Source organism: Caloenas nicobarica, chromosome 1 (genome assembly GCF_036013445.1).
Source record: "Caloenas nicobarica isolate bCalNic1 chromosome 1, bCalNic1.hap1, whole genome shotgun sequence".
Lineage (NCBI taxonomy): Eukaryota > Metazoa > Chordata > Aves > Columbiformes > Columbidae > Caloenas > Caloenas nicobarica.
Window position 1 is genome coordinate 147,848,909 of NC_088245.1, and position 288,358 is coordinate 148,137,266.

Consider the following 288,358-nt stretch of genomic DNA (forward strand, 5'->3'; position numbering starts at 1 on the left):
GTTGGAGCATCTAAAAGCTTCCTAGTGGGTAGCATTGGTTTACACCAGCACTCGGCTTCTTAGAAACTGCCATGGCTTCCTCACGTTAATTAGCTGCTGAAAGCCCATGTGTTACACAGACAGGCTTGCTTACTATGTTATGGCAAGACGACCAAAGCCATCATGTCGGTAGACGGAAATATTAAAGGCAAGTGGGACAAGGGACCAGGAGAGGGGAATTTATGGTGGAACGTTGCTGTTTTTCTAACCCCTTGATGTTGCTTGCTTTTGAGGAGCAGTGCACGCAGATGTCATGTATAATACATGTTGCTTTTAATCTGTAAAGCCTCATGCTGTGTAGAGAACCCCATGGGAGGATGCTACTTGCTTACAGGGCCCCGAACCAAAGCCTTGAAAATTATGTTTGCCCCAAACACAGGTTACTATATACATTGTAACCGGTACAATCTGTCATCAATTAATGTACTTAATAACCTATTGTGGAAGCTTTCCTTAGTTACAGTTCTTGGTTGTTGACTGATGTGTCTCTATACTTTACTGACCTTCTTTGTGGGACATCCAGCTTACACAGCAAATACTCCTGCAAATACTGCACAGCGAACTCTTACTCAAGCTATTGGCAGTCATATTGCAGCAGTCATAAGACCTATGTGGCTTTGCCATGTAAGCACTTACAGATCTTCTGAGCTGGGTTTTCCAGGGAGGCAGTCATGGCTCCAAGCCTGACAGTGTTCAAGAAGAGACTGGACAACACTCTCAGACACATGGTGTGAACTGTGGGGTTGTCATATGCAGGGACAGGAGTTGGACTCGATGATCCTTGTGAGCCCTTTCCAACTTGGGACATTCTATGATTCCAGAAGATGCTGAAGAATGGGCTGTCCCTAGGAGTCTGCAGCTGTGCCCACACCTGGCATGCTCCCTGCTGACTCAGGTGTGCCTGTTCACTCCACAGTCACAGCAGTGCCTTCCACTTTGTGTTCCTGGGGAAGAGGAAACCTTATTTCCAGTTTCCAACAACTGGCTCGCTTACATGTTTGCATGTGCCTCTCAGTCTTGGTCATAGTTCTCAAGGTTTGTGGCCAACAACTGGCTTTCTGGGCCTATCTGCAACTTCACAAAGTTTGTGAAGCTCCCTAGGCCCAAAGACGCCTTAGCAGGAAAAACAAACAAACAAACAAAACCAACTAACAAAACCACAAAACCAAACAAAAACCCAAAACCAACAAACAACAATAACAAAACCACACACATACATGCACAAACCAAACCAAACAAAAAAAAACCACACAAAAAACTTGTACAACTTATCTAAAACTGAAAAATTATAAATGGACTATTTCTGTGGTGACAGACTGAAAGCAAGGGGAGTCACACAGATCAGAAAGTCCCTGGATGACACCTTCTACTCAGAAAAGTTTTAATGAGAAGACGCAAATGCTGCACAAAGTAACAGTCCAGTTAGTGTCCATGGCTTGAGAACTATAAAGTAGGTCACAGAATGCCTCTTGCCCAGTTTCCAGATCACAATAAGAAGCTAGATAGATCTGTGTGCTGTTCAGGTCTTGATACTGTTATTTGATTAGGGTTTTTCCAGTTTTTCAGAAAATGTCTCCTTAAGCTTTCAAATTAATATAAAACTTTTGGGGGCAGGGAGAGGAGGGGGATTCTGATTTTAAATACCAAGCTGCTGGCAGAATTTGACTGAAAACCTGAAATTTGCTTCTTCAGTTTAATCCTGTGGGATAGGACTTGGTGGATGTACGCTAGGTCAAACTGTAGTAAGTTTTTATTCTTGCATAAGCTGAAAGTTGCAAAGCTGTTTGTTACAGTCATGGACATCCTCCTTCCGTAAAATGAAAGACTATTTGATGAACATGCATGTTGACTGAATAAAATTTTGACCTAAAATTAGGAGTATGGTCATACTGATTAAGATATGTGCTAAAGAAGTGTCTTTCCTGTGTCTTTCACCCATAACTAGGACAAATTTAAATCAAACTTCGAGGTAACAGACATCTCCAAATTGTTGTAATAAGTGTCTTTAGCAGGGAATTGCCTCTTCAGATTATACTCTCCCCTCACAGCCCCTCCTCCCCATATTCAAGAAGAGATTTGGATACCTTGTGAGATTTGGTATCTTGTGAGGTAAACAGACCATGTAAGAGCTCTTGCTGGAGACATCTGTATTGTAAAGGAACAGTAAAGTGCTAACATCTCTCACATACTTAAAATATTTAAAATAAGTGCTTTATATGATTTTTAAACACTTATGCTCAAGTATGTATAAAACAGTCATGAAAGCAAGTGAATCCACTAGCGCTTCCACCACTACCAGCAGCAACGGAAATATGTGACTGTAATAAATTGTATGTTCCTCTGGAGTTGAAAAGGCCTCTGTGGTATTTATTTCATTCATTCTCCTGTAGAAAGAAATGGGTAAAAGAGATTGAAAAGCAAAAACAAAAGCCCAAATCCCTCCTCACCACCCACAAACTAAGCCCTGGAGCAATGTACTATTAAATTTTCAATATAAAAGTTAAAAGAATTTGGTGAGTGTTCGAGTAAGGGTCCTAGTGGACAAAGGTAAATATCCTGTCTTGAGAAATCAATCAGTACATTTTGTTGATTTTTTTTTAATCTCTACTAGTTATCTACCAGGGACATTGGTGCAAAGATTTACTGATATTTTCCTTCCTTTTGAGATCTGAATAATGCCAATGATCAGGCATTAATCTGATGATTTTACTGTGAAGAGAGATCTTTAGAGTCATAGCTACCTTTCAAACTTCAGTTTAAAATAAAACAACTTGACAGAATTCAGAAAATACAAAGGATTATATCTGGTTGTGTCACGGCATTTGGAGCAACCACCAAACCAAAACAGGATTGCAGCCACCTTCTCCTTGAATATAATGCTTTGATGTTACAGAAAGCTCTGTGTCCTTCACGAGCCACACACTTCAACATGAATGACCAATAAGAAGAGGAGACTCCTCTCCTGAGTGCCTACGGCAAATGAACTCCTCTGTGCATGAGAACCCGGTTTGGCAAAGCATGTCAGCATGCATGCAAGACCATTTCAGCAAAGCATTTAGGAATGTGCTTAACTTTAAATATGTACTTAGCTGAATCGTTTTGCTGAGTAGGGATTGATGGCTGAATTAAGGCATTAAACATTAATGACAGAGCTGGGAACACAAAACAGTATGTAAATCAGAATGTGTCAAGACTAGAGAGAACTAAAGCGATCATTGCATGGTTAAGATCTCTTGAAATATGTGAAGCCATCAGAAAGGCTTAGGGTCTGCTGACTTGAGATGGGGGACAATCACTGACAATCACTCTGGTCCTTACACCATCTCAAATCACACAGTTTTGGAGTGTCTGGTGAGGAGACTGGGTGGAAGTCCCTTCCACACAGTAACTGAAACACTTAAGTTTCTCTTGGTACAACATTAATTCCAGATGTTGCCCAGGGCAGTGTCGGCTACTAATCTCCTTTTGACTAAGGTGAAGACTGAGAGTATCATGACAGCATTTCCAGGCGTCTCCGTGTTCTTTGACTGCTTTTGTTCCTGCCATGAGTGGAAGCAGGGTCTATCTGAGTAGCTCTGTCCCTCTCGTCCTGAGGGAGTCTGGTGTGAACGCTTCCCACAAGGCTCTCCAGTTTCCCTGTGTGCTCCCTGTACACCCAATGCCTCCACGAGGGTGACTATGGAGCCGAGGACTGTGGTTTCCACCATGTGCTGATGACACCTGCTCTTTATATTTTGCTCTCTCTGGACCCACTCAGGGCAGCCAAACAATTTATGCAGTGACTCATGAAGATGGAGATATGGATAAAAGCCTATCTGTCTAGAAGTGGCTGAGGTAATGCTTGCAGGAGAAAGCAACTGCTTCATTTCTGCTTGGCAGAAGATGCTGTGTTTGTTCCTCCAAGTCTAAGTGGCATTTTATTGTCCTTCTCCCGTTCATTCTTTTTGTATTTTTTGTTTTGTTTTCTACATCCTGGATGTATAACTGGAGTTAACTTTCTGTTTAATAGGACAATCTGTTATTGACGACTGTGCTATAAACTCTGAAACAGTGATACTAGTTTTGCATGTTACAGTTATTTGAACAGAAACAAAATATTTTTTTCATTACAATAAAAGCAGTGGGGAGTCACACAGAAAAGATTAATCTTTCTCAGAGGCTGGTGGATCAAACAGCAGCTCTGACATTAGCTCCTGTGCCTGATTTGCAGACCACGTGCAAATGACCCTTGACTGTGTTTGTGCATCAGAACTGTTTACAGAGTCAATCAATTGGTTTTGAAGGAAGCATAACATTAAGGACAGCTTTGAAATATGCTTAAGGTAAAAAACAGCTACAAAAGTTTTGAAAAGAGAGAAAACATCTCCATCCTCCACCATAAAAAAATACAGATTTTACTGCGAAAAGAGATAACTCTTTTTCTCCTTTATTTTTTTTAAATTAAAAATGACAGGTAAAAATGTTTCACTTAAATAGTTAGATCAAGCAATAATTTTCTTGAAAATGTTTATTGAAAGCTTCAGCATAATATGTTTGTCATAATTAAATGATGGTGCATTTAACAGTCAATCTTCTCTGAGAATTACTTTCATTATAACAAATAAAAATCCTGCCTCAATAGTTCTTTGAAGGTAAAGCACAAGTTACATGAGTGAAGTAGTTTTATCTTCCCACCTTTTGAATGTCTTAGACCAAAGTGGCACATCGAAGAAATATTGTGTGCAGGTAGTGTCAGAGGTGATACGATTAAAACTGTATATAGTTGTATAACTGTATATAGTTGTATAACTGTTATTCAAGTTTCATATTTGCAAGTCCTATATTCCTATCATTATTTTACAAATCTTGTTTTATCCTTCAGACTAGAAAACATAGCAAGAGATAGCATGACTTATGCATTGCTTACAGTTACCTAAATGATATTTTCATTTAATACTTGTATCTGAGACTACCAACAAATTAAAGAGAGAAAACACTCTAACAGACTTAATAAGCATTACCACATAATCACTGTAGGAATAATGAAATCTGAAAGTCTCAGGATCCACCTGAGTTGTTCAGATCCACCAGGACCCCTCTTTGAGCAGGGAGATGGACTAGACAACCTCCAGACATCCTTGGCAACCTAATTTATTCCATGATTGTTGCATGGTCTCTTTCTTAGTTGCATCTGAAGCATTTGTGACTTGCCTATGTTTGGCTTTTGTTCAAATAAGTAGAGCATTGATTTACGCTGCTAGCAGTAGCATTGCTGTAGCTGCAGCAGAGTAAAGATATAGCCAAGACAAACTTTATAAAGAGAAATAGTATATTTTTCTTAGGCCTGTTGATGCAGCTAGGATAGATATAGATGTTGTGGGCCCACACAGATTGGTTTGGATCTGAAGCAAGCAGCAAACACAAAGCTAAATAAAGGCTGGGAACAATTGTTTCGGTAGAATGAGAGTTTGCTTCTTTTTCCCAGTTTAGCAAATTAGATTAGACTTATATGGTTTAGGATGAGAAGATGTCTTCTATATTAATTTATACTCTCTGTTTCCATTTGAATAAATTGCAAAATCAGACTTTGTGAAACATTTGATATGAAACCTCCCTTTAAGGAGCTTGCATGGTTATGCATGTGTATGGTGTGAACTGTGGGGCTGTCATACGTGGGGACAGGAGATGGATTCGATGATCCTTGTGGGTCCCTTCCAACACAGGACATTCAGTTATGACATATTCACAGAATCACAGAATCACAGAGTGTTAGGTATTGGAAGGGACCTCAAAGGATCATCTAGTCCAATCCCCCTGCCGGAGCAAGAACACCTAGATGAGGTTGCACAGGAATGTGTCTAGGCAAGTTTTGAATGTCTCCAGAGAAGGAGACTCCACAACCTCCCTGGGCAGCCTGTTCCAGTGTTCTGTCACCCTCATTGTGAAGAAGTTTCTTCTCAAGTTTAAGTGGAACCTCTTGTGTTGCAGTTTGAACCCACTACCCCTTACCTCTTACTGTTGGTTGTCACTGAGAAGAGCCTAGCTCCACCTTCGTGACACTCATCCTTTATATATTTATAAACATCAATGAGGTCACCCCTCAGTCTCCTCTTCTCCAAGCTAAAGAGACCCAGCTCCCTCAGCCTTTCCTCATAAGGGAGATGCTCCACTCCCTTCATCATCTTTGTTGCCCTACGCTGGACTCTCTCCAGGAGTTCCCTGTCCTTCTTGAACTGAGGGGCCCAGAACTGGACACAATATTCCAGGTGAGGTCTCACCAGGGCAGAGTAGAGGGGAAGGAGAACCTCTCTCGACCTGCTAACCACCCCCCTTCTAATACACCCCAGGATGCCATTGGCCTTCTTGGCCACAAGGGCACAGTGCTGGCTCATGGTCATCCTGCTGTCCACCAGGACCCCCAGGTCCCTTTCCCCTACACCTATACTGGAACCTGGGATTGTTCCTGCCCAGATGCAAGACTCTGCACTTTCTCTTGTTATATTTCATTAAATTTTTCCCTGCCTAACTCTCCAGCCTGTCCAGGTCTCACTGGATGGCAGCACAGCCTTCTGGCGTGTCAGTCACTCCTCCCAGCTTGGTGTCATCATCAAACTTGCTGATAGTACACTCAATTCCCTCATCCAAGTCATTGATGAATGATGAATGATGAACAATACTGGCCCCAGTACTGACCCTTGAGGCACTCCACTACATACAGGCCTCCAACCAGACTCCGCCCCATTGACCACAACTCTCTGGCTTCTTTCCTTCAGTCAGTTCCCAGACCACCTCACTACCTGATGGTCCAGACCACACTTCCTCAGTTTAGCTGTGAGGATGCTGTGGGAGATGGTGTCAAATGCTTTGCTGAAGTCAAGGTAGACCACATCCACCACTCTGACATCATCTATCCACCTCGTTATATCCTCATAAAAGGCTATGGGGTTGGTCAAGTATGACTTCCCCTTGGTCAAGCCATGCTGACTGCCCCTGATGACCCTCTTATCCTTGATATGCCTTGAGATGGCACCAAGGATAAGTTGTTCCATCACTTTCCCAGGGATGGAGGTGAGGCTGACCGGTCTATAGTTGCCCGGGTCCTCCTTCTTGCCCTTTTTGAAGACTGGAGTGACATCTGCTTTCCTCCAGTCCTCAGGCACCTCTCCCGTTTCCCAAGACTTGGCAAAGATGATGGAGAGTGGTCCAGCAATGACTTCAGCCAGCTCCCTCAGCACCTGCGGGTGCATCCCACCTGGACCCATGGATTTATGGATGTCCAGATTGCTTAATTGCTCACTAACCCAGTCCTCATCAACCAAGGCAAACTCCTCCATTGCCCTGCCTTCCTCTGGGGCCTCAGGGGTACGGGGCTCCTCAGGACAGCCTCTGGCAGAGTAGACAGAGACAAAGAAGGCATTCAGTAACTCTGCCTTCTCTGTATCTTCTGTCACCACGGCGTCCCCCCCATTCATCAGCGGGCCTACATTGCCTCTGGTGTTAGCTTTATCTGCCATTTATTCTTTCAGTTACTCTGACCCCATAGCTTCTTGCTGACGTGAAGGACCTCTGTGGGGGTTGGAGCATGAGCAGCCATGATGGGTCTCTGGTCTGGTCAACATCCTTGATTTATGGTCCTGATTCGCGATCCCCATCTTGAACTACACTCCATTACTTACAAATGCATTCCCTACTGCTAAGCGTTCCTCAGACAGCTTACATAAAATGTTTCCACTAGTGCAAACTTCTTGTTTCGACTGTGTGCTGTTTGTAACATGGTACTGGCCCTCTGGTTGGTGCTGTTGGAGTTTTACATGCGCAAGGACTAGAGCTGAGTGAATACGTACCCTAATATTAATTTGTATTCAAAAAGGAGCTTATTTTAACAGTAGTTGCAATCCTTTCATATTTATTTTCTATTAATATGTGATCATGCAAGCTTTACTAGCATAATACTTGTCTGTGAAAATTCCCATGTGACATACTCATAGGAAGAAAACATTTAATTCAAATGTTGGGTCACCAAAAGGCAGTTCAGGATTTTCAATTGACTTTGTTTTGATTACTTATTCAAATTAAATGTTACAATCCTTGTGGATAAAGCAAAGCAAAACTTGGCAATATTAGAGTCAGTGGGCTGATTAACATTCACACTTGTTAATTTAAAAAACTATCAATATAGATCAAAAGATGTATTGGGCATAAATTAACATTACTTGATTTACTGCAGAAGATACATTCCCAGTTGAAAATTTCAATGCGGGTTATAGAATTAATAAATGAGATTATCTGCAGACCTACAGTTGTTCACTGAAGTAATTAATTCATAATTTTACAACAAGCACAATGCGGACATGAGCTGCAGATGCACAAGTGATTCAAGGTAAAATTTGCCAAAGAAAATCCTCTGGAAGGACCAGCACATGTGAGTCAGAGATGCAGGATGGGGTTGCTTAGTTACTAAGCTGGAGTCCACCTGGAGAGCACAGCGTCTCTGCGAGTCAGAACCTGGAGATGGGTTTTGCCCTTTACTTTTGAATTACGTTACTGCTGAATGTTAAAATCCAAAATGTGGAACCAGGCAACTTTAACAAACAGCCACTCTGCTCTGGCAGCCTCATCGCGACTGCAGCCAGGGGTAGTGTGACCTTTCATCACAGAAAATAGAACCATGGGAAAAATAATAGACAAAGCTTCATTTTAAGAGGTACCTTAGAGAATGTACCTCATATTTTTCTCTCGAATGCACTCCTACTGCCCTTAGATAGATAATTCACAGTGCTTTGTTATCTGTTTTAATATTTTCGGTATATCCAAGGAGATTATTTTTAACAAAGATTTTACAACTTTTTAAACTAAAAAAAAAAATTAACCTGTAGTAGTTGAAATTCATTTTCCTTTGAAGATCAGTCTTGACAGAAACAATATTCAACAAGTTTCTGCAATTTGCCAAAATTTGTTTATAAAAGAAAATATACTTTCTGCTGCTGTTTCTGAGTTTGGACCAGACATAGTAACTTCCAGAATATGTGAAAATGGGAAAAAGCTAGGATGTGAGGATGGGACATCAGACTAATCTTAATAAAATCTTTCTGAGAATGTGAGATGGCTCTCCAGAATTTCTCAGTCTACAATATTCCTCATGAAAGTGACAGAGGTTTAGCCTTGCAGCGTGTTTCTAACCTGCAGTGATGCTTACTGTTTCCCCAAAAGGTGGCCTTTTTCTTTTGAGAAAATAAACGAATCATGTTTGCTGAGATAAAAATGTGGAGATAAATATTTAAGAGCAAACACATACCACTGATTAATTTTTTTTCTGTTTTACTGAAATGAGTTTTTTACAGAACTACATTTGTGACCTAATAATTTCTCTTGTTACTTGTAATAATTTACCTTTTTGTAAATAAATAAATGTTGTAAACTTCAGTCTATGCAAAATAATTTGGGTTTGAATTTAAAATTTTTAAGTTTGAAACTTTTAGAACTTGTTATAACAAACTTTTAGGATACAGTGGAAGACAAGTCATGCCTCTTCATCATCCTCATATTTGTCAGCTTTAACAACTTTAAAATTGCAAATGGGGAATCATAACCTGCCATGCAAAAGAAATGTATTTTTCCAAACATGCTTTATAAAAAAGAAAACCTAGACAACCTTTAATGATTTTTTTTCACTTTTAAGATACAGAGCCCAGTATCTTGTGAATACATGCCTCACAATTTCAGTGCATTCAAATCTGATAAAATAAAATCTCTCTTGTAATTCTGAAATGTTTTTGACACATAAGGAAAATCAGTTTGAAAAACCTCAGCTATAAAACTTTCAAGATGAAATGATAACTTATCCATGAAGTTATTTTCTGTGTTATGCAGCAAGTTCAGTAATTAGTCATCCATTAGAGTTTCCTGTTATTAGATAGTATAGCCTCTGAATTAAAATTCATAAACTATGTTATATATTAAAAATGCAAATATTCAATTTTAGTATATATATTAAATTTTCAAATATTTATAATGTATTTTCACTGTTATCTTGAAAATAATCAAGTAGACAATTATTCCCCTTTCAACTGTGCAGCAACATTAGAATCATAAATCTTTTCTATCATTTGAAGCCTTAGGGGCCACAGAGAAAAATATTTTTAAATCAAATCTTTAACTGTTTTCTTAATTGGAAGAAATGCTAACATATTATTGGGAATGAACAAAGATTTTGTTTTGGAAGTGATACAATTTTAACTATGATTGACTCTTGGAAAACAGCATGATTTAATTTGATATCATGGTCAAGTTATCTATATGAATGATTTCACATAATCATATGGGATAATTTTTTATGCTTCAGCAGCTCTCATCTTGTCGTTTTATATTTTTCATATTTCTTAACTACAAAACAAATTTCAAACATTTTCTTTACAGAAGTTACCCTGGAACTATTTTATCACTCACACTATTTATATGCATTAGTGTATTTAAGCATTCAAATAGTTAAGAAACTTCTGCATAAACTGCAGTAGGCATGGCATTGATCTATGCACAGTCATCTCTTCACAAATTCCAGAAAGTACAGAACATCTTTTTTTTAGATGTTGCATCTTAATGGCAGGTTACCATCACAGTTATGGCCACAGTCTATGTAGAAATGTAGCTTAACCAGTAAAAATACATAACTAAGAAGTAGGGCCAACCTTACTGTGATAGTACTTGCCTACGCAACACTCGTTTCATACCTAAAACTCAGATGCTGTTTTCCACACAGCTAATATTATATTTACCCATGTGAAATGCATGGGAAGGACCTCTACCCGTAACCTGACTCCCTACTGGGATGAGACCTGGAAGGATGCACCAGGCATCAGCATCCTCTTGTTTTCTTCCCCACTGTGTGGAGAGGAAGAGGAGACACTGGCCACGAGTGGTGGACTCCAGCAGCTGAACCATTAAGGGACCATGAAGTCCATAGCAGCTGAGCTTCAGCTGCTCCAGAGAGGGGAATATCCACAAGTTTTTATTCTCTGACCTTTGGCTGACTCTCATGGGTTCTTTTAATTTTAATTGGAAGTCACAGTGAAGGGAAATATCCACCCAATTTTTCTGAAGGAACCTCCCATCTCTGAAACCGTCAACCACACCTTGCCATTCAAACGATTTTTTCCCCCCTCTTTCCCATTCCATCTTGGGGCTGTCCTCCTTCATTTACAGTTCCTAGCACACAAGCAGTATAATACAACAAAACCAAATCAAGATGAAACCTCGTTTCCCGCAGGTTGCTGAAGCCTGGCTGGGAACATGATTAGGGGTCTGGAGCATCTTTCGTATGAAGAGAGACGGAGAGAGCTGGGTCTGTTCAGCCTGGAGAAGAGAAGGCTGGAAGGGGATCTCATCAATATTTATAAATATCTCAAGGGTGGGTGTCAAGAGGATGGGACCAGACTCCTTTCAGTGATGCCCAACAGTAGGATGAGGGGCAACAGGCACAGACTGATGCACAGGAGGTTCCATCTGACTATGAGGAGAAACTTCTTTACTTTGAGGGTGCCAGAGCACTGGAACAGGCTGCCCAGAGAGGTTGTGGAGTCTCCTTCTCTGGAGACATTCAAAACCCACCTGGACACAGTCCTGTGTGATCTGCTCTGGGTGAACCTGCTTTAGCAGGTGAGTTGAACTGGATGATCTCCACAGGTCCCTTCCGACCACAACCATTCTGTGATTTTGTGAATTACCAAGAACCTCCAGTAAGCGTTCTCCTGAGCAACTCCTATAAACGGTGAGCTACTCTGCTCAGTCAAGACACTGAAACATCACAATAAAACACACCAGAAGCCATTGGCAAAGTTTTGTAGTGTTATTCGTTATACATCATCTCCTTACCTGGGTTAAAATTGTAGAAGCAATGGCTGGAGTAATGTCATATTTCAACAGGAAAAAAAAAAAAAGCCACAACTACAGCTCTTATTTCTGGTGAGCAATGTAGCGCAGTCTTAGAACTGCATAAAAAGACTTTTTAAAAAATGTTGTGATTAATTATTATTGAAACACTAAGTTTCTTTGGGACTAATTCTACTCTGAAAATGTGATTTAATCTGGAGTTACTGTGCTTAGTGTTGCTCTGCATAGGTTTGATTGATTGATTCAGTTCTCTTGTTGCTCATGCAAAAATCAATGCAGTAAGGCATGACTCCAAATTAAAGAGTGGATTATCACCTTCAGGGAGAAATCAAAGGAATTAGGAAGAACCTCAAATAAAGGATCCGTGAACACATTAATGACAGAGGGGTTAGTATTCACTGTCCGCTAGTTTGAAAGAAAGGAAGATCATTTGAGCATGTGTATGACAAAGCTCTTTCAGTCTCCTGAAGCCAAATTTGTTAACTATTAGTGCATGCTAAAAACCCTTAGCCCTTTGATAAAAGGTTGGGAAATGAGATGTGCATGGTTAAATCTAAGATAATTTTTCATTAGTAGCAATATTATTAAATGTGGTATTTTGCCCTGTCTGCTTTTGTTGAGTAGGTACCCGCTCATGTTCTGCCAGTTAATCCTGTTCTTTAATGTATTTTAATTATAAAACACCTAATAATGTGGATGGCTGCTTCTAATAAATCAAAAATATCTGGATAAATAGAGACGTGGTGTTGTCTATTAGACGCAATATCCAGGTTTGTTTAAAAACAGGAAAGTCTGCTTGAGGTCTTAAAATAGAAAGACCTTTCTGCAGCTTAACACAGATATAAAAGACTTGCTCTCAACTCTAACAGAGATGCTTGAAGCATAACGACCTGGGAAGTTTTGTTAAAGGGCAGAAATAATCAGCGCACACAACTTCCAATTTTGTCTGAGCCCTCCTTATAAATGCGGTTGCTAATTCTACATGTGACAGTGAAGAGCATTTTGCGGGCTTGTGAGATTTTTACATTTCTGTCTCGGTGTGGTTTAACCACAAGCTTTGGAGCTCAGAGAAAAACAACCTATTTGTACATTTTCCCAAAAGCAATGGTTCATGTGCCTCTGAAGCAGAGAGGATAAAAAGCCTGTGCTGTGGCCATTTTCAATGCTTGCCCCATCAGGGGTGCTGCTGGTCATCCTGCAAAGCCAACATAGCTTTTAATCACAGCCCCTTACACTAACTTCTGATCAGCTGAAACAACTGGGACCTGCCCTGTTTGGGTTTTTTTTTAATCGTCCTTTTGTTAGTACACAGAACTCAGCAACTCTTAGAGACTGGGTTTAGCCACTATTTTATGAGTGAGGTCACAGCAAAATTTGGATTGTTTCATGTATGAGCCATATGGAAAGTGAACTCTTTGGAAAGCCTCATCATCTTTATTTAAGTGCGATTTTATTGTTTGATATCAGCATAATGTTTCTGGGCACTTCACCATGGGTGAAAGTACTGAGCTGAGGATCAAAAAAGGATCAGGAAAAAATGTACTACAGTAACCCCTTATTAATGAACAAATGTATACTCATGCATACTCCAGCTATCTGCTTTGATATCCAAATACAATAGAGCTATAGACTAAGCTCAGAATTTGACCTTCAGCATCTCACTGCCAGAGCATTTATTCTTCAACTGGTTTCTTTAATCTTAAATAGTTTTCCTAATCTGTTCTAAGTAGTGAAGAAGCCTGGTAACCCCCGCTGTGCCGGAGGAGATCGTCTGCATCCAATGATGATGGTAGAAGACTGGCAAACTTGATCCCAACACCTAATGAATTCTCCTGCCAATCCTTCTTCATCAGCATAATCCAAGCTTTACTAAACAGCTTTAGTGACAGGATAATGTTTAGTTCTGTCTGTCAAGGCCTTCTTTTTGATGGAGGTACAGGAGGGATCTGAATAAAATCTAGCCCCTGTTGGCCACGAAATATTATGTTATGAAGCACAGATTGCACAGCTGAGAGTATAAAAATTTGTGGACAGAACTACCCCTGGAAAAGCCATTTCTGGGATCTTCTGCATGTCCCTATCTGCCATTTATATCACTGTTTGTATTTTATATTATGAAATATATCTTTCTGCATGGTGGTTATAGTTCAAAGATTATTTGAAGGCAATGACACTTGACTGCCATTTTGCTTGTTCAAGCCTTTGGAGTTCTTGAAAAGTTTTATGTTTTTTGTCTTTGTTTGTTTGTCCCTCACATTTATATGCATCAAATTGGCTGATTAAAGTAACTAGTATGGAGGAATCACCATCCTAAAACCAGTATCTTTGGCTACACTTGTGGCTTCAGTCAACATTTGTCTTTTGAGACCATGGAGGAAAAATACACAAAACAAACTAAAAAATCAAGGAGCAGGAAGTACTTTTTTCTTTGATCAAAAATTATGCTGGCCTTTATTCCTTTGCTACATATTGAAAGCCCATCCACCTACAGAACAGGATACTACAGCTTTCAGTAAGTGAAATCAATTCAGCAAACATGACACCCTGATGACTTCATGATCAGTTCTCAGAACTGCCCCTTCTCCTTTAATAGTAGGGATGAGGATGTATTTTGGGAGTCTCCATAGGACTGGGCCAGATATGCAGGGCTTTAGAAAGAGAAAAGAGCACTTTCCTTTTAGGTAAAAATCTAAAACTGTTTTCACATCTCTGAATGGGTTCTTCTTCCTGCAGCAAACAATTTTCAGATTTTAAGTGGTTAAATTTGCTTGTGACTTTTGGTTACGGCTGCATGGATGCATGCAGGAGCACATGTGAAAAAAGCTTTGTCACCACACTTTAGCACTACAAGTATTTGAATACAGATCAGAATATCCAGGGTCTAAATCAGAAAGGTTGCTACCGCTTGTGAAGAAAGGCAGTTAACATCACTTTCTTACCTGCTTTTAATCTGCAGAGAGGCTGCTGGATACTGGAGGTCTGTTGACTTCTGTCTGCCCGAGCCCCACTTGGAACAACACTGACCGCTGCTAAGGTCAGCTCTCCACCTGGGTAGGGCTGCTGTGCAGTTACCTTCAGCAGATGAGGGATGAGAGGACTGACTCGGCTTACCAAAATCACTCTTTGACCTTTGAGCATTCTCATGTCAAGCTCACAAGAGCCAAAGTGATAACCGTGAATGTTTCTAAGATCTAGGCTCTCATAAACACCAAAGCACAGGCTGCAAGGGCAACCACTGTGCTCTTTAGCGTGTTTTATTGAAAGAGCCGTTTGGTAGTCATGGGCTTTCCAGCCACCCACCAAACATCATGACAACTGTAGCATGAGTGACATGCTTTCTGTCCTGTCCCTTCCCCAAGGTGAAAGTTACACCTGCAGTGCACTACTTTGTTTTGGCAGAAGTTCTGTTTTAAATCCATGTGCCACTATTTGTGTACAGTAGACAAAGTGAGGCTTAAAGCAGAGGTCTTGCACTTGGCGCCAAAGATCCAGGCTTGTACTGGTCGTAGTTTCCAGGGGAGTTCATTCCCCGTAGGGTGAGGTTTGTCATTATGGGAAGTTCTCTTTCAAGCGAGGAGCAAAGCTGATTGTCACGGTCTTCACACAGGAACTTTAGGTGAATTTGGGACTCAGGCCACTGAGTGCTTTGGCAACAAGACACTTGGGCTGGACTCAGCATCGCATGAAAACGCTAAAATAGGGTACTTTGTCCTAGTCTGTGCTGGTGAGAAGGAATATTGCATCCTTCTGTACTTGCTGGAATTTCATAAGGGCTCATGACTTCTTGCTCATATACATGGCATTGCTCTAGTCTAGACGAGTTGACAAAAACTTGTATAATGGGGAACAAGTCATCATCTGTCAGAACAGGGAGGAAGTGTCCTGGAACTGGGGTGTGGTAGGAAGCAAGAGCTTGGCATCTCTCACGAGCCCCTGGAGCTCTTGCAAGCGGCTGACCCAGTGTGCCAGTTGTAGTTTGGTAACTTCAACCAAAGACTAGAAAGTGCCTAGAGTTCTTGCATTCACACAATAGTGTAACATCTTTCTGTTGTAGGACTCACTTGTAACTATCTCCATCTGTGTGCTGGTTTGGACTGGTATAGATTTATTTTCGTTATAGAAGCTGTTAATAGTATGGGGCTATGTTTTGGGTTTGTGCTGAAAACAGTGTTGATAACACACGGATGCTTTAACTACTGCTGAGCAGGGCTTGCACAGCATCAAGACCTTTTCTGCTTCTCACATCATCCCACCAGCAAGGACACTGGGGGTGAACAAAGAACTGAGAGGAGACACAGCTGGGACAGCTGACCCCAACTGACCAAAGGGATACTCCATACCATGTAATGTCATGCTCAGTATGTAAATCTGGGGGAAGAAGAAGGAAAAGGGGGGAGATTTGAGATGATGGCATTTGTCTTCCCAAGTAACCATTATACACAGTGGAGCCCAGATTTCCTGGAGATGGCTGAACACCTGCCTACCCATGGCCCGTAGTGAATTAATCCCTTGGTTTGCTTTGCTTTTGCTTTACCTATTAAACTGTTTTTATCTGAACCCATGAGTTTTCTCACTTTTATCCTTCCAGTTCTCTCCCACCCCACTGGGGGATAGTGGACGAGCGGCTGCGTGGAGCTTAGTGGCTGGCTGGGGTTAAATCACAACAACCTGCTCTTCCCAAGACTCAGGAATTAGCTGATGGCAACGATACTGTTGTAGAGAGTTAGAATTATTTTATGTAAATGGGTTGTTGACATACAAGTCCAATATGGTGGTATCCATACATGGAGCTGGATAAAGGTATGAAGGGCACTGTTTTTTAGGGGAACACAAAAAATGGAGGGTTGAATGACAGAAGTGTGTTTCACACCAATAGGTAGTTGATGCACTTTGCAGGGAACAGCTGACACTATTTTGGTGCAACCAGGACTCTTGCTACTTCCCTAAGTTAGAGTAATAGCATCTCATTGCTGACAGTATCAGTACAGACTCCTGGAGGAGGGGGCTGGATGTCTGCGCAAAAGCCACTGATGGAAACAGATCTGTATAAGCTGGTGCGGCCAGCCTGTGACTCTTGTGAACAGCCTGACACTGTTCCCATGCAGGGCTATATCATGACAGACTTCAAGACTGTGTCAATGTAAGGTTGCTGAGTAATTGATTCCTCAGCTGCAGGAGAAATGCTGCTAATTGGGGCTTCTTAGGTTAGACTGACTTAAAATCTTAACTGTTTCTATCTTATGTCTTGCCCTGAATCCAGATTGGGACACAGTTAGGATCCACCTTCTATTAGATGAGCCTGTAGATGGTTTCTGACTAACTTCTTTAATTCATTCAGGTGTTAAAATCTTGGTGCTCAGCATTAGCTGGATAGAAATCATGTTCTCAGAGCTGACAATGCTACTATGTGCTTGAAGGGCAATGGCAAGATTTCTTCTCCAATATTGCATTGCCAGATCTGGTCAATACTGCCAGTTCTCCTTCACTCATGGGAAGAAGAGGCAGGGAGAAGGACCAAAGCTACCAGGTTTCATGGCTGCTTCCAGTGGGGCTGGTGGTGTGCAAGGCTGGCCAGAATCAGTTCCATAGTACTTCAGTACCCCAACGAGCAGGGAAAGGGAAAAGCTGGCCCTAAAAAGCAGTCACACAAAGAGAGCAAATCAGTAGGAGCCACACAGTGCCTGCTACTATGGAGTGAAAGCAAACTTCAGCAGGCTTCTTATGCCTGGGAGCCATCCTTGAGAAAAAAAAAAAAAAAAGCATTCATACATCATATTGGAGGTTTTCAAGCTGGATTTGTCACTGCACCTATGAAGTGGCATGGTGCTGCCTGTCAAACATGTCCCTCCCCTTCCCCACACATAAGAAATATAATGGATAAGCAATCAAAACTCAAGTGGCATACAGAAAAATGGATTTGTTAAGCTGTGCTTTCTGACGGAATCAAATGATTGTGTGGTTACAATACAAGGGTGTAACGAAAAGGGTAGAATGGTGGTACCGCTACACAGCCATCTTCAAAGAGAGCTTTTTTAGCTGGGATTTCGACTTCAGTCTCAACTTGTTGCTTCTTCCCGCAAGGGATGACAACTAATAGCAGCACTGCAGGATGCTGAATGATCTTCTCCTGTGACCATTAGATGACCTTATTTTTCCTGATAGTTGTCATAAATAGCATTTACTATTGAAACATATGATAAAAACTCTTAGATCTTTTGTTCTGTTTTGAAAGAAATGCATGATCAAATCATGATCAAATCTAGCTAAAAGATTCTGGAATGGAGTTTTTTGTGATCAGACTGTTTTGCTGCAAATTGGAAAACCATAAAAAAAGAAGTATCTTCTTTGTCAACGGGATTTAAAGTTACCACAATCAAAGTCAAAAAAGTGAAAACTTCCACATAATCTGAAATGACCAATAATATTTTTACAATGTAATGTCTGGTGACAAAAGCACTTCAGAAAAGTCACGTCATCAGGCAAAATTAATTCGAAAGTGATTGCTTCATAATTTTTCTCTTATTCTAGATGTCAGCATCTCTCATAAATAAACAAATATGTAATTTCCTGGATGGATAGACCAAGTCCTGCAAGTTCTACAAATAGGCAGTAATTCAATAAAGTAAGGATCTTTTTAAAAGAAATACAATATTTGGATGACACTGTGAAATTTGCTCCTCTGCTTCAGCCCTCACCTACACCACCACATTTCAGCTCACCTCTTGGGTGTGCCATCACATGTGCTTATTTAGATCAGTGCTGCTCACTGAAATGATCCAACTCAGCCCCCAAATCACGTAAGCAATTGCACTTGTGCAGAAGAGAGGGCACTAACCTGCAAGGAAGGGATAAGGACGAGCCCTGTGCATGTATATAATGTTGTATAACATCCCAGCCCAGTGCACAGATGAGGCTGGTGTTTTGTGGAATTACCCCCTCCTCCTGTACAAATTAATTAGACATTGACAAGGACACTCACAGCCGCTGGCTCCTGGTTATCAGCACTTCTCTTTTGTTAGACAGTGCCTGGCCCAGGGGATTGGCCTGGGGTGACTAATGCTATTCCAGTGGATTTGGGAGCTAGCACAGTTGAAATCTGCTATCCAGTAGATACTTTGCTTTAGAAGTAAAGAGAGTTGAATATAATGGGTGTGGGTTGCTCCATCCCAGCTGGTCTTGTCGACAGAGAATGGTCCTGGGTGGTGCTCATTTGCAAGGATGTCTGCCTACATACTTGTTCATCCTAGCCCTGCTAGGCTTAAGCTTGGTCACTCTTCAGCATCATGCTGAATTTGACCCTCAGTTATTGAATGCAATTGAAATGGAAGCTGCAAAATAAACAGTTCTGGGGCTGAAGAAAGATTTTCTGGGCAATGTTTCTGAATTGTTTGGAAGTAGCACTGCCATCTTAGTTAATACTGCTTTTTGTAACTAAACTGCTTTGCTTTGGGTAGAACTCAGAAATTGGCTGCTTGCTTAGAAAAACAAAATTGTGCTGATTTGTGATTTTTTTCCTTATGCAGGCTGCATTTGTTTGCACACAAGATGTGAGTAATGAAGGAGTCTACAAAATTCAGTTGGTGAAACTTGCAAGAAACAAAACAAACACAAAAACAGCCCATCAAGTAAAAATGGCTGATTGATGAAAAAAGGCAACACAGATGGAGGTAATGGGGTTTCAAAATAGGAATTAGAGAAGATCTGAATGGAGCCTCATAAATCTGGAGCAATTCAGCTTTGCCAAGAACTGCAGTGGGAAATCCTCATTACAGGAGATATTTCTGCGCTGTAGTCACCCGCGAGAGCTTTGCTAGGGCAGCCACGGGGAAAGCATGATGCGGTGGTGACGGCAAGACCCGGCGATCAGCATTCCTCAGCCCGGCCAGGCTGCGCTGCTGACTCACACGGCGGCCTTGAGTTAGTCATTTATTGCCAGATGCTTCGACCTGACCTTGTCGAGGTGCTGCAAACAAGGAAGCAAAACAGACTTACCTTTGGCAACTCTGGCAAACAAGTTTTATCATGTACTTCAGCTTCCCCTGTGCCACCAGACGAGCAGCATGGCCAGGGAAGAAGGTTTGGGCCACGCCAGGACTTTTTTTAGGGATGGGGGCCGTTGTCTTAGCGTGGCAGAGCCACTAAGAGGACAAGGGGGGCTCGACTGTCACAGAGGAAACATGAGGACTGATGGAAAGCTCTTTGTACACAAGAAGTGAAGAACCTGGTTGGTGGAAAGCTCTCTGTACGTAGGCAGCAGAGAAGCTGGTGGCTCAGCAGATCCCATGGGAAAGACTGGTGAGAGAGGAGGATGCAGAGCCCCAGGGAGGGAGCGATAGGAATGTATGAAATAGCCTCATGCTACGCCAGCTCAGCCAAAGGACTTGTCTCCCTCTGGCTAGAGGCTCTCTGGCCTTAACTCTTCCACCAAATGGGAAAAAAGATCACGAGTCCTAACAGTGAGCGGATAAATCTGGGAGGGCTGCAAAATTTGGGGATTTTTCTGGTTTATTCCACTGGTTTCTCACCAGAGGGCATGTTGCATTGCTGGTCTGGGAAGGGCAGTCCTTGGTGTGACAGTCTGTCTTGAGGCAATTGCTGTGACATCCTCCTTTCTCTGCCACGGGATCACAGATGTGGGGAGCCAACTCTGTATTAGAAAAAGATGGTCAGGAGTTTCAGAAACACTTCACTCGGGGCTGGGGTTTTTCCCAAACCTGGTGCCTCTCTGTAGCATCTCTTATACCCCCACCTCTGGCCGGTAGCGTGGGGCTGGACTAACAGAGATTTGATTCAAAGGTGACTGGCAAAGCCTAAAAGAAGAGCTGAGAACTGAGTGGTGCTTGGTCAGGCCTGCAGTCCCAGGGGACAAGGAGCTGCAATCGCCCTTCTCCCTGCCCGAGCTTCGGCTCCTCTTACCTCCCAGCATGGGCTCTGGACCAAACCTTCCTGTTTCACCACAGGAGATAACTTTGTCATCAATCACAGTGCTGCATCTAGCATTTATACAGAGGAAATTCAGCCTGTATTCCAGATTATTGAGAATCTCTCCTAAGTGCCAGCAGAGCGTTAATCTTTGGCTGTAGCTGCCCACATCCCATCACCGGGAATGATCCTTACCTATAAACTGTGGGGGAAGATTTTCAAGGAGGGGCAAATGAAAGGCTACACTGCAGAGTTGTAATCTGGAGTTTGGGGTCAGCCCACATCTCATACAGAGCCATATATAAGTACCATTAAAGTCAGTCTAAGAGTTCCTGCTGCAGAAGGGAGCTTAGACACAAGCATGGATGACAAGCTGTGTCCTGAATCGCACCCCCTCCAGCTCTCCAGGGGCTCTGTGAGGGCTGTGGAAAGCTGGAGGGGTTGGCGCTGGTCTCAGCTCTGCTCTTCTGGGCTGAGGAGGGTAAGCCATTGTGAGTTAGCAATATGGTCCCTATTTTCTGTTTCAGTGACCCGTCGGTGACATCGCAAAGTTTTCAGGGAGTGATTCATAAAACTGCGTTTACAACACATTTGCTGCACTAATGGGGATGTAGGAAGAAATGGCTGGAAATCTTCGTAGGTGAGGGCTAAGCCTGGCTGCGTACCCCAGGCAACACAAAAAGCTGTCCTTGTACTAATGCACAAGTCAGGCTTTATTTTACGACATAGGTCTCTACCAGACTGTAGAGCCTCCTTGGCACTCCGGCACTCACCCAGGGAGGTGATGGACATCCCACTATGTGAGGTCTCGCCCTGACACCATGAAGCGCTCTGTAATGAGCAAGCCTTCATTCGAAGCGGGAGACACCTTGGTGCAGTAAGTGCCTCCCTTATTTCTGCTCTGTGACTCTGCTGGAAAACCAAGCGAGTGAAACACGTTTGCCAATTTTAATCCCCGGATAGCACAGAGAAGCCTTATGTCCTTTGTGCTGCTTCCAGCTACAGCGTTGCTTTGCTAAACATATTAAGCGCTAGAATGTTTGTACTCTCTTGGTAGAAACAGATAAAAATAACACTTACGTTGGAGCTGGCCCATTGGAGTTAGTGAAATGTTGAAAACTCCCAGTTGTCTTTGAATAGATACATTTCAAAGTATTGCCCAAATACTTTGGAACAATATTCAAACCATGGTTTGTTTGTGAAGCATTTTATTTGATGTTTGCAAAATATTTGATATCTGCAAGCTATTGGATTTGACTCTCAGCTCATGTTGAGTGCTAAGCAACATGTTTCATGACTGCAGGACTAAAGCTTCCCTGCCAACAAAATGTGACTTGTGCACCACTGTGCTTCTCTTTTAACTTTTCTGCAGGTGATTCATGCTAAATTCAGGAAGCATTTGCAGAATTGTTTCTAATCACCAACAGATAAACCATTATGTTATCCTAGAGACCGCAGTAAATTAAATTATATGGGTTTATTTGCTGTGCACCTAGATGTTTAATTTGCTCTTTGAAAAGACCTATAAGCTAAATTCCTTTTTCTGAAACTATTAATGGGCATACTTTCTGTCACAGCAAGAGTTGCACATGTATTACATGACAAGCTGTCTTGTTAAATTCCTTGGCGCAAATCTTCCTTTAGTACAGCACGTGCTAATTCTTCTAGAGCCAGTGGGAGCAGCGAGTGCATAGCGGAGCATTGCACTTCATCTGTTGAATCAAATTGCCCAGACCCTCAGATGACCAAAGGGGATGAGGGGAAAGATGCGAGTGATAAATTGGCATACCATTAATGCGCTGGTATGCTGGAAAGACACAGAGGGATACGCCTTTCTGGATAGGTAACCACTTCCCAGTGATGGGGAAAATGGGAAAGTGAGGAGTTTGAGAGGCTGGGAAAGAGATGTAGCAACTGAAGCTGGTGGGAGAGCATGACTGTACCCACTGTCAGAGTTTCAGTGCACCAAAGCCAGGGTGCCTCACCCCGTAATGACACAGCTAAATGGAAAGATTTTGTTTCTTTTGTGTCTCCACCCAGTTAGATAAAGGTACAGCTAACGAAAGGCAGGTCACACCTGTCTACTGGCACCTTTTCCTCTCTCATTACGTGCGTTGCCTTTGCAGATAGATTTATCTCAGCATAGAGATAAAGGGAGTTCTTTTTGTTTGTTTTCTGTTTTCTTTTTAATTTTAGAGGAAGTGTTTCTTACCTGAAAGGTACAGATTACAGTTGATTTTACTTTCTCTAAGCTTAACTCTGGTGGCAGGATGGGAACTGCTGAATCTGTTACGCTTGATCCACCAGAGAATAAATATGTAAATAAAAAGTTGGGACTGCAGAAATTATAGCCCTCTGACAATAGTCTATTAAAAGCCAGGAAGTAAAAGCAGGGATGTCTTAAGTAATTTCATAGAATGAAAAAAAAATTATGTTTTTGTTTTTAGTATTTTCACATATATTTTTATCTTTTTGCATATTATGATTTGAAGGAATTTTGATTCACCTCAAGATACTTGTTAATGCAGTGGAAACATTTCACAGCCTAGTGTAATTGGTTCTAGACCCGCATGTTTCATCAATACTTTCTCTGGGGAAATCCTCCTTATTTCTAACAGATAACAGGATGACAGAATTTGACCTACAACGAGTTAGGGATGCAGACATGGCTCAGCTGAGAAAACATGTGTTTCAGTTAATCCTGGAATTATCTGTCCTGAAGCAAAAGTCCTTCTTGAATGTACTGTGTGTTCAGATGACAGAATATTTTTTCCAACTTCAAGCCTCTAGCAGAATGATAAAAGTCCTCATGTTGAAACTTTTACAGGTGCTTCACGCAACATTGAATAAATTACTCTGGAGTGAGTTTAGCTGGAGAGAAGTGACAGTACTTTTATTCATTGCACAAGCACCTCAGCCAGTCTGTCTGCAGAGGTTTCTGGAAACCTCTGTGGTCTGATTCACTATTTCCTTACTGTTTGTTCTGGGACTGGGAGTAACTATGCAAACATGATGTTGATGCAATATTGTAGGGAGTATCTAGGCTAATCCCTGCACTCAACTTCTGAACATGTTTGTTGAGAGCAAGGGTTAGACTCCTTACTGTCTTCTATCCTGTGCTCTCTGTAAGCCTATGGAGCTATCGCCACACGCAAAGAGTTTTACACTTATTTTCTAACTGTAAATCACCATGTGCAAGCCAGTGGAAGAGGTAATTTCTAGTATACAGTGGGCATGTTCTGACAGTTGACATAAGGATATGGCTAGCACAAGAAATGTATTATCACACTCAAAATGTTTTCAAAAATTGTCAAAATCATCTAAGGTAGTCAAGCTAGTACTTTGGTTTTGGTATTGATGGCTAGGTGCTTTCAGGGAAGAATTAGAATTTACTTCCCTCTAGATTTGCTCTAATACGTCCAAAGTGTTAGTTATTCTACCAGAAGTCTTCTCGGAGTTTAGCTGGAGGGGCAAAATAGGAGCCAGGAACATGCTTTTAGAGAACTGTGTAACTTTTTAATACGCATTTCAGGCAGCATCCGTCCCAACTAACACTAAGCACCTTCGCTGTAGACATCTACATCTGAGCTGGTCCTGTATGTCCCATTCCAGTAACTATGAGAAACATCTGACCTGGTTTAGATATCTGCCTTATGAGGAAAGGCAGGAAAACCTGCTTCCCTCCATCAGCTGTGGAGGAATCTATGCAACGCATTCAGATGTGGAAGTCTGCAGCCAGTTTGGCCATGGGACATCCCACCCTTTGCAGCTGAGCAAGAAGCAGGATTTGATACAAGAATTAGCTTATTTACAGTAGCAGAATGTGTGAAGGAAGAAAAACCGGCAGACCTTCCAGACCTGCTTTCCAGTTCCTGATTCTCCAGGGAGTGTTGTGTTGTTTTTGGAGACCTTTAAGAGGGAGGAGGATTTAGCTTCTCTTTCAAGTATTGCAAAGTTTGTAAGAGCAGGGTGAGTGGTGGCTGCAAGCCTTTTTAGGAAAGAAAAGATCAGCTTCTGTCTCTCTGCAGACACTGCCCCTTTTAGCTGCAAAGCAGCAGTATGGAGATCAGAAAGGTTCTCTGTTTCATCTCCCAGGCAGAACTATAAAGATATGAACAGTTCTCTAGAAAAACACAACTAGAAGATTGCACTTCCTGGCACTGGCTGTCTAACATCAAATTGTAGGTGGATATGGTGTTTTGATATTCTAAAGTGTACATGGCCTGAAGACAGACAGAACAGAAGCTCCCGGGACATGTGGTACATCTGAGCATGCTGAGGGAGACAGCTATGGCTTTCTGCCACCTTTGAAAGGCCGTGGCCATCAGGCAAGATCTCCAATGACTGGAAAAAGCCATCTGAAAGGTTAGAAAGGATCCGAGGAACTACAGGCTGATTGGCCTAACCTGGAAAGATTGTGAGCATATCTTCTGGAGGCTGCAACTGAGCACATGAAGAACAGGCAGGTAGCTGGGAACAGCCAGCATGGGTTTAGCAAGGACAAATCATGCCTGACCACCCTGCCTGCCTTCTGCGCTGAGACAACTGGCTCTGTGAACAAGGGGAGAGCAATGCTCGTGGGCAAAAGTGTTACGTGGTCCTGGTCCCAGTCCTGACCCCTGAGGGAGGCCATTAGCAACCAGCTGCCAGTGGGACTTCGTACCTCTGACCACAAACCTTTCAGCCTGACAATCCAGTCAGCTTTCCACCCACCACACAGTTCACTCATCTGTTTCAGCAGTTTGGCTCTCAGGATGCTATCACGGCTACAGAGAAGGCCAAGCTCAAGTCAAGAGGCAACTGGCACAGGTTGCAACAAAGGCGATCCTGATCGGATAAAAGCAAAACCAAACCTGGCAGGGGGGTTGGTTGCTTGGTGAGACTGTGGAACCCCCATCCTTGGAGATGCTCACAACATAGCTACTCAAGGCTCTGGGCAACCTGATCTGAGAGAACCCTGTTCTAGTGAAAGGATGGACCAGATGGATGAGAGGGACCCAGACAGGCCCCTTCCAAACTGAATTATTCTATGGTATGTTCCGTGGTGTATGTCTTTATACGTAGGTGTGTGGGAGGCTTTCAGCACCATCTCTGGCCTTGTGTGGGAGGCTGTTTTGTACCTTAATTCAAAACAGTTTTGTCTAGCTTTCTCCAACAGAAGAGACAGCCTTCTGAGAGCTGATATTTTCGTTCCCACTTCTGTTACGGAGGTGTCAGGATCACCAAAGCTACCGCTGTGTGCAGAACTGATTACCACCTATTTGAGAAGAGGAATATGGGGCTGAATTGCCCTCTTGCAACGTGAGGTGTGGAAGCTGTTTAAGCAACGGGAGGGGGCCTGTGCTATCTAACAGAGGAAGGGCTCCAGGACAGAGCTGTCAGTCTACTGCTTCTCACCCCCAATACACATCTCTGTTTTGTATGTGAGTTTGTTGTTTGTGCCCCCCGCCCCTGTTCTAAAATTAAAGATATTAGAAATCTGTAACAATATTTCAACATGGCCTTGCTATGCAGAGGCAGCTAAAGAGGACTTACAGCAAGGATAGACCCAAGGAGAACAGCGGTGAGCGACAGTACCTATTTTCTCTGTCCTCCGGTTAGGAAATGGAATGATCTTTAAAGGCTCAGCCAACAGTAAACATTAGCATGACATCATCGGTGTTCAGTCTAAGAAATTTATGTTAATATTGTCTCCAATATCATGATAGAGATAATGCCTGTGAATGGATAGGAAGGCTCCACATTATGGGGCTACATCCGTCTATACTTATTGCCATCTCTGCTCATTCTGGATCTTCTTAAAGGTACATCAGGCAGGGCTTCTCTGACCCATTTTACAGCAAAACCACCTACACCGAGTTTCCCTTTGTGGTCATCACAGAGATATAGGTATTTCCAGAATGTAACTTCTCTCTTTCAATAGCATACCTTCAGAAGAGATGATAGAGCTTCCTGGCAGTGCCTGCTTCTTTCCAGCTATTGGAGAGGAAGTGTGGGTGATGGGCTCCAATGCAGATACCTGCACTGTAAACATCAAGAGTGAGGATTCAGCTCACCCTGATTTTTGGGTGTTAGGGTCCTGTGTGCACTATAGGAGGTGTTAATTGCCCTGACCAGCCTCCCACAGGACCCCCAGACAGGCACCCTGTCTCCCTTGTGCCAGGGGCTGCATTTGAGCTCAGACCCTGGTGCCCAGCCCTTGCCCCGGCTGTGTTGCAGGCGCCCTGGCTTGATTCAGCTACCTCAGCTCCAGCGCCATTTGATGTTGGATATCCTGCTCAGTCTTGAGCTGCTGCTCCAGAAGTCTCCTGTGGGTCCTCCACCAGCCCCATGGGGATGTCACAGCCATCCAAAGGTGTCTGAAACGGTGTCAAACACCAATGGGCAGACAGCTGGACCCTGCCTCAGCTGTCTAAAGCACAAATGTCTGCTTGGGAGCAAGATGTCTAAGCTGCTGGTACAGTCACGAAGGATCTAGACCATATAGTTAGTGAAGTCTGGAGAGCAATTTGGCTGACCAAGTGTTGGGGTCTACCTCAGAAGGGTAGCTTGCTAAGCTCCCCTGACTATATGGGCTCGGTCTTCCTTGGCTGCCATGAGAGTTTACGCTGTATCTCACATCCAGACACTACAATTTAGGCAAGCTAAATCCCACCCATGGTGGCTAAAAAGAGAATAAATAAACACATTTATGAGAAAAATATGAAAATGATCACTCTTTGAGTTAAACATTATGGTTTTCATCTAAGAAGTATAGAAAGGCACAATCTTGGTGGATATTAAAGGTTCAGTCTCTGCATCTATACATGCAATCACACTCCCAGTATATTATATTATATACACTGTCACAAAACATATCCTTTGTTTATAATCATATAGATTCATAAACACTTCCTGGAAGAACAAGAATACACTCATTGTATACAAGATATTTTTGCTTCTATAAACTATAAAAGTGAAAATATAAACAGTAATTCTGGATATTTTGCATATGGTTTTCTGTGGTTTGCGATTCTATCTCTACAAGGAGTAAATGAAAATATTAGTAGTGTATAATGATGATCCCTTCTTGCCCAGTCTCCTCTGCTCAGTTCTACAGTATTGTTATATCCTTGTCTGTTGCCATAGAAATGATTGATATGTCAAATCACAGCATTCTTGCCCTACCCTTGCCTCTACATATTATATATCTTGTTCTTTAAACCAGATTCTCACTTGGCTTTTTGATATTTTGGATTATGTTTGCAGATCAAAAAATGGGAAAGGAAATTTTGGCTTTCAGAAGGCTGAAACTAATCCAAAAGACAAAGTCACATATATTAATATTGTGAATCTCCATGATTTTACTATAAGTCTTATGACATTTGGTGCTTTTATTAGCCCCTGACTCTGGCAAGCAATGACTTTGGGATAATCTTAGCAGCATCTCATGCAAAACAAGTATCTGCATTGTTTAAAGCTTCCTAGCCATGGAATTTGAAAAGTCAAAAACAAACGTAAAGATCTGCTTTTTTTTGGTGCATGCCGATTTCAGAGGGAATGACTTGTGATTTTCGCAGATTTGGGTTTCCCTCTTGAGAAAGCAGGAGAGAAAAATAACTGCTCAAGCTATTCTTTGACATGATGCAATGAGTAGCGGTCAGATTAACCAATTTAATTTTGCTTCACGTTTCAAAACCTAGTAATGCAGGCTGGCTACTTCCAAAAGCAAATGTCCATTCCACAGCAGTTTATCACCCTAAGAAATACCCAGAGGCTGCCTGGGCTTCCTTTCCACCCAGCTTCCCCTTCCCCCCGCAGCAGTGCTGGAGGGACACGGCACCAGACAAACCTCCCCTTCCCCTGCCTCTGCACAATAAGCCTTTTTTTTTTCTTTTTTTTTTTCCCCATTCCTTTGCCTGGAGCCCCACGAAGGCCCTTATGGAATCCCCCATACGTTCTTTACACAGGAGAGAGGGCTTTCTGTTCAGCTAAGGCATTTGCAACATGCGGGTGCTTTCAGCTCACAGGAAAGGAAACCAGTGCAAAGGAAACCAAGACAAGCCGGGTTTTGGGAAAGGGGGCTGCATGCCTGTGCACTCCCCGCTACCTCCTGTAGAGATACTCAGCTTTTTGGTCCATGCCCCAAAGTATGCTCTAGAAAAAGGGCGGCCCAGCCAGCAACAAAAAGTCCTTTCAGTCCCCTTTGGCCAAAGAATGGATGGACCACAAAGCTGCCACTAAACCTTTTTCTCAGCCTCTTGGCTTTTTTGGGGGGCTTGTAGCCTGATGTTGCCTGTAATACCGATTTCTAGCAAATGCCACTAGGTGGCTCAAGATTGAATCCTCTCCAGGCAGCAGCTTTCAGTGGGATGTGCCTCTGTGGGGGGGAGGAATTTGGGAACTATCCTTGGGCGGTGCGCACCACCCTCATCGCTTCTGTAATTTTCTGATCTTGGTTGCAGATGCTGGAGGAGGGAGAGGAGCATCCCAGCAAACCCTCTGAAATGGGAACGAGCTCATTCTCATTTCTCACGTGAAATGAAACACCGGGAATTTTCTTTTGATTTATTCCTTGAGAATTGGGACAAGTGATAGCCTGAAGTCTAGTAGCCCTCCCTGGAATAACAGCCACGCTTTCCCCCCCCCCCCGCCTTCTAAAAGAAAAATGTGTATTATTCTTCTCTTTTAAGCTTTATCAAAGGCAATCGTTACCAACATTAAAGGCTTCTTTTGACCTGAGTTTGCCTTGAGAACACACCATGGATGAGAGGTCTGAGTCCAACGTTCTGGGGGGGAGAAGAGCTTTCACAGGCCCAGCACATGACAAGGGTGATCCCCAGCAGGACCACATTTGTGACCGCCACCCTTCTGACTTCTTTTCCAGGGGTACCCTGAAGGAATTGATTACTTCCCATTTCTTGCTTCCCTCCATACCAAACCTCTGTGTTTTCTGCCCATTCCCATTTGCCCTTATTCCAGGTTACTCTTTCAGCTGCCCCGTTTTCCCACAACAGGAGCTCTGCATGCACCTCTTTTCCTCCTCTCCCCAGACGGTGCAATTCCACATCGCAGGATGGCTTTGGTCCCTATTCCTTTTCTCTCACTGACATTTTTTCCTGCGGCTGGGTGCACACCCCTGTCGGGGGGGGTGGCAGCTCGGGCATCTCCAACCGCTCTGTCCCACCTGCCACCCTGAGCTGCCCCAGCTGCCTGGCGGGGGGATGTGAGAAGATGCTGTGGGCAAGAGCAGGGAGGAGCAGGGAAGCCGGGACTTACAGCTCAGCCCTCCCTGGAAAAAACTCACCCTGCTCCCTGGGGAGGCCAGGGATGAGCTTGTCAGGGTGTCAACACCTCAAAGGCAAGGAGGAGGAGGGGGAAAGAGGAGATAGAGGCATTGTTGAGCAAGAAGTGGGTGCCATCAGCCAGTTGTTTGAACTATAAACAATTGGAGAGATGCTTGAAGCTGTAGCTATGCTAAACAGTTGGCCCATCCCCCTCCTGTGGTGTTTCCATTCCCCTCTTCCCTCCCCCACAGTCAACAGGGGTTTGGCCAGCGATACCTTCCCTGACATTTTGAATTTGATTAGAAAGCAACATATATCCCATGACATGCGGGCAGGCAAGCACAGAAACGCTACCAAGTCAAGCGTGTGGGCTCACAAGCCCTGACAGCAAGTCGAGTATCCCCCTCCACGGGCCTTAAAAATTCCTCATTTAGGGCCCGAGACAGCAAAGGTGAATAACAGCAAAGGTGATTAACACCAAAGCGCTCGCCCAGCTTCGTTGTAGAGCGTGGGGAGATTTCATCCAGCTTCTGCATGGCAGCTACCGGAGCTCCCGCTAACCATTGACAAATTAGATGTTTGTTTTAAAGTGCAAAAATATACTTGTTCTGAACTTTGCTTTTATTGAGAGAAAAGGGCTGAAAAATGAGTTCAAAAGCCCCACCTAAAGCCTCTTCCCCAGAGTTGGCTCTGGCTCAGCTTCTCTCCCCACAAACGCTACCTGCCTCCCCCCCAGAGGGCTCCTCCTGTCTTCCTCATTTTTAGGGTGGAGGCTAATAAGCCTCCCCAGCCCTGGTAAGTCAGGATTAATTAACCTGCAGATCCCTGCAGGCTTCCAACACCTGCTAACTGAGAGAATCCAGCCAGTCTCTCACGGTCCTTTTGGGTTTTTTTGCACACAACAAGCTTTAGCACCTGGAATAAGGGAAACTTACAAGCTTTGGGTTTGCCTGGATGCTTTACAACGAAAGGAAAAAAAAAAGGCTAAATAAATAAATAATATTTTGTAGGGTCTTTTGTGGTTTTTTGGGTTTTTTTTTAAATTTAGACCAGCAACCTCTTTTGCATGGGAGGGGCATCTGCTAGCAAGCAGCTCTGTTTCATGCCACTACCTCCTTTCTGAGGCTGGGGGAGGCACTTTTAGCTGAGTTCTGCCTCCCTGCTAATGGGCACCCCTCTCTCCTGGCTGTTGGCTGCCATCTGTGGCAAATGTTGCAGAGCGCATAGTCAGGCACTGCGGGATGCAGTTATCTGATGCAACGGCTCTCTAGGGACTGATTTAGGACCACTATAGTAAAGACAGTTGGAGCTAATTGGATTTTTTTTTTCCCCCCAACCTGGGTTTCCAGATGTGACAGGGCAGCATTGCTTTATTGACCCAGCTGTGTCCATCCATACTCCCTGTTACAGAGGAACGGACTTCTTTTTTTTTTTTTTTTCTTTCTCTCGGTGTTGAATCACAGCTTGGTGGGGGTTGTTTCCTGCCAGTTCCTGAACAAGAGCCAAGTGGCCTTCCTTGCCTGCTGGAATTTTACAGCACACACTAAGCAGGGGTGCCACCCTGCTGAATGCTGGCACTTTTTTGTTTCAGTGAACACTTTTTGTTATCTCCACTAGTAACTGACTCATTTCAGTGGACTGGGCAAACCAGGAAAAAAAAAAATTCCCAGCAACAGTTTTCAGTGACTCATTCAGGTGGATAAAGCTTTTACAAATGTCCCCTCGTAGCTAACAGGACACTGGCAAATAGCTTGTTTGCAGAAGACTTAAAACGTGTTTTGCTGGCTCCCTTCCTGCACCAAGAGCCTTGGCCACTCTACCTGTGAGTTGCCACCACCCAGCCCTTCCTTGCCCAGGTGCTCAGCTCTGTCTTGGTGCCAGCTTTGGTGCTCTCTGGGTCCTCCCCGCAGCCATGTCATCACCCAAACTTGGTGAAAACACCGACCTGTTTTCTGCTGGTGCTTTGGTGTGACACCTGCCAGGCCATAGGAGAGGAGATGGGCCCACCTGGTTGGGAAGATGTTTGATCACTGTGGAGCAGCAGCCTCAGTTCTTCTGCCAACACTGCTCATCAGCCTTGTGTTCTTTTTCACAACGCCTTTCTGAGAGAGATGAGGAACAAAGGCCCAAGGGGAGATGAAATGACCTGCTGAAGGTCAAAATACAACAAACCTAGCTTCTCTCACAAGTTTTGCTAGAGCGTTATACCAAAACATGCAAAAAATGACTCGTATGCTGTATTTGTTTAGATAATCCTTTAGATAATGGACAGCCTGGCCCATATGTGCTGTGTTCCACACAGAGGGCAAAGGAGTGTGTTTCAGAGAGCAGAAATTATTTTCTGTCGTGGCCATTGATCCTTTGTATTCTGCAGTTTTCCCCTGAGGATCTCCACATGAATAAGAGCTCCATCTTTATCTGTCCTGAAAATCTTTAAGAGAGGCTGAAGGCTTTCTAGTACTGTGCACAATACCACTTCAAAGCCAGAATGGAGAACAACCTTCAGATCAGCATGGTAAATCTGTGTTCTTCACAGTCCAAGAAAGGGTGGTGGGGGTGCCTTTCAATCCAAATGGCTCTGGCAGAATCCAATGCTTAAAAGGGCACTCCATCCACGTGCAAACAACCGTGGCAATGGCCTTGAGAAATGTGGCTCTGGGGCAAGAAGGACCACACACGATGCCATCTGCATAAATGTCAGGGCCTTCATTCCCTTGGAGACCCTGTATCTGTGGACAAATCTGCTTCCGCCTGGCCACCGCTTTCTCCTCTCATCACACTTTACCGCTCTTCTTGGTTTTTTTACCCTGCCTGCCAGCAACAGGGCAAATCTCCTTTTGCATGGAGAGCAGCTGCCCCTTCCTTACCACCCACCCACCAAACACAAGATCTTTTCCAGCCTAAATGATTCTACGATCCTACATAGCTCTTTTTCCAGAAGCTACTGAAGACTTGTACAGGAGTAGTGGTTCTCCTTACGAACTCCCTGCCTGCCCTCCCACACATACAGTTTCCCCATGAAGGGTCCTCCCTAGCATGCCGTACTTGGCTTGCCTAAAGGCTGCAGCTCTTTAACTAGAAAACGTGCTTCTGGCATTCCTGGAAAGCAAATTACAGTCATGCTGGCAGCTGCCCTCTACCCCTGCCTATTGCAATAGCTCGAGATGATGCCAGCAGCCCCTGGGCTGCATTAGGAAGAGGGTCGCCAGCAGGTCCAGGGAGGTGATTATTCCCATCTGTTCAGCACTGGTAGACACATCAGGAATGCTGGGTCCAGTTCTGGGCTCCTCAGTGCAAAAGAGACAGGAACTTACTGCAGCAAGTCAGCAAAGGGCCATGAACATGATGAAGGGACTGGAGCATGACATATGAGGAGAGGCTGAGAGAGCTGGGATTGTTCAGCTTGGAGAAGAGAAGTCTCAGGGGGATCTGATCCATGTGTATGAATACCCAGCGGGGCGACTAAAGACAATGAAGTCAGACTCTAAGTGGTGCCCAGTAAAAGAACAAGAGGCACTTGGCATAAATGGAAATACAAGAAATACCATTTCAACATTACAAAACCCCATGTTTCTTTACTAAAAGGGTGACCACAAGTTGTGGAGTCTTCATCCTTGGAGATACTCAAAACCTGACTGTGTGCAGTCCTGAGCAACCTGCACTAGCTGACCCTGCTCTGAGCAGGGGTCAGACTAGACAATTCCCAGAGGTGCCTCCCATTCTGTGATCCTGATTGCTGATCCTCATGTCAAGCCCCACTACCCTTACTTGTATTTTCCCTCAACCATGTTGATGGAGTGGTGTTTGGCACTCCTGGGTGAAGGAACAAATTAGCTCTTTTGCAGCAGATACTCAGAGACACCTGTGAGGCTGACAAATGCACACCAGATATGGGAATAGATGAGGAAAAAAGGGTTTTTATAGGGTATAAGTTCAGACGAGGCATGTGGGATCCATCCCATCTAACTCTGGACATTTGCAGTGTAATCATTTGTGCCCAAGTTATGTATCTAGACTTCTTTTTAGTCAATACAAATAGGCAAGTGATTCATGTGACCTATTTCTCATGAGATATATCATACCCAAGAAGTTCTCGTCTTTCTCTACTGACTGTTATGAAGAGAGATGTGAAGAGGTCAAGTTTGGACTTCTACGCCGTAGACATCTTACAGCATTTAGGAAGATTCCCACCTCTGATACTTGTGCAGGTCTATCTGTTATTGCCTAGAGTAAATTTTTACACACCATAAAATGCAGTCAGATTTGATGAACATCTCTTTGCCTACAAATAGGACTAAACAAACAGACAACTGAAAAGGACAGGCAAACCACGAACACTGCAGATTAAACATTTACACCAGCAATTTAGGGGCATCTTGGAACCCTGCTTTATTATTCCAAATGTGAGTACTTTAGGGGTACAGCTCAAGGGCACTTTGAATAATGGGACCTCATCTACTACATTGGGTTAAAGTCAACGGCCCCAAACCCAGTCCTACAGATTCATTGTGTGGCTGGGCTCCTCAGCTCTGAGTCCAGGGGAGTATAGGGAACGGGTTACTTGTTCAGTCCATGCTACTGCCTTTGAGATGAACAGATTAGAGCTGTGGAAAACTGCAGCCAGGACAAGATGGTTCAGTAAGGAAATATCTTAGATTCTCCTTTGCAGTCGTTAGTCCAGATTCCTTTGCATACATCCATCAACAGGATCTTACTGGGGCAGAAGATCTTCACTTCATCACACTTTTGATTGAACTTTCCTACTCATAAACTGTCCTCAGCCTGCAATGACAAGCAGTAAGGAGGTAACGTACATCCTCGGCAGTGATACGCCCTGTGCTGGAGTGGCGAATGCTTGACGGGCACTGCAAGATGACACAACCTGTCTTGTTTTGCCTTTTGAAAAATGATGAGGCAACATAGCAGAAAACTCCTTTTTGCACTGGCTGGCACACATCTGGGCAGCATCTGGATAGAAGAGTCTGATCCAATTTTGCAGAGGTGGTTTTGCTCTGCAGCATGATGCCTGCACATGCTGTAGGAAGGCAGACTGCACAAACACACTGTGGTGGTCTGGGTGCTGCAGTACAGCGTGGTCCTGGGTGCCTTAGTCGGTCTAGGAGTCTGACCTTGATGTCGCTGCAAGGGTTCTGTGAAAAGTATAGCTGCAGAGCTCATCAGTCAAGTCATCTTTGGGCAAGAGACTTTGCCCCCAGGATTTTTCAAGGGAAGCCACAGCTTCTAGAGATCTGCAAGTATTTGGGGATGTTAGGAGTGTAGAAAAAGAAAGGATTGAGGAGGATTATATGAAGTCAACTACCAAGAAAACTGATATGCAAAGTGTGAATGAAAATAAAATAGTTTGTGTCAAGTTAGGTACCCCAAATTAGTTCCTGGTTTGAAAGAACTTGTGACCTCCAATTTCTCAGCATTTTGATAAAGACAATATTATTTTTCTCTAAAGTGCTCAGAGATTTCAGATAACATATATATGGGATTTAACATATATGTGGGATTTAAGTGATATTATGTGTAGATATTATCTGCTGTCCTGTAGGATGTAGTAAGTAAACATGTTGTAAACTGCTGTGTGAAGGTTGATATTTAAATATCATGGTGGTTACCTTGCCAGTGTAAAATTTCATCACCAAAAAATCATAAAGTGTTTCTGTCCTACGTTATTTTGATGGTGAGAGGAAAGTGGTTAACTGTCACAAAATGCTTGGAATGTCTGACCCTAAGGTGACTGGCTCTTTTCTTCTTCCTTATATTCCACGGAGGTCAAGAAGGTTCCAGCTGCAAAGGTTTTTACCCCCAACCTTGTCAAGATTCAAGTGCAAGGGAAAACTCACATTCATCCTTAATGAGCAGAATTTCAGATCCTGACACTAGTGTAAAGAGATCTTTTCTCTCCTGGAGAAAATCAAGGACTTGATCAGCAAGGGAACTGCAGGCGGGGTTTGAGTACATCTGGCAGTGTCCAGGAGAACTCTGCAAAGTGCTCTTGCCAAGTACTTAGGATCTGATCTGGGAGAACTCCCTTATTCAGAAGTGTGCATTTGCATGTCATTAACAACCCGCTGCCTTCAGTACTTAAGCTATCTTCTGAACTGGGACTTCATCCTGTGGTGTACGCCTTCGTCTCATCATTCGTCCGTACGTATTTACACCTAGCCCTAGTAACAGCTCCAGTCTGGGCTTGTGAGAGGAGGGAACAATAACGATCAAAGCAGCAGAAAAAGTTTTCAAGTGCTGCTAGGAAATCATGTGCTGTTTTTCTATTCTTTGTTTAAATTTCCTTGATTTTTCCATTTCAGAGCTAATTGAGCTAAGGGAAAATTGCCTATTCGCCATTGCCTAACAGTGTACTTGTACTCAACGATGATTGCTTGTAGTAAATACACCAGTCTTAAAGGGAAGAAGTGGATCAAGAGAGCTTCCATGCAGTTTCACAAGAAGAGCTACACTAATTCACAGCAGTTAAATGTCTGTTCCCTTGACTTCACTTTTCTAGTCAAGTGGGTAAATAGCTTCCCAAGCATGCAGGACCGCAGAGCTGAAAAATCTTAAAAACTGGCATGGCATGAAAGAGCATTAACCAGCTGCATGGGATTCATCACACCAGCCCCAGACGTCTTCAGTGCAGGCTTCAGCATCCACACTCACCATGCCTTCCTTGTCCTCAGCGACAAGATACCGTTCCCCTGATCCACTTTAGCTGTCTGTTTTGGGATGAAATGAGCTGTACCCTGGAGGTGCTTGCTTCTTTCAGTCAGCCCTGAAAGGAAGCTTAGATGATCAGCTTAGATATAGGCATGCAAAATGGACAGGCGAATCCCACATGTCATAGCTCTCTGTAGACCCTCCCTTATTGAGTGTTTCTCTTATGACCAGAAGACCCCTAAAAGCCTCCACATTTCAGAAGATAAAATAATTGTGTTGATGAGGAAGCTGTTCACTAACAGTTACACTGAGAATCTTAACCAAACTGCTGTGTTGCAGCATCCCCGATATTTGGCTTACTTAAAACCAGATCACAGAAGGTAAGTGTACCATACAGAAGAGCCACCTGGTAAATCCACAAGATCTAGAAAAGAAGAGAAAATGTTATTTCAGGCCAAACTGTGGCTAAAACACTTCAGCTGACATCAAAACCCAGCAATGCCCCATAACATTCAACCTTTTACTATATTTTGATGACAACATTTTGTTTAAAAAAACAATACCTGGAGGATTACATTGTGCCAATCATCGGCCCAAGGGTGACTAATATTTTCATTTCAACCATCCATTATGACCAGTGGGTGTCTTTTGTTAAATTATATGCTGCATGGTGACGCCTAAAGGCTTTGTCTCTTCCCACGGACCTTTCCCTGGCATTTCTACTGACATGTCAGCAGCAGCTCCATGAGATCTTGGCTTTGCTGTCGGAGCTGACTTAAGGAGTTGCCAACACCATTTCACCATTTCAGTCTCCCACGTGCTCCTCTTTGCTGTCACAGCCTCCTCGGTGATGCCACTGCAGTTGTCTGTGGGGTCATGCCAGAAATCAGAACTGGTTCACGCTCAAAATCTCTTCTTCTGGAGGAGTGTTATTTTAACCTGGTGTGTGGCTCAGCCCTGCAAACCCTTGTTCTGGAGCAGGAGCTGCCCATGGAGAGGGCAGCGCTCTGCGGTGTGAAACCAGGTACGAGGTGCCAGGAAGGCAGGAGAGGGAATATTTTAAGCTAGCTTCACTGACAAAGCCAGAGTTTCATGAAATTATGGGCTCTGTGGACCTCGCGCTGTATAAAATGAAAGGGAAATTTAAACCAATTAAGCCTGTGTATTAATTGTGGAAATCTTTACATGGTTCTATGTTTCCTTCAACAGCACTAGGTTTTTAATTTTTCATTTGAAAGGACAGCTAATTCTCACCTATGCCTTTTTTTTTTTTTCCATCTTCGTGAAAATTCACTCTTCAATTTTAGAGTTACTTTCAAAACATGACTCCCTACTCATTGTCAAATATAACACAAAATGAAAGTCACTTCAGCATTCAAATAGAAGTCATTTAGAAACTGAAGAAGAAAGCTTTCAAAGGGCAGACTTCAGTAGCCTTAATGTTTGTTTAAAATATATGCTTTACACTTTAATTTTCATTTCTGTAATTTACCACACTTAAGCCACAGTCCTCACAGATTTATGAATTTACAGGGAGTTTGCACAATGCATGAAGTTCAACAGAGAGATAAATTTGCAGGATGAAGGGCAGCTGTACTCAGATCAGGGGCACTGTGGGGATTTATGCGCTCACAGCTTTCTTGCAGAAGCCCACTCTTGGTAGAAGTGCATTGGCTTCATTCTGATAACAAGAATTCTGTACCAACTCGGGCCATGGTTACAGATTGGTTATTACCAGGTCTGTGGGCTTTTTGGGATCAGCTTGCTCTGGATCAGATGTAAGCACACAATCTTTCAATTCAGTTAGCCCAAGTATACAGAAATATTTCTGTGCTGGATTTATGCTTTTTTTAGCAGGTTTAAGCTGGCTACAGCACCTGCTCCATCAGAAGATGTTCTGGGACAAAATGACTCCTTCAGTATTTTCTTAACACACTTGAATTGACAGAGTAAGATCATACAGGTTCAGTGCTTTGCATCATATCATTGCGGCATTTCTGACTCATTACATGGCACATCAAGACTATGTTCAGGGCCATGTCAAAACAAGGTCTAAGTTCTTGAGAAGTAATCCCCACCTGTCTCCTCAAGAGCCTGGTAGGCTTGCAGACTCAACTTAAACTGCATTTATATAAGCGGGAAGCTTATGAAAGAGCAACCCAACCACCTCCATGCTCACCGCTTTCCTTGTTTCTGCTCTTTCACCTCACTGTGACCACAACTGAGCTGGATAAAACAACCCAAAATCTGAAAACAAGGATTATTTCCAATTCTGATCTGTTTGATCACACGGCTCTGTCAGTAAAGGCACCAACACAACCACACAGACAGCACAGTGACAGGAACCGAAGACGAGGAGCAAAAGCATAGGACGTGCACATGTGCTTGGTGGAGCAGGGCTGGAAGGTCCTTACACAAGCACTGCCTGCAGAGAAATGCCTGCAAGCCACAGCCACCATCATGTTGATAGAGCAGCTTTTCTTATTCCAGGGCACAAGTGCAGTGTGAGCGGGTTGTCTCTCTGCCTTGCTCATCAGCCCAAAGCCCAGATCTCAGAAACTCCAGGTGAGCATCCCCAGGTGCCTCTGGGTGACATAAGGCACATCAAACAAATGTGAGGAGGGATAGTACTCCCCAAGGAGTTCTGACTCAAATGGGGAGGAAAAAGTTTCGTCATAGCTGCTACAGATATGGCTGAGGGCCCTTTATAAGAGGTGAAATAAGTGTCACAGTTGGGTCATGGGAAGATAACTACCAGGCAGCTTAGCTGCAAGCAGAGATAGCCTGTGACAGCCAGCCACACTCGGTAATTGCGTGCTCAGTGTGATAGATAGCGGGACCCGAAACAGCTAGCTGGTTAAAACTTAGTGCATGGGCAGTGTCTGAAAAGATACCTGGGATCTTCTCAATTAGCCAAAGCACACAACAGGATTTTTATTCCAGGTTCCATTTTTTGCCAGCTTTAAGCCTGGCTGCAGGACTGTCAACTCCCGGTCTGCTGTGAAGTGTGAGATCCTGGGCCATGCTGCGAATTCAGTCTGGGAAGATTAATTAAGGATGTGGAGTCAGTGAAAGGCTGCAGCAGCATGAAATCACCCCTCCTTGTCCTGTTCTCTTCCAGGGACAGGAGCAGCCTCCTTGTGGACGTTGTGGCTCTACAGATGTAAATCCTGTGTGGACATGTTCAGAACCAGACTCAAAATGCTGCAGCTATGTGATGCAAGTCACTGAACTTTCCTCTGCTGGTTCAGGTTTGTTCCTGGATTTCTCTGGGAGCACACGGTCCTGGCAAACCTGGCAAAATTCATACCATACCTTCATCTATCAGCTTCTCATTTCTTACGGCTTTAGATGGACCAAGTAGCATCTTTCTCCACCACAGTCAGCATAAAAGCATGAAGATTGTATAAACGCCGTATTATTTTATTTTCATGAGAACATTGTCATATGTTCATTCATGATCTGGATCGAGTTAGAACTGCTGAGTGCTCCAGTGCTGCACAGGTATGATATTATTACAGGACTAAGGTTAATTTGTCTCTCTAGACAATACTGCAATGCCATTTGAGGTAACTCTCTCACCCCAAAATGACACTTAGGATATGGTTTCATGAAACCTAGATCTCTGTCCAATAACAACTTAAAGAATTCTTGTTCTCACATTATTGCCCACCACTCCTTCAAAGCAGGGTGCTAATAAGAAGTAAAGCAAAGCCTGCAAAAAAGAAAGAAAAAAGGTGCTTTCTTCTTTGCTGAGATCAGCCCAGCTACCTGACCACAACACAGGGGAGCTGTACTGGCACAGCTGAAAGAACAGCACAGATGTGGAGCCTGGCAGGGGATGGGGGAAGGTGGGCACCTCTAAAGTGCTGAGAGTGCTGACAGCACCGTGCCTTCCTGCCCGGTACCGAGCAGGTCTAGAAAATGCTCTGCCACTCTTTGCCCCTCTTCCCAGGCTAGTAGGATTGCTATTTTTAGGCAGCTCCTTGGTTTCATGAGTCCTTTCAATCCATTCCCTGATCTGCTAACAGAGGCAGCCAGTGGGTGGACAGTGATGGCCTCAAAGCCTACAGCTGCTGGAAAGCTGCTCCTTTTGGGCCCTGCGCAACTCGGTGTCACCTCCAGCAACATGTACGCTTGCTTCCCCGTGCTCAGGTCCAGCTCCATGCCTGAGCCTTGCCTGCATGTCAGGATGAGGGTAACCCATGGGTCCAGGAGGCAGTGCAGAATCCTGAGGAGGGGGGAAGCAGCGGCATGCCACCAGCAGCAGCGCATGCACAACTGGGTGCCCAGAGCTGCAGGAACGCGTCCACATATACGACATTCCGATGCAGCATCTAAGAGCCTGGATGTGCCGGCAGCGCTCGCATGGAGCAGCCCTCACGTGGTGGTGTGAGATAGCGGTGGTGGAGGCAGCTGAGGAGGAGTGTAAGCTGGAGGAAGGCTGATTGTGTGTCACCCTTCTGTATAAGATTGGCTCCCAACGTGTGTTGTAATCACCAGCACAGGGAGAATAAGCAGTCTTTAAAGCCTCCCCAGCCTCCCTCTGGTCTCGGGAGCCCATTCGCAACAGGACAGCTGGACTGTGCAAAACCTCACTCAGCCTCGTTTGCCAGTCTGTGCTCTGGTACTCCTCACCCCAGCTTGAACCTCCCTCATGGACTTTCCTGGCCAAGACGAGAACTGTTTCCCTAGACAGTACAACAGGGCACATGTCAAACACTTCACACTATCAAGTAGGCCAAAATCACTCCCATTTTCCACATAGGGACGCGGAGCAGAGGCAGGAAATGAGATGCCTCAAGGCTATGGGATGAATCAGTAGCAGAAACAGAATGAAAATTCAGAACTTCCTGTGTCTTTACTCATCCCCTTGAATACGGTTGATGATTAAGCTCTTTAAAAGTTAGTGTAGTCGATGACCTCTACATCTCTGGTCAGTGATTAGGGCCCCAGTGTAATAAATGCGTAAAAGAATAAAACAAAGACAATTTCAAAGAACTGGGGAAAAAAAAAAAATAGCGGGCAAGGAATTTCTTTCGTGGCCAGAACATAAATGTTGGGTTCCCACTACTTGCACAGTGCCTCTTTCAGTAAGGAAGGAAGTTTCTCTAGTTCTACCCCTACGGGTCCACCGAGAATGGAAATTGGCTGAAGCCACAGCTACCACCAAGAAGCAATACTATGGTTACATTTCCTCCCTTACATGCAGTTTCTGTCCCCACTCCCTCTTGTCAACACCACCGCTCAAGCAGGCATGTAGTGAAGCAGGCCAGGGAACTGATCAATAGCAACATTAACATTTTTTTTCCTTTCCTGGGCTAGCTTTGCTGAGTTCTGGCTCACTGCACAGCTGTACGAACGCTTATGCTGGGGATGAGTGGCCACAGAATAGGGGTAAATGGCCGGAGAAAAGGAGGCTCAGCCTCCTTCTGTCAGGGATGCTGAAACTGCTCAGGGAACTATAGCTCCTCTGTTCCTTCCGCTGCTGCAGACGCAGAGAGCAGGAACAGGTGGAACCGTGTCTGAGGGTGACAGAAAGCAGCACACTGGCCCCACAGCTTTCTCCTGCTTTGTTCCTGAACAGATGGAGCTGACTCAGATTTTTTGATGCTTCTACTTAGTTTGTCATTAGAAGACACAGTCATTTACTGCTCTGTGTGTGGGGTGACTATCCACGAGGCTGAAATTGCCTTTCCTTGCATTTCATCTGCATTATGATTTTCGATGGCCATCTCACTGTCTCCTTCAGGGGTGCTGGTTTCACTCCATGAGGAAGAGTTAAAATAGACTGCTCATCTTCTTTCCAGTGGTTTTAGGTTTGGTCTTTTAACCTTTAGACTTTCCAAACTGGGTAAGTATGCCATGCTGGTGAAGAGCATGATGAACATGTGAAAAGAGTGGTTTTGGCCACAGCCAGGGAGGTTTCTTCCTCAAGAAAGCAATCCTTTCATCCCTCAGCTTGTGTTGGAAGGAAAAGGAAGGTGACCTGGTGTGGTGCTTCCTTCCCAGCAGGGAGCTCTCCTGTGGCATTTACTTCATGAGGAGGGTGGTGAGGCACTGGGACAGGCTGCCCAGAGAAGCTGTGGATGCCCCATCCCTGGAAGTGTTCAAGGCCAGGCTGGATGGGGCTTTGAGCAACCTGCTCTAGCGGAAGGTGTCCCTGCCTACGGCAGCGGGGTGGAACTAGGCGATCTTTAAGGTCCCTTCCAACCCAAACCATTCTATGATTCTATGCTTCTATGATTTACTCTGTTGTGAAGACTATTTTTTCCTCTAAAGTTAGGGAATGCCACAATTTTCAAGGATTCACAATATTTTTGTCAGCACTTCTTTATCAGTCTTCTACTGCAATACTAAAACAAACAAATCTCACTATGGAAAGTATAAGCTCAAAGCAGAGAGAGGGCACTATGGTGGAGCCAGATCGGAGCTACAATGTTCAAAGTGAGCTCAGAGCCTCAGCTCTACAAAACTCCAACTGTATTTTTCAGGGGCATGAGAAAGGTGTCATATACTGGGTTTGGAAAAATTGCAGGTCGGAATTTGGGCTTCAAAGTCTTTGCAGCATCCAGAAGTACACAGCAATAGTCTGGAGTTATAAAAGACATGTTCTACAGCAATGTCATTTTCATACTAAAAAACAGTGAAAAAAGGGAGTAGCGGGAGAGGACTGGAAACCGGGACTTCACCATAACACTACATGGGGAACCCAACATCGTGAACGCAGCATGGAGATCAACTCCCCTATCTTAAAAAGATTTTAGAAGCAGAAACAGCTCAAAGAAGGGCAAGTATGGAGTGGCTCACATTTCTGGTATCACTAAAAAGACCAGAATTTGCTAGCTGGCAAAAACCGAGGTGGTACACAAAGGGCATGTATAAAAAGAACGAATCTAATGGAGAAAATTAATAGGAAATTATTGTTGTCTCTTCCAACACAAGAACAAGCAGATCTTGGTTCAAAGCCAATGAACAAAGGTGGTCTTCACATAACAAGCAGGTGGAACATCTGTGGAACCACCTGCCAGAGGACACTGTAAAAGCCAGAAGCACGTACAAATTCACAAACGGGCAATCTAATGGCAGGAAAAAATCATTAGAGGGTACGAAACGTGGTGACAGCAAACACTGCTGAAGAACTCCCTGAGCTCAGAGAGCTGGGAGGACGCCTCAGGGAAGTATCACTGGACGGTCGAAGTATCCTTGTGCTCTTCCCTCAGCATTCACCACTGGCTACATCTTGAGACAGGATGCTGGGCTAGACAGACAATGGGTCTGACCTACCAAGGCTGCTCTTATGCATAGAAAGGTGGTGTGAAATAAGCCACGTAACACAAACCAGGCCTTTGATAATACATCTTCGTGGCTCCTGTATAGAAAAAACCAGTTGCCCAGTGCAGGCCGGAGTGTCCTTTCTTTGTAACTATACTTTAAGTGAAAATGAAGTACGCCATTAAACTGTTATGGTAATTTATCCTTACACTTTCTGCTCAACAGGTTTGCTTTGTTTTAAAAGTATGTTTCTGTGATACTTATAGCTATGTATATGTAATTTTGTGGTTAAAGTAGAAGAGACAGGAAAACCTTGGTTCCCACAGGAAACATAACTCGACCTCTTGCAGGCAGGTAACATTTTTGCCATATCAGTGTGATAAAGAACTTCAATGAGAGACAAATCCTGCCAAGGTTTACACCTTCATGCAACTGCCTGATGTGACTAGCTTGAGAGAGGGTAATGAGATTTTTTCCACGATTCAGATTCTGCTGGAAGATCCTTCTGGGTGCGAATGGGGGCCTGACACAGTTCTGGCTGTCAGTAAATGATGTGTTAAAATGCCATCTCATAAGTTTGTTGAACCTGGTTCTAAAGGCCAGTTTTGTTTCCGCAGAGGTCTCCAATGGGGCAGGAATGTTTTGCCTGGGGGCGCTGGTGGCGGGGGGAAAGAGAAGATGACAGATTTTGCCAATCATCTCACTGGAGATGGGAAGGGAAAATACTCCCATGCCCCACCCCATCAGCAGTGGGGTCTCTCCAACCACTCTTGTGTACCTTTTTTGTTATTATTTCCAACGAGCGCCTAGCGATACCGGTGGCGATCGCCTAACACCGGCCGTGCCTTCGCCCCACAGGCGCGGCGGGGGCAGCGGGGGCGGCTGACATGCCCCTCCTTGCCCACGCCGCGGGGCAGAGGCAGGGCGGGCTACTCACAGCAGCCGTACAGGCGGCGCGGCACGATCAACCCCGTCCAGTCGCGTAACCCTACGGCCGTGCCGCGGACACGCGTGGGCCTCCCCGCCAGCCGGGCCCGGGCGTTGTTCGCGGCGGGGCCGGGGCCGTCCTCCCTCACCCCCGCCCCGTCGGGGCTATCGTAGGGCGGCGGGGCGGGCAGGGCCGGTCCCCTCCCCGTCCTCCCTCTCTCTTTCTCTCCCCGCGAATTTACCCAGCAGTGCTTTGGTGCGGGCGCGTTTCCGCCGGTTTTTCCTGTTGGAGAAGGGAAGGGGGAGCTGTTTTTTCTCTCGCTCTCCCCGCTCGCAGTATATTTTGTATCCCTTTTCTCCTCCTCCTTCTCTTCCTCCTCCTCCTCCTCCTCCTCCTCCTCCCCGGCTATCTTTGTCTGGCTCGCAGCACCCCGCTCCAGCCCCGCGCCCGTACCCCGCCGCCGCCGGGACGCGCAGCCCCTGCCCGCCGGTGCCCGGCGCCGTTTCATGCGAGGGCAGCACCGCGGGGAGGGCTCGGAGGCGGCGGGGGCTCCGCCGCGGCGGTGGGCGTGAGCGCCCCATGCCAGAGCGGGGCCGCGGCTGCCGGCTGCCGGCGTGAGCGCCTCCCCGCCGCCGGCCGGGCCGGGCCGAGCCGAGCCGTGCCATGCCCGGGTGCGGGGTGCACCGTGAGGCTGCCAGAGGCTGCCGGCCCCGGCGCCGCTCCTGCCGCCGCCGCCGCGACATGGTGTGACCCGCTGCCGCCGGCGACGTGCGGGCACCCACCGACCCACCCACCGACCCACCCACCGACCGGCCGGCCAGGGCACCGCCGCCCGCCTCGGGGGGGGATCCAGCCCCGCGCCGCGGGGAGACAGACGGACCGCAGCACCCCCTCTCCTCCCTCCTTCCCTTCCTTCACCTCCCTCTCCCCCCTCCTCCTCCTCCTCCCACCATCCATCTATCTATCCATCATCCCCCCCCCCCGCCAACCCCTCCCAATGCTGAAGAGTTTCAACCCGGCGGGGCTTGAGTGAAGAAGGGAAGGGCGGAAGAAAGGAGAGGAGCTCCGCGCAATTCACAGCTGCTCCGGGGAGGGGGGAGGCGGCCTCGCTATTATTTAACACAGAAGAAAAAAAGACAAAAAAAAAAAAAAAAAAAAAGGAAGCGACGGGAAAATGGCGAACGATTCTCCTGCAAAAAGTCTGGTGGATATCGACCTTTCCTCCCTGCGGGTGAGTGCCGGGGTGGGGGGCCGGGGCCGGCGGGGCGGGGGCCGGCGCGCCCTTACCGGGGCTGCCGGGCCGGCGGGGTGGGAGCGGCCGGGCCGGAGCGGGGGCCGGGGCCGGGGCGCGGGGGGCCGGCGGTGGCGTGGGGGGAGCCCCGTGGGGGGAGCCCCGCGGGGGCGGGCGGGGGGAGCGCGGCCCTGGGCTGCTTTTCCTTTGTTTGCATGTATTGGCATGTGCGTGGAAAAAACAGGGCGCAACAGCTGCACGCCGCCAGCAGCCGGGCTCGCTCGCTGGGCTCTGCCAGCAGCCATCGCCTCGCAAAAATGTAACCCCGCTTCTTTTCTCCCCCCCCCCCGCCCCGTTCTGCCCCTTCTCCTCCCTTCCCCCTCCCCAGGACCCCGCTGGGATTTTTGAGCTGGTGGAAGTGGTTGGCAATGGCACGTACGGGCAAGTCTACAAGGTTTGTGGCAGAATTTATTTGCCTTTTATTATTGTCATTTTTCTAGAGGATACCTGGCATCTCTGCCGGGCTGAGCACACGGCTGATGACGAGCCACCCGCTGTGGCAAGCAGCACAGTTAGGGATGATAAAAATGTTGTCCTTGTCATTGTTGCTGTCCGTGACAAGTTTGTCAGCCTCTTGGCTTCTGCTTTTCCAAAGGGGCACGAATTACTCTCCCAAGTACCCATCTTGAAATTATGAAATAGTCCTTTATTGTCCTTATTCCCCCCTGCCAAGAAATGACCAAACCGAGTGGACCCTGTCAGAGTGTGTCCGAACTATACAAATAGGTCCATGGGCTTATTCAAAATTGCTGCTGGCAGCCCTCATGGAAGTTACTGCTGCTGCTGCAGTGACTTCAGACAAAGGCATCGGCCTTCATTAAAATTGTCCCCTGGTTTCCTTGTTGGAAAACCTTCAAAGTGCTGAAGCTGTTGAGTTGGGGTGAACGGTGCTGCATCCGGTCCCACTGTGCCGTGCAGTGATGGGGGAGGTAGAGTGACAATAATAAGCAATCGAAGCGGTGAAGCTGATTTAGTGAAAATCAGAATTGCCAGAATAACCTGCTTGACAAGTGTATGACTTCAAAAAATAGAAATTGGAGAGTGCCCATGTGGGTGTGAAACTAGCCTTTTTTTTTTTTTTCCCCCCCCTCCAGTGTGCAGTTAGTGGAACAAACAAATCTCGAGATTGCATGACTTTGCAGCGAGTGCTAGCTACCAGGATGACTAATTATTCACACAGTCTTAATACTTGGCTGAAGACGGAAGGCTCTAGCCTTATATTGCACAGAAATGCAAGGCACATTTGCAGAGGGAAAGAGAGATAACTGAAACTAACTGACTATTCCTAGCTGCTTGGGTGGTTTTTTGTGTGTTTTTTTTTTTTTTTTTTGCTTGTAAACAAAGCAGTATAATTGGTGAGTTTCCCTGATGGCAAGATACTGCTGCTTGCAGCTCCAGTAACTAAATAAAGCGCTTTGGTGCCTCTTCTGCAAATGAAACACATGTCAGTTTGTTTTGAGGGCGTGAACCTCAGCCTTCATGATGAAGTAGTTTGTGCAGCGTGTGAGTTGCATTTTAAGACTAGAAGTGGGATAACCAGGCAGCTGCTGTTGTCAGAAAGCTGGAAAAAGGAATGTGGCTCAAAAGGCTAGAGGAGAGGGGCGAGATAGATGAGAAGCTGCATTTTGACACTACTGTGACCATTAATTTTTTTCTGACAAATGAAATGACACCATTTAAACTTTTTTTTTTTCTGTAATCCTTCTACTCCTAGATCTTGCATAGTCTGAACCCTTCTTATAAAAAAAAATTGCAGGGCGTGATAGTGTGACTTGAGACTCTCCTGTTAATTATTGCAATTTGGTGCATTGTTTCTTGGCTTACTTGTTAACGAGCTAAGTCCTAGGTTGTTTAACTGTCTTGACAATAGAGATATTTAATTTCATTTTCTTTCAGTATGCTAGAACGCTCCTGGCATAGTTAACACTAGCGATGAAACTCAGCCCATGCATTTATCGACTTGGAAGAGTGAATGAACACCTGAGGTCTAAGGGCATCCATGTCATTCTGATAACAGGGGGAACAGCAGGCGGGTTCGGTCGGGGTACTAGTTCTAGTGCATGTGTGAGATTTCCCTGCCCTTCCCCTCACTGGTTAGACAGTGGCAGAAATGTTTCGTCTTGCCTGGTAACTGAGGGCATGGTGGTTTGGGTGTCGGGAATAAAAAGAAATAAGTAAGTACTGCTTTGCTATGGAGCCTTTCAGACATTAGTGGATTGACAGGTGTATAAGTTTGAGTTTGCACTGCTACTTCATAGGCATTTCCCCACGGTTGTGGACACAATGTAGACATCCAGCAGAGTTGTATATAAACAAAATATACCAAACCAAAAAACTTCCTTGCTGTGATTAAACCTCTCCTTTCTTCTTGGAAGAACGCAGTTATGTAAAAAAAAAAAAAAAAAAATCAGTGCAATACCAGTGAAATAGTACTTAACTTTTCGCAGCCGCTGTTTTGTTAGGAAAAAAGGGACAGCTATAGATCAAACTGTGTGTGTATGTTTCCAGGGCTTTTGGAGAACTGCATAAGGGAGGGAAAAACGTGGTTACGCTGTGTTTGCTTGTTGCCTTCCGCTTTCCCTCCTACCCAGCAACCTCTCCTTGAAATCCCTCTTCCCAAATGGTTTTATTTCCCTTTTAACCGGCCTGTCATCGCGAGGGACTGGTGGGGGGCGGTGGGGTGCGTGGGGGGGGTAGGTTGTCTTTGAGGAGCCCATGCGGAGGGGGTCTGTGGGGCAGCGCTAGTTTGATGTGACTTCCACATTTCGGTGTCGGCATCAGCGATGATGTCACCGGGCGCGGGGAGCGGGATTGGCTGGCGACCTGCCACTGCGGGGGGGCCGGAGGGAGCGGGAGAGGGCATGACGTTATCTCTTTGTCTGGCTCGTGCGCCCCGGCGATGATGATACCGACCGAAGGTCGCTCTGCCTTGCTTGGGGAGTCTCCTCTCCAGCACTGGGAAGGAGACTGCGCCGACCTGTTGAAAAGCAGAATGTAGTCCTGGTTTTCTCTTCTTTGCCTTAGCTGAGCCTGCTGGAAATAGCTCAGATATATCTAGCTAGAGATATTTCTGTCTGGCTAGGGATGTGTTCAGCCTGGAGAAGAGAAGGCTCCAGGGAGACCTTATTGTGGCCTTTCAGTGCTTAAAACGGGCCTGTGAGAAAGATGGGGACAGACTTTTTAGCAAGGCCCCTTGTGATAGGACAAGGGGTGATGGTTTTAAACTAAAGGAGGGGAAATTCAGGCCAGACATGAGGAAGAAATGTTTTCACTGAGGGTGGTGAAACACTGGCCCCGGTTGCCCAGAGAGGTGGTCGATGCCCCATCCCTGGAGACATTCCAGGCCAGGCTGGACGGGGCTCTGAGCAACCTGATCTAGTTGCAGATGTCCCTGATCATTGCAGGGGAGTTGGACTAGATGACCTTTGAAGGTCCCTTCCAAGCCAAACCATTCTATGATTATAGATATTTCTACCCTGGCCATTCATTTAGCTATATATAGGTATATAGATGTATGTGGATATATATACACACATGAAATATGAGGACGTTCTTAAGTTATTCGGCACCTAAATGCAAGTAGAGTTTTTCCCTGTCATAGAGCGGTGTGGATCCTCCTGAGATTTTATGCTATTAAACTGGGTTGCCCTATGTGGAGTGGACCTGGGACCTCACTGACGAGGTATTAAAAAATACTAAGTTTTCAGCTGCTCCGCTTAAAGAATTTACATTATCTTCATCTTTGTAATCTTGCTTACACCTCTCCTGTGTGAAGGTTTCTTGCCTTTCAAGAGGAGCTTGTTACACGCTGGTGAATTGAGGGAAAAAATAAGTGAGCCTGAGGCACCCCAACCCAGGGCACTGCCAAGAAACGGGGTGTTTTTGGGAAGTCTTCGCCCGGTGCAGGGGAAGGGGCAGTGGCGGGGGTGGCTCATTCGTCCAGGGGCAACTCTGCTGATCACCTGAAACCCTGGCGAATGCAAGGCTGGCCTGAAGTTGTTTGCCCTGTTGTAGTTTAAAATCTAAGGATGGTAGCAGGGAAGAAAGGGAGACGTTTTTGCACATTGCGCCGCCCGTAAGTTAGAAAGCAAAGGGTTAAACGTTGCGAAGCAGCGCCTGGCCGCGGAACCCCCTTGAGCCTGTCGCGTAACGCTTTTAAGGAGCCCCCAACGCCTCTGCTGGAGTTCGGAGGGAGAAATTTCCCTTCGACAGGTTGGTATCAGCTGATGGGAGCCGAGGGGCATGCGCGGGCTTGTCCAGAGCCGGCAGAGGAGCATCCGGACCCGGGGCTGAGTCCCCCCGGCCCGGGGCTTAGCGCCCCTCACGCCGCGTTTAAGCAGCAGAGTAGCGATGTATCACCTTTAGGTAGTGAGGTGCAAGCAGGGGGTGATGTGAGTGGCACAGAATTCAGGAAAAAAAAAAAAAAGTTAACCTGCAGTTGTGCTTTTTGTGCGTGCTGGTGTCTTGCGGGATGGCTGTACCTCCCATCTCCTTCCCTCCTGAGCTCAGCCCTACTTTATCAGAGCACTTTGGTGTAGCTGGAACTTGTAGCCAGCTTACCAAGTGATTAGCTGCCTTAAGGACTTCTTTTGATCTTTTGCAAATAGCGGAGAAACATTTTTGACATTACTGCGGTTAGATTTTAGTTTTTCACATCCAGTAGTAAGCTTAATTTGAAGTTTGGCTCACACAAAATGAAAACACTCCTGAAATTTGCCTCAAGATAAGATTTGAGCTGGCTGTGTTTGCTGCTTTTTTTGTTTTCCCTTCCTTCTCTTTGCCTTTTTTTTTTTTAATGCAAAAATGACCTGTGAACTAAAGGCATTGGTTAATATTTTCCAAATCTAAAAATCTCTGCCATCTGGATCATTCATAGAGGCATAAAGCTTATGAACTTTGCTGTTGAGGCTGAACTATGTTAACTTGCTGAGTCACTTTCTCTTTTTATTTTTGGGGGGGTATGTGTATGTTCTTAAAGACAGCTTACAATTTAAAATAGCTGTCGTGAGTGCGCTGTTACGTCTCACAGATAGGCATCGTAATTCTCTTGTAGCAGTAATGACTGGGAGGAAGGATATTTTTGTGCACGTTCTGAAGCATAACAGGAGCGCACCAGAAGGATGAGAATTAGGGATGATACTCCTAATTGCCCTCAATGGAGGCTGGTGTGGCTTTCTAAGAGCCTTGTAATAGTTAATTCATAGTGAAGGCTTCTTTTGTTGATTTATGTTGCAGCCTTCCAAAAGTGCATGTAAATGATGTGCATTGTCTAACTGCTGGCTCATAAAAGGAAATGATGTAAGATGTAGTCGTTTAAATGCTGATTTGAAAATAAATTAAAACTTGGATAAATGTTTTCCCACGCTAAAGATACTCTATTTTGTCTTAATGGACTTTCTATCTGACAAGGTGACTGTGTTGGGTGGTAGGAAGAGGGGACAGTGCTTGGTATTCTCTACTAACTCAGTTGAAATTTTTTTTTTCCCCCTCTCTCCTCTTTCTTTCTCTTGCTGCTAAAGGGACGTCATTGTGGATTCAGATGATTTTGTTAAACATGAATACAATTCCAGTCTTATCACTATAAAGACAAACTGTACTGAGGATCAGTGAGGTCACTGGCTTTCAGGAACTGGTCCAGACCAGCTCTCTTAACTATGAACTGCTCTTCTTCCCTTCCTCCTCTGATTTTCCTTGGATGGTGTTGCAAAGGGAGGGTTTGTTGCTGGAGGAATCGGGAAGGACCAGGCAGTGGCTGGAACACTGGCATTTCTCAGGGTCCTGCAGCTAGATATAGCCCTTAGCATTGTTTGCCCCCATCATTCTCCCCCGAATTGGCTGAACTTTTGACCAATTGTCGATCACACAAATCCTTCTTAATTAAATATACAAAACCTAGGCAGGTGGCCAGTGGGGATTACTGATATTTATTTTTATTTAAAAAAAAAAAAAAAAGAGAAAAGAAAGCAACCTGACAATTGTGGGTAACCACATGTCGCTCTCGTTCTTCCTCCCCCAGTCCATCTGTCTGTTTGTCAAAACGTCTTTTTTCTGTATCTTGTCTTAAATCAAACTGCAGGCTCCCAGGGCAGGGACTTCTTATTCCTGGAGTAATTAGAAGAGGGCCCAGCACTCTGGGACATGGGTGTGTGCAGCTCTTTGGGGTGATGGATGTAACAATACAGCCCCGAGTCTTACGCTGACTCCTTGGAAATGTTTTCAGCTTTCTGTAGGAGGATTTTTCAACTGATGTGCCTAAAATTTCAGATGAAATAGTCTTGTACTCTCTCCTTGCTTTTTAAGTGTATGTACTCTCTCCCTATTGGCAGTGGTAAGGGGGCATTTCCCCAGGCTTGCAGAGGTAGATAGATGGTTTTCCCCATGAAGGTCTCAGCACCTTGCTCCAGGCATGGGAAAGGTGAACTCTATTCATAAGGCCCAGGATGGGATTTCTTGTTAATTTAGGGGTATTAAAGAAAGAAGGTGAGGCAAACAGGAATGTACATCTTCCATTTCCTTGCTTTATTTTTCATCTGCCCTGGTAATGGTGATTTTTGATGACATGTTATCAACTTCCAGGCACCAGAGCCTCGGTGGTAGTGTGCAGAAATGCTTTTTTTGGCCTGTGCGATAATGGCAGGTCCATGCTGATGTAGAGGAATGTCCCCAAAGGGAATCCAGCATTACAAGAGGTGTTCACCCTTTGCATTTCCCTGCCTTCAGCATATACATTTTTTAGTATAAATTTTTGGACTAGAATGCTAACTGACTTTTCTCATGTGGTCTAGCATGTGTTTGTGTATACGCCTTACGTTCTAGTTGTCTTCAGTTCAAGAGGTACTTTCTGTAGCAAGCGTGATTTCAGCTGGTTAGGTTGTGTACCTACCTTCTTGAGATCTGTTTTCCTTGGAGAAAAGTGGTATTTTTGTTTTTCCTGTTTTACATTTCTGACTGTACACTCTGGCTCTGCCAGAAATAATTCTCCCTGCCTTAGGATGACGTTGTTATTTAAGCTCAATAGCGTGGACTTGCACAATGTGAGGTTGACTGTAGTCAAAAGTTACAGTAAGATCCTTATCTGCGGCGTTATTTTAGGTCCCAGTCCAACTCCCGCTGGAGCCAGTGGAAAGAATTCAACTCTCTTGAACGAGAGGTGCATTTGGGAGGGGATCGCATAGCTTTGCACAAGAGTTCTTATCAAATGCCTTACATTTGTAGCATTATGGGTACTTGATTGTTTCTTGGGTCAGCACAGGCTCAAAAAAAGATACCGTTGGCTGTAAAAGGATGCAACTATGACAAGAGAGGGGGGGAAAAAACCCACAACTGTGCGTACTCTTTGGGAACCTTGAGGTAGCTTTGAACATAGGAGACTTGGAGATTTTGACATTGCATCTCAGTATTACTTCCAAAGTGTATTTTCTGCCTTCGATGCAAGTGTGAAACACTTGCACAAAGGCACAAAATACGACACTGGTTACAAACTGCAGAGCACTGCCAAATTGTCAAAATGCTGCTGTGAAGTTCATGATGCCTCTGCCTGACCTTTGTTCCTGGCCCCTGTCCTGTGCTGAGCAAGGCTTGACATATCTCCTTCTGGATGGCCATGGGCCTCAACAGTCCTAAGTTCTGTGGTATTTGTTTCAGTGTTACAAAGAAGGGCAGAGCAGCTTTTTGTAAGAGAAGTGAGTGCAGAGCGGAGACATGACAGTCCTGCAGGCAGAGAATCCCCTTGCTCTGCTGGGCTTTGCCATCCTGCAGCAGCGTGAAATCTGCTGTTCTGCGGGTAATTAATAACTATGACTTGACCTCAGTGACGTTGGTTTTGATTTGCTACTGATTGGGAAACCTGTAAAAGCACCACTGAAGAAGGCTGAAATCCCAGAGGCTGGGGAATGGAGATGCCCACCCTTACAGAGGACTGGCACTTCCACAGCACGTAGGGATGAGGTGGATGTGTGGATGGAGTGGGCTTCTCTCCGGTTTAGTTAGAAATTGGTGCAACTCCTGTCTCAAGTGCCCTGTGCAACTCACTGTAGCAGGCATGAAGGGTGTTGACATTTCCCTGGGGTTTTCCCATGCCCTCCGCCTGCTTGATCTTGCATCATACTGACAACTGAAGGACCCGATCTATGGGAAGATGTGGAGTTGGGAAGATAGTGGGACAGCTCAGGGAGAAGCAGCCTAGTGAAGGTGAATTTACAGAGGAAAACAGAGGGTGAAGAAGAAGCTGGCTTAAATGTCAAGAATGAATTAGTGCACAATTCGTAGTTGTGGGAAACAAAAAGTAGTGTGGAGTCACAAAAGTGTTTATTGTCAGAAAAAGTAAAGGGCAGCTATTGGTCAGTAGAAATACATTAGCATATGTAATTTATATTAAACCAATATATATTTATATATTATGAAAGAGATTAGCTTTTACCTATGGCAGTTCACTAGCTTTCTCTCCATAGCCAGCCAGGCTTTGGGCTTATGCACACGAGAGGAAGGTTTATTGATGAAGTTTATTGTGCTGATTTCAGTGCAGCCCGGGCTGATGAGACCTCCCTCAGCCCACCTAGCTGTGGTGTGACTGTGTGCCAGGATAACTGATGTCTTTTGGGGGCAGATTGTTGGCAAAGTGCTTCGTTCCCACTGAAGCTGTGCCTCCCTGGGTTGCTCTGCCGCTGGAGCTGTCATTAATCGCTATACAAACAGGACACTGCAAGTGCCAACAGGTCCTGATCAGCCTGTCTAGTAATAAAACAGCTAATGCAGTAGAACTCCTAACGTGGAGGCAGTTATACTGGTATTGTAGTGCTTATCTGGTGTGTCTCCGTCACCTCCCTCTGGAGCTGTCCCATGGCACGTTGATAAGAGCTGCTCTCTGTGCAAGGATCGCAGTGACTCATGGGTTTGTACCTGCGGCTGAAGAAGCCGCATGGGCTGTAGGCACATGGTTCCTGGAGCCAGGTAGCGCTGCCCCTGGAGAAGGTGTGCTGCGGGCTGGGGTCAGCAACGCGGCTGCTCGGGCTGTTGGTGGTGCACCATGGCTGCTCCTCTGCTTCCTTCCCTGTGTGCCCTTAGTGCCCCATTGATGCCCTGGGTCCTGATGCCCGAGGTCCACTTATTGCTCTTCCCACCACCCTGGCCAGAGAAGGCTGGAGAAGAGAAGGCTCCAGGGAGACCTTATTGTGGCCTTTCAGTACTTAAAAAGAGGCCTATAAAAAAAGATGGGGACAGACTTTTTAGCAGGGCCTGTTGTGATAGGACAAGTGGTAATGGTTGTAAACTAAAGGAGGGGAGATCCAGTTTAGACATGAAGAAGAAATTTTTTACAATGAGGGTGGTGAGACACTGGCCCAGGTTGCCCAGAGAGGTGGTCGATGCCCCATCCCTGGAGACATTCCAGGCCAGGCTGGACGGGGCTCTGAGCAACCTGATCTGGTTGAAGATGTCCCTGCTCATTGCAGGGGGTTGGACTAGATGACCTTTGAAGGTCCCTTCCAACCCAGACTATTCTGTGGTTCTATGAAGCCCTATAACAGGGGTGTCAAACACCCCTGCTCTGTAAGATCCCTTTGGGCCCCTTGCCTTTGCAGTTTCGGAGGCATGGGTGCTGCCCTGCTCCTTACCTGCCTCTGAAGGCTTTACTTCTAGTGCCACTCTCCACATGGAAATGCTGCTTCTCATGTCCATCTATAATGCCCTTCTGCCTGGTCTTTGGCTCCTCACTCTGTATTGTCTAATCCTCAAAAGTGGCTTTTCTTTTTGGGATGCCTATGGAGTTCCCCTTAGCTTCAGTGGACAATTTAGGGCTCTGAAAATCAGGCTGGTTTTAGGCTTGAATGTTTGGGTTACCATCATTTTATGTTGTACCAGTCCATGGTTTGGACTTCTTGGCTTTAGTTCCTGCACCTGGCAGCTTCACCGTAGGTCAGAGGTGAAATGGGAGTATGTTACTTAGGTAGGTAGAAGAATGGCAGCACCTTGAGATACTCGATTGCACTCAATCTGAGTTCTTTTAACTTCCTGAGGACTACCAAGGCAACAGTTTATTCCTGGTGGTTTACCTCAAGGCTGATGCACTTTGTTTTGGATTTTTGCATTTGGAACTGTTAAAAATTACTTGGAGTCTTAGAAACACAACAGTCAATTTCAGTTAAGCTCTGGTAGCTTCAGTTGCTTCTTCCCAGGATTTTGTGAGAGTAGCTGTAGGGGATGACAGTGGGCAAGAGTTCATGATTCTAATTTAAACAGTAAGCTCAAAACAAAATAAACTTGTCTCAAAACCTACCCCCTACGCTTCGAGCTATCTAATGGTATTGGGTGGTTTTGTTTTCAAACCCAGGAAGGCAAAGCTTAAAGTCCATGGGCCTTAATGTGTTATAGTAAAGTATACTATGCTGTACTTGGGTTTATGTGTCTTAAAGTCTGGGACCTCTCAACATTAATGCAATTCCTTGTTTTTCTTAATCTTTGTGCTTCACAAAGTGAATCCAATAGAATACCTAAAGGGAAGCACAACTGTATCCATCTTACAAGGCTGTTGTCAAGAGGGAGTATGTGTAGCTGAGTTATAAACCCCTGCAAGGGGGGGGTACACAAAGAAAATCTAAATGTGGAAGGAGCCTCAGCTGTAGTCCACTAGAATGTGCTACTGCAATAATCAAAATAATTCTTGGGGGAACTGGTGCAGCAGTGTTTGCATATAATGATGAGGTGTTTGCTGACTGGATGATCTGATTGAGTTTCTTTTGTGTTTCTCCAAAAAACTGATAGCACTGTCTATCTCCAGTTACATTATGGTGACCTGATAGGTGAAAAATGCATTTTGTAGTGAGAACTGCAGATATACATGTCTTGTCAGTAATTTACAACTTGTTTCTGTGCAGTGGGCTTTGATGAAAGGTGCTTAGGTAGTTGGGCTGCTTACTGTCCCTTCACTGTCTAAATCTGAGCTGTGTACTCTAGGACTCACAATGCAGAGAAATAGGACAGGTGAGTGGCTTCTGGAGATAACTAGGATAGATAAATTGCTCTTTACCTGGGTCTTTGTTAATTATAATAGGATGAATGTCTTAGTTGAATGTCTTCTAGATATCTGAGGTCAGACAGGTTGACCCCACCCTGCTATGCATGTAGTAGCTCCTATAGCCCATCTCTTTTGTGGGGTATACAGTAGGAGTGAAGATACTTTTGTAAGTGAAATGTGTGAAAGTGAATGACACGTAAAACCCCTCTTGGCCTTCACTGGAAGGGAAGCATCCCTTTCCCTGAAAGACTCCCCAAAAGGCTCATAAATAAGTGACCTGTTTTTGCATGTCTTTACCAGGAGGTGAATGTTCTTGCCTTCGGTTAGTATGTCTGCGCTCTTATATGAAGGCTGGGAACTTAAATATAGTCAAGTTTTTTGTGCCAAACTTCTGAGGGATCTGGTTGAGAAGAACTATCAGGGTGAAAAGCGGTCAGTGCCTTGTGTCTCCTCTCTGTGCCCTCAGCAGTAAGCACTGGGGTCTTTCCCATTCAGATAAATTGTACTTCTACAGAGAATGCATTCATTCCAGGTTACTGTTTTTCAGGACGGAATTACAGAAATACTTTAACTCTTTTGATGATGTTGATAAGGGTCATAATTAAGTGCCTGACATTCAAGCTGTTTTTTCAAAGGTGTGCTCTGCAAGGTATCTTTTCCCATCAAACCTATTTGTTTGTTTTTTTTTTTTTTTTTTTTTCCCCAGCCATGTCGTTGCATTACTTCTCCATGGCTGCAAACTCAGCTAATAGAACTCAATCTGTTTGTGAATCTTATTTTTAAATCTCAAGCTGTTGAAAATATGAATATCTTTTCTCTAATTAACACTTGGGTTTTTTTGAGGCAATATAGTGCATGCTCCTTCAGCAGCTACAGCCGACATTCCTGAAGTACGTGAAGTTTCATATTCCGTACCATTTGTTAAACAGAACAAGCAGTTGCACAGTGATCTCTCATATAAACACAGAAGGAAGCAGAGCTCTTGTGTGCTTCTCTGATACTCAAGTTATCCACTGTGCTTTACTTTGGAGTGAAGATGTGGGAGGGAAGTACAGCAGGGAACCGATGTAATTTATTCCCAGCCACCCAGGAAACATGTGAGAGAGGTACAATCCAAGTCTCTGGATGCAAAGTTCTGTGCTTTGATCAAAAGACATCCCTTTTTTCCCTTAGTGATAGCCAGGGTCATCTTTCACCCTTACCCAAGCCAAAGAAAGGGAAGACTTTCCATGTTGTCCCTCTGGTCTCTGAAGAGCCGCCCAGAGGAAAGGGCCAAATGTTCTTGGGTGACTGGGTAGGTGGATCTTGTAGGGCTAACCTTGTGGTATCCCTGTTTGTGTTACCTGTGTTTGCAGTGGGTTTATTGTCTGCTGTCTTGCAGTTGGTGGGGTTCCTATGTTTAAATGGGTTTTGCAGAAAGCCCTGTATTGAATAGCTCCTATTTGACCATATTGCTCTCTGTAACGGAGGTGGGGCAGGTATTAGGATATTTACCATGACTAAACAGCAGCGTTAATACCTTTAAAATTGATATATTCATGTCTGTGAGCAGATATCACATTACAGTGATAGCTTTAGGGGCCTTTTGCTTCGTGTGAGAGTTCTTGGTGAATTTAGAAAGCAAATAAATAACATTTCAAAGCCACTGTAACACGATCAAGCAGGTTCAACCGAAAATGCAAGGTGATGCTATATCCTTAGTTTATCCTTCAATCCTCTGTTATTTTGGCAGATTAAGTTAACGATGTGCTGTTGCAGGAGAAGGAACAAAAGACGTGGTGCTGAGAACTACGGGGAAGTCTTGGTTGGAAAGGACCTCCCCAATTTCATGGCCAGTGTTTTGTACACCAGTGCTGTACCAGGGGTGCTCTCAGAGGAGTCTCAGCACCCCAGGGCCTGGGGCTTCGGCAGGGCGGGCACACCTCCAGGCTCCCTTGAGTTGTCACCTTTGCCTGTGATTCTGCTGTGGTCTTGCGGGAGAAGAAAGAATGTCAGTCTATTAATAGTGACGGCGCAGGCTTTCTCTTCATCTGTTAAAAAATCGCGGGAATGCTTTGAATAACAAATTACCGAAAAATCTTTTTTTTTTTTTTTTTTTTTTTTTTTTTTCAATCGGAGTGTTGGGAAGGGTGCGCTTTGCTCCTTCTTCTCCTCGACGTGAAACACAATGAAGTACTCTGATCGGACTTGTCCTCGGGGGCTGTGGAGAATGCTTTATGCAGGTCCCCCTGTGCGTTCTAGGTGCTTGCCAGGAGTTAAATTGTGGAGCGATGACAACTGAATATGGAGAAAATGTTTCAAGTCATGTGAAAGAAATGTTACTTGCTAAATAACTTGAGTGTTAAAAGAAGGGATGGGAAAAGCTTTTCTTAGCCTTTGTGGAAGTCTTATATGGCAAGGAATGAAAATCTTTAATATTGACCTAATTTTATTTGTATTTAAGATCAAAGAGCTCTTGTGAATGAGCTGCTTGTCTTATATGTCACTGGCTTTATGGTTTTCTGAATGGCTTGAGGCAGTAAATCAGTTCTGAGTAATGCTACCTTTCCTTAGGTTTCCTCTGAGGTAATGGAAGAGTGCTCTGGTTTTCTCTTCAGGAATAAAAATATATTAGTTACTGAGCAGACTTCTTTTTGGTTAAGTTGCTGAGTTTGGAGGTGTCTCCTCGTGGGCCAAGTGTTGTGGCAGTGCTGGCATTGGGTTTTGGGAGAGAAAGAGAGAAACGGGCAGTGAAACTGCTGTCGTTGACACGGCCACTTCGGCTGAAGATCCCCTCCTCGCTGTGATCGGGGTTTGACTTTGGAGCATCCTCTTCTGCTGCTGCTCTGCACCTCTTGGTTTTTTGACAACAAAGTATGTAGTCAGCATGTGCTGTTGTGTCAGGAAATACGTTTTGTATACTTGTGGCGTGGATGCACTGGGCTATAGGGGAAAGGGGAAGGTTTTATTTCATGCTCCCCACTGGTAGGATTTCCTATAGCAAAAAGGAGAAGGGAAGGTGAAGCAGGCAGCTGAAATGCCCTGGGTGGTATCTGGTTACTTTATTCCAGGAAGGAGAGGAATCCCGTTTGCTTACACGGTACAGAGCTGTGCTGAAAGCACTGAGTTTTGGAGATACCTTGACTGGCTGGAGAATCTATTGACTTGGTAGCACCACAACGTAGGTTTTAGTCTTTCTCTGTAACTCAGATAGGAGGAGATGGGAAAAGAGAATGTGAGCAGCATTTCAGATCTGTAAAGATTGGCGTCAGCCTAGTTTGTAGATCCTTGAGAGTTTGGAAACAAAGCCAGTAGCCTTGGGTAGTAAAGTGTTGCGTTACTGTTAACACCCGCTCACCCTGCAGGATCAATATGCTTGGGAGAGGAGATGAAATTCTTTTTGAGGTTGCCATCATCTGAACTGTTGACTGACGTGAAATGGCACATGTACACAAAAACCTGCTGAAGAAGGTGTGGGTGGTACGGTACCTCTGGGGTGGTAGTTTGGTCTGCGGAGCTTTGGCTGCTCGTGGGTCGGTGGTGGTGGATGGTGCTGACTTGGCAGAGCCTCTTGTCAGCTCCTCTGCTCGCAGCTGGTGCTCGTTGTGAGGCCGAGAGGTGCCCAATAAACGCAGGATCCCATAAAGCCACTTGTGTTACTGAATTTTGCCAGACCCTGGCTTTTTGTCAAGGTTAGCTGAGAAGTTGGGAGTGTGTTTTTCCTTCCAAGAACTCTTGGTTTAAAGCTCCATTAATTGTATGTCAGTTACCATATGTGTTATGATAATAACCAAGGGTGGAAAGCACTAGATTTATTTCGGTAAACATTTTACCTAGTTAAAATTTAATAGCTTGTCCCCCTTCAAAGGCCATTCCTTGTTTTCCTGTGCAGACTGTGCACCCAGCAGCAGTGCAGAGTGTTTCCCTGAGTGCCGTGTTTATAACCTGACCTTGAGATGCTGCTTTTCCCAAGAGGCGGACGGGGCTGTTCCAAGGATGCTCAGTCCTGAGTTTCTTTATGAGGCGCAGATTGGGTTTGCCTCTGCTGCGCTGAATTCTGTGGGTTTCTTTTAATAGTGAAAGATGATAAAAACAACACGCTGAAATGACTAGGGACTTGCGTCTGAATCACAACCGTCAGCAAAACCACGTAGTTTCGGGAACCGTTCTGCGTGACGGCAGAAAAAGTCCTGTGAGTGCCCGAGCCAAACTTCTCTTCAACGAATATGTGACTTCATTATTTGCATGTTTCAAGGGAAATGTTTTGAATGTCTTTGCTGTCCTAGGTTGGCACAAATAATATCTTTAACAGATTATGCAGACGGCTTGTATATTTATAATTTAAGAGTCGTAAACGTCATTTGAGAGAAAAAGGAGTGCAGTGGCATAAGAACATCATAGAGGTAATCCTTCTTATTGCAGTGTTCAGGTGTATATTGGTTTAGTTGAGATTATTTTTCTAAAGCTAGAAGTGCTTTGCCTGTCCAGGATCAGGCCCCATCTGCTGAAGCCAGTGGAAGTGAACTGGATATCAGCCTGGCTCTGCAGCTTGGGGTTAGAGCTGTGGGCAAAGGCTTACACGTTTTCTTATTTGAGCCAGTGTTCTCTGGTTAGTCTTGAGGGGGAAAAAGTATTCTTTCTAGAAATATCACTTTTGGGAAGTGCCTCATGTTGTAAACTTATTTGATTTATTCTGTAATGTTTTCTTATAGAATGAATTTTCTGTTTTTGCCCTTCTTTTTAACAGTGGCAGATTTCTCTCCCTTCCTGTGGTTTGTTTTGCCATTCTTGCTCTTTTCCCTCACACTCATCTGATGTGGGTGAATGCCGCTCTCCCTTCCTCTAAACTCATAATCCTTTGCATTTCTTCCTCTAGGTTTTTCTGTGGCTTTATTTATTTTTTTGGTATAAAAGTAACTCACAAATAGAAGGGATATGGTTAAATCCACGTGACCTCTGGTATTGGCTGCAGTTCTGCCAACACAAGTGAGGTTTGTTTGTTTTTTCATTAGTGTGTTTCTCCACATGCATTCTGTACCTTCTTTAGATCTTTTTTTGTGGTCTCTTTTTACCCCAACTTTCCAAAGAGATGAGGCTCTGTCCATTTCAGCCTGTCCTCAACACTATCTCAACCTCAGGGCTGACTTCAGCTGTGTTTTGGTTTGGGATATGAGTCTGAAATCATTACAAGTTCTGTGAAAAATAGATGACAAGGGAGATGGGAGTGAGAGTGCCTCTTTGCTATTCTCCTACCTCCTGCTTGCCCCTGGAGAAAACCTATTAAAGTCCCTCTTCTCTTCATTGGGCGTGGAGAAGATCGATGCCCAAGATGAAGGCTCCAGGCCTACCTCTGCTTGCAGCGCTGTTTGTCTGCGAGGTGGAGGCAGAGGGGTCACGGTTGTTTGTCAATTGAGCAAAAATGAGAAGGAAAATAGTCTCTGGCCAGTTTTTTGCTTCACTCTGGTAATTCCCTCCCCCCGCCCCTTGTCTTTTGGACAAAACCATGGTGCCATCTCCCGAAGTCAGGGGGTTCCCTGCCAATGGAGGAGCTCCATGGGGTTGCTGTCTCCTAGGGCTCCCCTCTCTGCCAGGATTGAGGGTGTGAGGCTTGTATATGCAAACTAAAGCGCATCCAAAGTCTTTGTCTAGACAAGGCACGCTGCCCTTGACACATGCTAAGTCTGTATAGCTAAAGCCTTGGGTACTTAGCGTGCGCTAACCTCGGGCGGTAAATCCAGGGCTGGACAAGCCCCCTGAGGAGGTGGTGGACAAGGTGGGGGTTTCTTTGCGTTAGTCTTTGCTGCAACCTCAGCTGGTGCCTGAACGCAAAACTGCTAGTCATAAACCCTAGATGCTTATTCTCCTGTCAGCTCCTGTCCGAATAGGGGCTTTTTCATGACGCATGCTTGTTTGCTCATGTTTCTCTTTTAAGGAAAGCAGTTAAACGAGGCAATAACCACCAGTAATTCAGTGCTCCGTTAAGCATGTAATAAACCAAGCCCCAGATCCCTCCGTCTGGAGCCATGAGAGACTACTGCCCTTTGTTTCTCTCTTTGGGGGGAGAAGGGAAGGAATGGGGCAGGACAAAAGGGTGGCCGGACAGGGGAGAGGTGTGACAGTGCAGGGCTTTCAGGATGAGCATCACCATCCATCCCCGAAAGTGCAGGATCAAAACCCGGCCTTTGCTTTGTGCCCGTGATGGCAAAACATTGTGGAATCTGCTGCAGATTTGCTTAAAAAGGGGTTGCATCTCCTCATGGCTGGTGATGGACAAAGCACTGGGTCTCAGCTCATCCTCCTGAGCAAAGCAGGCACCTCGTTAGCTACAAGGCTTGCTATGGTTTTCTGACTTTTAATCCAGGTGCAGCCCAGCTGTGGGATAGGCAGTAGCTGATTCAATCCCACGCTGTTTGCATCCATTGCTGAAATACAGCCTTCTCCTGAGTTATCAAGTAGACTTTGTTGGGATTTTTTAAAAATTGTTTGGCACTGGATTTTCTTACAAAGCTACTTGCGGCAAGTGTTCGTGCGGAGTGGATGCAAAATGAAGTCTTTAACCAATTGGTGGATACATGTTTAGGACAGGTATCTTGCAGAGTCCTGGGAAACTCATCGTGTTAAAAAAAAAAAAAAAAAAAAAAAAGTGCCTTCTTATCTCTGAATTGCCTCTTTAAGCCTCAAACCCAGCCTCTGCAAATCAGTTTGCTCTTTTACAAAGAGAATGGCTTCCTGCTATTTCTCTGCATGATTTTGCAAAATGCATTTCCAGAGGGGAGCTTTCTTACACATAAGCAGAACAAATTTTAGCAAAACGTTTCACTTTCTTCTGTCTTCAGACTTAAGAAAATGAACTCAGTCATGACTTTTCAAAGTGTGGGTTTAAGCAAAAGCTCTCAAGGCATTTTAGTGCTGATTCTGATGCAGTTGTTAGTTTAAGGAATCTCTTTTTAAACTGGAGGTGGCTGTTTGTTATATTCAGGAGAGGAAAATGCAATACTGAGCTGGATAAACTGTAGTTTTAGCTGATACTTATTTTGAGGTTGGGCGTGGCAGGTAAAAAAGACATTCTGTGAGAAAGATAAAAGGAGAAGGACTGGTTTAAATTTTAATGCAACTAATTTTTATCAGCCTTTTCTAAAATTTTCTCCTTCTGCAATGTATTTTACCAGCACTGCCATCTGGGAGGGCACCATTGCTCCCCACCACCCTGCTCCGACTGCTCTGTTCTAAACTGTTGCAACGCTTCTGGCTTTCCAAAATTTCATGCACTTTTACAATTCTCAGTGCAGTTCACTGTAGGACATTTAGAATGTATGAATTTTGGGTTTTGCTCCTCTAGGTAGTGGCTCTGTAAATGCCAAACGGCAGTGTGTAAGATGATAAATGTTAGGCAACTGATAAGAGGGAATGGCGGAATCGAGGAAGGAGAGCAGGTTGTCCCCATGTCCCCAAGCTTGCTGGCTTGCAGCTTCCACGTGGACGGTCACTGCTTCCTGTCTCTGGTTCTGCGGGTTAGCCGGAGCGATCGTCCCCATGAGACTGTGCGGGCATCACAGCCTTAAGAAATGGTCCATTTAATTCATCGGGATGATAACAACATTTGGTGGGGGAGCTTTAAATGTGGAGTGGCTGACTGCCCTTTGAGCCTGGAGCTTAGTCAGTGTTTTCCTTGCCCGTTGTGCTTTCCCCCATCCTCCCAATGTGGCTGGGGCCATCCGCTCCCCACGCAGGAGCGATGCTCTCCCCTTGGGAGCCACCTGCCCCCTCTGCTTGGATTCCAACCGTGCTGCCCGGGAACAGCTTTTCCTGCCTTCCCTGGGCACAGAGTGGGTGGGAGAGCTGAGAGAAAAGCCAGGCTTATTATACTTGCAGTTTCCCAGCCTGCCGTGTTTAGCAGGTGAAGCAAAATTAGTTACTTATTCTGATTTTCCTCACCTTGTGGATGAATTGTGGTGTACGTAAGGGCGTCTGTGGCCTTGTGCCATGTTGTGAGCAGCAGGGGATGAAGAAGAAGCTGGTGTATATCTCCTCTCCAGCATTATGCGCTTTGGTTGCCGCTGTATCTTTATTCAGTCTTTCAGGTGCTGGATAATATTGCAGTGGTCTCTGTGGTAGCGGCAGGCAACAAATTATAAAGATCAAAACTCTCCCACTCAGATATCTGCAATTTTGAATGTACTCACACAGCTTTTTTCCCCAGGAAATCCATGATTGCATTTATCCTTCAAGCTGTGTTTTAAGACACTGTCCTCCTCGCCGTCCCCCTCCCCATGATCTGCAAGGAGGTGACAGTTGTGGGAGGATTGAGCCAAGTCTGTTTTTTAGGTATTAGGAGGTACTTAGAGGAGTTTCCGTTGAGACCACCATCTGCACAGAGATTAATTTGCTGAGGAGCTGTGCTGATTCCAGGGGAAAACTGCTCAGATGTGGTATGTGCGGTACCAGCAGGCTGAAAAGGCAGTAAGGGGTAAAGGAAGGTAGGGGCTGCTATATGGTTACTTTAGGACTGTGTGTTTCTTGAAGACTTAACTGGACAAAAACCATCAGGTAGTCTGGGCAAATGGCCAGATCTGTTTCTTAGAGGGATTGATGGTGACCCCTGTAATGCCCCGCGTAGGTAAAAGGCTCTAATCATTGTTAATTGCTCCTATATGGCAAATTCAGTAACAATATAGATACCTGAGTACTTGGGAGTCTCCCACTTCCCTCCATTGATCTGGACCTGTCCCATGCGGGAATTGGTGAAAGCGGGTTATGTTTTGGGAAGGGTTTAAATTACAGCAGATTTCCAACTTGACCCCTTGAAGTGTTTGGATCGCCAGGCCAAACTCAGGAGAGAGACCCTCTTGCCCTTGGACACGGATCCTGTTTGTCCTGCTCCGCTGAATTTAACCTGCGGTGTTTGATGCTCTCCGAGCTGGGACTGACCGAAGATTAAAGCTGGGGGGACTCGACACACACACACACACACACACACACACACACACGTCCCATTCTTGGGGGCATTGCACTGCTGGAGCTTCATGTTTAGGCACCAGAAGGATTAAAGGGCATGCTTTGAAAAGACAGGCCTTCATCTCGCTGATAAGCAGCGCTGAGCAGCCGGAGGGAGAGGAGGTTAGTGCCCCTTTTACCTGGGGTCTGTTTAAAGAAAGGCAGTTGTTTAGCTAAAATATACATCCACAGTTCATTTCTGTTTAAACCGAAATTACTTGAGTGAGGAAATACGTCCTGGGAACAGATTAAGCCACACGCTAGGAAAGGAGCACATTTCTCTCAAGCTCAGTTGACAGCAGCACGCTTAAGGGTTTTCTTTGTTAAATATTTGATAAATGTGTAGTAGACTTGAATTCTGTGTGGTTTTAATTGCTTTCGATTTTTTTAGTCCTGCAGGATTCTGACATTTTTCTTCACCTTCTCTTTTTTCTGCCCCCCATCCCCCTGCCCCCACGGTGATCCCGTTTCATCGTGGAATGAGCACGGGGGTATAATCGGCCGTGGCCACGTCCTGATGATGGGCAGACTGATCCCAGCAGAGCTGGCTGTAAGGCTATGCTTCCAGCTCTGGGAGGTCTAGAAATGGGAGGTCTAGAAAGCTCTGGTCCTGAAATTTGTTGCTTCAGAACTATTTGGTTAATTTTATTATATTTGCATGAGGTTGGTTTTATTGCTGCTTTTTATACTCTATTAAAAATCTATTATTGAAAGTGCAAGCAGGTGTATTTGCTTCCAATGACCAAGGCTCTTCTCTGCTTTTGGCAGCAATTTGCTATAGTGTTGTCAGCACCCAGTGCATCCAGGGATGGTAGGTTGGGGAGGGAGGAGTGGCAGGAGTGTATTCGCCCCTCCTGTTTTCTTTGAGATATTTCCTTTTATTTTAGTCAGAAAACATTTAGGTGGTGGGGTTTTTTTTGATGGGGGAAGACGGGTGCTGGAGAGGGGCTGATTCTCCCTGTGTATTCAAAGCAGTGTTCCTCTCCCGTTGAGTTCTATTTGGAGGATATTTGCCCGTCTGCAGGCCATGAGCATGTAGGTGCCACCGGCTGCTGTGCCTGTTTGCTTTCTCTCCCCCACCTCCTGGCTGAGCAAAGGTTGGACCTTTCACCTGCTTCCCGCTTTGCATTTCCAGCGTTTGGTTAAACTTGTCTTTCCAGCGAGCCTCTGACACAGGCGATTTCTGCTGAGCAGATGCACCCGCATTATCTGCCCGTGTGATTTATGCTGGGCTGTGTGGTGGTGCTCCCAAAACATCACACGGAGACTGAAGTCAAGGGGAAAAAAATCCCCAGCCATAAGCAGTTGCTTGTAGCTGTTTCAGACAGTCTATTCTTGCCGCGGCTTTATCGCTCACGTGCTTTGGGCTGGCAGACTCTGGGCTGCAGAGGGTAAAAGAAAAAAAAAAAAAAAAATTCCACCCCAGAGAGAACTTAGTTGGCTTATTCACACTTTGGTTTGCTTATTCTTTCCTAGCAAGAACACAATTTTTTAAGGGAAAAGCACTGATCCCTTGTGAGCAATTGTGATATTTTGTTGTGAGGAATCAACACATTGCTGTGCAAAGCAAGGCTGCTAAAAATACTTTCAGCCCTAGTGGGAGTGCAGGCTGGTGGTTAAGCCTGACAGTCTTTCCTCATTTCTCCTTATTTAGACCAGGTCTGCAGTCATTTGCTTCGAGAGAGACCCTTTTGGGAGATCTTTCCTGTGATCTTATTTTTTTTCTCCTCCCCAATGGTGTCTTCTTGGTCTCTTGAGTTTTGCATTCTCTGTCCTTCAGAATATTCAATGCTTGGGAAATTAATCTTTCTTCAGTCTGTTTTCCATAAGGTTGTAGGGGTTTAAGAAATGCTGGAGACAGCTAAAACCAAAGACCTTCCCAGACAAAAGTGTCACACAAGCCACCTGAGTAGCTTGGTCTTCACCAGCCTCCTTTTCCCTCAGCTTCAGGGTCTCTGTGAAGTCTCCCCTCTCCAGATTTGCCAAGTGCTCCGTTGCGTGTTCATCACCAGCAATACAAAGCATGCTGAAGATCAGACGAGTGTCCCACAATGCTTGTCAAGGCTAAATGTCTCCTCAGTCTCTGCAGCTCTTTCGGACAGTGAGTGGATGGAGTGATTCGTGCTCCCTCAGCTGCAGCGGAGCGGGCAGCTCACCTGTGGGCACTGGATTTCTGTCTTACCTGCTGCCTCGGGCAGAGAACGGGTATCAGGCAGAGCCTCAGATGTTTGGTTGTTTTATTATTGCCGTCAATGTGGATGTGTATGTAGTGGAAGAAGTTTTTTACAATGAGGGTGGTGAGACACTGGCCCAGGTTGTGCAGAGAGGTGGTCGATGCCCCATCCCTGGAGACATTCCAGGCCAGGCTGGACGGGGCTCTGAGCAACCTGATCTAGTTGCAGATGTCCCCGATCACTGCAGGGGGTTGGACTAGATGACCTTTGAAGGTCCCTTCCAACCCAAACTATTCTATGATTCTTTGATTTCTCGGGCAACATCAGGGAGGTTATGTATGATTGGGTAAAGGATGTGTTTGCTGTGTAAAAAACACTGGTGAAACTCCTACTGAAGGGCTCTGGCTCATACTCTGAGACGAAATGTATTTTAGGAGGACTCTGCTACTATGGATAACCATGGTAAAAGTTGCTCCCAGCATGGATACGGCTTGTAGGGGCACGGTCATGTAGCTGATAAGGCTATATCTGCATCAGGGCTTATGTTAGCTGGAGTTGGCCCTCTGGCTGACCGAAGGTTTGAAAGTTTAAGCTCGGGTGGGAGAGCCTGGTGGTGCCATCTTCCTCTGTCACCTGCCTCTGCTGATGCTCGTCAGCACCGTGGCATTGCCCACTGCCGGTTTAACTCCTTTTCAATTCATCTCTGTTGTACAAGTCATCTGCTGACAAAACAAAGATCTAGGTCACTGCTCTTAAAATAGATCCAGCATTAAGCAAACTGCTCAAGCAAGCTCTCCTTTCCTCTTAGAAGGCAATGTCAACCCAACCTCATAGGAATACCCCTAACAAGCACAGCATCCTCCCACAGAGGCCCTGTCATTTTTGGCGATACTTGCTTAATACGCTTTCAGAATGCAGTGTCCAGCTGTTTGCACAATGTTTGACTTGTGCCTGAGGGAGTAAGGTTTTTTTTCTTTATATTAATGCAGATATATGCATCAATATGAGCTGTTTTTTTGAGGTGATCTTTGCAAATCTTCTCTTTCTTTGTGCTTTGGTGCCTGGAAGTGTGGTTGGCACGTTTGACTTTGATCTGTAAGAGCCATGATAAATGATATCTGTACAAGCTGATTGTTGCCCTTGATTATAGGCAGAGTTTAGTGGTGCCAATTTCATCTTGATAATAGTCATCTGGTAACCGCTTTGAGCACACTATGCCAAGCCCACGTATGAGTGCGCAACCAGTCAAGGTTGAATTACTCATGAAATCCATTTTTAAGGTCACAGCTCTGCAGACTTTGATCCTGAGCTTTATAGGACTTCCTGTACCATGTGCCCTTCTGCTAAAGCCCTGCAGGTTTCATGGGCCTGAGCTGCAAAATGTGCTGCCTGGTGGTTTCTTCTGCTTGTCCAGGGGATTTCTTCTAGTCTGTCACTGGAAAACACATGGATTGAAAAAGGGGAACTGGACAGTAGGATGTTTGTTCTCCTTCCTCGTTGGAGTCTGCCTCTGTGTGTATTGACTTTAGTGTGGGCATGGAAGGCACAGCAGCCGTGGTTTGATAAAGTGAGTAGTCCGTGTGGAATTTCCAGTTGTGAGGCAAATGGAGTGAAAGATGGTTTTGTGTCCCGTGAATGGCTTCCCTGCTTGACCCCATGCCAACCTGGGTTGGCAGCAGCAGCAAAGTCCCTCTAATGATAGGGGAGGTGGCAGTTTTCTACTAATTATGCTGTAGAAAACATAGTATGTTTTTTGAGGAAGGGGTGGTTGGGCGGCATGAACCCTCATAATTCTTTCCCCACCCTTTTTCTAATGTTACGTTCACAATATCTGCTTCGTTTTTGGGTTGTACCCCAGGGAGACTCCAGGCAATCTTGTGGGCAGTGCCTTGCTATTGTGTGAAAATATCAGCACAAATTGTGCACCCCTGTAAGTCTCTGGGGGAGCAGATGCCTTAAAGATGGATCTAACACAACCAGCCTGCTGACTGGAGAGCCGTGTATGCAGGCGAGTAAAATGCTGGTGAGAATTGTGTGCAACAGGGTTGCAACTGGAGTTCAACACTTACCTTTGGGCTACAGAAGATCACTCTGCAGCCCTGAAAGCAGCAGCGTGAGCACTCACAAAACAAAGGGAATGCTGGTGGTGCTTCCTGGAGTGTGTTAGCAAGAGCACTTGACCACCTGAGAACTGGGATGCGAGCTCTTCCTCTGGGATGTGATCCTTTATGTCCTGCCCCACAAGGGCTACTCCCGCTGCCGTGCTATAGAAGACTCTTGGTAGAATTGATCTCACACTCTTATTGAAATTTTAGTACTTTGCATGAATAAATGTTTGATTGGTTTGGGAAGATGATATGATGCATATGGCTTTGTGTGGTATGTCATCGCATGAAGTGTTTTCTAAGAAGTCTCAAATCTTCACAATTAAGAATACCAAAATACTGTTCGGGACAAAGAGAGGGTGAAGGGTTGGCAGTTAATGGTAGTTCTTCCACCTGGAATTGGGGAGACAGGGATGCCAGTACTTACTTCAGCCTCTCCTAATGGTGTACTTTTCTGAAAGAAGAGTGCTGAGGGGTGAGACGGGAGGGCAGGCTGGACTGAGGAGCTGCTCTTGATAAGTACCAGTTTTATAATACCTCCAGCGAGGGACGGAGGAACAGAGGAGTCAGACACTTCTGTAGATACTGTGCTTGATGGAACAGAAAGGTCCCTCCTTTATCAGGCCTGTGTGTCCCTAGTGGTTTTTAAGTCCAAACCATTTCTTGCCTGTCAGCTAAGAATAAAGCATTTCCTTTCACAGGCTAGAGGGGAAAAAATCAAGGAACACTGTGGTAACTATCTGTAGTGTTTCTCTGCTTTCCCATGTTGAAGTGTTACTTTGCCTCTTTTTATCCTGATGATGAGAAAACAGAAGTGCCAGGCAGTGACTTTAAACCACCTGAGCCAAGGGAGATTGCTGCTTTGGAAATTAACTCCTTTACCTTGACATGCTGCCATTGGGGTTAATCCTGACCTGGAGCCTAGCGTTCGCCTTTGCTTCTCGGATTCTTCCCACTCCCAAATCACAAATCTAATCAACTTAAAACAGAAATTAAGAATGCTAAACTGGGAGAAGGCTTTGTAACTGTTTCTCTAAGGAGGCTAATGCTCACCCTGGCGTAGCCTTTGTCAGTGATGCATTGGGAGCAGAAAACTCTGTTAGTTGTTGTTTGCCTTAAATTATGAAGTCAGGAAGGTGGACTGAATGAGGACCAAAAACTCCTTCATGCTGTTGTCACTCTTTATTTCAGCTGATCTCAAGTTTTGCTGTACTGAGCCCAGCACTAAACCAGAGTGACCTTCAGCTGCTGCTGAACCTTGACTTCATGCTTGAACATTTGGTTCAGAAAGGTCGAGGGTTGGGACAGAGAAGGGTTTGTTGGCACACGGATGTACTTATAAGATCAGGCCTGAAGTCATTCACGTGACAACATCGAAGTACTGCAATGCACCAAGTAGGGTTTTTCATCAGGGGGATGCTTGGTTGCTGTACACTTCAGTTGCTTGCTGTATCTTTAGAAAACAGTTATTTCTATTCAGCATTCCTTTTGCAAAATTACAGTAAATTGGGCTTAAAGCTGTTTCTTTCTAAATCTGGGAACAAAATATTCACACAGGCTAGAAAGTAGCAAAAAGCAAACAAGTTTTCTGGAATGGTCTTGTTGCTTGTGCTGTGCTTTTAGCTGTTCTTCTCTGCTGGAAATGTTGAGCAAAATCTTCCTCAGAGTTTGAACGGCGAAATCACATGAAGTGCTAATTTTGACTCAGACTTTTTCTCTTCACAAAAGGTAAGACAACAAAAGGAAGACAAAAAGAATAGGAAGGTGGACATAGTGCAAAGAGGTTGAATTATCATGTTGAATTAAAGCCACGTGTGGAAGATCCTATTCAAGCATTTCATGCAGCTTCTGGCTAAGAGCTCTCACTGCCTTGTTGTTCCTTGGTCTCCTCTGTGTCGTTACCATAAATTTTTCAGTGTATGAGAGAACTATGTGTGTACTGCACATCAGAATAATATAAATCATGCATGTTAACATACTAAAGAGATAATGCTAACTGCTCTGGTAGGCTGCTAGCTTCTTTAAAATCAGGACTTCTAAATCGATGCCCTCCCCTCAATGTATGGAGTCGTGACAGCTGTCCCTTGCATGTATGTGTGTATGTATTCGTTTTTATTTCCTATATCAATTAGTAGCTTTATGCAAGGCTTGATCGGGTTGATAAGAAGCAAAAAATGATCCTGTCTAATACAGCTTATGGTGAAAGTGGCACAGTAAGTTTCCTCCTGCATGAACAGCAGTCCCTTGATGTATCAGGGAGACCTGATTATACAACAGGACTAATCAGCTCTGGATGCTGCCATGAATTATGGGTTGGCTTAAGTGCTGCAATACACATTTCTACCTCAAATTGATGGTAGAAGCAAACCAGAAAACCAGAACAGAAAGCCTAAATGTCGACAAGGCTTATCTTCTTTAGGTCTCTATCAGGGTTAAAGAAGAGGTTTCTTAATGTAATTATAACCTGTCTCTTCTATCCAGGCTAGCAAGTCTAAACCAGGTTATATTGGGACTCTACTGCATAATGTTACACAACCGTGCTTATTTAAATGTGGCTGTTATTGTAATACGCATTGTGCCTTAATGTGAATAAGTAGTGCTGACCCACTGAAATGTAGCTGAATACAGAGGTACAATGTTTATGGAAGTTACAGTGAAATGTGGCAATTTTCCAACATGTTTGCACTTAGGGCAGAAAGAAAGGTGAACAAATAACGAATGTTGAAGGAAAAAAAAAAATCATTTCTACCCAGTGTGTTTGTATGCCTCTTCATCCTATGAAAAGCCAGTGAGTTATTTCCCCCTCCTTTTCTTTGTTTGATTGCTTTCCATTTTTATTTTGCTAAATACGGTGGTGTAATTTTGGCACTCTCCTCACTTCTGAATTTCGGACACGTGCAGTTAATGTCTGAGGCTTACCTATTTGCTCAGACTTGGTTGCACCTATGGTTGAGAGAGGACTAGGCACTTCCAGGTGATTCATCTGACCTGTCTTAGACCCTGGTCAGAAGGTGACTAGCTGCACCTAGCAGTTAGGTGCCCTAAATTAGGAGAGATGTGTTCCCTCTCGCCACCCCCATAATTTCCCCAGCTCAAATCGCTTTGCGAAGAGGATGAGGAGGGTGACTTGGATCTACCCCCAGTAATTCCTGAACCAAGTAAACAGCTGTTAGGTGAGTTTGGAGGGGAGCTGCGCTTGGTAGGTGGTGGTGGTGGTGGTGGTTCAGACCAAGTGGCTTTAGCAAACAGGGTACAATACTCAGCTCCGGAGTCCTCAGCTGTTTCTTAGATATGCAAATCCGCTCCCTCTGATTCGGCTGGGAGAGCTGGGTGTCTGCGTCAACTCATGATGAGATTGTTTGTTTATCAGTGTGGGGTTTTCTACATTATAAATTCCCAGTATAATTATAATAATAGATGGCATGGTTGTTCCACAGTCAGTGTGCCCTCAGCTGTGCTCGGCTACTGCACTCAAGGGCCTCCGTGCCGCTCCACAGCTTCCTGCCACCTTTGTATTCCAGTTGTTCCAGCGTCCCCCTCCTTGAAAACAGCAGAAGTTTTCAAACATAATAAAGGAGCGCTAAGGATGTGGCCTAGTAAGGAGAAAATTATTAACGCATTCGTAAGAAGCAGCACTCTGTTGCCTTATTTTTGTGCAGGCTGGGAGTAGTGGGTGACCCGGCCCCTGTGACGTGCTAAGTGTGTCTGTGGAGGAAAAAGCTGGCACTTACCTTTCAAATAATTATGGTCTAAGCAAGCTTAGAAAAGGGGTGGAGTGCGGGGAATAATTCAGTTTGAGAGAGATTTATTGTACAACAGGGTCAGCCTCACTTGGGTTCACTTTTAGTTTTTCTTCTTCGGGTTTTACCCTCGCGGGGTTCAAGTCACAAAGTAAGGGGGCACCGCCACTCTTCTTCGGGCAGGAGCGTCAAAATTTAAAGCCCCGAATTTAAACGTGGCCGTTTCTCAGGCATTTCTTTCGGCAGAAGTGGCAGCTGGGAGAGCCGTGCCTGTCCCCGCAGCCAGGCTGGCACGGCCCTGGCAGCAAACTGGATCGCAGTCCCCGAGCAGCTGCGCAAAGCGGCACCCGGGGCGGCGGGGAGGGAGGGAGAGGAGGGAGGAGGGATGCTGGGCTTGGCCCCGCTGTTGAAACGAGCGCGTGGGAAACTGTGGCTGGAGATTGACAATTTGTGAAAGCTGGTTTTAGGGCCTTTTAATGCCGGATCAGAAGTGCTGAATCCTCGCAATGCAAACTCACTCTGCTGGTTCAAATCTGTTCGTGGTTGGTTTTTTTGTTTTTTTTTTTTAAATAGGTTATCTTTCCACTGACGGGACTCTGTGCCGGTTTGGGTATCCCTATCCTCCCGCAGCCAGCGGAAAGCTGGCAGGGAGTCAGAGTTCTGGCTAATGCAAGAGGAACGGGGCCGGCCACTGGCTTCTTGCCGGCGTTTTGGGGTGGGAAGGTGGGGGGCTTTGCCTGCCTCACGGGTGCCTGCTGACAGGCACGTGGGGAAAGGTACAGTCCCTGGCTGGCACGGGCACGCTGACAAAGCCTCTGCAACACGGCGCTTGCATGGCTCGCCTCACCCGGGGACAGCCACGATGGCACGTACCCAGCCCGAAGAGGGTTTTGGCCGCCTCTGAGAGCGTGTTGGAGGTGGCAAAAGGCTGCTCGTGCGGATATGGCTCCGAAAGCCTTCGCTGGGGCTCCAGGTCAGCTGGAAGTGGTTAGCTTTGGAGTCAGAGCGCTTGCAAACACACAAAATCTGGATTAAAAATGTCAGGCAGGGGTGTTGAAGGGAGGTCCCTCAAGTCTCACCTACGCTGTGAAGATAAACATCTAGGTCTCTTTCTCCAGGGTACAGCTCAGCCTGAATAAGTGGTTCTTAATACTGCTGATCAGGAACACCCCGCGGCCATCTCACCTCCCTCGAGTCGGCTTATGGGGCTGCACTCACAGGCGCTTTCAGCTTTGTCTTGAAAAGTTTCGGTTCTGTGCCGCTGCTCCTGAAGAAATGTCGTATGGGCTCCGTCAGAGTGAGGCAAAACCAAAATCTTTCAGTTCATGCTTTCTCTAGCCCCTGCCCCAAAGAGCGATAGGACAACCTGTGCCACTTCTCTCCTCCCCTCCCCGCAGTCCCTGTGTCTGTGGGATAGCAGATATGCCAGCCAGTGCCATGCCAAATTCACTTTTATATTTTGGTTATGATTGTTTTTTAATAGAAGACTAAATCGAGATGCAAACCCCACGTCAGAAGAACTGGTATATCGTTTAGTTTTACCCTGAGGATGTAGTAAGGGTGTGCAACTTGCTTGGTAGGTTTTATCTTGAGATTGTATTTTGGCTGTGCAGCCCTTCTATTTGTTTGAACCAGGGATGCTCTCTTCTTCTGTTTACTGGGGGTTTTTTTTCCCTTTGTAAGCCAAACATCCCTCAGGTGCGCAGCTGAGCCAGCCTCGGGTGGGTGGGACTCAAGGCAAGAAGAGGACAAGCGTCTGCAGGAAAAAGACATATTCTGGATTCCTGCTGTGGAGATGAGTAATCGCTGGAGGTTAATGCAAAACAGGACAGCTATAGATACAGTTTTGTCTTTTCCTCGCATCCCTTTTTCCCCACCTGAGAGCTACGTACATTTTTGTGATTAAGGTCTAAACAGCTGAGCCCCAGGGTTGCAGAAAAAGATATGGGCTGGAATTTTTGATGGTACTGGAAAAACTTACTGTTCTTCTCTTTTGTTGTGAACTTTGAAAAGATGATGTGTGGCCAAATGTCAAATACTGGGTTATCTATGAAAGGGATTGTGTAATTGTTACACAGGAGGTGAGGGTACTTGTGTACCATCTGAGTAGGAGGATATAAAAAAGTCGTAATTTGTTTTTGTAGGGCTAAGTTTGACCGTATGGTGCTTTGGGGAACACAGGACAGAACCGGAGCCTGGCAGTGGTGAAGGTTTTGTGTATGAGACCATGAACAATGGCTCTAAATGTGATGCTATTGATTTTCTTCCCTGCGGTGTTTCACAAATACCATGCAGTTTAACTCGGCTCTTAACCTTGCACGCAGGTTGAAGCATGAGGCTTCTCACCCGGCGTCAGATGGCTCACTCGGTGGGGAAAAAAAAGCAACCACCCTGCAGCCCCAAATCCTGTTGGTACGTGGAAATGTGCCTGTTTTGCTATCCGATTCCCAGCAGCTGAGCGGTGGCAGCCCTGCAGGGTGGTCCCTGGGAGGTCTCACACAGCTTGCCCTGGGGAGCACGAGCACTGCAGGCTCCGCGCTGCCTGGAGCCTCAGGCTGCGGTCTTAGGTGCTTTAGTTTCTTGCCTGGATCAGCATAACATCTTTTGGGACCTCACAGGGCTTTGTAGTGGGGCCTCACTCTGCTTGCTGAGTTTTAGACTACATGTGGTACTCAGTGCTCGCCTTGAAAAGGTGGCCATGGAGTGCTCTGAATAGAAATCTTACAGCTCACCGAGACTTGTTTTTCACCGAATGGTTACTATTTCACTGAATACTGCATTGCATATTCATTTAAAAAAGTCCAGTGGGGGAGCTTCATACTTTTTTTCATATTTTTGTAGTGTTCCCATTTTTCTGGATCCACAGGTGTCTCATTTACATTCCTAGAAACGCGGCCTTTGTGTTGTCTTTCAAGTCAAGGTTTCTGATCTGTTGTACTTAGCTTAAGGCATCCTTGGCATCGCTTAGAAATGCCTTGGAGGGGGGATTGTTTCACAACGCGGTACCTGCAGTCGTGGCGATACGAGGAAAAGAAAAATGACCAGAAGCGTCACCATGTGAGCTGGGCTTCTCCTGTGCCGTGTCATCCATCAATGTGTTTTCTCGTATGTTGAGTTTCTGTCACAGCGTGTATTGATTCGCACCCACATGTTTGACAGTGCCTCTCGTACAGCCAACCTTTTGTGTAGGTTATTGTGCAGTTTCTGCTCCCAGTTGTGCAGGTCTGGATTTGGTTAGTGCTCCACTCCCCTATCTGACTTATTAATTGCTGTTTCATATGGTGGATCGGTGAATGCTGTTGAAAGACATGCTTAATAGCAATAGTAGGAGAAAAGCCAGCGCCAATCTTGTCTGTAGGTGGAGTGACTACCCCCTCGTAAATAAGATGATTAATTTATACGCACACACCAGGGAAAAAAAACAACACAAAAAAACCAAAACCAACAAAAAATGTCTTTAAATGTTCCCCTTTTCCTTTACACGTCACTGTCGTCTTGCTCAGGGCGATGACCCTGTACTGCAAGTCTCAGACGGGTGACTCAGAAGAAGACCTGGAGCTGAAGACGAAACACCTCTGTGGAGTTTCTGGTTACCAAACCAGCATCCTGGCTGCTTCTCGCCTGCGCCTCACCTACTGGACCACCTGGCAGCTGGAGATGGAAGCTGTGATGCTTGTGTATGACTGTCCTAATAAAAGCCTCTGAACTTACCCCTGAAATGAATTGCATGCTGGACAAGCAGTGGAAAAGTTAACATAGTTTTTGTTTGCCAGAGTAGCCCTCTTTGAACTTTGGTGAAGAAGAAATAGTGGAAAAAGAGGCTAGAGGCTCTCACAGAGGTAATATGGGGAAGGTTTTGCAGTAGGATCAGCTAAAGGTGAAAAGGTCTGACCCACAGCTGGTTGAAATGACTGTTGGCTAAAACTGATGGCTTAAGGTTTGCTTTGCTGTGTTTCTTAGTAACTCTCTCCAGTGCAACATTGGAAGAGATAACATTTTTTTAGAGAAGTGTTTTTGGTTGCTGCATCCGGGCCTAATCTGTAATTAGAGGTACCTTGGAACGGTACACAAAATGTCATCAGTGTGTATGTGTGGGGGCAGTTGGGACATATGAGACCTGTGCACCCTGCGGATTGACCCACGTAAAACAACTACCAAAAAATCCACAATGGACAATTCTATGTCTTTGTGTTTTCAGCCTGTTTGTATTTCTGCTTAAGATCAAGTTATCAATGAAAGTGTCTAATTGCAGGCATTGCTAAAAGACTCTGATATTGAATGTGGCTTTTAATGTTGAACTTCTCCAGGAACCAAATTCTTTATGATGGAAAGATTTTGCACAAGGGCAAGTGCTTGGTATCTGTGTCTTTTTTTTTTTTTTTTTTAAGGGGCCGTTTAAAAAGAAAAAAAAAATTCAGTGCTAGGGTAAGTTAATTGCAACCATTAGGGTGGTGGTAGATTGCTCCTGTACTTGCAGACAGCGTAGTCTTGGTCCAGCTGTTTCACTTGAATTCTTTGCATTCTGGCAGCACTTGCAGTTTGGCTGTTGGGATCCTTCGGTGTGCAGAAATCCCCACGGCAGGAAGGCACACAGGTGGGCTCTCTGCAGAAAACTTGATTGACACACCCCCCCATGGAAATGTACAAACATGTGCATGCGCTTTTGATGGCTGTTTGCCTCGCAGAGGGTCGACTGCAAAACCCTTTCTGAAATTATGCTCCTTGAAAACCTCCTGAAGAATGGTGGGCTCAAGCCAGAAGGGTCATTTTACAGCGCCGCTGCTGCTGTGAAAGAAATCTAAGTGTAGAAAAAATACAGCTTAAGTGCCTCAGATATTTATTTTGCCCTTTCGTTACACAAGCCTCCCCCCACTCCTTAGGCTGGGAGGTCAGGGTACGTGTGTGTGGGGGGCTGCGATTTAGGTGGGAACCCTGCTGCACAGGCACTTGTGGGCCTCTAAGCTCTGGCCCCCTTGTTGTTTTAACAATTAGTCTTTCACCTGTTCATAATTTAAAACACTAATAAATACACCCTTCTCTTCCCACAAATTCTCAGGAATCTCTGCAGTCTCCTGCTCGATTACATATCTCCAAGCTTGCACAAATAAGTTCTCCAGTGGTATCTAGCCAAATTAAACCTTGGAGGGATGTGTTTGACCTTGGCTTGTACAGTGACTGTACCTTACCCACTTGTCCTGAAGACAGAAAAGAATGTTGACATTCACAATGTGAAAATAAATATTTGAAGATAGGTTTTGGTCTGCTCAATTTGCTCTGTCAGCATAAACAAAATCCTTCTCTTGTTTGTGTTTTAGGAGTCTATATTGTAGTCTTCACAATACTGGCCTGTATAATCTGAAAGCCTTTTGTTGGAGGCATTTTAAATTGAAAATTAAAACCAGTAAACAAACCAGAAGTGAAACTCTTGCACTCCTATTTCTGCTTCTATTCTTTTCTTCTTGCCAAATCCCATTTGTATTTTTTCCTTTTCTGGTTTTTGCATATCCCCACAATGAATGGGGTGTTTGCTACCCGGCTCAGTAACTCAAACCCATAATCCAGCCCTTGATTTCTTGAGAGGCCTTAGTTTGAAAACAAATTCGAGAATTTCTGTAGGCTGCTAAAGAAAAGTTGGAAAGCTTGCTTCATGTTAGAGCTCCCATCTTCCTTCTTAGCTGTGGAAATAAAGGGAAGACTTGATTTGGTGACCTGGCGTATTTCCCTGAATGCCTTCATTTTCACTGATGGGTGGAGAGACAGGCTTGTAGCTCTGTGTAATGGGGAACCATGGGAATCCTACTTCCTAGAGCAGGAATAAAAGCCCAAATATCTACTTTTAATTCCATGTGTTTGTATCTGCTCCTGGAAACTGCAAGATGGGAAAAATCTAAGATTCAAGGAAATGCGGTTGGTAGCTTTGTTCTTGCACAATCCTAGCTATGGTTCAGCTTTCCTCTACTTTCTTTCTCTGTATTGTTGAAAAAGCATAAGCCCTTGTCTTGGACTATTCTCCCATCCATTAGTACCACCTAGGAAAGTAAGGAGTGACATTCTGAATTTGGACTGGGCCAGGTTTGTTTGCCTGGGATCAAATAAGGAATTGCATAAGGGGCTCTAGAGGAGTGGCCTTTTGCAAAGAAAAGGGTTCCTCAAAGGGTGGTGCTAGTTCCCCCAAAGTGCATCTTTCAGGACATGTGGATGTCCATAGCACTGAGGTGCGATGTCTCCCAGGTGTCAGAATGGGCTCCTCCTGATAAAGATGTGACAGTGCCTCCCAAATCTCTCCAGCTAATGTTGCAAAATTTCTTCTGGAGCTTCTGGACCAGAAACATTTGTCATTGAGTCAAAATGCTGAGATGATTGTTCTACTTGCTGTGCTTTTGTATTTCTAAAGGCAAGGTGAGATTGGTAGCGATCTACAATATGTTTTCACTTTTTTTCGAGGTAGTTCCACCGGTAGCGTGCCTGCTAGCACTGTTGCGGGTCATCACGATTTTATTTGCTCCAGAGAAGACCATAGAAAAGCAATTGTTGGTATCAGTTTCTGCACTGAGAGTTCTCTTGACAGCCTGTGATGCATACAATGAGCAGATCTGGTTTTGATCTGATTAGCTTGATTATAGCTTGAGGTAGAAGAGCTGAAAACTGCCTGGAAGCCACTTTGCCGTCCTTGTTTTCTCTGGTTGCTTCAAAATGCTGTTGATTTTTCTTAGTGTTTTTCTCCTTGTTGAGCACCCTTTCTTGCCCCCTTTAAAAGGGAGCGCCGTGTTTGGTGCAGTGTTTGTAGAAAATTTAATGTTGACAAGCAGTAATATATTTAAACAACTTTCCTTGAAACCTCTTTGTCATCATTGGACTTTCTGGCAGCTGATTGTGTTCTGCAGACCAGAGGCGTGGAGTCAGATTTCATGTTTTGGTTAATTTGCAGGTCATTTAGAGTGAAGGGTATTGCAGGGAGAAGACAGCAGAGCTGTGTGAAAAACAAAGGGTTTATCACTTGCCTTTTTTTTTTTTTTAAAAAAAACCTTATCTGGAGGAATTAGTTTTTCTGTTCGTGCCCTAAACACTAACCTTTCAATGAAGAGGTAAATTTGAAGTCAACAGATTGACATCCTAGTTGGTGTTTGTTTGTTTGAAAGGAAGTTGTAATTTTTTAAGGTTTTAAGAGGTGAGAGTATAACCAGCCCTTGCTGACAGTACTTTCAGCTCCTCACTGGTGCCCTTTGCCCAGCGGTGTCCTGCCTGGAGGTGGTGCCCTGGTGGGACTGGGCCCTTGGCAGTGGTCCTAAGATGTAGAAAACTCTGTGTAGGGCCACATCTGTCCTATAGCTTTTGTAGTCTCTGCTGTAGCTCTGCTCTGGCAATAGTAAATGATCAATATGACTGTTGATGGTGTGGCAGGCCAAAGAGTACACCAGCTACTTTCTGTTTACAGTACAGGTCACCTAGTTCCTGAGGCGTGTACACCTTCAGATGGTAGCTACTTAAAACTCACACCTTGTCTTTTTTAGCTTATTCTTCTCAGTATTGAGGTGGAAGTAAGGCTCAAAAAATAAGCATCAATAGAGTTGCTATTCAGGAGAGGTTCTCTGTTCCCTCAAGTGCAATATTAACCTTGTAATGGTCTGTCAGGTAAACAAGTGCTGGGAACGGTTCAGGAGTCTGAAGTCTGATCGCTTTAGCCAAATCTGTGGTTGGAAACAATGACAGACAAGGGGACAGAGCTGCGGCTTGCTAAGCTGCTTTGTTCTCCTGGAGAATGAGGTCTGGTTAATCTGTCACTGCTGTGGGGTGCCTGGGTGTCCCCCAGTGGGACCACGGATGGGCTGCAGCAAGTTTGTGTGGATCACCAGGCAGGATGGGTCTGAGGCAGCGGGGTCCCTGCCGGTACAGGCAGCTCCTGAAACAGGGACATTGGGGTGTCAGTGCGTGCTCAGAGCTGCATCGGTATCTCACTGATGCGGAGCGTGCTCGCTTTGAGGGAGGGCAAGGGGAGGCTTACGTGACAGAGCGCTAGAGGCAGCCTTTAAGAAGGAAAAACTTGACAAATTTGCCTTTAGTCAGACGGCGGGGGGGAAAGCCCTCGTTAATTAACAGAGAGAGAAGCAACAGGTTCTGAGCTGTGTCTGTGGCACAGCCCTTTTCTTGGGCACTGGCAGCTCAGCCCGCTGGCGCTGGGAGATCACGTCTTCTCACCTCAACGCTGATGGGATGCCATCTGCTTTCCTCCTGCTCTTGGGCAGAACCTGAGAGAAGCTGAAAACCAGTTGTTGGCCTGTGAGATCCTACTGGTGCCACCTGTGCTAGCGGCTTTCTTCTGCCTGGGCTTTGTGTCTCTAATCAGACCTGGGAAAGGTGAACTGTGTTGGCCTGTGTGCCTCTTAAAGTAGTTTTGCATGTGGTTGTAATTTGCTTTACCAGAAAAATAAGTGTTTGTCCTTTCTAGTATAGTGATGACCCAAGTTTTCTAGAACTAGTCCACTGACAGGGAGGAAAAATAAAAAAAAAAAAAAAGGTGCTTTTAGGCAAATGAAGGCTTCAGCAGCTTAGTGCTTGTCTACACGGGGAAGTTAGTGCGCGGTAAGCTAGGGTGTGAGTTTGCAGCACGCTAGCTGCTCTGCACTAACTCCCCCTGTGGATGCTGAGTGTGCACTAAGAGCGCCTGCGGTGCAGGGTCGTTTGGTCCACTGACGGAAAAAGCGTGCTGAAAATTCACGCTGCCGCTTCCTTCACCCTGACTTTCCCATGTAGACAAGCCCTTAGTGAGTCTAGGATGAAAAGTCCTCGTTCAGAGGTCTGGCTTAAATTCTGTCCCCCTTTTTCTTTCCTCCCTCACTTTTTCTTTTTCCTCCCTTTTCGCCAGTGCAGATTAAATGTTGCTGGGGCTTTTTCATCCTGGTGAAGTCTCTCTGTACATGTAAATTTGAGGAGAAGGAGGAAAAGACTTCAGGGGGAGGCCCGGAGGTGTATCACATGCAAGTGTAAAATGCTTCTGGACCAGTTGTGGAAAGAGACATGTCCTGCGAAGCATAAGGCAGGTTTGACTCGGTCTAAACAGCGTAACCGAAAGCTAGAAAAGCATCATGATTTGGAGGAATGTACTTCTCCTTGCTTAGAAGATGAGGAGTTATTTATACATGAAACTTTATGTTTTGTAGATGTATTATTAAATATGTTTAATCTTCAGCAGTTAAGGACCTAATAAAAAAATTCTTGAACAAGTAGAGGCAGTAATTCTCCTCCTGATTCCTGAGATACCGGGGTAGACTAGTGTTGTGGAAATGATGGAAACAAATTAATTTTTTTATAGGTTGTACTTGCTGATGGCTAGTTCCCTCATCACATCTCACTACCTATTATCTCTGTTTATTTCCTCTTGGGAGGTAGGAAATATGAGAGGGGAAATGGTATGATCTGGTACAAAATGGAGGGTCCTCAGTCATTTTGGTTTTAGATATGGTCTGGCATATGCAATTTTAGCTGTGTCTTACTAATTTTTCAGTCTAAATTTTGGAGAAATTGTTGGCTCTGGTGACTTAAGTGATCGAATGTAAGTTTGTGTTTCTTCTTAATTGAGAGGGTGAGAAGGCACGATTACGTATGTATGTGAAAACAAACAACTCATTTTCAGCTCATCTCACTGTGCTAAAATAAGCCCAGTCAAATGGGTGAAAAGGGTCAGGTACAGCATTACGCCATACTGACTCTTTGGACATGTATCCTGGTTCATGGTGGAGTTTCTCAGAAAGCTCTTCCAACTTGGCTGCCCCAGCCCTGATGAGGAGGGAGATACAGGCTCTTCCCTCTTTTCTTTCTCCAGTACACGTGTGCTCACGTACGATTCATGTGCATGTGGTTATGCTGGATGCAGTCCATTTCATCCGAAGTTTCCAAATGCGAAGAAAGATGAGCAATTTGGGGGTAAAAGAGTAACTCCAGGGCTGTCTTGATGTAGAGATCTTGTTTTTAAGGATGTGCACAAACACTCACTGAACTATAGAAAACATAGGCTGGGTTCAGGGCTTGGTTGTGTATTACAGATCCTCCCTATAGGCCCTGTCTATGTTGTTTTAATGGTTCCCCATGATCTTAATGGTCCACCGTTGTAATGGCTTAGAGGCACCACCACAAGGGATGAGGGATTTGTGTTGCTCATATTCCCCATCCCTATTTCTGCAGTGTATCGCCATCCCTATTTCAGCGATTGTATCATCCTCGTCTTTTCAACAGAATGTGTTGCTGTCGATGTAGTTTGTCTTTAGAGCGCAGAAATTACAGCGGTGGCTTCTGCTCGGTGTCCTGGCCGATGCAGTGACGAGTTTCTGAAGCGTGCTTTGGTCTCCTGTAGCAGGGAATAATGAGAAGTAGACGTGGATATGCCAGTGCTTTGGGGGGTTTTGACTTAATTCGTCCTATTGCTCTTTCTTGTCTGCTGCAGTATATCATCAGCAAGTAGTTTGTCAGCTTGTAAACATATATTTGTTTTATAGGGAGTATATAGAACACAAGAAAAACTTCCTGTAGAGTTTGGGAGGAATAAGCAACCCCCCAATGTATCTGTGCAGAGGAGCAGGAGTTGTACCTTGTAACATATTGTCGATGGATGTATTTTATCTAAACAACCTAAAAAAAAAATCTGCAACCTGATAGATGCTCTTGCTGCAATTTCCCTTCCAAACTAAACTGAACTGATCTGTGCCCTTTTTTCCTTGCCTGGTGTAACCTCAGTTAAATTGCTTTGAGCATCAATTTTTTTTTTTTTTTTTGTCTGAGTCTGGTCATTTCCTTTCTTTCCTGGCATCCATGGTGGGAATAGGTCTCTGTTTAACCGTTCCTCCCATCCTTCCCATTTCTGGGAGACCCTTCTATAACCGTTCCCGGTGCTGGCCTCCCTGGGCTGCTGCTCTGGGCCGTGCCAAGCAGCGAACAAAGCTGAACTTTAGCAGTCTCTTGGCTTTCCAGTTGCCTGCCAGCTTCTGAATAGCGGCTGGGGAGACTGACGAGGCACTGTTCGCCTCCCGCTTTGCTGCTCTTTGGCACGGCGAGGCCGCAGCAGCCATTGGGCCTGTGCCCTCGCGGGCTTATGAAGACATTACTCGCCTTCTTTCAGCCCGGGTTTGGGTTTGAGTGGGTCCCTTCATAGCTAGCGGGGCACAGAGGTGGGATTGTGCCGCGGCTGAAAGCTCGGGCTCTGCCGAGGTTGGGGCGCTTGCAGCGGGGTCCTTCCTGTTTTTTATGGCGAGAAGAGTCATTCAGAGCATCGCTTTTTCCCTTGGAGCATCAAACACTATTAAGCAGGGCGAGAAAACGGGACCCTCTGCCTCCACAGTTCCCCTGTGTGGAGGTGGGAGGTGTAGGGGACCGGGTGTCACAGGAGCCATGGCAAAGTCTCGCAGTACGGGGTCGGCCAGCTCTGCTGGAAGGTGGCAGAGATAAGGCTTGGATCCTAGTAACCTGACTAATAAAAGACTTATTCCAGCCTTAATAAGCTCCTTGGACAGATGGATTCTGTTCGACAGATGGATTTAATCTGGGAAAATGATTACATGGCTTTGCTACTCATTAGTATTTTTGGTCTTCGTATTTATGCATTAATATTCTTGCGGTGGGTTGGTGAAAACAGGGTTGTGTAAATCTGCATTGCTTTGTCCTTGCAGCAGTGGGGCAAGACAGCTTTACACTTCCCTTCTCACCCAGTACATGGTAAATGCATGTGCTTGTCAATATAGACTCTGTATAATATATTCAGGGGATTCTTGCATGACTGAGGTGCAAACTTTTATTTTGGTATGGCTGTGAAACCCTGTTTCCCCCAAAGGTGCAGCTGTAAGTGATTTTCCAAGCAGGTGTATTCTGCCCACAGCTCATCTGCAGCCACCTTTTTGAAGGAGACTTGGCAGCTCTTCAAGATAGTGAGGGAGATCAAAGTTGGGACTGTCAAGTTGTTCTGTGTCCCAAGTAACATAATGGACATCAGGGCGGACCAAGGGGTAGCTAAACAGCTTCACAGTCTATAGATAACAGGGGAAAGCACTTGCAGGTATGTAACAGGAGATGGTTTGAGAATAATTAATGTTAGGACAGAGGATGCTAAAAAGCATCATCTCTGCCTAAGGCTCACTGGAAGCAAGAAGCTATAGAAGCACAGAGTGAGAAAGAACATGCCAAACGTTTTGTGCTTGGACTTCTTATTTTCATTGACCTAAGTGCAAGGTACTTAATTTTAAGCCCTTAATTTTTCCCACTATGGATGGGTGTCATTTGCAGCTCTGGGACTGGCCGGGGATGTTTGAAATAGTTGGAGCATGATGAAATTTTAAATGAAGTCAGAAACCAAAACTTACAGTGGAAACTTTCTTCATATATTTAATTTACTACCTCCAGAGCTAGTGGAAAAGGGCTGGGGGCAGAGGGGAAAGGAAGAATGATATTCATTAATTGTTCCGTGAGTGTGTGAGTGGGTGTTTTAATGGAAAAACAAACAAACAAACAAGGTTATTTTCACAGGGTTTATAAACCTACTCTGCTATAAACTGAAGCGGTGTTTGCTGAATATTTTTTTTCTTCCTCCTCAGCACTTCATTTTGCTTTAAGTGCTTTACCAGCACTGCCTCTCACGGAAGGTTAGCTCAGGCGTTGGGACCCCTGTTTTACAGGCTGTGGAGGGATGGCGGGTTGGGGCAGGAGATGGTGATTTTTGTGATGTGCCGTGGAAGTCCAGGCCGAGTAGGTGGCAGCGTGAGAATGCGGGGTTGGGTGATGCCCACCCCGTCACCTCCCTGATGCAAGGTTACCCCACAGGATGGGCAGCCGCCCCTACTTCTAGCATTGTGTGGGGGTGAGGGGGATCGCCTTTGAAATACCTTTCCCTATGGAGGCGTCTGCACTTTGGGCTTTCACGCAGAGCGTGCTAAGCCTAAAGCATTAATATTTAAAATGTTTCTGTGCTTTCTCAGATGTAGCGTGCCCCTTATCTTTTCCTGGGAGTAGACAAGAGTAGGCGAGCTGGCTTCTGTTTCTGCCGGTGCCTGTGAAACCCCAGGTAGGGATGTCCAGGGTCCCTTGTTCAGCCCTTTCCTCACACTCCCTGCAAGCCATGGGGTGCCATGTGGTAAGCACGGACTGAGTGAACCACAGGGTGCAGGTTGTGCTGGTGCTTGCAAGGCTTCGCTGCCCCTCCTCACCATACTAATGCAGATTAGTATTAAAATACCACAGACTTCTGGGTGGAAGGTGTGCATATTTGATGTTCTGATATTTTTTTATTTTTTTTTTTTTTTATTTTAGAGGTGTCTCTGGTGAGTTGTTCAGTACTTACATGTCTAGACTTTCTTTATGCTGGAAAAAATAACAGAATAAAAGACTTCAAAAATGATGCGCTCGTGTTCCAAGGACCTCAGGGCTGTTGTGATGTGATGCTCAAGACCTGGTTGCTTTGAGAGGGGGTGGGGTTGTCAAGCAAAGAGCAATTAAAGAATTCTTCAGGGAACAGACGGTCCCAGCTGTGTAATTAAAAATAGTGGCCTGCTGCTGTCCGAGCTGTTTGGGTTTGCAGTCAGAAGCAGAGCCGAGGAGGGCAGCAGGCCGCTGCCTCTCCCAGAGCCACGCTGTAGTATAAAAAGGCCCTGCTTCAAAACACCAGGCATCCCCGTGCATCGAATAACTTCTTCTCTCTGTGTTTGACTGAGTGCTTCATGGGTTTCTCTGAAAAAAACCTGCAAACACAAGTCTTCAGTTACAAGCAAAAGCCACCGTCTGTGGAGCAGCATCATTTATGCTGGCCAGTGGTGAGTCTTAGAATCGATTTTTCCCCCCAAGTTATGGAGTTTACTTTTCTTTTTTTGCCTGTTTTGCATACTGCTGTGAGACTGTCCACCATGCAAGTGGATTTCCAGTATGGCGTACTGCATTATATATCGTATTAATAAAGCACCTCCTAGATAAATCCCTTTATTTAGGGGAACTGCCCCCTCGGCTTCTCTCCTTTATCTTTTTAATGATGGTTTTGCTCTGCTTTTTGACTGGTGCCATGAATCATGTGGGTGTTAATAGATCTCTGTCAAGGTCTGCTTGCTCACAGGATTCAGGAGGGGAAAAATGATTAGACGTCTCGTAGATGAAGAACTGCTGTAGCCATATTACAGGTTGAAAAAGGAAAAAAATACCCAAACCTGCTGGCATGAGGTTATTTTTCTGAGAGGAAAGGTGACTGAAAAGACAAAAGAAAAGCAGGTTTGGCATAACTATGGCCCTCCAATTCCAAATCTCGTCTAAATGTGTGAAGGAGTACCGATGGCATTGGCCTTTTTTTGACCAACCTTTTCTTTGCTTGCTCGTTATGGTTCTTCAAGGCTATTTGCATCCTTTGCCTGCAGCAAACCGGAATTTGCTTTTCTGGTGAAATTTGAATTACACAAGGGAATTTCTGCCATAGTTTTACTTAAATTCAAACCACCTCCTGATTAATTGCATGAAGAGGGATCATGTGGCCAGTATCCTCTGTTTTGGTAGGAAAATTAATATGCTTCCCATATTCAACCTGCAAGGAGCAGTTGCTGGTGTGTTGAGCTGCTGGCGTTCAGCTGTGATGGATGGTTCAGGGTTGCAGGATGAAAACCTTTGGACTCCTGACTAAATTCCTGTGCTCAACGCGTTGGCAAAACAACTAACCAGGCTAGTATTTGTGATTGCGTTTTTAATTCACTTACAATGGACAAGCAACCTGCAATATGAGGGGACAGCCAGGCACGTCCTTGAGTGCTTGCAGATGAGCCCTGAGGGATAGTGATGTGCTGCTGGAAGCACTTTCTTGGTGGCAGCTGGAAAGAGAGAAGGAGTTCCTGGCCCGTAGTGCTCTGGTATTATTTTTGGGCAGCTGTGGACAGAGGCAGCTGCAGCCCAGATGCTGCTTTGATGCAGAGCAGGCAACGCAGGCGTGTAGGTGGGTTTCAGTGGGTGAATTTTGCTGCAGAGGCAGGGATGGATGTTGGACACCTGGGATGAAGGACACCTTCAGCTGCCACAGTACCATCAGCCGCAGCTCGTCAATCTTGGCTCTGTTACTGAGTGTGTTTGGGTTACGTTGACAGAAATGAGAAAATATTCTCCACCCCACAAAAATCATAGAATCATAATTTTGGTTGGAAAAGACCTTTAAGATTATCGAGTCCAACAGTTAACCTAACACTGTCAAGTTCACCTCTAAACCATGTCCCTAAGAGCCTCATCTGTGTCTTTTAAACACCTCCAGGGATAGTGACTCAACCAGTTCCCTGGGCAGCCTGTTCCAATGCCTGACAACCCTTTCCATGAAAAAAATTTTCCTAATACCCAATCCAAACCTCCTCTGGTGCAGCTTGAGGGGATTTCCTCTCATCTTGTCGCTTGTTACTTGCGAGAAGAGACCAATCCCCTCCATGCTACAACCTCCTTTCAGGTGGTTGCAGACAGCGATCAGGTCTCCCCTCAGCCTCCTTTTCTCCAGGCTCAACAGCCCCAGTTCCCTCAGCTGCTCCTCATCAGACTTGTGCTCCAGACCCCTCACCAGCTTTGTTGCCCTTCTCTGAACTCGCTCCAGTGCCTCAATGTCCTTCTCATAGTGAGGGGCCCAAAACTGAACACAGTATTCAAGGTTGGGCCTCACCAGCACTGAGTACAGGCGAACAATCACCTCCCTAGGCCTGCTGGCCACACTATTCCTAATACAAGCCAGGATGCTGTTGGCCAAGTTAGTATATTGGGTTTGTTTGCTCAGAAGTTATGAAACAGTAGATGCACGGTTAGTCTTGCAGCAACTCCTTTATTGTATCCTCCCTTTGCAGAGCCTAAACGTGGGACAATGGAGTGTGACAGTACAAATCGCCAATTCGCAGAGAGACTGAATGAACACTTGTGTGAATGAAAGAATAGTTTCAGCGGGGCCAAAATTTGGGTCTGCATATTGGTTAGCTCCAGCACAAAGAAAAAGGTTTCTGTTGTAGGTTTAGGGTAGGGGGTGGTGAGTTTTTTTCATTTTTCAGTGATTGTAAATCTGTCTGGCTTTGACACTCCTTGGAAAGTACTGTTCTTTCAGAGCATGGCTGTTGCACACTTCTGTTTTCTTCTCGTCTTTCAGAAATAATAATTCTTTAGGCTAATCTTGCTCTGAAGGGTAGCTATGCATTACTGTCCAACTCTGCTCTGGACCGTACTGGCCAAATCCCAAATAATTCCCAGATTTAGTGAGATCAGAATCCCAGCCTCGGGATTCAGCGGGGGGTTACAGGTCACGTGTGAACGTGCCATATATTGGATGGAGCTGGAAGCTGTTCTTTTTGAGATGTTGGTGCTTAACATTGGTAAGCTCTTTGCCCCTCGACCCCTCTTGTCTCTTTTGGGGATGACTGTACATTATCGCTGTCCTTGGAGATTATTTACAGTGGTTTAAGCTATGCTGATGGCCACAAGTTGAGCCTGTCGGTAAAGAGTATTATTTGGGGTGCCTTTATAGCTTAAAAATAATAAAAAAATCAATATTTTTATCCTAGACTGTATTCTTGGGAACTGCATGCACACATTAACTAGTCTGAAAACACCTTCTTGTGGCAGGAACTACTGAGTAAATACTATAATCTCTGTTAAAAAGTGGCAATTTTAGTCTCTTATTCCTTCTCCCTTATATTTCTCCTCCCAGTGTTTGTTCAGCTTGATTGCTCGGGAGCTTGCCTGTAGGCTGGTGTATGTAGAAGGCTGCTGTATATGAAGAGTTATCTTTAGTGTTGGATGGATGTGCTATGGCACTGATATTGAGAAAAATACAGGCTTGCTCTCAAGTTTATGTTCACAAATCGTTTCATTGACTAGACGCCCAAAGGGACAAATTATTCTGATTTATTAATTACATTTTTGTAATCCTAGATTTGAAGAGCTTCCTGTTTGAATTAGATGCATCACAAATGGGAGAAACCTGCATCTAGTTTATTTTACATACCGAAGAACTAGGAATGGTTGCATTTGGATTAATTAGAGCTAGCAGTAATAAATTGTTTTACCCATAGCTCTCAGACTTCGTCTTGAAGAGCAGATTGATAGATTGATCACTGTGATTGGAGGTGACATGAGAACTGAGTCATGGACTCAGCCCCATCCAACACTTGCATATAATACATTTTAATTACTTTTAAATTTGGAATAAAAGCTCATCCATTAAGACCTTTCTTTTTATGCTAAGAGCATGCTTTGTGGGGTTTTTTTTATAGTAAGACTGCATTTTTGGTGATTGCTGCATGGCATTTTAAGATAATTTGTAATGGGGATTTTGTTTCTATAGAAGCTTTGCTTTATATTTTTCTACAGAAGCTTTGCTATATATATTTTTGTATTTATCTTTAAAGTCTTTTACTTGTAGACTAACCTAAGAAATACTAAACTGAGAGAGAGTTTGCCTTGTCTTTTTTATGCAATGTTCTTATGCCCTGTCTTGGTTTTGAACAATGTTACCTTTGGGTACGCGATGAAGTCGATGACAGGTCGATGAAGTACGATGATAAAGTCAGACTTAATTTTAGTATACTCAGAAAGTTCACTAAGTTCTTTTACAGTCTGATTTAAATGCATCCGTGAGTTGCTTACCCCATGTTTGAAGTGGAAGGAGAAACTTTTCAGCAGGGCAGAATGTGTAATCCTGGAAAGTGAATAACAGCTTGCGATTATGGAATTGAAACTACTGGTGAGAATTTTTATAGTGGCATGTAGTTTATATAACTAACCGAATTAAAATTTAACTATGTGAATATCTTTTCTCTTATGGAATACGTTTACTTTAAACAAAGAAAAAAAAGGGGGGGAAAAAAACCCAAACCCCAGAGGAATCCAGCATTTACATGGAGTGCATTGCATTTGATCACTTACCAATCTTTCCCTAATAGTATTTTAAAATATGAATTTAATCTTAATGCATACATAATTCTCTCTTATTTCCACTTGTTTGATTTGGACTGCAAGAGCAGACCAGCAGCTAATATATCTGTTTATCAATACCCGTTTCCACATCACCACTTTCTCAGGGGAGAGCTTTTCCTTTCAGAACAATGTTTCAAAAGAACTTTTCTGAGCCTGGAGCTGAGCTCTGCTCCCTGAAGCTGGCAGGCTGGCTGGTCCCAAGGGGGCTTGAGGACCATTTTGATTTACCTGCAGCTTTTTCCATAATGAAGAAGATAACTGAAAAGGGGAGGGGAGTAGGGGGAAAAAGTAAATCTGCTTTTTCCATTGAGCTGTACAACTCCACTTAGCCAACTTGATATCAAATCCCAATAAAGAGAAAACAAGAACTTTCTCCTTTGCTTAGTTGCTTTATGTCAGCATTACATCCTCTCAGCTGCACTTAGTACTAGGTCTGACTTTTTGAGATGTCAGTGAGCTGCCACTCTTGAAGTAAAAGCCTGTTTTTAAGAACTTAAGCTTTTTCTACACAAAAGTCTGAGTATATTTGGACTAGCCTAAGAGCTTCCATGTGGGATCAGACTACAAGTCTGTAATGCCTAGCTTGCTGTCTCTGATACTTGGCAGTGATGGAGAAAAAGGATTAAATATGTATATACAGAGAAAGAGAGAGACCTCCCATAGGATATATCAACCTTTAGCGTTGCTGGTGGGGATGTGGGGTATGTGCTGCTTTTTTTTTTTTTTTCTCTTTTTATAATATCAAGGTTGCAGCCAGTTCATCCATGCTTAACAGCCCTTATGGTATAAACTGTGTTTGCACCTTTGGCTTTGCTGGCATCCTGTGGCAATGAGTCTGGCTGTGTCAAAACAGATTGATTGAACTCGCTGTCCAGTGAAGAGCAGCAGAAGCGTGTGGCTCTTCTGGCTGGATTTCCCCCCCTGGAGAGGAGCACCCAGGAGCCGTCTGCAGCTGGCACAGCATCATCTTTCCTACCGTTCGTCCCCTCTCATTTCAAGATAGCGAAGTTTCACCTACACCTCGGCAGCTCCATGACCTGTGGGTTGAGTTGCAGGCGCTCGCAAATGCTTCCATCTGCCAGGCGTAATTAATGATCCGTGTGTGTCCATCTATTAGAGTATCAGGCTAGTGTAAACAGTCCTTTTTCCTTTGGAAACATGGCTGCTCAAAAGCATGCTATCACCAAACTGGTATTTGTTTTAATCTACAAGTTGGAAAAATATGTTTTTCTGATTTATTGGGCTGTCATGAGAACTCTGTAAGTCAGGCCTGAAGCTTGCTGTCTCCTGCAATCTCAGCTGGGACTCCCTTCCAAAAATTTCTATGAGTCCTGTTTTTACTGAAACACTTTTATGGGTTCTGCAGTTAGAAGAGGAGTTCTTCAGATGAAAATTTGTCTGTTAGCAATGAATTTGGGGCTTAAGTAAATAAGTTATTTCAACTTTAGAAATGTTCTTTTTAGCTGTGAAAGAGATCTTGTTCCTGAATTTCTGCAGTTCCTTTTGCACTTTTCAACAAAGTATAGGATGAGTTTTATGAAGAATCACAGCAAGTTTTAGGCATTGCTTGCCACATAGTGTTTGGTGGATGTAGTTTCTCAGCTGTAGGGTGATCTGCTGTAATTTTCTAATTTGGTTCTCCAGTCTTTATCCTGTGTTTATGGATTTGCTTGTAGATCTACTTTCAAATTTTCATGTATGGAGTTTATTGCTTTAAACCATTCTTACCCTTTGCGTTATATATAGGAGGAGGGAGAACAAAGCGAAAATTGCACAAATAAACATTTAATGGTATATACTTATGTACACAAACTCAGATGTTCATCAGATCAGTAGGAAGGAAGACTTTCTAATTATTGTGTCCACCAAGAAATCGCTCAGCAAATTTGAATAGCCCAGGAAGACAGGAACAAAAGGATGTGACTCATGCAGTGCATGTCTTCCAGGGAGACCAATGAAAATGTGAAGAAAGACTGAAATTCTCTGTATGTTGTTTTTGGCATCTGTTTGGGTCTGCAAAAAACTCCCCATTTTTATAAGGAAAAATGTTTTCGGATATCTGTTTCTGTCTTCTAAATGTTTTTAGGAGCTTCAGAAACCAACATTTTGCTGAAAAAAGTTTGGACTGTGATTCCTTTGCTCTTTGTCAGTAAAGAGGGAGAATTATTATCATTTACTGTAATAAATATTTTCACAGTATAATAATCTTAAATGAAATATGGGTTACATTGAAGGTTTCCCAAAATATGGAGTACATTTTTCATATTTTTCAGAGAGTACGTAATCTTTTTTTTTTTACCAGGATGGAGATTATTAAAAAAAAGGCTTTTTTTTCCACACCAGCAGTTGGTGACATAGTTTGCCGAGCATGCAGTATATAAACAGATGAAAGCTATTTTTGATGTGTCATTGTCTCAGCAAGATGGGAATTGGCAGCACCAATGAAATGACAAGTACTTGGCGATGTCGACTTTACCACATGGCTGTCAGTCTAGCGATTAAAAAGAACTGGCAGGCGAGGATTGCTGTGGTTTCAGCAGAGGAACTGATTTTTCTACTTCAGAGCCTGATTCTGCACAATTTGACTCATTTTGTAGTTATGAAATCAGGTGACTTGGCTCAAGGGAGGCAGGGGTTGCTTGAGCATCTTGCAGGCTTGAGTTCCTCAGGACCAGGTCTGCTCCTCTGCAGACCCTCTTGTTGTGCTGCAGGGCTTGCTAGCACACACGGACACACGGACAGATGTGCACATTCGGTGTCAGGGTGTTGCATTTTGAGCCAGAAGGGTTCAGGCCTTGTATTGATCCTTGAGCAGAAATCCTTCGTGGACCTTTTAGCTCTGAACTCTGGGCTAAAGTTGTATTTGTTTTTTAAAGCACTGCTTCTAATTAGCATTGGACTGTGGAGGCGAAGTTGTTTTTTACTGCTTTCTTTGTACAAATAGAGATCTAAAATAGCTGACTGTCTTCCTCATTGTGCCATGGAGGAGAGAATTCATCCCTCAAATCAGCTGAACATCACTAATGAAGAGCTTGATCTGTTGATTGATACAGGGGGGCAGAGAACATGCCTAAATTTAGGGTGAAGGTGTATGTGCCCCAGCCATGTCACTTTTTGTGGCGTGGTGAAGGGGTAATATCATTGCATAAAGGTTTTTTAATTTCGGTGTCACAGTTTAAAGGCTAATTGGAAGGATACTTGTAGGCTATGCAGAAATGCTTAAAGGTCTCCTTGTAGACTGCCCAGCAAAGGCCCTTTGTTCGGTATGCAGGCTCTGGCTCGGCTCACGTGATGGCAGTGAGGGGATAAATAATGACGAGGCATGTGCAAAGCAAAGGATTTACTTATCTTTACAGCCCCCCTCCCAACCCCATCTCTCTCACCCCACTGTGGGTCCTTGGCTAATTTTTTTTTGTTGAGCATGACCCAGTCCTCTCTTGTGCAGTTAAATTCCGTGCAGGGCAGGAGGGAAGGAGGACAGGGAAATCTCCATCCATACAAATTAAGACGAAGTTGCTAATGACTTAGTGCTGCAGAAAGGGCAGCTCTCCAGATGTCTTTAGGATTTTAATGAGCGTAGCTGATGGTTCAGTTAGGGCTTTTCTTCTGTTTTTGACAGATTGCTGATACCCGTCCAGGAAACCTAAATGAAAAAAAAAAAACATTTGTGGCTGCACCATCCTCCTCTGTCTCCCCAGGTCCAGACATGCTCGGTGTGGCAGCAGCCACGGGTGGGCTGTTCATAGATGTTGGTGGGAGCTGGGTTTTCCGTCCCCATGAGATGCCGCATGCCGGTCCTAGTCACAGCCTCACTTTCTGCTGGTGGGCATCTTCCTCTGCCAGCAGATACCTGGGTGATTGATGCTGGTGCCTGGGTTTCAGAGGAGCACACTCCTACCAACCACCTGCGTGAGCCATCTGTCTTTAATGACCTCTCTGGTGGGGTTGGGTTTATCCCCCCGGCTCGCAGCAGACAGGAAAATTTTCAGTATTGTGCCTGGAGTTTCACATTTCAAATTTGTTAACGTTTCACATTACAAATCCTCTCAGCTGGCTTCTCATTTTATTGGCCGTTTTTCTGACCACCATGTCCCGGGTGTAGGGAAGGGGGTAAGCTGCTCTCAGAGGCTGAGGCTTGACTGCTGCCCCTGGGTTTTTAGCTTTTCCTACTCCTCCTCCTCCATTCAAGCTCAGTTTTAACTCTCAGTTGGCAAATGCGTAAAACGAGATGCCCAGACCTATTCAAACCTGAACTTACTCTAACATTTTAAACTTACCAGAACTGTATTAAAGGATTTAAAGCTGCATGGCCATTTCAGAAGTGCAGCAGGTATTGATTCCCTGAGCTCTGTCATTAATCTTTATGGAGGGAGCTTGTCCACTGCACATTTTTGACCTACGTTCCCTATATCTGGTGGAAGGAAGAAGAGGTAAAATACAGCTTAACCGTTGTTTGGTGCAAGTGTTTTTTTGCTTTGTTTTTTGATGGTGTCAGGAAAGAAATTGGGGGTGTCACAGTTACCTGAAACTTTTGAACTCTTCTGGAGGCTGAGAACAATATGTATGTGAAGGAAGTGTGAATTCTTGGCACCACTGCTCTCAGGATGGTGATCAGTAGAGCTTATAGCAGCCTAAAAACACTGTGAAAATACATGTTTTAGGTTATACGTGTTTTTTAAATATTCTTTTTCTAGGTGTTAGGACATGTCTTTGTCCTAAGGAAAAAATGAGTAAGCATTGCTGATTAGCCTTTCCCGTATTGCATACTCAACCAGATATTATGTAAAGCTCCTATTTACTGCCCATTTATTTGAATACCTCTCCTCCCAGCCTGGCCTCCAAGTTTTCCAGGCGTTTGAAAGGTAGTGCTGTTTTAGGTGCAGGTCAGACTGGCTGCTGCGCTTTCTCACAGAGTATCGTGGTTATTTTGCTCAGCACATCCATCTTATTCTCTGGGTGGCTGGGTGTCGGGAAGGTGCTGAGTCTCACAGCTCTGCAAATCCCCACAACGGGTTAGGCCCCACACGGGTTTTGAAGAAAACAGGCCTCTTTCCCAGGCTTTTATAGTAAAGTTTAGTCAGGATTTCTTGCAACTTAGGCTTTTGAAGCTATTTGTTCTTATGGAGTAGGTAACGGTTTCAAACTAAAAGAGGGGAGAGTCAGGTTAGGCATGAGGAAGAAATTTTTTACAATGAGGGTGGTGAAACACTGGGCCAGGTTGCCCAGAGAGGTGGTCGATGCCCCATCCCTGGAGACATTCCAGGCCAGGCTGGACGGGGCTCTGAGCAACCTGATCTAGTTGCAGATGTCCCTGCTCATTGCAGGGGGTTGGACTAGATGACCTTTGAAGGTCCCTTCCAACCCAAACTGTTCTATGATTCTATCTTCTGAAAATCACTGACCGCTTCTTTTGCCTTTTTTTTTTTAAACAATCTTTGAAGTAACATTGAGTGTTACCATTTAATCTTCTGCAGTGCTGATGCTGCCAAAATGCCATTGTCAGCGTGATACTGTTACTGCTGCTGCACACAGAGGCAGCAAGGTTTTTGGGGGTGCTTGAGGCGAGGGCAGCAGCTTGGTTTCCCTCCATTTCCCACCCTTCCCATTGGGCTCTTGCTGGGGGACATGCCTTGTCCTTCTGATTTTTACTCCTTCTGCCATGGAGAGGCCTCTTTGGTTGTGGGCCCTCAGGAAGATGAAGCTGGTGGCGGTTTTGGGATGCTGTGAAAGGCAGTCTAAGCCTGTAGGGGTGGATAGGGTGGAGCTGGCACATGGGTTTCACTCCTGTGTGCCACATAGTCCCTAGGTCCTGGTGTCCTACCATGCTCTGGCACTGTCTCCAGTGAGGCTCGTGATGGTGCTGTGGTATTAACATGTTTCCCATCGCACTCGCAGTCACTGCTCTGTCTTGAAAATACCAGACTTCCTCTCCTGACTTGAGACAAATGTCAGCCTTTGTTACTAATCAGTTTTTTTCTTTCCTCCCCTCCGCCCCCCTGGCTCTTCCTGCGAGAAGTCCCTGTGTTAGCCTTCAGAAGTGGATCAACGCTTGAATTTTCATGGCTGTGAACACCGTACTCTTGTGCACTGACTTCCAAATGCCATTGAAGCTCCTTATGCTGTTATTTGGTTTTGAAGTACTTCAGATAGGCTCTCATTGTCTCTGGCAGTGCGCTTTTTTATTTACTTATCCAGGGTGCCCTTTGGCCAGCTGAAGGGCTTCAGTCATTTTGGCTGCACTTCAGTAGGTCTTTTAAGTGTGGTTAGCAAGCATGCTTAAGCATGGTTTAAAATTCTTAAGGCTGAGCAAAATCACAGCGTGCTTCTGCCAGCGTTCTGGTGGGAACCAACTGGTGTTGAGGCCATCTGAAAAAAAAAATGCTTCTCAAAAGAAAATGCTTTGAGATGAGGGAAAACTGTGGTGGAGACAGGGATGCTCGGCTGGGCAACAAAGATGATTAAGGGAGTGGAGCATCTCCCTTATGAGGAAAGGCTGAGGGAGCTGGGTCTCTTTAGCTTGGAGAAGAGGAGACTGAGGGGAGACCTCATTAATGTTTATAAATATATAAAGGGTGGGTGTCATGAGGATGGAGCCAGGCTCTTCTTGGTGACAACCAACAGTAAGACAAGGGGTAATGGGTTTAAGCTGGAACACAAGAGGTTCCACTTAAATTTGAGAAGAAACTTCTTCTCAGTGAGGGTGACAGAGCACTGGAACAGGCTGCCCAGGGGGGTTGTGGATTCTCCTTCTCTGGAGACATTCAAAACCCGCCTGGACACCTTCCTGTGTAACCTCACCTAGGTGTTCCTGCTCTGGTGGGGGGATTGGACTAGATGACTTTTGAGGTCCCTTCCAATCCCTAACATTCTGTGATTCTGTGACTGGGCTGAGCTGTGTTACAGCCTGAGTCAATGGCCGCAGCCACATCCAAGCCCTGCTGGAGCCTGCTGGCCTTCTGTGCCTTTGAGCCCTGCCCTTGTTCAGGGAGAAGAAGGAGGTTTTGGAGATGAGATGCGAGTTGGAGCAGCTGGAGGTTGAAGAAGGAGCAGGAGGGCTTCGGCATTGCTGGGCCTTGCCTGATCCACAGGGCTGGGTGCAAGCTGGATTGCTGGTGCTGGCTGGCAGGAGGCATCAGTATCTCTCTGTGTCATCCTGCGCTTTCAGTAGGCACTTTCCATAATTTTTTTATAATAGCAGGTTAACCTTCCTGAGGGGAAAAAAATTGCCCAGCGGTTTAAGAGTAAAAGTCTGGCTATTGTAAAAGAAAATATGTTTGTAGCACAAATGGGTAATTATCTCCCAGAGTGTGGTCTTATCTGTTCTCTATTCTCAAAGGATCTGATGATACCATCTCAGTGGCATTTCCTCAGGAAAGTTTGTTGCTCAGATCCCCGACACCACCCTGGCCCTGCTGGTAATTGAGCTGCTGGGAAGGGAAGGGGTGAGGGGAGAAGAGAGTGTGAAATACACATGTTTTCTGAGGGGGATAGGTGACAAAACAGGATTCATTTCCCCCTTCGCCCCCACCTTGCTTGTGAGTGCCCAGTTGAGCCCATCAGATGTAACAAGGTATAAGTGGAGGTTTGGGCACGCGTCCCCCTTAGCACCTGTGCCTGAGCAGCGGGAGCTGTTGTGTTCTCATGTATGCAGCGTCCTAATCTAATGCATGTGATCCCGTCTCCTTTCGGTGTCTGGCCTAAGTTACTTAACAACCAGCAGATTAACTTTAGGAAGATTTCCTTTGGCTTGAGGGGAAAAGCTGTTCTTTTCTCCCTGAACAGGGGACTCAAGCCTTATGTAAAAGACCAAAGGTTTTGACCACACTCCTTAGGTATGGGACGCATGGCGCTGTCTTGTGTTGCTGGGCTTTCTTTTTTTTATGTCTAAGTCATTCAAAAAGGTTTTCGACTTATTTTTCCCTTTTATTTTCCTCCCAGGCAACATTGGTCAGCTGCAAACTGTTTAAGGAAATTAAGCATGGCATCTTTCCTTGCCCCCAAATCAATAATTTATGTGTCGTGCATATATACATGTACACGTATATGCATGTACAGATACACAGTCAATTAATATAAAAGTAGGGCTAGAAGGAACCTCAGGAGATCAGTCGCCCCCTCTTTTCAGAAAGCCCCAATCCTACTTGTTTGGTTGCTGACAGCAAGTGCTCAGCCTCCTAGTTCAGCAGCACCAGTTTTGCCTCCAAGCCATGGATGTTCATTTTATTTTTCTTCACCTGCTCCTCGATGCTACGAAGAAGCGGTTGGAGTTTTCTGCTGGTTTAGTTCTCTGAACTGTGCCTGAGCCTGGGGGCTGGAGGTGTGGCAAAGGGAGCTGTGGCGCCTCTGCTGGCCCTTAGGTGGGTTTTTAGACGTATCCCTAAGTCACACTCGTAGGCTTCTGCTCAAGTCTCGTCTGAGCGAGGTGTTAACTAGTGGAGCACTGGTGCTGGGGTGAAACTGTGGGGTAAGCTGTGACCTGGAACAGCACGGTCTGCCCATGGTAGATGGGCTTTTTCTGACAGCGGAGGACTCGCGAGGTGTAGGTGCACATATGTGGACTTGCAGTCCCCACTGCTTCCGCACTCTGCTTTCTGCTTATGTTCTTAGGTGATTTCTAACGTGGGATTTTGCCCATTCTTTGCCTGTTCCCTTTTGTTCACATAGCGGCTTCTGTGCTTTGCCTCCTTTACCTCCGAACAAGGATGGGAACAAACTTCATGCAGTTTGGCTGAAGCTGCAAACAAAACAACCTTCTCCTAAACACCCACTTTTTTTTTTCTGGTGGGCAACGCAATAAACTTCTTTGAAAGAGCATTTTCACCACTCTTCCTTTCCTCTCTGGGGATCAATTTTTTTTTTAACTGCTTTTGATAATTACTGAAAGTGATCAAATCACCCATGACTTTGCCAGTGACCTTGTACGTTTTTTCTTGGCAAACTAGACCTTTTGGTTTCCTTATGCATTGAAAAAGGTGACTTGCTTTGCCCATAAACTGTACCAACATTTCTGTTTCCCCAGTTTTAGCTGAAAGGATGAAGTCAAGCTAGGAAAAATAGTCCTGTGTTCATCTGGCTAATGTGGGAGAGCCTGCTTTCATAGAGGCATGTTTTGAAAAGGCTTAAGTTACTCTTATGTTGTCCTCAAAAAACAGAATTTGTTTTCATAGCTGAGGACAGAATAAATGGATTTCTTTAAATGACAGTATTTTTAGTAAAAATGTGAGGAGTAGAGTAGTAATAAAATTGTCTGCAGCTGAGATAACATTTTATTTACTTATCTTTTTTTTTTTTACTAGTCGTGATCTAGCACAAGGCATTGTCATTGCATGAGCACAGCAAAAAGGCGAGGTGCTAATTGCTGTTCTCCAAGAAAGGGACAAAAACTGGAGAAGCTCCACTTTGCTCGTGAGCTCCTGGTCTTTATTAGCAGCCTGTGATCTAATCTGCTCACTCTTCTTGGTGACATGGTTTTCTTCTTCACTGTATGACAAGATTGGTCGGCTGTCCATCTGTCCATCCATTAATCTTTGAAGTCCATAGATGTGGTAACAGAAGCAAAATTCATGGGACCAGGAGTCTGCCTCAGCCTTTCCAAATTATTTCTCAGTTCCTTGGCACCCCCTGAGACCTGGCCTGGGGGAAGGTAGATATTTTTCTTCTCCTGACAGGATTCATCACAGCCCCAGTCACACAGCACAGTGGTAGTTAATTGTGAAGCCGTGCTGAAAGTGATGTCCTTGGCAGCAGTAAGTTTTTCTTGTTGAACTCCTTGGCGTGGAAGTGGCTTTTAGCAACCCAGCACTCATGATCCTGCTTCCTTAATTTATAAATATTAAATTAGAAGAATTAAATGTCTTCTGATTTTTAGTCTTTAAGCTAATGAAAGTGAAGTAAATCATGGTTATGGATGAACTGCTATGCAAACTTGCTGCTGTAAAATGCCCTGCCAAGTAGGATGCTATAACAAAGTAAATCCTATAAGCCCAAAGCTTAATTATTGATTTGATTTAGGCATACAAATGCTAAGAAAATACTATAAATTTGGGTTCTAGTGGAAATTGTAATTCAAGTTGTAAACCAGTTTCCATTATGAGCCTCAGATTGGAGACCTTCAAAGTAACTTCCCCCCCCCCCTCCTGTTTTGGCTGAAAGTTTGCATCTGTCTTGTTCTCTCTAGAGACTGCTTTGAGTGTTTGTGCTCTGTAGTTTTGTTTGGGCCTTGGAAGTCAGGAGGATGATGGGAGGAATTAGCTCCCCTCATCTGATTAAATTCTATCCTTCCTTTTATAGTGGACTATAGCAAACATTTTAAACTAGAAGAGAAACTGGCATTAGGGAGACTTTGAGTGCTGTTGAGAGGTGGAAACTGTATTCAGAGCAGTCCTTCAATGGAGGAATGCCCTGAGAAACTGCCTCTAACAGAACTTCACAATAAATCAGGAGTATAAATAGTAACACAGACCCTATAGGTTAGAACTGTGGCAATCCTGACAAAATGACTTTCACAGGGAGACATAGTTGATAAAGGTGGTCAAAATTTTGGGCCCTAAAACTGGAGGAGTGAAGTGAAAGCTAAATACAAGTTGAGTTTGTTCAATATAAGTTTCTAAGAAGTGGGGTTTTTTACTTTTAGTGTTCTTTTGGTGTGTTGTTTGGGTTTTGTGTTTTTTAGTGCTTTTTAATTATTTCTTTTTGAAGAGTTCACCACTTCAGTGAACTTATTAAATAATCCTTAGCAGCACCCTAGTGTTTTCCCTTCCAATTTACTCCGCAGCTGGGAACTTTCAGGCCCTGAACGTTAGACCTGATGGAGCCAGGTGCAAGAGGCAATTTGCAGCAAGGGTTTTTCAGGCCAGAGCTTTTCCAGACTGGCATTTCTGCCCTAACCGGGACAAGATTTAACTCTCGGAGTGTTTGCTGTCCGGGATAGCTTAGGTGCACATGGTTCTCTGAATGAGGACATCGGCTCTTAAGCTCTTTGGGCTAAGCGGGTTGCCTATGTAGGTGGTGGAACGGTATCTAACACAATGCTGCTTTGGTCAGGATTTCAGGCCACCGAGTGGTACTGCAGTATAAATAAGAAATAAATTGTTGCTGAGCCGCACTCCCACGCTGAGCCTGTGTAAATCCATTCAGGCTGTTGTTCCAACTTTAATTAGCATTTGGCGTGAGCTTTCCCCAGTACCAGGCCACCTTGGTAGCTGATGGAGCAGCTGCAGCCTTATCTCTTCCCACTTTATTTACAGAATTAGCTCCCAGGTTCCCTCGTGCTCCTAATTGAAGGGTTCCCATTGTGTTTTGTCCCTGCCCATCGGTGTTCGCCTGCCCGGGCTCTGGGGGTGCTGTGAGTTCCTCTCACGCGCCCAAAGTGTGTCTCCTTAGGGAAGAGCTTTGGCTGCTGGTGCTTCACGCTGGGTCAGGTCCTCAGGACGTGGCTGGTGGGGAAGTCGTGTGGGCTGCAGGCTTCCTTCTTCCCTGCTGCCTGGATGACACCATCCTGGTCCGTTTTTGGCTCTTTTCCCTGTGGGAGCTGGTGACATCATGTGTATATTTGGTGATGCAGAACGACTGGCAAACCCAGCCTGGTTCACTTATTCCTATAGATGGTTTGTACCATGAAAATAACCTGCAGAACATCTGCATGCAGGTGTGTGTTTACTCATGCTGTAGACACCAGCTATGAAGTTTCTCCCATCTATACCTCTCCTTAGATGACTTAAGGTAATTTCTGGCTCGCTGCAGCCATTCCTGCGGATGTGGGAGTCTGTCCGTTCCACCCATAGACCCAGGGCAGGCTCTCACTTAACCTCTGCTCCTTTTCCTAGCTTTTTTCTTTGTTTTTTTTGAGGTTTATGATCCTCTTTGATCCTTGACTTGCTAGGAAAGAAGTAAACTGTATAAACTTGAAGTAGTTTGTTCTACTCAACAAAAAAAGCTCTCTGCCTTTTTTTTTTTTTTTTAAGTAGCTTTATTTTTGCCACGAGTTTCCTCCTTGCTCTGCTTTAACTGTAGGCGTTTGGACATATTAATATCAAACAGATAACCCGAGGGGTGGTATAAATAAAATAGTTATTTATAAATACTGCACGTGTAACTTCCGCATTCTCCACAACGTCTTGCTATAAGCTTGGTCTTCTTTTAAAATGCAGGAAGCCTGATAGTTTAAGAGAAATGGGATAAAGCAGGTTGTCGATATCAAACCCAGCTTCAGAAAGAAACAGTAGGAGGAGCGCAGGGACAAATTGCACTTGGACTTCACATTTGCGTGCGATGTGAGGTCAGGTGTGCATTTGCGCTGGATGGTGCTCTGGTGACCTCCATCATTCTATTGAATGACTAATCAAATAGATAGTTAAATGCCTTCCAGTCCAAGTTGTTAGTCCTCCTTTCCCAACAAAGAGAAGAATAACACAGTTTTAGCCCACTGTGCTGCTCCCTACTGTGCTATAATGTTGGCCTCACAGAGGGCTTTATTTGAAACTTGGCATAGGGAAAAGATAATTGGACTGTTGCTCTTTTTCTTTTTTTAAATTCATGATGTACTCATGTACTTCCCCCTAACTGGTGCTCATTATATGTGATCTTTTAAACTGCCCTGCTAACGGCGTGATTATCTCCAATTGTACCTTAGGAATATTCTAATGAATCAGAGGTGCACAAAGCACCAGGCAGAGGGCGAGTTTAGGATCTAATTAATGATGTACTGACTGTCTGCCACTACTAGAGGAGGTGGAGAGGAGGGTGACAAGTCCTCCGTGTTGGATGTGTCGTGCAGTTTCTTTAAATAGCTGTAACTCTTGCAGCTGAGCAGGGAAGGAGGACGAGGATGTTTGTCTACTGAAGAGTCACGGGAGTGGTCGGCTACACCAACGTGCTTGGTGGTCCTCCATGACAACATCAAATGAATCACGACCCAAGGACTTGAGGATCTTTTACTTTGAAGGAGTTCCTTGGGGCTTCCACCTTGCCCTGCAAAACATGTCATTTAAGAGGAGGTTTTATACCTCTGACAAATGCCAGGTGGTTTGCAGAGTGCAGGAGAGGGTCCCCGCAGGTGGAGGGTGCTGTGCGGCCCTCGAGTCTGAAACCACCTTCCTTGAATTTGCAGAATTCTGAAATAACTTGGCATAGAGTGAGCCATCGGTTGAGAAGTGTGGGAGGAGTTGGCCTGTGTTAAAGGCAGTGTTTTCTCACCACCTCTGAGGCACCGGGCCTTCGGAGGATCTAGTGACTTTTAAATTTGGAAACAAGAACACCTTATAGGTTTGAAAGTACACCAGCAGCTCCAGCTCTGGGCCAGGCAAGCTGCAGAAGTGACAGTGTTGAAGCAGTAGAGTTTTGTCCTGAAGGACAAAATACCTCTACAGAGAGGGAATTCAGAAATTTATTTCATTTTGCTTTGCTTTCAGGCTTATAGATAAAGATCTGCATTTCCTCTACATCAGCAAATCTCGGATTTACAGTCTCTTGAAGACTTCCAAATGATGCTGTTAATGTTTATTCAACAGATCTTTTTTTAATAAAATAGCTGCTTCTTCTAGAGACTGTCTTAACTTGCTCATTCCCTTTTGCTGTACTGAAAAGCAGTGAAAGAATTAACAGTAATCCTTCCCGTAACCCCTTTCTGCCTTTCCAGATTTAACATGGAAAGCGTTTAATATTCAGAAGCTGAAAGTTATAATGCATATACTTGAACAAATTACACCAGCTTTTCAGGAATATGAGATTTTTTTTTAATTGGAGTTAGAGTGAAAAATTAAAAAAGATGGATCTCTTCTCACGTGGATGAATAGTAAATACTGGCCTTATTGAATAAGCACTCTTCTTTTTTTTTTTATCCCACCTGCCAAATTGCAGCATTATTTGCAGCACACCTTTTGATGAAGGCTGGGAACCTGTGCCTGCCGTTAAGCCTCTTGCATGTGCTTTGTTCCAGCCATGTCAAGGCACCTCGTCAAAACCAAAGGCTTTCCTCCTGCTTCCAGGGGCTGCTGAAGTCCGGCCGGCCCTTCTCCTCACTGCCTCCAAAACCTGGGTGCACCCAGATGGGACGCTGCCTTCGAGCTGCTGGACCAAGGGAGGGGTGGCAGTGGCATCACACCTTGTGGGGAGCGGGTTGGGACCCCTGTCCTACTCCCCTCCACCCCTCCGTCAAAGAGAGGTACTCCGGAGCCTCCTGCCTAGCCCTCAGTGTCTGCTCCAAAAGGGCAGAGATCTCTAACAAGCCTCACGCTATTTTCTGCCTGCCCTGGGATGTCCCACAGGGCATCAGTCACCCATATTTACACCGCACGAATTGAGGCCGCAGGATGCCGGCGTTCCGGTCTTGGCCGCTCGCTGGAGGAAAGGGAAGTCTGACTCTGTTTCCTTGGTTTTCCCTCAGCACCCATGATCTTGTTGCTTTGCTTTTGTGGTGTCGGCCGCTCTCCTCTGGATCTGGTGAGGCATCGAGCGTGCCTGGCGCTTCTGCTGGAAGCCTCGGCTGCTGTTTCCTGGTCTCAAATGGCTGCTCAGTACAGAGGAACTGCAAATACTTGTTTAAGGCACCAGTCCTGGTCATATTTAGCTATTCTTTAATATGGGATTTACCTGTAGTGGCTTTTACCCAGGAACATCAAAGCACTTTTTAAAATAAACAGTAATGAGTTATGCCTGACAACAAAACTGTAAAGTTAATTAGTATTTTTATAGATTTAAAAAATAGAGGAAATCGAGTTACATGTTCAAAATTGCACAGGAAGTCTATGACTGGAGTGGAAATGTGTCATCTCCTTCCAGACCTGTCCTCTTGACATGCTTTCTTCCACCTCACTGCATCTCATGGTGACAAACATCCCAGATTTGTGTGTGTTCATGTGTCTCCTTCAATGTGCCTTGAGTTGCTCAGGATATCAATCTCTTTTGGGAGCTTTTCTTCCCTGAATGGTTTTGAAACTTCATGTAGTTTTCATGGTAAACTTGGAAAACTAGAGCCGGTGGTTGGGGAGGACCAACTTCTGGAGTTTATCCTGGGAATCAGCTCTCTTTTGCATCCTGTCAATATTCCCATCACCATGTTGTCTTCCAACCTCAAACCCATTGTCCGTGAGAGGACCTCTGATGCGTCTGTGTTCTCTTGTAAGGAGAGGGTTAGAGCTGCCTACTGGGTTTAACAGGAAAAAGAGATAGCTGGCATGTTTTATCTTTCAGAGCAAAGCAAGTGCTTGCTTTTTATCTACTGGATGCTAAGGCAGTTTCCTCTGAGGAAGTGGAAGGTGGTACAGGAAAATCATCGCTTAGAGTTTGTTGTAGCAGACTTTGCAGGATGTGGCTTGAAAAGAGTAGAAAGAAACATTCGCAAACTGAGAAGATTTAGGGAAGTGGTCATAAGGGTAGAAATAGAGATGCTGTTTGAGTCAGACTCTCACTGCATGCATGAATTGAAGGAAAAATAGTAGCAATGCTAACATCTAAATGCATATAGAAGTTTCTCCACAAATAATTTATATGTTGAGAGGCCTTCTGGCACGGCTGCTAGTTTCGGAAGTAGTTTGGCTGAGAGCTTATGGTCTGCTAAAGAGTTTTGCAAAAGCATTTAGTTGATGTTTGTTTCTTAAGTTTTAAATTTTTTGTTATTGTACCTTTTCATTTCAGTGGCCCTAACTATCTTGGTTTTGTAGATTTGGGAAGCACCTTGTATGTTTTGAGTATTGCAGCAGACAAACAATACAGTTGTGTTTTTTTTTTTTCCTCCCTGTCTTTGAACATGAGGCCATTTTTTTACCACACTGAGTTTGAGGTACTTGTGTTTGAAATTTGACTTTTTAGTCAATGCCAACATGGTGGAAAGAACAAGTAGAGTCCAGTCCTGAAAGTGCCTGTGCCTAGCTGCGGTGGAAAGAAGCATTGTTAACTCTCATTAACAGCATCATTAATTGGATAAGCCTTCTTTAAATCTAGCTTTGATGAACCAAATTCCCTTAATCTTGTATTGGCTATAAGTCACTGACACTGTTGAGGCAACTTTTTTTTTTTTTTTTCATTAGGAATGAAATTTGGCGCTCTGAAGGGAGTCTCCGCTATGCAAAGAGCATGTAGGCAGGTGGTAGTGGTAGCTGGGATTGCTAAATACTGGAATTCTCTCATCCTTGTGTAATCTCTTGTGTGCACACTTGTCTTCCTGGGCTTGTCTCCTCCAAATGCCTGCTGTCACTTGGTGGCTTCCTAGGGGTGGCTGGACAGGCATCCTTCATGACATGGTACTGGAAATAGTCCCTTGTTCTTCCCCCTCTCTTTTTCTATGGCTTCCACCTTCCTGGAATGGGTGTCGCTTGTTTATGCCGTTGTATATCCATGAGATAGATTTATTTGTCTTGAGTTTGGATGTTTAAAGCAAGCAGAGATGTTAGGAAGGAAGCTCCATTCATTTCCTCCCAGCCCCCCAAACCCCAGTTGATTTTTGATTGCCTGGGCAGTAGCCATGTGTGTGTCACATGCGATCCAGTATCAGATAATCTTGATTGAAGAAAGGAAGGCTTTGCTCATCATTCACGAGGTGATTCTAGCTGGGGGAAATGAAATCCTAACAATACTTGAATTTATTAGGTATTCTCTCTTGAGATCCTGTTTTCTGAGATGAATGGAGTTGTCATCGCTGGGAGTGCTGAAGATCTGATGGGGAGGAAGAGATGAAAGATAAGGCTGTACTCGCACCTACATGCCGTATCTTCAGCTCCCTTGCCATTGACCCATCCACCAGTAAAAATACTGTATTTTTTTTGTTTACCGTCATTACCTCCTGTCTCCCAAGGCTCTGCCCAGCCGTAGCATGGCATAGTTCCCCAGGGAGGCCGTGCCACACTGGACATGCAGATCTCCATCCTGGTTCCTTCACTGGGGCTTGTCTGTTCTCTTTGCCGGGTTTCTGACCCTCTCTCTCCCGCGTCTCTTCCATAGGGCAGCCTGGAGAAACATAGTCCAAAGGCCTCCTTTTAAAGTGAATTTCCTTGAAGAAATCAGACTTGATTTCAGCATATCATGTATCTTTGGGTCTGGTTGCTTGGGATGTATTGGCACAGACTCGCCTGTGCTTTGAGTGATTTCCATCTCAAGGCAGAGCTAAAGCTTGTCATTAGTGAGCATGTGTACTTAACGTTCAGTGTGTGGCACATTCATGGGAGTCATAAAAGTGAAACAAATGAACTTGGGTCTGCAGTGAACACGAAAATGAAGACCGGAAAGCTGGAGTGATCTACTTCAGTTTCACACTAGCAGTTTTTCCTGATCGTTTTCAAATGCTTTTATTGAAGCCAAGGGTGGTTCTTGAAGATTTTCAGGCAGCAAGTCACCTAGACTGTTTGCCTTTTCTCACTTGCTGCTTCTTGTTGAATTTCACCCATAGATTTTGATGCTAACTATAAATGCAAGTGGCAAACAGTATAATTAAGTAGATCAAATCTCTCTTAGCTACATGCTTATTCACATAATGGAGAAATGTTGGTTTTCTTTTTTTTCTTCTTGCTTTGGAATGGCGTCTCCTGAAATTCTTAAACTAATGAGCACACTAAATGGTAGCTGTGCATTATCCATTTTGAAATGTGCACAGAAGATGGCTTTTAAGCTACTGAAGCATTAGTGAAAAATGAAAATAAAAAGCAGAGTCATAAAAATAAATTAAAATAAAATTAAGCACTTGCTAATTTTGCTAAAATGGAGTGCTAGTATTTGCCAGTAACTTGCATTTGCTTCTTTTTTTCTGCCCTAACCATTTGGTTGCATATTGAGGAATCCTTGTTCTGTGCTCCCTGCAGAAACTTGGATGCTACAGCTCCTCAGTTTTAGTTTTTTGAATCTTGGATGATTTTACCTCTGATCCTGGTAGCTTTGCTTCTTTCTCAGTTGCATTTAGGTTTTGTGGCAAAAATCAGAAAAGGAAGCTCCTGTATCTTTCCTGCAGTGGAAGGTATGAGCTCCTTCCCGTCTTTCTCCAGTACTGGGCATCTTTTGAGCTTTCAGCTTTGAATTCCTGTGTTTATTTCAACTCAAGTGCAGCGTAATATCGAATTAAACTTTTCGGGTTTTCCTGGTGTTTCAGATGGAAATTCATTGCAGGCTTTGAGCCTGGTTTTGTTTGTTTATTTTCTTTCCGGGCATCTCTATTTGAAATGTGCTATAGCTGTACTAGGAGTAAGAGTAGCTCAATGGTGGAGCACTGAACAGGCTCCCCAGGGAGGTGTCACGGCCCCAAGCCTGACAGTGTTCAAGAAGAGACTGGACAACGGCCTCAGACACATGGTGTGAACTGCGGGGTTGTCCTGTGCAGGGACAGGAGTTGGACTCGATGATCCTTGTGGGACCCTTCCAGCTCAGGACATTCTATGATTCTATGAACCCTGTTCTTTTTACTTGTTTTTGACTAAAGGATCCTCCCAGTCACTGATTTAGGTAAAGACCTTTGGGACAAAGCTGTGTGTCTGTGGGGACCTGATTGCCCTGTCAGGCTGTGCGTAGCTGTAGAAGATGCCCCCGTGGTGCCTTTGGAAGGATCAGAAAGCCACCAGCTTTCCCTTGGAAAGAGCTGCCTCCTTGATATAGGGTCAGGCAGAAGTGAGTGCTGATGAAAAGCATGTTTTGGAGTGTATGTGTGTGTCTGTGTGTCTATTTTTCACCTTCAGTGATAGTGGAGCAGCATTTCAGCACAACTTTGCTGGAGCTGGGGCTGCCGGGGTCTCGCAGGGCTGTGCATTGGTAGCTACCCTGACCCTCCTTCCCTTGCCACGGTGTAGTTTCTGGATTTGGGTAGTTTCCCTGGGTGGTGAAGCACCCTCACCTACTGGCCAGGAGGGTGGGATGGGCTTCTGACTTTTCGTCAGGGTCTTGTCACCCAGGGAAGGGGATGCAGGTGGTGAAGAGGTGGTTGGTGCTCAGGTTTAGAGCATTGTGCCGTTGTCAGCCCTTAATATGGCTGTGTGTTGAATGGGGCTGCTGCACACTTAGCATAAATATGTCTGTGCATGTGTATGCCTTCAAACACGGCCCATAATTGACAGCACATTAGCTAAATCTTATGTTTTATGTGCTTCTCCTGGTGATCCATTGGTTCAGTGAAAGTGCTTTAAGTGTTAAGTGTTACTCTTGCTCGTGTTTTGAAAGACAAGCCCTTGGACTTGTTATGAATTCTACTTTGACAGCACTTGCAATAGCTGTGCATTGTATAATTGAGCAATCAATTCCAGCATGCTGTATTGATGTTTTCAGTGCAGACACATGATTATAATAAACTGTAATGCTCTTTCAGTAATTAGACAAGTGGCTGTAAATTTAAAAGGCAAACTTTAAAAGCATTGGAACTTTCGGTAATCCAGTTTTATTACGATTTAAAAAATAATTACTTTGTTTTAGCTCTCCTCAGAGTGCTGTAATTTGGGACTGGCACAGCTGGCGTATCTAGACCCATACCCAGCACCTTGGAAATCCAGTCCTGCTGGTGATACAGCATTCAGACTGGTGGAAAGGATTTTGTTTTCTTTCACTGATGTGAGGAGAACGGAGTAGAAGTAGTAGGGCAGCAGCCTGGCTGATTTAATTTTGTTTTCAGTGCATGACACTTAATTGGAAGATTGCTTAATTCTAGGAACTGCTGTTCTGCACCACCATACCACATAATGTATTTAGGTCATGGCTGTAGCGTTTGGTCAGAGTACCTGATTGTGTTTAACACGACTGTTTTCCAGATTCAAGTGGTGATTTGTGTAAATGGGAGGTAGCTTTTGGGGCAGTGTTGCTCAAACTTTGTTCTGTAGGTAGGTTTGCACATATACCAGGAAAGCGTGACTGAGCAAATACCTTAAAACGAGTGGAAGGCTTCTACATTTTTAAAAATTTACTTCCAGTCCCCCTCTCCACTACTTCTAGTAAGGTTGGAAGCAATGGAGAGGTTGAATTTGGCTACAGCTTTAGAATTATGTATATCTGTGTTTGTAGGATTTTACAGTTTCTTGAGTTTTCATTCTGAGTAGGATTGAGCAATGTTTTCACTTGTAAATCCCTAACCAGAAACTGCTCCCTTTTCACTGGAGATTTCAGGGTTTTTCCCCACCTGGGTCTGTCTCTGAGCTGCAGTGGCTGAGGCACAAAGACCCACGTGGCAGGAACCTGTGTGCTGGCTCCAGCTGTGCTGCGAACCAGATGTGGCTGGGTGCATCCCCGGAGTCAGCCGCGCCTGCTCTTGGAGACACCGGAGCATGGGCAGGTATGTGGGGATCTTTCACAACTGCCTCTTTGGAAAACACCCAGCCAAGGATGGAAAATTTGGGCGTGTAGGGCGCTTCTGAATCAGGACCGAACGATTGCTGGGGCAGTTGTTTTGGTTTGCCAGGCGCTGGGACTTCAGTCCAAACCGTTTACAGGTTCCCGTTTCTGTACCTGTATTTAGGAGGGATGAGCTGATGGGCCAGGAGATGGTCAACCTGCTGTTAGTCATCAGGAGGGCTGGCCCACTGCCTGCTTCCCTTATGTTTTACAGCTGCCCTCAGCGAGACAGGACCCTGTCCAGGCTCACACCACGTCCTTTCTGCCTTTGTCCTCCACGACAGTGTGGCTGCCAGGACACTTGCAGGGCCAGGGGGATGGCCTTGCTGTCTGTGCCAGGGGGCTGTTTTGGGGTTGAAGTGCCCACCACCCCCTTTTTCCTTCCCTCTGCCTTCTGTGAAGCGATGCGGTGTTAGAGAGGTTTCATGGGTGGTGATGCTGGGATAAGCTGCCTGGCTATAAGCCGTTACAAAGTGTATTTATTAGTCATTCTCCGCAGCTGAATTTTGGTCCTTGCTCCTCCTTGGCAGACTGGGGCAATACTAAGTAGTCCTATTTGTTCCAGTTTGCTGAACGATTTACAACCAAAAGCCTGGCCTTTCCGACTACCAATTTTTGTATTAGGTCTAATGACAGTTGTATTCCAGAGCAGTGACTTGTGGTCTGCAGGAATAGCTGGTGTTGGATCGTGAGCTGAATAATAACTTCTGTGTAGTGTCATGAGAAAAGAGGGCTTTTTCCCCCCCATGTGCAATTGTTATCAGAAATGCTAAAAAAAAAAAAGCCTGCAGTGTATAGTGTATACCCTGCCTACAGTTACAGAAGCCATGTGTGTTGGAGATTAGAATTTCACAAATCCTTTTGCACCGAAATAACTTTTGCTTAATCTGTGTTTTATTTGTATCCTGAGCGCGCTGCGGGGCGGGTGGGGACAAGCAGCACCATGGGCTTGCTTTACGAGTCCTCTCAAGGAATTTCTTTCCCTTTTTGTTCGCCACAGCTTGGTCTGCAAAGGCCCGTAGTGTGTTATTTAAGAGTAGTGAACGTGTTTTGACTAGTTCTTGTGAGGCACTTGGTGTGTTCTGGAGCACTCGGTAAAAAGTAATAATCAGAGAACGCGCAGGCTCCATTTCCTTAATGAACACTGTTCTTTTCCTTGGATTAACTTGCAAGCTGACTTAAGTTCCATAATGGCTTTTTTGTTGTGCGGCCCTTTCACATAATAAACACGGTGGCCACAGGCTTTGGGGATGTAACTTAAATACTGCTCAGGTAGCAACCCAGAGGAAATTGCATTTATTTTGGTCCCTCTTTTGCTAAATAAATAAATAAAGGGCCCACGACCTCTGAGGCTGAGGTTGTGTTGTTGGCAAGTCTGGTACAGAAAGGGTTGTTAGTACAGGCTTGGCTTTCTGAGTCAGGCTCCTGTGCTGACGAAGCAGAAATAGTTTGAGGTCTGAAAATACTGCCTGAGTATTTGAAAACCGTTTGTGTGGACACAAAGCTGTTTACAGATCACTTGCTGGCCATGTGCCAGTTTCTCAAGGACAAGGTGGTTGCAGGTTTTTTTTTGTTTGTTTGTTTTGGTTTGGTTTTTTGTTTGTTTGGTTTTTTGGTTTTTTTGTTGTTGTTTTTTGTTTTGTTTTTCTTTAGAATCACAGAGGTACTTGGGAGGGTATCAGAAGATAAAAAATTCTGGAAAGAGTCTTCTGGTGTGAGTCCTCGTTTAATTAAAATACATAGAACTTTAGGCTAAATGTGTGTTTTGAAGACACAAAGCAAGTTGGGAAAGTATTTCTTAATTTGCTCTTACGTACAGGGTCACAGTATAAAACACAGTCCTCGGTCGTGTGGCTGCTACACTGGCTGGTGTGATCCTTTTTAAGAATGCCTCCTCTTCCAGTACTCCCCCAGCATATCTGGTGCCCTAGAAGATGCGTTTTAGTTTCAGCGGTTGCTACCTGGTAAATTATGGCTCCCTAGTCCATCATGGCGAGGGGATGTGACTAACTGGAAGTGGCGCTGATGATGTTTCTAATGGCTAAAGGAAAGAGATGCCAGCCAGTGTCTGCTCGCAGTAGGAAAAAAGCCCTAAAACACACAGTTCCAGCCCTTCTATGTCATGTGTTAAAGCACTGGACGAGTACCGACAGTTGGAGAGGAATTTCAATATATATATCTATAAAATAGATATGTATATAAATACATATATAAATATATATATATTAAAAAATATATTTAAGAGTTAATTAACTTTTCTTCCTTACTGGTAATGTTCTGTACTTTTTTAAAGGTTATGGATGTGAAATCTTTAATTTTAATCATGTTGAAATAAAAGTTATTACGCAGCTGACTTCCCTGCTCTGCTCAGCTGTACTGATGGTAAAAATGAAAAATAGTTCTCCTTCCCCTCACCCCTCATTAATATTAAGCTATCCAACGACAGCTTCAGATCCTCCCCACACAGTGTGGTTAGTATCACCTTGTGGTGCACCTACACAAAACGTGGGGCTCTCTCAGTGGGGACAAGTGAACGTGTCAGTGTATGTGTTTGGCTCCTCCTTGTGCAGTGGGCTGAATCAACAACGGCAAACGCCAAAATGTATTAAAAAAAGGAAATAAAAGCCACAAACCCAATCGTTTTCCGTTTTTCTTTCCCCTCCCACTATGTCTTTTGCGCTTACAATGAGGTTTTGTACCTTCTGAAATAATTCCCCCATCCGTTTAATGTATTTAAAATTAAAATAAAAGTTTATTTCTATTTAATACCCCTGCTGGCTCTCTCTGGGAGGCTGGTGGACATTTTGGGATGGTGCCTTGGGCAGCCAGGCCCCCTGGCCAGCATAGCCAAACGCCTGCTGGATGCCACCTGGTGAGGGACACTGTCCCCTCCCTGCCTGGCGTCACCTTTGCCAGTTTCTCAGTTGATGTTGGTTACGGAGCCTCCTGCAGCTCCGCAGCTCTTTCCAACACTGTTTTCGGCAGCAGACCGAATGCAACAAGGCTGGTAGGGTGTGTGTGGTCTTGGTTTTCCTTCTCTCGTGGCGTATGACCACAACATTGCCCAAGAGAGTGCAGGCTGCTTACAACAAACAGCATTGGTGCATGGCGGGGCAGGCACTAACTATGAATTTTTTTTTTTTTTTTTTTTCCAAAGAAAGGTATGTCTTTTGAGGCATTTCTATGTACCTAATGCTTAAATACTTAAATTTGTCGGAGGCATCTCACCTCATGTTTCAGAAAGCACATGCCCAGCACCGGAGTGGTTTCTCAGCAGCTTCTCAGGGGTGAGCAGAACCAGATGGGCCCAGGCTTGCCTGGGTTTGCAGAGCGCATTGGTCACAAGGTGCGAATTGCTCCCTTCGGTTGGAAAGCTCAGATTTGCACGTCCAGGAGTCACGAGTTAAATGTTGATATGCATTCATTTAAAAACCAACTAAAAAGAAGCAGCCTTGGGCTCTTTTCATCCAAGCTTATTTTGCTGTCGCTCTGGAGAAGCGGTTGGGAGGCTCTGCCCTTCACCTGCCATCTCTCTTGGCTAAGGAGGTGCCTGTGTTGTTTGGAAGCCCTGACCACCTGTGCAGGGATCGTGGTTGGTCACTTTGGGCCGTGCTTGGTCTGAGGTAGAAGCGGCGTGTGGTGCACGACGTCTTTCTGAAGTGGCCCCGGGTGGTTGTGACTGTGTGGTGGCACCTGGTGAGCAGAAGGCTCGCTCTGGCGACCTGCGGTGGTGTCCTTCGGCCTGTGGTGGTCTCCTTCAAGCTCATTAACGCCTGCCCTGCTGCAGGGACTTGCTATGGCCACGCCACCAAACCGGGCCTGCTTCTCCTTCAGTCGGTGGCTGCGGTCCAACGGGGAGTTTTTGGTGATGAAAGTGGCTGCTGAGGTGTAAAATGATAAATCATCTGCATCTGAAGCCTATGTAATTTTGTATCTACGAGCACATGTTTTATCATTTTGCTCTGAATTCTTCTCTTGCTGTTCTCCATCTGCCTTGTTTTTAATTATAGTTGCCAGAAAGAAATTGTTCTGTATAAAAAAGAGCATTGCAGGGGGTCCCGAGAGACAAATCAGTGTTAGGAGGGGTGGATTTAGTGACTGGTAAAGCTGTTAAGGTAGGGTGAAGAATTGATTTGAGTAAGAGCTGGACACAGCAGATTTTAGCTGATGTTTCCAGAGGAAGCCAAATGTACTCTGAGCCAACCATGTCTGCGTGGGAGGTATGCCTCTGCTCTGGTTTCATTCTTCTATTTTGTTTCAGTTTGGATTTTTTTTTTTTTTGATGTCTTTCAGTAATGTCCGAGCTGAATTACCTAGGGGAAGTTTAAAACCAGCAAAAAGCACAAGCAATAATAAGGTTAGAAGCAGCTTTTCTCTTTTTTGGAGAGGGATGAGAGTGGGGACTCCATTGTAAGATAAAATGGGTGATAGTGTGTTCAGTGAAGGTCACTAGATCTGGACATAGCCTGGTGGTGGCTGGAAGGGTGGGACGATGACTTTGAGGACGGCTTGTGAAGAGAGTGTTTTCCAGGCTGGGGCCTCAGGCTGGTTGGCAGAAGTGTCCTTGTAGAAGAAGCATCAAATCTGAGGCAGGAAGCTCTGAGTGGCCACCTACAGAGCAGCAGAGATGTGTTGTAACTCAGAGCTCTGCCTTCAACCTATTGTGATCCTGGGAAAGTTTGATTGTGGCTCTCTGCCATAGTTTTCCCACCATCCCTTTTTTTTTTTTTCCCCCTTTTCTTTCCTTTTTCCTATTTAGGCAATGAGCTGTTTGGGAGGAGGAAATGCCTCTGGGTAATGTATATCCAGCATCTTTTGGAGTGTGAAAACTACCACAAAACTAGCAATCGAAGTAAAAAATCAGTGCCTAGGACTCTCATTCTCCTTACTAGTGGGTTACATCTTTTTCACTTTGTCCCTGGAAGTACAGGACTGATAATAACTGTGAGTCTTTCGTACTTCATAGAATGCAGTACTATGCATGAGTAAATTGTCATTATTATTTCTTCAATGGACATCTAGTGAGCCTGTGGATATCTAAAGCAGGATAGAGTATGTTGTCTTCTAATTTGCTTTCCAGGCATTTCACGTCAAGAGTTAGAGGGAAAACAGAGAAGAACCCTGTCCTGTCTTTGACTTAAATAGTGGGAGTCTCTAATAGCTTCTGTTTGGTTTGGTTTAGAAATCAGCTAACGGGAAGAAAGAACATTGATGTTGGCCTTTTTTTCTTCTTGTGCGTTTCTGCAGTCAGTTGCCAGGCTTTCATACTCGGGTTGTTTGCTGATTTTTATCCTAGAAGGAGCTTCCATGCCACATAAACACTATCCCTTTTTTACCAATTTATCTCCATTGCTGGAGCATATGGTTATTTAGCTTACAGAATACTGTACCAGTAGGAACAGTGTTATTTTGGCTACAAATGAACTAGGTAGACTTTTTGCTTAAGAACATTTTATATTTTATCACTTGTTTTTTACTGGGGAGGTTGCTTTCACTTTGTTGCATTCTGCCTTTTTGCTTGTCAGAAACACATGTTCTGTTTCCTCCACAAGCATTACTCCCATTGCTTTTCACAGGATAAACCTAGTCTTTCTGGGGAGTGGGAAGAAACATCTTGTAGGGTCCAAGTATTTGCAGTACAAAGTTGTTTGATCTGCAACTTTCTGTGTTGGCAAGTGACAAAAAGAGCCGATGGTAAACATGTATTGGAATAATAAGGGATCATTTATTGCACTGGTGTGTGCAACCTAATAGCAGAGTGTTACTTCGTGGCCTATTGCCTCAGGCTGGTAGGAGTTTAGAGTCAACTAACTGAGAAGCAAATTGAAATGTTAATTTTGCCATGGAGGAGTTGTACAGCATTACTAAGAGGTGGTACCATGGTGAGTTTTCACTTGATAGCATTTTTAAATCTAGCCTCCTGCTTCTGTGTTTGTTGCAGCAACTGAAATGGGAATAAGTAGGTTTTTTTCAACTTATTTGCTGCTCTTTCCACAACTGTCGGCATAGGACACTGGAAAGCTGGAGGAGTTTTCCAGAGACTTAATTGTGTACAGTGCACAGGGTAATCCAAGCTTGCAAGTCATGAGTCACACATGCTGCCTTCCTTCCTTAATGTGTGATGCTGCCCATATTCTACTTCCATGCCATTTAGCTGGGGAGCGAGCTTCCAGGAACAATCCCCCAAAAGGCACATTAATACACAGGCCAGAAACTGTGTTAGTAGGAGAATTGCCTTACTGTGGAATACATATGTTGGATAATTAGTAGGGGGTAGAGCCGATAGAATTTCTTTTGCATTTAATTTGCATAGTTCTTTGATAACATTAAGGCATCTTAGGGAAAAAAAAGCACCATGAAAACCAGCACATAACACGACTTGCTTTTGAACCTTTCCAAAACAAAAATTTTACAGTAATAATGTGTGCAGAGGAAGAAAGAGGCAAGAAGTAGGTGTATTAACGAACTTGGAGAGTGTGGGCAGGCTTGAAATTTTTAATGTTCTGCAGATCTTGGCAGTCTACCAAGGATTCCCCTTGTCCTTTCTGCTTTTCAACATCCATAAAGCCCACTGAGATGAGAACTAAACAGCATGTTGCTATCAGACATGACTGGGAGTATGTTTAAGTAGTGGGTTCAGTTTAAGATCCAGTTAAATGCTGCAGTGTTGCTGTGTTGATGAGATTTATTTTAAAACCCTCCATATGTAAATGAACTTTCTGTCATCTGCATGAGAAGAAACAGGACGAGATTTGAGGTCAGCAGGCTCAACTCCATTGACTTGCTCATCCCAATACACCACTGAAAAATAGAATGAGGCAGCAGTAGTCTTACAAATATTCTTATGAAAAATATTCTTATGTTGCTACCTTAGGAGGATAAACAAGTGCTTTAATATGAATAGACTAATGAGAAGAGGGGAAGAAAGGCAGGGAGGATGTGTAAGAAATCACAAATAGTTTGGAAATTTTGGTCGATAAAATCTGAACATGGTCTAAACGAAGGGTGGGCTCTTTTCCATGGGAGTGGGAGCCAGGATCAGCTGACAGTGCTGGCATTTTGCTGTGGCCCCCACCCTGAGACCTGGCAAGGGGTAAACTCTCACTCCCGGAATGACGTGGCTTTTACTACCTGTTGCTCCTACTACGCAGTGCAACCTCTGCAACCTCCTTGGTCCACCGGCTCTGGAGACAGTCATCTTATGCTTAACAAGATGCATCCAGTTTGCTGTCATCATCATTGTGTATTGCATATCCATACTTAACTTTCTGGCCAGAGGACAGTTATCCTGTGATCCCCAGCCTCTGATATTTGGTATCTATCAGTATTTTAAGAAACTGCTCATTTCATTTAGCGTGGGTCATGTTTTGCAGTCTCGTGGCGTTTTTTTCAGATACTTGGATGGTAATTGCCGGCAATTTGCTGGTAGAAACAAAAGGGGAAGAACCTCTGCTGTAACCTGAGGATGGGAGAGCCCAGGGCGCCCTGAGGGGCTGCGACTCCAGACAGTACTAAAGCAGGGGCCTCATTCTGCAAGAAAAATGCTGTCCTGCTGGACTCTTGGCTGGTGGTGTTGCTGAGATGGTGTCTGGATGGGACCTTAATGGTTACCACATTTATGAAGTGCCCCAGGAGTTGGATTTGAATAAATTTTAATCCCAGGAGATTGAGTTCAGAGAGTTTGTCCCACCTATGACTTCTGCAGTTCTTTCATCGCATTCAGCGACTTTGTGATTTTTATTATTAGTATTTTTCATGAAGACAATTTTTTCCAACACAAAAGCCAGCTATGAAAATCTGAAAATCAGTTTCCGAAACAGGAATGCTCAGCCATTTCATGATGCAAGCAAAATTATACCAGCATGCTAATAGTTTGACAAGTCTGTTCATGAGCAGAGCTGTTAAGCAGATAAACAAACAAACAGAAAACTGTGCTCATGCTTATATGTTGTGCTTGTGATGTTTGCTTTTTCCCTCCTTCTGAAAATGTTTTTATTGAAAAGAATGTGGCTTTAAAATGTCCTTTTCCTTCTCTCATATAAATCAATGTCATGCAACCCTCCCCTATATATGTTGTAGATGCTTAGAACATGAACTCTCCATACATTATGAAAAGGTTATTTGGAGTAATTTTTAAGAATATTCTGAAATGACCGGGGTTTAAATTTGGCCTGGGATGCTAAGCAGCCCCCACTTCCCACAGTCTGCAGTTAGTTCCCTTGCTTTCCAGTCCCTCAGGGGGGTCATGGAGAAGCTTTTCCCATCCCCGCTGCAGAAACAGCAAAGCTGGACAGGAGGAATCCGCTGTGCAGGGCTGGAGCTGTCATGGTCCTGGTTTTGACAGGGACTAGTGGAGGCGTCAGCAGAGTCCTGTAAAGCTGCGGGGGAAGGGTGGTCGGGCTGGTGCACGTTGGTCATTGCTGGTGGGCCAGTCTCACAGGGAGGAACCATTGCCCTGAGAAAAGCTGTGAAGCTGAGCCCTGGGAAATTTCAGGCTTCTCTCTGGAAATAGCAAGCCCACCAGTAGTTCCTAGATTTAAAGAGACAAATAGAGCAAACTTTCCATAAAATATGTGGCAACCTGTGATGTCTTGCTACTTTGCTCTCCTGTGTGCCACCTTTTCTGCTTGGAGTCTGTTCTGCCACCATTTTAGCATCCCCGCTTTGCTGCAAAATGAATGGTGACTCATATTTCACTGTTTTTTAAAAAGTTTCTTCTTCCTCAGTCCTCCTTAGTGTTGTGAGCTTTTTTCCTGAGATGTCTTTGTTCCTCTCTTATCTTTAGCATATTCTTTTTGTACCTCAAACTGTGCTTTCCCATGTCCTTTGGCCTTTTAGTTCCTTCCACTGAGCTGTGGAAAATAGGGGCAGAGCTGAGAGAAGGCATTTTTCCACCTCGGTATAAAACATTTCACCCTCCTCACTTGGTGGGATGGTCAGTCTTGAGGAGAAAACCACAGGCTTTTGTCATTAGGCAGAGGTCCAGGGTGGGAAATTGGAGTTGCATCTCTCCTGGGCTTGCTGAAAGGCTTTGGTTCAAGAAGTAGTAAAGTCAAGGTGAGGTCAACCTTGGCCATTGCACACATCTTATGACTCTGACTTTTTTTCAGAGTCCAAACCAGCTCGAGACAAAGCTGTAAAAAAAATAAAATGCATGTAATAAAGAGAGTTTATAGAGCCGACAGAAGCCTGAATACAGTAATTTATTTATAGAAAGCATGTGGATTGGTTAATAAGGGGAGAACGTAGAACAATACAAGTTGTAAAAGAAAGTGGAGGCTGTGAATTCTGCAGCATTTCTTCAGTCTTTTGTAATGCACGAGCAATACCTGGCCGGTGCCTCCATGGAGGGCATTGTAAGGTGTGAAGGGGTCAAGATTTCTCGTAAGAGGCTGGTGGTTTGTAGTGCTTCAGTTCTGGGGTGCCAGTCTCAGAAGAATCTGTAAAGAGGTTAAGAAGTTAGTGTAGGGAAAAAATACACTATGGATGTCCATCAGCTGTAGTGGGTGCTACCCATAGGTTTCTGCCTGGGAAATGAAGAAAGGTAAAGGAACTGTGATTTTAGTCAGATGTTCGGTTGGGGTTTTTTAATTTTATTTTTTATCTGTGATAGAAGTGAAGAAGTGTAGTGGGCATACCTCTGGTTGGAGAGCTTGACTGATTTGGAGAAGAGGCTTTGGGGATGATACTTGGGAAAGGTGTTGGCAGACCAGGCCGTTTTGACTGGAAGTCTCAGGGCAGACTGCTGGGTGTTAAGTGGAGAGCTGGAAAATACCGATACTAGAACCATTTCTAAGTGCTTGTTTAGAAAAAAAAAATACAGAACAGCTAATTGATATGGCCCCCACCTCCTGTAAAAATATACTGGAGGATTTTTGTCAGCAGTCCGCTGAGGCGAGTTCCAGCCCAGCAGGGCTGGAGGGGCCCAGCCGGGCCGTCCCCCCGCTGCCAGCTCTGCCTCTGCTCCAACTGCAGAACAAACCAGTTTAATTTCCCGAGCTGCAAGCCCCCACCCCCACCCCGCAGTTTGCTTTTTCTGTGTTAACTTTCTGCCATTTTGGTGATCTCAATCAGCTTTATCATATGATCTGATGAGTGCCAGAAGGAGCTGAGTGCTTCTGGGAGGAATGTGTGCCAGGAGGCTGGAGGGAGGCAGGGGAAGGAAGGGTTGGAGCTCCCCGCCGCAGGAGCTGGGATCTATTAATTCAGCTCCAGCTGTACTGAGAAACCGTACCCTTATGGTGGCAGAGCTGAAGGAAGACAACGTCTTGTTCTTGTCTAGCTATCGTGAGACAGGCAAAGAGAGCTATTGTGGGTAGCCAAGACCAAAATAAAGAGAAATGTCCTTTTGCAATCCCATAAGCATGCTTGCGTTTACCCAGCAAAATATCACCCAGGTACCAGGCACTGGTGCATAGAAATAAAATATGCAATACATGGAGTTTAACTCTTCTATCATGTTAATAAACTGTCAGTACTGACTATGAGCCTTGCTAAAGTAAACAGAAGGAAATCTGTGAATGTAGTCTGTCTGTGCTTAAACTTGATAATCATCCTTTAAATGTCGAGAAAAAGAAATGGATTCTAAGATTTGTGTAAGAATATTCCAAAGATTTTTTTTTTTTTTTTTTTTTTTAGCCATCTAGAGTGTTTGTTGGTTTTTCATATGAAGTATCTATCAGAAGGGCCCAGCCCAACTGGGGAGAACCCAGTGGCTGGAGCTCTTGTCCCAGTGTTTTACTCTGTGTATGCTGAAGGGATGGGTGAGATGCTGATGCTGACAGTTCTCTCTCTTCTTCAGGGTCGGCATGTCAAAACGGGTCAGCTGGCAGCCATCAAAGTCATGGATGTTACTGAGGTGAGTAGAGGAACATTCTTTATTAGCAATACGGATAAAATTTAATAATGAGAGATGGCACATTGCTTACCTCATGTTTATGTTGAAGGGCAGGGCCCTTGCACGTGATCATTTTCTTTCTGTTTGCAGGACCTGACCTTTTGAGCCCATCTGCCCTTTTCAAGATTTCTGTGTGCTTGTGTGCAGGGGCCTCTGCCCTTCACAAATTGCTTTGACTGGTCCCAGGACATATGAGAACACGTAGCATTCCCTTTTCAGAAATTTCTCAGAAGAGGGGAAAAAAGTCAGTTTCCCTGCTTTCCACATTCTTCTGTTAAACGTAGCATCTTGCTTTTACTGAAAAAGCAGGTGAGGAGGCTGCTTGATGTAGAGGACAGTAGTTTTCCTGGTGCATTTGCAGCCTAAAAAGGGTATAGGCTTATTCAAAGGAAATGGGTCCAATAAAGTTCCCAGAAGCCTGAAAGCAGAAACATATGCAGGAATGATGAGCAGATTGCTGGCAGAATTCAGCAGTGTAAAGTAGTAGTTGTAACTGACCCAGGGGGATTTACTGTGGAGCTTTAGATGGGAAAAATGGGAAATTAACCCAGCCAAAGAAATAAAGAATATATGCCCATATTTAAATCCTTAGATGTCTTGAAGTTTATGCTGTTGAAAAAGCAATCAGTATAAATTAAGTCTTCAAAACAGATTAGGAAAAACATGAGTTTTTCCCTGTTGGCTCCATTTGTGTTTTATAGAGTTACATCTGCAAATTAACACAACTTCAGATTTAAAATCGAATGAGATCCTCCTGTGTGATATCTGCAATGCTGGACTGGTATCACACTTCTGAAGAGAGGTTGTACCTCTTCAAACCAAGCATCCTACTTTTCTGAACTCCTCAAAAAATAAGTTTATGCGTGTGCAATGTACAGAGCAGGGTGTCTTTGGGGAGCTGGTTACATTAAGCAAAACTCCTACAAGGGTGTTGCTGCAAAATATTTTCTATTTTAGTGTGTATATAGGTGCCAACAAGTAAAAATGGCCTTGGACACAAGCTCCTGGGTGAGTGGCTGGAGTGTAATCAGTAAACAGGCAGGAGGGAGGAAAACAAGAAGGCAGGGTTGGATTGACTGATAGGACTTCAGTCATATCACTGGATCTCCTTGTGATTGATGAGCAGTGTGACTTCTGCTCTCTAACTTAAGCCATTGTGTTTGCCAAGAGCTGGACATTCTTACTTTGTAAGATGGCCTGATAAAATTCGGTTTTCAGCTGGAGATTTTCAAAGGCTGCCTTCATGAGGAGGCAGTGCCCTTTTGCTGCAGTTAACAAGCAGACAAACCAGAGAAGAATGAAGGTGCGTTGACATAGAGTGAATGTTTTTTGCACAGCAATGTTTCCATTGGTGCAGCGGCTTTACACAGGGCAGTTTGCTGGACTGTGCAGAACGAAGGCTTCTTCCATAACATTAAGACTGGCTGTACTGCACACTCCTTCTGTTTTTAATAGCATATATTAATCACAAACAGTTGCAATGGAGAGGTTGCAGAGCAAAAGGAAAACAATTGAAAAATGCTGTCCGTAATGTGGCTGAGCTCATGTTGTGAGAGATGGCTTATGTTTTGAAAATTTCTGTATTTTTTGGCTGGTTTTGAAAAGCTAGTTGTGTATTGGCACTATCTTTTATCTCACAAGTTCATGCTTTTTTTAGGGGATGAAGGGCAGTCAGAAGGAGGAGTTTGGAGACATTAGCCCCATGCAGCTTAGAAGTGGTGTCGTTCCTACCAGCGGAGCTCATGTGTTTTTGCTTCAAAGTAATGAGACTGCAGAGGCTAAAAATGTGGTGTGAATTCTTCCAAGTCGTGCTAAGTCAGATGCACTTTTTAGCACGAGGCGTGGGTGACGCTGTTGCCAACACCAGGCGTGGGTGATACCATTGCATGTACCATTTTCTCAGTGGCAGATGTGGCTGTTTGGTATATTCCTGTCCACTCTTGCCTGCTGGTTCCTTGTCTGTCTCCAGCACTTGTTGCTGGCACAGCTGCCCCAGAACTATGGTGACCTGGATCTGTGAACGGGCCCCAGTTCCTGATTAAAAATACCCTCATTCTGCTCTTTCCCCCAGTTATTTATAACCTGGATTGGTGCATTGATCTAGTTTAGCACATGGCGTTACAAACTGTTGTGCCATCGCTATGAAGAAGGTGGAGTGAGACTGCAAAAGAGATGCCGATGGCTGTGGGCGAGAAGGGTCAGTAGCTCAAATTGATGTTGCTCCAATGGCTCCAGTTCCTCAAGGGATGGTTTCATGAACACCTCCTTTTTTGTGGTGGATTGTGCAGTTCCATCCTGGTTCTAGCTCAACACAGCTTATGGAGGTGGTGGGAGGAGCGAACATGGGGATGGGGGGCAGTGACTGCCACCCTCAGTACTGCCCTGAAAGAAATGCCTCAAATTTACCTTTTCCACCTGCTTTGAAAGCTACAGTTATAGGAGCTTTTCTTGTAGGCTGATGATAAGTAACAGTGTCTATGACCATGGGGAAAGAGGCTTGAGTGGAAACTATAAAACTAATTTTTTTTTTTTTTTTTTTAAATGAGCAGCTACTGAAGCTCTGGGTGATTTGTGCCTCTGTGCATATTTTACTGGCAGCGTTACGGCTTTCTCCTTAAATACAAGCGATGCAATGGAGGATATCTGATTGTTTTTTCTAACCTGCGTTGAGAACAGACACAAGACTTCCTTTCTTCTGTGATACCTCTGATGGAGTGCTTGCTTTGCCAAACGCTTAACAAATTAGAAAGCCTAATGTGTTGGCACGCTCTGTGGGCACGCCTCAAATCTTCAGTTTTCAAGGCTCCGATTTGGCAATTCACACGTTGCTCAGGATCAGCGAGGTTACATCAGTTCTGGGCTGTAAAGCTTTGATCACTCAGACGGGAGGGATGTCGAATCAGAGTGAAGGCTTTCCTGAGAAAGTTTTGGTTGGCATGAAGAAAATGAGGTAGTATAACCTCCGACTAGAGACGTTGGAAGGAACGTTACAGCTCTGTAATGTACATGGTGCTGTCGAAATGTTCTTCATCCTTCTCAGCTTCTCTTGTGGTTTTCTCTGCAGATTTTGATTTTGAAAAGAATGGTGGTAAGGATGAGAAAAGAGGAGGTGGGCTGAAGATATCAGCTTGATCTTTGCATATATTATGACTAGTTAGTACTGCTGCCTGAAACATTGTAGGGGGTGTTGATGTGCATAAAACTTTCCTGTCTCTTCCACTTTCCTCCTCTCTAAACAAATTAAGAAAAGATCTAGAAGATTGTATGGATCTTTATAGATCTTTAGATCTACAGCAGTAAAGCAAGCACTAAAGGATCTGTAAGATCTAAAGATCTGTAAGTCTTCCTACAAAATGATGCATACATAGGTCCTATTTTCACTTTTTAGGGCAAAGCTAGAGTGCATGTAGTGTGAAAAAATTTCACTGGAGTGTAGAACAAATAAAAACAAAAAACCACCAGTCCTCATCAATTGAAAGCTATTCAGTTGTTGGAATGAGCCCAATGACCATAAAAGGGGCACAATACAAACTATCGGCATATACATGCTTTAAAAATTGTTTTTCCAAAATGTACATATGTAGGATGCATCTCAGGCTGCGCACATGTTGTGGTGGGAGGCGTTATTTGAGAGATTCCTGTAGTCTGTCTTTAATCTTTTTATTGTAGGGTCTCTGTTCCTTTTGGGGCACTGTTTTGAAGAAGGCAGTGTTCAGTCCACGTTGACCCCTTCCCCTCGCTGCCCATGCTGCTGGGTTTCCATGAGCTCCTTGCTGCGTGTGTGGCACTGTAGCACACCCAAGGAGCTGTGACTGGTGTTATCAGATGCAACACAAGTACGCTGTAAGGTTGGGCAGTCACCATTTAGTTAGAAGAATCCATTTTCTTGTGAAGCAAATAGAATTTAAAACCTTAGCAAAGCTTACTTGGCAAATCTGCCTGCATCTGAGCTGTTAACTTGCATTACACTCTAAACAGATGCTTGACTCTGCTTAACTCTTTTGGAGGTTTTCTTTGCAGCTGCATGGTTGTTTCCAGTGTCACTCCTGTGTTCCCCTTCCAGCGATGCTTTTCTCTTTGAAAGGTTTAGTAACTGATGGTGAGGGAAAAAACATAATCGCTGCTTTTCTGTTTGTTATAACCCCTGACGCTGCTGCTTCTTCCTCCTACCTCTTCCCACACGCACTCTTGGCATCCCTTGGGAAAGTTTTCCGCATGCCTTTTTAATAGCAGCGTTTCTCAGCTCTTGTGCCCAGTGTTTCATGACTTGTCCAGTCTAGTCTGTGTAAAATTATGCTAAGTAAACAACTGGATACTGTATCCTGCTGATTTATGAAAGAAGCTGGATTGCTTTTAGTGCTTGCCTGTCTTGCCCTTTCTGTATGTGCTCTGCAGAAAAATTAGCCCCAAACCAAAACCTCCAGGCCTGCAGACAAACATGGCACATCTCCCATGCCTAAACAGAAAAGGTTACCCGAATTATTCACTGCCATCCTCCTGACTCTGCTGACAGCTTTTTTCTGTTGTGATAGGCAAGTCAATTTGATTCTTGTGAGTCTGTATCGTGGTGTTATAAACTGCAATAATGTGGGTGATCTATCCATCGTCCATAAGACATCCCAAAAGCAGTCTGCAGAAAGACTGCAGATAAATACAAATGTGTGTGTTCCCACACATGCAGGCAGACAAAATGAGGGAAGAACAAAAGTAATAACCATGAAAAGTTTGCCCTGACTTTTATCTGTAAGGTGGTGGATTTTTTTTTTTGGTTTAGTTTTTTCCATGAAAAACCAAAGACAGTGTGTGGATTTTGATCTGTTCGGAGGAAAGAAAAAAAAAATAGGAAAATAAAAAATTGATGCCTCGCTGTAGCAGACCAGGAAATGCAGATCCTCACAGCACTGTGCAACAGAACTGGGGCAAACCAGTTTGGAGAAGCTGAATTTGGGCTGGCCCTTCAGTCTGGAGACATGAGTGCACTGCTTTACCTAGCTTAGCATAGCTGCCTGATAAATCACTTACATACCAGTCCATGGCAGTACTTACTGCTAAGTTAGCCAAAGCAAACGTGAAGCCAGTAGAGTTACTAAGAGCCTTTGCTGTGCCCTTCCTTTTGATATGAATTGGGGAAGATGGGTCAAGGACCTAAAAATCCAGATTGTTCCCATGGGGAGTACTGGCACCTTGCTTGCTTGTCCCTGAAATGCTTACTGCTAGTCTCTACAAAATTTTGCAGTCTTTAGTTAAACAGTTACTTGGCAAAACAAAGAATTGTTCTGTGGAAAAGGAGTAAATAAATAGGAAAGGTATTTACAATGTGGACAGCCCTGCTGCCCAGTGTCTCCTGAAGCTGATTAATCTCTGCTGTCTTCCAGGGATTAGGTCAAAAAAAAAAAAAGAGCTGCTGGGAACTTTCTATTACATTTCAGAGAAAAACAGAGCTGGACAGTGTAGTCCCTGTAACATCTGGTTTGGGAAGAGGTCAAAAAGAGCAAAGCCGTGCTCAGCCTGCCAGCTTGTAGTCCTAACAGCGCAGAGCGACATTTAACTCTGGAGAGCCCTTTGTCCTTACAGTCATGCAAGGAGCAGTGGCTTTATCTCCCAGCAAGGCAAATACAGCTAACACCTGGCTTGAGTCTTATCTGCAATTTTTGGACGTGATCCAAGAAACTTCCCTGGAACAGTGGTGGCACCAGTTTGGATGAAGGCCGAACTTGCACTCTCTTCTTCGAAGTCCTGGGGTGATTAGCAAGACTGTCAGGCTGGAGAAGCTTATTTGAGTAGAGGAGAGTGTCAGGTTTGATGCGGCTGCAAGACGGAGTTTGAAGAGAGAGCTCCACATGTGGTTTGAGGTCAGGGCAGAAAGCTGTGGCTGTTATCAAGCAGCTTGGGAAATCGTACTTGATGTGGATTGCATGGAGAGAGCTGATGCTGAGTACCAGGGCTCTGCGTTGCTGTGTCCCAGCAAAGAGCAACTTCACACTGATACTGTGTGGTTGTGGGAAAAATTGGCAATGTGTACATGCTTCTTTCTCTGTCTGCTTTTTTCAGTATATGGTTTCTCTGCGCAATATTTCCAACTGAATAGAAGACTTTTTGCATGCCCAGCCTACAGCCAGTTGTCCTTGTGGGTGTTCCTCTCTATATATTTTTAACACACTTGTTTTGGAACCTGACTGTTTCAAGGCTGGATGGAACAGATGTTTTCCTTTTGCCATTAAGATCCTTGAGGGCACCATTGCTGCCTCACCAGCATCTATTATCTGTCAACAGCCAAAGAGCTTTTACTGTGAAGGCTTCATTGTGCTCATTTAGTACTATGGCTGGTGCATGGCTTTTCAGCTGTGGCCAGGAGCTGGCTTCACACTCAAGGTTGATCGTGGATCACTATGTTAAGAAAGTGCAAAGCAAGCTGTGTTGCCTCTGCCTTCTCCTCATCTATATGCTTATGAGAGGTCTCGTGCAAGGTTTTTGTCCTACCTAGCAGAAAATGTGCTCAGTAAATTGTAAGGTAGTTTAGATTACACAAACAGAATTTATGGCCACATAAAGGGAACTTTGTTGTCTTTTGGAGCACAGAAGAATCTCCTTGTTTTAGGGGGGCAGCTTTAAAATGTTGCCTACCTGGCTGTAAGAGAACCCAGGTAACACAAGAGATGATGCTCAGGAGGTACTCCTCAGCTGCGGCATTGAGATCTGTTACTGCTCGTCAGTATGTGAGAGCACATGTTTAGTACTGGAACATAATGGAAACTAGAAGGCTGCGTTGGCTACAGCTGACTTCCATTGGTGGAAGGGCAAGAGTCCATATTAAGAAGATTTGTCTGCAAGTCTTAAGCTCCTTGGACAAGTCTGGACTTTTTCCTTAAAAAATTCTTTCCTTTGGTCTGACGGTGTGATTGCATTGACACACTCAGAAAGGATAAGTCATCTAGGTGAGCTACTGACATCTGTTACCGTCATTGTAATGAGTAGGACAGGCACTTGAATTTCAGCTTTTGGGCACTGTTCATCTGTCCAAGTGGGCAATACTCATGCATTTAACTGTAATCCTGTGCCTATTTTTCTTCAGTCCTTAGGCTTGCTACCTGCAGTCTCCTGGAGACCTGCTGTGTTAGCATTGACAAGGAAGTCACTAATGACAATATGATTTCATATGCATATGAGTGACTGCTAGCATCTGTCTGTGTTAGGGAAATCTGGACACTATCAGTGGTGAAGGCTCAGTGTGGGCAGTATGCAGATGCTTTCACAGTCATGATATTTAACCTACTGGTCATACCTGCACTGACATGAATTTGAGCAATAATAGCCTGCACAAGTTCTAGTGATGGAGCATTTCTTCTGAGCCGAGGGGAATGTTCATGCAGGTGGCCTAGATGCAGGCGTTTCACCGCTGCCTTCCCTGAGCTCTTGTTTGTTTGAGCTGTCTGAGGAGATTTGAGTTCTGATGGGAAACAGAAATGTTTTTGTGTGCAGATAATAGCAAAAAGCACAGGACTGCGTTTTGTGTCATTTCTGTCAGACACACAGCACAGCTCAATTTACCCCCGGTGAATCAGACATATTGTCTACTCAAGGAAAACAAGGCAACCCTGTCAATACAGTGTTAGAGCATGTGCGCTCTTGCCAGTTTGGGCAGAGTAAAACCAGAGCATTGTGCTTTCATTTTAGCAAGTATCTAGGCAGAACTCGGGTTTGCGGTGTAGTCATCTGGCCTGAATAGGCAGGCAAGAGATCCCAGATCCAGTGTGAGCTGCTGTCTTTCAGAGCTGCACTTTAAAATCTGGCTTGGGCATTAGGATCAAAGACAGGAGAATTAATTTGCTGTTTATGTTAAAGGGAATATATCTGTTTGAAATGTAATCTTTCTTGACGGTGTTTAATTGTAGTATGATAAACCACACCTGCCTGTGGGCTCCTCCTGTTTTTGCTGTGACATTCCATATTTTTATCTTGACTTCCTAAGGAAATGAGGCTTCTTGGCGGTAGTTTGTGTGTTCTGCCTTCTTTTCCACCGAATACCTTGTGGATCTGCTGGCCAACTTTGGCCAAGTTTAATGAGGAAGAGAAATTCCAAAGATACAAAGTCCTGACAAGTTATGTGAAAACTGGCAGGCTGTGCGGAGAAGAGAGGCTGGAATTTATAGTCTCAGCTTTGGGAATGGTAGGCAGACCTTAGCCACTGTCCATTAGCAGTCAGCTGGCCACTGTGTTGCAGTAAATCAGAGGGAGGAGGAAGATAACTTTTTTTAAAAAGAAAAGGTTCTGATGCTTGGCTTTCAAGTGAGTGCTGCAGCTCTAGGAATGTGTGCAGGGTAGCACATGCAAGCTACTTTTAAGCATTTTAAAATCTTCCTCTGGTTCATTCTTTAGTTTATGGGTCCACAAATAGTGTTGTACATTTGAGATTATCCTACATGATCTCTCTCCCCCCCGTTCTCTTTCTTAACATGTACATATGTATATATGAATATAAAATAGCAAAGTTATTCTCCAACATTTAACAAGATAAAAATGTTTGCTCTAAGTCCCTCAGCAGTGCTCCTTTTGCAAAATGCAGTTTGAGTGATTGTGTAGGGAGTTGTTGGCTAAAACACAGTTTTATAACCCAGCTCCTAAAACCAGAGATTATGGCAGCAAGTGCTAATGTGCAAGGACCTGTGAATTCATTGTACTCTAAGCTGACTTATAACAACGATGAATGCTCCCCTCGTGCCTTACAGGAAAGTGTTCTTCTCCCCCTGTGCCCACTCTTCAAGTGTGCAATGGGAAGCACATGGCTAAGCTAAGTGTTAAAAGAACCTTGAAAATGCTGCACAAACTAGCTCAGTTGGTCAGTCTAGGAGAAGATATTGTTTGTATCCTGAACCTAGAAATGCCTCAAGTCATTTCCAGCAAGGGGCCTGTGTACATTCCTGTATATAGGTTTAATCCGAAAGTGATTAAAGCCCACTGAGTGTGCTTTGTGTAGCCTCTCTTGCAGAGAACATTTTCTACTGCTAAATAAATCTGCAAAGGTGTTGTCATTAAATTGCAAAGATTGGTGCTTCATAATAAACATGCGGTTTAGTTTCGCTCTCCTGTCCTTGACATCTCTCTTAGTAAGACCCTGCTTCAAGTGGGATCAGACTGATGGGAGTCTGGCCAAGGAGGCATCTTTTTGTTTTGATGATCTCTGTTGAATTTTTTCATGTCAGGCTTTCTCAGATGTTTTGATCTGAAAGGGATATCTGTGACAAGTTAGCGAGTTAGTCACAGAAGCAGCTACTGTGCAGAGGGCGCATCGTTGTTGTGTTTTGTCTCGTGTCCACCAGGCAAAACGGTAGTTTCTTTAGTCAGTGCATCACTGGTGCAAAAGGCGCGGTGCGAGTTCAGCAGCCTGCTCTCTTGTGCCCCTGGTTCTGCAGAATGATGGGGCCTTCACAAATGTCTCCCCCTCTCTCTGCCTAGTGGAGGGGTCAGTTCCAGAAATGAACTTTGAGCTTTCTACGTGTCGGTTGATATATGAGGTGTTTCTGCAGTGTTTCACCAGAGCAAGGATATTTTCCACTACAGCTCCTTCTTCCCGAACTGAATTTTAGTGTTTGATTCTGGAGCTGGTAAGAACTAAGTGGAAATCCTAGTGTAAATGCAGAAGCCCACAGACCTTCAGATAACTGTTACGGGCCTGGCAAAACACCTTGGCTCTGCGTACGAGAGCAAGAAGGGAGAGTGTCCGTGATTCCTGAGAATCGTTTTCTTATACGGAATACTTTACCATATGGAAATGTAATTGGGCAAACAGGCCCCAGGCAAGCGGGAGAGCAGGCGTGCCGGCGGCTGGCTGCTTGGCTCCCCCTGCGCTAACCTGTCCTCCCGGCCGGGGCTGCGGGCGGCCGGGCAGCCCTGAGTCACTGCTGTGGAAACAGTGATGCAAAGGCAGCGCCATTAAGGAGGGTTTTATTTCTCTCTCGCATATTTTACTTCGGTGGCCTTTTCCCTAGTGTTTATTGGTGTTTTCCCTCTTCGAGTCTGTGAAACAAACTGTTTTTTATAGATGAGTTAATTGTCTCACTAGTTAGTTAGTCAGGCTACGAAGATGATTAGGGGCCTAGAGCACCTTTCGTATGAAGAGAGACTGGGAGATCTGGCTCTGTTCAGCCTGGAGAAGGCTGGAAGGGGATCTCATCAATATTTATAAATATCTCAAGGGTGGATGTCAAGAGGATGGGGCCAGACTCCTTTCAGTGGTGCCCAATGGTAGGATGAGGGGCAACAGGCACAGACTGAAGCATAGGAGGTTCCATCTGAATATGAGGAGAAACTTCTTTGAGTGTGCCGCAGCACTGGAACAGGCTGCCCAGGGACCTTGTGGAGTCTCCTTCTCTGGAGACATTCAAACCTCGCCTGGACACATTCCTGTGTGATCTGCTCTGGTGAACCTGCTTTAGCAGGTGGGTTGGACTAGATGATCTCCAGAGGTCCCTCCCAACCCTAATCATTCTGTGATTCTGTTTTTCACTCTGAATTTTTCTTTTTGTTTCTCTTGCTATGCCTCTTTGCAGCAATTTGCTTGAATGTAAAGCCTTGAGCCAATTATGAAATTAAGGAGTTGCACTGATTTATAGATCAGAGGGGGCTGTGTTGTCAAACAAGTCTCCACTCAAATTGGAGTCCTTGAGGGCGATGTTGGTTCTGACTTCAGACTTGCTGTTGCTCCTCAGTTTTGGTTAAAAGAGTTTGGGAAATGTACCTTGCCCAGTCTTGATTTGCAACACAAATTGTTAGAGTTTGCACCGTTCCTGTAAAAATGAATGGATCAGCATTTAAATGCGAACTCATTCTCTTTCCCGTGTCTACAAATGTAAACAAACAAACACCCATGTAAATTCAGGAAAGGATTTCTCCCACTGGCAGGAAAGAAAGGAGGAACAGTTGTGTTTTCTAGTTGTAAATGTTCAGATGGCATCTTGTTGTGATAGCAGTGCTTCCTCGTGACATAGGTGTCTATGAGTTTTCCCTACTTTCTATTTAATTCTCCCTCAAGGTGTGGTTTTACAGTACAGCAAAACCAATTTGATGTCCGGCTGCTACTGCAGGGGCAGCTCTGCCTCTCCTCCCCCCTTTCGTAGATCCCTGTGTACCAGCATCTATCTGGTCCCATCCTTCAGAGAGCTCCACTGGCAAAGAAGTTTTTGTTTGCTTGTTTGTTTGTTTTTAATACAGATTAGCTTTCTACTGTTTCTGCCCCAGCAAAAGCTGGTGGGGGCTTGGGTGAAAGGGGCCGGGCAGGGAGATGGAGAGGCTGTGGCCAGGAGCCGGCCTGCAGGAGCATCAGCAGCATCTCCTCAGGGTTACAACCATGAAGCTGCCTGGGGAACCACATGCCCTCAGCCATCTCTTTGCTCCAGGAGGAAAATTGGCTTCGATGCCTTTCTGACAGCCTGTCTGCATCTTCCTCAGCCACCTGCGACAGCTGCTGGAAGGACTGTTTGTAAGTGCTCCACACCTGCAGATTTAGGAATAAAGAATGGAGTATAAAGGTCTTTTTGCAGGGATTCCCCCACCCTCCGATTGTTTCCACTGTGCAGTCGGCTATTTTTAGTCTGCTTGCTTGCCTCAGAAATTACTTCACTTTCTGCTTTGGACCATTTCCATAACATTTATTGTGTTTCTGGATTCCAGCATTCAAGATAATGTCAGAGCAAAGAATCACTGGGTGATGAGCTCGGTTCCAATGGTGGGGTCAAAAACCTGTGCCGAGGATGTGTGATGCCAGCTGCCTCTGATCTGGTGACCTGGAGAGGCTGACCGAGATGAACCACATTTTGGACCATGACCCATATTTGCAGGCAAAGAACTGTGTTAATCCTCAGTTTAATGGTGATTTGGTTAGTGAATGGCAAAAGAAAACAACCCTTTAGTGGTCTAGTCCAGATAGCCAAAGTATATTTACCTCTGAAAGACATCTGTTTGCTTTAGGTGAAGTCCACAACAAAAGCCCAGTCTGCCCTTGCTGTGTGTGCTTGTATTGCTAGTTCACTGGATAGTGTTCTTTCTTCCTCCCGATATTAGGTATGACTCAAAAGAGCAGATTTGTTGGCAGTAAAATGTTCGTAAGATATATAAGGTGCTGGAGCAGACTTTAGAGTGGGAAACAGTGCTCATTTTAATATTGTTGCATATGATGCATCTAATGATTTCCCACTTGAGATATTAAAAATATATAGCTGGTTCTGTAGTAGGTGAAGTTCATACGGCTGGTTGCTAAAGCAGAAGAAAACGAATCACTGGCTTTGGGCAGAGCGTTATACAGTTTCACAGGAAAGACCTTCTGACATGGTAGCATCACTGAGACTGTGCTGGATTCAGAGAGGAGCAAAGACTGGCTGGAATTTAATAAGAATTTGATGTTTCTTCGACTCATCTGCAGCTTGATAATGCATGGGATGAATATAGTTGTGGAAACTCACGAGTATTCAGGAGCTCTGTACTTTGGTGGACAGCAGAGATTGTGCCTGTTCTTGAAGCACAATGTAGATAAAAAAAATTGGATTTCAATGTTTGAGACTGGAGGGGGGAAAAAAGACATTTAGTGTTAAGCCTGTATTCTAGTGAATTTTCCAAATTTTTTTCTGGGCCTTAAGAACCATTCATGATGGATTGATGATGCCTGTTTTGGATTAGGGGTCTAATCCATGATTGTTCACAAAATACCCATATTCGTGAGCCTTTGGAGGACAAATAGCTACTTAGAATGTGGATAAACACTTATAAACACTCTGCTTAGCATAGCTCCATGAGCTGTTATGTGCTCCTTGAGAAATGGCCGTCTTGACCTGGCATGGTGGCTGAGCACTGATCTCTTGCACAAGGGTTTGTCTATTTTTTTCCCTCCTGGTTGCACTCAAAGCAAGCACTTGTGTGAACTGCTGTGCTTTTGGCCATCACTAGAGGGCTCAGAGCAAGAAACCTGCTTGCCTTCCACATGATGTCAAGAACCAGAAGTTTCTTCTGAAACACGCTACCCAGCAACACAACAGAGACCTTTGAGTTATGGTTAGTAGGAGCTTACTGGTGTTCAGCAGTTTTTGCATCTTCCATTCAGAGAATTTGTTCCATCATAATTTTTTTTTTCCTTTTTAACCTTCTAATCATCTTTACAAGGTGAATGGGAAAAGAGGGCCTTACGCGGCCCTCCAGGTTTGAGGAGGGAAGGGCTGGTGAGCAGCTAACAGCAGATCTAGGGCTTTGCAATGTCCTGCAGTTCCCCGAGGGGAAGGGGACGGGACATGGACGTTGTCGGTGTGCAGGGGCACGTGTCTGCTCTCCAGGCCAGCACCGCGGTGTTGGTGCTGGGGAGAGGCGGCCAAAACCGGGTTGTGACTGTGGCATGGCGGTATGTGCCGCGGCTCCTGGGGAAAAGCGTCTCCTCACGAACCAAACGCGTGAGGGAATAAAGGCTGTATTGTATGAAAGGCAACCTTAGCTGGATGTCTGGCTTTGAAGAGGTTTGCCAATGAGCTGGAGGGTTGCCCTCAGCCAAGCCTGCTTTCAGTGAGGAAGTTTGAGAGGTCATGAAAAGCAGTAGTGTCTTTTTTTTTTTTTTCCCCCAGTGTCTTGCCTTTATATGCAGCAGTGCACATGCACTGCCGTCATCCCTTGTGCTTTGGATCGGTGGCTCGGTGTTAGCCCAGGGAGAGCTGCGAGTGCCTCCAATTTCTCTCCATGGTGTGGGAACGCTGGAGCATGTAGTGGCTGCGATTCAAAGACAAATGCTAGCTCTTTGCTACTGATCACTTTGGCAGAAACCCCTAGATGCTCGGAGACTACAGATGGAGCCGATTTGGGGAGAGTTGTCAAAAAACCAAAATAAAACAAAAAAACTCAAACAAAAAAAAAAAACCAAGACCCCCACCACAACCTTAGATTATTTTTTTTAAGTTATGTTTTGCTGTCTTTATAATAGCCTCCCTGTTCTTCCTTTTCCTATATTGTACCCCACCAGCCCCTTGCTTTTTAATTCATGCCAGCCAGAGCGCAACTGAAAGCTTTTCTTATCATAGTGTCATTCGTTAGTAAACCGGCAGAGACAAGCTTAACCAATTTAACCAACAGTTTCTATGAGGCTTTCAGTTCTGACTGGGCTTTGGGATTTCTCCATGTGCCCGTTGGAGGGACGAGGCTGCAGGAAACCACAGGAGAGGAGCCTCCAGCCATGACGGGCTTTGTTCAGATGCCTGTAGTCTGGCAGAAGCTGACTCCCCGCCACACATGGTCTTTCACTTTGCTGCCTCTCCCCAGCTATTGGAGAGGTCCGATGTGCTGTGTGTGGGATTTCTGCCGTTTCCATGCTGCTTGGTCATGTTTCCAAACCAAACTCGTGGACCCTTGCCTTGGTGATGGTGCTGGAGCTGGCGGGGTTGCTGCAGCCTGTCCCTTTGTGCTTGGCTTCACTGGCACACAGCTCCACTCTGAGCAAATCCAGTGCCTTAAAGCATATCCTGCTGAACTTTGAAGCTCTACGAACAATCCAAGTTTCCTCCTTCGAATGTAAATGCCCCATCTATCCCCCCTCCACTCCACTCCCACTGCCCTCCCCACTTTGACTGGCCTAAGTGCTCTTTGGTTTCAAATCAGTGTGATTAATGGAAGATTTTTTTCAGACTGTCACTTCATCGTGTTACAGGACTAGCACAGTAAAAAGTTGTAATATCTGTTGGGGTGAGTACCCCAAGCACAGCATTACAGGCCTTTTCCTGCCTATGAATCATCTCCCCTGGGACCCCGTAGCGATAGCGTTACTTTTGTTTTAAGGGAAAAGTCCCTAAGAAGGAGACTATTTATCCAGACGAGAGGCTGGCTGTATGTTTTGGGTCTTTTTTAAACACGTAACTTTTGAATTTATCCTTCAGGAAGGCGCTGCTCCAGGCGTGAGAGGTGAGCGCGACTCCCATGCAGATGCAGCTGGGCAGGCCGGGGCCACCACGTTTGGTGCAGGAGATGCGGTGGCTGTTTGGAAACCCAAACGATAGTCTTTCTGAGGGAGGTCAGATTATTCCTGTAGAGGAGGATTTCGGTAAAACACGTTAGGCGTGTTGTTTATTTTACAGACAAATTGCTGAGTGTCGCTTTTTAACAGTGGCTTGTGGTACAGCAGCGGGCTGTCTGAACTGCCCATCCGAGAAAAGAGACCCCAAAGCAGCTCCCAGCAGGCTCATGAGACACACACACACACACATGTCCTCTTTCTGCCACCTTTCATTCTGAACATGTGTGATGCCCGGTGAGTGGAATAAACAAAGAAGTGACCCCCTCACCACAAACCTGGGGAGGGCCACAGGCCAGATGGGGAGGTGGGTGGGCTTTCATCCCTTCCCTGCCAGCTGCAGGGATTTTTCTTTTTGGGAGAGGTCGCCTGGCCGCTCAGGTTTCTTATACAGACTTCGTGGTTGATTTAGGGTGAGCCTGTCAAAGGAGAGTTTTGGGCCAAGTAAACCTCATTTTCTTCTTATCAGCACACAGGTGCCAGTGCCTGTCTCCCTTGTTCCTGTTTGGGCTGCTTTCTGCCTGCTGTGCATACACATGCGTGGTTTTAAGCAGCTGTCTAACGATTTATTATTCCTGTCCCTGTAGGCCCATGGGTCCCCTCTGTTTGTCATGAAAGGTGAGGCCAGGCTGGCAGCCTGGGGACTGGTGGGAGCCCCGGCTTTGCTGCACAGGGGCAGGAGGATGAAGGGCAGCTGAGCCTCCCCGAGAGCTGCTGTTGGGGTTGGGAAGTGGACTCCTGTCCCCAAGCTCCCATCAGGGCTCTCAGGGTTTCAGCTCAAGACTGAGAGACTTGTGCTGGGATCCAAGCTGTTTGGTTTTAAACCAGAGAGTTGAGATGCCATAGCAGCTCTGATTTTTGAGGTGAAATGCCGTTTAATAAATGCAAGCCTGTTCACAGCCCAGCAGCAAAACCAAAGCTGTACTGGAGTGTTAGGACCATTTATACTTTGTCAGCTCTTATTTTCTTGGCTGTTAATTGTGGTCTCTTTGTCACCTGCCCAGCTAGGGGTAAATACAGCTGGGGTGTAATATTTTCTGCAAAGTATTTTTTGCTTTTATTTATCCTGATGGAGGCAGAAGGTCTTTTCTTCTCAGGCAGGTAAATAATTAGCTGGCTATCAGCAGCTTCCTTGCTCAGAGAGGGGGAGGAAGGGAAACGGGGGGGCCACGATGCCCTGTCTGATCGATGGACACGAGCATCTCGTGGCTCTGTTCATTGTTAATTCACTCCTGCGGCACCACTCAGCTGTGAGGTTTCCAGGCATGCTTGGCAGTGTTGACAACAAAAACATCTGGTCCAAGAATATAGTTCCCTTCTGCTGGCAGCTGCATGAAAATGATTTTGTACATAGTGGCGTACCGCCAAATGCACTTACTTGTACACTAAAGTGCACAGCCTTTATAGAGCTTTGGCAGTGCAGGGTGATTTTAAATGCTGTGCATAAGTCAGCATTAATCTACCAAGGAAAATCAAAGCCTCAGCAACCGATTATATAACGAACTTGCTTATCACACGTGCCCAGACGTGGCCATACCTTTGTACCTGTCTAACAGCTGTTCCTGTCTGAATACAAAGGAAAAGACTTTTGGTCACAGCCCTGGTTCTCGTCTGTCCTCTGGAAGGGTTTGGCACAAGCATTGAAGGGAAATTTGCCCCTTGCAGATGTCCCTGAATTTCTCTCATCAGCAGCCACATTTATCTGTTACTGATAGAGGTTGCCTGTCTCCTCTCTTGTTTTAGGAAGGACCTAGCCTCTGCTGAAGAAAATGTTAGCTGTGAATCAAGTAGTTTGTGTGTCTGCTGGTAAATTGTAATTTGAGTGATTGGACCTGATAATTACAGAGTCATCATCATCATCTTGTCAGTCAGTTGTAAATCACTCTGTAATGGATTTCCTTTTTTAAAAAGAGCTGTATTTCTGAGCACAAGTGTATTTTAGAGGTAAAATACAATATCCATATTCCTTCCTGCTTTGAAAACCCTTAGGGTTATAAGCGTGGATCTTGTTCTTATGTGAACAAGTTCAAGAGAGGTCTTTGCTCCAGCGAAGCTGCTCTTGGCCCATATATTTCTAGTCATTTCTTTTCTGCTTATTCCTATAGAGTAGCTGCGCTTGGGTCATGCATTTTCACTGCCAAGCTGCTGTCGGGTTGTAGGTTTCAGGAATGCTGCAGAAGAGTGTGGAGGAGCAGAAACCCCAGGTCTGGTCTGGTCTTTGCCCTTTGCAGAAGGAGCTTGGACAGGGTGTTTCTGCGGGTGTGCGTAGGACTGCGTGTCTCACAGCTACCGACCCGATGGTAATCCTTTGTTCTGCCGCTGCTGGAAGGAGCAGTTCTTGCCAAACCAGAGGGAGAAGGAAGAGAAGGTGGAGGAGATGGTGGCAAAGGGAGGAGGAACAGGCTTCCTTCTGCCAGCTTTTGAAGTGGTCTTTGCTTGCGATGTCAGTGAAAGAAACTGAAGATATTTTCTGGGGTATTTTAGAAATTGAAAATGAGCATGTAGGGCTTGGTCAGGTCTTCTCCCTTCTTCTCACCCCAGCCAGCCACGGTCTGCATGGATGGTACATATTCAGCCCATTTCTCGAACACACAATGGTGGGCTGGTGTCGCAGCTTTCTCTGCAATCCCTTCTGCTCCTTGTATGGTGAAAGGAATGAGCCTTTGAACCTCGTGGGTCCTCCCAGTCCACACCTGGCATTTTGCATTTGCAGTCCTTTCTTTGCATAAGGCAAGGGAAAAGGTTGCAGATCACCAACAGGTTGAGCAGTGACTAATATTGGACCTGTGGAGCTGGAGTGTTTAACCTTTAGGCAAAGATTACCTGAAATTAGAACTTGTAAGGACTTGTGCACTCGCACTGTGTCATTCAATCGTGTTTGTAAGACACATGTACAAATCGAATTATTCCTTTTATTCCTGGGTAATTTACATTTTTTGGCTGCTTCACAAAAGAAACCTTGTGTTGAATAAGTCAGATCGTGATCTCACACTAGTCCTTGCTTAGAAGGAGTTTTTTGGAGGCTGTAGTGTAGTCCAAAATTTGAAGTTCTCCTTTTGTGGGTGTAAAACAAAGCACAGATTACCAGCGGCACGTACAGCAGGCATTAAATACGGTTATTAGGTCCTAAACCAACTTATTACCTTCGATGTTTGGGGACGTGATGGCTGGCTGTTAGATGTCTTTACATCTGGCAGATGTATAATACCTCAGACAGAGATACACCACTTCAGAAAAGAAGCATTAAATCTATTTCTTCATAATAACAGACTAAGTGAAGTTTAGCACTTTATGGAAGTGGATTGGTGGGCTGCAAAGCAAATGCAGCAATCTTGTTTTCAGGGCTTTTCTTTAGTACTGATTTTCTGACAAAATGCAGGGCTTTGTTAGTGTTGCAGATGGAGTCTTAAATATTTGGAAGGAAAAACTGCAGCGCTTGCAACTTTATAATGAGGAGGGTTTGCTTAATTGAAGCCTTGAAGACGCAGGGAATGTGGACACCTGAAGGATTAGCAATGTGTTACAAAGTTTTTCTTCTCCCTACCAGTTGATTTGGGTTCAGCAACCAAAGCCGATAATAAATCCTGTAGCCTTCCAGCTGCTGTTTGTTGCCTTTATCTGTTGATGCTACTAATGACCAAAGCCTGGATTTGTTCTGTCTGATTTCAGGCATGTAGCGGTTGTGCTGAAGCCTGGAGTGTAGCTGCCCTGGGTGCCCATAATTTAGCATGAGGGGAAAAGTGCGTATAGGGGACAGGTCTGTCCACCTGCAGTGGGACTCGTCCCACGGAGAGGTAAAGGTCACTGGTGGGACTGTGTGTCCTGGAGTACAAGGTGCTTGTTTTGCAGCTGCCAGCTGCTGGCAATTGTGGCAGTGCTTGTTTGTGGTTCCCCGTATTTTAAATTTTTAGTTGATTTTGGAGTACCATTGCCAGTCTGCTCCCTCTGCTTTGCAAATCTGTGTGTTTGCTTTTGGCCTAAATAATATTATGTACCGAGCAGCGTCAAGCCCTCCATCACTGTCAGGCAAAGAAATGGGGGCATGTGATGGATGGAGCTTCTACATTTCTCTTATCGACTACTTCTCCAGCCCCATCTCTTTTAAATAAAGGATACTATGTGAAACAGCCCGGAGGAAAAACCAAAGTGGGATTACTTTTCCTTCCTCTCCTTTGTTCTGGTCCTGTTCGGGTGTGCATTGTAACAGCTTTGGGTTTGTGATCATGAGCATTTGTGGTATTTTGTTTGGTTTTTAGCATTTGGGCTTTATTCAATGTACAAAATGAAAGGGGTTGTAAATAAATCCCTCTTCCCGGTTCATCTACAGGACTTCTTGGTCAGTGCGGGTGTGAGGCTGTATACTGAATGAATCTGTCCTTTAAGGGAATCGGTGTCTTCATGTAATGAGAGGTTTCAATGATATATGTGCTAGAAGAACATCCATGTTATGCCAGAACTGCCATTTTTAATGTATTTTACTTTCCGAACTGCTGACCCAGCAGTGTCTGGACTGCACAGGCAGGGAGGGACTCCTGCGTCAGTCCCCTTTGGGAAGGAGATCTGCCCCCTAGACGGGAGTGTTGGAGGTTCGTGCTGACCCCAAGGGGAGCAGAAACCAAGCAGTGGGCAAACACCTCCCTTGGCTCTGTCATCCCCAGAGATGCTGCTTTCCTTGGCATCAAAGGCACACCAAGATTCAAAGCAGAAAAGCTGTGAAACTTTTCGGCTTTGTGCATAAGCCTGTTTTCTCTTTGGCATCTACATCTCATTGTCTGAGCCCAGAGCTTTGCATAAAGGAAATTGTTTTAATTTCTTGCCTTCACATACAGACTTATTTTTCATATCTGCTAGCAAGGGCTTGTTCTGATCACAGAAAGACTGAATGTAGAGTTTTATAGCAACGGGTGTTTTTAGTGTGAATAATAGTAATGGAAGTAGGGTATTAAACCTTCCCTCTTTTATGAGGGCTGTGAAGGTGTCAGTACAGGGCTAGCTTGTTGTATAACCTGTGGATAATTTAGGCCTGATGGGGATGGACATTTGAATTGTATAGCTGGGATAAACATGCAATCTGAGCAGGATACTTTTTAAGTAATTGTGACCAGGATCAAGGGACTAGCCTTGGAAATGGTTGAATGGATTTGCCCTTAGGAGGTTTCTCTCTTGGTAGTCTTCGGAAAACCTCGTGACACCCTGGGGTTTTATTGGGGGAGGTCAGCAGTGGTGCAGTCTCTGTGTCTTCAGTGCAGCTCATTCAGTGACCGGCAAAGGCACTGGGGGCACATCAGGCAAGAAAGAAAATATTGTTGTCGAAGCGATTGGCAGGGGAGGTAGTTTAGGGGGGAGACAACAGACAAGTATTGTCTTCACGTGGTTTTTGGCTCCTTCCTGCCTGCACGTGATTCTGTCTCCCGTGCCTGCACAAAGCTGCTACACAGGCTCCTTCGGGCAGTGCTGGGACCCTGCTTAAAAGCTAGTCCTCCCTCATGCTTTTTTGTCTAGTTAACTTAATTGTTGCTTTATGGCTGCAGCCTCAGCAATGGCACTGTTGCGAACAATTTGGCTCATTTTCTCTCGTTTCAGATGGTGCCTTTAGCATGCAGTAGAAAGGCTGTTGTGCCAAGGGGAGACAAAGCAGCCTCTGTTCTGCATGTGTTGGGAAGTGTGTTTCTAACCTGCTTGATGAAACCTTGCCGCTGAAGGTAACCAAATGTGGTCATAAGGACAGCCCTGTCCTGCCAGCCAGTTCTCACAAAACTAAGATTTTTTTTTTTTTTTTTTTTTTTTTTTTTTAACCCTTGAAAAAGCTTCACAGCCGTCTTCTGCAATCACCCTGCCTGAGCAGAGCATTGCCGGTCTGCTGCTTCTGGCAGCACAGCTCTGTGCCGGCGGCGGAAGTGGCTTGGAGGCTGGTTGGTAGCTCTTGGTGACAAGATGGGCTCCAGAAAGCTTGTGAATGGTAGAGCCCATGAAGGGCTTTCTCCTCATGGGCTGCATACGTGGACCAGGGGCAAAGTCTGATAGGTACCTTCACAGCGTGGGGTGGTGTGGCGATGCTCCCCACCCACGCTACGGCTGGCTGGATGTCTAGTGCTCCCTGAGTGTCACCGAGTGCATACCATGGCGGATGCTTTTTCATAAGGGTAAACAGTCTGCTAGACTTTTGAAGAAGTGTGTTTGGGAAGGACTTGAAGGAGGGTGCAGAGAAATGAACGTGCTGATGCCAAGGTGGAGACTCTGTGGGCAAGAGGTCTGTGAAAGGGAGACCTTGCATGTGAAGTGGGACAGGCACAGTGAATGCTGGAGATGAGAAGGTAACAGAGGAGAGAGACAGAAGGGAAATAAACTTGCATGAGGTCTTTAGCTTGAAGGTAACAAAGCTCAAAGGCTCCGTAAAAGTCTCAAGAAAGATGGGATGTAATAGAAAGTTGGAGGCTCTTGTATGTTAAGATTTAGAACTGTATATGGACTTATTAAATGTTTGCTGCATGTCTTGATTAAAGTCTTTTCTTTTAAACAGTTTAGGTTTTCCCTCCCAGGAAGCCTGTGTTTGGTATTTTCTTTTAAGAACTATTTTATATAATATTCCCTATTGTGGCATTGGAGAGGATTGCATTTCTCCATGTTGTGCTCTCCGCACTGTGAGCTGCTCTGCTTTATACGAACTTCCTACCTTGGCAGGCACTGGCAGGGACTTGCCCGGTGCTCGGAATCTTATTGCTCTTGTGGTTTGGTTCCTCCCAAAATTACAGTCTCCTTCCCAGCTTGGGGGCAGAGCCACAGCTCCCAGTTCAAATACCGCTCTGCGTGCAATATTGCCCCAACTCTTCTCGCCAAAACATTTCTCTCGTGTGTGAGAACTTTATTAATGAGTGTGTATATTATGGATTCCAGCACCAGAAAAGGTCACCTATTGTGCTAGGCACTATTCAGACTTACCCTGGCCTGGACAGATTCAGCTCCGAATGGATGCAGGCCAGGACTGGTGTGTGAGGGGGAGAGAGGATGTGAGACACAAGCAGAATTGTCGTTTGCAAAATCTGGTGTTGTGATTTATCCAGGAAGGCTTTTGTTTGCGTTTGGTACCTTTTAGGACTTTTTTAACATAGTTTTAGAGCAGAAATGAGAAGTGAAGGGAAGCAGAAACAAAAATAAAAACTAGGTTTCTTGTGGGCTTCTCCTGTTTTTCTTCAACTTGCCCTTTGGGGAGAGACAGTGAAAGAAAGGCTGAGTTGCCGTGGTTCTTCTGCCTCTGAAGCCAAACCAGTTTCCTCTCCATCATTCCAGGTGCCCGCCTGTGGGTTTGCACTCTCTTTCCCCTCCCAGTGCCAGGCTCAGGCTGCTGCCTGCTCCTCCACACAGATCCCAACTCTCCCGTGATGTAGAGACTCCCAGACCCCACAAGCCACTGCTGCAGCTCCTGATCCTCAGCAGCTCAGCTTGCTCTGCAACCCCAGATACAGCATCACCAGCCGCCGTTCTCCAGGCAGCGCAGCTCCCTGGGTATGGGCAGGCAGAGCTCCGTGGGCAGCATTGGGAAAGCAAAGGAAAGGAAACTGGGAGGCTTCCCTTTCCTCATCCCCCTTTGCCTGTGTGTTTTTTGGCTTTCCACTGTTGGGGAGTGGTGTTAATTCTTAAAACGCTTCGTTGTAGCTTAAAATGACTGGATGCTGTTTGTGTGGGGAGAGCTGAGATTTGTCACTGTCTCATTTCTTAAATTGGAAAGGAAAGTTAATTAAGGGATTGATTTGAATTCCTCGGCAAGCTGACTTAGGAGAGCATATAAATAATCTGGCAGGATAGATAAACTTGCTCTTACCTTCATCACAGAACACTGTTTTGTTTTATCCTTGTTTGGCTGTGTTTCCTCATTCACATTTCTCCTCATCATACTAGTAGGCTAAATAAAGTCTTCTGAAATTGTCCTGAGTTTTGCCTTCCTGACCTGTTCTGTCCCTTCAGAGGGCAGAGTCAACAGCCGGCAAAGAGCAGTGGTCAGGCAGCTCTTCCACCCGCAGGAGTGTGGATGGAAAGTCACCACTTACAGGTCCCGGGACACTTTCTCGCTGTACCTTTTAGGTGTCTTGTTTGTTTGTTTGTTTTGGTTTTTAATTCAGCTCCTGAAATTATTTTCTTGTACAACAGATCTTGGAAAGCAGTGTTATTCCCTCCTTACTCCCCTGGGTGTGTTTCTCAGAGACAGATTCTCGGAGGGGTCTTGTACCAGTTGCAGTGCTGGGGCGGGTCAGGACTGTTTTGCTTGGTCTTCTGAGACACCTAATTATGCTTAGGGAAGCACATAAAAACGGGACAGATACGGAGTGACTTTTCCTTTGGTTATGTCCTCCCTGCTTCTGGCACTTCTAGAGCTGTAGTTCCCTTCCTCTCCCTCCCTCCTGCGGTATCTGGCAAAGTGCTTCTGAATTCCTCATCTTCTAAGAATTTGTATAAATAAGCAGGATTTTCTTGAAATAATGAGGCAGGGGGGGTTACCTTTGGAAAATGTGATGAAATTGCGTAATTGAGCTGTCTAGATTAATATTCCTTACATGGGTCTGCTCTAGTTTTTATTTGACTGGGAGTTACTCCATTGGCACTGTGTTCAGATACTTTAATCATTCAGATACTGGAATCATCACAGTTTTGTAAATGGTGATGTAATGAAAGTAACAAGTTATTGATTTGCCATCTGCATGCAAAAAAAAAAAAAATCTGATATTTAGTGTGCAGTGATGAATGGAAGAGCAAGCGATGTGAAGGTTTTGTGCTCCAGCTGTAAGCAAGGTGATCGGGTGCCACAGGGTGACATGCTGAGAGGTAACACGCCTGGGTTTATTTTTAATGTGCTGATTCAAATGGTTAGAAGTGATCTTAGTGTACATAGGTAGATTTCTGTGCAGGTGTCGTATGCAGGTTTTAATCTTCCAGGCAAAGGCGTTTTGATAAAACAGCGCTGTGGTTAGAAATCCCTAGAGATGCTGACATGTCCATTTAATCTCTGAAGGGAAACACATGGAAAGGGAGAGGAAAGCCGCTCCAAGCTTGATTTAACCACATGAGTCTTGCAAAAGTATAGCTTACTGCAAAAATTGCTGGTAATCAGATGTGCTGTCACAAACAGACAGCGAATGTGTAAGTATAAAACACTTATACCAGCCCCATCAAAGGCCAGACAAAGAAGGTTTCAATGGGAGTTTGTATCCACAGATAATGGCTTAAAGTGGTAATTGATGCCAGCTGCATAAAATCACTAGGAAGGGCTCACCAGCTGCCTCTTTCCTCCAAGAAAAAAGGATGTACTTTTGTATTTCTTCATGAGAATGACAGTCTCTCTTCTCAATCGGTTTTAATTTTCCCCTTTTGTGATCCTGGCGCCTCTGCAAATGGAGGGGCTGTTAGTGGCGGTGGAGCAGCACATGCGTTGTTTGGAGGAGGTGAGGGACCCTCTGTCCCCAAGGTCAGTTCCCATGTCCAAATCCTGGGGCGGCCACCAAAACACCTTCCTCTGCACAGGAGGATCATGGCTGCAGCCTGTCCTCCCTGGAGCATGTGTGTCCATTGAGGGACCTTGTGTGGAAATGGTCTTATCCAGTGAGATATTTGGGTGGGATTTATCTCACCCTGATGTGAGACATCTGCAAGATTGGTGTCTGGATCTCGGCTAATGACCTCATCCTTCTTTTGTAGTTAAGCAGGGGAAGTAAACACTGTTAGGATACACATTGTTTGGCCTGTTTCAGTTGTCCACATTGGGATGAAATCGATTGTACCCTGGAAAAAACTGTTCCTGGATCGGGAACAGAATAATTTTGGTCTGGCGACTTTCTTTTTTGTGTGTGTGTGTGTGTGTTATCTTACACCAATTGCTGTACCACAGTGGTACTGCAGCTTTCTCCTTGCTGATTAGTCCTCATGATAGTTCCTGTCGCCACCAAGTCTTTGGGACTCAGTGCCAGGGAGTTATCGATCCACACTAAGTGGAATCTTCCAAAGCCTGGCAAGAATTACTCCATCCATTTATTTTTGTAGGCTGGAATTTGGACTGGATTATGCTGTAGGTGAGATGCTATTTGTGCTGTGGACAAATGCTCAGTCACAGCTGAAACAGGAGTTTAGGACCATTATTAGCCTTAGTTAAGGGAGCTGCTTGGGGTTGCTGCAGGCCATTGACCAGGTGCTGTGACACAGCCACAAGGAAAAACTGAAAGAGCAGTAACTGCCTGCAGTCTGCTGGCTCTGTGTGTGCCTTTTTTGGTTATTGTTTATTCCTTGGTGGTTTTGGGGGGTGTTTTTTATTATTATTTTATTTTTTCAGAAATAGATTCTGTCTAAGCATTGTCATTTTGGTTGTTGTTGCAATAGATAAACATGAACAAACTTTAGGACCTCATGCCCATTGTATTGTAAAAGTTATTGTGTTCATGTGATGAGGATAGGAAATAATTTTTCTATAAAGTCAGTATAAAATAGCAGATTAATCCAATTATACATATTAACCTTCCTGTGATTAAGTCCCAAACCATTAAGTTTAATGAAGTTCCCACTACAGTTTTTTTGCCTAAATTCAAAGTTCATTGTGGTTTCTGGTGTAGGCATGTGGGTTGTTTGTTTGTTTGTTTGTGGGTTTTTTTGCATATGATCTAAATAAAATCACACAACAGCAAGGGCAGCAGAAGCAGCCGAGGAAGCACCAAGTTAGTCTTTGGATCAACAAGCTGTTCTGGTAGTGCTTTCTCCCCACGATGCTGTTCACTGGGAACTTTGATTTACAAGACTATTTTACTCTTTTGTTTAGTGTCCCAGAAATACACAGTGTTTTACTGTAAAGATGCATCATGACAAGATTTAAGAATAGTTTATCCCTGGTGCATTTTGGAAATTCTCTCGTAATATTTTACGAGAAAGCACTGCATCGCACTATTAGTGTATATGAAATAATTGTTTGCTTTGTGGCATAGGGTGGTTTCTTTTGGTAAGGCCATGTGCACCAGTGTGTATAAATAGTTAAAGTGTACATGTATTAACATCTGCGTATGTCATGAATAGGATATTTGATTGCTAGCATGGTGCAAATTGCAGGGAAGTTTAAGGCGTAAAATTTTATCATGTAATCAGCTGTGACATTACGGGATAATCAAAATACGTGCTACCATTTCTATCAGCCTGCCACCCTAGGGAACAGAGGTTTTGGTTTCTTCCTGGAATCAGTTTAAGGTAGACATTTTCCCCCTGGATATCTAAGGCTAGAAGGTTGAGGAGCGGATGGAGATTGTGTCTGAAGGGGTAAATCAGCTGCATTTCATTCCTCGCCTTGAGAGGTGCTGGATGAGCTGGTGGTGGGATGGTGTCTTCTCCTGTATCTGCTGGCTGTCTGCTCAGACATCACCTCAAAGCCTGCCTGGATCCTTTCGTGCAGCGCGTCCCACCAGCACTTCAAAAGCGAATTGTGGGTGGTTTTAAGGAGTTGTTGAGTAGCCTTACCCGTTTTTAGCTCTTTGAAGGGATGACCTCCCTTCAGTGGAGCTGCTCTCTGCTTGGCACCTCGCTGAGGTGAGGAGAGCCGGGGAAAATCCTTCCTCCGCCTTTGTGTCCAAGCATCCTGTTTACCGCCCGGGCTCCCAGCCCTCTCTTCCCGATGGACTCACTCTTCCTCCATGGAGACACATGGAGAGGGAGGAAACTTGTGCACGAGGTGAACTGCCTGGTCCGTGCAGCAGGGGGAATTCCTGATCTCCACTTCTGCTTTCCTGCACCAGCCCAGTGCTGACGCCAAGGTGGGGGACCGGGGACCCTGTGGTCCTCACTGCGGGGCGACCCACCTCGGAGGGGCCACTTTGGCAGCCGGCTGCGCTGAGCCGCTGTCTGGCAGTTAAATAGAACTGGTTGCAGTTATCAAAATTAAAGTAAAAAAAAAAAAAAAAGAGGAAGACAGAAATAACACTCTTTTTTTTCTAAATTCACAGATTTTTCTGTTTTTCTACTTCCCTGGGTTATGTAGAATAGAAGAATGCTAGCTATGTATTTGCTTAAGGTATTACAAGCACAGGGATTTTAAAATCCTGTCCCGCTCCATCACTGAATGCAGTCCAGTGCATCCTTCATTTGCCTTTTTGCACTACTGAAAACTTGGAAGAGTAAAGCTCTGTTTCAGATCGTCTCAATAAACAGGATTTTGATGGCATTAACATGAGATGTGCTTACTGAACATGATGCTGGTATAAATTAAACTTGTAAAAAATCTACTTCTGTGAAAAAGAAGAGGAAATAAATACTTCGTATGGCGTATTAAACATATGTTTTTTGTTTTTTTTTTCCAAAGGATGAGGAAGAAGAAATCAAACTGGAGATTAATATGCTAAAGAAATATTCTCATCATAGAAATATTGCAACTTATTATGGTGCTTTCATTAAGAAAAGTCCTCCAGGACATGATGACCAACTGTGGGTAAGCAGATATTTCTGAAGCATGTTCATAAGCCTTTCCCTTTTGGATATAGTCTGAGGATGACACAAAATATCACATTATGGAAAGACAAACTAATAGAATTTGGTGCTTGCCCAAACAGATAGACAAGTGAATCACATAGGCTAATGATGCATCCTTAAGAACATGGCTGAACCAAGATTTAATGTTAGCAATGGATTTGCTCTTTAAGTAACTTTTTTCCCCCCTTTCCCAGATGGATGGTAACATGTTTCATGGGAACAAGGCAGATGAGCTGAGCAGTAAGAACGTGTGGCTCTAAAAAGAAAACTGCACTTGAAAATTTCACCCATTACATTTCTCATCCCACCTCATCTACACCCTCTAGATCAGAGATGTCCAACTCATTTTCACCAGGGACTGCATCAGCCTCGTGTTTACCTTCAAAAAGCCGAATGTAATTTTAGAACTGTATAAATGTCACTACTCCTGCTCTAGAGGACTGAAGTTTGGGTTTGAAATAGCAGGCTACAAACATCAGTGCATGTTCTTCCATAAATAAATGGGACTTAGTAAGCTGTGCTGCAATGGTGCGATCAGTTTGATTCCTCCAGCATTGGATGTGCTCTTACTCCTGTTGCTGCTAATGCATTTTGCATAGCTGAGCAAACCCAGATTCCCAGCATTAAATTACAGTGATTATATCAGTCCTTGAAAATGTGGTAACTAATGTGAGACATACTCCATATATGTCTGACACATATCAGAGACATTTGCTTTGAATCAGTTTTTCAGGCAAGAGATGTAAAATAGATTATATTCTCTGCTTCACGAGAGTTTCCAAAATCAGTGCTGCAACCTGATTACTTTGCTTCACTAGACAGCTGGGAACTGTGCTTAATGTTGGTTATATGCTGATATTTGTTTTGCAGCTTGTTATGGAGTTTTGTGGAGCAGGCTCCATCACGGACCTTGTGAAGAACACGAAAGGGAATACTCTGAAGGAAGACTGGATAGCATATATCTCCAGAGAGATTCTCCGGGTAAGGATGATAGTCTGCTCCACTTGAAAACACAGAAACAGTCTTCCAGAGATGTAGCCTAGCTTGAGTTTCTGCAAGAAGCTGTTTCTGATCAATCCCGTTAGCCATGTCATCACTTGGAGAGTGGGTAGGAGCAGATAGATGTCTGCTCCACATCATGTAACTCAGCGTGAGTTGTACTGTATTGTAGCAGCAGCCTTGCAGAAAATAACAATTTCTAGTCATGAGAAGCCAGTGGAAAAACCAGTGACCTTACCTATTCTAGCAGCTGTGAAACAGTGTCCCGAAGACAGTGTTTTTGAGAAGCTTGAGGTTGTAACAGTGTTGTATCACAGTAGGCTATGGAATGGGCTTTTCCAGATGCTCTTTCAGCTGCCTTGTTCTGCTCCTAATAAAGTCTGTGGAGGAAGGGAGCTGTTGGCCCAGGCCAGCAGTCAGGACTTCTGTGCTGCGATGTGCTCACATGTCCTATATTCCTGCAGCCTGTCTAGAATGAGCAGCTACATGGTACGTGGCTGCACGCTGTAGAGCGCTAGCAGACAGCACTGCGAAAGTTTCTCAGGAAGAGGAATGCCACTTACCAGTTTTTCTAAAACCGAAGCTTTAACTAATTACTCATCATATTTAATCTCCAGTTGGTACAGTTGAAGTGCTTTTTGAATTGGCATTTGTTTGCTGCACTAAGTAAATCTGGTATGGTTTTCTTCTTGCTTTATGTAAAAAAAAATTGCTTCCTACCCATACCACTACACAGTACGTTTGTTCAATTGCCTCATCATACATGAAGTTTTGAAGGGCTTTATGTTAAAGGAAACCGCCACTGGCTCTTGCAGAAATCAATGCTGCTGTTGTCTGGGTTACACATTTGCTCTGCCACGGCAATTTTTAAGATGGTGAGGGAGGGAGATGTTCAATTCTGGTCTCTTGCTTTAATTCCAAATGCTAGGAGAGAGTCTGGCTGCTGGTGTTTGGACACATCCATTTTAAATTGTTTAGGAAGGAGAAGTTAATTACCTACTGATGGTCATATTTCAAATTAAACGGACAGCATATTTTAATACAAGGAAAGCTAACTTCTGCAGGACTGATCTTAAGCTTGATTTGAGAACTCTGTGACCCTGGAGGTATAGCATGCTGTGTTGCATTTATCCTAGGTTCTCCTAGGTTAAAGTAGTCACCTTGCTGAGAAGAGGAAAGAATTATTTACATCAGAAAAGAGTTAGATGAAAGCTATTTTCTCATTCCTGTGAGAGATTTGTGAAAGGAGCCTTAATTGCTTACTAGCAGGAACTGGAATATCTGGAAAAAAGGAATGCTGAACTCACAATGCTATGAGACATTGCAAAACCTGATTCGACACCGAGTTTGTCAGAGGCAGAGAGGTTGTGTAACAGAAAGTTAAAATGAGCTAAAATGCCAAAGATTGGTGCAGGCGAAGACACAGGTGAGAAGGTCAACCCAGTGGATCCCTGTGTGGCTGGAAGGGCTTGGGGGCTGCAGGAGAATGGAGCTGTGTCCCTCCATCTCCTCCCAACCCTTTGCAAACCCAAATGTGTTTTTTCAGTAAACTTAGATGGTACTCTGGAGAGAACAGGCGATTATCTCTCTGGCTCGGTCAATGCAGCAGGCGGCTTTAAAAAGTATCCCGTGTGAAGCTGTGGAAAAGCCTTCATTCCTGTGAAAAATAAGACCCCACTTAGCATTAGCAGCCAGTGAAAGGTCTCGGGGACATCAGCCGTTCACTTGTTTCACTTGTGACGTGTGGGGAGGAGTTGTGGATGGTGGTTTTTTGTCATGCTCATTAACTGTTTTAAAGAAAGAAAATAGCCCAGTGGTTGTGTAGGCAAACTGATAAATGATCATTTAATGAAGAACATGTGTTAGGAAATATTTCTCTACAGCAACCACTACCCTCTTAACCTTTTGCAGCTGTAAAGGTTCTGTTTCTTTATTTTTCATAAAACATTAAAAGCCTTTGAGGGCAACATGAACAGGCAAGATGATCCCACCAGAGACTACAATTTTCCGAGCAGAGGGCTGAGGAGAAACCAAAATACAGGCAGTTGCTAAGAAGGTTGCCTGTTGTTCTCCCAATTACATTACAGAGTAAAATGCAACATATGTCTTCCTCAGCCCTCCCTCCACATGGCTAATGCTTTGGGGCATGCATCCAGGTGCTGTCTCAACAAAAAGCACCGTGTGCCAAGAGGTTTTGTTTCCTTTGGAAAGTATAGTGCTCATGCCTTTTTTTTCTTTTGCATGTGTGTTTTTTGGTGTGTTGTTTTTTGTTTTTTCTTTTTTTTTCCTGAGGAACAATTAATTATCTGGCTTCATGTTTATGGAGACTAGAGAACTGCAGCTTTGAAGTGGAGCTTTTGTTTGTCATCAGTCTTCCCTTGCCCTCAAATAAACTGCCAGTCCATCAGCCCCCCACACCCTTCTCAGGGGAGCACAAATGCATGCTGGTTGATGCTACCTCCCTTTTCCCTCCGCCTCCCTTCCTGGACTAAATTCCGGGTGACCCTGTGTGTGTCTGATGTCAGTGAAGTACACTGATGCTGATGTCATTTACAGTGTCATGGTGTGGAGACCTTCTGGTATCTGAACTTTCTTCAAGCAACAGCTGAGGGGTGTTTGCACAGTGCAGGTGCTGGGCTGTATTTGGTTACAGTGTCTGCGCAACCTGGGGCCTCTGTCTCTGCTCCATTACCAAAAGCTGTGGGGGAGAGTTCTACTACGGTGCTCCTGTGGCTCCAGTTGCACCCAGCTGCTGAGCAAGAGCCTGAGACCCAGCGCTACGGGCTTTGGGGATGCTGGGTATGAGTAGTCTGTTGCTAAGCCAGGAGCCTAACTCTGAGTGTCCTCTCCTTCCTCTCTTAACGCAGGGGTTGGCACATCTTCATGCCCATCACGTGATTCACAGGGATATCAAAGGGCAAAACGTGTTGCTAACGGAGAACGCAGAAGTGAAACTCGGTAAGTAGGCACGCACATCCGCTTCCTCATTCATTCAGCCTTTGTTTTCTAATGTTCCCAAGCTAATTTCATCTTCTAAGAGGCCTGTGACATGTTCCGTAGCACGAGCACTGTCACTGCTCCTGTGTGGACCGAGGTCCTGCACATATTTTCTCCTGCTTCAGTAGGATGGATTGCAGGTCGTTGTTGCATTTCGTTAGAAGATGTTGGCTTTCATGCCAGAATCAGTGAGGGGATTGTTTTGTGCCCCCACTGAGCCATGTGTGACTTGGGTTTGTTCTGATTCCCTTCGTTCTGGAGTCAGGAAGTGATGGGAGTCACTCTTTTATTTGGCTTAAATTAAAATAGCAGCTGCTGTGCAGGTTCTGGACACAAAAATATGATCTGAATGGCACTCTTGAGGGAGCTGCGGCATCAAGTTCAAAATGCAGTTCCAGCTCTGGCATGCCTGCTGAAAACCACTCTCATCCCTGGCCTCTTCTTTCCCTTTCAAGTGGACAAACTCCTTTTTTTTTCCTTCTCTCTAATCTGTCTCTTCCAGTTACTGCACACTTTAACCTTCTGTGTTTGTATCACGCTACATTTGCCACCTTTTTCTGGTTAAATATAGAGCCATGCTGAAGCCCTCCCACCCAGCCCACATCCCTTCTGTTTTGCATTACACCTTCCTGCAGCACGAGGCATGAGAAGACGTCCCGGCTGCTGGAGGAGGAAGCTCTCGGGAGAGCTTTCCTCCTTTTGGTCCAAAGTGGAGCACAGTAGCTCCCAAGAGCGTTGCTCTCACTGTGCTCGTTTACACCAGTTTGTCAGTGTTGCTGAGATGATGGATGCAGTGAAGCTGACACAGCCCTCCTAGAGCAGATGCCGTTACTGGTATAGAAAGACACACATCGTTATTGTCATGAGCAGGGAGAAATGAGGGGAAGAAAACACCCTGGTAATGTAATTGCGCTGTAATGAAACAGGCACCTCTTTTGCAACCCATGTGCGTGTGTGCTCAAAGTTGGCACCTCTTGGATAATCCTCATCTTTTGCTCCTATCAATGCATCTGCTCTATGCGTTACAGCAGAGAGCAATTCGCTGAGCAACACATTATTTTTGCTGTCCAATTTTAGAGCAGAAAAGGTGGACAGCTGAAAAGGGGACGTGTTGACGTGTGTGGTTTTCCCACAGTGTGAGAGGTACATTTGGGAAGCAGCTCCCTCTGTATAAGCAATGGTGCTTCGCTTCACCATTTGGGAAGGGGATAGCCCTTCTTCAGCCTCCCAAGGCAGTGTTTTTGCAGCTGCATGCTCCCTTCTATCCAGGCAGGCTGGTGAGAGGTGCAGGAGAGATGGTCATATGTGGCCGTGTCTCTTGACACTTGTAGACTAAGCATGTTGCCCGTGAAGCGCAAGGGCTTGGCTGCTTCGATATTAATCATCATATTTCTCCTCAGCATGGTCCTCCCACATGGAACATCCACAGAGTTTTATTTCCAAGTCACCTTACAGAAGTAATCACTGCATTGTTTTTCCCCTCTTATTTTATTTTACCCTTTTCCCACCCGCAGTGGATTTTGGTGTGAGCGCTCAGCTGGACAGGACAGTTGGCAGGAGAAACACTTTTATTGGAACTCCGTACTGGATGGCTCCAGAAGTTATTGCCTGTGATGAAAATCCAGATGCTACGTATGATTACAGAGTAAGAGTCTCCTGTTTACAGAAAAAAACAAAACCAAAACCAAACAAAACCCAAACGAACAAACAAAACCCAAAACCCTACACTTGCAGTGTGAATGTCCATGAACAAGGGCAGTTTTTGAGACTTTTTATATTTAGTAAGAGTAATAATATTTTGTGTAGCTATATTCTTATTACAGGAATACAAGGTATGGGTCACTGCCAAATTGTGACCTTTAACAGTTGCTATTACTTGTATTATTATAGCTTTGAGACATGAGGAGTATAGGACTTCAGCATGCTGTAGGTGCGCAGAGAAGGCAAAAATTAGTTTAATTGGAAATGCTCATGTTCTCAATTTGTATAATGATCGTACTTTAAATTGTGTTAGATTATGTCCTAGTTATTGTAGTAACCCAGAACAATGCATTTTAGGTGTTGCCTTAAATAGAATCACCGTCTGGAGAGCCAGTGAAGTACAGAAGGAGCTCTTTAAATCTGTGGCTATTCCTCATTTCAAGATACATAAATGTGTTGATAAAAATTTATCCATCACAGCGTTTCCCAACAAAGATCATTTTTTACATAGCTTACTGGAAACCAAAGTTATAATTACTTCAAAGCTGTAGTTGGCTCGATGGTATTTGTACTGCCCTTAAGAATATTATGTGAGTGTATTTAAAGTTGAATTTCTCTAGTGACAGCATTCAGTAATCTTAAAAGTTCTTCTCAGCTTGCTTTAATGAAAGCACAAAGAAAGAAAAAAGGTGAAAATATGCTTTTCAAAAAATCTTCACTTAGACAAAGGCAATTGTTTCAACTTTTAACCAAGAAAGGCAAAACAGACATCAGAAAGCATGGATTAAGGCCTTACAATGGATTTTAGAGCTGAATATCAATTATATCAATTTGCCGAGACTGATAGTGGTATTAGCTATCAGTATGTCGGTGCATGTCTAAATCTATTTAAAAAATCCAGATTATTTGAATTGGTGTTTTTGTACCTTTTGATTAAGATTGATCAGATTGATCCTATTTCTTCTGATTTAATCACATTTTACATCCATCAGCTCATCGTACTAAAGATAATGCTTTATATTTTTGCAGATGGAGTTATTAGGAAGGAAGGGTGGCTGTTAAATGATGTAATAACGAACAAAAGCTCTCTGCAATATTTCCTAATGCAGTAGTGATGTGAAAAATAACTCCTTCTGTCTCTGAAAACACCTGTTTATTTTTCCTGGTGGAGCCCGTAAGGCTCTTTCCTCCCAGAAATTCATGGTTGAAAAATTTTGTAAGAACAGGAGCTTAAATGGCTGGGTTGGACCAAGAGAAAAGATTGCCTTGCTGGGTCTGCAAATGCCATTGTTAGAAATGCTTCTCTGCTTCTAGTACAAGAAGAGCTTATTTGAGCATTAGTCTTGACTAATTTTTAGAAAAAGTCATTATTGTGACCAGAAATGAAGGCTGCATTGCTCAGGAGCAAGCTCTCTTCCAGCAGCCTCCTCCCGTATTTTGCCCCTTAAGCAAAGCGTCAGTCTCTGGAGCTGGTTCCTCACCAGGACTCTGACACCTCTCACCTGTGTGGGACCCTCCTGGCTCTCACTTGGGCTTTCCCTGTTTGGGGGCACTGGCTAGAGGTGGCACCTCGAAAGACTTCTGCTGGAGGACTCTTGTTTCGTAAGGTTTCGAGCAAAGCCGAGGTGCTGGGGGAGGAGCGTTTGCTTTGGCTGCCAGCAACGTGTCCAACAGGGGCTTCTTGCGAGCTTAGCAGTGGTGACTATTCCCCTGGAAAAAACTGTTATTTGATTACTAGGACTAGAAAAAAATTCAGGACTGGGTGTATTCCACTAATCTGTATTTGTTTGTTTATTTTCTGGTTTAGACACTGAAAAAAACTTGCCAGATTTGATGTGTTGTTTTTTTTTTTTTTTTTTTCTTTTTTAATCAGCAGTCTTCATATCTCCATCTTTTGTTTGGCGGAATAGGTACAGTGTTTTCTGTGAGTCTACTACAGGGAAATGTTAAATCCCTTGTAAACAAGGACTGAAAATTCTGTCATTTGATAGACTTAGCTTTGGGGCCAATGTATTTTTGATTGTCCTAATATGAATATATTTTTATGTGTCATTAGAAAGGGTTGTTTGTATACTCTGTATGAATACACACATGCATTCGTGTATATATATGTATCATATGACAAATAGGACTTTATAATACTGTTACAAAAAAACCCAGTAAGCTTATATTATTTAAACAGCCTTGGTATTTGGTTTCAGTCTCACCTACAGGACCTCTGTAAATAGTACTCTCTGACTGTCTGAATGGGTAAATCCACCTACTAACATACGGTCTCTCTCTTTTTCTGCAGAGTGACCTTTGGTCATGCGGCATTACAGCCATAGAGATGGCAGAAGGAGCCCCTCGTAAGTGATACGTGTGCTTCTCCAGTGGGCTGATTAAGACTGAAACGTATACTTGGGAGATGCTGGTTGTAATCTAAGCCTAGCTTTGAGGTTTCTGAAAGTATCCTCATGTTATTTCTGTTCTCTTTGGTTTTGCCTACCCTATAAATATAAAATCCCATAAATAGCAATGCTTTTGATAAAGATAGGATTCTGTTTAGGCACTACAGTGTAGACTGCAGTAATTTAATTTCTATAGCAGGAGTATTTGGAAGCTAATTGAGCATCAGACTTCCTTCCTATGGGTAGTATATTGTGCTTTGGAGTTGTGTCCTCATTTGTGTATGGCCTGGCCTGGGATTCTGAAACCTCAGCCAGGGAGAGGGGCAGTGGGGCCTCGAGTAAACGGACCTTAATGAAAAAAGCATCTGTAACGATTGTTTCTGTGTCAGTTTTCCGTCGGTCTGGGTAATGCTCACATTGCTTCTCCTTTTGTTTCCACTTGTTGGTGGACAGCATTGATCTTCCTTAGCAGTGACATGGCTTAAACTGTAAATCCATCTTCAACACCAGAGTACTGAAATTAATGCTTCCTGCTTGAGAATAGTCATCAGTTGATATGAGCATTTGTGAGAGAGGAGCCTGGAAAAAAAAAAGCTATAAAAAGTTGTGCATGTTTTCTCTTCACATACTTATTCTTTCTGAGCATCAAGGCAGACAGCAGATACATGCGAGGAGGACAAAAAGATTTAAAAAGAAAATAAGTTAAGCATGATGTTTTGGATTTTAATGGTATTTTTTTATTAAGTCCTTAATAAACTAGAAAATATGCTTACCCCCAACCCCAACTGGAGCTCTGTATTTAAAAAATAACAGCCTAAGGTACCTAAGAATGAGTTAATTTTTTATACACATAAACAACCACCATACCACAGCCCAACTTGAAACCTCTATCTTTGAAATAATCACGTTGAAATGAAGTATTGATATTTTCCTAGCTAAAAAATGGTCATTTTATTATAGCTGCTGCCTGATTTTTTTGCTGTTGTTGTTGTTAATGTACAATTTATAAATCGAAGCACGATGCTCTTGTTTTGATTTGTGTTTTAGGCAATCTGATGGTTTGAGTTTCGTTTTTTTTCCCTTCCTAATTGCACGTTTGCATGAATGCCCATGTGGGAGCTGTTCCCAGGACACCTCAGCCAGTGCTGTATTAACAGCATTTGAGCTACCACTTGACCTCCTTTTTGCTGTACCTTTTTTTTGTTCAGTGCATTGGATTGCCTGGGTGGCTTTCAATTAAAAGCTATGTCTGTGGGCTTTGTAAGCTTGGAATTGGACAATAATATTTTTTTCATTTTCAAACTGAAGCAGAGCTTGGCCTCTCTCTGTGTAAAAGCACAAGAGGGGCATTTGAGAAGTAAGCAAACAATGTCAGGAAGATGTGCCGGGGAGGTTTAGTTTGGACATGAGGGAAAGGTTCTTCACCCAGAGGGTGGTGGATACTGGAACAGGCTCCCCAGGGAGGTGTCACGGCCCCAAGCCTGACAGTGTTCAAGCAGAGACTGGACAAGGCCCTCAGACACATGGTGTGAACTGTGGGGTTGTCCTGTGCAGGGACAGGAGTTGGACTCAGTGATCCTTGTGGGTCCTTTCCAGCTCAGGACGTTCTATGATTCTGTGATCCAATGTAAATGCTGACCAGCTCTTAATTTTGCCTGTCCTCTGGTGTGTGGGCTCTGCCTCCTCCTCCAGCGGTGGCTGAAGAGTCTGTCTCTAAGCTTGGTGGTCTCATGGGATCCACAGGCATCCAAGGGGCTTCTCTGCCAAGTTTGTGGCCCCTTATTTCTGATTCCAGAATCTTCTTCCCATCAATCTGTTTCTCCTGAATTTCTGTTGTGTGGAAAACATTACCTCCTTGTACAGTGATAGTTCAGGCTGTTCAGGCTGAGACTGATGGTGTGAGGGGTCAAGCATAGGAAGATGGTAAAAACAGAGGATTTGCTTCTAGTGACCTTTCTGGGGCAGCCTTCCCTCTCTGCTCCCTTGTTTCCCCGTGTTGGCGCTGCCGTGGTGCTTTGCCACGGAGCAGGAGGAAAGGCTGTCTGGCAGAAATCCCACTAAGTGTCCTCTGAAACCAACAAGACCTTTTTTGACAGAAGTCATGGGTTTTCATGTCAGTTCTGCTGGGAGTCCTTTTTTGGATACAGACCCTAACATGCTTCAAAACTGCCACACCTTAAAGAAAATCTCCAAGTCTGGAGAGCAAAAATGAGGCATCCTCTGTAGTGAGAGAGAAGAACAGGTGGAGGGAAGTTTGTATGAAACAGTAACTGTGTCATTCTTTCCTTCTGCCATCATCATCTCCCAATATTTTATTGACCGGAGCGTAAATTAGATGATTTAGGGCTGGAGAAAGGCCATGTACATATGTTCCCATCATGGTTGATTCTGAAGGTTAATCTGTGCCTTGATCTCTTTCTCTTTTTGGGGCTGCCCTTGGCACACTGAGCTGTGGAATTATTGTCATTCCGGGCTAATTCCATTTAGCTGTGTTGCTGTATGCATTTGCTGCATGTGTGGTCGGGATGGTGGGAACGGCCGTGGAGGCTGAAGCCATGCTATTGACAGAGAGCAACTAAGCCAATGTCTGTATGTTTCTGTTCGGTTTTGTTTTCTTTCCTTCAGCACTTTGTGACATGCATCCCATGAGGGCACTCTTTCTGATACCCAGGAACCCTCCCCCACGGTTAAAATCCAAGAAATGGTATGTATTAGTTATCTCTTGTTTGTAGCCGTTTTTGTAGTGTGATGTTTTCTCGTGTCTCATCTCATGCTGTTTTGTTACTGCTTCCACAGAACTGTAAAGCAATTTAAGTTAGCAAAAATCACTCTATTGTCCTCTTCTGTGCCACTGAATCAAAGCATGAAATAAAAAGCGTGCGTTGTTTATTTAGTTCTGTTTGTCCTAGAGAAATTTTATCTCAAATTGTATGAAAAGAAAAAACAAGCTTTCTTTTGTGACAGAGTAGCATCTGTATTAAGGTGACAAATGAACCCATATTTTTTTAAAAAAAAGCTCCCAAAGCCCTCTTAATATGCAGTATGTTTTCTCAGATGTATCGTAACACAGAAACAGAACACTACTATAGCGTTCTAGTTGCTAAGTTGAAAGGGGCTATTAAAACTAATGAAAGCTTTTACTATAATTATTGTAAACGATTGAAATTGAATGTGCACTTCTTGCCAGCTGAGAAGAATCTATTCGTATCGGAGGATTTCCTCCCAGATACTGGTTACAACTGGCACGTATGAAACAAAAATACTCCCTAGAAAGAGGTTTCATATAGATTGAATGTTATCACAGGACGCTGTGATCCTCTCAAAATAATGAAGTGATTTGACTGCCTGTTCAATATCAACATAATTTAAACTTGGCTTGCTTGCTGGGCTTGGTCTTCGCTTGAATTGACTTGTTTATGCACTTGTACTGTCAAGGCATCCCTCTCCCTCTTGCTTTCTACATATGTAAAAGGAATAGAGATGCATATACAGTATTTGCATAAGCTTTTCATGAACTTTTTAATTTAGAATAATAACACTTAAGGTGTGAGGAATCAAACAAACAAACAAACAAAAACCAAACACCTTGAATTCAGCCTCTTAGATTGCAGTAGGAAAGTGAAGTAATGGATGGAAACTCCTGTTGTTTTTACCCTTAACCATGTAGTGGAGGTGTTTGCCACCTAAGCACAGGAGTGGGTTGAGAGCCCTTAGCAATCAAAAAGTGACTCTGGCCAAAGCCAGTGTTGCTGTGGCTCGAGTGTTTTGATAGTGTGCTCAGTGGCAGGTTATGAGAAGATAGGCCAAATGATGAAAAATGCAGTTTTGAATATTTCTGGCGTTTTGCAAGGTGGCTTGTTTGGTGACTTCTATCTGGAGAGGTCCTCTTTCAAGAGTTCGAATGAACTGCAAATTTAGGGAAGTGGTGTTCCAGCTTAGCTTACTCCCATACCTGTCACTTTATGTGGTGCGCAGGAGGAGCTCAGTTCAGTTCATATCCTTTAATTGCGTCAGTGAGAATTTGACCCTAAGTGCCTGTGTTGAACAGACAACGCTGTTCAACACCCACCTCTTCTATGAGGATTTTTTTGTGTGTGGCTCTTCAGCTAAAGAATAAAATAATCTTACATTCTCGCAGACCTAACTGTGTGAGCCCAGGTGCATACAAAAGCAACGCGGTGCTGCTTGTGTCAGGAGAATGTTGGCCGCAGTTCTTGCGGCTTTTGGTACGGCTGTTCTGAAGCAGATGTGCCCTTAGATAGCATGGGCAGGTGGAGACACACCAGAGCTGCCCTACCTGTGCTCCAAGCAAGCTGGATGCTACCCAGCTCTGGTCCAGAAGTAGCAGAGCTGGGTTTGTATCATTTACTTTCACTAACAGATCCTACCTTTCAGGGCAACTATGCCTGTGAAAAGAGGGTACGTTACTGTGAGGCTGTGCCTAAGCACTGCAGGTATGTGGGTGTCGCTCTGTGTCCATCCAGCCCAGTGCTCAGCTTGAGTAGGCTCAACTCGAGCACACTCAGCTCTGTTTAGGGGGCTCATTTGCAGACAGCACTTTTACCATCCTCTGGGATGTGCTGCTCTTTGAGGAAAGCAATTAGACTTTGAGGAAGAACAGAAAAAAAATGTTTGAGTAGAGCTTTACCTGTGAACTTGTTTTGGTTATGTTTTTTCCCCTCCCTGCTTTCTCAGGTCAAAAAAGTTTTTCAGCTTTATAGAAGGTTGTCTAGTGAAGAATTATATGCAGCGACCTTCTACAGAACAACTCTTGAAACATCCCTTTATACGTGACCAACCAAATGAAAGGCAAGTCCGAATCCAGCTTAAGGACCATATAGACAGGACCAGGAAGAAGAGAGGAGAGAAAGGTATGCAGCTTCAAAAATAAAATATTCAGCTTGTTAAAAATACATATTTTTGTCCTGCTTTGCATTCTAATCCTGTCTCCTAGAAAAGCTCCAAACAACCCAAACCCTTAAAAGGTTCTTTTTTTAAGGCTTTTAGGTTTTGCTCTGTCTTCTACAGAGAAAGCACCAATTTCAAGTGTCTTATTTTCAGATAAGTTAAATTTACTCACTTCTGGGCCACTGCCTCTTCCACACAAGCATTAAACAATATTTAGGAGGATATTGGCCTATGTGCCTTTCCCTTTTTTTGGTCTGTGATAGGTTCATTCCTAGAATGGTGCCATAAACCAGTCTCGCAGGAAATAACCCACCACAAGAGGTATGAAGCAAATATCTTGGGCACTCTGTTCTCTTTATTCAGGTGGCACCAAGGTTCTCCGGGTGTCTTGTCTTATGTATAAAACGTGGTGTAATTCAGGGAATTTGCTGGAAGTCTGCTTCAAAGCACCGTGTGGCTCTACAAGTGTGGGAAGTTGGGCTTGCATATGTACAATGAATTTTAGGGTCTGCGACAGATCTTCTCACTGAAGGGGATAAGAACTGGTTCACTAAAGCGTTACTGCAACCCCCACTGTCCTAAAATTAAAGATAAGCACTATCTAGACCTTTGTTTCTTTTCTGTTAGATGAGACTGAGTATGAGTATAGTGGAAGTGAGGAAGAAGAGGAGGAAGTGCCTGAACAAGAAGGAGAGCCAAGGTAATAATTGCTTTTGGGAGGGCTCTGGGCAGCCCATGCCAAGTAAGTCTAAAGGTCTGTGACTGTAAATCAGGAACATGCTACGTTTCTGTCTCTTACTAAGTGAATGCTCAAGCCACAGAAACCACACAAAGGGTTTGAATACCTATTCTGTGACTGCTAAAGGTTTTAAAGCCCCTCCTCATATGGCTTAGAGCCAGCGTGCTCTGGATGGAGGGAGATTTATGGCAAATATGATTGGTCGGGGGTTCCACAATGTCAGAGTCTGTCCTTATTTTGCTTGGCCTCATTTCACGCCTTCCACTGAGAGCGTGTATTCGACATGCATCCAGTGTCTTTGCTCCGAAAGAAACGAGATTAAAATTTAACATCATGCTATATTTTATTAATGTTCCCCTGCTTTGGGAAAGGTATTTAATGGCCCATCAGGCTTCATTGTCCAGGAGGCTTTAACTTCCTCTTGTTGCAGTTCCATTGTCAATGTGCCTGGAGAATCAACCCTCCGACGTGATTTCCTGAGACTGCAGCAGGAAAACAAGGAACGGTCCGAGGCCTTTCGGAGACAGCAGCTGCTGCAGGAGCAGCAGCTCCGTGAGCAGGAGGAGTACAAGAGGCAGCTGCTGGCAGAGAGGCAGAAGCGCATTGAGCAGCAGAAGGAGCAAAGGAGGCGGTTGGAAGAGGTACAGACAAGAGGCTGGAGCTCAGGGAGTGAAAAAGCCCCTCTTCCGCTTGTGTTTCCCATTCCCTCACCCATTTAGAGAGTTCCCTGTAGCCCCAGCACAACTCAGGAAAGAAAACGTGCAAATCCACTGGCAAACGTAGGGCAAAGCACTTAAATCCATGTCTGGCTACTTGAATACGAGCCGATTTCCAAAGTGTTTGAATATCCAACAGCTCCTATGGAGGCAACAGGAGCCAAAGCTGGGTTGTTTGAAGGTATTTGGGGGAAGGCTGTGTCTTGGTCTCTGTTCCAAAGAAGAGGCAACATGTCTAGACTTTAGGTAGCTGTAGAGAAGGGGAGACATAAATTATTCCCAGATGGGTTTTTTTTTCTCAACATTGCTTTTTCTGGGGCCATGACATGCTTCAAATTTCCCTTTAAAGCTTTCTCAAACATCTGTGTTTGGCACTCATTCATGATAGGCAGAAGTCTATTTTTTGATCTGTTACTCTCTCATGCATAGTAGTATGATGACTAAAAGCCATCTAGATTTATAAATATGATTTATAAATCAATGTTAAAATGATAATTCTGTGAAAATTACAAATATGTACATCATACTTTTGTGATCTGGTAAGTATGCAATTTGCATACATTACCAGAAGATAAAAGAAAATGAATGCACAGGTACAATATTGTTCTGTCATACTTTTCACTTCCTAAGATCTTGTGTGCATTTGTATATATGTAGATGGAATACACAGTGTGAGCTGCAGAGGTAGGAGGATTTCAAAACAGTTCTCCGGGCCAGAGCTGGGTATGACACAGAGCTGAAGTGAAACTGATCCTCTGGCTCCTCAGGAAGTGCAGGGTCGAATTCCAGTCGTCCTTAAATGACCTCTTGCTCTTGCTCGAGTCGCTGTTTCAACTGCTCGCTTAGCAATGATGGAAAAACTACACCCAGTCTGGTTTTCCAAATCCTGGTGATGTTTAATGAGGACACAACCAGGACCAAATGTTGATTTGCATACCGTGATATGTTTACATAACAAATAATACAAAATTCCAGATAGCTTTGCAGGTCACATTATGCTCTTTGTCAGTCTCTTTCAGTTAGCAAGTGAGTTTAGTGCTGCTATGAGGGATTGGTAGCAAAGACTCAGCCACACGTGAAGCCAGGAGGAGAGCAACAAGGGGAAGGCATATAAACTCCATTTCTCTTCTTTTCTTCCCCACCCTTCTAAGATCGCCAAGATAAACATCGTAGCTCTTCCAACTGTTTTTAGACTGTAGTGATTTTGTGGGGGTAGCAGATAATAAAAAGAGGCTACTAAAAGAGAGCATGAGACAATATGAGAATAAAATATTCATATTGTCAAAGGTGGGCAAAAGTTGAAATACCACTTAGCCTCTAAATTTTTTTTTTAGTATGAGAATCAATTATTTCCTTTAAATGCCTCTTTAATCTCCAAGGTTCTGTAGGCGGTACTTCTTTGATGAGGAAAGGGGTTGTGATTACATTATCTAGGTCATTTAACTTTAATAATCAGTGCAACTCTTTAAAATCTGGAATTTCTTTTTAAAATAAAGGAGATGCTGCTGCTAGTAGTAAAAACAAATCAACACAACTCTCTGCTGCACAGGAATGAACTTTTTTGTGACGTTGCAGAAATAGTGATTTATTGAGCAACTAAAGGGCACTTACCTGAAAGTCGTGTTTAGTCAGTCCTGCTTTTTAAAATACAAACCAGAACTAACAACTTCAGCAACCACAAGATGGCGTGTAGTGTAGGTTGGTGTTTTACTGAATAAGGTTACACAGTAAACCATGTAAAGTTTGTAAGGGAAAAGCTTTTACCTTTTATTGAGACTTTAACTTCAGCTTGATTCCCTTTGAGACATAAATATGAATGAGGGGCTATAAAGGTTTCCTTTTGCAGGTGATGGGGTGGGCATATTGTTCTTAAAGTTAATTAAAAAGAAGACTCACACTGAGCTTTCAGAAGAACTCGGTTTGTTGGATCATGTGTTGGAAAAATGTATGATCCCAAGTGATTTTTAACAAAACAACAGCCCAAACAAGCTCTTTAAGATGGTGGAAGGGTGGTAGACACATATTTAGATAAACATCAGTGTTGTGACACAATTGAAGGCCAAAATATTGAAATGTTGTCACTTTGTCCTTAACTCACCCCCCCCTGTTTTCATGGAGCCAGTAAACAATGAAGAGCTTGGTGATGTGAGTTAAGATTAATCTCAGGCATTGAATCTCTGGGCTTCCATCACTGTGTTGATGTTTTCACCAAGCCCTGCTTTCTTGTAGTTTTTGCTTGTGTAGGGTAAGTGTATGTTTGGATATACCTGTTTAACATTCTTTGGGAAGAATTTTATGCGTTAGATAATCTCCCTGGACAAGTTGCTTAGACTTCCCCTCCTTCTGCCCCCCCAGCTTCCTAAATTAACATTGAGGGCTTGTTCTTACAATGCTGGCACAGAGCCTAGACAGTTTTTACTGAGACTGCAACAGGAACGGTGTTTAGGACATCTGCCAAAAACTGTAATTCTCAGCAGTATTAGAGAAAAGATTACTTTTTAAAAGGCATATAGGTGACTTCTAAAACTCATTTTTGCAGGAACCTTATCATTTTTGTATTGCTGAGGAGGTAGAAATGATATGTGGTCAAAGTGCAGAAAATTACCTGAAACATTTTGGGAAGTGGATTGCTTGTCCTCACTCCAATCCTCCCTTTAAAAATCATACAAAAATTAGTTGCATAAGTATCAGCTGTGCGTCACATAAGTGTTTAGATGGTTAAAAAAAGAAATCCGAGCTGTTCCAGGCTGTTCTAACATAGGCCCATGTTTCTGCTCAGCGGTGTGGAGACACAAGTGCTCAGTGTGATGGGTATGGAAAGACATCTGAATTTGTACTTTGTGATATTGAATCTGGTTTGGGAAATTCAGAATTAGCTGTAGTGTAATCCCATTCTGTTTGGACTTCCATAGTCCAGGATAACTTCATTAAATGATGTCTCTGTCCCTGGTTATGAGAACCCAAGATGGATGTTTTGAAGTGGTAGGTTATAGGTCCATTGGCAAGTAGTATGGTCCGGTAGAAGCAGATTTGTGGAGCATGATAATTAAAGTGCTGAGGACCCACAGACTTCATGTGTTTGAAGACAAGAGGAGTTCCTTTGGATTAGCTGAGGTCTAGACTGTGTGCCTGCTTGTGGTTGGAGTGCATCTGCCTTTTTAATTTCATCCAAAAGGAGTGGCTGGCACTCCAAGACGTCTTCAAAATATGAAACAAATCCGGGTAAGTGGAGATGACTGGATGATTCACTTCAAAAGAGCACTCCTGATCTGAACCAAGATGCTAATGCAGGTGCACCTGGAGGCAATTTTTGCCAGGGCTTTGTTTCTTTTACAGAATGGGAGATTATCCGTATCTGATTAATTTGAATTACTTGCAGTTTGGCTGATACTGAGTAAGAAGTTCTACTTCTGCTTTGTCTCTAGTGTGGGCAAAGCAAAAGTCTGTTTATTAATAATCTTTCCAATCCTCTTGCTAAACTGATACCAGGCTACCTAATTCTTTGTGAAAGAAATCACTAATGTATGTATTTATCAACCTTCATCTGAATATAAGACAGAGTAATAATATTTTATGAACATAAAATTAGAAGGTGTATATTTGTCTTCAGAATTCACTGTATGAAGGAAGTCCTGCATTCATTGGTGTACACCAGCTGCATGTGTGGTTGCATTGCCCCCTCCTGGTAAATCGTGCTCTACCGCATGGTCTTCCAGTTTGGAGGTGTCTGGTACCATTACAAGATCATCATTAATGCACCCTAAACCTGGATAAGGAGCCAGAATATTGACACTGTATTTTCTGTTTGTGTTTTTTTTTTTTTCTTAATTGTTGGCTTAGTAAATGCTGGTTTTGTGAAATGCAGTAATTTGAGGCCGTCTGGGCTCTGTCAAAATTCTGTTTTGGCACCTCTGAAATTTCTTTAAAGAGTTCCTGCCTTTACCTTCTGGTTAACAGTTAGCTCCTTGAAAATCAGCTTTTCATTTGACATGTACAAGAAAGTTGGTAATACCATATCCAACCGAAGAAGATCTGGATATGCATCCATAATTTCAGTTAATCCAGATCTATACCTGCTGTCTATTGGGTAACAGTGTTTTGCATCAGGCCTTTTTTGGAGTGCATGATAAGAACTTTAGTATCTAGCAATCGTGATTTATTAAATTCAGAAGCCCAGGTTTTAGAAATAGAATTGACATGGGTTTTAACTAACGGTTTTACCTGTCCCTCTCCTCTCCTTTTGGCAAGCCTAAAGGACGTGGTGACCAGGGCTTCGATGTGTCCTCATGGAAGAGCTGCTAGAGGCAGTCAGGAACGCAACTTTGTGCCAACAGAAGGATGGTAGGAAGTCAGCTGAAGGGCTCCTTCTGAAGCCAACTTGGGTCAATGACAGCTTGCCATCAACCAGTTTTGCCATCGGTTTGACAAGGTGTAGACTAGGACCCGAGAGATGCTTGTCACTGTAGGTTTCCTTTCCCTGGGCTCGTTAAGAGTAAATTCCACTTTGTTAGCGGCCAGTAGTTCAATGTTCAGGTTTCAAAGGCCACGTGCAAAGGAGGTGAAACTTCTCTCTTATAGCGAGAGCTGGAAATAAGTGGATCGTGCGGGGCATTTATGTGGGCGCTGGTGGTGCCGGGTGCCTCCCTGCCCACCTGCCTGGTGAGGGGCTGAGGTGGTGTCTGACACGAAGCTGGAAGCAATGCCGAGAAACCCCATTTCTTTGTGTACTTTGGAGCAAAGACAATAGTGCATTTGTGCTTTGGAAATAAGGCTTAAATGCACACTGGTGGCAGAGGATCCTTCTTTTTCTTTTGCTGGATAATAAACATCTGCTCTCAGTCCTGAGCTAGCACACTGGCTCAAGGTTTGCTTAAAAATCTCATCTTTTAACAGCTGATCTTGTTTTTTTTTCATGATGCCATGGGAAATTGTCTCTCTTAGTCAATTTGTAGCTTATTTTTCTCATATTAAGGTCAGATTTTTATAATTATTGCTTATTACCTATCCATTGATTTGAGAAACGATGAATTTGTTTCATCTGAAAGACCTTAGCTGTACCCATCTTCCTTGTAGTGAGAATTATGCCATCCCAAGACCTGCAATATATCCACTTAACAATGTCAACACAATACTGTTAGACAGACAGGCTTCATATGTTTAAGAAGTGTTTGAGTTGATAAATGTGCATATTAACCAGTCAGCAGTGTGCTGTCTCTTGCATCCCCAGGGCAACAGAATTACTGTACTTCACATCTTAGTTTTCTTAAACAAAGAGCCTGTCAGACTTGATTAGCCAAGAGGCACCTGAATATATTGACTTAAATATAGAAATTGTTTGACACAGATGCGTATATTCAGAAATAAGTGCCTGCTTAATCCTTTTACAGTGCTTAAAAACTGAAGGAGGGGGAGCAGTGAAACCTATGAAATGCACTGCGTGCCGTAGCTGCCTTGCAGCACTTTTGCTATTTTTATATCTACATTCATCAAAGCGAGCTTGCTTAAGCAAGAGAGAAAAGGCTGGTAGATGCGTTTAGTCAGGAGAGGAGAGGCAAAAGCAAGGAAGCTGTGTTTCTGACAAGACAGAGAAAATGTGAGGGGAAAAAAAAAGCTTTTCTCTTGTGGCATGGGAAGGTGGTAGAGAACTGAGGAAGGAAGGCTTCATAGTTGCAGAGTGGGTGTGTTCCAACAGTGGTCTTCAAGAAAATTGCATCTTTCCCCAAACTGCAGATACAGAATATCGGAAAGCAGCCTGTTTTATTGAAGTGCTACTAATTCTTAACCGTCTTTCTTGTTCCCCCAAAGTTTCTTCTCCACTGTCGTGTCAATATTGATTCCAGAAGATGGAAAAGGCTGTTGAGCTTTCAATTACTTCATAGTCATGCAGAGTAATGTGCCAACAGAGAAAGGTCGTCCTGTGAAGTAACACAGGGAGTGTAGTTTGGCCTTTGCTTTTTCAGTGAGCGCAACTATGAAATACACACCAGTAACTGGATTTGTGAACCCAAATAAAAGCTTAATCTGAGTGTTCTTGCAAGACTACTTGGAGTGCGTTAAGACTGGAGAACCTATGGCAGCTTTGCTTCAACAGAAATTGGTGATAGCATTGACCTTAATCTAAATGTTGAAAGGAATAACCAGTGTAGGTTTTCATTTTGTTCTTGGGATTAAATTTGAGTGTGCTTTTTTTGGTTTAAATTTTTTCATTTTTTAGCATATTATAGAAATCTGTAATGGAAGTGAATGTTGTAGAGATATGCGCAGTTGATGGTTGAACAGGAGGCAGCTGGGTCTTTTGACACTTAGGCAGTTGTGGGAGGCTGCCTGGGATTTCGAGGTAGGTGGAGTAACTGGATGCTTCTGTAGAAGCGCAGGAAGAGTTGGTCACGACTGTATGGGCATTTAAAATGTCTCCTCTGAAGTCATACGTGGGGCTATATAGACATAAATGAGTCAGTTCGTGCTTTCTAGAGCTGTTCTCCAGGTCCTTTCCAGACTTGAACAGACTTATCAGCACCAGTTTGGTTTTGGGTCATGCATGAAAGCTTATCTGTGTAAGTGTAAAAGCTTAGCTCTGCTGTTTTTCTTCTTTTACATATAGGTGCTTTTGATGTTTTGGGAGGGGCTGAGGTGCTGTTGGTCAGCCTTCCTTCTCTCTTAGGCAAAGTTTTGGGCAGTGCCTTAAATCACACTTGGTTGTTGGGCCAACACCACCAAATTCTTAGCAGACCATGATGTGTGTAAAGAGAAAAGCTGCTTATGGAAAGCTCAGATAGTTGTCATTTGAGTTTTAGCTGATTCAGTGGGGCTCATAATTCCCTTTTGGCAACATTTAGATAATGTGTTGAAGTCAAGAAAAGTGTCATTCTGATTAAGATTTGAGTTGAACAGTTGTTCAAAGATTGAGATTTCAGTGTGAGCCTCTCTTGAAGAGCAGCAGTGAGCTTCCACACCTCGGTTGTCAGGAATATGGTACGTGACTTTGTGTGTGTGCTTGAGGAAACCAGAGAGAGTAAGTAAGCGAGGCTGCTTTTAGGGGTAGTTGTGTGCTGGGTATGAGTTAGTTTCCTGGTGGAACACTTGCATAAAATGTTTTGTCACTCAGTTGCAGAGCTTGCCAGTCCTGGTAAATCCTTCTCTTCACAGTAGAAAACAACCCCACCTCTTTCTTTGATAACAACGAAAGTAAAACTCTGTGGTTTCTTTTCCCTTTTTGTAGCAACAAAGAAGAGAACGGGAAGCTCGAAGGCAACAAGAGCGTGAGCAAAGGCGGAGAGAACAGGAAGAAAAGAGACGTCTGGAAGAAATGGAGAGGAGGCGTAAGGAAGAGGAAGAGAGAAGAAGAGCAGAGGAGGAAAAGAGGAGAGTAGAAAGGGAACAGGTGAGTCCATGATACAGATGTATGCACAATAAGTTTGTTTCTTCTAAATTCTAATTTGATTTTTAAAAAATTAGTAAGCCTAAAGCAGCTTTAGAGACAACATAACACTGACTCTTCCATCTTTGTTGTCTCTGACAGCAAACGCACTAACATAGATCATAGGGCTTTGTGGAAAATTCTGGCAGCCTCAATATTCCCTCAAAAAAAGAAGTCTTGTTGCAGTACTCATTCTAAATTCAGCTCGTGCCCCTGAGCTTGACTAAAACCATCAGAATTGGCGAAATCGTCACTGGGGCTGAAAATCGTTTCTAGGCTTGTCTTGCTGGATCAGTGGTTCTTGCAGGACATGCCCCTGTTCAGAAGGCCTCCCAGAGAAGGGCAGCTGTGTTGCTTGTCACCTTCTGGCACCCAGAATTGGACAGAGGCTCATCATAAACTTTGAATATTCTGAATTTGAGATGGAACCTTTGAGCTGCAGAGGGTTTTCCTGCTTAAAACCTAAATATGCAATATCTCTCTCTTACTCTGTCTGTTTAAAATCAGCTCTAATAATGTATGCCAGTTCAGGCAGCAAGTGTATCTTAAGTTGTGTCGGTGTGCCCTTAATACGTTGAAAGTACAGGTGAGAAACCTTTTAAACTGTGACATTCAGCTACTATATTTATGCATGAAATCTGCATGCTTTAAAGTCCTTTAAAAACTTTAATCATGGCGATAATCAGGGTAATAATTACTGTGCATGTACTGCAAAATACTGATCCCAAAGAAAGGGCCAAAACTACTGTCCTAGAGGCTGACTGTAAATTTCCTATTAACTTTAGGAATGCTGGTTTTGGCCTGATGTATCTTATTTTTTTCTTTAAGTAAAATCACTGTATTTGAGATCATTGATGATCATGTTACTGGGGAATTTTATTGTGTTTTTATATATTTCAAAGATTTTTTGAGTCAAAAGGAGAGAAGACTAACCAATGGGAATAAATATACGGAAAATCTCTAATTACAGCACAGCAATTTGCTTTTGGGCAGACACTGGGTATTCCCCCAGCTGCTTTTTAAGCTGTCAAAATGCTAATTACGCACAGTGCCAATAATGACAAATGGTTAATTGATGTGGCCAAGCTGAACCACTCTGAATTTACATTTTTTTTAGAAGAAAAGACATGCCCCCTCTTAGAATTTTTGTTAACCCAAACTATGGCTCAGCCAGTGTGCGTAAAAAATATAGTGTATCTCATCAGTCTGTCACAAGACTTTCTACAGCTCCCATCACTGTATCACCGATCCATTAATTTCTTTATGCATACACTGTAAATATGTGCGTGTGCTTGTGTGTGTGCGCATGCACATGTTACATACTTCCATTAATTGCATGATAGGACGTTACCAGCTTGGGTTTGGTGCTTCAAGAGTTTGAGTTCTTCCAGGGGGTCAGGCGAAGCGGCGGGGAAACCTCTTGACCTGTTGAGGTTGCAGGCGAAGTGAAGGCTAGGTCGCAAGAATGAGCAAGTTTGGTCTAATATCTGTTTCCTGGTGGATGTTTGTTTGTGTCATAACCATCCCATAATTCAGCAAGGCTGGCAGCGTCTGCTCAGGAGAAGCTTCTGGTGAGGGCGGCAGGGGAGAGGGCAGGGCAGGTCCCAGCTGCCCTGGGCAGAGCCCTTTTGGGGGAGCTTGCTCCAGCTCTGCCGACACTACGCCTGGCTCTAGCTGTTGCTAACAGTTCATCGCACCAGCGCAACAAACTAATGTTTTAATACAACTTGCATGTGACTTTGTGTTGGCTGTGTTGAGTCAAGACTTGCTGTGTTTTAACTTTCCAAAAACCTTCAAGTGCATTTTGCTGCTTCTTGAAACCACTTCCAAAATACGTAAACGAGCTCTGGCCCATGCCGGCAACATTTGAAGGAGTCCAAATTTCAGAATGGAAGGGGCCAAAATCCGATGCTCAGGAGGCAGGGCTTCCTAAATTGTTCTGCAGGCACTAATCCATCCTGAAGTGTGTTTCTCGTTAAAGCTGAACTGGGGAAGTAGCGTGTGGTGTTCCACCCAGGGGGTTCTGATGCATTCCTTTTGAATAAATTTATTGCTGGGTAATTTCTATGTGACAGGAGTATATCAGGCGACAGCTAGAAGAGGAGCAGCGGCACTTGGAAATTCTACAGCAGCAGCTGCTCCAGGAGCAGGCCATGTTACTGGTAAAGCACTGTATCTGTTTTGTTCAGTAGCTATAGGATCCATTTATCCGGCCAGTCCTAGGCTTCCCTCAGTCGGGCACAGCTGCACTGACAGTACGACAAAAAAGGAGCTTGATTAAAAGGCCATTTATGCTAGTGTCGTGGGCTGACAGGCACATATGAGAAGTGCTGTATGGTCACACTGCTTTCTGGGCAATAAGAGGAGGCTTTATGTTAAAGTGGAACAGTTCTGGTGTGGTGGTCGAGTTTCTGAACAGACCTTGGCATTCAGTGAAGAACTAGAGTGCTTATGTTGCAGATCAAAAGCACACATGATATGTAAATCCACCCCGGGATACAATGGCCTAGTGTTGGTCTAAATCATTGTTTTATGAACTTTACACTGGATTTAGTATAAAAAACTCTTTTTCTTCCTTTAATAAAAATCAGTTTTGACATAACTCTCCAAATCATGTCAGGCTTAGCAGCACACTCTCAACTTTCCCAACACGAGACACATGCCATATTGGTCTAACTTAGCTCTTGGCTACTCTTTAACAATGAAATTTAAAAAAAAAAAAAAAAAGCAACAATAACCAGAAAGGTGCATTTTTAACGGGATGGATAGGGACACATCCACCATACAGTCAGTGCCATGTCTTGAATTACTCGCACGTTCTCTCAAAGGAATACAGATGGCGAGAGATGGAGGAACACCGGCAGGCGGAGCGACTCCAGCGCCAGTTGCAGCAGGAGCAAGCCTACCTCCTGTCGCTGCAGCACGATCACAGGCGGCAGCAGCAGCAGCAGCAGCAGCAACAACAGCAGCAGCAAGAAAGAAATAAACAAAGCTATCATACCCCTGAGCCAAAACCCCACTATGAGCCTGCTGAAAGAGCACGTGAGGTAAGTCCTGCTTGTGGGCAGGAATCTGCTACCTGCTCCTCTGCCACTACCTGTTGGCATCATGGTGACTGGGGTTCTGCTATATTACAGTGGGAGGCCAGAGCGTTGCTCACAAAGGGCAGGATTTTTTAAAATGTTGGCCACCAGTTTCCAAACCCAAGATACATTTCTGAATACTTCTGCTGCAATCATTGAAGTTCAGAGTTTTGAGGTATAAAGGGTGGAAAGAAATTCTGGAAGGTTTTAGAAGCATCATGTCGGGAAGTTAGTCTCATCTGCACTTCGTCAGACATGTTTTCCCAGGAAGCATTGATGCAGTTGGTGATCTGTGTCTCTGGCAAATACTGGTGATTGGAAATTGGCAGGCAATTGGAAAGCATGAACCTACGAGGGGTGCTTGTACACAGCACCTGTTTACGCATTTGGTGCCTTAGCTCATGCTCTTGGAAATTACCTTCTCATGAACACAAACCTGAATTTCATTAGTGTCATTTTTGAAGTATTAAGTATTCTCTTCTGAGATCACGTCCTGCTCTTATGAAACTCTGTGGTGCTGCCTTCTTGGACCTCAGGCACTCACGAGTCCATCTGGAATCGTCAGAGTTCTGTTTCTTTCAGTGAGTGATCCCCTGTCTTCACTGTTCCACGGGCAACATTGCTAAGCAAGTAATTACCTCTTTGATGCATACTTGGCTCACTTTCAGCGGTCTTATTCTTATGTTTCCCTTGAGCACCATATTTCCCACAAACCACTAGACTGGGCAATACTGGTCAAAGCTCTTAATAGCATTCATCACCAGCATGTGAGAACTAGGTAAATACATTTTGGAACAAGAACAAAAAAAATCCTTGGGGCTGTTGAACATGATAAAGTAGCTTTAAGTCCACCTTTGTCCAGTAGTGCTTCACTGCCTTTGAAGTATTGCTGTTTGGGCTTGGTGAGCACAAACTAATTTTCTTGTAGGTGCTGTTGTCCAAGTTCTTCATAAACCATCTTTGTGCTATCTTATCCATTTGTCTTGGTGGCCAAAGTATCTGGTATGTCTCTCTCTGCTGCAAGAAGCACAGACCTGTCCAATATATGGTGGTGCAGGCATGGAACCAATCCTGAAGATTCAAAGTGTTACATCCTTTAGCAGAACCATTGACTCAGCTGTTTTTCTGTTGTGGTCTTTTTCTTTTGTGATTGCTCTACCTAGAAGGAGTAAAGTGAAGTCACAGAAAAATTGTCTTAGTAGTCAGGTCTTTTGAGAAATTGCTATGCATGTGTGGTAGACGTATAGCCATCATATCTTGGTGCCTGGCAGTGGGAGCAATACCAGTTAATCTTAAAAGCAGGCATTAGCTCTAATGTCATTCTTAACATTGGAGTTGGAGTGAGTATTCTGTGCCTCATGCTTTCAGGTGTAGTACTCTCCAGAGAAAGTCTCCATCTGTGGAGATGCTGACCATCAGGATGATAAGCCAAAGTGGCAAAATCTAATGATGGGTTAGGGTTTTTTTTTTCAAATTACAGTGGCAATGGAGTTGTAAGGAAAACGACTTCTAAGATTGGCTCTGGGAAACAGAGGGGGAGATCAGAGCGAGAAGTGAAGCTTAATACCTTTTTCTGGTCCAGACAGTCAGATGACTGGAACAGGGCATGTTTCTATCCAGGGATGCACTGATTTTCTCCTTCCCACCTCTTTGCCTGGTTTTGAGGACTTGTGGCTTGTGCAGTGTGTGTGCTTTGTGGAGGAAACCTCCTACCATCTACATCTGGAGACACTGAAGACGTTTCCTTCAGACGGAAAGACTTGGGGCTTTTCCTTGTTCTATTCATGACAAGGAGTCTGGCCCGTTTTTAAGCTTTAAAGGATGGCTCTATCAAGTTGAACGTGGTAGTGAAAATGATTGTATGGTGAAGATGCTCGCCTCCGTTACTGTTGTATTTCCCCAGACATGGTGTATCTTCTGTAGACCTGGCAGAAGCTTGTCTGCTTGTTTCCATAGGCAAACTGTCACTGTCTTCAAATTTTGGAAAGCAGAGACTGGTTGGGTTTGTAAAGCATCCCAGCCAAAGAGTCCTGGAAAGTTGCCTCTGTCTTCTGACATGGATATGTGAACAGCCAGTCCCTCCAGACCATCACTGGAAAGGAGCAATTAGGAAACCACCCCTATACTGGTTTTGTGCTCCAGGCACAAGGGTTAAAGCAAATCTTGTGAGCAGCATCTCAGCAAATGAAATCAGCCTGAGCTGCCAGGTGGATCTTTCTTAGATATTTTGTTAAAGTGCTGGGAGTTCAGCGTTCCTTAGCAGCAGCTCCTCTGGCAGAAACACACACACTGCCCTGATTCTAGCAACAGGGTGTCTTAGGAGATGGGAGGTTATTTCCTTTCTGCCCAGGCTTCCCTCTGCCTCTAGCCCCTTGTACTGCTCCCTTTGTTTGCAATGCTGTGGCCTTGAAAGAGGTGACGTTTCTGCATGGAATCCTCGCTTGATGTTCTTTTGAGGACTGAGCACTTTCTGATTTAGTCTTCCCCTTGAAAAGCTCTCTAGGTTAGCACATGACGACTTCTACATGTCCCTAAGAACAAGAAACAATCTGCTGGGGCCATTCTCTGCAGTCTGTGAGGTCGTTTGGGGGCTATCTGATAAGAGAGAGGATTACCGTTTTGTACCTAAAGCTGAACAGCCTCCAGTAGTACCAGGTAGAGAAATAGATCCTGCCTCTTCTTGCACTGCCGAAGAGGCAAGCACAGGAGAGCAGATAACTAAATGACGTTGGTTGAGTAAGGTGGGTAACTACAGTAAGGGATAGCAATGGGAAACGTACTTTTATATTGTAAAGTTGTTTCTGTTTTCATACAAACTCTTCTATTCTCTGTGAGGAAAATAATGAGGAAAACACTGTAAGCAGTCTAGGTAGAAAGAATCATAGAATCATAGAATGGTTTGGGTTGGAAGGGACCTTAAAGATCATCTGGTTCCACCCCCTGCCATGGACAGGGACATCTTCTCCTAGACCAGGTTACTCAAAGCCCCATTTAGCCTGGCCTTGAACATTTCCAGGGGTGGGCATCCACAGCTTCTCTGGGCAACCTTTTCCCAGACATAGTGCCACTGTCAGCAACTCTTTGAGTGCAACCGTCCAGCCAATTCCTTATTCACCAAGTGTGCGATCCATCGAATCCATGTCTCTCCAGTTTAGAGAGAAGGATGTTGAGGGGGACGATGTCAAATGCTTTGCAGAAGTCTGGGTAGGTGATGTCAGTTGCTCTTGCCATGTCTACCAACACTGTCATCTCATTGTGGAAGGCCACCGAAGCTGTTAGGCATGATTTGCCCTTAGTGAAGCCATGATGGCTGTCACCAATCACCTCCTTATTTTCCATGTGCATTAGCATCATTTCCAGGAGGATCTGGTCCACAATCTTGCCAGGCACAGAGGTGAGGCTGACTGGCCAGTAGTTCTCTGGGTCTTCCTTTTTTCTCGTTTTAAAAATAGCAGTTATGTTTTCCCTTTTCCAATCAGGCTGCCATGACTTCTCAAGTATGACAGATAGTGACTTAGCAGCTTAATCCACCAGTTCCCTCGGGATCTGTGGATGCATCTCATCAGGTCCCATGAACTTGTGCACCTTCAGGTTCCTTAGATGGTCTTGAACCTGATATTTTCCTACAGTAGATCGTTCTTCATTCTCCCAGTCCCTGCCTTTGCCTTCTGCAACATAGGCGATGTGGCTAGAGCACTTGCTGGTGAAGACTGAGGCAAAAAAGTTATTGAGGATCTCAGCTTTCTCCATATCCCGGGTAACCAGGTCTTCGATTTCCTTCTGGAGAGGACTTGCTTTTTCCCTAGTCTTTCTTTCGTCACCAACGTACCTACAGAAGCTTTCCTTGTTGCCCTTGATGTCCCTGGACAGATTTAATTCTGTCACGACTATCAGAAGTCTCATAATGGTCTTTAATCATATCACTTCACAACTTCCTGAGTGCTGTAACCTTTCTCCTAGAACAGATTTTCCATATTGGCTTACTTGCCACTTTGATGCAGTTCACCCTCTGTTTTACATTGCTGGTGGAAGCAGTAGGGAAAAAAATCCTGCCAAGCCCCAAATTTATCTTGTTTCTTTATGGTAAAGGAAAGTTGGTAGTCACTTTCATATTTCTACTGTAATTGCTTTTATTGACTCCAGGCTTAACCTCTGTTTATTTCGGCCTAGGTGGAGGAGAGATTTAGAAAAACTAATCAGGGCTCCCCTGAAGCACAGTCTAAGCAGATGGGAAAAGTGTTGGAGCCACCAGTGCCTTCAAGATCAGAGTCCTTTTCCAATGGAAACTCAGAACCTGCTCAGCCTGCCCTGCAGAGGCCGATGGAGCCCCAGGTAAGTGCCCAGGAAAATCTCAGTGAGCCTGGAGGAAATGCAGATGTCCCAACATGTTTCATTCAGATTTGCAGATCAAGGCGCATAGAAAGTCTTATGTAAAGAAAGGGTAGCGCTGTTACACAGCTCGGTTTATTCAGTAGATTTGCTTTTTGTCTATTTTTGCTTATTTTATTGATAAACTAATGGCTTTGTGGGTTTGCTGTGGTTTGTTTGGTGTTTTTTTAATATTAGGGCTGCTGCATTCTGTTATTATCTGCAACAGAGGAATCATGGGCTGAACACTGGTGACAGTTGCAGTACGCTTCCATATTTCAGAATTTGATCTGTGCAAGACACTTACTACCAAAGAGGATGCTCAGGAAAGAAGGCAGCTGGTTTAGTTTTTTTAATTCTTGCGGAAATATCTAACTAAACAAGTGGGTTTTAATAGTATGAGCGCTGCTTCAAAGAGATTCAAAGAGAAGACTAAGAAAAGCAAGTTTGTTTCAGTAGGCTTACAGTTGCTAAATAGAGCTCTGTACCACTCCTGTAAAATTACAAAGAGGTTGAAACCACTGAGCTGCGTGGCTGCTGCTATTCTTTTGTTTTCTAATGAAAACCCTCCAGATCTTTGTGTCTGTATCTCATAGGAATTATAGGATGAACTTTAAAAGTAACCTCTGTCTAAAACATAGACATAGCCCATAAATTCTGCATGTTTTAGAAATGCTAAATTAAACAGCATAGTTCTGCATTCAGTTCCTCTGTTTCCGTGCCGAATTCTTTTCACCCGAATTAGGTCTGTTGATGACAGTGCAAGCTAAAACTGTCCCTGATTCTGACTAGGTATTGTGACTCTTTTGGGCAGCAGGAGAATTTGAGCAGACGGGAGAGTGGGAGAAATCAGTACAGAACTTCAGCTCTCACTCATTAATTCCTGGCCTTTATTGAAACCTCTATGACTATTTCAAAATATTGGACTTGTATCTTCATGCTCTGTGTGCCAGTTACTTTTAAAGTCTCTGGGTCTTCCATTCATATTAAGGATAATCAAGCTCTTCAACAGCTGTGTGTGTTAAAATTGAGGAAATAATAATCATATGAAAAACAAATAGACCCAGCCTACAGAAACTGGGGTTGAAAGCAAAGTTCTGATTAATTATTAGGTGCGAAGCCAGTATGTTCCTCAGTTATCACCTTTCCTCCTCCTTGTTTCAGAAATCCATTCTGAAAGGCAGGTTTATGCACAAGGAGGGAGTCGGCTGAAGGCTCAATATGGATTTCAATGGAAATCCCAATGGATTTCCAACTCTGAAGTCACTGTTGTGCCTTCTTAGTATGTGTAACTGAATATGTGTGTGTATATGTGCGTGCTTAGTTTGTGTATAAATATGTATATATGTACACTATATAGTACATATATGGCGTAAGTATAATACGCATTGTACATATGTATACTATATACAATATATATTATAGTGTTTTTATATATATATATATATATATATATTGCAATGACTGTGAAGGAATAAAGGCTTTTGTGTTATGGTCTTTCTCCAAAAGTTTGGAACTGTACCTAGTTCCTAAATTTATTAGGTAACATAAATGTCTGTCAGTTTGCACATTTTACAGCATCCTTTAATTTTGTGCACTTCTTCAATTGGATATCCACTTCAAATTTCCCAGCCCACCAGTGCTGCCACGAGACCTGACCAAAGCCCACCGGAGACCAGGTTCAGCAGGCAACTTCTGCCTTGAGTGGCCTTTGGGCTCAGGCTCACGGTGCAGATATTAGGTCGCCTTTTCTTTTGGGGCACCAGTGTATGTGTATGTGGAGAGCGTATCTCACAAAAAAACACATATGTGCTGTATTTTAAGTCTGTTACGTTCTTTGGGCGCTTGCCTTGCTTTTAAGTGCATTGATTCCACCCCACGCTTACCTAATGCCATAACCAATTTGTCTCTGCCCGCCCCACCTGCCTTTATTCTGTGTTAATTGGAAAGCCAGTTATACTGAGCGCATTGAATGTTTTATGTTTTGTTTTCTTGTAAGGTACAGTGGTCCCATCTGGCATCTCTCAAGAACAATGTTTCCCCTGTCTCGCGATCCCATTCCTTCAGTGACCCTTCTCCCAAATTTGCTCATCACCATCTTCGTTCCCAGGACCCATATCCACCTTCACGCAGTGAAGTGCTAAATCAGAGTTCTGACTCTAGGTCGGAGGTGCCCGACCCCACCCAAAAGGCTTGGGCTAGATCAGACAGTGACGAGGTGCCTCCAAGGGTAAGGAGTAGAAAGACAGATGTGTGCTATTCTTTTTATTATTATTATTAATGATTATTTTTTTAAGGATGTGATACCCTGGGCACTGGGAAGACTGTGCCCTTGTGCCAGCATTGGTAACAGTATTTTGGAAGGCAGATCGTAATGTAGGTGTTCAGTCAATGGGTTAATGGTAATCAACCTTAGGTACAATATTTAAGCTTCATATAAAATTGGCAATTATTTATAGAATGCAGCTATTTCAGAGAGACAATTTATTATGCAAAGTTAAAAAATCATTACCATATTCAGGAAAGAATTTAAAATATCCCTGAGGTTATTGCTCAGAGTTAATTTTCCTCTTCATCTGTTACCAACCCAAACTATGAATCATACGCATATTTAAAACTGAGATGGAACTCAACAAAAAGGAAACATTCAATATATTTCTTCCTCCTCTCCCCCACCCACCCCCCTCCCATCCACTGGGATTTGCTGCTTCTGAGTATATTCTTGCTCCCCCACCAGTCTTTGCCTTCTGCTGATCCATTCCCAGGCGTTTGTTTGATTCCCCTGAGCTTATTCTCCTAATTCTCATGCTGTTTGAGCAAATTGCTTTGTGCCTCCCCTGCTTCAGTCAAAATGCCATATTCTTTTCAAATGTCTCAGTAGTTGGAGGGTAGTGGGGTGTGTATGTGTTTGTGTGGTAACTATTAAACACTACTTAATGTTAAGACTAAACTTTCAGTTCTCTTCAAAATCCGAACAGCATCCCAACTAAGGCTCTTGGTTTTGTGGGTATTTGTTTATTGCTTTTAGTCATTGATGCTAGCTTGGACTTAGAATAAGTGTTGTTAAAATCTTAAGAATATGTTCTGTAACAGAAGAGGTTTAATCTTCCTCTTCTCCCTCCTCTTCCTGGGTTTAACACAACATTTTTTCTCCCAAGGTACCTGTGAGAACAACGTCTCGGTCACCAGTCCTGTCCCGCCGTGATTCTCCACTGCAGGGCAGCGGGCAGCAAAATAACCAAGCAGGTCAAAGAAACTCCACGAGGTTTGTAAACCTACATGTCCTTGCCTTTCCTGCGTTGGAAGAAAAAGGCTCATGGAAAGCCAGGCATTTTCAGAGGACTTTTGACATTGTCTATATATGAAAGGCAGATGAATTGGATCCCTTTTCAGCAATGATAAATATTGATGTCCCTTGGTGTGTCGTGTGTGTCGGCAAACAATGGCAAAATTTCTTCTTGCCTCTCTTCCTTTGAGTTGCCTGCCCTGTAACTTTTGCAATAATTTCAAGATGTCCTTAAGATTACTGAAAAAAATGTGGCCATTCATGAACATCTTACCTTTTGGTGCCACAAGTCATCTTGGGCATACCGTGGGGATTACTGGCAGCCCAAGTGTTTGTAACATCTAAGTGAAGTGACCTCAGAAACTTTCTGGCCTCTCAGCCAGAAACAGACTTTAAGAGGGGTCAAAGCGTCCGTGAGCTGTGACACAGAGCATTTGAGGTGAGGAAGGGAGAGGAAGGGGCTGCCTCCAGAGCTCAGCAGAGCACCGTGGACCAGCCACTAGACGGATGTGAGGGTATTCTGAGAGGGACAGGCAGTGATGGCTTCTTGGCTTGTGCCTGAGTGGCCAGGGCACTTTTGAGCCAATTTTAAGCCTGCTGCATGCAGTCTATGTGAACTTTAGGTTAGGTATATAAGAATGACAGGTAGTCAGTTCCAGTTAAACCCACCTAAACTTTTTTTTTTACCATCCTAAATTAGGTAACAGGTATTTCAAAGGGAGATGCTGCTTGAGTTCTGAAGCATCGCTGATACCTTCAGCTCAGCGTTAAGTGCTCTTTCAGATGAGTTGTTAGCAAAACACTGAGGAAGAGTGATGTTTGATTTTAGAAACGGGAATCTGAAACTGAAGTGCATGACATTGACTTTCCTCTCTCCCCTGATACAGCAATATAGAGCCTCGTCTGCTGTGGGAAAGGGTGGAGAAGCTTGTACCGAGGCCAGGCAGTGGCAGTTCTTCAGGTTCAAGCAACTCCGGCTCACAGCCTGGCTCCCACCCCGGCTCTCAGAGCGGGTCTGGAGAGCGGTTCCGGATGAGATGTAAGTCCTTCCTTCACCCTTCGTTATGTCCTGTTTCTAAATTTATTGAATTGAGCAACACTCAGTAATGAAGGATGATAACCCTCACTGGGAAAGACCTTTGAGCAGGCAGTATCAGAGGTTGGTTACCTTCCAGTACCCTCCTTGGCTGTATGTCCTTGCTTGGGAAAGACAGTGGGTGCAGAAGATGTCACGAAAGTGTTTCGCTGTTCTCTGATTGGTGTTCAGTCACTGCTGAATTTGCCCATGTACAAGCAGCCAAGTCTCCTTGCTCTGACAGGTCCCCTCCTCCTATGTGCAAGGGTGCCTTTTGATGCTTGGTGCCTATCACCTTGGTGGTTGTTGAAGGGGTGCAGACTGCTACAAATCGGTGTCAGCTGGGGTACGTTGGATGCTGATGCAGCTTATGGCCACACTTGAGTTACTCTCTTTGGTTTACAACTGTGTGAGAGTTTACTTCAGCTTCAGTCATAGATCAGCTATACAGATCACAGCTTATGATGGTTTTTGTATAGTCCTTCACGGATAACGTAATAGTGAACCAGTGAAACTTATGTCTTGCTGTCAGGCACTGCCTGATAGCTGCCTTACCTCTTTTCCCCACTCCAAAGTGAAGTAAGAAGACATATTTTAGCTCCCTGCTTAATCTGTTTTGTTCTGTGTTCCTTTCGGGGGTCTTGATACATGCAGCATCATCCAAATCAGAGGGTTCGCCATCGCAGCGTCATGAAAGTGCACCTAAAAAACCTGAAGAGAAAAAGGAAGTCTTCAGACCTATCAAGCCTGCTGTAAGTTGCATCCACTTTCTCCTGTCCCCACTCTCTTTCAGGTAGGCCCACAAAAAATACAGTGTGAGCTTCCATTCATGATGCCATTGGGGGCAAACTTCAGCTTGAGCTCAAGTTTATATCTGTGGGCTCTGCAGTTACCTGCACACATCACAGTACTTTAAACATTAGAATTTGCTCTGCATCTGGAATTGATTTCTGCTCTCTGATCTTCTTCCTTTCTAACCTTTGCCTTTCTCTCTTTCACTCCTGTGCTTCCTTCCTGGGGCTGGACCAATGATCATGCATTTGACCTGAATGTGCCAATGCTGGGCTGAATGGTGCAGGGAGAAGTGGTAAGACCTTCAATTATTGCTGTTTTCCATGAAAGATTTCTTACATTTTCTTGTTCTCACTGCTGTTTGCAGTTGATTACAGCTCTATGTCCAGTTGTATCTGAGGCTCCTCAGTGGGTTTTCACAGTATTTCCAGCTTTCCTTAAAACTTTTTTCTTTTGCTGTTATGATACTGCAGCAGCACCCAAATCTGTCAGTTAAAGCTGCTTTATTGAAGAAAGACAGAGGCTGATCCTTCACTTCTGATAGTATAATGTGTGAAGCATTTGCCATAAACTGTGTTCATCTAAATACAGCATAGCAACACAACTGGGGGCAGATTGCACTGTCTGCAAACCTGGTTTGCCCACACTCCAAGCTGCAGACAGAAAAGCAGCTTATGTCCCGCACTGTGTGACAGTTGGGTGCGACTGGGCTGGTGCTTACGAGTGACCTCTGAGGTGAGCTCCTTAGCGTGGATCCATGCAACTGGAAATGGATCAAAACGTTTCAAGGAGATCAGCTCTCTGTCACTGTGCCTTGGGTGGCTCTTAGGATTTTTCTGCTGCCTTGCTGGCTAGTTTTCTTGTGGTGGATTCTGTTAACCTGCAAAGTTAAGGAAGAGTGAACTGCAACAGTCAACTACTGTGTGAGAGTGGGTCCAAAAGCTTATGTATGTCCTTCAGGTGGTATAATGGGATAAACTGAAGTCAGAATCAGGAGTTTAGATTCAGAGCATGCACATTTTTCTGTAATGTGGCAAATGCCTCCTTAGGTTGACTCTTTCAGTGCTTTAAGTTATCTGAAAGTGAGTTTTGATAACTATCAGGAATGAATAAATCAAAGGAAGCAATACTGCTGGGGCTGTGGAAACACAGCAGTGGACAAGTGAGCAAACTTGGGCACTAATCCAGTAGGGTTGTCTTGCAAACTCTTCTCCTCTCTTCCTTGCAACATATTTTTTTCCTCCCTTTCCCATTAGGATTTAACTGCATTAGCAAAGGAATTGCGAGCAGTAGAGGATGTGCGACCTCCACATAAAGTGACAGATTATTCATCCTCAAGTGAGGAGTCAGGGACGACAGATGAGGAAGACGATGATATGGAACAAGAAGGAGCAGACGAATCTACTTCTGGACCAGATGATGTCCGAGCAGTGTTAGTTCTTCTGTGTTTTGCTTCTGTTTTCCCTCTTACAGGGTTGAAGGAAAAGGACATTGGGTATTTTGGCTTGTATGTTAGTTCTTCAACTTATAGCAATCTATGAGCAAGACGTAGCAGCCTTGTATGTTCACATTTTCAAACAGCGAGGGCAATCTTTTCCAAATCAGGCTGAGCATTTAGGAGCCAAGTTAGCAGATAAGTCCCTTTAAGTCATTTCTGCAAATGAGGAATAAGTTTCACAGGCCCTCAAGAAAGTGCCAAAGTATTGGAGTAGGCTGAATTGTGCTTCTATAAATTATATCCTTTACCTCTTCTGCCTTTGATTTGTTATAAAACAAGAAATGGTGTTTAACGAACTCCTGACCTTTTTCAACAGAGGAGCCTTTCTAGGCAGGTTATGTAAATATTCCACGCTGGTCATAATATAAATTAATTTTGACTATGCCTTGGTGTGAGGCAGCAAAAGCTGGGGCACAAATGTTATTATCTCACCCCAGTTATTTCTTGTCTGGAAAATAGGTCAACGTTGAACTTGAGTAATGGTGAAACAGAGTCAGTGAAAACCATGATCGTCCATGACGATGTGGAGAGTGAACCTGCTTTGACACCTTCTAAGGAGGGCACCTTAATTGTCCGACAGGTATTGCTTTTCCTTCCCTACGCAGTGCTGCACCTTTTCTGTGCTCATTAACCCACTCGCTCATTCACCCATGCTGTTTCTACATTATATTTGTTGTTCGTATTATCAGAACACAGCTGTAGTGAATTGCAGATGAGCAAGATGTTTGATGCATGTGAAGAGGAGAGTAGCCCTTCATCCCTTGCTACTGTTTTGCATGCTTTCCAGTGACACCCATGGCAGCACCATGCAGAGTACCTCAAAGTCTGTGGGAGAGAAGGGTAGAAAAGCTGCAGGTGTGGAGCAAGTACCTGAAGGAAGAACTTGGTTTAGGTTTACCATAGAACCAAACGTGGCTTTCAGGAGTGGGGCTGGGAGGGTGGCTGAGAGAGAGTGTTCAGGGTATTTTAAAAATTGTTTTGGACCTGTAGTTCAGGGCGTATAGACCACCCAGATAATACACACACACGTACGTACAAATTCATGCAATAGTTAGTGTGGGGGAATGGAGAAGCAAAATAGGTGGTGAGGCAGAGAATGTGGACAGAGCTCGAGTGCTGGGTTGTTGCCTTTGATTCTGAAAATATTGCATTCTTGTGCCTCTGAAAGATAATGATTCCCTGCTTTTAAATGAGCTCATGTGTTAATGAGCCTGCTAGCTTACAGGAGTAATCGCATTTCTGAACTTCACAACCGAATGCTAATTTCTTAATTGAGCCCTCTGGTTTGAAAATTAAGGTTTCATGCTTATTGTTTTAAATAGTTAGCTGAAGGCATTCACCAAACAGTACAAGTATTTATCTGTATAGGATTTGAGTTAGTTTTTCAACAAAACAATAGGGGAAGAAATCCTACCCCCACTCCCAAAAATGTGCTTGTCCGTGTTGTGGTGGAAGACTTACCAGCACAGTTACTCTTCTCTTAATTAGAGGAACTGGCTGTGCAAGTCAACCACATGAACTAAGCTTTTGCCTTCCAGAACAGGTGGGAATTTGCTGAATTCTAGTAGCTCTGCCCACTTTCCCTTTCCATCCAGGCATCAAGGCATGGATTATCAGCTTTTTTTTTTTTTTTCAAATAAATAAATAAGTGTACAAAGGTAGGAAGCGAGCGAGGGAGAGAAGGAGAGAGGTTGTTAGGGATACAGACCTTTAAGCAGCACTTGAGCAAGACAAGTGTGCCTGTTTTTTCTACAGAGTACAGTTGACAAAAAGCGTGCCAGCCATCATGAGAGCAATGGCTTTGCCGGTCGCATTCACCTCTTGCCAGATCTCTTACAGCAAAGCCATTCCTCCTCCACCTCCTCCACCTCCTCCTCCCCATCCTCCAGCCAGCCGACACCCACCATGTCCCCACAGACACCCCAGGACAAGCTAACTACTAATGAGGTATGTCTTACACCACAGCTGGCTGCTTTCGTAGGGTTATAGCAGCATTGCCTAGTAGGTAGTTTGCAAAGGAACTCCAGCCAATCTCCCCCTGCTTTTTTATTTTTTTTCTGTCACCTTTGTTGCCACCTCCCAAATAACACATTTCAGTTCTGTGTAAGAAGCCCTTAACTCTAGAGCAGTCCCACACCAAACTTGCCAGTTTACTATTTTTGCTTCCTCTTAGTGAGTCATTAATTGCATGGCGTTCATTTTGAACTAAACTCGACTATTGCATTTTCAAGCCAATACCCTTTTATTTTTAAATTCTGTTTTATTCCACGAGCAGACTAATTGCAAGCAGTGTGCCTCTTAAAAATTAGCGGTTAATTTAGGCTTTTTCAGTAAAGGCTGGGCTAGTAACTGTGTGCGTATGAGGAGCTGCTTGTGGAAACTCACCCTTTGGGAGACGAAGCGGCTGTGGAGGGATTTCGCTCTTAAAAGCTTGCCACGCGGGCCGGGTGGACAAATCACGTGTTGCCCAGGAGGGTTGTAAAAGCCTGGGGTATTGTTGCTTTGGAATAATGAATGAGGGAAAACGTTTGGGTTTTTTTCCTAGCATGTGCGCACTCTGAAAAGCAGCTGTGTAAAGATGATTCTTCTCCACCAGTGCTGGTTGTGTCTCCGTGGAGAAGCAAGGCTTGGCCGTGGGGGAAGTTCCCCCTGGGCTGATCCCGGGACGGTGCCTTCCCTTCCTCACCAAGCACTGGTGGGCAAGCCTGGTCCTTCACGTGTGTGTAACCCCTCGCCACAGAGGAGGTGCACACGTGTGAACGAAGGGCATCGTCCACCCCTTCCCAGCCCCAGCAGCAAGCGAGGAGCCCAGCGTGGTGGCCCAAATCCCAACTGCATGGCCAGCCTGGCTCTCGGGGGGAGCCTCTTTCTGTATGCAAGCAGGAGTGGTGCAGGGGGAGCAAAACACAGGGAAAACAAGCTGCTGCTTCTCAGGGTAGAGCCGTCCTGCCACATAGGAGTGCGAGTGCTGTGCTGAGAAGGAGATGTTGCGGTGAGCTGGGTAGGCTGATGGCAATGTGTTTGCTGCAGGATCAAAAATGCCTCTGAACCACGTAGCAGAAGGGTGGGTGGGAGGGTTTCCTCCTAGAAATGCAGTTAGCGTAATACTTAATTTTCAGCTATGCTTCATCGGTCTTTGATCTTTCTAAAAGCACGCTTTTGTAGGTTATAGAGGTCAGTTGATTGATCCAGAGATACGCTTGCTCGTTACTTTGATCTAAGCAATAAATAAGCAGAGTTCAGTTAACTCAGCTTGAGCAGTGGCGGGTGGCGAAGAAGCCTTTCGGTATTTAGCTGTGCAGAGGAGTGATACACTCCTAAGACCCATTGCTACGAGGCTTAGAAAAACCGGAGGTTGAAGATGAGTTGATGATAAAGAAGGGTATCTAAGTTTGCATAGAGCTGAACAAAAACCCAGTACTGCTTGGTATAACTTAGCCACATGCACGCCCTTTAGATACATATATATTGGGGTTTTTTTCCACTTGTCCCATTCTGCTTCAGTGTGCAATGTTGTCACTATAATACTAAACTGGCAAGAGTTTTTAAGTTGTTCCATTTCCACTTTTAACAGTTCATTGTTTCACTTGTCTTCTTCCTTTCTTTATGTTTTTATTTATGTTTTTTCATGTTTAAACCGCATAACTCAGCAAGCACCAGTGATTTTATCCACTACATATTCATAGCTTCATATCACTGTTTGCTACACCTTCCACACTAATGAGCCCCTTTGTTCGATACAGGTTCAATGTGTTGCTTTGTCAAATAAAGGTGGAAGAACCTGCTGCAGCTTTCTGGCAAGAGGCTCAGGTTAAACAAAATAGGGAGAATGAACAGTAGTAGACGCTAAGTCTATCATAGAAGTGAATGCTTGATCCCAGATGATTATGATTTTGTTGCACAAGCCAAGAGATCAAACTTCATAACTTACTAAACTAGCTCACTTTAGGAGATGCTTCATAAATACAAAAGTTGTAGGTAGCGGACAGCTTGCAGATAAGAGAGTATACATACATTTAAGCAGATTTTAAAAAAAAGAGACATTCCCTCACTTTGTGCCTGATTGTAGTGGCCAGTCCTAAAAATCTCTGCTAGCAGCTGAGCTGACAGGGACAATTATTTAGCTAATTGCATTTTGCTGTAGCATGTGCAGTGTGCGTATGTATATAGTTCAGGTGTGGTGCCTGCAGTGCGGTATCTATGAAGGAAGTATAAAAGCTTGGGGAGGCTCTGTAGTGTAATTCTGTAGTGACTTTTAAATGTTGGTTGTTGTTATCCATGCCTTTTTTTGTCATTAATATTAATAAAGTTGAAATTTACATTGCAGACTCAGTCCGCTAGTAACACACTCCAGAAACACAAATCTTCCTCCTCCTTTACACCTTTTATAGACCCCAGATTACTACAGATTTCTCCATCTAGTGGGACAACTGTGACTTCTGTGGGTAAGTAAAGTAGCTGAAGATGACAATTGAAAAAGGGTTCAGTGACTTCAGTGGCTCTTTAAAGTACTTAATGTTACCATCATGCTTTGTATTTGATTTGCAATGGATTGCATAGTTCATTTCTTTTTCCATTTACATTTCTTACAAAAAGAAAGACTTGCTCAATATTCTCAGTTACTGATTTGGGTTGCTTAGTGTGAAGAATGTATGTCCAGAATTTAGCACTTAAGTGTTATTACATGCACTTTTTTTTTTCAGTAGGATTTTCTAGTGAAGCAATGAGATCAGAGGCAATAAGGCAAGACCCCACGAGGAAGGGATCGGTTGTCAATGTGAATCCCACGAATACACGTCCACAGAGTGATACCCCAGAGATCCGCAAATACAAGAAGAGATTCAATTCTGAGATACTGTGTGCCGCCTTATGGGGTAAGGCAAAGCTGTTCCTCCCTTGACTCGTGCCCTTCTGAAGTGCAGATTTGCCAGTTATGAGCTTATGGTCTTCGAGAATGTATCCCTGAAACTGTAGCTCTGTTTCTCTGCATTTATTTAATGCCTGTTTACATCTTTTTTTTGCAAAAGCTGATTATTATTATGCTGTTCCTGCTTTGATATAATTTCCTGCTGCTGTATATATGCTTCTGATGGTACAGTTCAGCCTTCATTCAACTGATCGGGATGCCCTTTTCTCTGTAGCCTCCATTAGTACATTTCCTGCAACATTTGGGAACTTGGGATCATCTTTTCATAGTACATCTGGTGCACATAGGGTATTCCACTTGAAAAATAATCATCATCTTGAGCCTCTTGCTAACGTGTTGCTGCGGAGCTTGATTAAGATGTGTTTCGTAAGATGACTTTCCACCTCAGTCATCAGTTTATTTAGGAGGGAAGAGGGAAGAGAGAAGGGTAGAAGGGACATTTTCCATTGTGTGACTGTGGCTTGGTTTGGTTAGTGCAGGGTGTCAGCTGACCAAATGTCTGGCCTTCTTGTCACAAGGGATAATTTGTGTTGGTGTCAGACAGTCAGGATCCTGCACTACTGGAAGGTTTAGAACTGCGCTCGTTCCCTGCTACCGTGTGGAGTCACTGCTGCAAACACCCAGCAAAAGCTTTCCTCTTCTGTGTTGTTTCTTTCGTGGCCAGAATCCATGAGGCTGCCTGAATTTTTTCATTACCTAGATGTTAACAGAAGATAGTCGTGTGTATTACTTACATATTTATCTAGTATCCCTAAACTTAACAGACTGTAAATGCACATGCATGTCATTTTAAAAACTATGAACAAGGGAGCTGGCCATTCCCCTGGGTCTCATGACGATTGTATAGGTAACACACTGCACTTTTCTTGTTTACATTTTCACAGCCCTTTCCAAGACTTTAGTTCTCTTTTGGGGTTATTTCCAGTATTTCTTGTTTCTGAGAATAGCGCTGTTGTCCTATCCTCCTTGCCTGCAAAGCCATGTCAATTGAATAGCTCTCCCAACACCTTATCTTGCTGTTTGCTGTTTTCTTTATTTCCAGAATTCACTGATAAGAATTTTTGCCCCAGTGCTATTTTTGCATGCATTGATATAATTCTCTGATAAAAAGAAGAGACCTGTGCTAATGTAAATTTTCAGACTGTGAGAGGGTGAAGGCAGAGAAAAATCATGGGATCAGTAAAGATGATTCATAATTTCTCTGATCTGCCTTGTTTTGCCAGTAGCAATCTGTGTTAGTGGTTTTATATTTCTTTGATCTATGCATCTGACTGTTAATGGTGATTTAAAGTACAGGTGTAAAATCGTAGAGGTGGTTTACAGCTGTAACAAAGCACTTCCTTGTTAAACTTGGGGCCGAACTGATGTTGATGTAAGTTGGTACACATGCTTATTTCCTGATAAGGTTTAGCTTCCTTTCCCCTTAAGCAAATTAAGCCGTTTCATGGTGATGTTTCATATTCAAAAAAAAGAGCAGGGCTTACTTTACTTTGTTTTGCTTTGCCTTTACCAGTGACAATGCCATAGTATCTGGCAGGCTGCTGATTGCATTAGGTCTATGAAGCTATTTCTTCTAATGCTGAGTGATGAAAGCCAAAATTAATGACATGGATGCAGTAGCATAGATTTTTGCACCCAACCTCCACAGGGAGCCTGTACTTTTTTTCAGGCAACATTTCCATTTGTTTGAAAAAACAAGACTGCTTAATTGTAGGGTGGTGGCAGAGGAGCTTGGCTGACTGTGAATAAAGACAGTGCCTGCATTTTAAAATACAGGCACTGCTTTCTACCACTGTACTGACTCATTGGTTTCACCTCAAAATGCATATAGCTAAGGGAAGGGGTCGGGCATGGATGCACAGATAAACCGAAAGCAGAAACGACTGCACAGAAGTGTTCCAGTGGGTGTGTGGACCTTTGTATAAAGAAACAGGCCTCCTGACTTTTCTCATCTGTATTTGCTTGATCTTTAGGAGAAATCTGTGCAAACACAAGATTACTATAATTCCTCTAATTTTAGCATTCAGATGGAAAAGATGAGTGGGAGGCTGAGGGCCAACCCTGTGCTTGTCCTTTTATGTGAGGGCTGCACTGCAATCCGCTCCTCCCAGTGAGGACCAGACACCTGCCACTGCTTTTTTGCAATATTCTTGTCAAGGACATTCTGTTACCAAGCTCCCTACCAACAGCTAATACAGCCTTCAGAATACATAAGCTTGGGTACCACTTTGTGCCTTACCCCTCCTCCAATGTTATTGTGCCTTTTTGTTTGGGAACTGGTGCTCTAGAAAGCTCTCCATGGTCTACCAGTCTCTCATTCCCTTGAACACTGCAGTTTGTTGTCAGGAGTTACTGTGGGCAGGTGGCATAGAGAGCCTCTACATCATGAGATCTTTTAGGCTGCAGGCAGCTGAGTCCCAACCAGCAGTGGTTAGACCTGCTTGGAACAAGAAAGTTGCTGTATCAAGCATCAGTTCATTGGAATATGTGGAAAAACAGCCTGCTAACTTGGGTCTCTGTTTTTGTTTCTTCTAGGAGTGAACCTGTTAGTGGGCACTGAAAGTGGCCTGATGCTGCTAGACAGAAGTGGTCAGGGGAAGGTTTATCCGCTCATCAATCGAAGAAGATTCCAGCAAATGGATGTACTTGAAGGGCTGAATGTCTTGGTGACAATTTCTGGTAAAGTTAACTTTTCAACGTGATTTTTTCCCCCCTTCTGGCATGGCATAGCAGAACGCTTTCCTTGGTAGCCTGTGTGTTGAGGAGGAAGTCCTTACTTGACTGAAGTCAGTGGGTTTTCCATCATTTCACCTCTGAGTACAGTCTGTTTCTGCAAGTGAATCACTTTCACACAACACGCTGTGCCTGCTTGCCCCCTGTCCTTTCTCCCATGGGGTGGCCTTTAAAAATGCCACATGGGTTTGAGGGAGACATCCGGCTAGGTTAATATTTTGCGAAGTTTGTGGAAGTGGCATTCTTTCCCTCTCTTATGATTACTTTCAACCTTGCCTCTTTCTAACCAAAACATGATTTGCTACTTGGGTTTAAAGGTATCTTGTGTGTTAAAATCTGTACAATGGGAAATACTCTTGCGAAGTAGGGAAATAAGAGTGATATGCATGGAGTTTGTTGGTGTTTGAGAGAGAGGGGAGTACAATGTGTACGTGATGTGAAAATTACTGGTGTGAGAAGGCAGATCGGTGCAGCTTTTAGCCTTTTCTCTCACTGGATGCAAGTGCAGATGGCAAAGCAATGGGAGATGAAGGATGGTGGTGATGTGGTTTTTTGTGTGCACTGATAAAAATGTGTTTTATGAAGCTAGAGGTTCCAGACTCTTCGGCCCCAGAGATTTATTGCATAAGGTTATCCTGCTGTTAAGCAACTTGATGTGGTGAACCGTTAATCTTTCTTCACAGATGTCATTCAGCCATTTACCTTTCCTTTTGGTTTAGTTTGTTTGTGCAATCAGCCTTTGCTACGCTGTGCGTGTGTGACAAGGAGAGGATGTTAAATGAGGTTTCACACAGTAGCACCTGTATCATTGTTCAGAGTCATCCAAAATTTTGCTGAGGCTCTAGAGCCCCTCTGACTCCACCGGAGGAGCTCTCTGGCTCTCCCAGCACTTGTGCAAAAGGACACACACTTAAACAATTTAATGCAATTTAATATGTTAGGAGTGTTATACTACTACAGGTCCAAAGAACCGTGCCCCTGTTGGTGTTGTCAATGTGAGACGACTTTTCTGTCTAGAACAACTGTATTTTATTGGCTTATTGCTTGCTGCATTCTCAGCTACAGCTATGCTGTGAAATCTTTAAAAAGAAAAGATAAATCAGGGAGAGTTTAAAAAAACACAGCGTGCTGTGTGTCCTTTTGATATCTAACATTGTACGTTAAAATGTAAGCTGTTTGAAAAGCACCATTTGATAGAGTTTATTTTATAGTAGACCTTATAAACAAAAATATTGTATAATCCAACTTGTGTAAAATCTGTTGGTTTGAAGCATATCCTACACAGATGACAAGTGTCTGTGATTCAGTCTTGTGTGTAATTGTTCTAGGTTTATTTACGTTTACATCAGTCATGATCTGAGTACCCTGACACATCCATTTTCTTTGTTTCCGTCAAACTGATTGCTTCCTCTGTGGAGACACGCTGCGTTAACTCTTAAGAAATCGGCTGATCTTCTGCTGGTTTATGCCTTTGTCTCTTTCCCATCTCCTGTGTTTTACGGGAGGTTACTGGAGTACGAGGCAGGAAAGAGGCAGCTCTGCCCACTGAGAGATGAGTGGGGAGCACGCTTGGTGAAACCGTGATGCTTTTTTGCTGAGGCTCCCCCTTGCCTTCCTGTTCCAGCTGCTGCACTGCTCAATTTAAGCTACGCTCATGCTGGACTTCTCTTAGTGTCTTTTTATTTATAGTGAGTTGCTCCACCTTTCCAGGCAAACTGGGAGCACTGACATGGGGAGGTGTCTCTGCAGATGGTGTGTTTTGGCAGCTGGGTTATGGAGCTGCCCCCCAGCTCTGTGCCAGGACTGCTGCTGCTCTGCTGGGAGCGTTGTTCAGCTCCATACGGCGCTCTCGGCTGTACGTTCCCTCAGCTTTTTTGAGTGGTGATGTGCTGACAGTGGCGAGGTTTGAGAAGTGTCACCACATTGTGCAAAGAAATTGCAGTGCATTAGGATTTGGGGGGGATTGTCACCTGAAATTGCTTATAATATACATTCTTTTGAGTCTGGAAGACTGAAGTGAATTCTTCCCCCAGTGTATATCTCAAATATAAAACTGAGATACTGAGCTGCTACAGCTGGTACAAGAAGGCTTTGCAGGTCAAAGCAGAGGAGTTAATTGGTTCTTCATTCTGTTGAGAGGCAAAAACATAGTTTTGGCTGCTCAGGTGATAGCATGCCGAGAGCCATAAGAACACTGGAAGAGAGAGCGACGACGTGCGTACAGAACACGTTCCACATGTGGCTCCCTGAGGGTTTTGCCATCCCAACTTGCTGATGGTGCCGCTTGGGAAGGTAGGAAGGGATGACAAAGCAGAAGAACTGGTTGGAATCTGCCTGCTTAATAATTAAAAACCACAGCGACAATAAAAACAAAAAACTCAATATAGGTAAAGGGACTTTGCATTTGAAACGGTGTCTGTGGGAGAACCAGAGCTGGGAGTTCTCATAGAAGTCACTGGCTGATCAGTTCGTTTGGTAGCTGGAGCAGAGTTTTCTTTCTTATTTCACGGCCATAACAATTAGACCAAAAAAAAAAAAAAGGCCAGATTTTTGGGAGCTTTTTAAACTGACTGGTGGAGATATACAAGGAGAAGGATCTAATACTCCCACTCCCAATATGAACATTAAGAGCAGCATAACTTGTTGAAATACACACATAGCCATGTTTATATAACTAACCAGTCCTGCTCTTTTCATGTTAGGCCGCTGAAAGGCAGAGGAATTTCCTGTCTTGTGACTTTCCTTGTGGTCTAGACACTAAAACACAATGGGAACACACTTGAGATATTTCTCTGTTGTTTTGAAAAATGTTTCTGATTGGAGAGAAATACCCTGGTGCTCATCATGTGAACCACAAGAAAAAAAAATATAATTAGCCACATGCTGGGAAATTCCCATGTGTAATGTTTGTTCTGACCCTTCAAGTTCGACTAAGCTACTGGGGAAGCTGAAGCCATGGAAATATCTGAGAGAGAATTTGTCTCCCGGTGCACGGGGACTTGTGGTGATTTTAAAAACATTTGGTGCATTGTACTGACTTCCAGCTCTCCTGTGCCCTCTGAGCTCTTCTTCACCCAGAACCTTCTAGTGTGGACTGTGTTCCCTATTTCAGTGTTTTTAAAAGACCCCTTGTGGCTATTGTTTGCAGTATTTTCATGGGAGGACCTTTTCTTGGTCAAATGTGTGACTTCTGCTCCAGTCCCTTTTCCAAATCTTACCGAGCCATGGCAGTGGTGGGGCTTTTATCCCTTTATGAAACTTGGCTTAATAAATACGAAGTCAGGCAGTAAATCAGGGTGCTCACTTACTGCCAAATCTGTAGTAGGGGTAAACAAAAGACAGTGCCTGTACACCCTTTTCTGAAATGAGCAACCATCCACAAACTGATCCATCGGTATGCATCATGTGAAAACTTAATAGACAAATTAAAGACATTAGCTAAACCCTATAGGTGGATCTGGCCAGCAGGCTGTCAGGTGGACCATTCTGACAGATCCCAGCTTTCTTCAGTGTAGACCAGTACCGTGTCACTTGGCCAGCCCAGCACTGACTGCAGCACTGTCAGATGTCTCCTGTCAACTCCAACGCCCGGGAAACATTGTCCACAGTCACACGCCTTCCTCATTGTGGCTGGCGAAGCACTAGCATGGAGCTACTGCACTGACAAGTGGGGTCCCTGAGAGCATCTTGTATTCCCTTTCCGTGTGCGGAGACCTCCTGGACCCTTATTAAATGGCTCCTAGTTAAAGCAGTGCCCATCTCTCTACTTTACCTCCAGTTTCATCTGAGGGACTGTGATGGCTTCGGGCAGCAAAGCAGGGAGGAAGGAGAATGCAAGCCTTGAGTATTTTCATCAGGGTCACCTTTTTACTAGTTCAGCAAATGCTTTGTGGGCCATTAGTTATTAAAGAATCACTGATAAAGTTTATTATGAACCTTGTTCCACATTCAAGGAGGCCTTCTCATATTGAGAGTTAGAGTCTGAGCTGTATTTTGATGACCATGGCAGATGAAGATAAGGCAGCCTGGGCAAGTAGATTCTCTCACCTGTGGAGAAGAAACACCTCTTGCAGTTTCTGTGTGCAGCCTGATAAGTATGACACCCCGTGCAGCATGAGGTTAGGGCTACTGACAGAGCAGTCGTCAGCTTTTAGCAAGTGAATAAAGTTTGCATGGGCTGTGTGAAATTCTCTCACTGCAATTTCAGATATTGTACATTTTTCCTTAAAACAGAACTGCTGTAAAGTGTTTCAGTAATGAAATTGTTTAGTGCTGTTGTTAGGTGTGCTTTTCTTCCAGAGGAATAATGAACAATCTTAATAAAACTTGATGAGTTTGTATGTCCGAGGATGATGTAAGGGATGGAAATGTCCTGGTTCCTAACTGGGAAGAATTTGTAAAATACACTTCATCACCATATTCTTCTTCAGTTGCGCTTCCTCCTTTCAAACTAGTCCTACTCTCAGGCCTCAAATTCCATCCTGCTGCTCTCCTATGATATTGTGTGAAGAAGAGCTGTTCTGACTCAGACTTTTTTTTTTTTTTTTAATCTTAGTGCTTTTGTTGTGGAGTATAACCCTTTTCTAATAAAAGTTGTTTGCGTCCTAAAAACCAGAAAACCAAAGAGCTGTTCCCTTTAGCTTATGTTCATGTGGTATTACCATGAGTCTCTGTCATCGATTATCAGGAAAGCACGTGTTTGGGTGGAGTCTAGAGAAAAGCTGTTGTGGGCATAAAAACTGAGGGAGATCTCTGTGGTTGCAGCAGTTTTTCCTTCATTGTTACTTTGATTTGCTCTGCCGGCCTTTCTGTTTGCTTGGGCAGAGTTTTTTTGCACTTATCTTCCTATGGAGATAAACCAAACTTTTTCATTTTGCGGCCAGGTAAGAAGAACAAGTTGCGAGTTTACTATTTGTCGTGGTTAAGAAATAAAATCCTTCACAACGACCCTGAAGTAGAAAAGAAACAGGGCTGGACAACGGTGGGCGACCTGGAAGGCTGCGTGCACTATAAAGTTGGTGAGTAGTGAATACGATAATCAAATTGTCGGGGTAAAAGCTGGTCGAGGGAGGGAACTGCGGTGCATGTAGCTGCTGGGTTTAAGATTAGGTTTTATTTCTAGCTATATTCCCTATCCCCCAGGGCAAACGTCTCTGGCAAAGCGCCAGAATAGGTGACAAGGTACCGGGTTAAACTGAATATTGGGAGAGGTTTTGCGGTGGGATGCTGGGCTGTGAACTGGAGCGGGTGCAAATCCCCATCTGTCTCCTTCCCGTGGCGGATGCAACTTCCAGGAGAGAGCTAATGTGGACAGTGAAGGCTGGTAGCCTTTCTCTGCCTCTGTTAGACCCTTTAGGTGACAAAGGGACTCTAGTCAACCAACAGCTGTTCTACTAACATGTTTTCCTGATCTTTTACTGTGATGAAATCACATGATGGAATGGAGTGAAGAAAAGTCTCCATTTTAATGTAGATTTTAAAGAGTGGGGGGAAAAAAAAAAGAGAGAGTGGGAGGAGAAAGCAAACCCAGCTAGTGCACGAGCTTTGAGGAGCATCTGGGAACAGAAGCATATGTTTGACTTCAAGATGACTCATTGATTCCCCTTAGCTTATGAAATTTCCTAATGCCGTTTCAGATCCACTGCAGTATATTTATGGGGTGAAATGTGTTTTCACTAGGCAGGTGCCTTTTGAGTGGCTTTAAGTCCTTTAAAATGATTTGGCTGTAGAAACTTCCACCAAAACTGTTGGAAGACACGTAGCATTCAATCGGCAGAGTATGCAGTGAGCCAGCTGCCCTGCAGGTGGGGATATGAACCAAGAGCTCTTTCTCCTGCTTCAGTCTCATGATGCATCTTAACAGGCCCTGGATGTTGCCTTTGATTTAATTTCCTCCTAAGAGCCAGCTCAGTTCCTTTCCAGCTGTCTCACTCAATGTGGAGCAGCAGCAATCGGGCTGAGCTCAGTCTCCTCCTGTCATGTGTGTGCTCTTGGAAATAACCTACTTGTGGGCCGTAATCAATAACGATGGCAGTAAGTGACTGCTGAACCAGGAACTTGACCCCAAACCCAATAAAGAATGTATTTCTCTGGTATCATACCCCAGGACGTCAGCAGTGTAATGAAGTGGCCTGTTAACAATACAGTAACAGCTATTGCAAGAAGGCTTTCCAGCAGGGAAGCGCGTGAAACAAAGAGCATTCTCCTCCAGATGAAGGGGGGCTTGTTACTCTGGGCTGCAGCCTGGCACTGAACTTCCCTCTGAACTGCAGATGACTTCTTCAGGTAGTGAGAGACCTCTTTGACAGCTGTGCTTTAGTTCCCAAGAAGGGATGAGCTCTGCCAAGAGTTGGGCTCACGCTAGGGAGGCTGCCACCGAGGCAGCTGGCACTGGTCGCTTCCAGGGGTCTCAGATGTTAGGGTGAAGTGGTATTTATGGATTTGGGTTGCTTCAGGCAATTTTTTGGCTCCTCTAAATGATACATTGCTCTTTTGAAACTTAAGATTTGGGTGAATTCCCAGATAGCACCCAGAGCAAAGAATGTGGATTGTCAAAGGTCCCCTTTCACGGATAAGGTGGTTTTGTTCAACAACCCCTCTTCCCCAAGAAAAAATTCCGAGCAGTTTTGTAAGCTAGACAAGACTGAACAAAAGCTCTGTTTTTCAGTTGGTACAGCTGTGGAGGTTGAGAGACTTCTTTTGGTCTGTCGAAAAAATGTCAAGTCCTTTAACACTTACAGTTCACTAGTCTTGCTTCCCTGCAGAGTAAAAAGGGAGCAAGTAGTAGCTTTGTCTCCCTGTTACCTGCCAAGAGACAACAACTGCAGGCTTGTACAGTGGTAAGCTATCTAAAAGGCATTAAAATAGCATTTATTAAATAAGTTTTCTTCTCACAAGTCTGAAATTTTTCACTCCTGCCATGTTTCAAAATCAGTTTTGGTTGGGAGATACAATGGCAGAAGGTGAAGGTGCACAGAATTACTCATTGCTTTGGAAAACTGTCATATTCCCCTAAAACTTGAAGATGTAACAGAAACCTCCTGAGGTTTCTCGATGTCATCCAAATGATCCTATTTTTTTTCTTCTCCTCCAAAAAGAGTGCTGAAAAGAGGTTAACAAACCTCAGCAACTGGAAGTCCCCATGATCTGTTCCTTCCCAAATCCAGACGGCAGCTGGAAGTGCAGATCCAGCAACATTTCTTGAATGGCCATTTCTAGACGTTATTGGTCCCCTCTTGAAAACAGAAGTAGCGAACAGAGCTTTTTCGATGGTTAATTTAGCAAGCTGTTTGAATGTGGGAACAGAGATATATTCAATAATTTGTGGATCAGCTTTGTCATGACGCTTTGTTTCTGGTAAATTCCGTTTGGTTTCATTCGTTTGTTTGTTTTTGTTAGGTTTTGTTTGTTTGTGGGTTTTTTGTGTGTGTGTGTTTTTTGTTTTTTCAAATGACTTCTCTCAGGCTTTAGGGACAAAGAAAAGTGCTCTTCTACCAAACTTGCCTTTGCTTTTGAAATGGACTTGTTTTTTAACTTTTCAGTTCCTTTTGTTCCCTCCTTTGCCCTGGAGAATTTTGCCATCAGTTCAAAATACCAGTCAGTGCTGTGACTGGAACTGCCAGTTCACTCTGCCACGGTCATAGGCTTCTGTTATTGGAAATGTCGCTGTCTGAAAACCAATTTTCTTGTCTTGATGAGTAAGCACTGTCTAGTGTGGAAAAAAATAAGTGTAAATAAATATGTACCAACTAGATAATTCAAGATTTGGTGATGGGTTCAGTTACTGAAAAGAGTAATGATTTTTGTGGCATAAATGTGTCAAAATACTTTACACAGAATTATCAATCCTAAAATACAGTGTTACTAGAAATCTCCAAATGTATGTAAGTATGGAGAAATATTGTCATTTTCTACTTTCCTGAAGTAACTGGAATGAATTTGGAATTACTGATGAATTTTTGTTTGTTTGTTTGTTTTGCTTTAATTTCAGTAAAATATGAAAGAATCAAGTTCTTGGTAATTGCATTGAAGAGTTCTGTGGAAGTCTATGCATGGGCACCAAAGCCATACCATAAATTTATGGCCTTTAAGGTAACAGTATATTTCAGCCATATGTAGGGTTTTCACGTATCCACTTGCAGTTACCCCTTTTACCAAAATGCTCTGACATTTTATCATGGCCATCTTACAAGTTCTTTGGTAAATCTGCCATGACCTTCATATTATATTTTAAGAGCTTGTTTAGCTCTTAAGAGGCAGTATAGTTAAAAGTTCTAAATTGTAACTGAGCATAAACTAATAATCAAAATGACACAATATCAAAACTGTTTGTTTCATCTCTCTATAAATAAAACATGAGGCAGAGAGAAGTGAACTGAACCTAAACGTCTTCATCTGAGCAGAAAAAGTCATTAAGTGATACTCAGCATTGTTATGTTTTTGAATGCAGCACGAATGAAGTTAACTGGCTTGGTATAATTACCAGACTGATGTGCAGACAGTGTCAGTTGTACAGGCTGAAGTAAACACTATGGGAGTGTCAAATTGCCCTGAACTTTGGGGAAAACAGTGTTTACTAAAAAACAAACAGACCAACTAAAGTAAACTCCACAGAAAATCACTTACAATATTACGTGATTGAAATGCAGCGGATTGCAGAGTTATCTGTCCTTGTCCATGAGAGACGCGTTAGTCTGGCTGGTCTGGTGGGTGGGGGCCAGAGGGATGTGGGATGAATAAACCCATAATATGTGCATTAGAACATGTTTTTGTAAACCCCACTGGTTCTAAGCAGTAAAGTAAATCTCACTGGTGGTTGTCTTACAGTCGTTTGGAGAATTGGTACATAAGCCATTGCTGGTGGATCTAACTGTAGAAGAGGGTCAGAGACTAAAAGTGATCTATGGCTCCTGCGCTGGATTCCATGCCGTTGATGTGGATTCAGGATCAGTCTATGATATTTATCTACCAACACATGTAAGAGCTGCTGCTGGCGTTGGGTTTTTTCTTTCTTTCTGGTTTTTCCCCACCCTCTTCCTTGCCTCAGATGACCAACTTGTCAGGCTGTCTCTGTGGATCACCACCAGATGCTGGCAGCTGTAAATTGGGTGGAGAGGTCCGAGCAGGTGTGGCCACCTGTGCTTTAGGGGCTTGTGCCTCGCTCTCTGTCCTCTCCTCACGATCAGTATGTCTCCGTGGTTGGGAACTGCCCACTCAGGGCTGACATGGGCCAACGTGACTGGTTCAGGGGTAGCAGCTGAATGGCCGAGTGTGTTACAAATATGCCTGGCAGAGGCTGCAGGGAAGGTGGCGGTACAAATGACACGACAGCCCACTGATATGAGGTACAACCGGGTTGTCACAGGCCAGGTGGCCTTAGCTACCAAGGTTTCCTGTTGTTCATTGTACACAGAGGTGTCAGGTGGGTCTACAGTGTGTGATGCACCTCCTCAAGCACTATTCACTGCAGTGCAGAGGTCTGAGGTCTGCATCTGGGCTGCTTGCCCCCGGCTCCCTTTCTTCCCCTGGAAAGAAACGTGCACCTCTACAGAGGAATTCAGCTTTCCTGTGTTTAGATGAAGATGAGAGGATTTGTGCCCCAAGGGTTTCCAGGTCTTTGCTGTCACTGCATAGGGTATCTAGCCTGGGGAAGAGCAGAGCTAGCACTTCTAAAATGAGTGAATCCCTCATCTGTTGTCAGCCAAAATCAAAAATTACCCAGCCCTTTCTCCCAGCACAGGCTCTGGGGCATCAAAACAAAAGGCTTCCTCTTCTCTTCTGTCCCTGTAGATCCAGAGCAGTATCCAGCCTCACGCAATCATCATTCTCCCGAACACGGATGGGATGGAGCTACTGGTCTGCTACGAGGATGAAGGAGTTTACGTCAACACGTACGGAAGGATAACCAAGGATGTGGTTTTGCAGTGGGGAGAAATGCCAACCTCAGTTGGTAGGTGCCTCTGGCAAATCATACGCAACGTGCCATTGGGGAGCATGAGTGTGTGCACGTGGGCAGAAGGAAGGGGCATTGGGTTTGACTTCAGATTCAGAAGCAGCGATGTTGTAGTATTCCTGGAAAACAGCTGCACAAAGTGGAGAGTAATCATATGGATCTGTTTTGTGCTGAGTTTTTAAGAACAAAATCCAAACAAGCAAGCTGTAGAGTTCAGGAATGAAAAACTCACCAGGGTCTCTGTAGGCTGCTGAAGGATTTTTGATAGACAACCACGAATTATGGAAACCTTTCCGTATAAAGACACGTAAGGTGGCAGATGAGCAAGATATTATTACGGGTAATTCTATTTAGATAACAGTCTGTGTATCTGATTTGATGTGTTTACTTTAATTCGCCTGCGGATTGCTCATCTATCCTAGCGTGATAATTATCCCACATCTCTCCAGTTCAAAATAAGGTAGATTTGAGAGCGGGAGCAAGGAGTACAGTAAAATGGGCTCAGGTTTGTCACTGACACAAGTCCACACCAGGATCCCTTTTACCACCTGTGCTGCCATATTTCAGCGCCGAGTGGAGCATGGGCTGCGGTCACACCTTCATTTTGTTGGGCAAACAAATTGAGTTTTACGTGCTTCGGAACAGATGCACGTATTGGGAGACGACTGCTGATAGCTGTTGGAGCAACGCGAACAATAACAGAGGAGGAAATTCAAAGAAGTTTCATGCACATCATGTTTGCTCCCATGGTGATTAAATCTTGTCTAGATCTAAAAGCCAGCAGAATTTATCAACTGGCAAATTGTACCTCCTTTGGGGACTGGAGTGCCTGTCAAGTAAATGGCACTGAGGCAGCTGACACCATCTGAATATCTCATCTGACAATTTTTAGAAGCTATTTGGCCCAGTTACCACTAGTGATGTATTTAAAAAGAAATATCTTTCCACGATGATGCTATATGCGATGTTATAGGTGTACTGTAATAGATAATTTGATTTAATTTCACTGATAATTAATATGAGGAAAAATCTATAAGTACTGCAGAATTAAACATTTTTTAATTCTGCTTGCTAAGAGCTGTTGTTGTTCTTTTTATTTTTTTGTTAAGTATGCATGCAAATCAGAGGCAACAGCTTTTTCTTCATTAAGTTCCCATATGTTATTTTTGGCAGCGTTCCTAAGACTATCCATCAAATCACTTTTGAATATACCTCTTCACAATGCTGGTGACTTTCTCCTGTACTTGATCTTTTACCACTATCAAGAACATATTTTTTTCCTCATGCTGCTACGAATCTGTTTCCCCCAGTGACACTCTGAAGTAAAAATGCTTGATTTTTTTGCTTTATTTGTGCACAAAGGAAAGCAGTATGACAAATGATAGTATTTCCACTTGGAGAGCTTAATATGAACCTCTTTTAAGATACACAGAATAGTTTTCAGACCAATTAGCTTTCTCAAGAAGGAGAATAGGTTTTTGAAATACTACCCCTATAAAAGGAGGCTACCTTATTTTTTTTTTTCTAGTTTTCCGTTTCCGTCTCTCCTTTCTCTGTTTTTGCTGACAGATTATTCCTTCAAGGAGGGAGAATAACACTGTAAGACACAGAGCTGGTGCTGGGGACATACCAGAGTGGATGGTTTTAGTCTATTTAAACCTTGGGTTCTGCTTTCTCGTTGTCAACACCTAATTAGCCTGTCCCTTTGCCAAACTTGACAGAAAAAGCCTTTGTAAAAACTTGATGTTCCTTCCATTTAATTGAAGGTTGGAAGGTTCCCATTGTGTCATGAATGCTCAGGCAAGACGTATATTACTAACATGGAAAACCCACGGGGAAATTAAAATAAAAAAGGTATTTTTAGGCTCCGTGAAGATGCTGAAGACAGAAATAGCACTCTGAACATGTTATAATAAGTACATGCACGTCATTTTTAACCAGAGTGCGTCGTATATGCCTCTGTTTTTTCGGTTCTTCCATGTTGCCCTCTACCTGTCCTAACGGGCTGTGTGCCGTGTTTTCTTTCCAAAGCGTACATCCGATCCAACCAGATCATGGGCTGGGGAGAAAAAGCAATCGAAATACGGTCGGTGGAAACTGGACACTTGGACGGTGTGTTCATGCACAAAAGGGCACAAAGACTCAAGTTCTTATGTGAACGCAATGACAAGGTACAATTCCCCTGCTTCCCAGTTTGTTGCCAAAATGATAAACCTGTGCTCTACCTGGACACTGGGAGTGGCTTGACCCTGAGCAGCAGCCAAACACCTACCCAGGCTCTCACTCACTCCCCTCTCTTGTGGGATGGGGACAAGAAAGAAGGAAGGCAAAAAGACTCATGAATGAAGATAAAGACAGTTCAATAAGGACAGCAAAAGCATCGCACACAAAATAAAGAATTAATTCACAACCTCCCATTGGCAGGCAGGTATCCTGCTGCTTCTCCAGCACTTGGTTGGGAAGACAAATGCCACCACCACGATGTTTCCCCACCTCCTCCCTTTCCCTGAGTGTTTATTCATAGGACAGTTTGGGTTGGAAGGGACCTTCGAAGGTCATCTAGTCCAACCCCCCTGCAATGAGCAGGGACGTCTTCAACTAGATGTTTATTGCTGAGCACGGTGTTAGAGGTTATGGGATGTCCCTTTGGTCAGTTTGGGTCTGCTGTCCTGGCGTTGTCCCCTCCCAGCCTCTTGCCCATCCCCAGCCCAGTGGCCGCTGGGGGTTGAGAGGATGCCTTGGTGCTGTGCAAGTGTTGTGCAGCAGTAGCCACAATGCTGGTGCAGCAATGACACTGGTTTTAGCCACAAAGCCCAGCTGCTCTGAAGAAAGTCAACTCCATCCCAGCTGTTCCCAGCACAGCACTGCAATTACACCTTGAATATCAGGGGCAGTGAAGGCAAACTCAAGCCTCTGCAGTCCGACCTGTTGAATTTACCCATCTCTTTTCTTCTCAGGTTTTCTTTGCCTCCGTACGGTCGGGTGGAAGCAGTCAAGTCTATTTCATGACACTTGGCAGGACTTCTCTTCTGAGCTGGTAGAAGCGGTGGGATTTGGCGAGGAATTGCTGACATCCAGAGTCTGAGATCTTCATAACTCGGAATTATTTTCAACTGGAGTACAGACCTGCACTAATGCAGCACTCTGTGTAAATGTGTGTGCAGGCATCACTGGTGTTAGGTTTCTTTTTGTTTTTCAACCGAGGCTGCGACGCAGCTGGTGCTGTAAAGATATTGCCATCAGGTGCTACGATGTCTTTGAGATTTGGGATCATGCTAGAAAGCTACAGGTCTTCTTTTCCCTTCAGCTCCAGGATTCCTAGGCTTTGAAGGGCTCTGTTTGTTAGTGGTAAAACAGAGGAGGGGGAAAAAAAAGGAGAAAAAACTCAGACTTACCATGAACATGCTGTGGAGTGGAGAGGAGGCAGGCAAGAGAAGGTGAGAAGTGGCGTAGAGAGTCAGGCTGGCTGAAACAGAGGGCAGATCTAGTCTAGTAATGTTAACAATGTATTTAATTGACATTTCTTTTTTGTAATGTGACAATATGTGGACAAAGAGGAAGGTGCAGGTTTTAAGAAGTTAATATTTATAAAATGTGAAAGACGCAGTGACTAGGATAACTTCTTCTTAGGGACAGGGAGGGTGGGAAGGGGCTTGGGGTGGAATTCTTGAGTTTTTTGTTTCTGCAGTTTTATTTTGGCCTGGCCAATAACTTTAGTCATTTTCTGTGTACCAGGTGTTGCCTGAAACATGTGCAGATGATAAAAAAGAAAAAAAGAAAAAAAAAAAGAAAAAAGGAAAACAAAAGTAAAAAAAATTCATTTTCTATAATGATTCTGTGTTAGGCCAGAACTTGGTTATGTCACAGTATTAGCACTGCCTCAGTTAAAGGTTTAATTTTTGTTTAAACCTAGAAGTGCAACAACAGTTTTACCACAGTCTGCACTTGCAGAACTAAAAAAAAATAAAAAGAGAGAAATAAAATCCAAACTACATATGTTTATTTTTTGTGCCTACCTCATTGTTTTTAATGCATAAAATAAAAGAGGTGGTTTAGTTTATACGTTTTTAGATGAAAACCATTAATGTCTAATTTAATCTTAATACCAAAACTACCAGATTGAAAGGTTTCTGACTGTTATTGCGTAGTACGTTTCAGCAGGAGGAGAGAGTGGTCCGGTGGGGCAATAGTGGCAGCGGTATGGCAGTGAGACACTGATTAATGTAATTTGCTTACACAATTTGATAAAGCAAGCATTTTTTTAAACCAGTTTCATCCTTGGTAGAAGTCTGAATTTAGCCTAAAACCAGAGGTTTCACTCTTCTAACACGTGGGCTTAGTAACAGGCAGGTTAAAATAACTAGGCTAGTTCTATAAACTGTTAAATGTTGTAGGAACCATTTTGGGGCGGTGATGTTTTTCTTTTTTAAGAATGCAATGCACTAAAACTCTTTTAAGAATGTAGTTAATACTGCTTATTCATAAAAACAGCATATACCTGTGTTTAGATGTAAGATCCCAGCTCTGGCTTTTTTTCTTTCTTTTTTTTTTTTTTTTTAAGTCAGTTTTATTTTATGAATAAGTTCTGACATTTGTAATAAATGTCTTGAGAGTAATAATTTGTTTAATGGCTACATGTTCATTACTTGAGAAACCTTGAGTGTGTAATAATCTGTTGGTGTTGTAATTATGCACAGTGTCACGATTCAGCCATTTTCCTTTTGGTTTTCACTTTTTTTTTTAAATTCCTTTGGTGGGGTACTTTGTTGACAGCTGCCTTAAGCTGTTCATTCAGTGAACAGGCTCTCAGTGTTTCATGGGCTTTGTCTTCTGCTGCGGTTAACTTTCCTTCATGGCATGACAGGTAGGGCTTTTTAAACACACATTTTCTTCGGTCAAGCCGGTGGCTCGAGCGACTGGTCACACAACCAATTCAGAGCCAAGAGCACCGAGTGTGCAAAGCTCAGACTCGACAGACGCTTCTTTCGGTGTTCAAACCTGACTGCTGTAAATCCTTCCACCCCAGCCGGCGTTGCTGCTGAAGACTCTCCTTCGAACGTCGTCGAGGGTTGAAAAGTGAGCGGTAAACATGTCCCACCAGCGCACACGCCTGCACACATACCCCAGCCCCCACCCCCCCCAAAAAAAGAAATAAAACTCGAGAAAGCCTTACATTTGCTGGCGGAGGAATATCTAGAACTATTTTTTTCTTTTTTTAATTGTATGACTTTTGGATAGCGTTGAAGGTGAAGGATGTGTTCTTTTCAGGCCCGGTGCGGTCAGCCGGAAGAACAATCAACCTTTTGTACTATAATGAACTCAAGGGGACTCAGAAATGCGACGTGATGGTAGACGTGGGTGTAATCACACAGCTGCCCTGTAGTGTAGTTTGCCGAAGCTGATTCGATCGAATGTCAGTCTGCGTGATTTTATAAATCTTCCAGCGCTATGTGGTCAAAATTTAATCTAGTCCTTGAAAGCTGATGCTACTCACCTAGAGGAAGACGCTCCAGTACGGTAGGGATGCCCAGGTCACGGATACGTGCTGTTGAAGTTTGGAGGCTCCAGGGGGGAAGGACAATCTCCTTCCTTCGGTGGGGCTGCCCGCCTGGCAGCTTCTGCCTCCACAGAAGCGCCAGCACGGCAAGGTAAAAACAGTATTACAAAACCACTATGTACACATCGAACTCTTCAAACAGTGCTTTTGTAAGCAAAGAAGAAAGGAAAAGCTCCTAGGTTTAGTTTTAAGCTTTAATAAGTAATAATTTTCTGTATCTTTAAGTCAAAGTAACCCTAACTTGTATGACTGCAGTGTTTTTATTTTTTATCTTATGCACATGTTATGTTGGAGAAAATGTTTACAAAAATGGTTTTGTTACACTAATGTGCATCACATATTTATGGTTTATTTGAAAGTGATTTTTGTGGGTTTTTTAGTTTTTCATAGTAGTAGTAGTACACTTTTTGTGATTTATAACCCCAAACTCTGCTGATTATAAAGATGCTAAACAATAATACAAAATGACAAACTGCATTAAAATTACTAATCGTAGAGCTGCAAAGCAGACTGGTGACAAGTAAAACACTCAGCTTTTTTTTGCAGTGCTATCTAACTTGTCTTCTGTGTATTATGGAAATTACTGTTTTTTCCCCGTTTTTCCTTAAATAAAGTCAAATTGACACCTATTGTATGTGGAAAGTATTTTGAGTATCTACTGGCTGCAGAAATCAAGCTGCATGTTGCCTAGTTGCATGTATCCTAAGAACAAAAGCCTTATTGTCAAATCTCATAATTTTTAGAGACTTTGACAATAAATGTGGGCTTTTGAGGGCGATTTTTGGTTTTGTTTTATTTTTTTCCTTAAAGCCCTATCTCGTGGTGCAGTTGCTCTTTCGAGAATTACAGTGTTCCTTTTAAAGAAAAAAAACAACAACAAAAAAACTTAGAAACGTTAGTGAGTGCCTGGGGGTTGGGAAAGAAGAAGTTGCACAAAGGAGAGCCCGGCTGCTTTGTGAACGTGCCCTCCCGCCACGCCGCTTTGGGGCGTGTGATTTTTGCAAGCTGGCATCACCTGTTACCAAAAGAGCACATTAAACAGGAATCCTCAGCCCAGATTCTTGCACGACATAAAAGCACGACTCCAAAAAACTCAAGGCTTTCCAAGTCATAAGCCCATGAGTACCAAGCAGATTTGATACAAAGCTGCTGTTCGGGGTTCTTGTTGGCCTTTGCCCATGTTTTTCCGCCGTGGGCTGTGCCTGTTTTCTGCAGAGGAGATAAGCAGCAGACGTTTCCTTTCGACAAGGCTGGTCTCTGCGAGAGGAGGAGGAAGTCTGTGTTCCCCGGCTCCTGCCTTTCCTCGCGCTTTCATCCGCAGAAGGCGTGGGATGTGACGCGAGTTGAAAAAATGTTTCAGGGCTTCACTCGCTTCCTATGGACAAAGGTATCTGAAATCCTTGAGCCCCACAGCCTTTCTGCTTCTGCAAGTGGAGATACTGAGCTTGAGAAACTAGCAGGAGCAGCCACCTGCTGGCCAGGCTCCTGCCGGCTCACTCCAGTTGCTGCTCTGGAGCTGCTGGTTTTCTTCTGTCATTCTTGACCTCTTGAAGTCTTCCCTCAGTTAAACATATTTAGCTTAGTCAAGCACCTTAGCTAGTCGTGAAGACAGATTAGTTAGTGTTTATAAATATATAAACATATATTTATAAATATTTAAATATATAAAGGGTAAGTGTCAAGAGGATGGAGCCAGGCTCTTCTTGGTGACAACCAACAGTAAGACAAGGGGTAATGGGTTCAAGCTGGAACACAAGAGGTTCCACTTAAACTTGAGAAGAAACTTCTTCTCAGTGAGGGTCACGGAGCACTGGAACAGGCTGCCCAGGGAGGTTGTGGAGTCTCCTTCTCTGGAGACATTCAAAACCTGCCTGGACGCCTTCTTGTGTAACCTCACCTAGGTGTTCCTGCTCCGGCAGGGGGATTGGACTAGATGATCTTTCGAAGTCCCTTCCAATCCCTAACTTTCTGTGATTCTGTGACAGATATGAGCTGTTGCCCATTACAGTAAGTAACTGAAAGCAGGAACCCCAGGTGTGAGCTTCACAGCGGGTGCAAGCTGAGGCCATAGAGAACATGCAAAACCTTCACGCTCTGGTGAAGAAAAGACACAATTGCAGTGATTTACAGCGGGAAATAAAGAATTGGAGCACTGGAAACTGAGCAACAGATCTCACTCCTCTGTGGGGCTTGTGTAGGTAGCAGTGGTAAGATGGGCCCAAATTTGTACCCCATGAGGGGAGGTGGGATGTACACAGGCGAGAACGAATTGTGCAGCAAAAGAACATGCGTCTTCAAAATGAAGAACTGCAGTAGTCAAACCAGAGAAAGAAATGACTGAAACATCAAAGGGAGCATTAGAAACATTTTTTTAAAAAAAGCTTTTAAATATGGAAGCTAAATATTAGTAATGAAAAGTACACTTACCCATGAGATTAAAGTTAACTGCAAATTACAAAAGGTACAAGAGGCAGCCCTTTTAGGGGGATTACTTTGCTGAAAACACACATGCTAGAGCATTAGGATTGTGTAGGACCTTATATGAAAGGAGGAAAGTCTAGTTTTTGTGGGCTGCTGCCTCTCACGCAGAGAGCTTTAGTTCTTCGGCTTGTATCCATGCCCTGGTCTGGGATGAAGGCTAATATTGCTAAAAAGAAACTGAAGTTGTTGGAGAAAATGCAAGAAAAGAGCCTAGGGCGCAGAGAGGACTGCATTCAACACAGAGCTCTGCTGTATCAAAATGGTCCAAGGCAACAAAGTTGCTAATAATAGTTCAAATGCATTCTCACCGGTGTCCGGTGGCCTGTTACCCTCCTGTTGAGCTCCAGCATCTCAGCCGAAAGCTGTTTTACTTTTCCTCCAGCATCACTGAAATAGTATCAGCCCTGGGTTGTGCCGTGTTGCTTGTGCTGTGTTCTGTAAGCGCTTGTCGTGACCAGCCCGGTTTACCTGCTGCTGGCTCTTTCTTTGCCCTGAAATGCCGAGCAGTCCAGCAGGGAAGCAATCCTGGGTGCCTAACTGTGAGAAGACCTGTCTTGCCACGTGATGATCCTGCCTCGTGGCCAGGATTTCAGCTGCACGAGAGGGGTGTCCCTTGCCTGCCAGCTTATTTTCGTGCATGTAAGGGGTGCAAGTTCAAAGAGCCATGTGCGCCCAGCAGCTATAAAAATGGAATCAAAAAATCACGTTGGTTGGAAGGGACTCTCAAGATCATTGAGTCCAACCGTTAACCTAACACTACCACTAAAACATGTCCCTAAGAACCTCATCTAGGCATCTTTTAAACACCTCCAGGGGTGGTGATTCCACCACTTCCCTGGGCAGCCCGTTCCAGTGCCCAACAACCATTTCCGTGGAAAAAATTTTTGTAATATCCAATCTAAACCGCCCCTGGTACAACTTGAGGCCATTTCCTCTTGTCCTATCGCTTATTACTTGGGAGAAGAGACCAACCCCCTCCATGCTACAACCTCCTTTCAGGCAGTTGTAAAGAGCTATGAATGCTGGCTGCAGCTCTCTTCCAGTACGAGCAAGTTCACCGCTGAGCTCCAGCACCCAGCTGTTGGCCTATTTCCAACCCATTAAAGGCGAGAAGGCTGGTAACAGCTGTCTTCTTTCGACTTAACCTCCTTTTTCTAAGAGGTTTTTTAAAACATTGCGATGTTTCTGCTGCTTGGCGAGGTGTGTAAATGCAGCGTCAGGCCCTAGTATTGCTGCGTAGAGTGCTGTGGAGGTTACTGGTTGGGGGAATTAAAGGAGAACATCAGGTAATCGCAGCCACTTAATTTTCACTCTCTGATCCTGTGGCTCTGTGTAGCATATGCTCCCATAAAGGGTAAAAACTCTGCTCCAGAAATATTGACCTTCTTACTCCTTCTCATCTCTCTGGCTTTTCCCTCTCTTGTTCTAAACAATATAAACTAGGGAGAGAAGGAGGGAGGGAGGTGTTTTGTTAAGAAAATAAATCCCTGACTCAATAAATGTATGCCCATTCCAGCTGAGGAAATAACAGGGTTTTTTCCTTTGTTAAATTACAGCAGGAAATTCACTTTAATGCTTCATTCACAGCCTTGTGTGGTTCTGTAGGGTAAATATGTGGCATGGGAAAGTCAGATTAATTTGTTCCAACTGCTGTACACAGCTCGAATTTTACTTGCCCTCTGTGTGAAATTTTTATTATACAACCTCATATTTGTCGTTCAGCGTAATTTGTCCATTAGAAGGCATTACCACACTTCCATTTTATTTTAATATTTGCATCTCCTAAGCAAATTTGCCCACACCATGTTAGCCATGGAAAAAAATGCTTTTCTGGCTGTGAAATAACTGTTGGAGTGAAGGGATTGTAAAATGCCGCTTGCCTCGGCTCTTGTCATGGGGAGATTTCAGACAGTTTTCGGTAGAGTCCTGTCGGTATAGTTAGCAAGACTCTAGTTTTACACACAGGCAAAGCTGAAAGACAGAAGACAGTAAATGATGTGTTTGGGAGCTTTTAGTAAGCCAGAAAAACAGTAAGAAAACAGAGGTTTTAGTGTGAGATCTGTCACCTCAACCATTAAACCATCTTAGCCCCATGAGATACCAATGTTTCTCTCGGGTTTGATGAGGCAATAGAGCATAAACCACACAGTCACTTTCCTGGGCCAGATGTTGGTGCTCACTAACCTCTGGCAATTCAGACAGGAAGCCCCTAGCAAGGCGAGACCTGTGAGGAAGCAGAGCATAGAGGGAATACATGTGTTCCTTTTCAGTTTTGTTGCAATGATTTTACCAAATTTTTCACCAGTGCTAGGCACACGCATGTAGATGGCATAGAGAATGCTCACTTGTGACAAAGAGGGGTCCTGGCTTTTGGCAACCCTGTGTCTCCTACGGGTGGTGCCACAAGAAGCAGAAAGTGGACCTTGGTCCTCCTAGAAGAGCCTTGCCAAGAGCTTTGTCAAACCCACCACAGGCTTAAGCATTTGTTTAACTTCAGACATAACATAGGCATAATCTAACTTCCTTTCTCCTGCGTACTTAGCTGTGTCCTAACCTCCATCTAATGCTTAAATGTAGTCCCAAACCTGGAGGAAGACATCCTAGCAATGGATCCTACCATGGTGCAGACTACACAGAGCAGCTGGCAGAGCCAGATTTGAGTGCACGTACAGAAGCTCTGTCTTAAGAACTGGCTCGCTGAGCTTCATTAAGTCCTTAACCTCCCCCAATCAAATCACAAGAACATCTGGAAAATTCATATGGAAATTCTCTCGATGTTTCAGTAATGAAATTAACCGAAAGATAAGAAGGGAGCGCAAACTGGCATAGAATGTTAAAATGCAAAGTATGTAATTATAGACTCACAGTTGTAATGACTCTAATGGATATCAGAGACAAGTATAAAAGGAGAATAAATTATTTCAGGGCATAAAGAATCAGTTATGGGTAATTAAGCTGCAATTATCATTACTCTGCTGCTATGATAGGGTTTTTTTAAACTAATTTTTCTAAAATGGAATAAAGCAAGTTAAGCATGAATTCATCTATTATCTGCCGTTCAGATAAAAACATTTTTCTAGTGCTTTTAAAAACGTGCCGGTGGGACAGATCTCAGTTTTACACTAGTGAAAACAACCAGGGATTTTGATGAAGTGATTTATTTCATGTCACAGAGCTGTTTGGTGGCATTGTTTAAACTCATGTTCACTGAAATGCACGAACCCATGCCTACTGCCAACCATGCAAGCCAGCAGTCAGGTTCAACAGAACTCTTCACATGCTTAGAATGAAGTGATTTAGTACGGTGGTAATCCGGGGCTCTAATTGAGAGCAAGGATAGCACACTTTAGGGCAGCCAACTGTGTCCTTGGTTCAGTCCACAGTGCTGAGATGGCTGAACCTGGGAATCAGCTGTTGAAAAGTTTCAGCTTACAATATTGAGATGAATGGTGATTGATGTCACCTTGCCTTGAAAGGGCCCTTGTACAAGGTGTCAGGTGAGCAGCTGATGCACGAGCAGGTGTGGTGTGTGACGGACAAGTATTTCTGCTCGTGAAATCAGGGACCTGAGGTGGCAGTGGCATTAGAAATGACAAGCCAGAAAGGCAGCGGGCCACACTCTCTCCACCTTCAGGCACTGAAGACTTTGCAGCTGGAGAGAAACTCCTTCCTGGTAGCAATGTACAAACTCAGATGTTAGAAGCGACGACACAAAATTCAGACAGATGTTAACTTTGCCTATATTACTTGGTAACGCACACAAAGGAGCAAGGAAATGAACCCTAAGTTTGCTCCTTCCACTATCTCTGTGAATGGCTCAAGGTAGTTAAGAGTATTTGCAAAGGGATTACTCCAGGTCCCTAAAACCTGGATGCTGCTATAGAAGTGTTGGATTTCCAGAGAGATGGGGATGTCTCAGGTACCTTGGACATCTAGAATGGAACTGCATGCTTGGGTTTAGGTGCCTTAATCCCATCAGAGGTTTTAACATGTTTGTCATGACACTGAACTCCTCAGTGCAAGGTTTGTCTTCCATTGAGTATATTCGTGTACTGCCTTGTGTAACTTAACCAGTTGATGCTGTAACACAAACCTTTAGAAAACAGATTTTTAAAAAATGCTGAAAAAATTGAAAATACCAGGGTTTAAAATTCCTAACTTAAACTTAACCCAGACACCTCTTACGACTGTTCAGCATTTAATTACCTTTATAGACTTTTCTTGGAGTGCCGTACTCACTCTACAACAGATGGTTCTCATGGGAGGGATAAGTGTTCAAAAACTCTCATCCTCATTAATTAGTTTGGAGCCTTATGTATATCTTACTCAGTGTCATCCAAAGTGCTCGTTTTCTCATAAATTATATCAACTTAGTATGGTTCACAAATACTAATGAACCTCTCTACATTCCTGTAAAGTGAGGGAGGGTTATCATTAGAAGCATTTTTTTTTCTGTTATCCTGACTTGAAACAAGGAACAAAAGATTGGATTTTTTTATGGAAGAGAATTTAAAAAGCATTTTATTTCAGAAAAGTCAAAGTGGAACTTGGCAGTATTTGGTCAAAACTGATTTCTTCACCTTAATAACTGTAACATTTTGCTTGCCGTAATTACCACAAGGATGTCATCCTGTTAACTGCAATTTGAATTTTAAAGATATTTTCTTGTTGCTCCCTACATCCATCTTCCCTATATGTGGTGCTTTTTGAAGGGACAGCTTCTCTCATGGTTCTGCTCACAAAGTTTTTCTCCAAAAGAAATGTGTTACGTCAGCTTACATTTATGTTTTTGAGGGGTTGGGTATACCTATAAGAAAACCTGTGTTGGGTGAAAGAAGGTGCTGATAGGTAAATGCTTTAAACACTTTATGACATTATTTCAGAGTGCATCGATGAAACAAAACATTGTGTCTCAGTCAAACTGAGCATAGACAAAATTTACCTCTCACCTTCCTTGATCAGATTACAGGTATTTCACAAGACTGGCATTTTCCCATGGGAAGTATCATTTGAATGGCAAATTAAAGTTCTGATTAAAAAGGAAAGGATTCAGAGAGAAAATGCAGAGCCTCCTGTGATTTTTTTACATGAAGAACTGAAGCAATGTTTTATCCAGCTGGCCAAAGCATTCACTCATGAGCTGCCCCATGCCTTGCTATCCCCCCAATATGAGAAGCCCTTCGTTGTCTTCAGGCCAGGGAAGCCACAGCTCCCAGCTGCAGAATTGTGGACAAACAAGTGCCAGTCACACAAAAAATTTAGGTAGGTGCCTCGGAGTGATGGTTTTTGTTAGAACAACCAAAATTTGGTGAGGAAGGGGGAAGCAACAACAACTCAGAGACTCTGCCAAGCACACAAGCCCTTGCTCAAGTGTGCTAAACACAAGTGGAGAACAAGTCCTTTGAGTTCAGCCAGCCCTGTCTCCAAATCACTGAGGGAAAAGAGCTTGTGGCGGATGACTGTTAATTAGAGAGAAGATAAACTGGTTGTTTCCTAAGGAAAAACATGTGACGAGTAGAACAAAGGGAGGTTTAGGCTGAAAAGGAGGAAAAAGGATTATCACACTATGCTATAAAACAATTGTCTACAGTGGAGCCCTGATTTCTGGTTCTTGTTTCTCAAGCTTGTCTTCGGAAGATGACTTATTCACTGCCTTTAAACATGTGTCTTCTGCCTAAAAGTGCAAGGTGCATACTCTGATTGTTATTTTGTGAAGACAGTACAAGTTAGCTTTTTCCACAAATTCTCCTCGGGGGCTTTTAAAGAGTGATTCATTGCGTCACTGATGACATGGGAGGTAGGCACAACCTTCCACGGAGCAGTATGTGGGCAAAAGGAGTAGATCCCCTTGTGCTCCTTGTTGCACATATGCATGTGTCTACAAATCAAACAAGGTGTTATTCAGCACCGATGGTCACGCTTTCACAGACAATGTGTCACAGTTGTGTTTCTTAACTGAAATCGATCCAATATATTGATCTCCTGGGATCAGTTTGCAGCTGAGATTCATTGCAGCAGGATATTTGTTTCTAAAGGACTAGTCAGAACGAAGGGTCTAGAGAGCAATTAACAGTTAAAAATTCTCTCATGGGTTTTTCCCAGTCAGAAATATTGTCTGGAAATGAAATCTGCACATCTAGATTCTGCAGGAATGCTGAGTCTAAACCAGAAAAAATCACTCCAGGTGACTCAAGACAGTGGAAGTTAATTCAAATGAACTGTGAGGAAATGGGCAATGGAGAGTTGCCTTCTACTAGTAGAAGGTGATGAGCTCCATCTTCTGCTCTCTGAGTTTTGTGCTACCCATGACCATGGTACAGCCCAGAATGACACTGTAGTTACTTCTGAACGGATCTGTGAGTTCCTGTACGCACTAAGGCAAGGAAGCAGACAGCCCTCACCTCTGTGCCTGGGATCTGCTGACCTTTGCTCCGGCAGGACAGACAGACCTCCTTCACCAGACCCTTTGGAGGGCTGGCCAGCCCCTAGCCATGGAGCGGCCCTGGCAAGCCCACCTGGGCCCTTGCTGGCCCTCCTCACGGAAAGTGCTCCTAGACCTGTGTGTTTCAGTGCTCCTGTTAGGCAGGGCTGCCACAGTGGGTGACCTGGGCTGGGGTGAGGGATCTGGTTTTGCCACTCAGCGCCCTGCAGACCCCAAGGGCCGGCTGTAGCGAGCTGGGCCGTGCCTGTTTCCCCTGGCAGCTCTGCAATGGAGAGTAGGAAGAAGAACGAGAGTTCAGAAAAATGGGCAAAGTGAAGTTGTTGATCTCTTTTTGACCCCCTTCTATAAATAGAACCAGCCCTTTTGGTTTCAGTTTTATTTCTGGTCGTATGGAGAACATCGTGTTCTCATTCCTGTTGCTGAAATGCCTGAAATGGCTCCTTGGCCTTCTCCCCATTCTTCTGCGATAAGAGCCCTGAGTGGAGGAAGACATGATTTCCCAGTGACTGGGAGATGTCTGCATGGTGAGACCACGTATACAAAAGCTCAAGTTCCTTTCTTGGCACCCCTTGGGGAGGGAGGAAAGATACCCGGGGCTGCACGCCAGTGGATCTGGGGGTGGCTGCTGCCCCAGAGCTGGAGGACACAGGCTCCGGTGAGGCTGGTGAGGCTTTACACCCGGTGCTGCACCTTGGAGCTTGCCAAGCTGGGTGCCACCAGCTGGGGGAAACTCCCTGCAGCAGATCCCACTGCTCGGTGGGACCTATCATTTAGGTTCATCCCACATCTGGCTGCATCTGCTGCAGGAGGAGCAGCTTTCTTCCTTCTGGCAACCATGTCTTTAGAGCTTGCGGGACTCATTAAATTCCCAGAAGTTCGGGAGGCTTGTAGTTTTGCAGCAGCTGTAAATTCAATCTCATTTGGAGTGGTGTTATTGGTCCCATTACCTCCTTCTTTTATCTGCTCCCTTTTTTTCTGTTGTCTCTCCTTCCTCTCTTCCTTCTCCTTTTAAGTACTTCTGTTTCTGCCCAAAGCAATGTTTGTCCTGCAATGTAATGGGTTGAAGCAACACACTGGAGATCTTTTCAGTGGAGGCAGCTATTGCTACTTCTAGCAAAGATGCGACTGTGTAGTACTGGGATTGCATTTCTGCACTGCAGTGTGTATCTGTGCATGTATCCCAGTGATAACTGTCCCAAGATGGGCAGACACTCTAGCTTTTAGTCAAGCAGCTTTGGGCTAATATGGAAGTTTGTGCAAATAACAGAGTATTTGCATGAAGGGATGAGGCTGCAGAAGAGGCTTTGAACAGGCTAAATCCAAATCTTACTTCTAAATTGGCCATCTGTTTGCAAAATGTATATCAGCAAATGCTATAATCTCACGTACGTGACTTGGTTTCAAGTTGACTGTGGTAACTCTGAGGCTTGACTAATGAAGTTTTGTAATAGCTGTCTTCACTGCTTACTCTGGAACGTGTTGTCTGTGCCAACATCTCAAATGCCAAACGCAAAGGCCTAGAAGTTCCTTCTGGATTTGAAATATGGTGCTATTAAGCAAGCTCGTTTTGCAAGTTCTAATCTCACTCCAGGAAACACCATTCTCACGAAGAGGTGACAACCAGAAGAGTGCATCCAGTTTCCTTCCAGTAAGTTCTGAGCTGAGCTTGTATCTCTCAGCACAGATGCTGAGTGCTTGCTGTCACACATGATAGGTTCTTTTTTGTGCAATGAGAATAGATTGGGAGATGCTCAAAATCTGAAGTTTACAGAGACAGTGGCAGTAAATATTTTTTGAAGGTCATAATGTTAAGAAATAAAAACACGAAGTGTGTCTTTGTCAGGTGAATAACATTGATACTGTGCATAAAAGTACCTCTAGTCTCTATGCAGAAATTCTGCCTCTTGCAGTAGCTTGACCACTCTGCCTGTTGCAAGTATTTCATATTCTTTTTTTCACCTTTTTTTTTTTTTTTATGACAACATTAAGGTAGCCAACTTCAAGCACATTCTAGAGAGGTTCGCATCTCAGGTTAAGATTTCACATTAAGTTTTCACACAGGCCACGGAGAATTGGAGGTTCTTGGGGTTGACAGTGTTGTTACCAGTGTGTATGGTGTTTGTAGCATGTGGGTATGAAGAGGCTGTGAATCTCATCTTGGAAAGTTTTAATGATGACTGTATTTATTCCCAGATTCATAAGATTTTAACATTTAAGCCTACTCTAAAAAGGCCTCCAAGAAAAACAACATTTCATATACCCACAGTTAAAAAGCAATTAATTCTAGCGCTTGGGATTTCTGTTGTGGTTTTCCCTAAAGTAGGGAGGCTTTTCCTGTAAGGACCTTTGAGGTCACTGCTGTACTGCTCCTTTGATGATTAGTGCAGGTAAACTCCTAGTAATGGACAGCAGGGAACAATCCTTTTCCAGTAGAAATGTAGTAAATTTTAAATGTACAATCTTAGTCCCTTAGATGGAATGTAGTCATCTCCTCACTATATATTTTTAACATGTGTTTGTGGGCAGAAAATTTCAAGCAAGAGAGCTGTTAACTATGCAAACTCACTTGGGACTCCTTGTTATTTTCCCCTTCATACTTGTCTGAGATTGGTGGGACAACACTGCCTGCAGAAGCTGGTGGGGAATGGCGTCTAAAAGAGACATTGTGTAAGACTGGAGACGTCCTCTTAATTTCTCCTTTAGATTCCTCTTTCTATCCCTTGAAAAACAAACAAACAAACAAACAAACCAACAACAACCACACAAACAAAAAACCCCACCCAAAACCCCAAAGGGTTTGTCTAAATGCTATCATTTAAATGTGTCAGGAACCCATTTTGGTGTCTTCATCTGTTAAGAGATTAAAATTCTCACTTCACTACACTTAAAAGCTTCAACCTACTTCAGCTGAGTATGATTTGAGTATCAGATCAATCCAGTTTGGAAAAACATGGTGCTTAATTTTGCTGAGGAGAGCAGGCCAGCTCTTGGCATATTGAGTCCCCGTGCTGTCCACAGTGTCCTGCGACACCCAGGCACTGGCTAATCCTTCCTGCTTTCAGTAGATTGCATTGGTAGTTGGATTTCTTCATGATTTGAAATAGGTGGTTTGTAGCCCTTTTTGCTATCATTTACCAGAGAGGTCTCCCTGAGCTACAATGGCCTTGTATTTTGTTCTCTGCTAAGGCTCTGGTCTCCAGGTGTAGTAACAAGTACTGTAAAAATGTTAGTGTATAATTTCACAAGTTAATATTGAAATAGTGCAAATGTAGATGTCAGTAGCTTTTCACAAAGATACATTGCACTTTTTACATTGCTTTGCTTTTTATAGTTTTATATTTCTTTTTTATTGCAAGAAAATTGATATTAAGCTTATTTATGATATTTCAAAGATATTGTAGGGAAATGAAAATGCTGCCTAAATAAACCTTGCCTAGAGACTTAGACTCTTCCTCATTGAGAGAAAACATCTGAATTGTTTAGGTTGCACAAGAGCTGGACTTGAGCAAACCCATTTGACCACGGTTGACTGAGGTTTCCCCCTTTGGCTGGTGCAGTGCTGAGAGAGGTAGTCCTAAGAGAGTGTCAGATTCAGATATTCTAAGCCCCAGGTTTGAGGTTGTTTAGGCCAAATGTCTCAATTTGGGTCACCTCTATTTAACCTTTTTGCATAAGGTTGTGTGAGTATGTGGACACATAAATTGACTTATTTCCCCCTTCGAGTCTGTGCTGGTGTGTTGGGACTGGGGGACTGAAACTTATTTATTTCATCACTGTTGGGAATTATTTTTAAAAGTGATGTATTTGAGACATATTTAAAGAAAGTATGGAATCCTTGAAGTGAACAGTGTGTGATATGTGGAACGCGAGGAGGGAACAAGCAGCTAAAAACAGAGCTGGTGAAGTTAGCAGCGTAAATGCCATCGTGCACCCACAGATGGGTACCAGCTGTCTTTGGTAGATACTAAGGTATGCTGTATGAACTGAGGAGGAAGAATGTACTTTAACTGAACACTGCAAACCTTGTAGAATAAAAAAGATCTGCAAAAAACTTCATGAAACCTATATTTTTTTTTTTCTGAAATAAGTACAGCCATATCTGGTGTAAAATGTATTTTTTTCTTTAATATTCAAATCAGAAAATATTTCAGGTTGTTTCAGTCCCTAGTACTGCTGAAAAACTTCTGGATGCATGATAAAAATGAATATTTATTGCATATCACAGATGGGGAAGGGAACTGTTATTTTTGGAGCCAGGCAAAAATGATGCACGGCTTCTTTTTGATGAAATGTTGATTAAATCTTTCACAAACATAAAACTGGCAGCAGGCCAAAAAAGTACAAGACCACCCATCAGAAAACATTAATTTTGTATCACATATTCAAACTTGACAAACTGGAGAGAACAGTTCAGTTAAAAAAAAAAAAAAACCACAAAATAAAACAACTAAAAAAGAAAAAATGGAAGAAGAGCGAAGAGCCAGGGCTGAAGGGCGAGGTAAGTGAAATACTGATGTGACAAACTGCTATGTGTCCACTTCTGCAGCTGCCTTCCCTACTGTACTGGCGTTCATCATGCAGTGAGATTTGGATTGATGCACAGCCACTGATGCAATATTCATAACCTTCCCAGCAGGAATCATTATGGAACAGTATATTCTTTCAACTCCAGCTGCGGGAAGGAAATGTTATATAGGAAACTCGGTGTATAATTTTTGTAAAAATAAGAAGATTCTGCCTTGATATCTTGCTATGTTGAACAGGTCGTGCTACTATCTAGCCTAGCTAACAAGAGCTCTGGGTCATATTTAGGGCAATATTGACGTGCCTGCCATTCACATCAACCACCAATGTTGCGGCTCTCAGCACTTCCGTGTGGAGGGCAGTGATGACTGGGGCCGTCAAAAGGAAACATTTCCAATGTCCAACAAAATTGGAGAAATGTAGCTTCGAATCATCCCACAATGTGGAACAAATTCCTTGCCATATTTGTTCTGAGAAAAAACATGCAGGTTATGTTAGTGGTAATAGATGTCCTGCAGAATGTCATAATTAGTAATTGGAGCCAGGATTCCCAAACTCCTGTATCCTAAGGACTGCAGAAAAAATTGAAAATATACATCATCAGGCTACACTAAACTTTAAGATGTGAGTGATCATAATAGCCTTTTGGCTTTTTGAATTCTGACATCTCATTCCCCAGCACTGCTGACTTGCTCTGGTTGAAAACTGGCCCGGTTCAAGCAGTGTGAGCTTTTTGTTGTCAAGTGAGCGAAAAACTCATCAAAGAGGAAGCAAGTTGTAGCCTCTCGTTGTGTGGCAATTCTTCCAGAACAGGGCAGGCGACACGCAATCTGGGACGGCCCCTGGGTACAACAGATCAATGAATACTGGCATGGAGATGTTGCCTAAGTAAACATAGTCACAGGGTCTTATTTCACAAGCACCTCTTCCTATTACTTGAGTAGTAATAGGATGCTTTTTGTACAGTGAACTCTCAGCATCTTACAGCTACCTTGCTTACCTAGAAAACCTGACATCTGCAACTTCATGAGCCAGAATGCAAAACACAAGGTTCAGCATGAAATGGATGTGAGGACTGAATTGTTTTCGAACATGAGGTTGCCCTCAGGGACATATCTACATTTTAGAGCTCCATGTTTGTTCTGGAGCTCCATACGGTTGCGTGAGAAGTGCATGTACAGTACATTTTGTTCTGCAATCAGTGTCCATAGGTTTCACGTTACTGCATCCTGCATGAGCACAGATTGCTGATAAGTGCTGTGTGTTCTGGTCAGCTGTCCCAACAAATGTTGCTCCAGCTCCGTCCCGGATGTTTTCAGGAAACCCGTGCATGTTCTGCACAGTGTTCTAGAAAGCACAGGGTATCTTGGGCCCACCGGTGTCATCCCTGCAAATCCACCACTCCTGCAAATGGGTGGCTTTTTAAAATTCTGCCTCCCTGCCTGGAGAAAACCTTGATGTACTTTGTGGTCTTTGCAGTCAGACGTATAAACAGGGGACTGGCGAGTAGCTGAATCTGCAGGTAATGAGAAAGACATAAGCAGCTAGTTCTACCTCTGGAGATGGGTTGAACAAAAGCAGGCACAGGAGTACAGTGCTGGGGGTCAGAGGGATGGGATAGCAGGACAAGATCTCCATTACATCAAAGGCCACTTGCCTCAGTGTGTGGACAGAACTTGCTGCAGTGGCCTGCCAACATGAGAACTCCTGCATGTAGACTTCGCTCTTTGTAAATTTACTGTCTGTTGTTTGCTCACCCACTTGGTAGATGATGATGATGCATGACAGGGGAATGTGCAATGCCACCATCAAGCACCTTTGCCCAGCACTAAGACTAAGTGGCAAACGGGAAGTTGTTCGTGACTAGACACGGCTGGGCTTCTGGGCCTGCACGGTGCTGGATTCAACCAGTACAAAAGAGAATAAAGGGCATGACAGAAAACATTGTTACAGAACTTTTAAAGTTCATATTACTCATACATGTGGTTCTGGCTGTCCTATGTCAAGTAGGGTACGGAATTACAAAATATACACACAAGGGCAGCAAGAATGACAGAGGACCTGAAATGTGTCCACTACAGCAAGGTTCGATACTTGATAGCACAGAGAAGAGTTGGCAGTTGGAGGACACAGTCGGGGCTAGAGGCTGGAGGTGTCCCAGATTCTTCAAAGTCAGGTGGTGTTGGGATTGATCCTTTCTGGAGGCTCTGAAAGTCGTTAATTGCTTGTTGCCAGAAAATAGAAGGGAGAAAATTCATAATACATCTGTCATGTTCTTATGTCTCCTTAAACATTGGCTGCAAGTTACTGTCAAGACCAGATACAGGGCTACATGGACTTTCAGTCTGACCTACTGTAACTGCTTTAACATTCTTACGGTTTCAGATTCCCCAGCTGTCATGGCTGTTTCTCTGTGATGCTACAAGATGTGACCCCTGACTATTGGATCACCTATGAAGTATCGTGAGGTCTTTAGAAGATCTGGAGGTGTTTTCCACTACTTTGTTTATTAAGCTTTTTCCCATACATATATGTGTTGCCCTTTCTCCTAGTGTCCTGAAGGTCCATGGCACCTTTCGCTCTTGGCTTACAAAGCCTTTTACTAGCAAAAGAGTTAACTATTTCCTGAGTAATCTGCAGTGTGTACATAGATGCATATATGCACACAATGAAGCACGCATTTGCAGGACAGGAAAGTAAAGGAGGGTCTTGTGATCAAGGCCGAACATTGCTGAGAAAGATCTGTATACCATGAGAGCTGCTGGCTGTGGTCTGGACAGCCTTCATGAATGAACCAGGTACATGGATGAGAGGCCTTTCCACAGTGGTGCGAAGGTGGAGTTGAATTCCTTATGGTAACCGTTGAATTCCTTATGGTAACAACAGCCTCTCCTGCATTTGTACCACTCCATGTACTGTCCTTCTTCTGTGTCCTGGCCCTACTTCTGGTCATGACCTACGTTCTACTGTGGCTGTATCAGTAGATAACTTGCCTCTGTACAAAATAACACTTTCTTAATAGCAAAGGATAACCAAGTCCTCCATATAAATACATGATCTGGCTGTGTTCATGCCTGAGCATGACTGATAGGGGTCTTGGGAGGACAGAGGTCTGCAGAGAGGTGAGGGTTATGGAGGAGAGCAGGTTAAAAGCAGGTTAGTTCATTATTCCTCCTGTGCACAAATTTCTGAGGAAAATCCATCTTACAAAAACATCAGAGTTGGCATATTGACAGAATCCTTTCCTCAAGGTGCTGTTTCTTCATATTCTCAGAAAGCACAGCCTCAACGAACAGTTCTGCCAGGCACTTTTCTTCATTACAACATCACAAGGTTTTGAAACTCTCATTTAAGTTGAGTGTTAAAACTGGTGGCTGCTTACATTGTTAAGAAAACACTGCATATCTTCCTTCAGCAGACTGCAGTGCCAGGAAATTCCAGACCTTTTCTCCATTCCACCAAGCCTTCAGAAGTAAGAGTAATTTGATGATTCAAGGATATACTAGAAAAATCATTCTCTTCTATCATAGCAGTGATTCTGGAAAGTGAAGAAGTAAATTTATCTGAAGAGACAAGTGGTCTGAGCAAGCTCTGCAGGGTGACGTTCTAGTTCTGATGGCTCCATGAATGCCCAGCTGCAGGGGCTCTGCAAGAGGCTGCCAGCCTCTAATAAACATGGTATTTCCTGCAAACTTATTAATGGATTTTGACCTAAAATGGCACAGCATTGCTGTGACTGAGTTTTTCGATGTTATAGAACTACATAGAGTAAATAATTTTTAAAGTAGTACTTGGGTTCTCGCTATATGTGTAAACCACCAAAATGCTATTAGCTGTGTTATTAATAAGCAAACATTTTCTGGCTGATGTTTTGCTGTAAAATAGTTTTGAGTTTCTGCAAACATTTGCCAGTTTCCACTAAACAGTTTTGGCCAGTTTACTCTGGTGTCCCCTGGCAAGCACAGCCAACATCCTTAGCTGTTCACTTTGCATGGGACAATGAAAAAACACACAGCAAAGCAGGAACAGAAACTCTGCAGGGCTTTCACTTCCACCCTTCTTTTGGGGACTTTTGCAATGGGAATAAACCCCTTCCCTCTCAGCAGGTGGCAGCATGTATATTTCTCCATGTATGGATATGTATATGTCTCTAATTTTTTTCTTTCTCTTTATTTCCATCTACATATCGACAGAAAGAGTTTCTAATGAGTCTGAAAATTACCATTGGAGTGCCAAGGAGTATGTGCCTTCTTACTTCTCCATTATCCCCAAGATTTCTCTTGGATATTTTAAAAATCAGCAAAAGATCTGGTGACTTCCACATGGGAAAAATAACTACAACCCTCTCCTCTCTGGCCAGTTTCATAAACATGTTGTGAAACAGGCAGCAGCTCTGAACCACTGAGGAGCAGCAAGATACCCTATTGCTGAGTGTCATGTCCTTGCTGTGCAGAGCTGGCCAGTTGCAACTTAAAGGGAGTAAATGATGGTTAAAGACTCCAAACAGTGCTGCCATACCATTATGGTACTAAGTGGTTAAATTCAGTTCCCCATTTTTTCTTTTGTTCCCGTAACTATGGTATCAAGCCAAGAGCCGCATCAATTTTTCATACGTCTTGCCAAAACCACTCTCCCTGGAAAGCCTAGTCACAAGAACTTACACATTAATCAAAATAGTAACATATAGAGGTCCTGAGATCTTTCAGTTTTCCGTGAAGACAAAAGGAATGAATGGCTCAGCACTTATGAGAAGATCAAGTTTGATGAGCTGTTCTTAAAGTAAGTGCAGGGCTCTGCTGGGTCCCCAGTGAAGGAAATGCCCCTGAGACAACAGGTCCTGGAAGCTACAGCCAGAAGGACCAGCAGGAATCTCAGTTTTGTTGGGAAGAAAGTTCTCAATCCAGAGATGTTTTGAAGGAAAAAACCACCCCTTTCTTGCAATCTTTAATTAAAGTTACCCACATTTTCCTGCAGATGGTAAACCCTCGTGTTCATTTCTCCCTACTTCTGATTAACTAAGTCTGAATGAACCGTCTTCCAGCTTGTGATTCAGGAAAATTCGCATAGTAAAGCAATATTGTTGTTAAAAATCCCTTATATTTCTTTTCAAAATAGAATCGATAGCAACAATTTAAACAAATGACATTAAATATTGTCTTTGCTTCCTATCACATGGGAAATCCTCCTGAAGTTTTTAAAACCCAGCTGCTGAAATGGTGAGTTCCCTTTTCAATTGGTACAGAACATCGTGTGCTGGAGAAGGGCTTAACTTAGTGCATTTGAAGGCTGAAATCCTTCTAAGATTAGTTTTGCTGCCCTGTGTGTATTTGTACTCCTGTTGTGTGGTCAGCCACTATGAATACAACAGAAACCTCCAAGCTCACCTGTTGGTAACTGCTTTTGCTATAACAAATGTGTTCATTAACATGAATGAATGGTACAAAATCTTACTTTCTTCAGTGCTTCACAATGTGTGTGCACCAGCTTCACAGATAAATAAAAGATAAAAAATCTAAGCCAACCTCATCTTTATTGCAAAAAAATGTGATCTCGCAGCATCACTTCAGGCTTCTCTTGCATTTCATCTTTAGGAGGATGATGGTGATGTTTGGATTTGCTCTTTTTCTTCTGCACTGATTTGATTTCTCCTAATTCATGTTTTCAAATACATGATTTTTTCCCCCCACTAAGAATCAGTATCTCTTGCAACTATTGATTTGTCATTCATTTATTTGTAATCCCCTCTTCAATTATATCCAGATCAAGTCTATCTTATCTTATTTTTTCTCAAGCAGCCCTTGATGCCAAGTCACAATTGCTGACCATTGTGACACTAAACACAAGACAAGTCCTAAGGAACAATGCCAAATATAACTGAAACTTTGGTGTCTTTATTTCTATACCATATGTACTTTCATAGATTTTGCACTGTGTCCTCCATCCCAGCCAGCGTAACTCCTGTGATAATGAATTACACACCAAGATAGAGGCGTAGGAAAGAAATACCATGGGTAACTGTATTCAATAAGTGTGTTTCGTGCTCCTACTTCTTTAACAAGTGTGTGAAACATACTTGTGTGTCAGAAGGACAGTAAAACTAAGGTAAATGAGAAGATTTACTGCCTGCACTAAATGAATGACTTCTTCTTGGTGAGACAAGGATTTTATTCAGGAATATGTAATAAAAAATAAATGGTTAATATTATCTTCCCAGTACACCTACAATAATGTATGATCCATGCCAGCTCAATTTTTCCCTGATCATAAGCCATATATTTGTCACTGTTCTTCGTAGCTATCGAGTTACTTTTTACCAATTAATTTTAAGTCCGGCTAACAAAAAGGTAATCATGAACAAAAGTCTTTGTCATCTGTTTTTCCCTTTGCTTCTGGAATTCCCTGTTTACTGTATTGGCTGCTTAAACCAAGCACCATAACTGATTTAGAAATCTTATGTTGTCCCTGTTACTCTGGCTCCCGTAACTCTGTATGACTTCATGCTCCTCAACTGGACACAGTTCCTCCCCTGTCTACTGTTACCATGGGATTTTCATAATCACCGCTCTGTGTTTTTAAATCCCTCTACACTTTTCACATGCAAGACCACAGAGCGCATTTTGTTGCTTCATATATAAAAAGACTGATCACGATCGCAAGCAAACGTGGATTTTGGAAGTGGAGGGAAAAAACCAGCTACACAAAAATGTCAGGTTTGCATTTTTTCTTGCATGTCCCTAGTGCCCCTACTGACTCACTGCCTGTGGTCTGAGAAGATGCCATAGCTGTGGGAAATGTCTGCTCGCTGTTATCTTCAGCATCATTAGCTGCCAGTCAGCCCCACCACTCAGCCCTGACACAGTGAGTGACCACGTCAGTGCTGCAGTTTTGCCTAAAGTTCTACACCGAGGCGTGACGGATACTATAGGCTTATTCCATCCAATCAGTGGGGAAGGCTGGTACCCCAGGGAAGTCCTCAAGCTGAGCTGCAACTTGTGGTTCACCTGCCTTGTCAGTCATCATCTGCAGATCTGCAAAGAAATACACATGCTTGCATTTCAGCAGTGATCCTACTGATTTCACTTGCAGCGTGTAATTATCAGCATCTGAGCCTTTACACTAGTAAAGCCACTGTTTGACACACCATGGACAAAATTCAGTGTATCTATACATAATTTTATCCATGGGAAAAAGCAAGGCAGTCAGAGATTTTTTTTTTTTTCACTTATATTTTGGTTTTAGAGAGGCATTCAGATGTGGTGACGGTGAGACTGTCACTATTTAGCAATTTAGATTACCCTTTCCAGTTCAGTATATAGAGACAGAGACAGCACTTTAACTCTGCAACCTTCAGCAAACTCAGTTTTGCACCGGTCCTCCTTCACTGCTTGTCCACTTTGCATTACATGTCATACAGGCTGTGCCCAAGGATGGTTTTCTCATTTAAACAAAATGTCAGCAAATACCACTCTTTTAGAAATCATTTCTTTATTTCACCAGTCTATGGCTGTGCGTCTGCGCAGAGAGAATTTAATCTGCTGCTGGCAGTCTGTGCGCAGCACTAGTGGGCAAGATAAAAAATTTCCAGTGTTCCAGGCAAGTATTGCAAACATGGGTGTGACAGGTACAGCGATGAGGATGACCGAGAGACCCCTTGGTCAACCTTGGTCCCCTTGGCCAACCCAGACTCCGTTTGTGGTGAGGGCAGGTGAGGCACTTTTTGTTGCTTGAAGTATTTCTGGCTTCATTGCTGCTGGCTCTGCACTTTTCTAGCCATTACTTTGTCCCTTGTGACCTGTTGACTTCTACAACAAGGGTCTTCTCCTCCCTGCCCCTTCCAGCTCTTGACAGTGTGATTATTTTTCACAGCCTGCCTGGTTTCTTTTGCAGCGAAAGGATCTGTGGAAATCCCAGGAGCCCATAGCAGGGAGGCAATCTGTAACCAAGCTGTCACTGCTCTGGCCAAACAAGAACTCTCTCATGACAAAGTGAATGCCTCTTGGCCCATCTCCTCTTGTTTCTCCCAGTCAGTCATGCACAACTAGTGTATGATAGCAATTATTTATCTGGATAAGCATGCAAATTCCTGTATTCTTGGCATCTGTTGTGCATTGAGCTAATTCTTCTGTTTAGTCTTCTCTGTTCCATTTATTTGGTTATTCTCAGAGTTGGATAGCTTCTTTTCTTCCCTCTCCATTTCTGTGCTCCCCAAGAGCCCATCTGGGAACTGTGCACAAGGGCATTATGAATTATTAAAACTGGGTTTGCCTGTATCAATAAGCCCAAGAACATGTGTTGGTGAAATAGTTGTGGTTTACTTTGCATCTTCTTGCCAGTCAGCTTTCCATATTCAATATTTCTTAATGCCTCACCACCTTATTCTTATGTGAACCAGAGAAATTTTCTCCTATTTTTAATTGCGTGAAGCTGAACTGAATAACAGAATAAATAGCAAAGTCCATGTGAGTGCAGTTTCTGGATGCCAAACATCATCAGCCACAGAGTCACTTGGATGAGTTCCTCCAGCACAGACAGAAGAACCCGGGAGTCACTAGAAAAAGTTGGCATCTCAACTGTCCCTCACAGAAATGGTCTTATCCCCACTCCATGATGCCTGAATTTTCATTTTCCCCTTCTATGGACTAGGGATAATAAATAGACACAGCTTGCTTGTGGAGGCCTTTAGAAAATCTCTGTTGCAAGGAACTGCCACAATGCTAAATATTACTTGAGATTTTGGTTATTTTATTGGGATGTGCTAGGAGAGCAAAATCCACCAAACGCAGCAAGGCAGCTGCATGTAGCCCTGGTGCGGGAAATAGTAATCTAGTGAGATGAGCAACGCGTGAGACATATGGGGAATAGCCTGGTCTTCAAGTAAGGAATTTCACAGCTATGCTCCGGCATCTTGAGCTGTATAAATGAATCATCAGCACAGCGAAACCACAGAATGACACCAGCTTCCCTAAAAGAGTTTCTCTATATATATAGCTGCTAGGCTTGCATATTTTTGTTTATAAATACTCAGTCATAACTGGCCACGAAGTGACATGGTCTTCTCAGCAGACAGCTCCTAAAAAAATACTTCTTCTATCTTTCATTTCTTCCTGAGTTATTTTAAACTAGACTTTTGCGCCTCCAGATATACTATTTTAACTTAATGTCCGGATACTGGTGCATCTCATCAGGACATTTTCTGGGTAAAAGGAAAGCCAGGACAGAGGTCTTCTGAAGAAAGTTGATTGAAAGTCTTGATCCTTGTTAGGTGTATGACTGGCAGTCCCCTTGGTCATTATGCTATTTGGGAACTACACTGCTACTCTGTAGATATTTGATTTTAGTTTAGTTTTCTAAGGCAGGTCAGCCTATGTTATTGCACTATAAACTCACTTTGAACCCTTTAGCCTGCTTCAGCTGTATTTTCCAAGGGATTATGTTTTCAAAGAGTCTGGAGTTGTAGTAGTGTGAGGAAAGTTGGCCACTGTTGGCGTGGACAGATGGCAAAGCCAAAGCATGGCCTTGCAGAGGGAAAGTCAGGCAGAGCCCAGTCCTTAGACATGGTGATGGGCAATGCCAAGTTGACCAGTTATCATTGAGGTAGTTGGGAGCGAGCCCAGGGATGTGCTGGATCTGGCCTAGACATGGGTGAGGTGGGAGCAGAGGACATGAAGTGGGGGTAGGAAAGGGCTGGAGTGTGGTGGGAAAAGACCATGAGGGGAGAGCTGAAGTGGAGGAGTGTTTATGTGTGTATGTTTGTGTGTGTGATAGGGCATGGGGCACAAATCTCTCCAGAAAAGCAAGCGATGCTCGTTCTGCTGCTCATTGAACAGCTTGCTGTTGGATGGCTTTACTCAGTGAATGCAACGAATGCGTTTGCAGCAGCTGGTAGGTACAATGTTTCCAAGGACATCCAACCTAATTTCCTGTAGTTTTGCTCTTTCTGAGTTTGGTAGATACTTGGGTTATTTGCTGGGAACTTGCCTGGCCCCTGTGACCAGGGTTACCATTACAGACTCCCACGTCTATTGTGTAAGTCACTCATATAGTAACAGCCTGAACTTAGACTTAATATAACATAGGTCACTCAATCTGACAACCCTTCCACCTGGTTGCCATACAGTGAGCTGGCAAAGGAAGGACTGAAATAATTTTATAATTCATGAGGTCAGATTCTCAGAATGAAATACGGGGGCTCCAGAAAGCAAGACCAGGGGTTTCGTAACCCAAATGTGGGAGTTTTGCATCAATGGAGATGAGTTCTTTCTTTTCACTGAGAAGATGGAGCACTACAGGGCAGTAGCTACCTTTAGTTGCATTATCAGCCTTTCAGGTTCATGGATAATGGGACTGCTTAAGGAACACTGGGCAGGCATGTGTGGGGCTGATAGCTGCAGAGACCATTGCAGTGACTACATTGATCAGGATATAGAAACTGTAAAGACCATTGCAGATTGAAATATTTGGCTTTGCGATTTTTCTTTTTGTTTATTTACTGAAATAGCTGTAGTATGGTAGATATTGCCTGCAGAAAAAAATACGTGCGACCCAAGCATATGACACATCCCCAGAGACTGCACTATATTAATAGATATCATCTATTCATTTCTTCTCTCCATAGTAGACGGCAGCACGGTCTCAAAACCTGATAATTTCTCACCTCTTAAACAATATTCTGTGTCCAGTATAACTGAGACTGATACTAGTTAAAGAAAGAGTTAATGCATTATGTTAGGGTTAGATAAAAAATGGTGCTTATATGCTTACTGCGATAAACAGCTATGTTCTTTTTATCCCTCAGTCATTATTTGGTTAGTGAGAGCACCACAAAGCCTGAGCCTTAGGCTGGCACCCCGGTGCTCCAGGCCAGGGCTCCTCAGCTGAGGTTTATGAAGCCCCAGGAGGGAATGGTATTTTACTGAGGTCTGCTAGCAGGGACCTGTGTGCTGACTTGAGGTCCAGCAGGTCAGCTGGACATCACACACTGTCTTCCTGGGCTAGTGCTGAAGCAGTGTATGACAGCTGCTCCCCAAGGGATCACAAGGCTGTAAGAAATTCAGGTTGCCTTCGAGAAGCATCACATTTCAGGACAAGACACAGGAAAAACTGGCGTGTAGTCCAGTTCCAGACTGAAGTCCTCCACTAGATTGCCTTCTTCTAAACAGGCAGAGGTCAACATTGCCACAATGCACAACCCAGTTCTTACCTCGTCTGCTCATGAGCCTGGATGTCATAATCTGCTTGTATCTGTTAATTCTTCATACACCATTGCAAAAAGAGCCTTAATGTAAGCTGTGACACTAAGATGGATGTTATGGAAGGAAAGGGAAATCAAGCCATTTGTGATTCACAAGGGATCTGGGAAATCACAAAAGATTTATGTTGTCCATGAGGAACACGCTAAACCACGTAATGTGAAGATTGCAATTATTCAGCTGCTGACTATGCTGCAGGACACCTTTTGTTACCCGTGAGAATTTTTTATTTGAGGTAGAGCGTGAAATAGTCATGTGAAGACATGAGTGTATGCAAACTACCATTCGTCAGAAAAAGGGAAATTTACTCATATATTTAGCAGTCATTTCCCCTTTTTTTGGGAAATCCAAATGCATTTTTTTTTCTCTCTCTCTGTCTCTGTTTCTCTCATCCTCACTGTACGGAAGGAAGGAAAGAAAGGTGGGTCTAAAATGTCGTTTGGTTCTGACACATATGTGATTGCGCAATGAGAGACAAATTTCCGCTATGTGTTGAGCTAAAACCTATATAAGGTCCTCACTAGCAACCTTCGGTCTTATCTTTTCATTAGAAGCTAATGGCTGAAACACTGCAGAACCAAAGGTAAGTGAATCTGATGGAAATTTGGGAATGAAATCGTCCCTTAAACCCTCAGATTGTACAGGGTTTATGGAGATTGCTAGAAAGTAAACCAGAGGGTCTGGAAAGCTCTAGACAAAATAACCAAGTATTTTCATCAAGCAAAGGATCTAATGAGAGATAAACTCCCATGTTACAGAGTGTTAGATGTGAACTGTGGGGCTTATTAATGCTGCAGACAAAGCCACGAGCACCTTGTCCAGGTGAGAGGGACTACAGGTCGCTGTCAATGCCCTAGAAACTTGCAGATCTGGGGGTAGGGGAGATGACCTGTGGTTATGAAACAGTATTGTTGAGCAAGAGGTTGTCTTTGTGGTGTTGTAGAGATGGCAATAAGCTCAAAATAGTTTGTTATAGTCAAATGATCAGATGTCAGATAAACAGAGCTACTAGAACAGGGAGAAATTTGGATTAAAACCGCATTGTAAATATCAGCATGATGGGATATACAGAAGATGCCAGAAGGTAAGTACCTATGAATATGACTGTGTTATATTGGTAGAAATATGTTTTTGCTTTTGGATACAATTCGAAGTCATCGTCCAGTCATTTGATATTCATCCTGTAGTGTTAGGCTAATGTTAAATGCATGCAATTTACACTTCTGTATATAAAATGGAACTAGTATGTATCACATGCATACGTGTACTGTATTGCACATGAATACCTTACATAGAACATAAACTGGTGCCTATATATAGTATGTATAATGAATTTTTGTCTGTGGTACACTGAAATAACACGCCATCAGTGGAGTAGCAGCAGCTGAAACCTTGTGGCAGACCACAAAGCATTCAGTGATGCAGGCAGAAGCTGCCTTGCCCTTGGCAGGCCAATACAGATGACAATTAATCAATGACTGGCAGTGAATAGTTTTGTTTCCCCTTAGTGTCACTGTGTCTGACTTTTAGGATGAGTTGTTCAGGGTTTTCCTCTTTTTTTTTTTTTTTTTTTTTTAGACACAGATGGTAATAGTGTCCATGCTGAAAACTCAGTTGTGCATGAACAGCGAGACAGGTGTGCATGCTACTGGAGTCAAAGTTTCTTTTGTCCCAAGAAAAAAAATTGTTGGAAACTTTGAAAGCTTGGCTTTGGGCATGGCAGGAAGTTTGCCTGCAGCCCAGTCTACACTAGCTGGCCTACTTTGGTAGCCATGGTGGGGGAGATAAAGTGACATAGGATTTAATGAGGGCCATACAACCTTGGGAGACACCTGATATGACTTCTTAAGGAGCTAAAGTCTATTCTACTGCATCTTTGCTCCTGTGTTCACCCAAGCCACTACACTACAGCTAACTGGAAGCAGCTGACCCCTGCCTCAGTTGCATCTTATTGCAAAATCAGCAGCGCTAAATTTGTCCACCCATAGCTGCTGCACTAGAAAACTGTGGGGACAGCAGCATCTTGTGGTATGTTTTTTGCATCTCCTGGAGCCGGAAAGGAAAGGGACAGAAGTGATGTGTTTGTGCTAAGCCAGATGCTCTTGTTTCACAAGTCAGCCCTCCAAAAACCAGGGATGAAGAAGACTTTCTGCTTACTAAGAGTGAACCAGAGCTCACCAGGTCCAGAGTGAGGAAAAGAGTAGTTAACTCTTAAGTTACTGATGAGTATTTTCATTGTATCTTCTACCTTGTAATAAACTTCCCTGTAGATTTCAAGACACTTTCCCTCGATCTTCTCCTTACAATTTTCTCTGGGAAAAAATGCGTGGGCTCTTCTTTGTCCTGGTGATGTGCACAGCAGGCACCTCTGCTTTCAGACTCCAGCAAGTCCAAAGCACAGGTAAGGGCATGCCTTTTTTTTTTTTTTTTCCCCTACTGTCTCCCTCTCCCTTCTTTCTAATATGCCTGGCTGACAGTAATGTAAAAATATCTTTGATTTATACAGAAAACTGCTCAGATCACACTGTGTTTTTCAAACACTACTATGAACTGCATGGAGAACCTGTGGTTCTGAAATGCCCATCCCCCAAATACAAACATTTGGATTTTTCTGCCTTCACCCCTAATATCACATGGTATAAAAATGGTTCAAAAACTATGATATCAGAAGGAGATGAAGATCCAAGAATCTGGGCAAAAGGAGATGCACTCTGGTTTTTACCAGCAATGGTAGAAGACTCAGGAGTATATATCTGCACCAGAAGGTGGGTATTTAAAAGAAAATCCAGTGTGCTAACAAAATGACTATTTCTAAAATATATTAGCTTGATTCTGAACTCCACTTGTGTTCAGAGCATGTCTGAATAAGATTCATTTCTTTGATGACTTTATTAGAGAAAAAAATCTGGAAAATCAGAACTCTTAAATGCATTGTGTGTCTCCTATAAATACATACACTGAAATCGAGATAAATTGTGACACTGTATTGCCAGTCTGGCTATGGTCACAAGAGGAAATAGTGTACGTGAGAGTTTGTTCTAGCTTATTTATGAGACAGTCAAGTCTGTGGCAAGTGGGGACATGCTACAGGCAGGGGATTCTGCAGAATGCAACCCTCCTGTTACAGTTCCAGAGAAGCAAATAGCCTTATTTACCCTTCAGATTGTCTGATGAAGCATCTACCAAGGCTTTGGAGTGGCTTCCTTCTTCCCTCTTCCTTATCCCTGATGTTTACTTCTCTTCTACTTCAGACTTTAAACCAGGCTTTGATTGCCTTGGTTTTGCTAGAAGATCTGTCATGAGACTTGATGTGCATTTACTAAGCTAGAACCAGATTTGTGATACTGCAGTGGGTTGAGACTTGATCATCTTTTTCTGAGTATCTGACAGTCTGCTGTACAGTTTCAAAAGAGGTACCAGGGTCTGGATTTGTGGGGGACTAAGGAAGGCAAAAACACCGGTTAGAATCTGAACTCTACAAAGTGTCCTGGGTCCTTGTCCCCTGCCAGCTCCTTCTTCCAGTCAGCCTCCAGCACACCACTGGCAACTGGCACTTTGCTCTGGGGTCTACAGTGGAAAACATACCTATACATCCCTGGAGCTGCCTGTGTAGAGCAGTTTCCTTGCTGGCAAGGCACACCTCGTGAGTGACGTGTCAGCAGCATAAGAGATGGACAGGCAGAACTCCAGTTAATAAATCGTGCTCAGCATATTGGGTCGGCCTTTCCACACGTCTCAGCAGTGATTGCAGTGGTGGAGCAGAAAACAAGATTTCGATATTGAGACCAGAATAACAAAAGGTTGCAAATACTGTACTAGAGCACAGAATAATCACCTGAGACCTTGAAAGGTGTTTTTAATCCCCTTTCTGGACTATTCTGCCTCAGTTCCTCAACCTATAACACTGTAGCAGTATTATTGACAGCTATAGTAAAATGCTGTGAAATCTGTTTGAAAAAAGTATACAAGAGCCAAATACATAACTTCATCACTAACATTATTGCAGGATTAATAAAATACAAACAAATCATATTTGCTTTACAAATCATCCCACAGGGAAGCCACCAGATCTTTTTCAGCTCCTTGTAACATGAGGGTAGAAGGAAATTATCATGAATTTCTGCTTCTGCTGAGCAAGTATTATGGATTTAGGCATCAGACCTGTAAGTGACAGCCAGTCACAGTGTCCCAGAAGTAGTGCGAGTCCATCAGCTTGCAGCCCCCAGTTGCTCTCCTGGAAGTCCAGCCCCGACCCTCTGGCTTCCAGAAACTGCCCTGGGTGGAGGCATCTCCAAGACAGGCTTTCAGAGGTTGGAAAGGACATAGTTTAAGCATTTATTTTCCCCAGTTTGATCCTCCTTGGGACTGGAAGTTATTGTCACTTGGAGCCAGAAAGAAAAGTTAAATACTGCAAAACTTTCAAAGCAGGAATGCCTTATTTTCTATTCAAAATAATGCATACTTACAGAAATGCCAACTGGTTATGGAACAGAAACTGCAGATGCTTTTTAATACATGCTTCAAGCTTTTTATTTTATCCTTTTAGGTTTCAGTCATTAGGGTTTTTACAGTCAAGACCTCTTTCAAGGAAACGGCGGAGGGTTCATGACATACCTGCTACTGTTCAGGTGAACATGTTCCCTCTCCTTGCAAAATTAAAATCATGCCTTAGCCTAAGGGTGCACAGAAAATCTGCTGTAGAAAACAAGAAAAGACTGAAGCTCCAAATTGTGCCCAAAAAAAGAGTACCAGTGATTTTCCAGGATACCTCCTGGTATGATCTCAGTCTTGGCCTCTTAGAAACTGCTAAGGAGGGAAACAAAGCCAGGAGGAAGCCAAGGGTGTCACTCAAGTTCCCCTTGTCTCCAGTGGGTGCTCACCTTTCTCCCCTCTGTCTGCAGGAACTCCTCCTACTGCGCCGAGGTCTCCATCCACCTCACGGTTATGGAGAAAACAGCTGCTCGGGAGATTGCCTATCTCCAGGTCCTCTTCACTTCCACCTCTGGAAAGATCGTTTGCCCTGACCTGTGGGATTTTACACCAAATAGGACAAGCCTGGAGCTCAAGTGGTACAAGGTAGAACTTTCACCTCCTCTTTGTGCAAAGCCTAATCCCAACCTGTTTGTAAAGGCACATACATTTCCACTTTCTCTTTCTCCTGAACATCATGTTATTAAAGTTATGAGCGTGACATAATATAGCGGAAATTTTGGTGCAGATGTATATAGTTTAAGAAAGGTTATTTGGGGTGGACTCAGCAAAGGGTAAAGTGCTCTACACGTTATATGCTCTCCCAGGCAGTGTAACTCTTTTTAAGGCTGGATTACCTACCTTGACTCCAGGGTTTGCCACTTCAGATTAGGCCCTTCTCTTTGGCACTGTGCTTCTTTTTATGGCGCCTCTAGTGAATCCCATGAAGTAAGACCTCCCAGTGATGCTTCACCCATGTGAGCTGTTCAGATGGGGTAACTTTCATTAATCAACTGGAATACAGCATTTTGAAATACTAGATTCATCACACAATGCTTATAGGATTCTCTTGCCTAACTTGCCAGGCCATGGCTTTTCAAGTAGATGAGCCTGATTTTGCCTGTAAGGTCAAATATCCCTCACTTAATCATCTTCAGCTGTACAATCTTGCACTGAACAGCACAGGATTCTTCTTTTATTTTCATGATACCTTGGTTTAGCTTTTATTTACATTCCCGCTATGATCGTATGCTCTACCTTGTGCAGCTATCATTCTTACCATAGGATACAACACCTAGGCTGGCTTCATACAGCAGTGCCTGTGTTGTGTCTGGTACTGTACCAGCAAAATATCTCTGCTCAGGATTCCCTTTGGAACTGGGCTATAGCCCACTTATCTAAGTAAAAATCTGCCCCCCTAAATATGGTTCTTGTTACAACTGTCAGAAAGAACTAGATTGCCTCCATGGAGAAAGAACATCATTGCTCGTAGCAACCTTTGCATGAACAAAACCTTAGTGATACAGAGCAGGAATTTATCACAGTTTGTGAGATCATGTAGGGTAAGTAACAGTTTTGTGAAAAACTGGGTGATTACTAGTATTTGTCTTCGAAGAATGCCTTAGAATATTACTCTTATGAGGTCATGTATGGAAAGTAACAGTGTTGTGAAAACCTTCCTGGTTACTAAAATGGTTTTGTCTTAGAAGAATGTCTTAGGTGAATTACTCTTAAGAGGACTCAGGAAACAGCCTATTTCTGTCTTTAAACTAGCAGTTTATTAAAAAGCTATACATGCACATTGTAGACAGATGGATATAGCAATTCTTCACACTTCATATAGTGCCTCAGAGCATTTTAGAGATGGATACACATTTGAAGAACTTGCCTTTTAGTGGGAAAGTGGAAATGCTCTAATTTCCAGTGATAAGTGAACTTTTAATAACAGAGAAACAGGGCTAAGTAGTTTTGTCCAGAAGTAACATGAGGCGTAACCACATCTATCTGAACCATAACACGAATTTCTGTCCTTTCTCCAGGATGCCCTGCCTTTGGAAGATGACAATGAAAAATTTGTAAATCTGAAAGGTTCCTCTTCTTTGATCATAACTTCCGTGCTACCAACAGACGCTGGCTATTACACCTGCAAGATGCCATTTCCGTATGAAGGTGTAATGTATGAAATCACCAGAACAATTCACCTGGAGATTGTTGGTAAATATCGAGCCCTTAAAACATTACAGCCATTAAGAGAATCTCTTCTCTGTTAATGAAACTCAGGAGAGGAACTCATGCTCGGCCTCTTAGCACTGCCAAGGAAAGCGGGACGCCGCGGGTGCTTGCTTTGGCACTGGAGAGTTTCCCACAGCACCCCGGCGGGGCTGGGGGTCACCCCTTTGCCCAACTTGCAGCAGCTTTACGGGAGGCAGAACTCGGTGTTGCAAGTGCACTGCGGTTGTTAAACCGAATAATTTATGTCTTGCGGGAGGGGTTGTGTCTGTGTGTGTGTGTGCGCTTAGAAACCGTCACTGCAAATGACTTCTGAGGGCTTAGAAAATTAAACATTTAAAACTCGCTCAGGACGAGGGAAAGCCGCTATTTCGCAAAGGGGTGAAACGGGGGGGACGGGAGGGGAGGGTTGCGCTGCTGCGCACAGCGGCCAGCAGGGGGCGGGCGTGTCTCTCTTGGCCAGCGGGTTTAAGCCTCAAACGCTTTCCTGGGAGATGAAAGATGTCGAGCGAGGCGCTGGGGCAGTGACTAAATTTTCTGTTCTGCTAGCATTGACCGTCTGTTCTTTTTCTCTCTCCAGAGCAAGAAAAGAGATTTACCCCAATAATTGTGTATCCAACAGCGAAGACAACATCAGCTGCTCTCGGTAAGGCCCAACATTATTTTTGGAAACACTTTATCAAAGAAAAATTAGAGCAGGTCCTCTTATGGTGAAATTCGTTGGCATAAATTGTTTTATTTCTTTTGATTTTGATTATATTAGCTGAGGGTCAGTGCTGGAGTAGTTTTGCATATTATTGTCTACAACTAGGTTTTATTATTTATGTAGGAGAAGCTACAGAAATCTTGTAGATTTTAGCCTCTCGCAAAGCAAGAAAAGCATGTTTGTACCCTTATATCAGCTGCTAAGAGTCCTCCTTCAGTAAGAACTATTCATTTTCAATGTTGCCTCAAATTGGTCTAGGATATCTGATGGCTTTGAATGAGCCATCTAACTCTTTTTGGAGGAGATATTTTTATTGCTTTTTACTGTTTGAACTAGACAGTTCTTGTTAGTTAGAAAGGACCTTGATAGGATCGCAATTTTTCTTTGAAGATTATATTATGAGAACAAATTTCTATTGCATTTCATCTTCCCAGAAAATGCCAGGTGTATTTTACACTAAGCTTTTTTAACTTGGGTGCTATACACACAGCTGTGTCCTATAATGTCTTAGTTTTCCCTGTCACTTTTCTTTCCATCAGCATAGGACTTTTTTTGCCTATCTAGCTCTGTGAAGTGTTTTATATCAGTTTTATCATGATCTTCACAGATATAATAATAAAATTGTGTGCATTATTGAGCCCTGTGTTTTCCATATAATATAGATACGCACCAGTTTGAAGGCTCTTTACCCTTATTTCTGAGTTATGATAATTACAGTAAAATTCCAGAATTTTTGCACAATCACTTTATGTCTGGAGGTCTCACCATGAGCTGAATGGCCTTGCCCACAGCACCTGAGTGAAGCTACACTGCTGTTTAATGCAGTTGCTTCAGAGTGGTAAATCACACCATGGTCTTTAGGATGTGGTATGTCAAAAGCAGCAAGGCCACAAGAGCACAACTTTGCCTCCTGAGGAATGTGTCTAGTGCAAGAGTTGCTGCCTTTTGCAATGGGAAAATAATTTAGTTAGCAGTGGGAAGGACTGACAAACTGAAGGGTCTTGCTGCCAAGGAGCAGGGGGTCAAAAGAAATCTGGGGCTTAATTTCAGTTTTGAATGTAGAGGTTCTTGACATGTGTAGGAGCTTGATCTCTCTCTGGAGATGTTGGTTTTCACCAAGGGAAAGAGCAGTTCTCAATATGTAGCCAAACGTGGTTTTTTAATCTTTCTTTTACCAACAGGCTCCAAGATGACTCTCCCATGCAAAGTGTTTGTTGGCCTGAGCAGCCACATGCACACCGATGTGGAATGGCTGGCAAATGACACCGCCGTCGATGTGGTTTACAAGCAAAGCAGAGTTACCGAGGGGGAACGACAGTAAGTCTGGCTGAAAGTGTTTCCTTGCACTTGTTGATTTAATCTGCAGTGTGACTGGGGCTCTCTGTGCAGCCGTGTGCCAGGTAATGAAATGGGATATGGACAGATCTGAAGTGAAGGAGAGAGTAGAGAAAAAACCAGGCAGGCAAGCAAAACCAAAATTCAACCCAGGCAGGGTAAAATCAATTCTTTATCTCTTCTTTTTATGATGGTATACTGCAAATGACCCAACTTCGAGGCTTAAACTTGAAGCACATTTTCCTGGGCAGCTGAGCTGATGTAAGAGCTGACTGCAGTGGAAAGCAATGGGACCTGACCCTTTCTAGTATTTCTCTTGTCTTTCTCCTTGCCCCATGCCAGCAAAACAGCAACATCCTCTCCCTGACATTCATGAGGTTCTCTGAACACACTAAGACAACAGAAAACTACCCAGTTGTTGTTGTTGTCGTTTTTGTTTTGTTTTCTTAATAACATTGTTTTTCCCCTTAGGGTTGTTCTTTTCCACGTTAGTGAGTTAAACTGACTCACAGAGATGCCCAGGGAGTGCCAGAGCTGGCGCCAGGGAAGCACTGGGAGGGATGCTGGTGGGAAGGAGAAGCAGGATGTGCTACATCCTCTTGTCCTGATCCAGTCTCTCCCCATCTTGCAGAGCCTTCTCTCAGCTGCCTCACAGCTGTGTGCTTGGGGCTTTTTCCACTAGGAAAGGAGGGAAATGATCTGCTTTATGTTCCTGTCACATGTCACCCGAGCAGCGCTAACTCACTGTGTGCAGGCACACTTCCAGTGCTTTGCAAATGTGAGGTAAACCTACTGACCGAGATATCTTCATTGTGGGCCAAGCTGGCGTGTTTTACCTCTCATTTGATGAAGCTGAAAGTGTCCATAGAGGTCATCGCCCTCATCTGGGTCATAGTGGCTCTGCCTGTACTGGTGGACAGAGTTGGGAAGGTTCCCAGGCTCTGGGATGCCATTGCCTCTTCTGTTAATGGTTAAACTGGTCAGTCTCCAGCTAACACCTTCCCCAAAAGCTCCTGGCTATCAATTAAGATTTAGCATGGGGCAGGGACCACTCCCAACAGAGTTTGGGGATATGGCATCCCTATTTTGAGGGATAAGAGTGTTTGGCAGTTATAGATGTGAGCTGTTTTGGCCATTTGTGGCCATCAGTGCCGGAGAACATCCTGGCCATGTTTAGTTTACTGCACAGCTGCAGCCAGAGGTAACATGGTAACTCAGCTGTGTTTTCACATTCCCCACAGCATGAATGAGACCATTAATTTGTGATGTTGTTTATATGCACAAGTGACTGTGCGTTAAATCTGTAGTCAGGAGCCATCAAATGTACTGTGCCTATAGTCTCTGCAGGCTTTAAAATAGAGCAGCACGTGTACTTTCTTACTTAGAATTTAAAAATTATTTTTATTATTACTATCACTATAATCGTTACTGCTATATATTATTATGCAATTGCACAAGGACAGGGACCACACCAGCTGGGGCTCACATGGAGCCCATGGTGTGTGAGCCATCCTAGTTCTGCTGGAAGCCCTCAGAATGTCAGCAAGTCAAAACAGGTCAAATGCCACCAGGAAAACTAATTCCCTGCAGAAATCTCTGGCAAAGTACTCACTGCCATGTTGCTGCCTTCCTGCGGTGCGGTCCCGGGAGGAGTGCCCAGGGAACTCTGTGGCCACAGGGCATAGCAGACTCATGAACAGGTCATGAAAGACCAGCTGGACAACTTCTCCAGCAATGACTAAAAGATATCAAGAGACAATGTTTGACTGCAGCTAGAAAACCGCTTTTAAATAGTTGGACTGATAAAACAATCAGCTTGAAATAAGCTGGAAACCTCCTAGGCAGTTTCTTGTATTGAGGTCTTGGTTTTGGACACTCGCTAGACAGGAATAATGGTTCAGTTTGCCGAGTGAGCATTTGCAGGGTTATGTTCTCCATATGTCCTCTTCCAGCTGATAGTAAGAATTAATCTCAGAAACGAATGTGGTCAGAGAGAAGGAATTAGGTCCTTCCATGGTGCTGTGTAGAGAGCTCCAAGATATACAGGTATCTGCTTGCCTTTCTTCCCTCCCATTTCTTTATTTTCGCAAGACAAATACAGATTTTCTTTTTTTCCTGGAAGATTTAACAAGTGCAGGATGGGTACTGACTGCTGAGACTCAAATAGTTGGCACAACTGGGCTGGAAGACACAGGTGTCCTCTAATGCTGAGGGACTAGATCAGAAATGAGCAAATATCCAATGCATTTTCTTGCAATGTGCTGTCAGAATGAACACACCAAGCAGAGAAAAGCTTATAAAAGGACTTAATGTTAATTTTTTCTTTTTCTTCCAGAGAAATTGTAGAAAATGATGAAAACTTCATTGAAGTGCCACTGATTTTTGATTCTGTCAAAGAAGTGGATTTTTACACAGACTTTACGTGTCTGGCCCAGAACAGATATGGCTACCAAGTATTGCCAACAAGGGTCAAGCAGGAAGGTAACTAGTTTGAGTGCTTATTTGAGATAATTGTTACTATTATTGTAATGCTAAATTATCATCCAAGCCTTTTATACTGTCAGAGCTAGTACTGGGATGAATTATTCCCTGGGGAAAAATTGTTTGCCTCTTTCACCTGTAGACTTTGGAATAGCCTGTTCACGAAACACACTTTCTGTAGGTAACTCACTGACTTTGTCTGCAGGAATAAGGACATGTGCTAGTATATCTGTTCATTGGATAGAACTCAAACTTAGATACACTTTGTAAAATAATGGCTCCAGGGAGACTACTGGCAAACTCCCATTGAGTGCAGCAGGGCCAGATCTCCCCAGTTCCTCAAGAACTAGGGAAAAAAAAAAGACAATAGCGGAATAAAGATCACAGTGTTCCTTATCCTCATGCACAGACTGCCACCAAAGTAATAAGAAGTGTAAATTATGATGGGTGTTGTTATTTTGGCTCCTAGTAATGGGAAGAGAAGCTCTAAGCCAGTGCAATTAATGTTGCATTGTGATGGACCATTGGCCAAGAACCAGCTGTAAAAACAATATGAAGCAATGCTAATTGTTTCTTTTCATGACGTTCATGAATCACCAAAGCTTGGTCACACTGTCTTCGAAAGGCACATGAACATTTACAGTCTTCATTATGAGTTATAACTCATGATTCACTCCAGCATCCTGGGTTCACTCCAGCATCCCTACGATGAGGGATTTGTACTCATTTGCTAGATGATGTGCTGCCCTTGTCTTCCATGAGTGACACAGGTATTAATACAGAGGAGGCAATCGATGAACCAATATAGGCTGGAATAATCCAAAATGGTCTGGATGGACACTGGTCTTGGAAATTAGCTGTATTTTGGAAAAAAGCTTAGAGCCTTGGCTAGATCATTAGCAATTTACGGTCCACTCTGTATAACAAAACTATTCACAGAGCTTGAGGGTGGACTAGCCGTTATGAACTCCCTCTCCATGTGGTGCTTTTATTTCTTGTTTGGAGAATCTGTGCTTCCACAAAATTAAGACAGAAAGCACATAGCTGCTCTAAGCAGGGGTTGTGAGGAGTCATGTGTGCAAAAGGATTGAAATTTAAATTCTCAACCTCTATTTTTTTCCACTTCTTATGAGGAGCAGCTGAGGGAACTGGGGCTGTTGAGCCTGGAGAAAAGGAGGCTGAGGGGAGACCTTATCACTCTCTGCAACTACCTGAAAAGAGGTTGTAGCATGGAGGGGGTTGGTCTCTTCTCCCAAGTAACAAGAGATAGGACAAGAAGAAATGGCCTCAAGTTGTTCCAGGGGAGGTTTAGCTTGGATATTAGGAAAAAAAAAATTCCCAGAAGGAGCTATCAGTAATTGGAACAGGCTGCCCAGGGAAGCAGTTGAGTCACCATCCCTGGAAGTGTTTAAAAGACGTGTAGATCCAGTTCTTAGGCACATGGTTTAGTGACAGTGTGAGGTTAATGATGGACTCAATGACCCTGAGGGTCTTTTCCAACCAAAATTTTGCTATGATTTTATCTTCATAAACCCATTTCCCAGAGTGTTCAATCAATAGGCCTCTTCCGTTCACAGGTGATCAACCTGCTGTAAGGTTAACTTGCAGACATCCTTTTTATTGTGATTTCTCCTCTTCCTACTTGAACTTGGAGAACTATGTTCCTGGGAGTTTTTTTTCTGAAAATATTTCATTTCTTTACTTTTCCAGCTGTTGGCTTGTCCTGGTACATTGCAACAATTCCCATCGCACTGGCCTGCATGATCCTGGGGGGGATATACATGCACAAGTGCTGGAAGCGGAGAGCTGATAAAGGATACACAATAGCAAAGGTTTAAAATCTGCTTTGTTATTCAGCCACCGAAAGAACAAAAAATCATCCTGGCTACATTCCACGTGAGGCACAGAGAGACATTTCAGCTGGAAATGCTTCCCAGCAGATTGACATATCAGCTATTTTCCTCTTGTGTGAATCTTCCATGATCTGGTTGAGTTATAAATATCAATTTGCATTTTTATGCTGCCTAGATGCAGGGAACCTGCTTCTATTATTTTGCAGCTAGGGTGCAGTCTATAGCATTTGGGAACACAGCCTACCAAGAACCTGCCCTGGATATGGGAAGGGTAGGGAAAGGGAGGTGCTCCTGTCCTTTCTAATTCTGATAGTCTTATTTTTTTTAAAAAAAGGGAAAATAAAATCCCTAAAATCTAAAAGCAGAAGCTAAGAAAGCTTGCAACAGAAAGACTCTTCCGTACCAGGGTGAAAATGCAGTTTTCTTAAGCATTCAAACTCATTTTATTTCACTTCATTCTAAAGCTAGCTGTGTTTTTCCCTTTTCAAGACAAAAATAGGTTGTCATGGCAATTGTATGTCTATGAACTTTTCCACAGAAAATCTAAATTTTTTTGTCATTTGAAATACTCTTTGCTTAAATGGACTGTCTCAGAATATCCCTTCCCCAGAGATAAATACATCAGCGTAACAGATAATTGTACACTGGTGAATTAATTTCTGTCTTATCTACCAGTATTTTATAGCTAGAAATTCATAGGCAGCCTGTAATATGTTATTATCTTTGCCAAGAAAAGAATTTGGAGGGATGTTTTAGTATTTTGAGAGTGATTTGGCTAATGCAAAGTCTTATTCCTGGAAGTGATTGGACAGATTACCAGTAACAATGTACAGTCTTGCCCATCTATGCCTCTCTTTCATGACTGGCCTGATTCTCCTCACTGATATGAGTATAAAAGTCTGGCATTTATTCCCATAAAAAATGAGTCTGCACCAGTTTAAAGCTGATGCATCTTCAGGAGCCTTGTGTCCTTTACAGGGAAGTATGCACATCGATTACTCATTATGCAAAACACTGCCCAGTTAGGTTAATCTAACGGGATTCCAGTCTTGGGATAAATCAGAAGGGAGCAATAAATCTGTGATGATGTTGTACTTTGAGGATCAGAATAAGTAGAATGACTTAGTTACTTCCTCTTCCAAGAGATAACATTTAGTTCCATTAGATATGATGTGTATTATCTTCATCTGTATGGGAGAGGAAGAGTTCCAGCCCTAAGGTCTAGATTGTTACAGACACATAGCTGACACCTCTCACAGATACCAAACATAAAGCTTTTTGTTTGGCTAAGTCAGCCCAGAGGTTTTTCAAACTCTGTAGGGAAAAAAATAATCAGGCAAAAAGTTGGCTCCAAAGAAACAAGTTATAAAGTAAGAATGTTAGAACTGCTTGTGATCTCACAAGCTAGAGGAACGAACAACTCTCATCCATACGGGAGAGGCCATAATCTAATTCTTTTCTGCCACTACTTATAGCTGGTTCTGAGTTTAGCCCAATAAATATTTGGAAGGATTTTAAACACTAGGATGTAGCTTGAATTAAGAAACTCTTCAATCTATTAGCAAGAACCTTCACATTTTATGAGATTTAAGCCAAAATTTCCCTGTTTCCAAGTGCAGGATTTAAAGATAATGATAAAGAATACATGTATTTTATGGGCAGATGGAGAAAAAGGTGTCTGCAAGTGTGGAAAACAGTCATTCCACTTGGATATCTCTTTTTTGAAGGAAAAAAACCCTGCAGATGAGCTGACCATTACTGGAACAAACATGAAAAGTGTTTTAGGTACATCAGGAATGCTTATTTTTTTCAAGCAATTGCTAGTCTGCAGCTAGAGAACAAATTAGTTTTGCCAGTAAGTGTAATCTTTCAAAATGTGATTTGTTCTTCCTATCCACCTGTATCCTCCAAGAGCAGGAGGATAACACATCTAGCTGTAGGATCAAGTTGTTTTCCACTTAGTAGTGGAAAACAAGTGGAGCTTTTGGTATATAGAGTGTTAGTGCCATAAGAAAGTTAAATACCTCGGATCCTCCTCCAAACTAGAGAAGGAGAAATCAATGTGAATGTGAGATAAAAATTAGGCACACAGAGAACAGTTGTTACATACTCAGTGGTGTCTTGAATACAATGGGAATGTAAAAACACAAAGGTTTGTCTTTCATGAAGTGATATATGCTTCTTTGACTATGGGTATAGTAATGTTCTGGAGGCTTTCATGATAGGTAGACTTGTTCTAGTGAACTATATAGTGTAAATGTTTTACAGATAGACTTGAACAAGTGATCTCCATAGTTTACATGGTTTACATTGATTTGTATTGTTATGAACAAGGATAACATGATCTATATTGTTTTTGAAAATGTTATGTGAAAAATGGAAAAAAATTAAAAAATGAAACCAAGGGCTAGTGTGTGAGTTGTGTGGGAAGGAAGATGCGAAATGGTTCTTTGGGGGTGGCAGCTCTTTCATGGAGAGGTGTGATTTTTCCAGTGCTCTGCTGTGGAGGGGCTGGGGTCGCAGTGACCCCTGCTCTGTGGGGCTGTGGGATGGGCTTCGTCCTTCAGCTGCTTCTGCTCTTGTCCTGCGGCTGTGCCTGGGCACACGCAAGGGAGACTAAATTCTGACGGGCCAAGCTCTTCTTCTGACTGTCAGCACGTTCATAGCTGTCCTTGCTCCACAGTCCCCTGAGTGCTTGGGCTCACTCTGGACAGGTGATATGGGGTGATCTTTCTCTCTCTGGCCGCCTGCTGTTGAAGTATTAGGTCCCTCCACTGACTTCTGTAGGGGGACTTCTGGAAAAGTAGATTAACACAGACTGTCACTGTGGGGATGCGAATTTAGCATGTGGTCCCCAGGCAGGAAAATCTGTCTTATTCAGCTACCCAAAGGCAACATTTTTGTCTCTTTTTTTCAGTTAAAATCAGAGAACTCCAGTTGTCACTGTCCTTTGGGTAGGTCCATGCTGGGAAGTTCAGAGCCATTAGCCTCGGTGTACTTTGAGGAGAAAATGTCTACATCTCAAGGCAAACTGCGACGGGGGACTTGTACTGGTTTATAATTGGACCTGAAAAGAAATACAATATCAGGGAATGCCACTTCACATCAAGAATTCAGGGCTCTGCGGCACAATATTTCTCCTCCAAAAAATTAATGATGTCAGGAGGACTAGGCTACCTCATTCCTGGAGCTCTGGGGGTTTATAGCATTTGCCAGAGAGCTCATCCATGTGCAACAACTTCAGAGGAACATCTACAGATGAGAAGGGACTGGTGTCCCATGGTCTTGGCGTGAGTTACCATCCAGGACAGTGGCTGCTCCTGTGGAAGTAGTTATTTTCAGGAAATGTGAGTTCAGTTAACAATTATTATCTGAGTATTATTGCTGAGTAAAACACTCAGCAAATGTGTTCTTGATGTCAGCATAATTAATGTTTGACCAGAGTAACACCTAAAGCAAAGTAAATGTGTAATTTGAAGAGCACCAAATAATTAGATTTGCCAGTTCCCAAGCAAAACCCTTGAATAAATGTGGGAGCAAGTGGGAATAAGAAATGGATCTGCACACAGAGCTGATCTTGGCAGGTCAAGATAAGGTTACATTTTTTTTTAATTCTAGTATCTGTGGAGAGAAGGTGTGCATGGAGGAGGACAAGAAACATGTGAAATACCATTGTGAGGAATAATGCTTTAAGTATGAGAATAGCTGATAAAAATGTTTGATGATTATTTTGACTCAAGTCTACAAAACAAGAGACCCAGGAGAGCAAAACATAGTAAGGAAGAGGTCTTATATTTTGGAGCTGAGAACTCCCTGTCCACTCATGCCCTTGAAGCTGCTAAAGATAGCCTAGGGTGGGGTGCCTCTCATCCAGCCTTCGACCATCTGAAAGGAATGCAGCTGGTCCAATTGGTTTCCTTTCCACTCAGTGGAGACTTATCACTGGTGTCTAAAATAAATGGGATGAATTGCCCTCTAGAGATGCCTTTCTTTTTCCACCATTTTAAGACAAAGTAAGATGAATCCACTCTGGATTACAGGAATGATTGGTTGTGGATCACTGGATTTCGGGTTATCGGAGAGGAAACACATTTAAGCCCCAAGACACATAGTTGAGGCTACTGGGCTTTCTTGGGCAACGATTTTAATGTTGGCGGCTCCTTGTGCAGAGCAAGTACACTGACACATGCTAAATGAAAATACTGTAAGAGGCTCTGAGGCAGGCACACAGGTATGTGTTGCAGCATCCAACATAAGAGACAGGCTGAAAATATCCCACCAATGCCTTGGAAAAAGTCTGTGCCTCATGGACCATGTGGTTGTGAAATGCCAGAGCTGTTACAGGAAGAAAAGCAAGAACTGCCGTGTGTGTGAGGCTGAAGGACATGGAGGATCCCTGGGACCAGGAGGAATTCTGCTGTGGGAATGGAGGTGGACTGGGGACTCTGGGGGGTTCCTAACCTTCCCTGGCGCTCAGCCAGCTCAGCAGCCAGCTCCTGGCAGGCGCTGCTGGGCAACAGCAGCAGACCGGAAAAAATATTGTTATATACAAATGGTATATCATGAAACTAGCCTGCTGCCAGCGGACAAACAGAGGCTGCCGATAAGAAAACCACTAAATATACGCAAATAACTCGTTAGTCTGCTTTAGTGTGTTCAGTGCGCTGGAAATTATAGTCTATAGCAGTCTATTCTTCATCTAGTATACATCATGTAGAGAGCTCAATAAAGTAGATGAAATGAAGCAGCAATTTCTTTTCAAGAAGGGACATATTGTTATCTTCCTGAAGTTCCTCAAGGGAGAGCTACACACCTAATAATAATGGGAAAACTTTTAAAACCTCACATAGACCCAAGCTCACCTGTTAGAACTTGGGAAATTAATCCATAACTGAATCTTTAACTGCAAAGTGTAGTTTGGCTCTTATAGCCGCGTGTGTCTCCTATCAATTCAAGGTTTTTGCGCCAGTCTAAAATGTCTTAGAACCTGACAACAACTTCAGGTGTAAACAGCAAACTCCTTTGTAATGTGTTGGAAAAGTCAATCTCTCAGTTCTGACAAGAAGTGAAATTCCTCTCTCACTGTTTTTACTGGTTTGTCATCTGTTGAATAGCACCCCAGGAACTTTACTTTTATGTACTTAGATTTCACAGAAATGAAAGTCTTGATTTCTTTGCAGACAACGAGGCATTACTAGCGTTTCTGTCTCACAGGGCTTCAACGATACTGTTTGTTTAAAGTCTTAGAGGTCCTGTTTTGCCTTGGTTTTACAGGATTCATCCATCTGCTAAGCTGTGGGATAAATGAATCAGCCTGTTTGCTTGCTTTGGCTCTCAAATATGCTTCGTCATAAGTGCTTGGGAGGCCAGACTATGACTGGAAATAGTTGATACCATGTTTGTTTACTTGCAAAAAAAAGGACTCTCAAGTAACTTGTGGCTTTTAAGTTGAGGACACAGCTGAACTAAGTAATCTAAGGCTATCATTACATATACCCTCAATATGTTGCTACCACTCTTTTCATTTTGACTGGGACTTCACATGGCTGGTTTTCAGCTGTTTTGAGAGCTCTTCAGAGGAGACAGTGGGTAAAGCCATAGTGGTTTCTCAACTCTCATCATCATAACTCAGCTAGCCTGTCGATGCAGGAGACTAGGGCCTCCTTCTCGTAAGTAAAGAAGAACTAACAGCTCAAGGGAGAAACAGATGCCATGCCTTCAGTCACAGCTGATGGGTAGTTTACCTGCTGAGTGTAAGTCAGTAAAATGCAGGAGGAAACAAAGGAGCGAAAGATCAGATGTTCACATCTCCACATAACAGTGGCAGAGCCGTATGACTGATCGCTCCTTGCTAGGAAAGAATACATAAGATTTTTTAAAATTATTATTATGCTGATGTGGTGTCATTTAGGAAACATGAATTCCATGGGAGAACATAAAGAGGAGTGGAAGAGGGTGGTTTCCCATGGGGAGAGCTGTGAAGTGCTGCAAGGACAGTTAGGGAACGGAGAACTTGTGAGAATAGGCAATAAGAGCTTATCTTCTGCCCGGAAAGCAAAGAGAGGCCATGGTAACTGACTGTACGAACATCCAGTGGAAGAGTGAAAAAGTAAGGGCATGTAATTATTTCTGCTAATGAAAGGGACTGGGATGTAAAATGAACAACCAAAATTAAGTTGACCACTAATCACTGCAGCAGTGACATCCCGAAAGTGCTTCTCAGTAGGAGCAATGGGTAGGAAAATAAATGAGTTTCAACTGGGTACTGGGTACAGCTATGAAAGGGATTTGATGTGTGTGGCAGCAGGAGGTCTTCCTGCAGGGCTGCATCATGTCCTTTGGCTTTGTGCTCTTTATTTCCATTGAAAAAGGGCTGGACAGCTGAAGATAAAAAATATCATCTAAGAGTTTAACTATTGTGTTATTATTATTATTTCCTCAGTTAAATCTCTTCTGCCTGTATTTACTGCCTGTTCAAGCTTGTAAGGACTGGAAGATCAAAATAATTAAACACTGGACACAATTGCTGGATATGTAGACATGTCCAAAGTCCTAATCTGCTTTAAACTCTGCCAGAAGATGCCAGTTGCCCTTGGTAAACAGCCCTTAATGAGACTTGGCTTTCCTACTGGAGGGAGCAATCCAGTCACTAAAAAAACTCTGTTGTAACAGATGAGTTAGCTCTTCACATGACCCAAGTGCCTGCATTATACAGAGAAGAGGAGGAGGCTCTTAAAAGCTGCTCTGTCCTTTTTTACTCAATCTCCTGGATGATGCTTTCTTCTTGTTTACTGTTTAACATCTGCTCCTGTGTGTCCACTCTTGGCTGTGCACTGGGAACCAGGACAGAGCAGCTCTGCTCCAGCGAGGGTCCCAGGAGCTTCCTGGCTCAGGCCAGCAGGACCTCTCAGGCTGCAGGCAAGCAGCAGGATGGGAGTCTTTGACGGGAATTTCAGGTCACTGGAGACAAGGAGCAAAGAGCGCAGTAACGATCAGTAGTAGTGGCATCCAGCTCCCAGCCCTAGAAGAGCACTTTAGGATGTAGAAACCAGCTGCTGAAACACAACTGCTAAAGGCTTAACAGAAATACTTTACAGCTTATGGGATCACATTTCAGGATTACTGCCTGTGCCTGGTTTTTTTTTTTCTTTTGAGTTCAATTATAAAAGCAGAATGTTGATTTACCCAAATGCAATCCCCTCATCCCCCTTAAATAAGTAACTCAGGTTTTTCATCAGCTGTCTCGCCAGTATGGGACACACTGGTTATGCAGAGGCAGTCAAAGACTGTGTATCTGTCAGCCACCAACTTTGTAGTTTAGATTTAGTGCTTGTGATTTTTAGCAGTTGCATACATTTTATTTGGTTTTGATTAAGAAAACTAATTAAATCCCACTTTTACAATGATATTTAAAAGTGAGTCATGGGACTTTAATCTTGTTATTCTTAAAAACAAATTATCATGATGTAATGCTTTGAGGAGGTCTGAGCATGCCACAACTTGTTTGCAGAGGCAAAACATAATTTGCAGAGATAATCCCTGGTCCTAAGTCTCTCCAGGCAGCTGGTTCAGTTTCAGCACTTCCTTTTTTTTCCATCTTCCTTTCATTTATTATGTTCGTAACATATATTTCAGCAAAGTGGATGCAAGGGGACGAACTGTACAAGGAGCCTGCTCAGTGTGATGGGATACCTTCATTCCCTTCAGCTGTGTACCTTTGCCAGTGTCGCAAATCCACACAGTTTTCCATGGGGTTCATGAAGCCTCATCTGGAGCTGGTGCAACTTTTATGTGATGACCTACATGCAGGACTCTTGCGGATGGGCTCAGGAATGGGAGGAATCCTCTCTGAGTGGACGCTGTCCCCATTTACTCACCTTCCACTGAAGAGCACCCATTCAGAAAACCCAGTAGAAGCAGGCAGGACTCTTTCTTTCCCTTCCCTTCCCTTCCCTTCCCTTCCCTTCCCTTCCCTTCCCTTCCCTTCCCTTCCCTTCCCTTCCCTTCCCTTCCCTTCCCTTCCCTTCCCTTCCCTTCCCTTCCCTTCCCTTCCCTTCCCTTCCCTTCCCTTCCCTTCCCTTCCCTTCCCTTCTCTTCATTTTCTTTCCCTCCTGCTTGGGGACTGGTATCAGTACGGAGATGGGGAGGGAGAGCAAAGAGACCAGTCCCAGCACAGCTCACCTGTGAGCAATAGCCCTTCTGCTTCCTCTCTTCCTAAGTCATCTTGGTCAGGAAGGGGAGACAGAAAACTCCACTGCACCTTCTCACACCTCTTCCTTTCCTCTGCTCTGTCAGGGCAGAGGAGAATGGGAGGGGGCACACAGTGGGACCCAACCTCCTGCATGGGGAGAAAAATCAACCAGAGCAACCTGCATGGTGAACAGAAGGAGACCTGAGTGGTGATGTCAGATCTTGGTGTTTTGGTGTGGCGCAGAACAGGACCTCATAGCACAAGACCTGGCGGTCTTGTAGGCTCCCACTACAGCTCTCTGGACACCCTGGGTTTCTGGGCACTCAGTTCTTCCCTTCTAAACAAAGCATTTTGCTCCATCATTGAAAGAAACACCAGAAAGGGAGAAAAAAAGATTTAAAAACAAGTGGCTTGCTGAAATGGGCATGTTGGACCATAATGTCCCTGAAGCCTGAAGCAAACAGGCTTTTGTTTTGGGAGAAGCACAAGTCCCCACCTTCTATCCTCTTACATCCCACTCCTCACGGTGGCCAGGGCACCCTGCCTGCCCTCCTGTGAGGAAGGGGAAAGCCCTGTCACACCAGCAGGACATCTCTACCTCCGTGGCACAGCTTTCTATTAATTTCAAGCTATTTTCTCTGGTCAGCCCAAGTCCCAGGTGATGCTGAGCCCTCACAGTGCTCCAGGCCTGGCTGTTCCTCTCCTTCTGTGGGTGTTTTGATGCAATTACTTTGGCATCAGTTTCTAATATAGGGATGTTTTATTCAAGGCTGAGGCAGTTCAGACTGACTCATGAGGTGGGAGCTCTTGACTCCTCACTGTATATCTAACATTAAATTGGGCACACAATTAATTTTTTTGACCAAAACCAGCCAAAATATGTCACTAACTCATGGATGCTTGTGGTCGTATACTGTCATTCAGCCTTTCCATGTGAACTGAGTAAAACTTTAACGCATGGGCTCAGAGACCACAAGGTATTTATGTATTACAATAAAACTATGTGAACTGAGGCATTTTTAACGGATTTTTTTAACACAGATGTTCATAGTATTGTATTTTCAAACTTGTGCATTACTCATGTCATTTAAACACTGTAAGAACGATGACTGCAGGTTCATGTGCGACAGCTAATTTTAGGTAGTGAAATAAATGCCAGACTCCTAATGAAACACAGTAGGTTGTTAAGAACTGACTAACACAGTTGCAGCTTTTTAAAATTAAGTCAGAACTTGTCCTTTTAGGACAAATAGTTAATGTGTGTGCGATTTGCTTGAAGAAAGGGGCAATTTTAAAGTTAACACAATTTTATTTGCCTCATGTAATTTGTTTGCTCACCTTTTGACCTTGTGCATTCAAAAGTCATTGACTTTGCTTCTTGGATGTTTTAGTTTGACATGCCATTAGCCTGAGGGACATATGCTTCCCTCTGAACTATGTTAGACTTTTGCAACTTACTATTCAATATCCTAATTCATTCTTTCAAAATAAACTAATGAACTTGAGTTATTTGTTGCACTCTCACAGTCCCCAGAGAGCATTTCAGAACATCACAAATTCTTGCATGTCCTGAACTCACTGCCTGGACCTTGTGGCTCTCCACAATTTAAAGCCAGGGTCTCAAATGCTGTTTTTCAAAGCTATATTTGCTCTATGGGCTTAGGGAACCATTTCCTGTACGTCATAACAAATAGATACCAGTGCAGATGGAAGGAAAGGTGTCCAACAGTTCTAATTTTCACCTAGATGAAACTTATGAAAACTTTTCTGTATGTTTTTTTGTTTATTTTTTTGGTTTTGTTTGTTTGTTTTTACAACAGGATAACTCTGCTTCTGTACTACTGCAGAATAAGAAAGAAAAAAGCTCGGGAAAGCTTTCTTAAGCTACTCAAAACTACTACCTATCTGCAATAGTTGTGTGTTTATCATGGACATTAACAACCATGTGTCCATTCAGTAATACATACAGCTATCCTTCTTTGACCAGTAAATTCAAAGTTTCTTTGCTGCATCATTTGCAAGAAATTATTTAATGATCCAGTGGGGTGGCAAAGGGCAGGCACAGCTGGTTGGGGATGTGAAGGCTGGGGTCAGCCTTGGCTGCAATGACCATGAGATGGTGGAGTTCAGGATCCTGCATGGATGAAGCAGGGCAATAAGTAGAATTACAACCCTGGTCTTCAAGAGGGCTAACTTTGGCCTCTTCAAGGTCCTACTTGGAGGAATCCCATAGATTAGGGCTCTCGAACGGTAGGCAGATCCAAGAGAACTGGTTAATAGTCAAGCATCACTTCCTCAAAGCTCAAAATTGGTGCATCCCTATGAGTAAGACATCAAGCAAAGGGAACAGGAGACTGCATGGATGAGCAAGGAGCTTCTGACAAAGCTCAAATGGAAGAAGAAAGTTTACAGAATGTGGAAGAAGGGACGGGCCACTTGGGAGGAACATAGGAACTTTGCTAGAATATGTAGGGATGTGGTGAGAAAGGCTAAGGTCCACTTGGAAATAAATCCAGCAAGGGATGTCAGGGACAACAAGAAGGGCTTCTTCAAGCACATCAGTAGTAAAAGGGGGATTAGGGAAAATGTGGGCCTGCTGCTGAATGAGGTGGGTGCCCTGGCGATGGATGATACGGAGAAGGTGAAGTTACCGAATGACTTCTTCTTTCTTTACTGCTAAGACCGGCCCTCAGGAATCCCAGACCCTGGAGTTAAGAGAGAAAGTCTGGAGAAAGGAAGACTTTCCCTTGGTTGAGGAGGAACAGGTTAGAGATCATTCAGGCAAACTGGACACCCACAAATCTATGGGCTCCTATGGGATGCACCCATGAGTGCTGAGAGAGCTGGCAGATGTTACTGCTGAGCCACTCTCCACCATCTTTGAAGGGTCATGCAGAACAAGAGAGGTGCCTGAGGACTGCAGGAAAGCCAGTGTCACTCCAGTCTTCAAAAAGGGCAAGAAGTATGACCCAGGAAATTACAGGCCAGTCGGCCTCACCTCCATCCCTGGAAAGATGATGGAACAGCTCATTCTGGATGTCATCTCTAAGCATGTGGAGGAAAAGAAGGAGTTATTAGGAGTAGTCAACATGGGTTCACCAAGGGGAAATCATGTTTGACCAATCTGATAGCCTTCCATGATGGCATGACTGGCTGGGTAGATGAGTTGAGAGCTCTGGATGTTGTCTACCTTGACTTCAGCAAGGCTTTTGACACTGTGTCTCATAACATCCTCATAGGTAAGCTCAGGAAGTGTGGGTCAGATGAGCGGACAGTGAGATGAATGGGTAACTGGCTGCACGGCAGAGCCTAGAGGGTTGTGATCAATGTTGAAAATTCTGGTTGGAGGCTTCTAGCTAGTGGTGTTCACCAGGGGTCAGTACTGTCAGTCTTGTTCAGCCTATTCATCAGTGACCTGGGTGAAGAGACTGAGTGCACCTTCAGCAGGTTTGCTGCTGATACAAAACTGTGAGGAAGGGCTGACATACCAAAAGGCTGTGCTGCCAATCAGTGAGACCTGGACAAACTGGAGACTTGGGTGGAGTGGAACCTAATGAAGTTCAAGGAAGGCAAGTGTAGGGTCCTACACCTAGGGAGGAGTAACCCCATGCATCAGTATAGGCTAGGGGTTGACCTGCTGGAAAGCAGCATTGCAGGGAAGGATCTCGGAGTCCTGGCAGACAAGTTAACCCTGAGCCAGTAATGTGCCCTTGTGGCCAAGAAGGTCAGTGGTATCCTGGGGTGCATTAAGAAGAGTGTGACCAGCAGGTCGAGGGAGGTTCTCCTCCCCCTCTATCCTGCCCTGGTGAGGCCACTTCTGGAGTATTGTGTCCAGTTCTGGGATCTTGAATTCAAGAAAGACAAAGAATTACTGGAGAAAGTCCAGCGGAGAGCTACAAAGATGATTAGGGGTCTGGAGCATCTTTCTTATGAGGAAAGGCAGAGAGAGCTGGGTCTGTTCAGCCTGGAGAAGGCTGAGAGGGGATCTGATCAATGCTTATAAATATCTCAAGGGTGGGTGTCAAGAGGATGGGAGCAGACTCCTTTCAGTGGTGCCCAACGATAGGATAAGGGGCAATTGGCACAGGCTGAAACAGAGGAAGTTTCATCTGAATAGGAGGAGAAACTTCCTTACTTTGAGGGTGTCAGAGCACTGGAACAGGCTGCCCAGAGAGGTTGTGGAGTCTCCTTCTCTGGAGACATTCAAAACCTGCCTGGACTTGTTTCTGTGCGATCTGCTCTAGGTGAATCTGCTTTAGCAGGTGGGTTGGACTAGATGATCTCCAGAGGTCCCTTCCAACCCCAACCATTCTGTGATTCTGTGATTAATAATCACCCCTGTGTATGTGGCTTAAATGACTTGTTTGCCATTCCACAGGAGCTTTGTGGCAGAACTAAGAATGAATTCTGATTCTCAAATACAACATTGATATCCTTAAAAAAATAATTGGTCTTCTCTTTCTTTTTCTCCAACCCCTGCTTCATCCCTTACTAGCTTCCAGCTTTTGCAGTGAATAAGAAAGGAATCCTACCACAAACAACCTCATATATGGTGCAGGCCTGATTCACTTCCATGGCTTGGTCCATCCTGTGCTCTGCAAGGTGGGGAAAAGGTCAAATGCATGAAGTGTTTAAAGAATGTATCATAATGTGTCTGAATCCTGAGTTCTTATATTGCCTAGTTTCAGAAGGCTTGATTTTACAATCTTATTTATGTTCTCCAAACTATTTTTTTTTTCCTGTGTGTGCATGTTTTCCTAAAATAGCTTTTGGTTTACTAAAAATCACAGTGGTAAGCCAGGCCTGGTTAGAGTCAAAGGGATGGAAGATGTCAATTTGAGAAATAGTACTGCAGTGTATAATATATTTATTGTGAGTGGACACAGAAAAATAGCCATTCAAAATCAGGGATTATGGTGTTATTTCTACTGTTTGGCTCTTGCGTGACTACTTCGTCGACCAACCCTGACCACTCCGCTACTATTTTATGACTCCCTGTCTTGGTCCACGTCTGACTGCATCCAGTCTCAGGCTCCACCCTGACACCTTTCACATCTTCCTGTTTTTGGGCCAGCTGTCTCCTGCAATTTGGCTATGAGGAGTTAAAATATGAAATCATGCCGTATGTTCTCACTCGGCATCTCTGTACAGCTTTCCTGGCTGCAGTTGAGAAGGAAAGCTTTTCCATAAACATCTGCCAGCTGATGACTGCTTAAACTGGAAAACAGCTCCTTGGTTCCCATAAAGAGGTACTTTTCCTTCCTCATCTGGGAACAAAACTACACTTTTTCTAGGAAAGGTGTAAGGTAATACTGAGGGCCACTGGAATCTCAAGCTGTTTTTTTTTAACTATTAAGCACTTTGCATCTTAACTTGCACCCTTCCACACTGCATATACAGCATGTCTTTGCACATACAAAAAGGCAAGATTGTGTTTGGCTTTGTAAGGTATTCTCTCATCCACATCTCAAGACAGAAGTCATCTGCCTTTCTCCACTCTGACTCGCGGTAGGACAGCCAGACCTATAGACTGAAATGCCATCTTTTTCTTTAAATATGAACTTTGACTCCTTGAACTTGCAACGTGTCTAAGTTCTGCACATCCTGCACTTTGGTCTGTAGATCCAAGACAACTCCACCTCCTTATTTCTAGCACTTTCTAACCCTCCAGGTCTAATTCTATGTGGCCTGAAAATTTCCTAAGTACCTACAGTTGGATGCTGATATGCGCACAGAAATGCATGTTGTAGAGCGATGTGCTGTTAGAGCTGAGCCAATATTCAGACTTCTGCAGAGAGACATTTGGCACCAAGAGGCCGCCTGAAAAGCTGGATTTTGGGACAGCTGTAGGTGTTGGTGGCTCCTGCCTTTGCACAGTACTTAGGATGCAAAACTTCCTCTGGAAAGGGGAAAGACCAGATCTAAGCTGTTTTTTTGAGTGAGAAGAATGCCATGGCATGCCAGGCTACGTGTGCCCAAATGCCAAAACAGTCAGGAGAAAGGGCAAGCAGATGTGAGTGTCTGGTCCCATGATTGTCACAGTTTTCTTCTGACGAACAGCTAATGTAGGAGGAAGGCTCATCCCAGGGAGTGGTGAGTGGACCCCCACAGCCCTGCCGCTCCCCAGGGAGGTCATCTGGCTCTGTTTCCCCAGGATGGCTTTTGCCCGTTCCCTGGAGCACAGCCTGGCTCTGCCTCTGTGGAAGGGGGAGGATTTGGGAAGGATGGAGAAGGCGCAGCCCTTCTCAGGTCTCCTTCCCCAGTCCTTCACATGAAGGGATAATAGGTTGTGCCTCATTGTGTCTGTTAGCTTTTTGGGTTTCATGAATTCGGACTATTTATTTTTAGCCATGGATGTTGATACTAGTTCTTCACATTTTGTTCAATTCCTTTTGCATTTGAAACTCATGAGAGACCTCCTTATGCAACCTTGTTGGTCCTTACCTACCTTAAAATCTTCCTTCGCACTGAGATTGTCTGATGGTTTTGTCAGTTCTGCCAGCTCTTCTGTATTACTTACACAATTTTTTTTTTCTTCCCTAGGGAAGCCTTAGATTTCCTTCCAAATGGATACTAGGCTGATTGCATCCTTTGGATCAAAGATTTTTCCCAGTCTCCTGCAATGTGTGGTACTGATTTACTTCTGTCACTCCTGATACATAATGACACAATTAGAGAAAAAGGAAGAAATGCAAGAAAGACGCTTCGCGTTAGCTAATTTCCTGCTCACAGATTGTGTCAGACAGTTAAATATGTTCCACATTAGAAAAGTATTCCAAAATAAACATTAAAAAGCCTTTGGTAGTTAATATCTGATTAGTTAATATTGGAAATTTTTCTAATTTTTATATATACACTATAGAAACACTACATATATATATATTGGTGTAATATATGATTTATCCCAATATCTTTATCCCATATTCTTTTTCCACCTTATTCTGATGTTTCATATAATTCTTCCTCTTCTCTTTTTCACAGCATACTTTGAGATATTTTATTGTAATCTGGCCCGTTAATATCATAGCTAGATTATACTAGGATGCTGGTTTATGAAGGTACAGGAGAGGATGAAAAAGGCACATAAGAGGTTGCACAGTCAGATGGTATGATTCTCAAGTCCAGAAAGAGATGAAGGTAGACTTGTTCAATGTTTTTAAGTAAAAATAAAAAGGGAAAAGAAGAGATTCAGTCTCACAGTCAAGACAGAGTTAAGGATTTGCCAATAGTGGAGATCTGAACTGTTCAAATATCTTTTGGGAAAGAAACAGAGGAGGGCACAGATGATCCATCAAGTTCTGGGAATGTGTTAGCGGCAACTTTTTATTGTAGAGGCAGAGGAAGTAAATAGATAAGGGACAATAATTAAATCTGTTTGAAATTCAATTCAGCCAGAGATCAGCCAACAATGTGAGTTATAGGACAATCATGAAACAATAGCATTCCAAATAAAGGAAGGAAGCTCTGAACTGATGTGAGGCAGATAGGTAGGAGGATGTCTTTGGAAAAAACTCCAAGCGGTATCTAAGGAACGAGAACACATGTAAGAGACAAAAAGCTGATGAAAAACAAAGTGGGTTTACCAAAACAAAAACATGCTTTACCAGTTCTGTTTCCTCTTTTCCAGGATAACTGGCTTAGTGTTAAAGAGGAAGCAGTAGTTGTGGTATATCTGAGATTTAGTAACAGGTTTGTGGAGTGCCATAACATAACATGGTGGAGATGACGGGAATATAAAGCTGATGATCAGCTAGTTGGAAAACTGTATTAATGGAGTAGTCAACAATGGAATTCTGTGAAATGGGAGATATTTCAAGGCAATATTGCAAATTTAATTCCTGGAAATGGTTTGACTCTACCTAATCTAATCATGTAGGGTAACGAAGTTGGTGATAGACTGGGGAACAGTTTCATGAATTTAGACTTTAAATTACAGTAAGAAAGGGTGGAAGCACTTTGAAGACAAACAGCAAGGGTCAAAATGAGTTTGGTATGTTAGGGTGATAGTGCAAAACTGATGAGCACAAATCCAAGAAAGAAAATACTAGGAAAAAAATTCAGTGGTATCTTGGGGAATTGATTAAGCAATAGCAGCTCTGCCAGGCATATGGAAAACAAAGTCAACCAGGAATTGAGTTAGTCAATAACGCAGAGCAGTTGCAACAAAGACAATTTGTATTGACATGTACTAACAGTTCTTTTTCATATAACATTAGAGGTATTTATTTTGCTCTATCCTCATAGGGAAGACCTTATCTGGCATTCAAACTTTATTGAGTTTTGGAATCATATTTTGAGAAAGATGTACATACATTGGAGACAATCCAGAACAGAGATCCAGGAAGAATTTTGAAAAATATTATTTGGAACAAATTTAAACAAATGAGTTTGTTTATATAAGAGAATACTAAGGGAATATTGATAACATGATAACAGACTTCCAAAATGGCAAGGAGATAACAAGCAGTTGTTTTCCATGTTCACTGAATTAGGACAAGCAGTAATCTCAGTTTTGCTTAGGAAAATAAACATTTATGTACTGTATTAGGAAAACCTAATTCTACATTCTCTTCAGCTGGAGCAAATTTTTCTAGTTTAAGACCAGAAATAGACTATGATGGGGGGACTCTGATATCTTTATGAGTATGTTAAATATCCATAAGGATGTTGCACACCTACCAGCCATACTTCAGGACAAAAGCACAAATTAGATAACCTTGTGAAGTCCCCTCAAGCTTTTTCCTCCAAGGTTTTGTGCAAGGGTTTGTGGAGTCGCTCTCTCATCCTTCAAGCAGCAAAGTACCCGTGCATCAGTTTAACATATCTGGTTCTTCTTTAACAGGCTTCTGTCTATATTTCCAACAGCTTTCTCAGAGTTTTTGTGAACTGCTTCAGAGTTAACCTTTTCTCTGTGTGCACTGAAGTAGAGAAAAGTTTGATTCTTTGTTATCCCATTAATCCATTGGAGCTTGTTCTGGAGGATGCCGGAAATATTCCTTAAAAAGAAAAGCTTAAGTGAGCAAAAACCAGACTCAACCTGCAAGGGAGAGCTGAGTCCCTCCCAGCAGCCCAAGTCTTCCTGTCAGTTCTGGCTGGGGATGAATGTGTGGTTTAACCTCTTCACAGAAATACCAGGTGCACTTTTGGCACTCTGAGGCTGGATTTCATTGCTGAATGTTTGAACTTGATATGGCATAAAATCGGAGAGGTTTTATTTGGAAGCCTTCGGTAACATTTATAAACAGCAGTGTGCAAAATGCACCTTAGCACCTCTTCCGCATGTTACCTTTCAAAGTCTATGGACATGAATACACATTTTAAATAAACATACAGTTCAATTTAAGTTCAGGTTCACAGATCAAATAGGAATATAACTATATAATTAACTTGGTGGTTTTGCATTTCCAAAAGAATCTTTATTTAACATTTAATTTTTTTTTCTTTTTCTTTCCATATAACTTTCCATCCTATGTTATTTGTTTTAACCAGGGAAACTGTCATTTCTTTCCTTGACTCTTTGTTCTTTTGAGTGATTTACACAATGGTTATTTTGTCTGCAGGAATTTGGACGTCAGCAGCTATTTAACAAAGAGGTTAGGTTATTGGCACTGACACTTGCATTGATCACACAGCCTGCAAAAGTTGCTCAAGGCTTTTCTATTGAATTTGGGTTCTAATTGTCCTCTGGTAATTTTGCAACCAATCTCAAATAAGCACATTTGCATTTTCAGTTACAAGTAGTGTAAATCCCCTGATATTCCTTGGAAGCAATGAAGAAGAAAAAGCAATTTAAAATTATTTTTAAAAAAAATAGATCTGAAATTCACAGTTCAGAACTACAAGGTCACAGCTGGTGTGCAGCTTTCTAATGGTTACATTGCCATAAGAAATATCTTCACTAAATCAGATCACTGCATGAACTTTTCCTAATAAAGCTAATTGTAAGGCAAACTCCTTTAATAAAATTATTTTCCCCCCCTTTTTAAAATTTATCGTGTTTAGTTGATTTGTAGGATTTTTACATGCCAAAGCTGAAAATCAGCTGGAAGAAACTCAAGTTATATTCTAGGGATAAACACAACTACAATGTGATAAGGAAGAATTTCCCTCCTTGCCCCAGCTTGTCTGCAGAGGGTCAAGATGTTGGCCTGTGGTTACAAAGACACAGATAGAATCATAGAATAATTTTGGTTGGAAACGATCCTCAGTATCATCGAGTCCAGCCATTAACCTAACACTGTCACTAAACCATGTCCCTAAGAACGTCATCTATGTGTCTTTTAAACACCTCCAGGGATGGTGACTCAACCACTTCCCTGGGCAGCCTGTTCCAATGCCTGGCAACCCTTTCCATGAAGAAATTTTTCCTAATGTCCAGTCTGAACCTCTCCTGGCACAACTTGAGGCCATTTCCTCTTGTCGTGTCGCTTGTTACTTGGGAGAAGAGACCAACCCCCTCCATGCTACAACCTCCTTTCAGGTGGTTGCAGAGAGTGATAAGGTCTCCCCTCAGCCTCCTTTTCTCCAGGCTCAACAGCCCCAGTTCCCTCAGCCGCTCCTCACAAGTCTTGTCTTCCAGACCCCTCACCAGCTTCGTTGCCCTTTTCTGAACTCGCTCCAGCACCTCCATGTCTTTCCTGTAGTGAGGGTAACAAACAACGAACTCCCACCTTCATGTGGAGAGAAATTCTGTGTCTACAACTGGCATACCAGACTGAGGGACTGAAAGAATGTGTTCTGGAAAAGCCCTGTAATGGGAAAACATGAGATGGAACCTCCAGGAAGAGCAAAACCTCCTCCTGTCTGTATGTACTTTCGCTGTGCATCCTTGCTGAACATGCCATAAACCTATCAGCTGCAAGTACATGGCCTGGCATCCAGCTGGTCTGGATTACCTAGGGCTGAAATGCCTCTGAGGATTAGTCAAAGGCTGGGTGAAATGTGCAGTGATTAGCAGCTGAGTGTAGTGTGATGCCATCCCACCAGCAGTAGTGGAAAGGACAAGGTGTGAGAACACAGAGAAGATTTTGACTGAGTGATGCAGGTGGCAGTGGTGTGTGCTGGGGAGGATCCCAGAGTTTTCATCAAGTTTTCTCTTAAAAAAAATAGATCTGTGACATAAGATATCATGCAGAGAGATTGTTCAGTAGTAATTTGGATGAAGACTAACTGTTCAGTGGGAATTTGGCCTGAGACTAACTGGCTCAAACCTGAAACACACTGAAAAGAGAAGCTCATTCTTCATTTCTGATAGCTTGCCTCTGTTCTGAATGCACACAGCTGCCCTTCCAGTTCATCCTTAGTCTGCTGATGGCTGTTGACCAAGATGTGCCTGTCATTCAAACACTGCTCTACCCCATCCCAGTGCAGCTCAGAAGCCTCTTGGACCGTGGTGGGTTTTTTTTGCTGTTGTTCGTTTGTTTGTGTGGTTTTTTTGTTTGGTGTTTTGTTTTGGTTTTGGTTTTGTTTGTTTGTTTTTAAGATGCTGCATTACTTTTGAAGGCTCTGAGACAGGGGTATGCCACTCTGTCAGATTTGGTTGTAGTACTTGACTAAATGCTTGTGAGACAGTACTGTTCAAACTGTGCTAGATGTGGCCAGGTAGAAGAAAAACAGCTCTGTCCAAAAGCAAACCAGGATTTAGTGTGGAATGAAACAAAAATTTAGAAACTTGTGCCCAGAGCTATGATTCTGGAAAGAGGCAATGCCTGGAGAAAAGGAAGACAGGTTCGCAGAAGCATGGTCAGAGTATGGATAACTTTAAGTTTTCAATTAGCCCTCCTAGGTTTTTTTTTTCTTAGTACTGTCCTAGCTTCAATGCCACTTCTCTTCAGATTAAGAACTCAGGAGGTATATGAACTGAGAGGATAACTTGCACCCAGAAGTGAAAGAGCTTTGAAAGAGACAGGTCAGGAAAGACATGCAGTCAATGAGGGCTGAGAATTTTGGCTTCCTGAAAATCAGTGGAAGCGTCCTCATCAGAAGCTGTGCACATGTTTCCAGCTGAGCCTGGGATTTGCAAGAGCAATTGTGGATTGTCGTTGTGGGCTGCAGTTTGCACAAAGTCTCTGTACACTATTAATTCACTCAAGTAGCCTTGCAGCTACTCATTATTTTTGCTGCATTAGTATCCCAAGCGGGATCAGGGCTGCCTTGTGTACTTCACAGAATACAAAGCAAAAGAGAAACTGATTTGCTTTTATACAGATATGCATATTTCTGGGTGTCTTCAAACTTATTTAAAACTCCAGTCATTCTCCAGTTTTCCATCTCCTTCACCCTGCAGGTGACGAGAGCCTTTCCAATAACTTTAGTCAGAAGCAAATCAGGTCTGCAAGTGAAAGAAGCCGTGTAAAAGACGTGCACACTTCACTGGGCTACACAGCACTTTCCTGTGCGAAGAGGAGCTGTGCAATGAGCCCAGCTTTCAAAAGTGAAGAAAAAAGCAAATAACATTTTGGGGGGGAATTTTTCTAAAGAGCATTTGGTTGTGACATGTGACAGCTCTTCATTTAAACATCTGTTTCTGAGAATTACGAGGAAGCCCTGCAGATGCCTTTTCCAGTAAATCCATTTGCCCAAAACTCTTGCACAAAAGGCTCAGAACAAATAGGACTCACGCTGGAGAACAGCTTGCAGAAGCAGTTATTGCGTAGGAGGGGTCTAAAGGTTTGCCTCAGTAGTTAGCATATGCAGTCAACTATTGGAAAGCAAATTTTCCTCCCAGTTGCTGATATGACACGTGAGCAGATGCCATATGGAGCCTGAATGGAGCATAGAGTTTTTAGGAATGAATGATACTCAAGGCATACAACAGGGTACAAACATATTCCCACTCAAAATAAGGGCAAAGGTCCCACTAACTTCAGGCTCTTATCTCACATGCATATGCATAATGAGAATTGCCCTGTTGGCAGATTATGAGTATGAACAAGATATGTGACAATGAGATTGCAGAAAAGCAACCCTTCACTTGACTTATGCTCCCATGAATGTGGGTTTGACAGTTTCCCACTTTTCCTTACCAGCCCTTAAAATATTTAACTGTTAAGGTTCCTACTACATGAAGCTTGTAGCTAAGCAAGAGAATAGAAGATTTCTTCCTTAAGAACATTTGACTGCTGTTCAGGTAGGCTTTACCTGCCATAACACGGACTTGTGTACTACAAACCAGAGCTTTGGTTTTGTTGTGGCTCATTTAAGGTCCTGATAATTCATACTGGAAGGAGTGGATCAGCCCTCAGTACATTTTTCCCCTTCTGGATATCACTGTCAAATGAAATAAATAATAGAATGTATTGAGAGGACTTTATGGTTTTAACAGGATCTGCGAAGACAGAAGCAGCTGGTGTCAGTGCTTAAGCAGTTAGGATAATTTTTGGCTACATATGTAGTGCAATGAGTAAATATTGGTAGGGTCCATCTCAAAGCTGTTCTGGCTTCCAAGTGCTTTAAAAGTAAAAGAGAGAAAGGAAATGACTTAATTAGGCAGCTTCATAAAATAAGATGGCAAGTTTTTCTTCACTATGGGAGAGAGGCCAGTGTAACTGGAGAAGAACAAGAGTTTTCTTCATTCAAGCTTTAGTCACAGGAAAATGCCAATTTATTAACACCTAAACTTCTTTAAGAAAGGAATCAATTTTGGACAAAATAGTTTCCAGGAAGAACCTTTGCCTGAGACATGGAAGAGCTGTGCTGAATTCTTCATCCCAAAGCAAGTAAAATGTGAGATTGAATCTCACCACTGCAATTTTGGCTTTTCTTCAGAATCTAGGATGCTTTTTAGACTTTCTGTTGAAAAACTCAGGAAGATTTAATCTTCAACTCAATGTGCCAAGAAAAGAAATATCCAGCTCTTTGGTATCTTCACCGAAAGGATGCTTTTTGTTTCCTCATAAATTGTTTGGATTTTGGAGTGAGAGTCCAAGAGGACTTTTGAAAGAATTCTGATGATTCTCTGGTAGTTGCTCTTCCAGTTCACATCCATGTTCAAGGAATTATTGGAAAGTGTGGCTTGCCACAGATCTGTTTGGATTTCTTCTCAGTCTATACTCATAAAGTAATCAGAAAGAGCAATGTTTTAACAACTTGCTTGGTCTCTTCAGCCTGAGAATTCATTCATGGATTGTAACAACTGGAACATTGCTGGCACGGACCAGGAGCAGCTTCAGTGTGTCACGGTATGAAACACTGGTGCTTCTTGCAACATCAAGCCTGGCACTTTCACATGAGTCAGCTGCAGGATGAATTCAATTCACACCAGAATGGCTTAATCATCATATTGATCACTGAGCTCCAGAAATGCCATGGTAATGAGATTTCTGTGATGCCTGCGATATTTTATGTCACCTCCTTTTTCCTTCTGTCTGGCAAGAATTTCCTTCATCATCTGTAGAGTAACAGGTGGTTGATCTCCATCCGAAACTAAGACAAGCTGCAAAGTCCTACCGCTTCTAGCCTGGACCACTCTTCTTGAATTATAGCACCAGAATCCTACAAGGGAGCGAAGAGACCGGCATCCTCTTTCTCTCCCACTGTTGATAGGAGACACTTTAGTCTACAATTTCCTTTGAGTGCTTTTAAGTAAAAAATGACGGCATATCACACTGTGTGATGTCTGACGCTGGTTGAGGTCACTGGTGCTGCTAACCTGCCAGCAGAGTTCTTAGGGGGATCCTACTGACATCTGCGCTGGGATCTGGGACTTATTCTCAAAAAAGCAACGTGACAGAATTTGGCTATGCTATGGAATTATTTAGACTAGCCAAATACACTAAAACAGGCTGTAAGGGCTAAGGAAGGGTCTAATTAAATCTTCTCACAGAACTATCTGATGAAATGAGAGATTTAAATTTAGTGTTGAAAAATACAAAGTCGTCTTGTGCCCGTGGAAAAGCAGTATTAGCCATACCAACAGCTGTTTTTTCATCAGCTGCCTATGTTTAGGAAAGGCAAATTGATATCACTGTGATTAGTTCTCTGAAAGCATCAGTTCGGTGATGAGCAGTAGTCTGTCAGATGGGCTATCTGGTATTGTTAGGAAAGGAATAGAGAACGGCACTAAAAAGGTCAAGATTCAATGTAGGGTTCGGTACATCAAATAACTTTAGACGGTTGCAGCAAAGCAGGCTCACCAGCATCTTGGGAAGAACATGTAGTTCTTGTCCTCCCATCACCAACAAAATATAGCACCAAGGAGGGTGTCACAGATCATTGGTGGTGTGGGGTGGCTTTGCTAGAAGACTCTTCAGCTTGGAAATGCTGAGAAGATCCTCTGGGTCGTGAACAGTAATGGAGAAAGTCAGCAGGAAAAGATGTGTTCATTCTTTCTCGCATAATCAGACAGAAGGGCGCCTAGCTAAATTATTGAGTGGCAGATTAAGAAGCAGCAGCAGAGTATTCCTTTTTAATCACAACGTGTGCTTAGTGTTTAATGATTAATGTGCAAGTCATTTCCATGGGTTGTTGTGGAGGCAAGGAAGAGAAGTTGTTTTAAGAGAGACTAGACAGAGCTATGGAGGGAAAGTTAATTAGTAACTACTGAATGTGGGCATGACCTTTTGCTGACAGGATGTCTGACATGCTATTACTGGAAAGCAGGAGAGTATAACAAATACAAACAAACTCTCATTAGCCTTGTTCAGATAATATTTTTACAAGGACTTGCAGCAGGCCATAGTCAGAGACAATAAATTGTCTCAGGGGCTGTATGGCATCTAGATTTAGTGTTATATATTTGTTCTTCTGCCATGCTGGTTCTAGTAAGTGACAATTTTTAAAGCTTCTATTTTGTTATCCCATACACTACTATGCAGATCAAATGCAGGTCAATGATTTAATCAGTGACTGCTGGAAAAAATGAGGATTAGCTTCACCAGAAACAGATACAGAAGCAGCATGAGATTAGGTAATGTCCTATCTGTGCATGTCAGCATGAAGGAACGTGGGAAGGCAGCACAGTGGAGAAAAGATATGAAAAGGGTTCAAACCTACAGTAAATATTCATGCCATGAGTCTGTGCCTATAACAGAGTTATTCAGTTATTCAGTGGACAAGTATGAGAATGAGGTTAAAACAACATAATGGACTGCTTCCTGGTTGTCATAACATAACAAAGTCTTACGTTCTGCTGTCTTCTGGGGCTTCTTAGAGACCCAGCTGGTTTAGTTTCCTGTTTGGACATCCTAAAGGATAAAAGCAGTAAATCACACAGCATGGTGAAGGGATTATCATCCCGACAGTGCTTTCTCTTCTGCTTTGGCTCTTCCCCAAACACGGCAATATTTTTTAGGAGTCACAAAAGAAAGACGGAATGGTGCCTGCATGCTTCAGTATCTGGACTGCACAAGTTTGTGAATAGGGCATTTTAACCTTTATCAAATAAAAGGGCTTTTGCCATGGATTTGGTCATTACCTTAATTTAAAGGACCAGTCACAGCTCTACATTCTTCACTAGAAGTTAGGCTTGTCATGCAAGAAAGGAGTAATGAAGTGAAGATATAGATCCTGTTCTGCTTTTGATAAAATGATCTTGGCATTAGGTAATATCAGTCAAACTTTGACATTTTTGTGAGTTTCTAAGCTGACAAGCTTTTATAGTGTCCTCTGAGTCTTGGTTAGGAGCCAAACCAGAGCTGTTCGAAGACATCAGAGTTCTTCACATCATAGACTTGGGATGAGATCTGTGAGCTGTAAATATAGATATACAATTGAATTTATGTTCTTCAGATATTTCTCATCACTGAAGTCATAATAATGGGCATATACAGCTAATTGGCTTAATTGAATGTGTGTAACTTACAAACGGGGAAAGGCAGACTGAAGTTAGTCTGCAATACTAAGGTATGAATACCTGATAAATGCATAAACAGTGCAAATGATGTGAGGTATATGCCCAGTATCTGCTGGCATGAAATTGCCACTTCCAAGTAATGACAGCTGCTGACCAGATCCTTCGCTAAGATCTTTACTCCAAACAAAAAACATGCAAGCTGTTGATGGGGTTTTTGTACACAGTGAAAACCAAACAAGACATGAGTCAACTCTTCTTTCTAAAATTAGAAGAAGCACCCTAGTGAGCAAAATATGTAAGAGACGCACAGTCTTTCATAGATGTTGGACAGGCTGACCCATGGGTGTCACAGAAACCATGTTATGGGAAAGATTTAATGTTAACAGCACCATTTTAAACCTCAGGTTTTGCACCAGATAGCCCAGAGTTGTGGGGCTGCATGATTTCACATAGCACACCTTCTGTCAGCTCAGATTTACTCTCTGTTTTCCTTCAACTAATCATGTTACTGTGTTTAAATCGTCGTTGTAGCATAACCTTGCAGCTGTGTTATTGAAATGCACAGAACAATCCCATGACACCACTGATACAAGTTCAACCTCACAAGCAATCAAGACTTTATGTTCTGGTTCTCAGCCACCAAGAAATTATACATGCTAAGGGTGAAATTGTGAACTACTTCGCATATTATGACAACCACAATTTGGCCAACTGCCTGAAGACTTACCTAACTAACCAACCTTTTCAGCCTCGCTTTAGACTCAAAGGAGGCATGTGCTGTCTCTCCCTTTAGTTCTGGATTTCTAGGCATTCATATTGTGAATCTGCATAAAGGAAGATTATCACTTTAGCCCTCAAAGGTTTATTTTCCATATAAAACAAGAGAAGAGAGGTCCTCACCATGTACTGGGTCATCTACCTGCTATGGGTTCAAAGCATGGCTGAGGCCTGCAGCTGGACCACAGGGACCCACTGAACTCTTGGATGCTGGAACCTCAGCACTACAGGCAATAAACTATAGGGGTCTTTACCAAACCAATGTAAAACAGTAACATGGGAGGCACAGGGAGGCACAGGGAAGACAAAACTGGTCAGAAGCTGGGTTTTAGATAATTTTCACAAATTGTGGTCTTCTCCACAAGAGTCAGTCCACGTTGCTCAGGAAACTTTAAATGCTTAGGGCTATGATGTGCTCTCAGCTGCCACACTGTGCAGAAGAGTTTCTGTTCCAAGAAACTTTTTTTTTTAAAAGAATTTCTGTGGCTTATGTGGTCCCATTACTGTAATATCTTCATCCTACAAAATTACATGTTACAAAAGCTATGTGCAAGAAAGAAATGCTGCCATCCTCATATGAACAGACAGCACAGAATGATGGTACTGTTTGAGCCAGGTGAAAGGGGTTTCCAGTTCCATTTTCCATTCCAGTCTGTGGGGTTTTAAGATCGCTTTATCTCTTGAAACTCCAAAAATAACCTGTACAACCTCTCACTTGTGTTGCTTTTTTGACCTACTTGGTTAACCAAGGTTCAGCATCCTGTGGGTTGTCTCTATCTGAAGAAGAAATTGATGATGTACTCAAGTATCTTTGATGCACTTCTGTTTGTTCATGTTTTGCAAATAAAGTTTTATTTCCTGACCACAGAGTGCTTTGCGTAGGAAATTGTTCTTACTCACAGCTCCAAATTCTCTTTCAGTGAGTTTTATTAGATAGATTATTAGATTTATTCTTCAACTACAGATTAAATGTGGTTGTGGATTGCAGATTTAATTGTATGCTGTGTATTTGCTATATAACTTCCTAACAATTAGCTGAAGTATGGTGGTTGTTGTGTTTGACTAGTTTGCAGGAAAGCAAAGCTTTAGACCAGTCACTGCTACTGATCACTGTTTTGACCCTGTTGGCTCATGGAAAATTGCATCAAAACAGGAAAGCATCTTTTGCAAGTCTGTGAAATAAGACTGCCCAAAAATGCTGTGTTGCGGAACAGCAGGTACAAAAGCATCAGTGGTCATCTAGTAGTATTTTTTTTAAAGTAGAAAACTAGAATGCCTGCAGCACTGAAACTGCCATCAGAGCCACCAGGAACTGGCTGCAGAACAAAGAAAAGGCAGAACAAACAGTCTGCCTTAAGCCAGTAGGTTATGGCATGCAAAGAGCTATAGGCAATTCCTGCAAATGATGGAGAGGGTATCTATTGGATGAACCCATGGCTCCAGACAGCAGTGTTGACCTGACTTACTATCTTCTATTTTTATAGAGCTGTGTCATGGTTTGATTGCGAGGTGACAATAAAACCATGGCAGATGTATTGTTAACCCCCTCTCCCCGTCTCTCCCCCATTCGCCCCTCCCTCTCCCTCCTTCCCACTAAGGACAGGTAATTGGGAGAGAAAGAAGGACCGAGAGAAGAGAGTTGGAAAAAATTAAAAATGTTTTACTAATGCTACCAATAAAAATAGAGAAAATAATACAAAATATACAAAACCAGTCTTGAAAGTCCCGGCAGCTGCTCTGGCAGATGTAGGGCCGGCACCTGAAGCCCTGGACTGGACTCAGCAGCCAACCGGAGCTGGATTCAGTCTGTCACTGGGCCTCAGTTTGCAGGGACAACTTGCAAGGTCCTCTCCCAATGTCGGCCATAAGGAAAAGGGATGAAATCCTCGTGATCCCCCACTTTTATATGAAGTATCATGTGAATGGGATGGAATACTTTAGTTGGTCAATTTTCAGTTCACCTCCTGCTTGCACATCTCGCGGGATGCATCATTATCAATGACCTCGCATTCCATTGCTATGTCTACCAAAACATGTATCTAACTTTCAGGAAAAACTGCAGTTAGTAAGAAGACTTTAGCTGACAGGGAAATTCACTAAAAGAGAAACTTGTTTTTAACAAAACCAGGACAAGCTGACACCTGGCAGGGAGATATATTAAAGAAGGGGTACTGAGTCTATCTGTTTGTCTAAGAAAATCTGTACTGTGACCTGTAGACATCAAACATTCCAAAGGCTGGCAGCCGACCTTTCCAGGCAGATGTCTCCACCTTGTTACCTGCATGAGCTCCATGAGCTATTCCTACACATTTTATGCCTTGCTGTTTGTGCGACAGTTTCTACACATTTTGTGGCATATGACCATATAGTTGAAAGTATGACCAGAGCACTTGCTATGTTTTCCTGCAGAGCTCTTTTAAGACTTTGCCTGTCTTCTAGATGTTCTTCAGAAGAGACATAACATAGAGCACAGAACTGTGAGATGGCAGGAAGTAGTCTTTGTGTGCTCAAGCTCTGCCAAAAACGAGTAAAATACAAGGGCTACAAAAAAGGATGAGGTTGAGTCCCATAGTGCGCCATTCAGCAGGGCTTCCAGGCTTGGGGCGGATAGCTGGCAGGGGTCAGAGATGCCGTGCCCACAGGAACATTCAGCAGACAGGGATTTGAGGGCACAGGGTGTTAACAGAATGTGGGAAGGATGCTATGATGCTCTTGCAAGTGTATATATCCTCTGGAACTGGAGGCAGGATAAAACAGAGCCCTTAAGTACTCCAAAGCACCCAGCGCTCCCACCATGTAGCCTGTGAATGCATTTCCCTGTGCAGTTCACACATTACAGAGCCAGGATTGTGAAAGAGGGTGGAAAAGTTCCAAGGATGAATAATCAGAGAACTTCAAGCACATGCTGTCCAACAGGAAACTCCAAATCTGCACCCTGAACAAAGTCTGGGGGAGGGAGAGACTAAAACCATGAGCTTTTAGCTAGGAGTATGCAAAAACTTGTCCAAAGGACAACTTAAAAAGGGAAAGAAGCTGAACATAGCATAAAACCAATTCTTTACTCTCTTCTTCAGTGAGGGCTTCTGTGAGCAATACCCATATGTGCAGGCTCTAGGGAATCTGTGGGCATAGCAGAGAGGCAAGGGCTTCTTTTTGCTGAACGATGACCCAGAGTTTTCAGAGGGAAAATGCTGAATCTTTGGATGAAGTCGGAAGGGATAGGATGATGAACTAAATGTACTTAACACAGGAAGAGAAGAGAAGAAAGGAAAGGAAAGGAAAGGAAAGGAAAGGAAAGGATAGGAAAGGAAAGGAAAGGAAAGGAAAGGAAAGGAAAGGAAAGGAAAGGAAAGGAAAAGAAAGGAGGAAAGAGATTGAGTGCTGCGAGATGAAAAGTGAAGTGCCCTGCAGAATTCTCTGCTAATTTTCAATAGGGTTTTGATTTGGGGTTTGGCGAGTTCTTCAGTTCACCTGGATTCAGAGGTGTGGGGGCGGAGATGCAAACCCTGCAAGTCCTGAAGTGACTGTAAACTCTGTACTTCCACTTCTTGAGATTACTATTTTCTTCCGAATGCCACAAGGCTGCCTGCCTGCCCATGCTCTTTCAGAGCCTCTCTCTCCCCTATGTAATCAAATCTAGTCATCACCTTGAGTTATTTTTAACCTTTAGCAAAGAAACTCCCAAATAAGTCTGAAACACTGTCACAGGAAATGGAATAAATGGGGCAGATTTTTTTTTTTTAAAGTGCTTAAGGTATCTGATATGCTTTTCCACTGACAATCTTTCTTAGACTGTATTCAAATATACAGTTCAATATGTAAATTGTATATTAAAACCTTTATTGTTGCTATAATTTATGTTTCTATATTAAAAGCTTTTGTTAGAAAGAAATCTAATTAGAGAGAGACAGTTCACTCTGCAATGTTCAAATCACCTGGTGGACTAGAACTTGGAGACTTTTAAAGACTTTGTAATATTTTTGTTCTTGGGAAAATGACATTTTGGCTCAGCCTGTAAAGACTTACACAGAGCTACATCTCTTAATGTAGGGGAATTTGGCTGTGGCAGTAGGTAGCTGAGCTTTCTCTGTGCCTCGATGAGGACTCTCAGGAATGCACCAGATTCTGAGGAGATGCCAACTTCGTTCTTGCATATTATAAGCACTTCAAACTCAGCCTGAGCTCAGGCTGCATAGAAATATTGTACATTTTTATGGAGAGTACCTGGAGATGTCTGAACCATTTCCAAAAGGACTTTTTTAGCCAAGAAAGGTCTCAAGCAATCCTTTTGGCCTGATTTTAAAACAAACGCAGATGGAAACCATAGACTCTATTCTGGGAGGCTTGAGTGGTGGTCACACCTGAAATTTCCTCTTGAGAATACCAGCAAACTAACTTTAAACCTTCTGTATGACATTCATATTATCTTACTTTCTAAAATTAAAATAAAGATGTTTTTAGTTGAATACTCAACAAACCTTCACAGTGGTGCACTGCAGGCAATGAACTGGAACTGAAGTCAGATTTCAAGTATGGTGTATCACATAAATTCCAATTAAAAGGGTGAGAGACAAAACCAATGTAAAAACATAGAAAAAATTATGAGGCTAGTGAATAAACTGTTTTACAAGGATTGGGTTCTGATTCTGATCAGCAGGACACTGATCATTCATGGATTTAAAAAACAAAAGCTTATTGTGCTGAATGTCTTCAAACTGTTAAACTCAACACAGAAAATAGTAAAGGAATGGTTCACAAGCTTCTCCTGTATATGCAAGAATTCATATTATAATTTATATTTCATTCATTTATATTGTAATTTGTATTTGCTCTGTGTTAATTGAAGTTTCTTTTGAAAATGCAGAAATACGTTTCAAAAGAAGAAAACTTAAAATTCATAGCTATGTACAGGGATGCAATTAAAAGCAGATGTTATTTTAGATTAGATGATGCTACCACTTACACAATACACTCCCATGTCTCAAACGGTTAGTGTACAGGATTTAATGACTACCTCTGGAAATGTTTTAATCGGTGAAGTAAAAAAAGATTACCATAAATTATTTCTAATTTCTGACTTTAATTTCCAGACTATTCCTCTGTTAAGATGATTCGAAGTTCTCCAACTTTAATTTATCTTGCCGATCTCGAGCAGTAACTCAAGTCGGTCTAGTGACTCATTTCAGATAGCTGTTTCAGCATCTAAGTGGCGAAATCAAGGTCAGCCAAGATACAGTATCTTCAGTGCCTCTGTTACAGACTTGGACTTGTTAATTCTGCTGTATGTGCACACCAACTTAAAGTTTTCATATTGCAGAAGCAACTTTATACATGGCATCTCCTTCAAATCTATTAAAATATCAGACTAGTGTTCTCTCTGGCTGTGGAAGCACACCAGGGATGATGAGATTTCTTCCATCTCTTTGGGAAAGGTGTTCCTCGTTTTTGCTTTGTTTTGTATTGAGTGGTTTTCTTTTTTATTTTTTTTTCCTCCATAGTTTTCATGAGGAAGAAATCGGATAACTTGGAAATAGATTATGTCATGTGCAGAGCAAAAGTATCTGGTGTATTGCTCAGAACTGAGTTGATCATGGTTTTTTTCTAAATTCCTTCTGTTAAAGGAGCGCAAACAAGTAGGTGTTTTTCATGCTCTGTGTGTGCTTGATAAGATGTATGAAGCTCTTGGCAAGGGATGAGAAGGATGTCTAGAGTTTTATCACTTCTGGACATTTTTCACATGAAACCAAATTACTTCCTTCCCACTCCATTTTTAAACAGGCTGCAGTGTGACCTGACTCCTGGTTCATGACCAGCCTGCAAGAAAAGCACAGGGATTATTATTTTGATTTGTGTTGCTTACTGCATTTTTCTATTTGTTACTTTCTCTACTGGTGCAATACAGAGTGTAATTTCTGCTCATAGCAATAAAGGCACGGCTGTAGCTTCAGCTGCTATGGCTTATCAGCTTCTGAAAACCCTTTGGACATGCATCAACAAACTTGAAAAAGGAAAACAGACATCTTAAAAATTTAATACACAACTAGTGCTCCTTCTTTTTTATTCTGTTGCGTATGGGGGAATTTCAGGCAAAAGCCTTTGTTCAAAAGGTAATCTGTCGGTGTTCAGAAAACCCTTTCAAGATAGAAAGCCTACCTATGTGCTTGTGAATGAAAGTGGCTCATGGCAGAGACACAAGCGCTGTCCCATGACCTTCTCTTCTACCTGCACGCTCCCTGGCACACCTGGGGCTTGTGCCAGCTCCCACACTCCTAAGAAATATCTGCTGTGGCACAGGGACTAGCCCAGGCTGAGGGACTTGTCCTAAATAGTCCCTAGTCCATTCAGTCCATCAGTAGTGAAGCTGAGGACACTCTTTTGAGGACTTCCATTGGAGTTTAGTTCAGCCACATGGAGAGAGACCTCTGACAACCTGTTCTCTGGCCCATTTGTTTATTTGTGCTGATATGACTGGGGATTGCCCTGGTCCATCTGGATCTCTCAAACTTACAGACAACATACTCTGTAAATTAAACTTTACTTTATGAGCTCATTAGGAAAGAAAAGGAAGAAACCCAACAAACAAGTCTCATTTCCCTTTGTACAGACTAGTCTAACACATGAATTCACTAATTCATCACTTAATTCATGAGGTTTCTAACTCACAACTCATAACTCTTAACTTGTTCACCTATGAGCAAAGCAGTTACCTAGTCAATGATAAGAGTGCTCATCCTTCCTCCTCTGTCATGGTTTGGATATCCCCTGTATCACATCAGGAACATGAAAGCCTCAGCAGTCCTGCTGCTGTTGGATCCACTTCAAAACCTTTTTTTGGGGTAAGCAGATGTATTTATACCTTCCAGCTTGGAAATTTGGTCTATACAGTTTCCATGAGTTATCAGATTCTGAAGAAACTGCCATACATTCGACAGGCAAGGCTGATGGCTGCATGAGACAGCAAGCTGCAGGTAACAGTAGCTGTGTAATGACCTTTAGCCATTTCTGGCCAGCCTTTGTGTTGCCCTAGCTTTGACCTAGTGGCACTGTTCCAAATATACATCAGGCCTTAGCATGAGCTGTGTGTTAGCCAAGACCTGAGCAGCAGCTGAGTGAACAGTCACAGGGATGCATGTCTATGGAGTAGTTTTCAATTTTGTTGTGAAAGCTGTATTTTCTTATGGCAGAAAATACAAATGGGCAGGGCAAGAACATGGCAAAAGGTAAGAAATGCAGCTCTGAAGCCTGCAACATGATACTTCTTCAGTTGTAAAAAGTGGTAACTCCCAAGTAGGGATGCAGAAAAGTTTTTGCATCTAAAATGAATTTGTGCTGTGTACTACCCTGCTAACGTAGATCCATCCTCAGACTCTATTCTACTAATTACGCCAGCATCCACCTGGAGCAACATAAAGTGCAATCTGCATCTCTCTCAGGTATGTTCATCCTGTGCAGCCTTCATAAAGGATACGATTCCTTTCAGTACTTAAAAGGGGCCTATAAGAAAGATGGGGACAGACTTTTTAGAAGGGCCTGTTGAGATAGGAAAAGGGGCAATGGTTTTAAAGGAGGGGAGATTCAGGCTGGACATGAGGAAGAAATTTTTTACAATGAGGGTGGTGAAACACTGGGCCAGGTTGCCCAGAGAGGTGGTAGATGCTCCATCCCTGGAGACATTCCAGGCCAGGCTGGACGGGGCTCTGAGCAACCTGATCTAGTTGCAGATGTCCCTGCTCATTGCAGGGCATTGGACTAGATGACCTTTGGAGGTCTCTTCCAACCCAAACTATTCTATAATTCTGTGATTCTATAATTCTATGACCTTACTAGGCAGTCTTGGTGTGGTCAACTTTGCCAGTATTGGGCTATCAAGGCACAGCAGAGATTTTTGCTTGGCTTCTTAGGGTGAGTATGCACATATCTGCTGGGAGGTGCAAACATTCTCACCAATTAGATGTGGTATTTCGTAGGCGGCCTCTGTTTCTCTCTCCAGGCTGAAGCAGGCTATGGGGAAGGTTGACCCGATGCACACCCTGATGGAGTCAGTGGCACCAAGGAGTGATGAGGTGCTGGGGAGTGACACTCAGATGGTAACCTGGGACACCTGCAGGTCACCTCATCGAGGCAGAGATGCTGAACTTGAGGGGACAGGAAGCACCGAGCCACTTTCCCAATTCTGAAGCTGTAAGATGACTAAAGAAATACCTGTAAGGGATGTAAACGTTGTGAGAACTTGGGAAATATTCATGCACTCTGGCAATTTTTTAGGCAGCTAGGGAATTGCTCTCAGGTTGAATGCTATTGTTCAAATCTAAAAATAAGTAGAACTTGAAAGCAGAGGAAGGTGGTTTGGCAGCATCTTCTCTTTTTCCCTGCCACACATTAAACAAGGAGATAAACCAGGAATCTCCACATCTCTTTATTTTAACATATTTTTTCCAGTTGCCTGGAAATGAGGAAGAGAAGTACAAAGAGGTAGAGCCAACAACCATCTCAAGAAACTTCAACACAATCTTAGCTGCTCATAATTTGAAACACTCATACCATGAAAATTACAATTTCCAACTTTATTTTTATAAGTATTTGTAAGTATTTCTAAATCAGAAGTTATGCATGGGTTAATAGAGTCTAAGACATGAAAGGGAGAGGAAAAGGATAAGGTGGGGAAGGAAAAGGATGCAATAAGGGATGGGATGATGACAGGCACTTCAGGCAGATGTTTCAGGGTTTAGCCAAAACCAGCTGAGTACTGGCAATGTCACTGCATGATTTATGTTGTGCCTATTATAGCCTGGACAAAATCCCTCCCTGTTGAACAGCTGGATTTTATATTGTAGAAAATGATCTAATTACCGAAAGGTATTGTCTAATGTGGTTTGCTGTAATTCTGGAAGAAAATTCTACATTAAAATTATCATCATCGTTTGTGTTTTGATTATGGCACTTTGACCTTATGCTCACTGGTATACAAAGGAAGAGCTTTTGAATCTTTTTGAGCAGACTTTTGCTCTCCTCCTGGGTTCAGACTGAGTAACACCATCCTTCAGAGCTACTTCTTGTAAAATTAATGTAAGAAAACATTTGTATTTGAAATTGGCTCAGCTGTTTATTCAAGATTGAGCTACTCAGAATGAACAATGAATATAATCTGTAAGACAAGACTTCAGAAAGCGTTTCAGCTAATGAAAATACAGTCTTTTATTTTTAGTAAAAGCTTTGCAAAGTGAGCACTTATTCAAAAATACTCTCTTGCTTAGAACCACATATAAGCAAAATGCCCCAACAAGCCATCTTCAGTAGAAAGCACAATCAACACAAAGAAGACACAGCTACAATGCAGCTAAAATGGGTATAATACCGATTATATTTAAGGCAGTGATTTATAAAAGCATAGTTCCTGCCTACTAAATCAGGTCACATTCCATCACTAATTGGGTCAGGTAACCACAAGGGCACATGGTTCTTCACTTCCTCTTCAAGCATGTCCTTTGGTGGCTTCTCAGAAAGTTACAGCTTGTGTACTTTACACCAATGCCGTGAAACACTCCAGAATCATTAATGTTCCTTTTATAGCCATCATCTTCCTTCTGTTTTTCTCCTATTCACCTCAGTCAATTGCTCTTTTCTCTTTTTATCATCTTACATTAAAATTCCTAATATCCAATCTAAACTTTCCCTGGTACAACTTGAGGCCATTTCCTCTTGTCCTGTCACTTGTTACTCGGGAGAACAGAACAACCCCCTCCATGCTACAACCTCCTTTCAGGTGGTTGCAGACAGCGATCAGGTCTCCCCTCAGCCTCCTTTTCTCCAGGCTCAACAGCCCCAGTTCCCTCAGCCGCTTCTCATCAGACTTGTGCTCCAGGCCCCTCACCAGCTTCGTCGCCCTCTGCACTCTCTCCAGTACCTCAATGTCCTTCTTATGATGAGGAGCCCAAAACTGAGCACAGTATTCAGGGCACAGCCTCACCAGTGGTGAGAACAGGGGCACAATCATTTCTCTAGTCCTGCTGGCCACACTATTCCTCCATCAAAACAGCTCCTTTTCTAATTTGTTTAATCCAGCCCCACTTCTTTTCATCATTATGAGAAATTAGGAACTTTGAAACTAAAATACCATAAAATATTGTCTTGACAGCTCATTTATGAAATGCGTTTGAGAAATACACTGAGATGAAGTCAGATGTTAAATGTCAAATTCCTGCTTTTATAGAAAATGGAAAATTCCACAATACAGTGTTCAGTAGAGTCTTTTGAGGCTTAGCAACCTACAACTCGGAGGACTTCAGCCTTACTGGACGTGTTCCATTGCTTTGTGGCTGTTAGTGCTGAGCAGACAGGACAAGTCTGTGGACCAATAGAACCCTCCAGTCTAGCAAGAAAATTGGACATTCCCTGCATTTTTTCTACCACCCTATAATGAAACCGGACACTACTACTGAGAGAGGGAAACCTGTCTCTCCTTGGCTGTCTGTGTTCATCCTGCTGCTGATAAATGGGCAGCAGGAATCCATCTCCACAAGTGCACAGGGGACAGCACCTGGGCCAGAGGGAAGGAACAGACTGGAGAAAGGCAGTATGTGATGAATCTCAGAGAAGAGGTTGAGGGACATGACTGTGGAGTGGGAAAGACAGGGCAAATTGGACATGGAGCATAAGACTGAGAAGTGGACTAACTCCCATTAAAGTTAGATTAGGAGCAAGTGGTTCATACTCTGGTGAGCAGCTTGAAGGAATAATAGAAAATAGGTGAAGTGGGTAGGAAAGAAAACCTGATAAAGAGAGGTTTTTCAAAGAGATGTCTAGACATGGAGATTGGCATTAGCCACTTTTGTTGGAAGATACAATGTGTGGAGAGTTTAACAGGAGATGGGTATACAGGGAGTGGGAGATGAAGAAATGGGTGTAAGAATTAGAGAAAAGAAAACTGGGAACTGGTGAGAATACAGGGAGGGTTGTGGTAAAGATATTTGGAGGAGGAGCTCATGGACAGCTGTACTGAGAATGACAGGAAGACTGGAGGCATCTGTTTTGTGAGGAGGAGGAGGGAATGAGGCTACACAGGAAAGTGGACTGTGACTGGGTTTAGAGGTCAAAGAAAAGAGAGACCATGACAAGACTCTTACAAGACTGAGAAAATAGGTAAAAATGTGGCACATAAATCTCAATGTATGTAGATGTAAGATCATGCATATAGATAAAAACAATACAGGCCAAGCCTATAAAATTCTGAACACAGAACTGGCACTTACAGCTCAAGAAAGAAATCCTGGACTAAGCATTGACAGTTTTTCTGAAGGGATCACCTCAATGTACAATAGAAACCAGAAGATCTCACTAAATGTATTGAAAGTATTGAAGATCTCACTAAATGTATTGAAAATGTAACCCCAGGTTCCAGTACAGATTGGGGAATGACCTGTTAGAGAGCAGTGTAGGGGAAAGGGACCTGGGGGTCCTGGTGGACAGCAGGATGACCATGAGCCAGCACTGTGCCCTTGTGGCCAAGAAGGCCAATGGCATCCTGGGGTGTATTAGAAGGGGAGTGGTTAGTAGGTCGAGAGAGGTTCTCCTTCCCCTCTACTCTGCCCTGGTGAGACCTCATCTGGAATATTGTGTCCAGTTCTGGGCCCCTCAGTTCAAGAAGGACAGGGAACTGCTGGAGAGAGTCCAGCGCAGGGCCACAAAGATGATGAAGGGAGTGGAGCATCTCCCTTATGAGGAAAGGCTGAGGGAGCTGGGTCTCTTTAGCTTGGAGAAGAGGAGACTGAGGGGTGACCTCATCAATGTTTATAAATATATAAAGGGTGGGTGTCACGAGGATGGAGCCAGGCTCTTCTCGGTGACAACCAACAGTGAGACAAGGGGTAATGGGTTCAAGCTGGAACACAAGAGGTTCCACTTAAATTTGAGAAGAAACTTCTTCTCAGTGAGGGTGACGGAACACTGGAATAGGCTGCCCAGGGGGGTTGTGGATTCTCCTTCTCTGGAGACATTCAAAACCCGCCTGGACGCCTTCCTGTGTAACCTCACCTAGGTGTTCCTGCTCTGGCAGGGGGATTGGACTAGATGATCTTTCGAGGTCCCTTCCAATCCCTAACATTCTGTGATTCTGTGAAAATAAAACCAGAAAGCATCATTTTTCCAAGATATAAAACCTTGGGGCACCTCTGCAATGATTATTGTTTGAACAATTGAGTATCGTATAGTACCCTTATTTCATGATACGGGTGCACCACACAGAATGATGATATAGTGAATGATGCAGCTGTCCCATGATGTGAGACAAAAAGCTGGAACTTTTCAGTTTAGAGATAAAGTGGCTGGTGGGAAGAAGAAAGATACCATTGGGGGTTACAAAGCTTTAAATGCAACAAGTGAGATGAATCTCATGGTACTAAAATTAGAGGATTGCCATTGCAACTGACACTTGGCTTATAAAAAGACAGTACTTTGCACAGTCAATAGTGGCCTTCTGCAAATGGTCGATACAGCTATTTCTGGAGGCAGACAGTATCAGCTGGTTCGAAAAGGAGTTAGGCAAGTTAATGGTCAAGATGCTCATGAACCCCCTAACACCACAGTAGCACTGGCCCTTGCCTGACTGTTCTGTCAGTGGCTGGTTCTGCCTGCTGGACTGTCTTGTGGGTCATGGCTGGGATCCCACAGTGGCTTCCTCAGATGTCCTGAGAAGGCCTCTCTCATCAGAGAGGGTTTGGGCCTGTCGTTTATGCTTGCCCTGAAAACAAGATTGCTCTGTCTGCCAGGGTCTGGGACAGCGGTCTCAGCATAGGGGTCCTGGGTGGCAAGACTCAAGGAGGAAAGGTCAAGGGAGGGAGCCACCTGCCCTTGCGAGCAGCTTGGTCTCACTTCAGGGCATCCCTTGTAGCTCCCTCTCCAAGGACCCTGCTTCCCCACCGCAGGCAGGTTCATCTGAATTAGCCTTTTCACGCTGATCCCGTTACCTGGATAGTGCCACCAAGCAAGGAGACACCTGGGGGTGAAGGGCCACTGGCAGTGCTATGTCTGGGGCTCTCTTTTGCCAGTCCTCTTTCCTGCACCAACAGTAAAACCTAGAGGTGCCATGAAGCCCAGCAGAGGAAGGTGGGCAGCGGTGGTAGCACCCCACCCATGGGCAGGCACCTATTTGCCATGGCAGTGGGAGTGGGGCAATCCCAGGAGATGGGCAACACCCATGTGCTGTTTCAAAATGAGAGGCAAAAGGAAGGGAGGAGATGGGTAGGACAGGGGACAGCAATTGCCAACAACTCCCGACAATCCTAGATGTGAGGTTATATGAGAGGAATGGACTGTAGCTAGCGGCCAGATTTGTATGATGCCCCTTAATAGGGGACACCATCTCCCATGGCCACTGCTGGAAACTGAGTGCTGGGCCAGATGGGACATTTTGGTATTGTCTAGCTGAGCATTCCTTTCATTCTCAGAATATTGTCAAGATTAACATCATCAAGATTGCAAAATGAATTATTCAAAATTATTTGTTGCTTAAAGTTGCTTAAGTAGTCTTGACATTTTTTCTTTTTACGTGTTACAATTATTTAGTCACATGCTATCGTACCTTCTAGGAAGTCTTTGTCCCTATTAGCAAGAAAGAAGGTGCTCTCTTTTAATGGTCATGTAGTCAGGAAATTTTTTCTCCCTGGTAATTCAGTGAGCACCCCTGTGCCTTATTTCTTGTCTTTTATTCAAGCCCAGCTCAGAAACTATTTGTTTCTACATGGATTTCTTTTTAATGCTTGCCATTTTTTTCCAGCACTGACTTTGCAGTCAAGTTCTTTTAACACAGTGAGTTCATGCTATAAATTCAGTCAGGACAAGAGTGTGTGCTGAATGCAATTTTTGCTCTTTATAGCTGCTGACAACACTGACAAAGAAAAGAAGGGCACAGCATAAATCTGCCAGTAAATCTTACGTATTTCAGGTATCTTACCATCAAGAGACTTGTTACCAACTGAACAATAAAAACTAGGAGATGCCAAGAAAGGGTGAGAAGCATGAAACTCAGGGACTACAGGTGTTGTCCATCTCTTCAGAACGGGCGATGCTTGACCTTACACAGGTCACATATATATTGCATATGTAGACCCAGAGTAGAGCACGGATGTGAACAAACTTATATCTATTGTAGACAAACTGGGCACAAGCATTCTGTCTGACCCAGACTGCCAAATATTATCAAATATCTGAAAATGTGGAACAAAAAATATTGATGAAATTAAATCTCCTCTTGAATAGAACCCAACTTGCAACATCTGTAAGTGCTGGTTCCACTTTTATTCTTTGTGACTATTACAGTTCTTCCTTTATTGAGTGTTACGGGGGAGGCAGGAAGCCTGGCAAACCACAGAAGTACAAGCACAGTGTGCTGGTACCTTTTGAGTAAGGTTCCAGTTGCAGTCTCAGCTGCTGTGGTGCTGTACTGATTGCTACTATACTCTATATTGGATGTAGTAGACATTATTGCCTTTGTGTAACTCCACTTGCGGCTGAAAACCTTTTGAATGAGAAATTTGAAGTGCTCTAGTGACCTCCGTGTAAAATTACTCTTACACTTAGAGTGACGAGCTGTTTCCCCTGTAGTCTGCTTTTTTCTAGGTTTTCAAAAAATATTTGCAATCAATAAAATGGTGGTTTTAGTCTAATCAGTCTCCTTTAAAATTGTTATTACTGAACAAAACTAGTGACCACTTCAACATTGCAACAAGTGTAGGTTCCCAAAAGCACTGCAGGAGGCTACTTCAACTTCTTGCCTTGTCAGTATGAAACAACTGTTTTTT

The 288,358-nt window shown here is 43.7% G+C and overlaps 2 protein-coding genes across 9 annotated transcripts; both read left to right on the top strand.

Moving 5' to 3' along the window:
• Positions 1-45,484: 45,484 nt before the first annotated feature.
• MAP4K4 (mitogen-activated protein kinase kinase kinase kinase 4) lies at positions 45,485-208,112 on the top strand. 8 transcript variants are annotated; one of them, XM_065646818.1, is made up of 32 exons: positions 45,485-46,189; positions 46,578-46,643; positions 123,283-123,339; positions 150,729-150,854; positions 151,766-151,876; positions 154,762-154,852; positions 156,406-156,536; positions 158,886-158,940; positions 161,608-161,686; positions 163,678-163,853; positions 164,518-164,590; positions 165,060-165,270; positions 172,565-172,726; positions 174,838-174,924; positions 175,591-175,809; positions 180,016-180,177; positions 182,213-182,443; positions 183,372-183,478; positions 184,387-184,538; positions 185,229-185,326; positions 186,623-186,798; positions 187,324-187,444; positions 188,620-188,811; positions 191,192-191,309; positions 191,568-191,738; positions 194,327-194,470; positions 199,408-199,542; positions 202,515-202,615; positions 203,351-203,500; positions 204,314-204,473; positions 206,508-206,647; positions 207,434-208,112. In XM_065646818.1, exons 1-32 carry the CDS (start codon positions 46,133-46,135, stop codon positions 207,515-207,517), a joined length of 4,143 nt encoding a protein of 1,380 aa, XP_065502890.1. In that variant the 5' UTR covers positions 45,485-46,132; the 3' UTR covers positions 207,518-208,112. The 8 variants fall into 8 exon arrangements, with proteins under 8 accessions (XP_065502890.1, XP_065502899.1, XP_065502908.1 ...); XM_065646827.1 differs by having other exon boundaries at positions 191,571-191,738; XM_065646836.1 differs by having other exon boundaries at positions 182,219-182,443.
• Positions 208,113-237,034: 28,922 nt separating this feature from the next.
• On the top strand, positions 237,035-248,030 carry LOC136002124 (interleukin-1 receptor type 2-like). Its single transcript, XM_065656962.1, has 8 exons — positions 237,035-237,130; positions 237,236-237,494; positions 239,631-239,805; positions 241,239-241,413; positions 242,009-242,074; positions 243,316-243,451; positions 245,805-245,950; positions 247,661-248,030. The coding sequence occupies exons 1-8, from the start codon at positions 237,052-237,054 to the stop codon at positions 247,786-247,788; spliced, it is 1,164 nt and encodes a 387-aa protein (XP_065513034.1). The 5' UTR covers positions 237,035-237,051; the 3' UTR covers positions 247,789-248,030.
• The last annotated feature ends 40,328 nt before the right edge of the window (positions 248,031-288,358 follow it).

What these genes read in the sequence shown, in the direction of transcription:
- MAP4K4 (XM_065646818.1), top strand. Translation starts at nt 46,133, where the DNA reads ATGGCGAACGATTCTCCTGCAAAAAGTCTGGTGGATATCGACCTTTCC. An exon ending in GACAACTGTGACTTCTGTGG is followed by an intron (nt 191,310 to 191,567) that starts GTAAGTAAAGTA and finishes TTTTTTTTTCAG; the next exon opens with TAGGATTTTCTAGTGAAGCA. An exon ending in TATGTGAACGCAATGACAAG is followed by an intron (nt 206,648 to 207,433) that starts GTACAATTCCCC and finishes TTTTCTTCTCAG; the next exon opens with GTTTTCTTTGCCTCCGTACG.
- LOC136002124 (XM_065656962.1), top strand. Translation starts at nt 237,052, where the DNA reads ATGCGTGGGCTCTTCTTTGTCCTGGTGATGTGCACAGCAGGCACCTCT. An exon ending in CCAGCAAGTCCAAAGCACAG is followed by an intron (nt 237,131 to 237,235) that starts GTAAGGGCATGC and finishes TGATTTATACAG; the next exon opens with AAAACTGCTCAGATCACACT. An exon ending in GACAACATCAGCTGCTCTCG is followed by an intron (nt 242,075 to 243,315) that starts GTAAGGCCCAAC and finishes TTTTACCAACAG; the next exon opens with GCTCCAAGATGACTCTCCCA.